Source organism: Microchirus variegatus (genome assembly GCF_963457635.1).
Source record: "Microchirus variegatus genome assembly, chromosome: 14".
Lineage (NCBI taxonomy): Eukaryota > Metazoa > Chordata > Actinopteri > Pleuronectiformes > Soleidae > Microchirus > Microchirus variegatus.
In genome coordinates this window covers 12,143,530-12,374,171 of record NC_139815.1, presented here as the reverse complement: position 1 = coordinate 12,374,171, position 230,642 = coordinate 12,143,530, and the positions used below count along the sequence as shown (strand labels likewise).

The following is a 230,642-nucleotide window of genomic DNA, read 5'->3' as shown; positions in this document are numbered from 1 at the left end:
GACGACACACAGGACGAGAGCTTTCGCATTCAAACAGGCCTCCTCCGTTTGTCTCTGTGATGGGGCCACTGGCGCAGACGCAGCTGTCACACAACAACAACCTCTGCTCATTGACTGTTGGATGGCTGAGTGATAATTGTTAACTGTCTGCTATTCCACAACAATGAATGGCTTTACATGTTGGGGAAATTAGACCTCAAAGAGAAGAATAAAATATAAGTTGATGAGTGTTACAGTAAATCTACAGTATTTCAGTTGTGTTTGACCTTTTTTCAGTGTATAATGTTAGGGTTCTTAGTGCAGGAAAAAAAAAACACCTGCTTGACTCAGTTCATGGCCCCTGTAACCAAAGCTTAGCTTTCGTTTCAGATCAGATCATTCACTACACGTAGAAATAAAAGTGCTTAGTAGAACCATATAAGGTTCTATGGCTTGTCCTCATAGGAGAACCCTTTTTGGCTTCAGGTAGTACCTTTTTATAAAGGAACCACCAAGAACTCTTTTAAAACCCTTTATTCAGGAAAGGTATTTTAAAGGGTTCTCTGGATCAAAATGGTTCTTACTGGAACCATTAGTGTTACCAAGAACACTTGAAAAACCCATTCAAGGGTTTTTCCAGAAGCAATTGGTTCCAGGTAGAACCTTAGCCCTGATAGAAGGACCCTTTTGGAACCCTTATTTCGAAAAGTGTACTTTGGTGCCCACTTTCACCTCTTTTACAAAATGTGCAAAGCATTGATATGCCTACACCTTTAACTGCTTCTGAAGGTCTAGATGCTTCCTGGTATGAACAGCTGGAGAAGAAACCACAGTTTGACCTTGGATTGTTTTAGGGCGACATTTGACAAGTGCTACTTTGAAAATAAGAACAAAAAACTGCTTTATTATGTCTTGCATTTTATATTCTTTCCCCCGTATGGTGGTCCAGCCTGATACCCTTCATGTGGTGCTCTTAAAGCATGTCAGCTGTCACTGCGTTGTCATCCTGCCATGTGTGTTGTGGACTGTTAAGCAGCCGGGCCAGGCATTCCTATCATACACAGAGATCAGAGAGGCTCACGGAGCAATCCGTGTCACCCTAGCACCACGGATAGATAAAGAGATAAACATCATCGCGCCATATCCGTCCAACAATAATGATTTATTTAGATTAGTTCAGGGATTTAAAGAATTTTAGTTGAGGTAAATTGTTTTTTTTTTTTAATTCTAGGGCATGAGCAGTTATTGTCCTGTGACAAAGACCACAGACAAGTTGACAAGTTATCATGTGTGCAATGTCCTTCACACTACTCAAACAGGGAAAAGGTTAACTTCATCATGTTTCTCAGTAAGCACTGTCCTTTTACATTTTGCACCGTTGGTCTGTTCTGGTCGTGGTCGACACTTTAATATTAATACATCATGTTATTTATATTCTGTGAATTATGCATCTTGTGTTACTGGATGGTTTTGCAGCTGTTGTAACACATTCATTTGCCCAAGAAACATTTCCCTGTGGGAGCAATAAAAATTTGATTTAACAGAGTTGTTTTGACTTTGTCTGTCCTCTAAATTCTTTGGATCTCTTCAGTCTTACGTTACACCAGCCACACAAATGCTAAATTCACATTCTTTTACTGGCTTACAGACTTGAGTGAATGTGTTAAAAGTCAGGTAAATCATATAAAATAGCTCATACCATTGAGGTATTAAACCTTTCATTGTTTCACATCCTCATAAGAGGAAAACAACTTTTTACACAAGACTTTTTAACATGTCAGTGTGAGGGTGAGGTTATCCTGTTGTTTTGTGAAAATGAATAAAATAGGAAAGTGAAAATAATGTAAAAGAGTTCATATTAATGTCAATAGTGTGTAAAATGTGTAAAAAGTTGAAAAAAGTATAACCACTGAGCTCCAGGGGTGTGTGTGTGTGGGGTGCTCGTTGTATCCGATTTTGGGCCCCTTTGAGTGGATAGGTGGTGGTCAGTGTCCCTGCTGTGGAGCTCCAGGACTGGGGGTGGGCAGTGGTGGTGGTGGTAGTAGTTGTGTGTTAAATTTTGTGAAAATTAATAAAATAGGAAAGTAAAAATCATGTAAAAGAGTTAATATTAATGTGTAAAAAGTTGAAAAATGTAAAACCCAGGAGCTCCGGGGAGGGGTGTGTGTGGCGCTTGTTGTATCCGATTTTGTGCTGCCTTGAACGGGTAGGTGGTGGTCAGTGTCCCCGGTCTGGAGGTCCAAAAAATTAAAATGACGAAAAACAGTTAATATTAATATTAGGGTGAATTTAGTACAAAATAAAGGAAAACAAAGTCCTTCAGTGTGTTTCACTCAGGTTCTCTTTAAACAAAAAGTCATATGTGGGTTCTGTGTGGCACTTTCATCAGGTGGCCATTGTCTGCCGTTGGCCACATTCTCACCACCGTTTTATTGTTGTGAGAAATCATCACATAAATCCAAACACAGTCACACCTCATCATAGTATCTGCTCGAGAAATGATTACAGTGATGTGATGCCGAAAGCGTTCAACAATTTCTCCGGCAGTTAAGTCGAACCTCAGTGTTAGACCACATTAAAAGCCAGTGCTGTTCCCTGCACTTCATATAGAAGTGTTGAGACAGCTGGGTGAGCAGCTCCCAGACATAAATGGGAGCACCGTGATGATTTCATTGTTTAAGTCTTGACTGGAATTTCTCACTTCCTCCTCAGTACAGAGGAGGAGTAATGTCAGTGCTCCAACCCAACCTAACCTCATCATCACGGTTTAGACGTTTCTGTAGCACAGCAAGAACAACAATATAAATGGTTGTTTTAATTCAAAATAATAGGGGAGTGTAGAATAAAGTGGGGGAGAAGCAAGAAGGTCAAGGTTGGTCATCGTGGTTGAAGCCTCTCAGTCATCAGTAACTGTACTCGCTTTGTGACTTTTATTATAATTAGATTTAGGACATAAAAATAACAGATTGGCTGTCATTAAATTCAATGCTCTTGTCCTTTTAGCCAGGGTGCTGGTCCCTCAACCGAGTCTCTGCAACTGTCCTCATGAGACGAGACGTAGATTCCAGTCACTTGTAAGAAACACATGTAGTAGTTAAACAATAAAAAAGCCTTCTTCATGAGAAAATGTCAGGAAGTTATAAGCAGCGCTGTGAGCAGCTGTGACACTGTAATTGACATTGCCGCCTCATATTTTAGTGTCAGACAAATTTAGCACAGGTCTCAGTTCATAGCTTGGACTCAGCATAGCTTTTAGGTTTAGCACCGACTCAGAAATGCCATCCTGCCTCGACACCAAACCGACACAGGGACTCAAAGAGACCTTGTTCCTTGTGCCAAAACTCACCTCTCTGTCATTCAATAGGACGGGAGAACTGGATGCAGGATGAGGAACTGCTGCTGAAACACTGTCCGACGGCAAATTTCAAGTCATTCCGAGATACTTTTTGTTTTTGAGACTAAAGTCAGTTCACTGTCAAAGTGCATCAGGGCAAATGGATCATTTCCTGAATTTCAAAAATTCATTAAAATGATTCCTTTTGAGGTTTGCAAATATCGTTCAAGGCGATATCAACTATTATGATGGTAAATTTCAAGTCATTCCAAGATATTTTTTGTTTTTTGAAGAAAGTCAGCTCACTGTCAAAGTACTGTACTGTGTGGAAGGCCAAGAACATCTGCAGGAGAATTACGGCTCACTCAAAGACACCAGGTTTCTCAATCCAGCCTGTAAGTAGCAGTGGTGAAAACATCTACTGCATCTGCAATATCAGAGAAATGTGTCAAAAAATACAAATACAAATGAACAGGCAATTGCACAATGCAAGATGGAAAAACAGACAAAGTTACAACAAAGCAAATGTTCATCAGTATTTGTGATCCAATAATTATCTTGAAAATAAACCTGCCTTTATTTGAATCTGCCCTATCACACACAATAATTAGCACGCACTGTCTTTAAAGTGTTGTCAAAAGACCTATTCGCACTGGATTAATTACCTGGGGTCACCAGAGGTCCCCAGGTAATACTAATCTTGTGCAAAAAGAGTAAATTACATAGCTTCATATGTGCAGCTCAGGCAATGCTCTTCCCAGAATGCCAAAAATAATGCATGATACTGTTATCTAATACACTTTAACAGTAAAGTGCTGTAAAATAGGAATACATTAGAGTTCTGTTAAAAAACAAACAGTAAATGAGCTGTAATTTCACAGATGTTCTGTAATATTAACAGTAAAGCACTGTTTATTTAAAAAAAAACACCTTAATACTGTTGAAATTCTGCCGTAAATTCACAGAAATGATTTACAGCGTACAATCTCAGATTGAGTATTTCAACTCACAAGAGTCATGGAGCGTGGCAGAGTGGTGGTCAATATGTGTGACTGGTACACAGACACTCCTTATGGTCTGTTCAATAAAAGGGCACACCAAAATGTGGACCTTTGTCACTTGTCAATATGCCACAGATGTCACAAACCATGAGGGAGCGTGCCATTGGCATGCTGAGTGCTGGGTTGAGCGTTACAGCTGTGGCAACACAACTGAATGTGCATCATTCCACGATCGACAACCTGGTGATGTCCATGCGTCTCCGGTGTAGCGCTCTTGCGTGAGGCTAACGGTGGACACACACGTTATTGAATTACATGAACTTTGATCATCGACCTCCATTGTGTTCTTCCTGCCATTACTCCAGGACTTTTGTTTTGAAATTGATCTAAATGTTCGCAAATTAAAGCCACTTTATTGATAAAGTTGTACCGTTATTTTTGGATATTTACTCTGTTTTGTCACATTACAAGAACTACAAAGTTTTTCTTCGTGCGTTTATATTTTTATCCCAAGGCATGAGCTCGGTATACTCACAGATTACGAAGCCACTACAAATAGCTTCACGGATGAAGGATTAAATATGCCAAGTGTACCAGGTCTAGACAGCAAAAAAAAAAAGCATATTTCAAAATGTAAATCACACTCAGTGGTGAAAAATGTGTTTGCTTCAGAAATCACAAAAAAACAAGAAATCAGACACACTTCCATGGAAACGCTGTGCTTTCAGTGAATACAAAAAATAGTTTTATTGAAGCCAGATAAATATCTTTCATACTGTATGTTATCGCTTATCTTAATTGTCCTATAACTTCATCACTTTATTTCTGATAAGGGGCAGAGAAACACGTAGAACACTTCAAATACTCCATATTGTTGAACATCTTTTCTATGGTGACGGACGTATAGAAATGCTCTAAATCACATTTGACTTATCATAGGGGTTTTAAAAGTACAGGGAGAAAAACAAAAAAAAATGTACGTGAACTTCATATCGTACAATAAAGCAGTGAACAGATCTAAATCTGCAGGCTGTAGAAATTTAAAAGCACTGTGGTCCATGCCCATGGTGTGCAGTACAAAAATGTGTTCATATATATTTATATCGAGAGTACACATTTTTGACAGGCAGTTCGTCCCATCGTCCCCCAGAGGCCTGACATAAGAATAAGAAAAGATAAAGGGATGCAGTTGGTTCAGCACTTCAGAGGAACATTATGTTAACAAGGAGGGGGGGGGGGGGGCAACAAAAACCCACGGACATGAACCTACATAACAAACATCCTGTCCAGTACCTTCTTTTGACCAATGAGGTGAAGCAGACCAGACACTGTATGGGCTACAGACTAAGGCACTAATCATAAACACTACAGATGAGCACTGGATTAACCCCCCCCCCCCGAATCCCACCTCGCACCCACTTCCTCAATGCGCACATAAAAAAAACGATGCTTGACAACACATCTGAATCCAGTCCGTCTTTAGCTGCTTGTCGTGTTTTAGGAGGTCAGATCTTTCCAAACGTTCTCTCTTTCGACCGTATGAACACAAGATGTCACTGAAGCACAAAGCCATGCATTTTCACAACAGGAACCTAACTTTTGCAACACGTTATTTCTGTCCTGTAACATTGAAACACAGCCCATATATTTCATCAGACACGGGAACCAAACGCACTACAATCAAACTCGGTGAAAGGAAAAAGGATTGCAGCAAGTCGAATATTTATAAAGTCACACAGAGCACCATTAACTTTAGAGTTTCACACTTTCAATCCTCGATTTCTTTGTTAGAATAACTTAATTGTCAAGTTATTTTCAGATTTACAGAAGTGGAGGTGAATTTGGCTACGATCAATCCTTGGCAGTGGTTCAGTATTGCTGGAACATTTTAATTAATTAATGAAATACATTTTGGAAGGTGTACGGCAAATCAATACTGCCCCCCTAAGCTCAATCTATGTTATTGCATCACAATGAAATTTACTGTCTGAAGGTGATTATTGAGCATGATGAGGAATAAAACAAAGGCAGGATCGGGGGAGATAATTTGTCTGTAAATAAGTGAGAAATATGCCTTTCTGCTAAAAAATATACATGAACAATAAATATTCTTTCTATGCGAATGCGCTGTCCAGTGCTGAAAATCATTCACATTTTAACGCAAATCTCCCAGAGGCTGCAAACGATGACTCGTATATTCATGGGCGTCAAACAAATTAGATTTTGCACGTGAAGCCCATCAATAAAATAAATCACAATTAAACAACTATCCGATGTTGAAACGCACTCTCCGAGTGATGTTGCCGTGTGACTCAAACTGCAATACAATCAATTCACGGTCTTAAAAAAACGTGTAAGACCTTCAGCTGAACACGGTAAAATGAAACAAAGACACTGCAGCGTAGGGACGAACACGAGTGTATGAGCTGGACTGCCATCGGCGCGTCACATTCTGGTTTAGATCACATAAGTTAAAGAAGTTACGCTTCTTGAGAGGACAAAAAAAACAAAAGGTTCTTCAGAGTGTCGTCAGTTCCAGACAGTAGTCTTTTTAAAACTTGCTCCTATGGAGGACTACGATCGTTCCATATTGTGTGGATGTGGGTTTGTATCTGAAGGTGCTGTAGGCCACGTGTGTCCCAGTGTGCCATTACAAGAAGACAAATTCGCACACAGACGTATAAAATGTGCTCTTCCGCACTGCTTTAAGTGAATGCAGTGGCGACAGCGGGGGCAGAATGGTTAGTTGTTGTCCTCCCGTAGTTCACTGGGCAGGAACTTGTACTGCTGCTGTCTGATCTGAGCCAGCTTCTTCCGGGCTTCTTCCAGCTCTCTTTCCTTCCTCAGCATCTCCTCCTGTGCTGCAATAATCTGGGCAAACAGACAAAGCACTATTTTAGTTTTCATACCCCTATTATTAGATGAACTACATTTTTTCCTGCTTTAAAACATGATTTCTGCAGGATTTTCATGTAAATATCTTTGTAAATGAGATCTCAATCTCAATGGGTCTGTCACTGGGTTATATAAAGGTTAAAGGGTGGTTTCACCCATTTTTTTTCCCCAACTTGGTCAAATGAAGAATAAACTTCAAATTATTATGATGCTGCTGTGTATGTTAATGCAGAGGCTTGAAAACAGCTAACGGTATAAGTAAATTATCAATGTTTTTATTTACTCATACCGTTAGCTGTTTTCAAGCCTCTACATTACATTCCCATGCTAATACAGTCAGATTAAATGTGTTTTTTTATACCACAGTAAGTAGGTGTAGGGCAGTGTAAGGCTTTTATTTTGACATGGACTTTTTGCCAATTTTACTTATTTATTTTAATCCCAACATCCTCTGTTGAATGAGACATGTATCGCCAATCCACTGTCTGATGAAGGAATAATACATTTATCTCTGGAAATTAGTAAAAAAAACTGTATTTCTTGTGTGACGCGGTCCTTAAATAAACTAAAATTAAATTAAATATATACAAATATATACCCTCCATAGAAAATTGTGCTTTTCCTACTGATCAAAGTGTGCATGAATGAGGGCAAATATATGTCCTTTGCAGCATAATGTAACTTTCTGCTATAGAGATATTAGCTCAACTATTATATAAATATTCTATAACAGATATTCTTCCCACAGATTACTGTACGCAATTGCATTATAACAATTTGGTAATTGTAATTAAAACTGCCACATTTGACAGTGAATTTTGCCATTAATCTAAAAGGTAATTTGTCAAAAATGTTTGAAAAGGAAAGACCTGAGCAGACAAAGATGGTTTGACATTTTTGACATCTGCATGTGGCATGAACAACAGCAGTAAACGTAACAAATATACAGAACAATCTTTTTTGAATACCTGTGCTATTCCACCCACAAACTTCGTCTTGACCACCACGTTGTCTTCATCTGATTTGTCGAACGCTGCCTTCTGTGCCGCTCGCACCAAATTGTCCGACGCCTTCTTCACAGCGTTACCGGCAATCTGAGTGGAGCAAAGAGGAACGTCTGAGTAACACTGAGAAAAGTAAACAAAAGCAGCATGTGGATTTTTGTCTTTTGTACCTGAAGTCTCCTCATGGCCTCTGAGTCCTGGTCAGCCTTCACCTTACAGGCCACCAGCAGCTGAGCAGTGGACGCCGCCACTTGCTTGGCTGAAGAGATGAGCTTCTCCTCGCTGGCGTGACCCTGAACTGAAGCGTTGGCTGCCTCACAGAGGTTGCTGGTCGCCGCCGCTACCATGCGTGCCTTATAAAGAACATTCGATTGAAGTGAATTGGAAGGACTTTTATTTGCTAAAATGTGCCTCACTCTATGCTCCACTTACTGCTGAGATGAGTCCCTGTGACCACTGTCCATCATCCACAGCATTAGCAGGGATGGAGCCCACTTTGCCCTGAGCCACCAGCTCTCTCTGAGCAGCCGAGGCGGATTTGACCAAAGCACTGGTGGCTGCAGCGATGGACTTTGCTGCCTCCAGGATTTGCTCCTCAAAGTTCAGTGTCTCATCTGCCAGCTGTGGGGAGAGAAGACCAAGACCAGTCAGACAGGATGGGGGTACGGACTAGACTAAAGTTTGTAGCTTTGAGTGCAGCTAGGATTTAAAGTTGGTAGGATCTTGGTCGACTCAATCTTGTCAACAACCACACAAATAAATGTCACTGTAACTTCACACACATTTTACAACTATGTCAGAGATAACCTCAAAAAACATCACACAGCCACATACAAAGCATCTGATTAGACTGCAACAACCGATGAGACGGGAAGAAACAAGACCGCACAAACGTTATCTGTCAGTTCTGCACATTCAACCATATTTACGATGCACACAAACACACACATTTGCACACAAATACATTCACGCCACAAGTCTGAAGACAGAGCGGGACACTGTAGGAATATGTTTGATATATAGTTGGGACTGAAAAACAACCTAATATATCAAACATATCAGACAGAGCCCTGCAGAGAAGGCCTCCTGTGGTGGGGGTGCAGGCAGTGAGGGAGCGAGAGAGAGGGGAGGAGGGTTAAATGGGAACCAGACGACAAACTTGGACAGGCTTTAGCTACAACTAGCACAGACGGATATGGTGTCAACAGAAGGACATGTGGCGAAATGTGTTTCACGGAAGATTGAGAGATGGCTGAAGAAAATACAAAAAATGAGGAGTGAGTATTCACCACAAAAACTAAAAGGTAAAATATAAAAAATAATGCTGGGCGAGAAGTGTTAATGTGCGTAAACGGCGTCAACGTTCACGCATGTTAATGCATGATGCGTTTCCATGACGACTGACCGGAAAAAGACACGCGTGACGTCATGTTTACGTGACTCCGGATTGTTAAAATGAGTCTCTAAAGTAACGCTAAACTTTAAAAACAGAGCAGGGCCGTTTCTAGCTGTTTGGGGGCCCTATGCGAGATACTATTTGAGGGCCCCTATTTTTTCAAACTCGAGGTAGATATTCCTAACTTTTTCTGATTACCCCACAAACACTTACATGCTTTGCAAATATATGCATAATGAGTGCATCCAATACATGCAAAGAAAGACAGGTACTTTTAATTCTCAAAAATATAATAAAATATGAGTCTGAACTTGCAGTTTGGGGGCCCCCTGGTGGCTGTGGGGCCCTATGCAGCTGCATAGGGCAAGAAATGCTCTGAAACAGAGGCACGCGTATTTGTAGCGCTGCTCTTTTCATTTAAAACAACAGACCGCTCCAGTTCGACTGTAGGCGCGCTAACGGGCGCTAAAAGGAGCTAACACAGCAAACAGAACTAACTGGTTAACGGTGCCTGCACTATGGTGTCGCGGCACGTAAACACAACGTCGCACGCGTCTTTTCCCGGTCAGTTGCCATGGAAACGCATCGTGCGTTAACCTAGTGCCCAGCACTGGTAAAAATGAGATTCACAGCTATATAATGAGAAAATGTAAGAAAACAAGTAGGAGACAGCAGGGGGGACGCAGACCAACCTGTCTCAGAATGTCACAACAAATGGTTTGATGCGTAATGGTTAAATGGCAGTGAAATGGACCCAGGCACATGGCACCAGGTAAAGAAAATATATCATCTACAAAGATGTTTTTTTTTTTAATGAAAGACACATTTTAGTTGGTAAACACAGGTGTTACTAATTACACTGATGAGGGCTCTGGCCTTGTTTGGTACAGAGCCTTGATTAATGTGATTAGTAACACCTGTGTCTACACACTATTTTCTGTGTCAAAATTGGCTATTTCTATTAGATACAGAGAGCTGTATTGACTGTAAAATAAAGAACTGCATACACAACTGTTAGCTGTTGCAAATGCTCATTACATTACTTTCAACATATAATATCAATGTTCGGTCTAAAATCTCAACCAACCTTACACTCTAAATGCCATGTATGACTTATCAAATGCAGGGCTTTTATTTGTCATTGACTACTTTTTGAATAAACGTCTATGAACATATAAGGTCATAGCAAAACAAATCTTTGTACTGTTTTTATACAACTGCCTACTTTCTATACATTTATTGACCAAATGGGTAAGACTATAATAAGAACACACAATTAGCATTAGTTAAGCATGAATAAATATTGAATGAATCATTTATGACACATGAATACTCATTAGCATGTACTTTATAAACACAGTTATACATGTTTTACTCATGTGCTGAAGTCTTAGCATGTATTGAGTGACAGCTGGACACAGAGAGAGGTGAGAGGTGGATGCTGATTGGCTGCTTGAGTACAGCAGCTATTTGGACACTGTTCCTCAGCTGATGGGATGAGTTAAACATGCATAACTGTGTTTATAAACTACATACTAATGAGCATTCATAAGTATTCATACATATTCATACCTTTGTTGTTACCAAGTGTTACCAACAAAGGTAATGAGACCTTGTTTCATGAGTTATATCTACCGATGTTTCATGATGAACAGTTTTAAGGCCTTTCAAAAGTCCAGTCACCCACCTTGGGCTTGGCTCTGGGTTTGAGCTGCTCCAGCTTCTTTGCCGCTGCTTCGATGGACGCCGCCGCTCCGAGCAGCTCCGTTTCTGCGATAACAGTCGGGTCCTCTGGGTCCACCCACTCTGAACCTAAGCCACGTGTGCACATAAAACATTACAAATCACAATTCAAATGTAAAAAAAAAAAACGGATTAAAAAAACAGATAACTCGCAAAGCAGTGTGTCAACAGAACATGCCTCATGACAACAGCGTGACCAAACAAAGGAAAAAAAAAAGCCAAATATCAACGCATCCCATGCATAGCTGATGAAGGCCACAGACTGCCACTCACTGCAGTGAACATGAGGTATTTACTTCAAATGAGATGGCCAAAAAAATAAAACAAGAAAAAAAAGCGTGACAGATGGAGCCGACTATGTAGTTGAGAAGCAGCTGGATTTCAAAGTGAGATGAAATGGATCAGCACTGGTGTTGGAATGGAGTTAGCGCTGCGGAGAGAAAGTGTCGAACCGCTCACAACTGGTGAGATGATTCACAGTAGAGAAAACAATGCTAACTTACCTCCGTCTGTGGCGAGAGAAGGAGGACAAGGAATATTACGATGAGGTTGTTTAAAGGGATGTTTATATGTCTTGTCATTTGAGAAATAAAACATGTGTCGTCACCTAATTTTTCTGCTATAAAATAAATAATAATCAGGGAACGGGAAATTGGCAGAGTTACAGCAGCAAAGACAGTGAAAAAAGGTAAATAGATAATAAACATCTAAGGATATACAATATGGAGAAAAATATTGAACATTTGAATGACAGTGAGTAACCAGAATATATAAAGCATTGGTTTATTGTTTACAATGTTAACATTTTTAAAATGATGTACATATGATGTAAAAGAGGTGTGTGTTTACCTTTCATGGCCTCAGCGCTCTGGATGAGCTCTGTGACGGCGCCTGCCACCCGTTTAGAGCAGGCTGCCAAATGCTGCTTCTGCTCTGCAGTGGGCCTCTGCAGGACCTAAAAGCATTTCAGAAATAGATTTTGTCCTCTTTCTTTCTTTAGCAGAAAATAATTCATAGCCACAAACCCTTCACATAATGTAAAATAAGATATCAGAGCTATCAGGTTGAATTAAAGTGAAACAGGAATGGGATTATCATTATTATTATCATTAAGTTACCCTATGAAGTTTGGTATTTTATTAGATTGTGCAAACCTAATTGTGAGGATCATACACTATATTGTTCTTTCAACACAGAGTCAAAGGTGCATTATGTAATAAATCTAAAGCAACTGGCCATAAAATCCTCCTAATATGTCACAGAGACTAAGTAATAATGTTCATACAACAAACTGAACTCACCAACAACAACAGTACAGCCAAAATATTTGCATTAAAAAAAATCTTTTGCGAACTGCAAATCATGTTTATGTTTTGAAATCATGTTTTGGCATGTGGCGCCACCTACCGTCGTCTACCGAGTCTCAGCTGCCGAGCAACCATAGGTTGCCAGTTACGTCTGAGCTACAATGGCGGAGAAAAGGAAACCTAAAAGACCTCGGTATTTTGAATTTGAGTGTAGTAACCGTTTTTGGCCACATTCTTACACATGGCACCTTTAAACCAATCACATATAAAGTATGATAATGTCAAAACATAAACAAACAAGAAAAAAAAATTACTTGCATGTTCAACCCACCAGTAGGACTTGTTCGAGCAGATCGATGTATCCTGTCGTGCACTCTGATCCATACATCAGCGCTCTGCTCTTCACCTCATCACTGACCTCTGGATGATACGCAGCTTGCTAAAAAGACAGGAACACGCACACAATACACAACAGATTTAATGGAAATATATGACCATACACTTTTATTACTTATACATAAGGAGACTATGAAAGATATAGTGCAGATTTTTACTCTTGTTTAATTCCAAAATGTGTTTTTATATACATACAGTACATAATCAATATCATATTTTTTCATGTCATTTAAAAGAAAAAGAACCTTGCAGGTGGTGAGCATGTCTGAGATGGCTTTGCGGCTCAGGTTGGCTGTATGGATTATATCCTCCTGTCGGGCAGAGTTCCCTGCAGCCACTGCTTTAGCTGTTGCCATTGTGATGCCTTTAGTCATGCGGATGAACTCCTCAGGTGTGGTCGTCTTGTTGGGAGCGTCCCTGGATTGAAACACCTGGGGATGACAGTCAGAGGGGTCTCATTAATATAGTAGTAAAATGACCAAATGATTACTCAGTCATATCCGTCCACCTGCCCTTACCGCCATTTCCTGTTTGATACACTCGATTGTGGCTTCCAGGGCTCTGGTTCCACGAGAGGCCTCGTCCTCCACAGCCTTAACCGTCTTCAGCAGAGACGTGACGTTGGTCACCATCACCTAGCAGAAACAGAGAGCCAAGAAAAGCAAATAAACATAAAAGCATTCGAGTAGATTAGAATAATATGCACATCCACTGAGAGTTTGCAAAAAAGGTCAGACGAGACTGCCAAGGTTTTGATCAATCGCTATGGTTTTTAACATAATGAATTACCATTTATTACCATTTTAACATCGAACATATTAATTTTTTTCCCAAAAGTGAAAAAATTATATTAAACAGTCCTGCTGATTTACAATACAAAATACATATAACATAATTGGATATTTAAAGAATATCTACAATGATTCAAACACCCTGTGAAAATCTCCGACTGTCTTCTGTGTTAAAAGTAATAACACAAAACCATTTAAGGGCGTAGTTAATCTAAATGGAAGACAGGTGGCGCACAGAGACCACACAAAAAAAAAGCTAAGAGCCTCTGTAGGACTGGTTTCACCTCAGGTATATGAAGGACTGTGACGCAGCCACAGACTGTGAAAGTCACTCTTTTTTTTTTTAAACTTCACAGATTGAGGTGATAATGAGCAGTTGACACCATCACCATGGAAATTTACACTACAAAAAGCAGCAGCAGCGCATACACACAGCTAATTTACTTTGGCTAGAAATATTCCCCGTTTCCTCTTCTCCTGAACATCCATCTACTGGCTATTTATATAACCGAGACGCAGTGTTCAGTTTAAGTCATGTAAAGGCTGTTTCGCAATGACAGGACGGATGTTGGAGCTCATTAAAGGCTCTGAATCAGGAAGAGGAGGATATTTGCTATGCATAAATACATGGATTCTATTCATGTTACACATTTTATTTTAAGATAACACTTGGAATGGGGGGGAAATAAATGAACAATTGTTTAGAAAATAAATGAGCATTTAGTTTCTTGATTGATTTCTATTAAATATTAATAAAACATGAAACTGAGCAGACTTACAAATCTCTCTCTTACAAAGACAAAAACCATATACACCATAATGCACTGTATTTAAATCAACAGAAGGTGTTTCATGAAGAGCAGACTCCTGATCCCCTCACCTTGGCTGCACTCTTCAGTTGGTACATGGATGGATCATCTGCAGCTTTGCCGGCAGCACACTTGGTGGCACTGATGAGCTCAGCCAGCGCCTTGGCCACATCTTTGACAGCATTTATCAGAACCACCTAAAAAATGTTAGCAGAGATAAGACCTTGGACGTTGACAGGGGTTTGTTTCACAGCTCAAATGTCCATAAGTTCCTGTGATAACAGGCACAGAGAATGAAGGACACAACTGAAAAGAGAAAATAAATAAAAAGCATTCATCTAACCTGTGTCTCAGGGTCGTCCGAGCCGATGCTAGCAGCTCCAAGTTTGACCACGTCTGTGAGCTGGGTTATGGTTTTGGCAGACGACTGGGCGGCATTGGCCAACTTGTCCTGTCCAGAGGCTGCACCGGACACCAGCATCTTTGTGTCCTCCACCAGAGCTTTGGCTGTCTTCAAAATGTTTTCTCTGAGAGGAGAAGATCAGGGAAGACGAGAACCTTCAGCGACTGAACCTGACCTACCGAAGATCTCTTTTCACATCAGAGTTATTAGTGCATCAAAGCTCGAGTAAACCACAAAGAGCATAGGACACATTTTCAAGGAAAATTACTACATTTTAAGGGAGAGCCTGCAAATTTAGATTTTTGAGGGACAATATTTGAAATATAAAGCAAATTTGTACAGTGGGGTTCACTACAATTTCAATAACAATCATCTGAAATGTGAAACTGTGTTAATGATACACATATTTTTGAACTTAAAGGGGACTTGTTATATCCTATTTCTACAGGTTAACCTAGTTCCCTGGTGTCCTAATGAACATGTCTGTGACATGCTTTGGTCAAAATACCATAAGAATGAAGTTCCACAGCAGTTCAATCACAATCACGAAACTTAATGGACAGGAAATTACATCAGCCACAGAGGCTACTGCAGGCTAACAGCAGTTAGCATTTCCAGGAATTTAGCGCATTGTGACGTCTCAGTGAGTGTGGAAGTCAACATTGAGTGTTTTATCTCCTGTACTTAGACTGAGGAGGACCACAAAAACATGAGTGAGTCATCTTTTTCACACTTTCTCTAGAGTCTCAAATCTAAGGATTTAAATGATTCAAAAGTTGATTTTGCATAATATGTCCCCTTTAAGTAATACGGTCTACAGATTCTCACAATGTCAGATGTCACATAAAAAATAAAAGTAGTATAATCTTTAAACATCCAAATCATTTACTGACTTTTGAAAATCACACCTCAGAGTGAAGTTTTTAATCTTCAGAGCAACAACGCTTAAGAAGAAGTGACACTTTACTCAATCTATCACAGCCTGACGCTAATTTGTGGTTTCTACCCGCAGAGATTTCCTGTCTCCGTTCACCTGCTAATCCGTCATTCTGTCAGGTTCGGAAGATAAACAACTCGAGGGCAGATCTTAGACTCCGGTAGAAATTATATGAATAGAAGCATGTCATCGAACAGACTCTCTCACCTGTGGTCGGCAAAGGACTCGTCGTGCTCAGAGTTCAGTGTGCCGGCGGAGGCGAACATGATGGTGGTGTCCAGGTCAGCGATGATACCAGACACTGCACTGGCTGCTGTGATACAAGCTTGTGTGCCCTTGTTGCCTGCCTGGAGAGCTGAGAGCACCAAGGACACCTGGAGACACAAGCAGACATCACATCCCATAAACACATCAGCAAGGGTGTGCAGATATTTGAGGCACAAACTAGATTTTGGATATTTGCATTGATTTCTGACTCCGTTTAGTTCAAATGCAGCAGAAATTAACACACATTTGTTGGTCAGAGCAGAGCTGAAACAAAGCAACTCACGGGTTATACAGTGTGATGAATGTTTCCATTTAGCTTTGTTTGTCATATACATCTCCCTTGAAAGATCATAAATATTGCATTCGAAGTAGCAGCACGACACAGCACTCGTAACAGGATTTGAAAATCCGCTGCGACGGCAAAATGCAGTGTCGATGTCGGTGCAGAGCAGCGAGCAAAACATCACTCACTCAGTGAAATGAGTGAATGTCAAACTGGATTCGACTGCATTTGTTTTCCTCACAGAGGCCCCAGAGGCAGCACTGGACGGCCAAAACTGAGCAAAAGCAACACGTTACATGGAGAAAGCGTGTTATCTTCATCACCACGTTCAACACAAGAGTGACACTCGCTTTGGCATTAAAACCCGTTTACTGCCCCTAATAAAACTGTTGCCTCCAGAAGAATTGGGTTTACTTTCACAGGCCAAAACATTTAACAGTGTTGCCAGAATGATTGGATATGATATGCGCTCTAGTCACGCATGAATTATTAAACCAGATTGGAGAATAATGTCATTTTGCCAAGAACTATAAATTACAGATTCCACCTTTAAAGCATAAACATAACTGTGGCAAGGGCTCTCTTCCAAAAAGCTTAAATAAATAAATAGTGCTATAAGTCATTACAATACTGAATTATAGCTCCCAAGTCCCCTTATACTACCGATACCAGGACACACTCCAAGTTAACGACACAGCTAGAGAAAATGTTCTTATTGTTACAGTGAAAACCAAAACTGAACACTTAAAGGTCTCAAATGACACCCTATTTCTACAAGTAGTTAACCTCGTTCCCTGGTGTCCTAATGAACATGTCTGTGACATGCTTTGGTCAAAATACCTTAAGGATGAAGCACCACAGAAGTTCAATCACACTGCCAAAACAGCCCTGTTCAGAACGCCCGGTTTAGTAGTATCTCTAGCTAAAAATAATAAAACAAAACTTAAGGGACAGGAAATGACATCAGCCACAGAGGCTACTGGGAGCTAACAGCAGCAGTTAGCATTTGCAGGCTCTAGCAGGCACATTGCCATCATATATAACATGTATATCCACTGGACAGATAAATCCTCTGAGGCTGGAAGTTTGTGTAGAACTCTGTGCTGCACTGAGGAGCCAAGAATAGAACTTTTCGCAGACTTCCAGTTTTCGGATAGCGTATAACTTTTTTAGGTATGTGTGCATTCAGGACTCTTTGAAGGTCGATCACAGATTTACTGATGCAGAAATGGAGAGGACGTGTGTCACCAACAATTAACAGCTTATAATGGAAATGTATGGATCCATAATCCTGGCCGATAATTGCAGACGAACTGAATAGAGTAGTAGTAGCCCAACAACTCAATAATATTACATAAAAATGTTTTGATCAAGTATCAGTCTTCATGAAATCCACATAAGAGTAATCATGACTATCAGAGTTAAAATTACATTAAATCACATGTAATCACTGTAATATTTGAATACAGGTTAATACATCCAGAAGATCACGGATAACAGAGTGACAACAGACTGAGCAGCAGGTTTAACAAATCCCTGTTCTGCATAGAATAAATTGCCATGGTGATTTATGTGTGCAACTGACTTGAGGCTAAGTTCAGCCAGGATAACCGACATATCCCTTATCCTAGTTTCGTGTAACAGGCCCCGGGACAAGAACAAGAGAACACAAGTTGTTGCTTGTTTTGTTCTTATCCTGTCAAGCCTCCAGTTGAACTGCTATTAGGTGCTATAAATCATGTCTGATTTAACGATTAATTGATTTATAATCATTCATGTGACAAATTGAGAACATAAGAAAAGTGCATTATGATCCGGATGTCTGATATTACCTTCTCTGTGACCGCACGGGCACAATCTATGAGTTCTCGTTTAGTGAAGCTATCTGAGGGTGTGATCTGCAGAGCTCCAGCCTTCTGGACCAGGAAGATACAGCCATGGCCGAGTTCCTGCACTCGAGTCTTGATTTGGAAACCGATCTGGATAACGAGGAGGAAACACGATTACAAGGTGAAACAGGAGAGGGAAAAGGGTGATAACAAAATAAAACCATGTGCTGTAACCATGTCCACTCCGTCATGACACACGGATTACCCCTGTGAGCTTACAGTTCTTTATTTGAAAACATGCATTTGTAATTAGCATTGTTCTTTCACACTGATAACATTATTTTTTTTCAGTGATTTAGCAAAGACCCACTCACCTCCTCTGGCTCAGCTGTGTGAGCAGCCAGTCGACCCTGGACGGCCAGATGGCTGTAGTCCACCGTCACCTGAGAGGCCAAGCCTCCGAGCTCATCTGGACATGTCACGGATTTGGTCATCTGAGGGACACACACACACACAGAATGTTAATCCAAACTTAAACACAACATTAAAGTCACCTTAGGGCACAAGGAGGTTTTCGCCGGAGTTTGTTTGTCTGTTAGTTAGCAACATAACTCGAAAAAGTCACAGACGGATTTGGATTAAATTGGTAGTGTGCTTTACGGCATTAATAAGCAATACTTACTTAGGGCTGTCGATTGATCTAGATGTAAATTAACAGGATATTTTTCTAGTTTTTAATATTGGATAAATATGTTTGCTTAAATGCAAATACCTGCATTATTATTACTTAAACACTTCTCATCTCAATTGCCCTCTAACAAAATATATCTATCATTTAAAATCAAAGGCCTGAAGCACACTTTTTCTTCTTCCCTTATAAAGACTGTGGTGAAGTAACCTTGAAAATAAATAGACTCGAAGAGTCATTCTGTGAAATATTCAACTTGAGATTAACTTCACATCCGAGTATCATTTGAGCGTCTTTAAATCATCAGGAGAAAAATTACAAATAGCAGAACGTGTGTATGCTAATAGCAAACTCAAAAAAACATTAGCGGTGTTAAAAGGAACGCGTGTTAACACATTAACACGTTCCCTTTGACAGCACTAATGTAAAACCTTATTTATGTTATTATTTCGAGAAGAGATGGTGTTAATTGAATCCGTTTTTAACAAAACCTTTAACTCACAAGCCTCTGTGTATATATATTAAAAAAAATCAACCAGCATAATATGGTTTATTGCACACACTTATTACACAGTTCTAAAATGGCTCAATGGAATAAAATTTGAGAATTTACCATTTCCTGAGCAGTGACAGCGATAGCCTTAGAGTGTTTCACCATACTGGTTTGGTAATCCACGAATGAGCTCTCAGGTTCAGGTGGTGTACCTTCATCCAGCTGGAGACAGAGAGACAGACAGACAGACAGACAGACAGAGGTTTGAGGTAAGGGTGTGATTTCATTTGACGAACGTCTTCAAACTTTATGATGATCAATCACTTTAAGTTAGAAGACGATGTTGAATCCAATCCACCCTTCAGTTTAAATACATCTGCCACTTTTGTGGCTGTAAATCCATATTAACACAATTTATATTCAAACAAATACTCAGTGCTCATGCTAAACACTCGTTATAAATTAAATCCATCAAACCTACTCAGTAATTACAGCTTCCAAACAGCGTCAGCTACAAAAAAAAACAACCTCTGCTTATCATCAGCCTTCTGCGCATTTCAACTAAATTAGACTGTTCTCGACACATCTCGAGTGGTGAGAAGAGACTTGTGGGAAAAGCATGCATATGGAAACTCCTCACAATATTGCAAGTACGCTGTGTTCGCTTCACCTTCTAATTTAAGTGTTGGAAGTACTGACAGATCAGCAGAAAAGTCTTTAATTAACCTTGGTTCAAACCACAGTGTTGATCCAGTGGACCTCCTACGAGGATTATCCGATTCTGGTTTTAATCTCATGCTATCATGTGCACACTGACAGACGCCCATAGGCTCAACCTGCAGACTTAAAATAAACCACTTTCATCAACTATTGATGAGACGCTACACAAATGTGAGTTGCTGTTCCTTCAGGAGAGCAAACGCAGTAGCAGGAGTATTTTTCTTTTACTTTTTTTCCATAATTGTCACTAAAGGAGACAAGGAGGAGGGATATAATTAGTAAATGCTTTTCTGTGCCCGTGTTTAAGGACTTTTTGTTTTGTTTGCCAACCGTCTGGCTGTTAATTGGAAAGATAGTCCAAATTGCTGATCACTGGATGAGAGGCACAGACGTCAATTTTCCTCCGCTTCAGTGGTTTGCGATTTACATTAAATTGGTAATCACTGCCTTTTTATGGGGTCTCGGAGACACTTTGTAATCTGGATGTTGCACACTGCAACGGGAAATTACGAAAAAAAAAAAAAAACATAATTAAGAAATGATGGTTACATAAGAATCCTTGTCCATCTGTCAGTATTCCTGGTGGTGTTCTACATCCATGAAGGGCTTATAGCTACACAACGGCTGTTCCTGGATCCAAAATTGTGAAAGGAGAGTTTCTGTCAGCGATACCAGAAAGTGGTCACGCTTATCATAGGATAAGGTTTTCGAGATTTGCAGCTGTATTGTCTTGAAAAGGCGGAATAGAGCCGTCACAACCTGATAAATGAAGGTCGTAGAATTAAAGACGGAGTATGTGATATCAATCAAAATGATACCATGATGTTTGGGAAGCAGCATGGGCTCATGGGAATTGCTTGGTTACCCAGTGTGTTTGTGATTTGCGGGGGAGAGTTTTTGTGGCAGCAGAAGGCAATTACAAGTCGTGATCGATTACTCTCACAATACACACAATACCGTGAAAAAACAAAAGCCAACACACTAAGTAGAAGAGAATATTTTCATAGAGGGTTGATAAATGTTATAGCAGACATGGGTGGATTAAAAGGCAAGCGAAATGAAACAGTCTGTTACCTTGAACAGAAATGTGATGGATCTCTATGGATTTATAGAGCATTGGAAACATTTTAGCTAATGTAAGTACACTTCTCAATAAAATATATAACATTAGTCTGATCATGTTTTAATATTTTAATGCAGGAATCTATCATTAAGACACAGTGATATAGACACAAGACACATCTGAATAGAACACCTGTCTCGAGTCATTTTCATCCGTGCACAGACGGATGTTTCCTGTATCCTTTCCTCTGGAGAGACTATTTTTATCCTGCCTGACCTGGGAATAACCCAGAAAACTATGAGAACATGGGTGAGGAAAGGATGTCAGGTCTAATTTGCTCAGCTACTACCGATGGAGAATAAGAGTCAGCAGTGTCTGTCTGCAGCTACGGTCAACTCTTATTCAAAGACATTAATTTTATCAATGTCTTAAGCATGAAAGTAAAGTTAACGTGCATGTAGATATACTATCCTCAATGTTCTAAACCCTAATGTTACCCAAGCATCGAACACCTGATGAGTTACCTTGGCCATGGCGTCTGCGATGGACTCCACCATTCCTCCCACCATTCCTACTTCACTGGCAGCTTCATTCAGCGTCACCATGATATCATCGACTGCCTCCTTCATGAGCTGGGCTGCCTCTGCTATGGCATCGTGGGTATGAGACGCCTGTGAGGTGCGACACAACTCAGGATGAGCGCACACAGCAATTATTTGCAAATGTATGTAAGTCCCTGCAACTAAATGAACCCAATATCCTGCAGGCACACTTGACATTTCCCCCACTGAATTATGCAATCAATGCCTACTTGATTAGGATTAGACTTGTGTGGTTTTCAAACTTTTAATACCAAGTACCACCTGAGAAAATACTGAATTATACTAATATCGCCAACGTTAAAATACAGTGGTGTAAATAAGTAAATTAGTAGATTAATCCCAATAAGCTGTCTCATCATCCTCTTCTTCCTCACATATATTTCAGACACTGGTATAGTGAAATTAGATTAAGATGAAGCGAGAGATACAGTGACTCTAATTAATATTATTCAGTTTCATGTTCTAAGTACAACGGACGAAACTCCTCAGCTCTACTGCAATCACATACCCTTTAACACAGTAGAACAGCATTTCACACAAATAAAATTGCTAAGTAGAACCATATAAGGTTCTTCAGCTCTTTGGCTCCAGGTAGAACCTTTTTTATAAAGGTTCCACCTGGAAAAAGAGCCTTTTTAAAATCCTTTATTCAGGAAAGGGGTTTTAAAGGGTTCTCTGGATCAAAATGGTTCTTACTGGAACCTTTAGTGTTACCAAGAACCCTTGAAAAAACCTTTCCCGAAGAAAGGGTTTTTCAGAAGCAAATGGTTCCAGGTAGAACCTCAGCCCTTGTAGAAGGACACTTTTGGAACCCTTATTTCTAAGAGTGTACCGCCAGAGGATTCTCCCACAGTTTGAGAACCATCATTAAGTATACAATGGGGCGTACCTTTGGGTTTCCTCCACCCTCCTTGGCAGCATAGAGCATCTGCAGAGCAGACTCAGCCAGGGTCTTGGTTTGGTCCAGGAAAGTCATCTGCAGCTGGTGGTCCCTCAGCTTAGACGCCACGCCCACAGATGCTGCGATCAGTGGTTCAAAGTAACCGGCAAGTTGAGTCACCTGAGGGGGGAAATGTACTACACGTCAAAATATATTTGTCCCAAATATTATAGCTGCTATTCACGGTAATTTATGTGCATTTGGATAGAAGATAGAAGAGAAAATGGTACATTACCCTGAATAGAAATTCAGATTTCTATTGCTTATACATTATAAGAAACATTCTGCCTACTGTAAGAGCACTACTCAAAAATATCTTTATATAACATTAGTCTTAATTCAGGGTTGTTCAGGGGTTACATACAACACAATTTGATCTCAAGTGCGCAGGAACTGTAACATAATAACCTATAAACAACAAAATCTCCAAATGTTACCATTTCTTTTATTATGTGACATTATGATTAAACTGTAATAATAATATGACATTTTAACACATTCATCCTGCGGGCCAAATATGGCCCATGGGCCATATGTTTGACACCCCATTTGAATGTAAAATTGTTACATCTCATACCTTTAAGTGACACAGAAAAAGCAAATTATACCAAATCCTTTAATATCAGATACAGACATTTAAATGCTGTGATAAGACAACGTAGTATTACCAGTGAATATTAAGAACTGCTAAAAGTATCACTCTGTTGCTCCACAGTTACAGCATTAAAGTAATTAACTCCCTGCCCTAGATATACCTTGTGTCCTAGTTGGGAAGCCTCGCCTCTGGCAGCAGTGGAAATGGGGTCAATTAGGTGGCCAATTTCCTGCACAGTGGACGTCAGCTGCTCTTGTAGTGCCTGAAGAACAAAAATAAAAAAGTGTTGTGTTTTAATAGGAGAAAGAAGTACAACAATGAGAACTTAAAAATAAACTGGAGCAAGTGCTCAAATCTGATCTTTGATCAGTTTAGCACTGGAACATGACACATTTTAAACATGGCCAATACTCCTCATGAACACCAAATAACAGACACATTGGTTAAAAGGATATTAAAATCCAAGAAATTGGAAATAAACTTTAAGGGAAATAAAAGAAAAGGTGATATATAACGAAACAAGAACAAACATCTGGACACAAATGGAGTAGAAAGTCGAAATAGTCTGACGGTTGCTTACTTCCAGTGAAATGTCGTCCCTGCTGGCTAAGTTCTGGCTGACCACTGCCAGAGAGGCCTGTTCAATGTCCCGGATACATTTGTTGATGTTATCAATTGATGAGTCACACTCTCGCTGGCCTGGCGCCTTGTCCCTGAAAATAAAATGGGAACAGGAAAAGAGGATAAACAGAAAAAGGGGGAAAATTGAGTGTGAGAGAGAGTTGAAGAACGACATTATGACGGAGGAAGAAAGAAACAGATGGTGATGTGGGGGAAAAAAGGAGAGAAGATACAAACAGGAAGAGAGAGATGAGAAGAATAAATTTTAACCTAACTAAAGCTTATTGTAACGCAGACAGAAGCCAGGATGTCTCTAACAGTTTTTTCCCTCATCTCATTGATGTTCAGGTCACATCTCTGATATGTGGCCTGTAGGGTCTCATCTCTACAGAGGGACATCATGCAGAGAAGCCGAATTAGCTGTGAAGCCGCCGAGTGGTCTGTGGCAGTGGCCTCATGGGTTGAATAAGTTTAGTTAAACATCTATTTCTATGCACAGTGGCGCACTGAAAGTGACACTGAAATAAAACCCTCACCTGTGTGCGTAATGAGAGTGAAAGTTATGGAGCCGGATTTTACAGGATGGAATGACTGACACTGCAGTGTATCGCTGAAAACTATTAAAAGCCCACCTCTCAATTTGCAGTCTTAAGAGAAGAGCAGTGATAAGGGCAATAGAACTGAGACACACGAGAAGTCGGCTTCGTGTGAATGCTAATGTGCAGATGTTTCCGAGTAGAGCAGGAAACTTAAAATTCTGTGTGTTTGATACTGGGATTTGGTTCCTCGTAGACATCCGTTTTGTTCTGATCAAGGTCAGAAACAAACAGCGTGAAGACGGGGATTACAAAAGGGGACTGGGGAGGTATGACAACAAGCATCTGTCATACCAAGGTGAATTCAAGCATATCTCAAGCACGGTGAAAATAAAGTTTTTTTATTACTGCTTACTCAGTGGTCACTGAGTTAGAGATGTAATAAAACAAAAACGAAACGCACCGTCAAAACGACAATTGGGCTGTGTCGAATTAACATGGCCCAAATCATATTGAAAAAATGTCTGTTCAAAAGCCTGAATTGCAGATAATATTGATGAACAGAATTGGCAAAGGCTACTTTTAGCTGTCTTTGCTGATCAAGCTAGTAGAAATCACAATTCTGGAGGAAAAAACTATTGATAAAATAATTTTTCCCCCCATCTTTAATGATATATAGATGGGAAAACGCCTAACCCTCAAAATGTCTGCCTGTATTTTTCTTTTTTGCTTACTTTAACCATAACAGGGACAGCAATATGTTGTGGAACTAAATGGTTTTGCCCATTTTTCCAGAAAAAAACTGTTATTTACAATTTACTGTAGTGTTTAAATAGTGTATTTAAAATTTACTGTAGTGTTTAAATAGTGTATTTAAAATTTACTGTAGTGTTTAAATAGTGTATTAACAATTTACCGTGAAGAAAAACAAAAACTTTTAATCAGAAAAACACTGCAGTTCTTCATGAACAACAGATTTTGCTGTCAAATTTTAAATTCAAACAGTCTAAAACATATTTACAATAACATTTGTTAGCGTCTTTGTCTCAATGTGCAAAAACAGGTCAAAAAAATGGAAACTACATATAGGTGTTTTTTTGACTCTGTCCTTTCTGTCGTCAAAGACGCCGATTCGCCCAGAAGTGAAATTACCGTAATAACCACACGTTGGCTGCTTTAATGTGCAACTTCTCAGCTTTCACTTGTACAGTTGGAATTTTTCCAAAAACACAAACTGTCGCATAATTACTGTAATGCAAAGTGCACTTGTGCAAACGTGCAAAATTGTGATACGCTTGTTGTTCATTCTCAATTTTTTTATTTTAGTTGTAAATGTCACCTCCTAGAATCCCATGTACTATTTAAAACAGAGACACAAAGGTGTCATCACTCTTTTAATAAAACGCAAGATAACAAACAAAACCAACTCTTCAAAATGTGAAACTACTCCTTTGAAAACTTTCTGAATATGTCTTGTTTTATTTATCACTGACCGGATGGCCGTGATGAGGCTCTTGATGGAGTCTGAGACCGTACGAGAGTGACCGGCCAGGACAGACCAGGTGGGCGGGTCTTTGGGGTTGATAACCAATGAGCGTGCAGTCTTTAGCAGGTAGGTGGAGCTATCGAGCATGGAGCACGCTGAATAGAGGATGGGCTCCTGAGCAGCAAAGCCCTACAGAAAAACATAAAATACATTTATAACGACTTGTTTTTGTAATAATGCTAGAATCATTATGCCGATGTCGATACCTCTGCGCTGATTTGAGCTGGGATGCTGGCAAACTCCGGGTTGGAAGCAAACGTTGTCAAGTTCTCCACTGCCTCGATTAGAGGACCTGTGGCAACCCGACACTTGTTCCTGTTCTCATCGGAGAAATCACCATCTAAGGCCTGAACAGCGAGAGAGACAGAGTACAAAGGTGACCAACATGTGTCGTAGCTTTGCCATCAAATGTGACTTAATGAATTATCTCAAACATTCAATCCTTCAAAAAGAAGGAAATCCTACCTTAATGGTTTTGACCAAGTTGGCAGTGCTGTTCGCCACCTCTTTGGCCGACTGCACAAAGTGCCTCTTGGCAACCGGGTTGGCTGCCTTGGACGAAGCCAGACGGCAGGCGTTGCACAGCGCTGAGGTGTGCTTAGCAACAATGGTGGCTGCAGACAGGACCTGCCACATTATAAACAAGAAAATGAGAAAGTGAGGTTTCATTTCCATGCAAATATGTTTTGCTACGTTCCACAAATGTACATACGATTATACAAACAATTCTGGAGAACAAATTGGGTGACATATAATAACTATTAGTTTTGAGGATTGTAGAGGAACAATAAGGCGCGCATGAAATTTAATAAAAATTAGACCTTAACACCTGGAGTACAAAACATTTCTACCTGCTGTTTGCAGACGGTATTAAACAGTTTTGAGAGCAATAATGTCAGCATGCGATAATGGATTAGGGATATTTATATTCATAGTGAACCCAACAAACCCTCTGTCAGATACAGAGAAGGAAATAGCCACAGCCACATAAAAATACTCATCTGCAGAGAAGCCAGGAAACTGTTTATACAATCGTGTTGCAAATCCATAACACTACAATAACGTTCTTTTTATAAATGCATGTACCTGGGAGGGACTGCTCTCTGGGTCAACCAGGTTCTGACAGGCCATCTGAATTGCCTGATTGGCTTTGGCAAACTGGATGGGATCAACAAGCCCCTGGTGCCCCGCCTGGCTGTTTGGGTCAGAAACACCCACCAGATAGGAAGCCTGAGATAAAAATAATAAAAATAATAATAATAATAACTTGCATTACTTCTACAAATAAAAAGTAACTTTGTATACACAGGTTGATGAGTGTACCTGTCCTGCAGCTTCAGTGAGGCCACACAGAGCCTTTGAGGCTGATCCCACACAGTCTCCAAAAGAAGGCACATCACCGGTCTTGCAGTTCTGAGAAATACCCGCCATTGACTCTCCGAGGACCTGGACAGAGCGTGAGCAAAGCAAAGACAGAATTATGCTAAGCTGCACAGGGGTGTTTTGTGCTCTGTGTTTTTAAATGACTTGGTTGTTAAAAAGAGATCTATAGAAAAAAGCCTACCTTGGAGTTCTCCATCACACTCTCAATGCAGTCAAAGTAGGAGAGGTCACTGACCGGCTCGCTGGGGTTGTCCAGCATTCCTCTAACAGCCTGAGCCATGAGAGTGCAGTCAGAGTTTCACATGAGTATTTCCTGTCATTTCATTTAAAATTCTCAGAACTAAGACATGAACATGAACAAGAACAAGAGAATATTAGCATTTATAAAATAACTGATGATATAGATTTTGTAGACGTGGTGCATCCTTGCAAAAAAATGTTTGATATATTTGAATAAATTCTGTATTAATTGTACACCTCTGTATACTGCCCATTGTGGACAAATCACAAATACTCCAGAGACGACAGGTGGCATATAATCATAAAATGATGCTCTCAGAATCTACTGAAGAGGCCAAGATGGTGCGGAGCCAGCGAATCGTTTGTGTCAGTACGAGTGAATTATTCTTCAAGCTGTTTTCAGGAATCTTTTGTTTTTTGTCGGCTTAAAGCATCAGCTGATCAATGATCGATCACTGTGGTCCAATATCAGACTCATAGATATTAGTAGAGCTACTTATTAGGGTACTTCTTAGATACTGCATGTATCTAAAAAGTAAGAAATTCTTTCTTTTGGAATCCTTTATAAATTGTGTTGTATTTCTATTTGTTGTCACTTTGTTGCTGAATGTTCCCGTTTCATTAGAACGTGTCAGGGGTTTTGTTTACCTCCAGCTCTCGGAGAGCGTTGTCACACTCCTTCTGGCCAGGCGCCTGCTGTGTACACAGTGTAATCAGCTGGTTAATGCTGTCAGTCACTGCTCTGAAATGAAGAAGCAAACAAAAAAGTTACACACGAACAAAACCTTCACATGTATCATGTTTGAAATTTGAAAAGATCACTTTTTGAACATATCGGGGGATTCCTTTTCGATTACACACTTGTCATAATTAGGTTTATTCAGTACAATCCATCACTTACTCCATAATGTCAAATCAATGGTTTAAAACACTGGAAATGTTTTAACTGCAGAAATAGAGTATGGTTTCATTAAATCCCTTATACATATTATTTTTATATTTAAATGGTAAAAGCCTGGTATTTCTAAGGTTAACTTAAATATAGCACAACATACATCGAGTTGGCAGTTTATTAGATACATTAAGCTAAAAGTAAAGCAGTGGAAATCCTGCATTTAGAAAGGTTCTGTTTGTTATTTGGTCCTTTTGCAGGCTGCACTTTAAGGTGCTGTGAAATGAACTATTATTTTAACACAGTTAAAACTAGAAAAGTACTCAGAGAGCGCAGACCTCCGCCAAAGCAGCTCAGTGCCTACAAAATACACCCTGCCGGCATGCAGCGTGGACGGATCATGCCCAAAATTTAATCACTTGTTCCTGGTCCCATGGCAAAATGTAAATCTTTCTAGTTATGTTGCTAACAGACAAACAAACAAACTCCAGCGAAAACATATTCCTCCTAGCGGAGGTCAATAAACCAATCTCATATAGTAATTTCAATAAAATCCAAACATTTAAACGGATGTGTGGCACCTTGCGGCAGCAGATAGCAGGTTCTTAGCGTTTGCTGCTGCGGGGTCGACAGACAGACTCTTAGCAGCCAGCAGCAGCTTGCTGGACGCCATGGAGATGTTCTTCAGATTACCAATCACCTGCACCTGGTCATCCTTTTTCTAGAGAGGGAGCAACATCATAACACTTAAACGTCATCATCAAAGATACCGTTAAGATATAAAAGTGTAGAGATACAAACCTGAGTGTGGCCAGCCATCTCGATTCCAGCATCCAAGAACTCATCAAAGTCTTGGCTGAACTTCCCAGAAGCCACTGCCAGGTGGTTGCTGGAGCCTCTGGAGGAGTGGACCACATCGCCCGCTGACTGGTTCAGGCCTGCTGCCGTTTGGTTCAAATCACACTGGGCCTCCTGGAATGACTTAGAGGCCGGAGGGATCTGAACAGAGGAGAGAGGAAGTGTCAGAATCCAGTACCGACGATTTGGCAAATCAATATCCAATAATAACCATTATGGCAAACTCACAGTTTCAATCAGCAGTTTCTTGCTGGCCTCGCCGATGCTTTTGAGAGCCATGTCCACATCTTTTTGGCCAGGCAAACAGTTGACGCAGTTATTCAGGGAATGGGACACAGCTTTGGCCACCTGGAAAACACACAGCGTGCCAGACATTCACTTTAGACTGGCTCAGAAAGTGAAATCTATCACTCAAAATCAATCTATGTAAGGCTGGTCAAGATAGACATCTGAATTTGAAAATAGTGATGATCAAGGATATGTAGCATCCAATTTCCAATTTCTAGTCTATTTTGCAAATGTATAATTTTCTTTGTTATATCTGTTTTCTGACTAATAAGTTTCCCATTATAATTTTAGTTTCAGTTGAGTAGTTATCTATTGTATACAGCCTTTCATAAAGATGAAATTGTACCATCAAATTCTTTTTATTTCCCTGTGATTATCAATTGTGTGAATTTCCCTGCATTGCTTTCCAGTATCGTATAATTTATTCATTGTGAAGAGGAAAAATGATGATGACAAGTCATAAATAAATAACACACTTGGCCTAGAAATATGGCCCCAGGCTTATTATAGGAGCCCCTTGCAATATCTGACAGGTGTTGATTTCATGTATTATTGAGCAGCACCGTTGAAGATTTGGCATGAAAGTAATTGATGCACAACATCTAAGTAAACCACATAGAAGTTTGAGTCATTTCAATAGTTTCGCATCTTAACCATTGATTTCTGTTTAAGGCTTTATGCTGATTTAATGTTGTTGACACAGGTGAATGAAGGTCATACAGAATACGCCTCCCAGGCTGCAGCCAATAGTTTTGAAAAAGAAGAGACAAGCAGAGCAGACTCAATACCCCCCCAAGCAATCATCAACAACCTCACCTGTGCAAGCCTTTGCTGGCTCTCGGCATCTCCGGGGCAATCCAGCGCCTGCTTGGCCTCATGAATGAGAAGCGCCGATCCCTCCATGACATCACGAGCAGAGTCCAGCATGGCGGCTGCAGCCTTGGGGTCCGTTGTGGATGCAGCGACGCCACGCGCCGCCTGCGCCAGTGTTTTCAGTGCCTGAGCCGTCTCCCTGGCTGCTATTCCTAAACAGAGGACCAGAGGTAGGACAACTGTAGCAGTGCAACAATGGTGTTTTTATTTTGGCTCCTTATTGTTGAAAGTAACTCCTCCGTCTTCACAAATGAGTTACAACATGAACAAAGTTTAAGTTTGGCTGCAATTCAGGGGTAAACACAATAAAAGCTTCATGACAACATACATCAGATGATGGGATAAAAGCAGTGGCATGAAGTAATTTAATGTTGCCGGTAACAGGATGACTGGAGGAAAGTAGAACATGTTCCAGCTGATCAGAGCACTTTGCTCCACTTTTATTGGAAACCATGAACAAATGGAAGCTCTGCGCAGTAACTGTGGTGATCGCTGTGTGTTCTAAAAAGGAGTTCACATTGATTCATTCACCTTCCTTTGGTTTAATATATCACGGCTGTCAGTCAATTCAAAAACAAGAACAGAAAAAAATGTATATAGATTTTTGATGCTACATATCCATCAACAGGACTGAAAGTCGTTGAAAAATGCTGGTAACTGCAACATGAACTTGGAGTTCTGAAAGTATGAGATTATTCTATGAAAATCTGCATTTGTGCCATTAGTCAGTGCAGCAACATGAGCGTCACAAACCTGTGTAGTGTTCATTTCCTTGCGCTGCACAGGTGAGCAGCTGAGCCATCGAGGATCCCACCGACTTGGACGTGCTGCCCAGATCCTGAGCACACTTCTCCAACTAAGGTGGAAGGAAAAAATAAAATAAAAAAAAACCAGAGGATTCATTCAATCAAAACGTTAAGTAAATAAACACCCTGTGTCAGACAGGATTACTAATAGGCTGTAAACTTCTACCCCATTTTCCCATGCAATGTTTGGAAGAATGAAACTTGGGTTGACATTAATGGGTGTAAATAGCCTCTTACTGTTTCTCCAGGTAGAGGTTTGAGTTGAGCATTAACAGCAGCCAGCTTGGCATCTTGCAGCTCACTTCTCAGGGTCTGGATGGCAGTGAGCGCAGAGTCGATTTCCATGGGGCCGCAAGCTTCATGTGCCTAGAATGTAAAATAAAGTAAGCCTTACTATTGTTTCAGTTTCAGCAGTTTATAAAAGTTGTATCTTGTGTTTTACATAATGGTAGATGTGATCTTTTAGAAGAAACATATTCCACTACTAGTAGATGTCACTTGGTTTAAAATATACACAGAGGGAGTTCACACCTCAGAGAATTCAATATGGACATACAAACAAACAAGAACGCTACTCTCAACAGTCACAATGTACTACACGTAGGTCAGGTGGCTTTATTTTGGTCCAAACCTTGATTTTTACCATCATACTAGCTTTTGTTTATGATTCAGAGAGGTACTGAGTCCCTGTGAGGCCGTGCAATGCCATGCGTGTTTAGGTTGTAGTTGTCATGTCAAAGACGATTTTTGACGTGCAAGTCTGTGCTCTACCTTCTGTGCAGACGTCCTCAGCTCAGCCAGGCAGGTAGCCAGATTCTTTGCACACTGACCAAGCTGCATAGCTGCAGCCTGATCCGTTACCGTGGGAACAGATGACTTGGCAGAGGTCACCATCTTACTGCCAGGCTGCAGAATAAAGAATAAAGAAATGTTTAAAGCCCCCCCAAAAAACTTTAATAAAAAAATATTTCTCCTTGAGGCATTTTTGAAAATGTTGCTCAGAGCAACAACTGAATAACAGCGGACTAACTTACCAATATTTGCAAATAATATGGAGCGATTAAAGCCTTACTGGGGTAATTAACGCATATTATCGCCACATCAGTGATTCTTTAACAGCTTGCTTCCACCAAAAAGAGGCTACAGGCCTATTTTAATGCCTCCACCTAATAGAAACACTATTTATACTTCCCACAGCCTAGTTCCCAAAGCATAATGGAAGTTACTCAGCTTCACTATGTGCATATAAAGTTTTTACAACCTGTTTTACAGATTAAGGGAGAAAAGATGAGTCCATGGTGTAAGTGAGTGAGTGAGTGAGTGTGTTTTGCACCTGGAGGAAATTCTGACTGGCAATGATGAGGGCTAGTTGTGCACTGAGGTCCTCGGGTTTGGCCTGACTCCCACGCACGCCCTGGTTGAGCTGCGGCATGTGGTCCGCCACGGCCTGTACACAACAACACAGAGTACAGGGGCTGTATAGTACATATATGTGATTTAAATACACAGTTCAACAACAGTTTTCTGTGAATAAAGCAGTTTGGATTAACAGAACACAGTGGCACTATATAAGGTGTGAGCCCTACTGTCCCAGAAAGTCTGATCATTTATCATTAATTATGTTGTTATTCTTCCTAATCAGACACAATGTGAAGGGATGGCATATCTTTCTTGTAGCATAATGTACTACTATAAAAGAGGTGCCAGCTCCGAGTGAAACTTCAGGTCACATTGACTCAACAGGGACACATGTGGATACTGGCCAAGGTGCAGTAGTGGGACTTTCCCTCATCATTTCCTGGACCCCATTTGGTGAGTCAGGAGTTAAAATAACAGCATACATAGCCACTAAATGTTATAAACACAACTTATAACTACAGGCATATAATGCCTTTATTATGCAGCCATTATCCATTTTTATCAGTCATTTCCATTTCCATTTCTTTATGATTATGAAATATAGTCCATCTAATAGTATTTAATTTTCAAAAACAATCCTGTCAAGAACAGGGCTTAAAGTTTTCAGGCACAGAGCTTTATTCAACACTTTCATTTTTTACAGTGATAGGCCACGGAAAAACTAAGCAGCATGATGTCTCGGTTTCTGACGTTTACAGAATTAGACAATCACAATTAAAAGTGAGTAAACAATTTACAAAAAATTAAAGTGTACCCAGCTGACCATCTGTAGCCTGCCCTCAGTGCCCTAAAATGAACTTAAACCTTCCTCCTGGTCTGCTAGGATTTAAACATTGTGTTCGCTTCAGTGTAATCAAACGCATCAAGGGAGACTGCTGCAGAGGCCTCTATGTTCAATCTGTCAAAATGACAGACAGCCTTCAGATTTTTCCATCATGGCAGAAAAATAGAGAATTCTCAGCAAGTTAACGTGACCCCTGTGCACAAAATACAATATATACATGATACAATATAAAAATATCAGGGACTTAAAGGAGCTCCGTAGTTCTTGAAAAAAAGAAAGCAAGAGCAAATCCTCACCTTACAGCTCTGCACCAGCTGCTGATGAGCAGCAGTGTTCTTGTTCGACGCGGCAGCATTTTGAGCAGCAGCGATGGTTTGCGTGGCTGCAGCCGCAGCTTGTTTAGCAGCATTCTGAGGAGCACAAAAGCACATAAACACGGATGAACAATGGCATCAAATGGTAAGTGTCCAATTACCGCAAAGGACTAGATGTTTAAGACTCTGCTAGATGTGAAAGAAGCTTAATTTAACATTGTTTTATAATCGTTTTGTTTTTGCGCTGGCATTTCTTTTACTTTCTAGTGGCAATGTAGGACGCTTAAATGTTTTACTAGACTAGAGTATAAATTCATGTTTAGATTTTTAGAATCACTGTGCATTGCTTATAGATAATAAGGTAAAATAGACATAACATTTAGTTAGCCAAATTATCACGAGGCAAAAAAGTATCCTCTTTGAAGACGGATTGATATTTTACTTATTCCACCAACAGAAGTGGTCTAAAAAGCCTGACATTTAAGGGTGAAACACATGCTGATTCCTAATCCTCACTAATCTTGCCTAGTGATGGTGATACGGTGTTCTGAAAAACTGAAATGAAGATGGTGACATTTAGGATTGGCTTTGGTGGAAATGTCACTGGCTCTTGTATCAATATTTTTCCAAGAGCGAAGGTTTTTCCCTCTGCCCGCGAGGACGCGGCTTCATTTCGGTCGCCGTCGCTCACCTCCAGTCTGTTGATCAGTTTCTTCTTGATGGCATTCTGAGCTGCGGCGTTGGTGGCCACTCGCAGACCCTCTGCAGCCTCCCTCAGTCTCTGCTGCTGGTCCTCATTCTCCGGGTATGCTGCAGCACCCTACAAATACACACACCAGTCATGAATAACACAAAGATTGGCAGGTGTCCGTGCATACAGGTAAACTTTATAGCTTAGTACAAGTGACAGATGAGCATGGTTTCCTGAATTTCTACAATCATCATACAACATTCTTCTGAAGCTGGGGAGTCGTTACTACACTAACACTAACTGACGTAACTGAACGTAACAAAACCATGCGTGAGCGACTACACTACCATTCAAAAGTTTTGGGGTCACCTATACAATTTTTCCAAGTTTTCCATTAAAAGTCACACTTTTATTCATCAAAAGAGTTGCAAAATTAATAGAAATATATAGTCAAGACATTGACAAGATTAGAAATAATGATTTTTATTCGAAATAATAATTTGGCATTCGTCAAAGAAACGGCAAAACTGTTTTTCAGCTGTGCTAACATCATTGCACAAGGGTTTTCTAATCATCAATAGCCTTCTAACGCGATTAGCAAACACAATGTACCATTAGAACACTGGAAATGGGCCTCTATTTATCTATGTACATATTCCATTAAAAACCAGACATTTGCAGCTTGAATAGTTGTTTACCACATTAACAATGTATAGAGTGTATTTCTGATTCATTTAATGTTAGATTCATTGAACAAAGTGCTTTTCCTTCAAAAAATAAGGACATTTCTAAGTGACCCCAAACTTTTGAATGGTAGTGTATGTCTACAAGAGTGAGGGTTTAAAGGGTAAACTCTTTTGCATCGGCTGTTGGCAACACGTGTTTGCAGTTGGGTCGGTAATCAGTACTCACTAACCAATTGCGTCCAGGGTTGGCTCAAAAAATTCAAACCTGTCTGTTACCCTCACACACTTGCCGATTTGAGTCTTTACCCCACACACACTAACAGATTTCTGTGCCAAACAGCCATGCCGACAGTGCCCAACCAGTGCTGACTGGTGCAGACTCTGCCCAACTGTGAATCTTGGGTAAAAAATTGGGCAAGCAATCTTGTAGTGTGTCCAACAGCTGTCAAACCCACTCCTCTGCCAACAGTAAACTGTGGAAACTCAAACTGTACTCTGATATTTGAAAACAACGCAGACACAAATGACTTCTCTCCACTCAAAAAAAAAAAGAAAAACATATTTTTGGCTCTGCTGTTTTCCTGCATCACAGGTTAACCATGTTCTGAGGCGACTCATTTCACCGAGCGCCTCCTTTACTCGTCTCCTCCTGTTGGAGAGACAGCGAAGCCTGCTGCCATTAGGTTAATTAACTGGGAGGTTGGGAGCTTACACCTGCAGCAGCACAAAGAGAATTGGTAGGTGTTCGTCTCAAAATGAACGCCATTAATGTAGCGTCAAACCCCACGGCTGCTATGGACAGGAACCACAGTAACAGAGACCACCAACAACAAGGCACACAAAGGGAAAATAAGACATTCTTAAAATGTTTCGTTGAGCTTCAAGTCACCACAGTTGTCACCCATCGTTTGCCTGCTCGCAACTGCTGACACCTTTAAAATAGAATAACCAATTTGCATAATATTAAAACGAACTGCTTTGAAGAACCGAGTGTGTAACGAGATACCGTATTAGAATTCATCACAGGAAATCAAGTCTGGCTAAAATTCTATGTCTGGTTGAAGTAAATCCTTACTGGCCAAAGGCTCTGAAGTCAAAAAATGCACCTAGAGCTGTAAAGCATGTCCAAAACATAAACTGCACAAGCTCAATTAATCAGTTTCCAAGGCAACGGCTGGTTGAGGCCTGTGCCTACACTGACAGATGAATATACAGATGTGACAGCAAAAAGCCTGGCATCAGGCTCCACTAAACAGCTGGAGGGCATAATTTAATTTTCAAGGTGGGAGTGGGGAGTTATTAATATCAATGTGTGATTGTGGAGACAGATAATGGAACTAATGTTGAGAGATTAACAGTTTGGATAGAAGAAGCAGCAAAAGCTGAGCTGCCGCTTCGTCAGTCTGTGTTTGAGTTTCACTGAAAAGTTGAGACAGAAATAGATCACAAATGCAAACATTCAACATAAGTTCAAAAAAGCCTCCAAGTTGTTGTTTTTTTCTGTTGACAAGATAAATACGAGCAATTACCAATGTCGCGCTTACCTTTGCTGCCTCCACCATCCTGGCAGTGGCGTCAGCGAGCAGTTTAGCAGCTGCCAGTAACTTCTTTGAATTCTCAATGTCCACCTCGGCCTCAGCGTCCGACCTCATGGCGTTGACCAGGTCGGAGGTGGCCTGAGCCAAAACGCGAGCCTGGCGGACCATCTCTCCTGAGAAGACAGACGGTGGACGAGAGAGGACGGAGGTGAAGAAAATGTAAGGGAAAAAGTGTTTATATTCTCACCTAAAGAAAATCCATTTTGATTTCTTCAGTCTGCATTATAAGAAAGGATTTTCTTCAGTCGGAGAGCGTTTACTTGTGACAGTAAGTTGACTCGAGTTGTAACTGAAAATAATGATAGGCTTCTGTTGTAGGGCCTTGAGTGTCTGCATCACATATTTATTGGGGGGGAAAAAATATAGTTGAATTTCTAACAAATGCTTTCCTGATCAGATCTGCATAATGTCACAACATCTCAGGGAAACTTGTTAAGCAGGACTTGGATGTTATTGTTTCACCAGCTTCTTTGATTCAGACTAATGAAGAAAGACAAGAACGATAAGAAAGAGACTGGTGTTTTTCTGTTCTCTCTCTGTCAAATCAACCCTGCAAACACTGAGCAGCTTCGCTGCGGCTGACTGACTTATTTTTGTATCTGACAGCCAGGTGTGATGCAGCTCCACATATCTGACACCAGTTCAAAGGTTGTTTTCTCGCCCTGACTGCATCGGTTCAGACCTCAGCAGAGCAAACAGGGATTCTGCTTGTCCGTCAAGCCAATCAGTGCAACTGGGCTACCAGACTCGTTAAAATCCCCGTCAGCTTTTCTAGGTTTCTCCAGTGTTTTCTGACAGCAGTCCAGAGGATGATGGGAGTACATAATGCACAGAAATCGGTCTCATTAAATCCTTTATATCAATTTCTTTGAGGCATTTGTCCGAGGTTGATCGAACCTCAAGATTGACAGCTGTTTTTTAGGAGTGTGGTAGACGGATTAAACCACTGTCAGATCTGATTCATGATTATCCTTCTACAATGTATTAGTGTTCTGTGGGAGGGGGTTTTCTCCAGGTTCTCCGGTTTCATTCCACAGTCCAGAAACATGCAGATTTGAGGATTAGGCAAATTGGACACTTTTGGTGGTAGTTGTGGCGACCTTGAGTGTCTTGAAAGGCGCATTAAATATAATGCATTATTATTATTATTATTATTATGTGATGGACTGGCCACCTGCTGGGATTGGCACCAGCGACCCCCGTGACCCTCATGTGGAGGATAAAATGGTAGAAGGTGAGTGAGTGAGTAGCTCTTTGAGATGAACCATCTTGCCTTTCGAGGGGGTCCAACATGAAAAAAATACACTACAACACATTGACAAAAGGTCCAGCAAGTGATGCAGAACCTGACATAACCTACATAAAGTTACATAAAGGCCCTAATTTCCCCGCCCACCCTCATGTCCTCTCAACAACAGCCCACACTGGTTAGTTTAAAGTATATCACAGAAGCTGAAATTATATATATAGAATACAAACAATACAAGGAAAAGGGGCATGAAGTCATTATTAATGATACTAATGAATTATTTCCTTTCAAAACTCAGTGCTGAGGACAATCAATGGTAAATAGCAGGTCACACAACATTAAGGAAAACATTTCAGAAAAGTAAGTCATTGCTGTGCCGTGTGTCCGAGCCACCGACTCCCTCGTGAATTGCTTATTTTTGCTGCAGACAGCATCGCCAGGACAAGATGCACTGCGACCATATCCAAACAATTTTTGTACAGAGGGAAGCAGTGGAGACATGTCATCCGTGCTTATGTCATCGATAGCTCCGTCCACATTACCAGCTACGCTGCTCAACTCCAATTTAATATGGATCTGATTTAATGGTTCCATGCGACAGTGCTCTGAAACGGCAATCGCATGCACTCAGATACTGCCCTGACTTCAGTAGGTTCCCTCCAGTTTGGCCAGATGACTTCATTTAATCAAATGTCTATTAGATCCTAACTTCCTATATTAACTCCATCGGCTGCTGTCACTGCTCTCCCAACAACAATGTTCAGCGCGTGCATGGAGGTGCAAAGCTGCACGGATTCCACATGGACCACACGGTTCCACACGTTTCATAACATAGTACTACACACTACTTACTGAATCAAAAGTGTTTTCTTCTCCACGTTACACCATGTTTTGGACTCACCTGCGTCTCCCATCGAGCTGAAGATGTTCTCAGTGACCATCATGATGGTGTCCGTGGCCTGGTCGTAGCGTCCAATGGGCTCCCCTCTCGCCGTGTACTGACGGACGTGTTGCAGGAGATCTCCCAGAGACTGACTCACCACGCTGGCCGCTGCACTCACCTTCAACACAACCAGAAGCATCGCATCATCAACATAAGTGTCGAGTCTCTTAAGCTTTATTATTCCACCCGACTGAGAAGGGGCGCGGTGGACTCATCATCTTCAGTGCTTCTTAAGCCGGTTCTTAGTGCACAAACTCAGCTGCTGAGTTTTAAATAGAAAAGAGACTGAGGATTACTATTGTAGGAAATGTGTTATTGGTGTTTAGTCGGTGAGACTTGTTTTCTGAACCAAAACCAAAGAAATAAAAGGAAAAGCGGACACACATGCTCTTTTGTTTTGACACAGTAGTGAGGCTGACCTGTTTAAGGAGCTCTCCGTCCTCTGTGGCTGAGAGACAGGCCTGGACACAGCTTTCTACAGATCGATCCACAAGCTTCCCTGCTTCAATCAACTGCTCCTGGCAAACTGGAGAGCTGATGGTTGGACTCACAACCTGCGACAGAGGAGGAGGGGAGAATGATTTAGCGACAAAGCTAAAAAACTATATTCAACATACACATCGTCTTTTTATGACTAAATCACATTTCACAGAGAACAGATGAAAGCAAAAAGGAGGGAGTCAGCAGATGCTTCTCATCACACTGACATGCAGAGAGGTGAGGAGTTATTTAGTGGATGGCCATATTCAGACCGGGAGCCAGGAGAGCATTTAAACTGATTAGAGGCACATGGTTGTACAACTACGAGTGCACAAATAATATTTGTGCACTCGTAGTTGTACAACCATTCTGAAATACTACCTCACAACCATATTATGGTCGTGAGGTAGTATTTCAGAATTCTGCTTGAAAATAAAGGTGTTTCACGTGTAAATATAAATCTCTATTTCCTGAAGCTCACCAACAGTTTTTAATATGAGAAATAAGACGGAGCAGTAAATTAAAACAGCTTTGAACAGCTTCTCTAATGAAAACACACTCCTAGACACACAAATTTTTTAAAAAAAGAATTAACAAAAAAATGGAAAACATTACACCACTTGTGCATAATTTCAAGTATTTGAATAATACCCACTGCATTTTGTTTAATGCAACTGGGTGCATGTTATACAAATCCTGACACTACGAGAGTCACTGGACATCAGGCTTTTTAGTAATCACATTATAATAAATGAATGTTTACGGCTGTACCTTTGCACATGCCACCAGCTGCGAGGTGGACAGTGCACACTGGGTGGCAGCTGCAATGACCCGGTTCTGCTGCACCGTGTCCTCGGCAACCTGAGCCACATTCTTGGCCTTGAGCACCAGCATCGCTGCGGCGTTGGCCACCGCTTTGGCCAGATTCATCAGAATGTCCTGCACAACAGGAAGCAAGTGATATATGAGCATTATTAATCATCGGCAACTTGAAAACATGGTCCTCCCTTTTACACAGGACTGACCAAAGTGGGGTCACTGGGCCAAAGCAGGCCAGCCAAAAGAGTTTCATTTGACCCCGTTTATGTTGATCTCCTAAAATTATTTTAAAGAATACATTCATTTTCTTAATGTGTGAAAAGGCAGTATAATAGCTGATGCCTAAAGAATATTTAATTAAGGAACCTGGGATCCCAGGACTTGTTTTCATCTTGATATAATAAAATATTATAATAATATATTAAAGTAACAGCCAAGTATGAGATCCAAAAAAGACAAATTTAACAGCCAGAAGCGTGTCCAAGCCAAACAAAAACATCTAGTTAAGACATAAAAAGGAGAATATATTCCCTCAATGTGTTCTTGATTAAGTGAGTGGCAGTTCCTGGGCACCGCGTTTCCTCTGAATGTAGTGATAATGATAAATGGGCCGAGTGCAGTGAGTGCAGCGTTACCTGGAACCTTTCGTCTGTCTCGTTCTCTCCAATCTGGCGCAGGAGGTCTCCGCTGGCCTGGCCGATGCTGCCTGCTGCTGTCAGCACAGTCTGTCTAGGCTGTGAGCAAACACACGCACACACAAGCATCAGAATTTGAACATTCATTCAGTGGCCTGCTTTGAAAAGTGCCTCATCCTGTATTTTGAGACATCAGAGCTGTAGCGATGACGTTTTTAAGAGTTTCAAATCAAATGGAATCAAGTTTATTGTCATTCTTCTGTACACACCTCAGACGTGCAAACAAAAAGACAAAAAGGGTTTCTCTTGGGATCCACATACAGGGCAATAATAGCAACAAAAAAAATCATGACAAATCCTAATCGCTGAGATGTTATCAACTAACAGTAGCGTTTCTAAAAATGCAGAGTGCAAAACAGCCTCAGTTTTTCTTTCCAGCTAACCGACAGGTCATATTTGCAAGAGCCTGCATGTATAATTTACAAGTCCATTGGTCCAAAAGCAAAGTAGACCTGTGCATTATGTAGATCAGCACAACACTGTAGCCTACACCACATTTAATTCTGAATAATTCATCCACAACAAGACAAAAACAAACTCCCAGCAGACCGCTACAGTGTCCTCTACTGTATTTTGGAGCGGTTTCTATCAAGAAAAATCAATCATCTCGGCATCGGCCTGAGGTCTTTATTCAGACTGACCAGAACAATCGAGTTGGCAGGGGAGCGCACTGGTATAATTAGGTTTAATTAGCAGAACCAGGAGAGATGCTGTGTTATTAGGAGGCGAAGCATTGTCTCAGGGTAGAGCTGCTTTACAGAAGATTTAATTAACTTTTTGGGCTGTCAGTTTAGACGGAACAAAACACTGCGGAGACGATGAGGTACACAAATATGGCTTTTCAATTCATGAGAATGGTGAACAGATTTGTATTCTGCTCTGGCGGAAACTGAAATAGAAAGAGCCTCGCTAGAAATAACATTACACATCACACCAATGTACATCATAATGAGAAGATAGTTCACACTGTGATCTCCAGGAGCACAATTAAGAGAAATAGAAACAATTTATCGCCACGAAAACAAAGCAAAATTCATGTCCAATTGAACAAAAAGGTTCTGACAAAAGCTTAAGGTTCCTTTGCTCACCTCTCCTGAGGCTGGCTCCACAGCCTTCAGCAGGTCAGACACGGCTCCTGCTAGTGTCCTGGCAGCCTTCATTAGGTCGTTAGGTCCTCCAACGTCATCCTCCATCAGTGCAGCCAGCAGCTTAACACCCTTTGACATTTCCGTCAGGTTAGAGGAGATAGTGGTGATGGCGCAGCCCACCGCTGTGTAGTCTGTGTCAGTGGGATCACCTGAGTATAATAAGAAAGAACAGAAATTGCCTTTGAGAGGTCAATAAAACAAACCCTGCAAAATGTAACTTTTTTCCCCAGTGACTGACTCATGCAAAATTACTAATAACCAGGAATCAATCAGGAACTGTTCGCTTTCGACAAAGATTAGAGGCTTTGCATAATTAAAGCATTGGAAAGCAAACAGGAAAATAAATGATTATGAGTGTAAATGGCAGATAAAGTGTAAAACCAACAAGTGGGCAATTTGACATTTCACACATGTCTACAGAACTATGGCAGAAAAAGAGAAAACTATAAGACATTAAATGTCTTATATACGGTTGAACCTGTACATTTTACATGTTCAACAGTGATTTTAATGAGAACCATGGAAATGTTAAGCTTTAAAGTCACTACTTTACTAGTACTAACCTTCCTAAATAAAATTCACTCATAATAAGACTTAAAACTAACAGGATTCATCAGAGATTTCCAATAAATGCCAAAAGGCAACAACAACATACAGTGTAATGGGTTTTTACCTGTGTTTGATTGTATATGTGTTTGTGGAAAGTAGAACTCAAAAAGTAAAATGCAGATTTTACTTAGAGGATGTAGGTTATGGTAGTGATTTGGACATGGATCTAAATTCAGGATTTGTTAATCTTGCAAGAAAGGGAAGTAGTGTATAATCTCTATGGGAAACTAGGCGACCATGTTTTGCGCTCTCTGACATTGTTTCAGTTTGCAGTGATGCCAGTGCCACTGACCAGCTGTAAGGTTGACCACAGAGGCTGTTCCTGCAGTGATGGCATCAACCTGCGAGTGGATCTCGTGTTTTGATTCATCCATCTTGTTCTGGATCCAGACCTTAGATGCCTGGGTACACAGAGAGAGAAGCAGACCAAATCACCATCCATCACACTGATGCAGCTGCTAACATAGCACTGAGTTAAATCTTCTTATGGTGGATATCATCAGGACGTGAAGGATTACTTTGTGTGCATGTGCAATGTACATTACCATGTCCTGTCCAAGTGGTGGCAGGTTGTCGACCTCTCCCAGGTCGATCTGGGCTTTCTGCACAGCTTGCATGCTGGTGTTAATGGTTCCCATCAGAGCCTGTTGTGCTGAGCTCTGCACACACAGGAACATGAACAGAGCGGAGCCTTGAATGTTTCTTTCGACAAACTTAGTAAATATACGATCATCATTAGCATAGGAGCCACACAACGGGAAATTAAACTGCTTTCTGCTGTAATTACCAGTGGTGGCATGTGCCCGCGGTGCATCTGACCCATTGTGATCTGCTGCTGAGCAGGAGGCATCGAGCCCATGCTGAGCGACTCTGTGCCAATGGAGCCAGAGCGGATCACACCCGGCAGCGCCACTGAGCCATGCTCCACCCGGCCCACGCGGTTAAACTGCTGCTGGAGGATGGTGGACCTGCAGGTTCACCAACACACACAGTTAATATGGGATGTAGCCATGTTTACAGAAAATCACCTGACGTGTAAAACATAATTCCGTCTCATGGTATATGCCATAAGGTGTAAACAATAGTTTTGAGAAGATCTAATGAGATGAGTATTAGATTTTTCTCTTGAATATAAAAAAGTTGATCAGTTTCTGTGACAGTTTGTAATACAGTATATTAAAAAGGTTATTGATGATTACATTGATAAAAACATATTTTTCCACTTCCAATAACAGCCTAATTTGTGGTGCATCATTATCACGAGGTGGCAGCATCAGCAGCCAGTGTGTAGTTCGTGGATTGCATGTGTGTTTGCAAAAGTGATGAAATTTAACAGATTTCTTGAATGCATCTTGAAGCTGTGCAACAACTATACTCTATGTGAGAGGATTCTAATCTTCAGCCATTCTTAAATTGAATTACTCACTATTTTTATAACCAGAGCTGGTGTTCATTATAAATAAATATAACAGCCATAATTTATGATAAGCCACAAACTAGGCAGCTTTCAAGGTTCCCTCCCGAGATACCAAGGCGTCAGGCATCTGGACCTGATAGACTATCTGATACTCCATCTCCTGGCTTACTAACTATATGTATCAGACCTGGCACGCTGCTCGCCAGAATCTGTGATGATGCCTCACTGTTCAGATGTCAGCCGTTGTCTCAGTTCTCCACAGGTTTTAGAGCAGTCTTCAAGAAAATTTCAACTTAACTCTAAATATCTCCAGAACACTATCTACCCACAGAAGTGATGACATTTACCAGGATCTTTGAATGCATCTCGTAGGCCACTTCTGTAAGCTCAACACAATGTGACCCATGCATTATTTTCACTAGGTCCCATGCACTGGAGTTTAGAATAATACCATTCAATATTTGACTAGCATTTTTGCAAGAAATGGCCATCTCTACTGCATAGTAAAGACAAACATAAAAGGGAGGAAAAGACAAAAAGCACATTTATACTTTGGTCGCATTTTGGTTGGTTGCATCCGTGAGTTTGTGTTTACAAGAGACATTTAACGCCAATCAGACTGTGGTTGTGTGTATATGTGATAATGGGCCACCAACACAAAGCAGACAGACACTGCTGAGTCTTCCCTCTGTGGACTTCTAGAATACAAAGCTAAGCGACGTGTGTTTTTTCCTCAGATAAAACCTTCCATGGTTTAGTTTGCTGTGTGTTTCGAGTATCAAAGACTTTTTCCCTTCACACAAGACGACATAAAAGTAAAAGTGGAGAAAACAATAACAATTTCAGCCAATGCTATAAGTTAAAGGAGAGACAGCAATATCAGTAGAGGCTATACGGAAAAAGGGGCTTAACTTACACACTGCGGATAAATAAATGAACTCATACACAGGAAATGTTCCGATAGAGCTTTCGCTTGTCCATCGCGGCGAAATTTCCTCACATAATGATTATCTCTCAGGATAAAATCCAGCTAAGGAAGTGCTCGTGTGATGAAATGAGGTCCGGGAAGATGAATGTGCGAGCAGTGGTGAAGGGCAGGAGTGAAGAGGAAATTGAACCAGGACCCAGACTGATATTGTGATTGCAATAACTGTGTGTTTTTCATCTGCTCCAATCATTATCATGCTGCAGATTTTATTGGATTGTAGCACAGTCAACCACAAAAGAAGCGGGATGGGATTATTCTTTAGGGCAACACAGTTCATGTATCACTGGCATAAAGAAGCGTATTTATTTCTTCTAGACAACGGGCTGTTTGCATTTGCACAGTGATTCTTTTGGCAGTAGGGAAATCACAAGTGTTAATCATCAAATTAATGAAGGCTGAGTTCCAAAGAGCTTCCTTGGTTTCAGGGTGAACGCAGGTTCACTGTCACACTGTCCTGACTTACACGATCTGAACACAGCCGTCAATAATAATGAGATCGTTAACATCTGGATTTTTTCTGCTAATACATGTCAAAGTGGCTGTAAATCAAAGAGCCCATTATCTGTGACGATGACCTGGCTCTTCACGTGTTGAAATTAAATTCCAACAATAACATTAGTGATACTACTTTTCATACTTTTTTGGAGATACGGATTCCTCAAGCATGGTCGACTCCTCATCTCCTTCTAATCCAAAACGGTCCTTGCTTTGCTTCTGCAGGAGAGAGGAAAACACACACACCAAATGTTTATTTTCAAAAAAACTAAGTGGGATTTCTGACATGCTTCATCGTTGCTAAGTATAAATAATGTTGGTGTCAGTCATAAAAAATTAAAATAAATTTGGTTGCAGGGAGGAGACGATATTGGTTTCGTCTTCACACCGACCTATCTTTGGGCTGAGGACATATCATATGAAGGTCATATGACAATAATAAGAAACTAAACCAGCAGAGAGCAAGATGTTGGTGTTTATTTATTAAGTTGCATTGCCACCTGTCAAACTGACAGGAGTAAAAAAAAAAAAAAATACTGAGCTAAGGAACACATTTTTAAGCCAAATCAAAATATTTTACCTGAAAAACTGAACTTTTACAAGATTTAATATCTCTGAAGGTGATCGTTAATCATAATTTGCTCTGAACTGAACGATGAGTTCTCACACTATATACAGTACATGACCTGGATGCTTTTTGTAATTTAAAGGTGAATTATGTAAAAAATCTAAAGCAACTGGCCATAATATCCTCCTAATGTCACAGAGACTCTGGAATAATGTTCATATAACAAACTGAACTCACCAACAACAACAGTACAGCCAAAATATTTGCATTTAAAAAAATATTTTGCAGACTGCAAATCATGTTTATGTTTTGAAATCATGTTTTGGCATGTGGCGCCACCTACCGCCGTCTACCAATCATTGCAGTCGGTAGAGTCTCAGCTGCAGAGCAAACACGTGTTGCCAGTTACGTCAGAAAACGAAAACTAAATGACCTATGTATTTTGAATTTGAATTTAGTAACCGTTTTGGCCACATTCTTACATATGGCACCTTTAACTACATCTCTATGATGCACAACCTGAGTCCATCAGATATCAACCAAATCTTTGACCATTTGACTCATAACTTAACACGCGTCTCCGGAGATAAATGGCTCACCTTTTTGAGGATGATATCAATGTAACCAGCAATGAGCTGCGAGATCTGCTCCCCTTCAGTGGTCTGCACCGAGTAGTAGCTCTCCTGATACTCCCCAAAGTCCTACACACACACAGAGAGACAGACAGACAGGCAGTTCCACCTTAATCATACATTTCATACTGGACTTACTGTTAGAAAAGTAGTGCCTGCAAACATTGTGCTATAAACCGGATGAGGATTTACTCTGAGGATTATTGTGAATCCATGGAGCCTGTTGGATTCAGATGAACACTACATACTGTGCTGTGTGACAGTGAAGTACTGCAGCACACAGAGTAGTCAGACTAAGCCGAGAACCAGGTTTTTACAACATTAACTGCAATGTTTTCCATGCACAGTATACTGTACCCAAATGAAAACAAATGACACAAGGTGAAGAACTGTGTCCTTCATTTCATCATTTTTACTCATTCTGCCACTTTTTTGTTTGTTAAAAGACTGCACTCAGCTACCTACTTACTCCAACATTCAACTCCCCCGTCTATATTTCATGGCAATAACCTGTACCCTTGTATACCTGTAAAATAAATAATAAAACTCAAATTGAACCCTGCCACCTTCCAAATGATCAAAACATGCTTACCAGAATTTTTTTTTTTACAACACACGGTCGGCAAATCAAAGCGTATACGGCGGAAAGCACTCCGCTTAATTAACAGCGAGAAACAGAGCATGTGCTAATTTAATTAGACGACTGCAGGCTCCACTGCTAGCCTGTCAAACTTTATTTACTACTTATTCAGTGAAATATGAAGACGTGCGTGACGTGTCTTACCAGGGTGAAGCTCTTGGGCGACGCTGCCCACCTCTTCACGGTGGTCAGTGGCCACTCCTGAACCACATCTTTGGTCTTCTCTTCCACTCTCATCACAGACTCTTTGGTGATGCCGAGGAGGCGCAGCACCAGTTTGTTCTTACTCTTCATCTTTTCCTAAAGAAACAACAAAAAAATAATGACTTCAGAGGACATGACAGAGACTATCAGCATCCCAGAGACTCATTATAACTTAAAGTAATACTTCACAGATTTGCATTTAGCTTTGCATTACTAGAATAAGGGTAGAATTATTATTATTTTATTTTTTTTATTAACAGTTTCCCCCGAGTTGAGAAATATCTTGATTCTTTTTTTTGTTGTGTCCCGCGTGACACTGAGCCACTTGGTCTGAGGCTTGAAACTGCAACGCTAATTCCGCACCTCCTTTCCAGAATGTAAACAGTGTCCGCCATCGTTGCTAACAGGACCAATGGGGACACAACAACAAAAAAAGAATGAAGATATTTCTCAACTCAGGGGAAACTGAGGTTGGGAACCACAATTTTTCAAAAATTCTACCCCTATTCAAGTAATACAAAGCTCTCCTGTCCTGTTAGCATAAGTGTTAGCAAAGATGGTGGACACTGTTTACATTCTGGGAATGAGGTGCAAAATTAGCGTTGCAGTTTCAAGCCTCAGACCAAGTGACCAAGTGTTACTGGTGGGCATGTAACAACAAAGAAAGAAGGAAGATATTTCTTTACTCAGAGGTTGGGAAGCACAATTTTTTTTAAATACTACCCCTATTCTAGTAATACAAAGCTCCCCTGTCCTGTTAGCGTAACTGTTAGCAAAGATGGCGAACACTGTTTACATTCTGGGAATGAGGTGCAGAATTAGCTTTGCAGTTTCAAGCCTCGGACCAAGTGACTAAGTGTCACTGGTGGGCACGTAACAAAAAAAAAAGAATGAAGATATTTCTTTACTCAGGTGAAACTGAGGTTGGGAAGCCGGACAGAGCAGGCATTTCTTGGTTTGAAGTGAAGCTGACCACACAAAAAATAAACAAAACACATCCTTTCTGGCACACAAAGGCCACCATAGCTCCCTGACACGCTTGGAAAAGGGAGAGGAGTCCTCCGTTCACCATGAGATGTCACTTTTTCTTAAGCGATGGACCATTAAGGTCACAGGTTGTCATCATAATCAGTTTTATCCTGTCAAACACTGAGTTTGGATGCAATGTGATCCATGGCAAGCTTCATTATTTGTCCGATCTGATGTTTTATTTAATTGCAGCCAAGGCTCAGTGGTAGAGAAGGCCCTGTTCCAGCCACAAGGTTGGGGGTTCGATCTCAGGGGCTACATGCCAGGGCAAGGCGGTTAACCCTAATTATTTGCTCCTGATGGCTTTGCAAACAGGATGTGAATGGGTAAGAACTGTAGTGTAAAACACTTGTAGTGGAAATCGGACTAGAAAAGCCCTCTATAATTATGGGCAGTAAATTGAAAGTTGTGATGAACCACAAAGACTACACTAAACCCCGTGATCCAAACAAATCATTTAAAAACGTCACTTTTATTCCCATCAGCAAAGCACTCAGTGGAAATTAATGTCCTTTAAATTTCTGGAATCACTGAGAACACGTTACAAATTCACTCATTTCACACCATGTACATCTACATTTGCCGCCACAGTGATCGGCTAAGACGGCTATGTACATTTGTCTAATCAGCGGAAGGAGAAAAAAAAAAACTTTTCTTCTACGCAAGTAATTAAAACATGATGTCTTAATCACGTCTTTATCTGGCTGTCAACAACTCTCATCCTCCCCTGGTTTTACTCAAACGTCTCCATACTCCAGCTGCTCTCTGACACACAGCACCCTTTCTCTCCTCTTCCCATTGCGTGGCCTGAGCAAACGTTTCCAGAGGAGCAGCAGTTGTGGAGCAGATGGACAGAACGTGATGAGCCGTGACGCGAGGAGGGCAAAGAGGTGAGTTGTGTTAAAGTCCTGTAAACTCTCAAGGGCCTCCAGAGGTTTATGGGTTAGAACTAAAGGCTGGCTTCTTTCTTCTTTTTTTTTTCCATAGTTATTTTTTAGATGTTTCTGCTCCACTCGGTTACGCCTGAGGATCACGGGAACGATAAAGGCGCGTAGATATGAAGTCAAACTGATTGGGGGAGAACTCGGATCCGAGGCCAAAGAGCGGAACAGTTTGGGTGTTATAGGATTAACCGGAATTGGAGGCAGGGGACAGTGTGGAGTAAAGGAAAATAGGAGTGGATGAGCTCTAATTTAATGAAGAACTTTTATTTCATATACTTCACGATTGCCCTCATGCTGCGGTGGTGATGAAATCCACTGGTGAAAAAGTAAGATCTGCCGGGCAAAAGAGGCAATTACAGCATAATGTGACTTTCTCCTTTATTTCAAGCTGTTACCAAAAAGCCGAGAAAGCACTCGGAGATCATAAACCTCCATCAAGTCCACTCAGTTCCCCACAGTGTCAATATAGATCCCAAACACTACAAAATAATTTTAATTCTAAACAAAACCTACAATAACCTACAATCCCTGTCCTTTAGTTTTTACAGATGAAGTAATGATCTTATTTTCCGCGAAAGCTCAGCACTAAACTCAGAACAGGTGAAAAACCGAGAGCAATTTATAGGAGCCGACAGGGAAGATTCCACTACCTCATTTCTTCTTGTCAAGAAATGTGGAATAAGGGGGAAAAAAAAGAAATATCTGTCACTACTGTCATACAGCAGATCCACAGATAATAGGTACTATTTGCTGATTTCCAGTTCCATCAGTCAGCACCACAGGCAGTGAAATTAATTTAGGAGACTCAGTGTCGTCCACCACTTTCCCCCTCATTCCCTTCGCTTCACTTCACTTGCTCTGAAATAATCCTAGCACCGCGCTCGGCTGCACAGACAACATTTGGTTTCCATCCAGGAGAGCCAAAGGATTTCCTGCGGACGAGATGATGTCACTGCAAACGAGAGCTGTGAGAGACGTATGACGGAAAATGGAGGGCTCTTCTATAGGAACCGTGACAGTTTTTTCTTTTGGTAATGAGAATTTATGAACTTTGGGAAATGTGAGATCATTATCCATCCATTATCTACCGGGGGGGCGGCTGTGCCTATCTCAGCTGACATAGGGCGATAGGCGGGGTACACACTGGACAGATCGCCAGTCCATCACAGGGCCACATATAGAGACAAACAACCATTCACTCACACTCTCACACCGACAGTCAATTTAGAGTGACCAATTCACCTAATCCCCAAGTCTACATGTTTATGGACTGTGAGAGGAAGCCGGAGAACCCGGAGAAAACCCACGCACACACGGTGAGAACACGCAAACTCCTTGCAGAAAGGCCCTTGTTCCAGCTGGGGCTCGAACCAGGAAAGTCGAGAGCGCTAACCATTACACCAACCGTGGGCCCATGAGATCATTATAACTTATTCAAATTATAATCTTATAAACAGACAAAAGGATCCTTAGACCTGCAGTGACTGACGTTTTTGCATCATAACAGCATTTGTACAGATGTAATTGTGCAGATGTAAAAAAAAAAAAAACAAAGAAGAGCAGACACAGCAGTAAGAATGAGAACGGTTATTCTGAAGATTCTAGCACTTTTCTGATTCTTTGCGACTCAGTTTTTCAAAATTGGAACTCGAGTCAACAAATATAATCTGATATATCCACACAAATGACTGCACCTCAGGAGACCCGTCTGTTAAACTCCTGAAGCACGCGGACGACAGCGCTCAAGATGGTGGAGGTGAGATTTGTTTGTTTGCAAAATAAAGCTAATTCTGATTGTGATATCACCATTTCTCGGTGTACAGATCAATGAAACCTTGACTTAGAAACCTCATATTAGGACCATAAGCACAAAAATCCCCCATCATCCAATCCTTAATTAAAGGTTTATCCATATAATAATTATTGTTTGCACTGGTAGCCATCAGTCGAACCAGATCCAATATATTATCTTCAGTACCAAACATAGAGAACAATAAGTTGATTTCATCATTATGGTGGCCTCAATACCATCTTCAGATTCAGGTTTATTTAACCACAGATCTTTAAGTAGAATCACTCTTCTCCTCTTCCTTTCATTACATATTTGCATTGAGTTACACATGTAACACGTATTCCACCTGCTCATCTTTTTAAATGTAGGTATAAATTCTAGTTGTTATATCTGGAGAATTGTGTGTGTGTTATTTTGGTGTGCGACTGTGCTTTGTGATTTTATTTGTTTACTTGCGTAACAAACTAACTAGTTTCTGTAAAATGCTCACGGGAGAATTCCAATATTCGAGCCCCTCGAGGGTTTGTAGACTTCTCAATATATCTTTTTTTCTTCTATGTGAAGATACAAATACAAAATAATACCACAGTGTTGTTTCGTGAAGGCTTTATCATCTATCCATCTTTTGGTTTTGCAGTAAGGCATTCTTTTACGAGGTTTATAATAGAAACAGTGACTCCTGGTTTTTGGTGAAGCTTTTGATACAAATATCTTCCCCCTCCTGCTGAGTTTTGCACTCAACCTCCTGTATCCAGTGAGCAGCGACTTCAGAGAACAGATTTCACACTATGGAGATAAAAGGATCCCGCTGCAGTCCAACTAAGTCCAAAAGCTGCTTCCTTGTTTTGAAATTATAAAAAGAATTTTAAGAGAAAAGTGCCTTCAGGCTTCTTCTCTTTTTTATTCACTCTGACGGCGAATTATCTTTTTCCTTTTCTTTGAATAACATTTTCGCAGTGATTCACAGAGACAAATGCAATATTTTCCACTTACTTTGACCAGAAAAAAGGAGACGCCGTACGTCCGCAAAGACCTCGCAAGCTTGACGTACTTCACTTTAGCTTCTATCTCCGTCATCTCACCGCAGTTTTTGTGGTCCTGCAGGCAAAGTGACACAAAAATGACACACAAGTGAACAACTGCACAGCTTCCACGTCAACACAAAACTAACAATGAATCAAAAGGACGATATACCTGGAATATCTTCTTCTCAGCTCCTCTCTGCTTGATGTATTCTTTGGGTAGAAACTCCTTCAAACTAAGAGAGAAAAGAAAAGATTCAAAAGATGACTTTGACTTTTTTTTTTTCCCCTGCAACCTTAGAGAGGTTGAAGAGGCGTTGAGGTATACGCCTCATGTTTTCAAATAAACCTGCATTGATAAAGAGATGAGACACTTACTCCAGAAACCCAGGTTTGTGTTTGTGCTCTATGTGCGGTCCAAACTGGATCTGGGCCTGAATGCCTCCGAACTCACAGGCCTTGTCGAATGACACAGGGTGAGAACCGTTCAAGATGTCATCACGAGCCTGAAAGAAAACAAACAAACACTTCCATGAATGAACAGAAACGAGAAAGTGGACTAAAATAATGGACTAAAATCGAGATTGTAACGCAAGAAAATGGACGGTCAAGTCCATTTTCAGGTGCATAGTAACTTTGTCATGTGGAGAAAAGTGAGGGAAACCTCTGGCTACAGCTCCATTAAAAATATCTGATCTAGTTTAAGGCACAAAAATGGCACCATGTCTGCCTCTGTCACAAACAGGCAAGCAAGGCAAGCAATTGCTTGGGGCCCCGAGATGGCCTGGGGCCACAAGACAACAACTGGTTATGAATAAAATGCAACGACAAACTGTGAGCACCCCTTTAATTTCTGTGAAAGTCAATGCAGTAGGTGCAATGACACTGTTATCGGGGGTCCCCCCCTCAAGGGGGCCTTCTTAGTAGTTGCTGACTACTGAGTTTATGATCCCTGAAGCCTTGGCCTCCCATGTCCATTTTGCTTGGGCCCCCCAAATTCTTTGAAACGGCCCTGGTCAGAGTCACAGGTTTTACTCGACTGAGGGAATGAGGAGGAGGAGCTTCTACGAGGGTCAGACCTGTACGTAAAGCAGGTTGAGTTGAACGGGGTCCCGCGAGTCCACGTTCTGGTCCGAGTAGAAGAACTTGCGCCTGAGTAAAAGCGTCTCGCTCTCTTCCACCCCCTGCTCTCTGAATGTTCTGCTGTGGTCCAGCCAGTTCACTGTCAACACACAAAAGCACTTGTATTTAATACAATGGTTTGTAATCATTATCCCTTTATCTAAAAGAGGATTATATGACAAAATTCAACAACCCACCCCTATCAAGCCAACAGGTTATTTTATGACTACACTCAGCTACACCATACGCACATTCATCGTCTGTGTGAAGTTTGGCTTTCAGCTTCTCCATCTTCCTCTCGTCGCGCAGCAACGTCCTGTCCTTCTTCAGCGTGCCCATCCCATCGTCCTTCTTCTCCTCCACCAGCTCCTGGATCACAGAGTACTCTTCATAGTTGGTGATACCTGGAGTCACGCAGACAAAACGTATTAACCTCAATATGTTATTAGCACCAGAGTGTTGTTGCTTTCATAAAGACGAAGATAAACCATGTACCTATTCTACTGCATATAGTCACAAGAAGCTCTCCCACTGTTTTGGAATCATCCACCATGATGGTTTTCACCGCGCCATCCAACATTTTGATTTTCTGTGGCCTCTGCTTCTTCTTGTATTCAAGGATATCCTGCTCACAAACAGACAAAGGGTCAGTAAAGAAGGAATGCATTTAAAAATATACAGACTGTGTATAGTAATAGATTTGGGTCAAATTTGATTAATCCCTGCAAAAATGTCTCTGTGCGTATACATACATCTGGTGGTAACGCTTTAGATTTAGGTACAGGATTTAGGATTAGGATTTTAGGTACACATATTCATATCGTATTAACACCTTATGTTGTTAAAATCTTAATTCATGTTGTAATAGAGACAGAATAAGGTTATGTAGAATAAGGTGTTAATAAGTGCTTAATGATTACTAATAAAGGGCTAGTATGCCACTTATATATGTTAGTAATAGTGCTGGGCGCGTTAACGCGATAGCGGCGGTTAACGGCTAACGCACGTTAGCGCTTGACGCGTTTCCATGACGACTGACCGGAAAGAGACGCGCGTGACGTCATGTTTACGTCACTCCCGATTGTTAAAATGAGTCTCTAAAGTAACGCAAAACTTTAAAAACAGAGGCACACATACGCAGTACACAGGTACGCTGGTTATTTGTAGCGCTGCTCTTTTCGTTTCATAAACAGACCGCTCCAGTTCGACTGCAGGCGCGCTAACCGGCGCTAAAGGAGCTAATGCAGCTAACTGGTAAACCAATGCCTGGACTCCGGTGTCGCGGCACGTAAACATGACGTCACGCGAGTCTTTTTCCGATCAGCCGTCATGGAATGCGTCATGCGTTAACGTGCGCTACCGTTGACGCCGTTGACCACCACTATCGCGTTAATGCGCCCAGCACTATTTCTAACATATATAAGTCGCATACTAGCCCTTTATTAGTAATCATTAAGCACGTATTAACACCTTATTCTACATAACCTTATTCTACCTCTATTACGACGTGAATTAAGATTTTCCCAATATAAGGTGTTAATATGATATGAATAGTTAGTAAGCACCTAGTTAATGGTGAATATGGTGTTCCCTAATCTAAAATGTTACCGAATATATACAGTAAGGAGAGAGAAAGAGACACTGAGTGTATCCAGGTCCAAAGTGAGAATATAGGCCAGAAAACCTTATTTAACGGCAGCCTCTCACAGCCCCGCTGCCCTCTACCAATCACAACAATGAGGGGAGATTTTGGTTCAGAATAATTGGTCACGGTCACGCCTTCTACCTGGCACGCCTTTGGTGGAGTTTAAGAGGAGAAACCATTGGGGAGCCGCAAAACCAGAGCTTTAGAAAGAGGGGGAAAGCCTCCTGGGTACACGAGGAGTCAAGGCTTCAACAGCAGGAATCGAGACTCTAAAAACAAGCAGGCAGAGGATCTACTGCTGAACAGAGCCCTTCTTTAAACACACTTGTAAAACGCTTCCCCTTTGATGTTCCAGTTTTCTTCCTATCCAATTTTATTCTGCCTTTTTTTTTTTTTTTTTTCTTAATCCCTCACTGCATTCTGCTGGGTTTTGTGTGATTTGCATGTGAATTATATTGTACGTCACCTTCGTCCACAGCCATTTTTCAAAGCCGCTAAGGCTTTAAATTGTCTTTGGAGGATTAGCAATGTACAACTGTAATAAAATTGTTTGGATAATTTTAGTTCTTCCACCAACATTAAAGCACGTAATTAACTTCTCAAACAAAAATATACAATAAGATCCTGTAAGTGCTGCTAATGAGTTCTTCATAATATCTGTCAACCTCTCCAGCTTTTTTTTTTTTTAGTCACAGTGTCTCCGTGTTATTCTTCAAGTGTTTAACCTTTGCCACACATCTCAGGGAAAACTATCTCTCCATGGCAACGGTCTTTCATTCACAGGCGTATTTGAATGCGTGGGTCAAACAGGGTGATGCATTTACCCCATTGCGGAGCATGTAGTAGTCCAGCGACCTTCCAGACTCCAGCCAGATGCCTTTTCTCGGGTCTTCGTCGGACAGAAACAGGCCGTAGTCTGAAGCTGGAGGAGTGAGGGCAATCGTCAGCATTTTTTTTGGTTACAGATACAGACAGTACTGTGGTTTCATGAAAAAAGACCAGACTATCAGAATATCAGCTCCATAATAATTCTGTCCTTACAAGCAAAATTGAAACATCATACAGGAAAAATACTCTTGGCCAGGGCCTCTGTTACTGCCAATAATGATTATTGATCATTCACACACCTACTATACTAAAGGTATTCTACTTATTCTACTCTGTCACGAATATGAATACACTTGTAAAACTAAATGTGAGAACTTTTTGTTGCATTGACTCCAGATTTGCAAACTTACAGAAAAATCTTTCAATTAACATTTGGCAAAATCAGCAACTCCCCCTACTGGCGACACAGAGAATCAATACATCCAACCAAACGGTTTATAAACAAAATATTAAGATATTAAGGTCTGAAAATCTAAAATTGTGAACAATCTTTGGGGGGTATTAAAAATACACTACTGTAATACAAAGATTTGACTTTTATATGTAAAAAACACAGCATTAAATAAAATAAAATGTTAATCAACACAATCACATCTGACAACTATGTAAAAACTGTGAATAATCTTTGGTAAAGATGGGGATAAAAATTCTAAATAAACTTTATAAAACTTTTTTTTTTAGTTAATTGCTCTTGGGGGCCCTCTAGTGGTCACGGAGCCCTAAGCAGCGGCTTCGTTCGCTCATGCCTTGGGCCGGCCCTGCTCTTGGCACTACTTCAAAGAATCAAACAATATCACGTTATAAAAGACAGTAAAGAAAGCATGATGATCATGACAAGCAATAGAACAGTCCAATCGAACAGCCCAAGTGAGTAATTAGTATGACTCAGTGATCGGTGATCAGTCACGGTGTAAATGAGCCGTAAACTTTGGTGATCCAGCTTCAACGGCAGCTACATCAATCCAATGGCTGTCACTCCATTATTTCTTCACTTTGCATTTGTGTCTCTTTTACAGTTTGTATTCACTCCTGCAGTTTCACAGTCAGTCATTCTCACCTTGTCCAGTCTGAGCCTCGGGGACTCGCTCTCTGATGATGCGACAGGCGTCGTAAACGGCCGTCGAGGGCTCGAACTGCATCGTCTTTACGACGTTGCATTGGCGCACGCAGATTTTCAGCGACAGCGCCACCATCTTTGCAGGCGGTGTGGACCGGGGCGGCAGCTACACCTGCGGACAGAGGACGGACGAGTTTATCTCGTGGCACAAATTCAGTTTCAGAGTCAGTTTTTTATAAATGCAAAGAAAGTAATCATTTGTGCACAGCGAGGCCATTGTTATACTTTGTAAAAAACGAGAGTGGTTGACAAATTTTCTTATTATTATTTTTATAATAAGAGTGTAAGAGTGGCCCATCTGGTCCTGCTGAGGACAAAGAAAGTCTCTGAATATTGCTGAGAAAAAAAACACTTAGCAAAAACAAATAAGGCAAAAATGCACCTTAAAGCAGCTGGAAGAGGAGAGTCAACTCTCCATGAAACTTTTTTCACACAAGACAAGAGGAAGCGGTGCATCCTAATCTGCATCTTCACCAAGCACAAACATCAACGAGAGCCAGAACAAACATGATAATCCCCACGTATACAACAAGAAATTTCCATCTGAAGCGTACTCCCCATTCAAACACGAGACATAAACTCAACCGCAAACACAAAAAACAGGTGAGCAGTCGTTCACGGTTACGCAACGCATGTCTCACTGCACGAAATCATACAAATGATAACCAAATAAGCAGCCGTGTGTGGCGTGTTTGTTTAAGTGAAACAATGTGACAGAGTTCACAGACAAATCGGCTGAATCTGCAGCTGCCTCAGCTTTATGAAGCTTTATAGCTCTCCGTAGTAGAGTTTCAGCACTTTGTTCGACTGTTACCGTTTGAGGTCTAGTGTCATTTTGAGCCGGTGCGAGCAGCTGTTTTCAGTAAAACACCACAATTAAATGCACTTCACCTGCAGCTGGAGACGAGCTGCTGAACACAGTGGTGGAACACTTCTCTCCCTGTACAGCCATTGTGAGAATGATAAAGGAAGAGATCGACTTTTTAAATCAGCAGCTTGTGTTTAATTCTAACTCAAACTCAACATTATGTAAAAAAAAAAAACGAGGATAAAATGTAAATGTCCTTTAGAGCAGAAAGAGTTTCCTGTCCCTTAACGAAACTTAGGGGCCAGGAAATGACATCAGCCACAGAGGCTACTGGGAGCTAACAGCAGTTAGCATTTGCAAAAGTGATCATTTGCAGGCTCTAGCAGGCACATTGCCGTCATATATAACATGTATTCACTGGACAGATAAATCCTCTGAGGCTGGAAGTTTGTGTAGAACTCTGTGCTGCACTGTGGAGCTAAGAATAGCACTTTTTCACTGACTTCCGGTTTTCGGACAGTGTTGCCCTCGCCAGCACTCTCGTGTGTTTTACGGACAAAGTGGAGCCCTGCAAGACAACAATTCCAGGAATTTAGCGCATTGTGACGTCCCAGTGAGTGCGGAAGTCAACATCGCGTGTTTCACCTCCTGTACTTAGACTGAGGAGGACCACAAAAACATGAGTGAGTCATCTTTTTTCACACTTTGCCGACTGATAGGGCCTCAATATAATTATTTAAATTATTAAAAAGTTGATTTTGCATAATAGGCTTCTGAAACTTGACCTGTAACTTAATCTCGCACTGTACCGATATTTCATCTCGTGTGTGTTCCAATGACAGTACATGCGCCTAAGTCATACATTTATTTTTGGCAGTCACTTCCAGTCACATGACATTCTCTGTTGAGGATATCGCTGGTTGGATAAAGATTAAGCTGCATTAAGAGAGAGGGATTAAGACACTTTTTTTCTCATTTAAATTGTGCTAAATCATGATTTATTTGAATTGACTGTGGGTCCGCTCTGTTACCACTGACGTAACTCTGGAAATCGATAATTAACTTAAAGGTCTGAGACCCTCTAACAATAGGGAACTCAGTCGAGCGACGTCAGGTCGCCTTCTTTCTTGATTGTATTCTTACTTTTACACGAGTTGCGCTGAAATTCAATTTCAATTAGTCTCGAGGGAAAATCTCTACTTTAGATAGAAACAAAAACAATACCTAGGAAAAAGGGAAGTTTTCAGATGTTAGGGTTCAACACTGCTGTGATTCACTCAGACTTAAAAAACAGAGGGGGGGGGAGGGAGAAGAAAGAGCTGACCTCCCTAACAGAGCAGCTCCTGTCTGGGGCCCAACAGAGACACAGGTCTCCTCTGTGCCTGGGAAAGACCAAAGGTCAGAGGTCAAATGTGCGCTGAAGTACACAGTCAGCCCCTCATCTGCTCTGCTGGCTTCTAACCCCGACCGAGACCTTGAGAATCTTGTTCCTATGTGAGATGTGTTCACATCCAGGAGTGAAGGTGTTTGTCTGGCACACCCTGCTCTGTGCTATCCTGAAGCTGAAATGTGTCATAACACAGCTGGGAATAGAGTATAGGTATAAAGAAGGCAAATGAAGTTGTTTTTTCCCCATGACATTTTCATTTTAGACAACAAAAACAATATTTTAGGCAAGCTTTTGAAGACGGCACTAAAGCAGATGATAATAAAATCCATGTCTGATCTTATGCTGGATTTAATCACTGCCTCCTTTAGTGCATAACAGTTCAGTGCAGCCTGTACATTTCTCAGTTATTGCTCAAGGCTCTGTCTCAGTCCAGCACTTCCACGAAACCTCCCGCTGATAGAGTTTGGACAAAAGCCAAATACTTCCCTTACAATTGGCTTCGATTCACGCCATCAGCTCCAAATAGAACGTTAAGCTCAAGTGCTGCACTAAATCACATCCATTATGACGCCATTATGAGCATATTATTCTTATTGTTGGTGTTCTAGTAACCACGTACTGTGAAGCCTGAATTTGTCCGAATGAAAAGTTCCTTCTCAAAGGAACAATCATGACTGTTAAGACTTTTACAGGCCGACCCCCCTCAGCAGATTAAAAACAACAAAAGCGACTCTGTGTGAACTCTTGACAGCCCGACAGTGATTTACAAAGATATTTTTGAAATGCTACAAGTTCTCCGTTTGTATGAATCCTAAAAAGGCATCAGCATCCGTTTCAGGGTCACGGTTACAGAATTTCCTTTTCCTTCCTTTTCCTGTCTTGATTTAATCAGACCGGAGCCTCTGCGATGCTATATAGTTCACCTCCGTAAAAACAAATGGCTCAAAACCACAGAAATAATGCGATGTACTGCAACTCCTGTAGCATCGGCCGCAACAATCCAGATTAATGGTCAGACAATCAGCGGGAGGAAGTAACGAGATAAGAGGAAGCACAGAGAACAGAGCCAGATACAGTCATAACATGATGAAATGGTTATCAGTGGAAACACCAGCGCTGTAGAAACTGGACTGTGTGGAAAAAAAAGAAGAAGAAGAAAGCTAAGTTATGGCTGTGAAACTACAAACTGAAAAAAATGATTTTTATTGATTTTACCATCATGCTACATCATGGTTTATCATGTGTAATGTGAAAGGCATCGTCTCAATCCACCGAACCCTGAGGTGCCTTTTCATTTCACTGTAATTGTATTTGTAATGTGAAACCAGCGGGTCGACTCGGCAGCGCTGGGGTTTAATGAATGTCTGACTTGTTTCGTGCAACAATGTCCCTCCATCACGCCTGTGTAAGTGAAAATAATACATTTGATCAACAGGTCGTACAATAGCGAGAGCGGACTTTAAAGCCTGCATGAATATAAGGCTGTCCCTGAGGCCGACCATTCCAGGTCTTTCTCATTCTGTATAGGGCTGAAAAGACAATTACAAATCCACTACTATATATTGCCATTTTCTAATAATCACTATTAGTAGGGAGGTTAAGTGACTTTTGACTTCAAGTCATGATGCAAATGTCCCCTTTGGTATGGAAGTACCTTAGGACCATACAAATAAATTTATCCTAAGACACAAGTGAGATCACACTTTGTATCGGAAATAAACACGCTTCTTCAAAAATGGCCGCCAATGTGTCGAAAATACTCTTGAGCCCATATCTTTGCTTCTGTTATAGCTACAATGACAAATTTGGTGTCAAAGTGTACATTTTGGGGGTCAAGGAATCTAATAAAATAGGTTTCAAGTTTAAGAAACCAACATTTATCCACTTATTATGACAATTGGGGGTAAAAACGCACATTTCACATTGTGTCTTTGAACTGTGTCATCAAAGTGACTTTATTTATCTTTTCCTTCAAAAACATCAATGTTGTATTTAAGCAGTGCAGCTACTTCTGTACATTACATTTGTCCTAAGTAGCATGATATTTTGACCAGTCAGGAGTAGCTTATGCATCAGTTCCTGCGACAACACATCTCATCTGCACCAGCTATGACAGCTGTTCAAGGTCTGAGGTGAAAGGTTAACACTTTGAGAAAAATGTGTTTAATGTTATATAACTAATAACTAGCTAACTAGTTAGCTTGGGTAAGGGTTACCCTACAGATGGATAAAACATTAGATCCCTCTTCATCATTCAAGCTGTGAAACAATCCTGAAAGATTGCAATCGTGTAACAAAGAAACTGTCGACAACATCCAGGAGCTGAAGGCATGAGGGGATCTGCCTGAGTTTATAGTGGATATTAGTGGTGGTAGTCAGGATGTAGTTCAGCTGATGATTCAAGCTGATTGTTTATCCTCAATGAGTTGCTTGAATATGTCGAGGACGATCGTTGCTCAGGGGAATCACTGGTGATGTGTGACTTGACAGCCTTCTATGACGAGCACATTGCTAATCTCGGATTTATAAACATTAAATGCAACACCACATGCCTTCGGGAGGATATTGAACGCCTGATTCCTGACATCAGATCAGTCCAAATTAATTGTGTCTGTTCCCTTGTATTTGATGATGACCTGAGCAGAGCTGTTTTTGACATGAAAAACAACACATCTACTGATGTCTCCATCATCTTCCAAGCAGCCAAAATCTTTTGGCAAGAGTATCTCCCCATGAAGCATGCTTTTACAGGTTCCTTCTCAACTTCATGTGAAGCTGATTCTATCCCTCCCATGCTGAGATTATTCTTACACATGCTTCTTGATGGATCGGGTATTGATCAGCCATCTCCTGGACCTGAGAAGTCCCAGGATGCAACTTCCATTGGGCAGCAAATAATATTCAACTCTGCAAGATGCAGCTCAGAAACCAGCTTCGCTATATCTGGCAATGAAACTACACCAGCAAAGTGGTAGTAGATATCTGGTGGAGACCATGCATTAAAGAGGATGTGTGTCATATGACCGCTTGAAAACATTCAGCATAGTTAGCGAATTCGGTGATCAGTCACTGGGAGCAGATTGGTGTTGTGGTCCCACCACAGGCAGCCAAGGTTATCAATAGTGGTTTTGATAACATTGACCACAGCCCATCATCAAAAATAGCAACATTAGCCCTCCATGGTACATGCATTAGCATCATTCAACAGCACTTCTCTTTAGACAGTCAACAGTCTGAGAATCTGACTGACATCCTCGATCCAGCTGAAATGGGGAAGAAGCATGTGAAATCCTTGCCACCTCACTAAACAACAATGGATCTGGATGTGTCACTGCCACCGGATGAGGTTTTGTATGTTCCTGCCCTGAATACCAACAGTCATCCTCATCCAGCCTCCCGTCCTCTCATCAGTGTGATTGAAGAAGGTTAGAGAGAGGTTAGTGGTTAGGGAGAGTCAGAAACCTTCTCGTGAAAGAGAACCTTCAAGCCGGAGAATGGATCTCATGGGCTGCATATTATGCCAGCATCACTACTACTTCTACTACTACTTCACCCCCTTGCTTGGCATGCAATAAAAGTCCTCAGACAAACAATCAGCTACCTTAATCCAGGTCAGACACCTGTAATGGTAGCTGATCAACCACTCCTCACACTGGCCAAGTAACTTCAGTGGAAGTTTCCCCAGACAGAGCTTGGCGAGGATTCCTTTCTGGTAACATTGGGGCCAATGCATACAGAGAAGATGCTGTGGAGTGTGTCTGGTGACTGACTGGATGGCAGCGGGTGAACCACAGCTCTTACTTAAAGTGGCATCTCGATTTGTGTTAACTAGGGATGCACCTATTGTCAGCTTTTGGGCCAATTGCAATTTCCGGTTATTCAGGGAGTTTGACCTGCAGATACCGATTTTAACTTCTCTTTCTGTCGACTCTCTGAGTTAACTTGCTATCTCCTCCTCTCCACCTGCACCAGCTCATGTCTTAACGTGTGTTGCTGTTGAGGCGTGCTGTTGATCATGTGGTGTGCACGTGCATTTGACCGCCATATCTCTGTCTGACCGGCCCGGTCGCCATTCATGGCCGATCACGTGAAAATTGGCCAATTCTGGTCACCAGCCGATCAATCGGTGCATCCCTAGTGTTAACCACATTTGCAGAACCCGATACGTGCTTCAGGTGTCTGGAGCTGCTCTCTTTGTGCGTATGAAGATTATGATCAGTACATGGAGCTATGCAAATGTTGCATGCAGAGGCAGCCTTGCATGTCTCTCTGTGGATGTCATAGCTCATGTTCCCACAGTGGTACAGACATATAGGGAATCATCTTAGTGTTGTAAATGGAATGTGTTTTTGGCTACGTTTTTTAAATAAAAAATTGTATATTTTACCTCCAATTGTCATGGTAATGAGAATAGTATTATTATATATTATATAGAATATATAATATATTTTTAGTCTTGGAACCTATTTTATTGGATTCATTGACCCCAAAAATGTACACTTTCACACCAAATGTGTTATTTTAACTATAATAGAAGCAAAGATATGGGCCTCTCAAGTATGGTCGGCGACCATTTTGAAAAAGATTTGCGTATTTTAGATATAAAATGTGATCTCACTTGTTTTTATTTCTAATTTATTTCTATGGCCCTAAGGTACTTCCATGCCAAAGGGGACATTTGCATCATGACTTGAAGTCAAAAGTCACTTATCCTCTCTACTATAATATCCACTATAAACTCAGGCAGATCCCCTCATGCCTTCAGCTCCTGGATGTTGTCGACAGCTTCTTTGTTACACGATTGCAATCTTTCAGGATTGTTTCGCAGCTTGAATGATGAAGAGGGATCTAATGTTTTATCCATCTGTAGAGTAACCCTTACCCAAGCTAACTAGTTAGCTAGTTATTAGTTATATAACATTAAACACATTTTTCTATTCAATGGGTAAATCATGTGTCCCTCAAAGTGTTAACCTTTCACCTCAGACCTTGAACAGCTGTCATAGCTGGTGCAGATGAGATGTGTTGTCACAGGAACTGATGCATAAGCTACTCCTGACTGGTCAAAATCTCATGCTACTTAGGACAAATGTAATGTACAGAAGTAGCTGCACTGCTTAAATACAACATTGATGTTTTTGAAGGAAAAGATAAATAAAGTCACTTTGATGACACAGTTCGATGACACAATGTGAAATGTGCATTTTTACCCCCAATTGTCATAATAAGGGGATAAATGTTGGTTTCTTAAACTTGAAACCTATTTTATTAGATTCCTTGACCCCCAAAATGTACACTTTGACACCAAATTTGTCATTGTAGCTATAACAGAAGCAAAGATATGGGCTCAAGAGTATTTTCGGCGTATTGGCGGCCATTTTTGAAAAAACGTGTTTATTTCCGATACAAAGTGTGATCTCACTTGTGTCTTAGGATACATTTATTTGTATGACCCTAATGTACTTCCATACCAAAGGGGACCTTTGCATCATGACTTGAAGTCAAAGGCCTATTTTTTGGCCTTAACCTCCCTACTATATTGTTTGTTTGCTTTTTTGATTGTTAAATGTCATCATCATTTTTATTTATTTTTTACCTTTTACACTGAACCAAACAAATAGATTAAATGAGAAAATAATCAACAGATTAATCGATAATAAGATAGTTGCAGCCCTAATGGTAAAAAAAACAAACTTATTTCTCTTTTGAAACAGGCAATATAGAGCGGCATAGAAGGGAAACAGGATCATCTATCATCGATCAGTTTCACTCACACACTCCATTTTGAGTTTGGTTAGTTCATTTGGGAATATTACACATTTATATGCATGTCAATCGTCAAAAGTTGTATCAAAAGAATCATCACTTCCAGACAACAACAGGACTAATACGGGAGAAACACAAAACACATTTGCAGGCTCTAGCAGGCACATTGCCGTAATAACATGTATCCACTGGACAGATAAATCTTATGAGGCTGGAAGTTTGTGTAGAACTCTGCGCTGCACTATGGAGCCAAGAATAGAACTTTTCACGGACAAAGTGGAGCTCCACGAGACAACAATTCCTGGAATTTAGCACATTGTGACGTCCCAATGAGTGCGGAAGTCAACGTGGCATGTTTTATCTCCTGTACTTAGACTGAGGAGGACCACAAAAACATGAGTGAGTCATCTTTTGTCACACTGTGCAGACAGATAGGACCTCCGGAGTCTTAAATATAAGGTTTTAAATGATTAAAAAGTTGATTTTGCATAATATGGGACCTTTAAATATACATCAGCATACATTATTCTTCTGACTAATTCATCTTCTGCTCTTGCAGACTCCAGTGTGTCGCGGTTGTATGGTGTCACACTATCCAGCTTTCACAGACTGCAACAAACGCCACTTTTAGGGTTTACTTGTCTAAAACCGTGCCGTGTCAAGCTGAAGTGCACTGCGCCGTTTGGTGGAACTGCAACTTAATAGTCCACCACCACTCTGAAGCTCTTTCCAGATAAACCCTGATCTCCAAAGAATCACCAGAGGGGCAGTAGTATGTGTGTGTCTGTGTGATCACAACTGTCTGCTGCAGAAAGTCCCTCTGGAGATTCTCCTGGTGGCTCACGAGTATAATCTCTGGTTAATGTCAGCAGTGAATGACCTCAGAAGATTCTCCTGCTATTGTGAACGTATGCCACTCAGATTATATCCCACCGTGTTTGTCATAATGTGAACAACCACCTCCTGATTCCATCATTCATATGCAGGTGTGTATAGACTGAAGGCCAACCTGGATCAATCAGCTCACATTTAATCCTCTTTTGTTATTGGTTATGTCACATGACACATGGGTTATTCATCTTTCCTTTAAACCCTGTTCACCCCGTGTCAGACGTAAATCCTCCGTGAATAATAGGTTTCTTGACTGCACACAAACAACACATTCACAAAAGGGACCGGTTCGATTCGCAGTTAAAGTCCTCAAAACAAAACAAAACCTTCCTTTATTATGCGAATGAAAAGCTCAAACAAGGCTGCAGTGTGCGTACAGCAGTACTAAGCCTAGCTTTAGTAGTCATGATGATCACGTGCAAATTAACAGTGCTAACATCTCTAAACTAAACTTTGTTTTAGAAGTCTTCAGTTTAATATTTACTAGGCTATAGATTTCAAATTAGTTGGAGCATAACCACATGTGATGCTATCAAAATTTGAACTGCTACACTCAAATTTTTTGTTCTAAATTTAATGTGGTATCTTTCTACATGAACAACCTATAATTTCTTTTAAAAAAACAAGTGCAATTTCGACAATATTGTCCCCAAGTTTACTTCTTACAGATCACAGTGGATCTACAAAAGGTACAAGACATTCAGTCACACACAATGGAACTGATAAATATAGTATTTTACATTATTATTAGAAATGTTCACAAATTGGACCCCCCTGGTGGTGGGCCAGTTCTGGCCCTCGGGCCGTATGTTTGACACACCGGCTCTTATTCAAGGATGATAAATGAATGATTTGTACTAACATTAATGTTGTGCATTGTCTAAACTGGCACAGAATATAATACGATCGAAAGTAAATAGAACAACTAAATTACAGCTTTTACAATTTGAGTTGTTTCACTGCGATTAATTGTTCAGCCCTACACGGATAGAAAAGTTGAAAAATCATGAAAGTAATAGAAGTCGAATAACGTACCAAATTTCATGGCAATTCCTCCATGGGTCTGAAAATATTTCACATTCAATTTACTCATGGGTCTGACTTAATGTCGTGCTGATCACCAACACAAATCTACAAAGTTGAAAGACTTTATGTTCTCAATAAATATAAACAAAAATGTAATCACAATCCTGGATTTTTGAGTCATTTAAGATTACACTTTGATAAAAGCACTAACAAAGAACTACAGGGGGTTTAAACGTGACTGAACGGCACGCAGTCAATTTTATTTACACAAATAAAGTGCGGCAGAAACACGACACCACATGCAGCTTCGGTTTCATATGGGAAAACGACATTTACGGTAATGACTACAGCTGGGTAATCTCATCTACAGGGACCGGCTGCATCGCTCTTATCTTCATCTCCCTCCGTTACTGGTAAATTCATCTAGATTCCAGACGCAGGCCCTGCCTGTTTGCCTGCATGTTTTATTTACCTGGCCGTCTCCTTTTTGTGACCAAACAATTCATCCACCTGCTGCACCAGGGTGCCGTTTCTTGATTTACCTGTCTACATGCCAGCTTTGCACCATATCCTGCCTCAAAAGAGCGAGGAAGAGATGGCCTTCACAACACTCTCTTAGCATTTGAGAGTAATTTGTTTTTGTATACACATTTGTACGAAAATCAGAAAACCATGAAACGGAGAAAAAGGAGTCCTTGGAAGCAAACAAGGAGGCTTCTAACCCACAAATAACGCTCACACAGAGTGAGAGCACGCAAAGCCATAATCATTAATACACCGAACGCTCCCACACTGTAATATACAAGCTCAACACTCCCTCCCCCTCCTGACTTTAAACCCAACTGCACCAGTTACACCTACACTGCTTTGATCTACTGCAGGCTCGATAATAAAAAGAGGAATATTCAACAGAACCATTTCTGTGCTGTTAACACCAGTGACAGCAATAAACCCTTTATATTCAATGAGAGCGGAGACGGAGAGACCTGGTTTAATATGACATCCATAGTTCCCAGTGGGTGACTTTGGTAATCCTCCGATTTTGCCCTGCTTGACAGATGGATTCCCACAAAATGTACCACATATTCCACATTTCTACATACTTCTGCACTTGTTTTTTGTTTATACCCTGATGCAGAAATGTAGAGCGGTAAAATCTATGAAAAAACAAACAAAAAAAGCACTTGGAGAGCGCGGACCTAGGCAGCTCAGTGCCTACAAAATACACCCAACCGCCGCGCAGCGTCTACGGATTACGCCCATAATTTAATCTCTTGTTCCTGGTCCCATTGCGGACATTTCCTGAAAATTTCATCCAAATCCGTCTGTGACATTTTGAGTTATGATGCTAACAGACAGACAGACAAACAAACTCCGGCGAAAACATATACTGTACCTCGTGGCGGAGGTCAACAAACTAGAAAAGCACTCGGAGAGCACAGACCTCCGCCAAGGCAGCGCAGCCCTCCACAATATAGCAACAAAAATAGTGATAGCATCTACGGATCACGCCCTCACCACATTTCCTGAAATTTCATCCAAATCCGTTCGCGACTTTCCGAATCTTGTCGCTAACAGACAGACAAACAAACAATAATGTGCACAATATACCGTTACTAACTAGATTTACTAGCATTTCTGTAGCACCTAGGTCAGCGTTTCCCAACCCTGGTCCTGGGGGAACACTATCCTACATGTGTTCATTTGTTGCCCTGCTCCAGCACACAATACTGTGGATAGTGACCCATTTAATACACACATTCATTAACCCCAGTGTAATAACTTTAACTTTCTAAGCCCATTCCTAGAAATCTTTAAAATGAAATGCTAATCCGTTAGCCTGTACTTTATGTAGTAGTAATAGCGGTTAGCATGCCAATACGTCAACTAAGCAAGTGAACATTAAGTAGACATTATGTCTAATATATAATCTAATCTCTCTATCTAATATAATAATATATAGAACATGTTAGTGTAGACCAGGGGTCACCAACGTGGTGCCCGCGGGCACCTGGTAGCCCGCAGGCAGCCAATACGGTGCCCGCGGGCTAACTTCACTTGCATGTATCCATATGATCACTCAGTAAAATATCTTTGATATTGTTTATAAAAACTGGTAATCGTTAGGAGTAAGCACTGGAATGAATGTGTATGCAGTTGAATGCATAATATTAATCATTTAAATGGTAAACAAACAAAAAAATATTATATGGTAGCCCTCCATATTATTTTTTACCCTTAAGGTAGCTCTCTGTCTCAAAAAGGTTGGTGACCCCTGGTGTAGACAATGGTTGCATGGATACATTAGCATAACGGGAAAAAAAAAATTATGTACTGGATCAACTGAACTCAAACTCAGATTCACTCTGTGGGCTTTTTATTCCACTTCCACTATAGCAGGCATAACATTCGCAAGCATAAAATTTAAGAACAAGAAACAAATCTGTCTGATTCCATGACAAATATAAAAAAGAATAACTGATGCACAGAATAAGAGCCCACGCTGAATGCATGCCGTTACAGGTGAAAGCTTTGCTCGTGAACAAAGTAAAACTCAGCTGCATTGAGGCAGCCAAAGCCTGCAGCATCGTCTTTTCTACTTCATGTCAAATTGACCCTGCAAAGAAAGCACCCAGTGAAGATGTAGTACATCGACTTCAAAGACGCTGCAGCGGTGAGGTCACTCTGGGAAAGACGATACTGTTGTTTTGCAAGACTTTCACAACCGAGTTGCCAGGAGCAGGAGTGACGTCGCCCTGAATGTTTTAATTTTGAAGCGGTGTCACAGTCGGTGAAGGGAAACTGCTCCCAAATCGAAAGACAGAAATACGAACACTTCTTAACTGACTGTATTTTTTTTGATTTCCCCACTGTGAAGAGCCTTGATGAGTATAGACGGGGCCATGTCCGACATACATGGGCCTCACACACACGGATGTGTTAAAGCTTCAGAGACACGGGCTTTGACATTTCTAGATGCACGGACATCGCACCTAAGGCAGAAGGCTAAGTTTTTTTCCCACCGTGTGTGCACAAGGAGTCGATTTCATTTAGAGAGAAAACTGCCAGGCTAAGAGTCAGACAAAAGCTCACGAGATAAAAAGGAAAATGAGAGCAGACAGTGGAACATGTAGCTATTGTTCAACAGATCAATGACACAGAGTTGTGCCTGCTGGGAACGCCTGGGCCCTATTACAGTAACATGCTCTCTAGTCCACAACAGGCCAACGCCACATGAATTCTGGGACATGGGCTATATTCAATATTTGACCACAGCATATTGGTAGCCTGGTTTCAACACCAGGGCCAAACTGGGTCAACAAAAAGATGCAAATTAGGCCATCTGCTGTATAATTCACCAGGTAGTACAGTTTGGTGCGTTGTTACACTATTATTTGCTTTTCCATTGTCATGCGTCATCTGTGCCGTGCCAGTTTTTCAGCACCTTGCATTGGTACAACACTCACAGTGTGTCCAGCTCCTACAGGTGGAGCTCGACACACTGCAGTTCCTTGATTTGTGAAAAGGAGAATCATCAGTTTTTTATCCGTGCGGCTTGAAGCTTTCTCTCAAACATAGCGACTCTTCTTCTTCTTGTGGTAAATAGCTTTCAAGAAAGAACATGAAAATGCTGGATGCTCTCCATTGTTACCCTTTGTTTACCGCGTCACATTCTTCGTTTTCACAGAAATTTGTCGATGGCCTACTCTGTGTTTCCGTCCAAGCTCACACACCCCGTCCCGGAAATGTAAGCCAGGTCAGGGTTTACCATTCCAAAACCACACCTTGCCGAGCTGAACTGTTTTTTTTCTGATTTCAAGTTAAAGCGTATTGTTCATGCAAGTAAAACCACACATATAACACTAGAGAAAGCAAACCACAATCAACACACACTCCCATATAGTGTCAATACACGCTCCTATAGAAAAAACAATGAATCTGAAAATGGACCAAAACCTGATCATATCTTCCAGAAAATGTCATCAAAATCCACCCTGTACTTTTTTCTTTAGTTATTGGGCTCACAAAGAGACGAACAAACACAGACATAACATTAGCAAAGATAACAATATATAGTGTCTGCCCCAGAAAGAATCACACAACGCTTATTTTTGAATACTGTTATAAGGCTGGGAAGATCCATCATTCTGACATGCATGGACCAAGGGAGTTGAGCTGAAGGTCATCACACACACACACACGCACGCACACGCACACGCGCACACGCACACACACACACACACACAAATGTAATTAGTATCCAAATAAAGCGCAAAGAGGGAGTTAAAGGGATGGATGCTTAGATCTGAGGGTAGAGAACCAGGTGTTTTCTGGAGTATGGGAGAGACGACAAACACAGGTTGCTATTGTCAAATTTGTTGTCATGCATTGGAAATTTATGTAAAAAAGAGCATGAGAGCGTCAGCCCAGGATGTGAAGATGAAATTGATGATGTCAGACAGGCTTTAAAATGTGTGGTTATGGGAAAACAGGGAGAGCAGAGTTTAAAGGACTCATAACATGAGTCCTTTAAATCGAAAAAATATTATTATACCCCATTTCTCCAAGGTAACCTAGTTCCCTGGTGTCCTAGAAGTGTGTAGAACTCTGTGCTGCACTGTGCAGCCAAGACTTTTCGTGGACTTCCACTCTTCCGGATACTATTGCCCTCGCCTGTACTCTCACGTATTTTAGGGACAAAGTGGCGCTCCGAGAGACAACAATTACTAAAAAAAATTCAAAAATTGTTCATTTTATCGCTTGTACTTAGACTGAGGCAGATGAAAAAAAACATGAGAGAGTCATCTTTTTTCCACACTATGCCTACTCATAGGACCTCCAGAGACCCACATATGTATTAAAATTATTAAAAAGTAGATTTTGCATAATATGTCCATTATGCATAATAACACCATCAACATATGACATTGACTTTTAATGTGATACACAGGGGGGTGGGGGGGATTACTGTCTTCAAAACAAAACGCTATTTCGAATACTATAATACATAATGAAACAAGATGAAAGGTTTAAATTAGAAAAGTTCTTTTAGCAAATGATGTTGCTCTGGATCCAACTGTGACGCAGGCTTCCTGAATGCACATTGCACAAAGACTAATTTGTTCTGGGCAGATAATACACAGTACTACAAGGCCTTCATTTCGTACACCACTAAATAATAATAATAATAATAATTAGTCTGGGAAATGCACCACTTTGTCCATAGCATTCTGAATTGAATACGGTTTATTTAGGTTCAGACATAATTAAGACTTCTTGCTTCTTTAGGGCCAGGAGGAGGATGTACGTTGTCATAGTTGCAATAATAAACACACAAGTCCTGTTAATGAACAGCATCTCCAGCAGCAAAAAGTGGGAAAGGTCTAGGTTTACATAACTAAATAGAGAGTTTGGATAGAAGACAGAAAACACAACGCAGCGGTGAGATCAGGGTCTTGGTGTTGTTTGAGTTTCCTTACAAGAGAGAAGCAGAAGAGTTGGATGAGTTTGACAGAAGGAACTGATATATGATAACTTACACCTAACATTAGTCGGTTACATTCAAACCTTAGTCAAATGAGGTCACAATGCTAATTACCCCCATCAGCTCCACATGACTCTCTCCGTGTTCCTCAGTATAATGGTGTTTAGACCTCTTGTTGCCTGGCAACTTTCCTGCTCTGCAACCAGGAAGTGATTTGCTTTATGTCATGACAGACAAGAGGCAACAGCAAAATTACACAAGTAAAATGTGTGTGACTGAAAGCACACAAAGACACAAAGAAATAAGGTGCTAAAAAACAAAACACATATTTCAGCAGTTTGATGGGATGCATCTTGCCTCCACCCGTCCCAGCAGTACAGGTGTAACCACGAAAAACGCTGCCCCGCTGACACTTCCAGACGGAAACGGCACGCAACTTAAACAGTATTTTTCCTTTGCCGTTTTGGAAAAGTTACCCGTAAAGACGGAATCTCAAAGCGCTGTAGTACATATGACCCGACTGTAAGTTGCGCTGTAACGTTACACCAAAAACAGAGAAGAAGACACTGTACACGTTACAGAAATAATAACAGAATGAACCGAGCCTGGGGAAAGAAAGTCTGTTGGTTTAAAGGACTCACATTATACCCTATTTCTCCAAGTTAACCCAGTCCACTGGTGTCCTAATGAACATATCTGTGACATACTTTGGTCAAAATACCTTAAGGATGAAGTACCATAGCAGTTCAATCACCCTCAGCGTCACTGAGGCTCCGGCAGCTAACATCAGTTAGCATTTGGAAAAGCCATCATTTGCAGACTCTAGCCGGCACATTGCCGTCATAAATAACATGTATCCACTGGACACGTAAATCCTCTGAGGCTGAAAGTTTGTGTAGAACTCTGTGCTGCACTGGGCAGCTAAGAATAGAATACTTTGCGGACTTACGCTCTTACGGATACTATTGCCCTCGTCTGGACTCTCGCATTTTTTAGGGTTAGGTGTTCTTCTCTTCTGTACTTAGACCGAGGCAGACCACAAAAACATGAGTGAGTCATCTTTTTTCACACATTTGCCTACTCATTGGGCCTCCAGAATCCCAAATATAAGGATTAAAAGAATGAAGAAGTTGATTTTGCATAATATGTCTCCTTTATGTTTACGGTTCGTGCCCGTTTTCCAGCGACTTTCTGTCATAAACTTTACGAGAAGGAAGAGGCGGAGAGTCAGACACACACACACACAGCTGACTGTCACTGATCTGCTTTGTTAATTCAAGTAAAAATAGGTTTTCTTTTCACTTCATTTGATTCAACACATTTTTCAAATCTCTGAAGACAGGACGTGTTCTAGTGATGTCGAGCATCTTTTTACACTGACTTTAGTTACTTTTAATTGACAGTCGTTGGTAGAACTGTCAAACGGCCTCCAAAAACACAAAACAACAAATGACAGTGCAAGCGAGAGCTGGGAATATGACTTCATCGTTTTCCTAAAGTAGTGTCTTCGCTGTCTACATGGAAACGCAAGGCCAGCGTTTTGAGACTTTCCCACTCAGGTCCCCTAAAACACTGTCTTTGATGGACAAACACCTCTCCGGCAAAAAAAAGTGCATATTCACCTAAACCCGTTTCCGTGTGGACCACCCCTCAGTCAGGTCTGATAGTATTGCTTGACAGAGCCTGTTTTCAGATGTAGGACGCAACATGTATACATTACTCTACCTCGGTTTGGTCTTTTGTGAACAGAGCAAACAGAGATAACAGCAAAAATGCCACACTGAAGCTTTAAAACACACCATACTCTTGTTCGAGCCCAGATGCACAGATTCCCATCACTCTTCTCCAGTGTTTAACTTTACTCAGTCAATATTTCCTCAAGTGAACAACTTCCCCCCCAAAAATGCATATATTCCTGATTAATTACATAATGAATCAGTTGATTTACCAGTTAATTGCACATTGAGAAGAAGTGAAAACTGGCTTCTAAAATAACCTCATCTCCGGATCAACTGTTTTTATATCACCACTCTTGTCAAATCCATGCAAACCTAGGGTAAACAATCCCCTCCAGACTCGCTGCGTCAGTTCATCAGGCATAAATGGGACTGATCTAAAACACACAGTCTTAGTCACACATGAGTGAGCTGGCATAGTTCAAGGCGAGGTCATCATCGGCCAGGCCAGACAGACTGGCAGAGGCAAGCAGGAGGTTAAAAGCATGCACTTGTGACTCCAGAGCCACAAGAATCCACACATGCAGTGTGCGTGTGTGGAAATGAGTAATGTCACTGAACTTCTCTAAGTGCATTCGAGCCAGTCAGTGACATTCTACTCCGGTTCATGGTGAGGCTCACACAGTGCGTACAGGCTGCTCAGGTCGCATCCAATTAACGCTTTGCCTTTAAATAATTTCTCAGGCTGATTAATATTGAAAGTCTTTCAGAGAACTTCCAGAGAGAGTTAAAATGGAAAGACATAGAGTATTTCTATGTTGTTGTTTTTTTGTCATTACGGTAAAAAGTAATCTCCAACGTAACGGCAATAGAAATTAACATAATCCAAGTTTGTTGTTCCCCTGTAACACATATACACATATATACATACATATGTATGTATGCATGTATGTATATATGTACGTGTACATATACGTATATGCCCATGTACATATACATACATATGTACATATGTACATATCAAATCAAATCACTTTTGTCATTTTGCTGTACATACAACAGTAGTGCAACAAAAAGAGAGAGCGTTTCACAGTTTCTCAGGGATCTAAAGATTTAAATACACATTTACACCTAAGCAGCACCTATAGCACATATACACACACAGTACATACACAAATAGATGAAGTGCTGTATTATTGTCATATATCTGGGTTTTTTCTTCTCTCTTTTCTAAACTTATAATAAAAATTGTCATTAACTTGAAACAATAATTTTTAGTGACTCATCACCATCCATTGAGTTTCTAATAAAAAGTGCAAACATAAATATATAATACGTTTAATAAAATCAAAATTGTCTGATGCCAATCATTTGAAAATGGAAAAAAAAAAACACAAGCAGATTATTTGCGTAAGACAGAGAATGAAAGAGAGCGAGAAACAGAGCAAGAAACGTGTGTGTGTGAGAGAGAGACACTGACAAATAGTTGAGGTGAGCAGGTGATGCATTTGTCAGCAGCAGCAACACAGGTGTCGAGTTTCATGCAGCGAAGAGAAAGACAAACAGACCGACTCACACTCTCTCACTCCCTCTCTCCAGTTAACCACCAGGCTTATTGGTGATGCTTCATTCAAATGATGGTAGAGTCACATGCCAATTCATTTTTATTACCTTGTTGCCCATTTTTAAAATGTATTTAAGTACACCTAAGGAAAAACTGTCTTAAGTTAAGGCGACATTCCCAAGAATGGAACACAGAGAGGGAGACAGGTCTGGGATCAATTCATCCTCTGATCCAGAAGAAGGAACATGGATAAATCCACAATACAGGCCGGCTGTAAACACAGTTGTGGCGATGCTACATGAACACAGAACCCAAACTACCAATGTCTCACAGATATAACCTTTGACAAACACTTCAAAAAAGAAGAAGATGCAGGGATTGTACATCTATGAGCCATCACTCAGAGTTGTATCACAACCTTGAAAAGAACAGTAACTTTGTTTTCTGTAAAGGATATGGATTCAATCTTACATACAGGTTGTCATGGTTACAGAGGCTGGTTATGGCCTTACAAATATGTGATCCATTATTTTAAAAAAAACATGGAGGTGAGAATACTAGTAGCTTTGTAGGTTGATGTCGCTTCTGGTTGATGTGTTGCAATGCCAAGTTTTTTTTATTATTATTCAAATGGTTCAGCAAAGCCGCTACAGCTACATTCAATAAAGGTTCACTGAACTCTTTAACGGGTGGGTTTGTAGGGTGTAGTTGTAGCGAGTGAAGTGGAGCAGCTTCCACTGCTGAGTTTTCCTGCAATATTTTGTGTTGCAGAAGACAATACAGACAGCATGGTTCCGGGAGGTTCTCTCCCAGACATGCTCAGTTTCACACAATTGCACAGATTCTGTAACTGCACTCGTTCCATCAAAAGGACATTTTAAGAACACCAACTATCCATCAGTTGCACAAAAAGGCATCAGTCACCAAACCAGACCAGGGTGCCAGTTACTCACCATCATATTTGTGCTTTACTATATAAACCACCCTGTTCATGAGGTTACTTCTGTCAACAATAACCGTCAGAATGTTTTGGGGTCACCTGCACCAATAAAACATAAACACTCCTGAAGTTAACAGAGAAAATCACAACTTAAGGAATCAATAAAACTGAAAACTTACTTATAGTTCCCATGTTATACCCTATTTCTCCAAGTTAACCTAGTTCCCTGGTGTCCTAATGAACATGTCTGTGACATGCTTTGGTCAAAATACCAGGATGAAGCACCACAGCAGTTCAATCACCCTGCCAAAACAGCCCTGTTCACAACGATCTGTTTAGTCGTATCTCTTTAAAAAGTAAAACGAAACTTAAGGGACAGGAAATGACAAAATCAGCAACAGAGGCTACTTGGAGCTAACAGCAGTTAGCATTTGGAAAAGTGATCATTTGCAGGCTCTAGCAGGCACATTTCCATCATATATAACATGTATCCACTGGACAGATAAATCCTCTGAGGCTGAAAGTTTGTGTAGAACTCTGTGCGGCCAAGAATAGGACTTTTCGCGGACTTCCGGTTTTCAGATACTCGCCAGCACTCTCTCGTGTTTTACGGACAAAGCAGAGCTCCGCGAGACAACAATTCCAAGAATTTAGCTCATTGTGGCGTCCCAGTGAGTGCGGACGTCAACATTGCATGTTTTATCTCCTGTACGTAGACTGAGGAGGACCACAAAAACATGAATGAGTCATCTTTGTTGGCGACTGGTAGGGCCTCCAGATTCCCAAATATAAGTATTAGACATTTTAATAAAAATGATTTTGCATGATATGGGACCTTTAAGATCCACATATTCAATCTTATTTGGTCTGTTATTAACAATGAAGGTGGTCCGGCTCAAGGGACAGTTCTGGTTGACTCAAAAAGGTAATTCCCTTACCTTCTAAAGCAATCTTTTATATGGTTTGGATTCATTATAATGGCTATTTAGTAAGGAACAGTGAGCATGATGTTATTAATTGGTGGCGCTGTCGTTGGATTGCTCTATGTATCATCATGGTGAAGCATGACAGCAGGGCCAGAGGGAAACCACAGAAATGAATAACCACAGATCATATTTCAAAAGGCCCTTAAGTCCGTCATTAAGAGCAAATGTGTGAGTGCAATCTTGAGCCACTTCACTGAGGAAAATATCAAGCATCGCCCGGTTTTATTCAATCCTGAGAAAACACATAATAAAGACGTGTCATATGAGAATCGAAAAAGAAAAATCCAGCCACAGTGATTTGAATACCAAGCAGACCAGTGGGTGTCTGGACACCAAGTCCTGTTCTATTTGGCAGTGAGGAAGGCATTGCCCTCCCCTCCCCTCCATGATGGCACAGCCACACCGCCTGGAAAAACAGGTGATTCACAAACTGTGCCAGCCAGCTGCTGCGGTTAATGCAAGTCAGTGCTCACCAGTGGAAAGAATGCAGTGAAAGCATGAAATATTTAGGATGAAATGTTTTCGGGCAGTTCCATTCTCAGCATTTTCCAAGCTTAAAAAGATACACATATCTTGTGTGTGTGTATATCGGAGCCTCACTTCTCCTGGTATCAGTGACATCACTCAGCTGTGAATACCTGATTGGATTGGCCCAAGTTCCCACTTTCTATAAGCTTGAGATAAGATGACTGCAGATGTTGGTGGTACGTTCCAAAAATACCAGAGGCAGCAGTCTTTTGGGATTTATTATGCAAAGCTATGCAAAAATAAATGAGCCACGCCATTATCTTCCACTTAAATCAGGTGTTTCAAGCTTATTGGTGTGTAGCACTATCACACCAAGCAGTCATGATTTTAATATTGGATCCTGGATATTATAGATAGACCGATATGGTTTTTTCAGGGCCGATACCGATTATTAGTAGTCAAGGAGGCCGATAACTGATATTTGGAGCCGATATTCATTTGCAGTAAAAGAGAAATATATTGGCGTCAAAATGTTGAATAGACAATAGACAAAAAGTGCAGGAAGCTCCCAGACTCCGCAGCATGTCTTATAACGTTAACTGAAATTTTAAATAAATAAATGAATCTCTTATTGGTCGTCGGATTAAAAAAAAAAGTGCATCAAAATGCAGAATATCGGCGCCGATAATCGGCCCGGCTGATAATCGGTCTATCTCTACTGGATAATCCCTCAAAGAAAAGTGTCAAACAAGTACATTTTGGCTCCACTTAAAGAATGACAAACATGTCTTAGTGTGACATCATCGTTACATTGCTACAGCACAGCTAATTTTATTCCAGGAAAAGCACAAACGGCACAAACCACATCCTCTTCAAGTCCAGGAACAGCTAACACGAACAGCCGAGTAACAGAGCTGTAGTCGTCTTTAGCTCTGCTGGGCCTTTACTTTACTACATTGTAGTACAATCGCTGCCGATTACACAACGCTGACTCAGCGTTTCCACAACATCTGGTCAGAAACAGATGTGACGCAGCCTTTTACAGTCACCAGAGTGATTAAAAAGCCTGTGTAAACCACAATCTGTTCAATGCAGAGGTGCAGATGCAGTGAGCTACGCTGAATGTTCCAAACATACCAGTGATTCAGAGGCACAGAATTCCTTTTATATTGAGCTCAAACTGCAACCGAGGATATTTAAAGTTTGCTTTATAAAGCATAAAGCTGTTGTTTTGATGATTAAATAATTGTGTAACGATCCATGACACTGAGCAGTCGCTGAGTGGGATTGACACTGGCACACATCCAAAGTCATAAACTCTCCGTGAGGAAGGTCTTAACCTAAGAGCGGGACTGGAGATCGACCTCTTTACCCGCCTTTATTAATTTCCTCTCTTCAATAAAACAACTGCCAAATCCCACTTGAAGGTGAATTCAATGTATTGATCTTGTTTTACACGTTCAGAGTTAACCGACATGCCCAATAAAAATCCCAATAAAAAACAAACTACTCGGGGATAAACTCAGCGGAAATGTTGGGGATTTAAAAATAACAGCTAATAGAAATTATAAATATATGAGGCTCATAAGGAGCTGGAGCCAATCCAAGCTGATGTATAAGGCAAACGATAGGATGCAGTTGGACTAGGACCAACAACCATTCAATCCAACACCTGTCCAATTAGCTTCTGCATGATTTTGGACTGTGAGAGGAAACTGGAGAAGACCTGCGAGGCAACAGTGCTCGCCATTACTCCGCCACGTAGCCCGTTCTAAGATGGAAGCAGGATACACATAATGGTACGGTCCAGCTTGTGCACTGCAGCTTTAACCAGAGCCATACTAAATGAACTTGCAAGTCCTTGCAAATAGACGTATTTAAATGAGACTGAAAATAAAGCCAAGCACAAACAAGGCAATCAGAGGTGGCAGACATCACCCCATTCACGCAACAAGCCTCTGGCGGCCTCTGTTGGTCATATTGGCAAGTGCGGAAGCACAAACAAACAGACAGACAGACATACAGACAGAGCCACTTAAAACAATACTTCACTCCCAGTCTGTGGAGTGAAGCTGACTGAGGCCCGGATAAAACGGACAAATAAAGCAGCAAAGAAGTTGAAAACGTAAACAGTAACGAGTTAAGATTGAGGTAGAATATTTTCAGTACTTAGTTTGTTGTTGTACAGAAACACCATGAGTTATGCGTTTTCCACTGGCAGCTGAAACTACACTATATTCCAGCCCATTAAACCAAGAGCACAGCACTTTTTTTTTTTTTTAACCTGCAGTCTAACTGCATACTTCATAAGCTTTAGACTCGAGATCTGGCTGTTCACTGAAGCCTGGAGTGAGACAAGTAAATACATTAATAGTTGGGGAAAAGTACAACACATAGCAAATGTATCTGTGTGGTGTGCAGCGTGGTATATCAGTTAACGTTAACCGTCAATGGAGAGACGCAGGTCGTAATAGTCCACCTAATAGTTTTGGTGCGATTGGGGACTCGGTTCAACATTCAGCCGGTCCGAGTTTGCTTTCTCACTATTTCCACTTTAATGAAACTTGAATAATGTATTCCTCTCCTCGCCTGAGACGGCGCTGCATCAAGAATTATTGAAGAAGACGAGACAAAAAAATGAACAAGAAAAAACATAATGCAGGGCAACTTCTGTTTCCCTCACATAAGAGCAAAACATGGAGCTGCATCAAATCCAATCAGTCTTTGGTTTTTAATTTTTTTTTATGCGAACATACGACACATATATGCTGCAACAATGGGCTAAGCTATTCCTCCCAGCAATCGGAGTAAACCCTAACCCTAACCCTACAAGTGCATACGTTTTGGTTGTGTTTACCCACAATGCCATGCGTTGTTGTCCGCCTCCTGTATTTAATTTGCTTCAAGCGGACTGGATTTTGGTTCACACCTCCCCAAACGAACTGGACTTTCCGAGCAAATAAACTAGGGTTACTAGGATTAAGAATGCACCCTTAAAGGTCCCATATAATGGTCCTATCTCACTTATATGTGAGTTTTGGAGGTCAACTTAAAAATATTCGCTTGTTATTATGGTCAAAAACCTCATAGATCCTGCAAATGAGCCTCTCAACTTCTCCAGTCAGTTCTGGCTCTTGCAGCAATCCTGTTTTCTGTCTTGTGATTGGTCAGCTACTGAGAGCATTCCTATTGGTCGAACCGGCAGCACGTCAGAAATGGCCCGCCCCCTCCCAGAGGACTCTATTGATGCATTCTGCCCAACAGCAACGTTAATTGGAGCTTTTCAATTTATGTGACCTCACCAATAAGACTCCTGTTGACGTATGCGACTGAAAATTCACAGCTGTCACCTGCAATCCCACTGGTGTCCACTAGTATGCCCGTACTCGTCTAATTTCCTCTAAATAGGAACATCTGAAACTAGAGATTGAGACCATGAGCTGCTCAAAAAAAATGTTTACTGACATTATAAATAATTTACCCACAGGCCTCCACTTAAATGGACATTTTTCATCCTGCAGTCGCCCCCATTCGCTAGTCAATATATTCTTATTTCCTGGTTGGCTTTGGTAGGAAACAGGAAGACTAGGCCATTGTTTTTTAATATATATATATATATATATATATATATATATATATATATATATATATATATAGATAGAGGTAGAGATAATAATGCTGCTGCTGTAATTAAGAGAAGAGCTGCAGCATGAAATCTACGTCGAAGAAAGCTTCCTGGGATTAATTCTCTGCTTGCAGGCGTCTCCCTGGCAGCTGCAAAGCCGCTCCTTATAATGACAAACATGCCGCACGCATGACACAACGTACAATTAAGACACTGTACGTCTGTGCCTGTACAGGCTCGATACAGTCAGTGTAAAAGAATAATAACACGATGTATGCAGATGTCAGTGACGTAGAAAAAGAATTTCAAAGTGAATCTGTGTGTCGCGACACAAACTTCAACATCTTCACAGTCAAGTTTGTGCGATGACTCAAAAAGTGTGATTTCATATTTTCGGCGTGTGCTGCTGCACACCATCTGTAGCGATGAAGGTGCAAACATGAAAGTGTCTCAATTTTTTTCCCAGGGAGAGAGACCTGCAATGAAACTCCCATTTTCCATCCAGTGCAGTGTTTAAGTGTCATTAGTGTCTTACCTTATTGCTGAGAGAAATGCAGCCTTTGACGTCTGCTGGTCTTCACAGCTGAAAGAAAAAAAGAAAAGATTTTAAAAGAACTGAATATGAAAACATTGAATTCCCTCTTAATTAAATAGCATAGTTTATGTGGAGGGTGTACTCGTGTGAGGGGCACAAAATATGCTCAGCACCATATTTTTAGGTATGTGCGATTGGCTATGGAGGAAGAAATTAAGCCATGCAAAATAGCTATTAGCTTGTTGTGGAGAGAAGACACTTGCGGCTTATTAAGTGGGTGAATGCAAATTTTGAAAGGCACCTTTATCAAACACGGCAAAAGGGTGTTACAGTTTAATTCCAACCTGGTGCTAAAATAAAGCGCTGTGAAAACAGTTCTGAGCCCGTATCACACAGGAGCGCACCACTAAAAATTAAAATAATGTTCATCTAAGCAGACATATTCATTATTTAATTGTGGTTTATCACACTGTGACTGCACTAATCAATAATTCAACACATAATACATGGATAACGTGTCACATGTGCACAGAATAGTACTGGTATTGATTCATGAAATACACAACACCTGCAAGTAATATTAGTACTGTGTGTAAAATGGGACATAATTGGTGATAAAATCATAAAACGTGACATAATTAACACGTTTCCCGATGCCATGTGCTTGATCACTGCCTGATCAAGTGTCTTAAGATAACGTGAGGTTTGAATTGATGCTATACAAATAAAATAGATTTGATTTTGTCTGGTCTTTGCCACCTAAAAAGGTTGTCTCTAAAACCATGTGTACATTCTAATGAATAAAACAATAACAACTAGAAAAGCACTCAGAGAGTGCAGACCTCCGCCAAGGCAGCTCAGTCCCCCACAAAATAGCAACAAAAATAGTGATAGTATCTACGGATCACGTCCAGAATTGAATCACTTGTTCCTGGTCCCATTGCAGACATTTCAGCCAAATCTGTTAGTGACTTTTCGAGTTATGTTGGTCACTACCAGACAGACAAACAAACAAACTCTGGCGAAAACATATACCTCCTTGGCTGAGGTCAATAAAATAAAATCAGCCACATCTATAACAAAAAAATATCATGTGGCACATGTGGTAAAGCACAGCACGGTTTTTTGTCAGGTTGCCACATTTACGGCTTCCAAATATTCTGAAACGGAATAATTATTTGGAGGACAAATAGAATATTTCACAACAAAGTGGTGCAGGTTGTACGATTGTCCAGGCCGTACTCGTTCAGCCAGATTTAATGACGCACGCCGCTGCCGCTCTGCTGACAAGCCGGAGACTGATAGGAGACAAGTGTGAAACACACTCAATGTGTGGATCATCGGAGGGAGGAGGCGTCACACTGCAGGAACTCCCCATCATGCAGGTCCTCTGCCCGCTGGGAGATTTCAACCCCCTTCACCCACAGAGCAGTCTCACAAACACACTCAATAATAATGTGCTCCAAGTAAGGCTGAAAGTTTAAGAGATTGCAATTTTTCTGACCGATATTTTGACCTCAATTTCATGAAGTGAAGCTTTGATTCGGTATTCAGTGTGTGGATGTAAAACAGGGCCACAAGGGTTTGAGCCCCGGTTGGAACAAGGGCCTTTCTGCATGGAGTTTGCATGTTCTCCCCGTGGGTTTTCTCCAGGTTCTCCGGATTGGGGGATTAGGTAAATTGGACACTCTAAATTGACCGTAGGTGTGAGAGTGTATGGTTGAATGGTTGTTTGTCTCTATATGTGGCCCTGTGATGGACTGGTGATCTGTCCAGGGTGAACCCCGCCTATCGCCTTATGTGAGCTAAGATGGGCACAGCACCCCGAAATCGGTTGAAATTGGATGGAAGGATGTAAAACAAAATGGTAAAGCATCACCATGCAACCCCATTCAAATATTAACTACTCTATATTTTAATGCAAGGGTGGAAATAGATAACAGATTTATATTAATGCATGCAGAAAATAAACTGTCAATCAAGAGTAGAAGAGAATGAAAGTGCAGCCATAGTTTTGTGCTTTGTTTCACTGCGGCAGAGGAGAGCGCAAAGAACTCAAAACAATGTAACAATAGAGGGTTGAATCCAAACTGCTGCATTCTGATTAGAGAAAAATAGCGGCCAGAGCCACTAAAAGATGCTGGAACGATCTCTATCTGGCTTCTGATTACCTGCTTACTCATCCGACTCCCCCACGAGCTCAGATTCACTTCAGCTCAGGCAGCCAACAGCGACAACCTGTCCCCCGAGCCTCGCTGACACTGGCAGGTAGCAAGAAAAGGTTTTAGGTTTCTTACTGGGAGGCACTATTCAGATTCCACTAAGGAGGTCAGAAATGTTAGACTCCCCTTATATACCATTATGTCACTCGAGTGCAGCAATGATTCTAGTCTACACTCTTAGAAATAAAAGTGCTAAGTAGAACCATATAAGGTTCTTCGGCTTGTCCTCATAGGAGAACCCTTTTTCTACCTGGAACCCTTTTTGGAGGGTTCTACCAAGAACCCGATAAGAGTGTGGAAGCAGCATTGCATGTCCTTGTGTGCAGAGGTGTTTACAGATGGATAATTTAATTAACTGGCAAAATGTGAATACACCACTCTTTGTCTTCGGATAGATTCGTAGTCATTGGCCCAAACACCATTTTGTGTAGCCATTGAACAGGCGGAGCTCACCCAAGAAACACATTTATGTTTTTACAACTTGACGGTGGTGGAAACGTTGGCGTATCAATAAAAAGGTATCGATGAATTAATGCCACTAGGGATGGGAATTGGTATCCTTTCAGTATCGGTATCTGTAGATAAAAATGTAAAATCCGAAAAAATCCAGATATCCTATGCTTCACAATGAACAGACTGTAAAAATGGAAATAAAAAAGTCACGTTTGGGGCTCTTCTTTTTTGGGAGAAAAATATTTGTTACAGAATGATGTCTTTGAAACGAGTCAGCTTCATAGTTCAGAAATGGTCCAAAATAGTGCTGGGCACGCTAATGCGATAGCGGTGGTTAACAGCGTCAACGTTAACGCACGTTAACGCACGTTAACGCATGGCGCATTTCCATGACGACTGACCGGAAAAAGACGAGCGTGACGTCATGTTTACGAGACTCCTGATTTGTTAAAATGTGTCTTTAAAGTAACGCAGTTTTTTTCATGGCGTGAAACCAGTTACCAGGTAGCTCCATTAGCTGCGTTAGCTCCTATGGCACCGTTAGCATGCCTACAGTGGAACTGGAGCGGTCTGTTTATTAAACAAAAAGAGCAGCGCTACAAAATAACCAGCGTACCTGTGTACTGCGTATGTGTGCCTCTGTTTTTAAAGTTTAGCGTTACTTACTGACTAATTTTAACAATCTGGAGTCACGTAAACATGACGTCACTTGTGTCTTTTTCCTGTCAGTCGTCAAGGAAACGTTGCGTTGCTGTTAATAATAAATATTTGTGTTTACAAGAGTTGAACAGGTGTACCTCTATAAAGTGGCTGGTGAATGTATATTGAAAAAACTGGAACTATTCCTTTAAGAGGAGTAAGTTTACACAAGTATTTTCTCCAATCTCTTCAGGAAAGGAAGCAGATGGGAGTGAGTAATGCTTCCCATTGTTATAATGAGTCTCTAAAGCCTCTTAGAGGCTCATTTTCGTTTAATAAACAGACCGCTCCAGTTCGACTGTAGCCACGCTAACGGCGCTAAAGGAGCTAATGCAGCTAACGGAGCTAACTGGTAAACACTGCCTGGACTCCGGTGTCGCTGCACGAAAACATGAGGTCACGCGTGTCTTTTTCCGGTCAGTCGTCATGGAAACGCGTAGTGCGTTAACCTACTGCCCAGCACTAGTCTAAAATAACTGTTACGGACTAATATCGGTAGATATGAGCTTGTGACATCGGTATCGGACACAAAAAAGGGGTCACGAAAATCGTATGAATGAAAACTTCCCTTTTACCTCCGCAAAAAAGAAGTTATGTGTAGGTTGATGAGAAAACACCAAAAAAAAGTGTCACTATTACTACAATACTGAACTAAAGCGGCAATGATATACGAACACATGAGCAGCTGTTGGTGCTACTAATTCACGGCAACAAGCCGCACCCTGTCGTCCTTCCGTGTTGACATGAAGCCGAGACACAGTAGCACTTGAAATAACGTAACAGTGGGGTTGCACCGAGTCTTTTCCCCTCAGGGGCAAACAAATGTGAGAACCCAAATTACACAAAACCCCATTGAAAAAGAGAGAAACCTTATCTGATACAACTTAAGGGACAAATGCATTCCTGTAATTCTTCCGTCTGTGCCCGAGGCCACCGCTCTGAGCAAAGTTCCTCGGGGTGAAAACAGCGAGACGCACCAGTCGACGAGAAGAATATGAGCATTTAATTTTCTTAAATTTGCCAAAGCAACAAAAAGAGTAAATAGGGCTGGTTCCCTCTCAGAGGTGGTCACACAAGGGGCAACATCGCCACTGGTGATCTTTAGAAACACAATATGCCAATGGAGACTCCATTGTTCATCCATGCTGCAGTTTCATTAATCACACAATGCAGAGTGGGACAGGTCAGACAATGTGGTGCCTGGGAAACACCTAAGTCCAGCCCCAAAAATTAAACTTTAATAACTTTGCCCACTATGGCACCTCAACATCAACACAGCTGGATTAGACAAAGGTTGAAGCGGCAACTCATATTATTCACCAAGGGAGGAGCGTGTGCATCCGAGCACATTAAACATCAAACTTTAAGCCACCCCATCAAGCCGGAGCATAAATTTAAATTCATTATATTAACCCTATTTATCACACAGTTGATGCTGCGCTAAAACGAACGGTGGCTGAGTTTTGTCGTCGTTGCTGCAGGCCACTTCAAAGATCAATGGCAACCGTTTGCCGAGAGGGAAGCATGACTCACTCCCATCTGCTTCCTTTCCTGAAGAGATTGGAGAAAATACGTGTGTATAAACTTACTCCTCTTAAAGGAATAGTTCCAATTTTGTTTTTATGTATATACATTCACCAGCCACTTTATAGAGGTACACCTGTTCAACTGCTTGTAAACACAAATATTTAATGTTAACGGGGTTAGCGGCGTCAACGTGTGACGTCATGTTTACGCGAGTCCCGATAGTTAAAATGAGTCTGTAAAGTAACGCTAAACTTTAAAAACAGAAGCACACATACGCAGTACACAGGAACGCTGGTTATTTGTAGTGCTGCTCTTTTCGTTTAATGAACAGACCGCTCCAGTTCGACTGTAGGCATGCTAACGGCGCTAAAGAAGCTAACGCAGCTAACTGGTAAGCGGTGCCTGGAACTCGGTGCCGCAGCACGAAAAACTGCTTTACTTTAGAGACTCATTTTAACAAATCGGGAATCTCGTAAACATGACGTCATGCACATCTTTTTTCTGGTCAGTCGTCACAGAAACCCGTCATGCGTTAATGTTGACGCTGTTAACGTGCCCAGCACTAACAAATATCTAATTAGTCAGTCAGATGGCAGCGACTCGCGCATTTATGGCATGTTTCGACTAGTGCGACTTGACTCGCCTCTGCGCGGTTATTTTGCTTTTCCATTCACGATATTACTCGTTACCTAGCACCTTTTTTAGTACAAGCTCAGACGAAGTACCATGCGAGCTAAGTCGATACTACAATCCTCAGAGTGCCGTCCCGGGAAGAGGCACAACAATCGAACCAAATAATGCTGAAGTTTAGATCAGTTAAAAAGTCTCAACAATCCTGAAAACGTGGGTTAATCTCCAACATTTAGCAAAGGAAACGTATAAAATCTCATCTTAACAGAGGTTTATTTAGTGACGGCACTGCTGAAAGCCTGCGATCACGTTGAGGTGGTACTATTGTAATGGAAAACCAACCAAACTGTGTAGAGGCGAGGCGAGTTGGGACTATGTAGTGGAAAACTCCCATAGACATGGTTATGGTGACCTGCTGAAATTCTGAGTATTTGAGAAACTGATGATCTATTGATATTTACAGCCTATACACACACAACAATACCGGAGTGACGGTGGCTCAGTGGTAGAGCGAGTCATCTTTCAACTCGAAGGTTGTGGGTTAAATTCCTGGCTCCACTACTCTACAAGACACTTAACGATGAGGGATAGAAAAATGTGCTGCACATCGGTCACCAATGCTATATAAAAACAGACCATTTACCATAAAGCGTTTACAGAAAATTGTCCCAAAAAGAGTCCAGTGAGTGACAATTTTAAAGAAAAACAATGGCCAGGCTAGTTTGAAATAATACTTACAACAGTAACTCAAATAACTACGCGTTATAACCAAGGTATGCAAAAGAATGCACACATCAAGTGTTAAAACAAATGGGCTACAAGAGCAGAAGACATTATTAGAAGTCCTGTGCACCTAATAAAGTGGGTGGCAAGTGTATATTCCCTCCTAATGTGCAATTAGACTCATTATTCTGTAAAATCAAGTCAGAACTCACATTCATTTTAGTACACACACACACACACACACACACACAATAGAACAATGGGCTAAGTGCAGTCGATCTTCTGAAAATCAACCGTCTCTGCTGCGACCACGTCTGGAATTCAACTGTAGCATTAAGGGAAAAAAAGAGTGATTTTATTCCCACAACATCAGCTCAGCAAAATCCAACAAAGCAGCAAAACACTTTTTTTTTTAAAGTGTAAAAGAGTGACAGAAAAACAAACTTTGAGAAAGGGACTTAAGGACCTGACTCATGCTAATCTCAGCCTTGCAGAGCAGACTGACCAAAGCCCACTGACGCTCTGTTATCTCCCGCCGCTCTCAAATATAAGCAGCAGGCCCAGATATGCAATTAGCTAAATGGGTCCAGGGGATCTCGGCATAATTACTCCAGGCGGGGGAAGTTCTTTGAGTGTTAGGGGATTCATTACCCACTGCCCACTCATGGAGACACCTGTCCACAATGGCACTCATTTTGGCACTTGAGAGAAGTAAAGGACCAAAAAAGACATACAGTAAGTCGTAAAATCTGGAAAACAAGAGAGATATAAAGCATGCTCATCTATTTAACATCACCATTTAAGATTTCAATGCAGATATGGGACAGAATTTCACCACAGTCACAGACAGAGAGCTTGAGATTAAACAATGTCGACTTAATGACATGTTTTAACCAGAATACACTGCTGCAATGCACCAAACGACTATAATGCCTCCATCTATACAAACATGAACCATCTGCTCTCGCTGTGTTTATGAGTCGAAGAGTTAGAAATTTATTTTCTGCAGCAGTACAGACGATGAGGAAGTCTGCATCACAAACCAGAGGTTCTACACTAAACAAAATTATTCAGTGATCATCATTAAGATGTGTCACTGCATTAACAGCAGAAAATTACTTTTTAGGGCTGAAACTATTATCATCAACTAATAAGCCCAAAGTGTAGGAATCAAATATCATTTAACCCCTTAAACACATCACCGTCAACATGTCTAACCATAAAAGGACCAGAGAATGTCCTGTGACTAAAGTGCTTTTGCATATTTTACAATTTAGTGTGTGTTAAAATAGTGTATTAACAATTTAAAATGAAGAAAAAAACAAAAAGGTTTATTTAGAAAAACACTGCAGCCAGATTTTTGTGTGTTGAATTTGAAATAGGAAGGGTATAAAACGTATTTAAAAGCAAAAGAATTGAGTCTTTGTCTCTCAATGGAGCAAAAAATGGACAAGTGTTCTTCCCACTCGCTCCTCTCTGGCGACAAAGACGTTGATTTTTCCAGTTTTCCTGAAAGAGCGCGAGTGAAATTACCATAATAACAACAACTCAGTCTCAGGTTTCCAAAACCGTTGGAATTTCTCCGATAGCACAAAACGTCGCGTAACTGCCGTAATGCAAAGTGCGTGTTGCCGGTGGTATGCTCAGTTAGAGTTAAAGGGTTAACCTCAAATATCATCAAATTAATCAATTGATCATTAAAATAGTTTACATTTCCCGTTTCACTGATCAAAAAAAGTATGCATTTTCCTTGCATTAAGCCTCGTTTCCCTTTCATAGTTGGGGGTTTGAGGACATCTGGACAACAGCTGTTGCTGTGCATCACAGTTGAGTATGAGCGCATGCAGTCTTACACACACACACACACACACACACACACACACACACACACACACACAGTTAAAGGGTTAAGGGGTCAGGAGCCATGTTTCCAGATAGATATACTATTTTTTCTGGTCAAGATACAGATAATGAAACACCGCACAGCACCATTTGCACATAAAAATGGACATGATGTACACACACACACAGAGAGACACACACCCCTTCGTCTCTCTCTTCTATACAAGGCAAATATTCCGACCCTCTCTCTTGGGAAGGCAGCAGAGATTCTCAATGATTAGTCCTGCCCTTCCACAGAAGGGGGAGGTTACACAGCTCCTAATTCAATTACACAGACCCTCATCTCTGTTTTCGGACCCAGTCTCAGTTCCATGAATGGTGTGAGGCAGCCAAGCCTAACAATGTGCTTAGGCTTGTGATTTACATGCTGCTTTACAGTCGTTTTAAACTTTGTGAGCGGGAACCTATACGTGTGGGAATAGAGAGCGAGACAAGACGTTGAAAGTTTCTCTGACAAGCGCATAAAAAGGGGAAGACAGCATTTATTATGGGGTGAAAGTAAAAATATCTATAGAACCTTACAATATTTTATGGCATAATAGCGTATAGTTTATTTGAAGCACCGTATGGAAATATAAGTTGACAGTGGTCTTGTGTAATTGGCAGCACAGCTTCTGCTTTTCCCACCTTGATATATATATATATATATACACACATATATGCATGTATATATATATGTGTGTATATATTTCATAAGTTCATAGTATGAAAGAAGGTAATATACATGTATATGTACATATATACATATATGTATACATGTATACACATATACACATATATGTATATCTATACATATATGTATACACATATATGTATATCTATGTATACACATATATGTATATCTATACATATACACACACACATGTATATCTATACATATACACACACACACACATATATATATATATATGTATATATATATATATATATATATATATATATACATATATATATACATATATATATATATATACATATATATATATATATATATATATATACATATATATATATACATATACATATATATATATATACATATACATATACATATACACACATGTATACATATATACATATATATAATATATTTACACATATATATTATTTACACATATATACACGTACATATGTATATATGTACCATACATACATACATACATATATTACCTTCTTTCATACTATGACATTATGAAATCTATAGGCCTGTGATTCCCAGGTTCTTAAGAATTTAAGAAATAATTAATCCATGGCGTTTAAATTATGTTTTTGTTTGACCGAGTATAACATGTCATACACAAATGTGTCGGCATATACGTCTAATATTTCAACATTTGCACTCAATGTTAATTTGCTCATTTTAATTAAGTTATTTATGTTGATGGATAATTACGGATTTCTTAAGTTTGTAAATAGCTGCTACAGACAGGCACAAACACTGAATGCTAAAGATCAGTGGTATATGAACGATAGACGGAGGGGTGAAAAGAAATTGCAAAATGAACATGTGCGACTTCTTTCTGAAGCCTACAGTCTGCATCAATAGTCCAAGAAAATTTGTTCATTTTGTCACATAAAAAAAAAAGCAGCACACAGGTCAGAGGTGACAAACGCATGGACATGTATCATCATCAGTTACCTGATGATAAAGATAATTGACAAACTGTTTGAAGAGTTTATAATGATAGAATGGACAACTTAACATTTTTAGACAGCTGACCATTTTATGACCCATTATGGCCCCCGAGTTTCCAGATGACATGATTTACTTGACGTGTATTATTACCCATTTCCTGCGAGTTACTCATTAACAACCACACAGGCCGCTAAGTAATGCTGCGCTGCAGAATTAGCTGAAAATATGCGACTCCACAGGCAGGTCATGTCTGTCACCACCATCACAAGAGCAGAGGAGAGCAGCCGCGTATATGAAAACAGGGAGGTCAAACTCTCTGCGCCACCGTGAGAAACGACGCCACAGAGCAGACAAAGTTGACGACTAACAGATATATCGAGGATTCTAATGAGCAGAAATGAATGCATGTTGGAGCATTGCACAAAAAATGACAAATCCCTTGCCAAAAAATGTCCCTTTGCAACTTGTGGTTTTGGGTCCGCACCACAAAAAGAACTAGAACATCCTACTTTACGGCATATGTTGCAACCCTATACACCCCCACTCATTCATAAATCAATTGAAGTGATTCAAACTGTGTGCATACAATGAGCACAGGGTTATACAAGTCAGGTTGAAAATGCAAGCTACACAAACTAAAGCACTGCTTCAGAGTTCACTGTTGCACCAGACCATTGTGTTACTTTAATCATTGCTTAACAATGGGATAGATGAGGTAATGTACAATCCGCTGGCTCCATATTTGGCAACAACACATTTTTATAAAACACAGCCATGTATATATTACACCCCAGAAATATTAGAAACAGAAACGGCACCACAGTGAGTGAGAATTGGTTAAAGTGGTGAGGATTTATTTATTTAAAAGCTTGTTTTTTTTAGAACTGCTAGTACTAGTAATTTTTTTTAGAAGTACTACAGCTAAATCATCTAATTAAAAAGAAGAGTTTAAACATTTAGAGAGGGAAAAAAAAAACAATGGAGTGACCTTTCCGTGCTGGCCCACACATCTGTCAGTGTCCTTGCTCTTAAAACTCACTAAAAACCTCACAAATGGCTCATTAAAAATGCACAGGCCGCCTCAGAAGGGAATACGTCATTTACAAGACAGTAAATCATCAAAGCCCACTTGAAAAGGCAGCTTCTTGGTCGAGCAGTCCTGCAGATTAGGATGCAGCGTTCCCTCTTCATGAGCCAACCTGACCTAATCTTCTCTTGCATCTCAGCCGTGGAGATATGGCACTCCTCTAATCCGCTCATTGGGTGCAACAGCTGCAAGCAGACATTTAACTGTCTGCCGCCTCGGACCGCTTTGGCCTTCAAAAGCCAATTTAGTCAACAGAGAAGTGGACGGACACACATTTTTATTAGGATTTGCCGTGCAATTTCCTCCGTTTTCATTAGCTGCCTTTACAGTCAAGGTTTCCTTCATGTATAAGTACCTCTCGAGGTGTGATACCTTTCCCTTCTGGATAGTCCAGGGCGAGTCGACGTGAAAACAATTACAGGCTGGATCAGTGGAGGCTCCTGAAGAAAATTTCAGGGGGGGGCTATTTTTTCTGCAATTTTTTGTCCACTGCTACAAGCCATAAACAGCTAACGCGTATGAAAGCGTGAACTCCGTGGCACTAGTAAAACTACGTGTACTTATCAGTTAGTGCTGGGACCGGTTAAAGGACTCGTATTATACCCTATTTCTACAAGTTAACCTAGTTCCCTGGTGTCCTAATGAACATGTCTGTGACATGCTTTGGTCAAAATACCTTAAGGATGAAGCACCACAGCAGTTCAATCACCCTGCCAAAACAGCCCTGTTCAGAGCGCTCGCTTTTGAGTGCCTGTCTCTTTAAATGCAAATAAGGAAACTACGTCAGCGTCACTGAGTCTCCGGCAGCTAACAGCAGTTAGCATTTGGAAAAGCCATCTTTTGCCGAATCTAGCCGGCACATTGGTGTCATATACATAATGTATCCACTGCACAGATAAATCCTCTGAGGCTGGAAGTTTGTGTAGAACTCTGTGCTGCACTGTGGAGCCAAGAATAGAACATTTCGCAGACATCTGCTCTTCTGGATACTATTGCCCTCGTCTGCACTCTCGCATTTTTAAAGGGACAAAGCGGAGCTCAGCGAGACAACAACTCCAGGAATGTATCATTACGACGTCACAATGAGCGCGGAAGTCAACATCGCATGTTTTATCTCCTGTACTTAGACTGAGGAGGACCACAAAAACATGAGTGAGTCATCTTTCTTCACACTTTGCCGACTGATAGGGCTTAAAATTATTAAAAAGTAGATTTTGCATAATATGTTCCTCTTTAAACGAGCACAATCCTCCGTGTGTTTTTAAAACAGTGAGATTCGCTAAGGGCGCCAGGAGCAGAGAGGCGAACAACTTATCGGGAGACACGACTCCTCCTCTCTTTGCTCAGTTTACGTATGACGCAAGTATGTTAGGGCTAGCTCCAAGATCCTCATTGAAAATGCATTGGAGAGTAATTTTGCAAAAAAAAAAAAAAACATTTCAACATTTCTCCACATCAATCGAATCGCACCCAAATGAGGCGGGACCATTTAAAACATGACTTGATGACATGATTCTGATTGGACAATGACCTATAATATGTCTAGAACGCTGATAATAACTACTTTTGCTGGCAGAGATGGCTGAAAGGAATATTAGTACTAAGGATCTTTGGAATTGGTTAGGAAAAAAAAATTTCTTTCTCCTCCTAATCGCCCCTATACACTGTCCGCCCATGAGGCTGGTAAGACAAGTGGTAGACAGGGAAACTGATATTGCACTGGAAAGGACCTGGAGCATCATTGTCAAAAGCATGTTCATCTGGGTCTTGCTTTCCCACTAATGGCGTAAAACAAAAAAAAGTTCATGCCTATTCATTTAATATTTAGTGATCAAAAAACCATTTAAACCTAGACTATAATATGGAATATACATGGGACAATGCACCTACCCTCAGCCCAGTATTTCTATGCCTCCTTCCTCTATTGTTGGTAGAAGACAGGAACCACTCCCTTTACTCACCTAATACACATTAAATGCTCTGTATTGTTTACAGAGTCTGATGGCAGTGGCAGGCACACAACACAGATCACACTCTGTGACAACAGATACAGCCAGTGGAGAGAACTTACACTGTGCCTCAGCTGCAGGTTATTTAAATGGCAAATAACTCAACTTTGCATTTAAAGACGCAGAGTAAAGAGAGCAAAATCCACAACGAGGGTGTCATCGTACCACCCGCTGTGCACCGCCGACAGTCTTCTAAGCGGGTCGGTTCTCGTCACATTTTTGCAGCTGTGCGTTGCATCATTTTAAATTCATACACCAAAGTTTCCAGTTTCTGTTAGTGAATACATTTTGCCCATAGTGTTTGTACTTGACCCCTCCTTTTCAGCTCTAAACATGAATACAATCATTCTAGGTCAAACTCAATGGATTCTCCCACAGATTTAGTGAGGTTAAGTAACATAACTTTCTACAACCTCTTTCACACTAAAATAACAGGTATACCCAGGATTTTAAACCATGGGTTAAGCTAATACAACTCCCATTGCCAGTGGTTGTCTGTTCCCTTTAAATCAATCCAACTGATAAAAATAAATGATAGTCTCTGCAAATGTTGCAGAGACTATCAAATGGCAATACGGACGTAAAATTAATATACGTCAAAGTGTTGTGCCTGAAATGGCACATTGGTGGCGGAACTAGAACAGACAAAGAAGACATTATCATCCAGACCTCACATCCTCACTAATCCAGGCTGAAGCAAATAAAAAAAAACCATATGCATCGCAGACTCATTTGACCCGAGAATGTATGCTGATGAAAAACATTGCCACTGGTAATAGAAAAAGAAAATGAAAGAAGAACATTTAAAAAACTGGGATTAAATCAGATTTTTCAACCATCAAATACTCCTGAATTATCACATACCAATTATTTCTCATGCTGTGTCCTTGTAGGCAAGTGACAGTGAAACTGAGTGTGAGCCAAATGTAGGCCAGGTGACCCATTTCCACATGACAAATCATCCACAGAGTCTTTTTTTTTTAGATACCCAAGACAAGTCCAAAGAATTAAGAAACATCTAATGTCAGTGGGACTATTCTGTCAACCTTCCTGTCCTCCAATTACCTCTTCACTCTTAGAAATAAACGTGTACCATATAACGTTCTTCGGCTTGTCCTCATAGAAGAACCCATTTTTGGCTCCAGGTAGAACCTTTTTATAAAGGTTCCACCTGGAACCCTTTTGGAGGGTTCCACCAAGATCAAATTGGTTCTAACTTTAACCATAAGTGTTACCAAGAACCCTTGAAAAGCCCTTTCTTTGGGAAAGGGTTTCTCAGAAGCAAATGGATCCAGGTAGAACCTCAGCCCTTGTAGAAGGACCCTTTTGGAACCCTTATTTCTAAGAGTGTAGGGGCATGCTGCTGATTGACCAACCCGTGTCATTTCACCCCTGTGAATGTGTTGCAGCTGAGGTGTTGACATGCTCGCTTTTCCAACGGTGTTGGGAGGAGATCTGGTTGAGTGGCGAAACAGAGATAACGGGGGAAGAGAAACTAAAGCCCAATTTATACTCCTGCGTAAAGTGTTCTGCGTAGCTACGCAGAGTCCTCTGCGTAGACGCAGAACCTGTCGAAGAGCCTCTGCGTCGTCTCCGGGTGCACGGAATATTTTTTAAGTGTCCGTCACTCCGTCAAGGGACTACGGAGACGGCAAGAGCTGCGATTGGTCCTCAGGACAGGCTGAGCTAAGCTGCTCTGTGCCGGCTCTCAGTGCGCTCCGGGCGTCCTGACAGAGGCGGAGCTGATCCCCGCCGATAACGCCGCTGCCGAACTATAAATACGTCATATCTTAACACACACAGCACATGTTTAGACCCTAAATGGCCAATTTCTCGCCTCAAATTTTCTTAAAACTGCGTTCCGTGACACAGAAAAGTGAGAAACGGCCACTGTTTCAACAACAACAGTCTTTCGCTCTCTTTCTTTCTCGGACGCCATTGCTCACTGTAGCCAGAAGCACAACAACCTTGCGCAGCGACCCCTACTGATCGGGCGGGAAATTGCAGCGAGTGTCCGTCACCACGACGCAGAAGTATAAATGCTCGAGGCGTCTCCGTGGTGACGCAGATGGATAACGCATACGCAGTCGGAGAAGTATAATGTGGCCTTAAGCAGGGGATTGATTTAAGTCTTGAGATAAAGATGGAAAACTGCTGTTGGACTGAGCTGGAATGTTACTACTGATTCCTGCTATGTCAGCAGACTAACTGATCCTGGAGCGGCTTAGTTTTAGCAGAAAACACCACGATCGCAACGATTAACAGATCAATGCATGCTGAAAATATATTTCTCTTGATGATGTGATGGGGTGAAACCATGGTTAAACCAACACCAAAACCATATAAATATGATATAATATAATATAGATATAACCATGAAGGAATTGCCATTGCTTCTGCTTCTTTTCAAAAAGTTATATTTAATTTCATAATTTACACTACACCATGTAGGATGAGATCATTCTATTTAAATCCAGGAGAAGATATATTCTACGTGACCCATTTTATTGTATTCTGAATGCATCACATGACCATGAGTTATGGTTACTTCATTAGAACGAAGTGTATAATAATGCTGAGACTGCAGTCACCCTACACACTCAAACCAGTAATGTGGTAACACCAGATTTGGAGAATCATTACACCGTTGACATTTATGCATGAACGCTTATCCCCTACCACAGCGTGCCAAGTACCACCTCTGCATCCGCAATCATTAGAACAGGAAAACAAGCGTCATGTGTGCCACATAAAGGCTGCCTTCATGGAGCATTGTGGATATACAGTTGTGGAATGTGTGGCAGCGCAGGAATGCCAGTTTACACAGGAGTGTTCACCTGGTTCCCAACAGCTGCAGGAAGGAAAGAAGGATTGGCATCACATCGAACAAAACTCTAAACTCCAAAACAAAAATCCCATTTGCCACCTGCAACTGCCATTTAAATCCCTTATTGTCCAAGCAGTGCACGTTGCCAATTTAAAAACAACACCACGTTTCCGTATGAACATTTGCTTCAGTGCAGCCCGCAATAAATTTACCACTTGTTCTTTTATAGTCGCGCCTGTAAAACATCTTCAACAATCTTGTAGCTAATTGAGAGAGTGTTTCTGAATACTTCTGACAAACAGTCATCAAAGGAGAGACATCACTCAATCGTGTTGTCAAGAAGAAGGCAAAAGGGTTGGGTTGGAAGCCCTCCTTGCCCCCTGGGGGTGTTTTCTGCTCCAGGAAGATAAGTAACACAACTGAGGAGGACAAGGCTGGCATTCTACCCCCAAGTCCGAAAGACAAAAACTCCCGAGTCCATCTAAAGCGAGGAATCCGACACTGCAGCATTTATGTCTTTGCCAGCGAGAGAACAAGCTCCCCATAGACGTGCTGATATGAAACATGGTGCCCACCAAATTTATGCTCAGAGGATTACTGCAATCATTTCTTCTTCTTTTTTTTTTACAAATTGGCAAAGTAGAAAACACAAATTCAAACTACGATTAGAAGTCATTTTATAATAGTTTGCCGAAGCAGCCTCATTAAATTAGCATAATTATGACACTTCTGAAGACTCGTATCTCTGACTGGCATTAGCTCTACTGCAATGCACCAGTTAGTTTAAAGTAGACATTATTATTATACCCTGTTTCTCCAAGTTAAACTAGTTCCCTGGTGTCCTAATGAACATGTCTGTGACATGCTTTGGTCAAAATACCTTAAGGATGAAGCACCACAGCAGTTCAATCACTCTGCCAAAACAGCCCTGTTCAGAACGCTCAGTTTTGAGTGCCTGTCTCTTTAAATGCAAATGAGACACAGGAAACAACGTCAGCGTCTCCGGGAGCTAACAGGAAGTTAGCATTTGGAAAAGCCATCATTTTCCGACTCTAGGCGGCACATTGCCGTCCTATATAAAATTTATCCACTGGACACGTAAATCAACAAGAGTGTTTTATCTCCTGTACTTAGACTGACATGGACCACAAAAACTTGAATGAGTCATCTTTTTTCACACTTTGCCTACTCATAGGACCACCATATCCAGAATCCCAAATGTAAGTATTAAAATGATTAAAAAGGTTGATTTTGCAAGTTTTGACCAGCAGTAGAAACTGTATCCAGGCCTTTTTCATGAGTAAATAAAATGTTTTTTTTCCACAGAAAGACAGGCACAATTTAAAAGAGCTGCTTCAATTAAAACGAGAGACCCAGGGTCAAAGTAATACTGTCAGACTTCTCAAATACCCTTTGGAGATGGGTGATATGGTCAAAAACATCACAACATTATCAGCCGTCATTGATATTTAACATAATTAACTATCAGATAGACAGATTGGTGTTTTCCATTAAAAGTCACACTTTTATTCACTAAGAGTTGCAAAATGAATAGAAAACGTAGTCGATATGTTGACAAGATTAGAAATTATGATTTTTATTCAAAATAATTGCTTTGCTTTCATCAAAGAACCAGCAGAACAGTTTTCAGCTGTGCTAACATCATTGCACAAGGGTTTTCTAATCATTCAATAGTCTTCTAACGCGATTACCAAACACAATGTACCATTAGAACACAGGAAATGGGCCTCTATACTCCTGTACACCATGTACATATTCCTTTAATAACCAGACGTTTGCAACTAGAATAGTCGTTTACCACATTAACAATGTATAGTGTATTTCTGATTCATTTAATGTTATAATCATTGAAAAAATGAAAAAAATTAGGACATTTCTAAGTGACCCCAAACCTTTGAATATTCGTGGTGTACATGTAGTAACATTTTGGCCATATCGTCCAGCACTAACTGCATACAAATATAATAAATAATTCAACCACCTCATACAGCAGGATGAATAATTACTCATGCTCCCAAAAGAACTCATCAGTCATTTGACATCTGCAAATACCTAACCCCTCAACAATACTCAATCTCAATCCCGAACATGTTCTTTCTTTACTGGACCTTGTTTGGGAGTCAGTGGATGAAATACTGAAGCGGAGGTGAGTAGTGAACAGCCAGGACACACCTGCCAAAACTGGGAGTTGAACAATAGCAGAGGCTCCGTCTGCAGCAGGTGGATGGGCTCATCTCCAACAATCTCCATGGCTCATAACTCGTCTGACAATGTCCACCAGACAAAGTCAGTGGGAGGCAGCGAATGCAACCGCGTCGTATCCTTGCGGCGAGTGCTGCAACAGTGAGCCCTGCCCATAGCACATAGCACAAATAAAAGGCTATTTTCGGCCCCTTGATTAACGCAGAGCTTTCCACATGTAATGTAAACCAGCTGCCACACTCGCAACGCCACCATAAAAAAAAGGGAGCCATGTTTACAGGCCTCACATAGCAGAGCACACTGTGTTTGAGTGGTCTTTCGTCTTCTCCTTTCTGTCCCCAGTTTCTACTCCGAGGCCTGGCAACTCTCCCATGTACTCTCCCCTTAACTAATAAACAAAGGATGGTTTCCCTTATATAGCTCTATTTAAGCTCTGCGAGCAATATCAGAGGCTTGCAGAGAGGTGGGGGTGCAGAGCAGAAGTTTGCTGCTCCAGACAGAAAGGTTTGAGCCGAGGGCGAGGAACTGTGACAGTATGATTGTGTAACAGTCGTACATTAACTGCCACTTAAAGGGCTATTTCTGGTGCCCCCGATTTTTGCAGTGTCAGGTAGGATATGTTCGAGAGAGTCCAACGTAGAACTGCATTGTACCGAATATTTGAGCAAAAGCACAGGGCCACGGGAAATTTGGTATCTCGTTGGGGGTAAAAAAAAAACAAAAAACAAAAAAACACAAAATATCATCAAAAAGTAGGGATGCACGGTATTATCGGCACAATATCAGTATCGGCGGAAGTTGGAAAAGATGCCAAGATTGCATGATATGACTAATGACAATAACGGTGCACATAATTGGCTGCACAAAGAAAAAATATACCTAAATCTGCTGTGACACGAGTATGCAACATATTCTGATCATTTCATTACAGAAGTGATTCGACGATCTCTGCAGTTGGACTCAGGAAAGAACGCATTTATCGGTAATTGGCCAAGGCATATCCAATATATCGGCAAAAGGTCCAAAATCGTGCATCGCTATCAAAAACAGATTCAAACACAGGTGGAGCCGACCAAAGTACTGTGCAAAGGATATAAAAACTACAAACCAAAAGCACAAAGATATATAATGATCATCGCATTCATTCATTCTGCAATTCATCTAAATTTTATCGAAATCGCAGCATGGCTTACTGCAATTTTCAAATCGCATTTCTTAAAGCCAAATTCTACAGACCGAAGAAAACATCTTTGTTTGTCACAGATCTGCAAAAATATCACACAGTGATCATTGTGTTGTGCTGTGTTGTAACCATGCCACAAAAAACACAGAATATTTCAAAGTCTAAGAAAAATAACTTGGCATCATCAGGGTTGAAAGAGCCTGGCCTTGGACACTAAGGTTTTGAGCGTTCTGGATTCAAATAAGAGACGGTGTAGCTAAGGAGGGACATCGTGGGGATCAAGTGACATTCGCTGGTCTCCATGACAGAGCTGTGACAGGAGACAGGAGATTCGCTGGCTTTCAGAACACTGAACACTTAGTTCAGTTCAGCTCAGCTCTTTATTGTCCCTCAAGAGGAAAATAGATTTGCAGTAGGACAATACAACATAACGGCAACAAAACAACCACAAGGATAAATGGAACAAAAAAAGACTCCGTCTGAATTGAGTGCATTCATTGCACTAGGGAGCAACGAGAACTTAAACCTGTTGCTTTTAACACTGGGGCACTTGTACCTGGCCAAGATCGACTGCACTTTTCAGTCTGCACAGAAAGTAACGTTTTTGCGAGCCCTTTTTTCAGATCGCAGAAGTCAGGATTCAAATTTTTGTCAATCACCGTTTCCAGGTATTTTAAGCACTTTCACTGTCTCAACAAGTGAGTCCTTGAGGTTTTTCTGAGGTCGATGGCCATATCTTTTTATTAGTAATTCATCTTTTATCAGTTGATTAGTCATTTGTTCAAACCAAAGCAAGACATTTTAAGTTCATTTTAATTGGTCATCACATTACTTTACAAAGTCATTCAGGACAGGCCCATGATTGACCTCTCCATCCTGCAGACTGATTAACACTGTGTCATCTGCAAACGTGAGAAAATGCCTATCCTTGTATTTGCTCCTACAGTCATTTGTATAAAGAATACAATATGGTAAAACACACCACATGCAAATGACAGCCACTTCTGGGATAAAGCATGATTAGCCCCGACCACTGTGCGAAATACAAGGGGGTCTGGGGGGGGTTAGACCCCCCTCTGATTAACACTCAAGACCCCCTGAAAGCCTTAAATGCAAAACTTGAGGGAGGTCTAAAACATGTTACAGTGTAATTGGAAAGCATCTTTTTTTCCTTAAGATTTTTGTAATTTCAGTTTTACATATATGATCTACATACATAATACACTTTGCATTCTTTCTTATCCTTTTTAACCAGACAAAATGTCTATTATTTTATTTTTAATTGTGCATTTTTAATGTTTTAATAATTGCTTTCCAAATGGCGCTGTGGAAAAGGCCCACAATAGCCCACATCTGACAGGGAAGATAGCCGATACTGCAGGGTGGCACCTGGGGTGGTGAAACAGTATTGCGCAACAAATGGGAGATGGGAGATGGGAGATGGGAGATGGGAGATGGGAGATGGGAGCCAGTGTGCGAAATATTATTAATGGATATTTCGCACACTGGCCCCGACTACCTGGGGCCTACAATTTAAAAAACCCAACACCAATTTCACCATGTCAGCGTCAAAATTAAAGTGTGCAATAAATTAGAAACTATGTCGGGCTGAATTGTATTAAAAGCTGAGGAATAATCTATGAATAAAAGCTTGGCATGCATTTTTGTACCCTTGAGATGCTTGTACAAATACTTAAATAGAGTTATACTAGCATCATCTAACCCTCTGTTGGCCCAGTGTGTGAATTGCATTGGGTCAAGCTGGTTCCGTTTGTCCAGCAGCTCAAAAGTCTTCATTAAACAGTGAGGTCAGAGCCACAGGCCTCAGGTCATTGACCTCTTACTTTGGTCACTATCATGGCTTAAGGAGTTTAACTGTTAATTGAAAAACTGCAACCACTGACTCCTGTCTTACAAAAGTCTGCAGACACCAGAATCTTCCCCTCTAAAGTCAGCACTGCTGGGATTGTCTTCAGCTTCTTTCACAATAAATAAAATTAGTGGCTTGTTTGTTGTTGTTTTTTTATCCCCTGCATCACCCATCCATGAATTGTGACATCACGGGTGTGCCAGCCAGAAACAAAACTTGCTGGTGGAGATAAGTCTCTATCCTCTTTGCAGTTTTCTATTGGAGTACATTTCTGGGAAAAAGTCTGGTCCTTACCACAAAAAGTTCATTTTAAGAAATAAAAAAAATTAAAAAGTCTCATTAAAGTTGCTCCATAGCTTTTGCCCCACAGACGTACTTTAACAGAAGTTCAAATCTAAAATTTTAAAGTTTCACATTTATTCTGGCCTTGTGAATTCACACATCAACTGTAAATGAATCAACTCCTTTACAGATAGCAATGTATTCTCTGACTAAACTCTTGACTATAGAAACGTTATACTTGGCTGTTTTGGTTTAAAAAAAAGCAGCTACCACTAACTACTACCAATTTACTGTATGTATATATTTTTCAGCTGGTTTTCTAAAGGTCTCCACTCTCCCTGATGGCTGGTGGACCTGAACGAGTCCTGGGTGCACAGGACCCTTTTATGTGTGTTTTTTCTCTCAGGAACAAACTGTTTACTTCGTGTCCTCCCAGATTATTGTGCATCATAAACCTGTCCAACTCTCACCAGGAGTCGATACTCCTGAAATAACTTTCAACTTCACGGTAAGACTTCTCATCATAACCAATATTGTAAGTCTAATTAAGCCTTTTGGAAAAACATCAGCATAAACATTTTATTGCATAACATCATTTTGATTTTAATTAAAAGAACATCATTTTCAAGCTCGTTTTAAATGGTATGCTTTTGGGGATGTTCTCTCTCCGCTGCGAGCAGCCACAGATGCACACACGGAACAGAGAGAGATCAGAGAAATGCTCAACGCGTGTTGTCGCCGTTCTTTTCTATCCCCTAAAGGACTCGTTTTAAGTAATACGAAGCTTAAGGGACAGGAAAGGACATCAGCCACAGAGGCTACTGGGAGCTAACTGCAGTTAGCATTTGGAAAAGTGATCATTTGCAGGCTCTAGCAGGCACATTGCCGTCATATATAACATGTATCCACTGGACAGATAAATCCTCTGAGGCTGGAAGTTTGTGTAGAACTCTGTGCTGCACTGTGGAGCCAAGAATAGAACTTTACGCGGACTTCCGGTTTTCAGACACCGTTGCCCTCGCCAGAACTCTCGCATGTTTTACGGACAAAGCGGAGCTCCGCGAGACAACGATTCCAGGAATTTAGCGCACTGCGACGTCCCAATGAGTGCGGAAGTCAACATGCAGTATTTTATCTCCTGTACTTAGACTGAGGAGGACCACAAAAACATGAGTGAGTCATCTTTTTTCACACTTTGCCGACAGATAGGACCTCCAGAGTCCCAGATATAAGGATTTAAATGATTAAAAAGTTGATTTTGCATAATATGGGACCTTTAACCTAATCTTTTGAACAATTATTTTGCTTATCCCCAAATTAGGGCAAGACAACCGATTCCTGACCCCAGTGGAGGAGTCGGCACTGATTGTTACCGTCACTGTATTATGTCGTCTCGTCTTTGGTGCTTGTAGGACAGACTCTTCCTGTGGAGAGCAAATCTGTCCAACACCCCAAGGCAGAACTGGTTTAAATTATTTGATAACTAATCACATTGCCAAATTCCCTAAATCGTCCAGCCCTAGTAGTAGCACGGTGTATGATGGTTTTGTCGTCTTGTATCGCAGTGCAAATCACAGTTTCAAAATCAAAACTGAGATGGGAGGGGGAAAAAACACAGTCAACTCTATTAAAAAAAGAGAATACATACAATATTGCATCTGCCATCTTCCCCAGTGTTTGTTAAAACACCCTCATGCATCAACACAGGGACAATTTCAGCCCCCTGTGCTTGCAGGGTGGCCTTATACAGTGGGGGTAACTCCCCAAGTTAGCTGCCAAACATTTGTAGCAAGAATTTATCCTTATGGGAAAACCAAGAATAGCTGTCCTGGGGCTGCAGGAGGGCAGAGGAGTGGGAGTGGGAGTGGGGGGTATACATTTCCAGCACAGCCAGAGCGTTCACTCACGCCCAATCAGCAAAGCCCCGAGCAGCCCCGCAGTCACTTCCTGGGGAATTCCAATACAGGATCATTTTCACAAACCACCAACGTCACGGAGAGACCGAAAATAATTCGATGAGTGATACAAATGTTGAAATTTGTCAACAAACAACAAACCGGTTGAGTAATGAGCACATGACTTTGGAAATAGAAGTAGTAGAAGAGCTTTAAAGAATAAGATGGGGAGCCTCAAATATTTTAAACACAAAGAGGTTTAAAGACATTGGATGCAGATTCAGCTGTCACGCTATTCCCAATTTCTGTCGATTAAAAAAAGAGAAATATCAACCATTTATGACACACTTGCCACTTCCCTTGCAAGAAACATGAATAGGTTGCTATAAATAACAAAAAATGTCTGGAGTTCATGGATCACTTGCCGTCTACAGCCTCTTTAAACAATGTCTGGGGAAGCAAAACAACTATCTCCACGTAAAAGGCGTGCTCCTGTAACATTAAAGCTACAGTACGTATAACCTTTGGTGATGGTCGACGTTGTTACTCTCCGTTTAGTCTTCATGGACAAGAAGAGAAGACGCGTCCATCCCATCAAACTGCTGAAACGCAAGGGTTTTCAGAAGCACTTTCAGAACCGATTCTTTGCGTTCTCACTCATATTTTAACCTGTTTTTAGTTTAAAGGCGCAATATGCAAGAATGTGGCCAAATCCAAATACAGAGGTCTTTTTGGTTTTGTTTTTTTCCGCCATTATAGCTCAGACGTAAGAATTGACTGCAAGAATTGGTCGACAGCGGTAGGTGGCACCACATGCCAAAACATGATTTCAAAACGTAAACATGATTTGCAGTCTGCAAAAAAACAAATTTTATGCGAATATTTTGGCTGTACTAATGTTGTTGGTGAGTTCAATTTGTTATATGAACATTATTCTTGAGTCTCTGTGACATATTAGGAGGATTTTATGACCAGTTGCTTTAGATTTATTACATAATGCACCTTTAAATATAACAAGATAAGAACGGGTAAGATGTAAAGATGAATTTCCCCTGCCCAGAGACATGTATGATCTAATAAGACATAACAATTACAGAGTGTCGTACAGTGACGTGTTCACTGTATCAGTGGGCTCTACACTACAGTGTTCACAGTGTGCTGGCTGCTTGGAGTCCAACAGACATCTGATGAGGTTACATTTCTGCCACGGTGACTTAAGAATGGCTCGAGGTGGCAGCCATGGCAGCAGGGATTTCTGTCAGAGATACAGTCCAGTAATAGCTCAAGAGCTCAGCTGTAACCTGACACATATTCCAGAACAGATACTCTTTCAGCCAAGGGGTTTTTACACGGCGGTAAGCTGTGGCCAAATTCCCTCAAATTACAAGCGGAGGTTTTAAACGGCGCCTGGATCTGTCCCCAAAAAACTAACCATCAAGTGATCTTGCCATTGCCAGCACATTAGTGCAATATAAGAAAAAATAGAAAGGGATCATTATATGATGTACAATGATGTACCGTACTAATAACTACAAAAAGGAAGGGCAGTTTTAAAATCATAAATACCCATATTTTAGCTTGTGTTAAAAATATTAATAGCCAAAAACGCTGTAACCTATCCCACGGCGAGCAGTTTCAGGTAGCAAATCATAAATAGCGGGTATTCATTTCCAAGTGACAGACGTAAACAAGACCACTTCACATAATTTCATCACACAGATCAAGTTTTATGTCATAGTTTAAGTGACATTAACGAAATGATACATCGGTAACGTTATATCTCGCACGCACTAACCTAAATCCTGCACATCCATCACAGCTAAATCCATATTGAAACTGTAGAACCTGAACATATCCATAAGACATTATTTCTGCACCGCTAATGAACGAGGATTCAAAAATCGCCTGTTTAGTAGGAGGTCAGAAAGCCTCATCGATATCACAACCATGTGGGGGCGAATAATGCTGCTCCAGACTGATCGGCATGGCCACAAATTAGTATTTTTAAAACCTGACAGAGGATCAACCACAGAACACACACAGAGGCTGCTGCAGGGCAACACTTGCTCAGACAGGCTGCTCCTCCTGAAACATACTTTATGTTTAATTATAGACTGGTGTGGAGGGGGTGGGGGAATCAGATCTATAATCTATCCTTGACTCATACAGAGTATATTTAAAAACCAATCAGTTCGCGAACGCCACTCGTGCTCAACCAGTTCTTCATATCGCTTGTGGATTGTATCGGCTTCTATTCTGTGATGTAACGTGCATTGGACGGTGGACTGAGTGGGAGGCAGGCAAACCAGAACTCAGTGGGAGGTGGGAAAAGCAGAAAGCAGATACGAGGTGCCAGGGAAGCAGCTTCAGTTACATCCGTCCAACAGTGACCAGGCATTTAAAACATTCACACATGACAAGTACTGACTGACTTTAAGTCACAAACTGACTTAAAGTCAGTTTCTTCCGTTTGACCGACTTCGCCGTCCGATCAATTGCAATTTTGAGCATGACACAACTAAAATCCATCACACCTCAACGTCGTGTGGGCTGAATACATATTGCCAATTATAGAAAGCTACTTTAAAATGGAGAAGACAAAAACCAGAGAGTGCAAAATGATTCAATGCTGATTCTGGGGAGACACAGCCTCCTCCCTCGGGAACTCAATACCCAAATCCATCTGTGATTGTTCTGACCTCTTGTTTAAAATCACTGCTCAAATGTTTTAAAGGGGACATATTAAGCTAAATCAACTTTTTAATCATTTAAATCCTTATATTTGGGACTCTGGAGGCCCTATGAGTCAGCAAAGTGTGAAAAAGATGACTCACTCATGTGTTTGTGGTCCTCCTCAGTCTAAGACCAGGAGATAAAACAGGGGATGTTGACTTCCACTCTCACTGGGTCGTCACAATGCGCTAAATTCCTGGAATTGTTGTTTCGCGGAGCTCCGCTTTGTCCGTAACACACGCGAGAGTGCTGGCGAGGGCAACTGCGTACGAAAACCGTAAGTCCGCGAAAAAGTTCTAATTTTGGCTCCACAGTGCAGCACAGAGTTCTACACAAACTTCCAGCCTCAGAGGATTTATCTGTCCAGTGGATACATGTTATATATGACGGCAATGTGCCTGCTAGAGCCTGCAAATTATCATTTTATTCGCTATTGTGATTTTAATTTAAAGAAACTTTACGTTTCTGAAAAGCGTTATATATAAATAGCATTTATTAATTCTGTCAGATAAGAAACTAAAGGCTACTTTGGAAATAATAATTCAGACATGATAGTTGAGGATGTGAATGTAGGTCATTGCACCATAATTTCCAAAAATCTCCATTTCTGTCTTTCCAAGTTTTCCAAGACAAAGACACAACTTATTTATTTTCCTTTTAAAAAAGGAAAATGGAGAATTGAAATGCCAGCCCTCTTTCTCTCACGGGGAGCCCTGCGTGGAATCTTGCGATTTAGGTCTTATGTTTAAAGTTACACATGCCTTGGCTTGGTCGCAGTGAAGTGTCAAATTCTGTGATAATGTCAACTTGAACTAGGCCAGATATTCTTACTTCCCCATTCATAGTCGCTGCTCTCACACTGGAACAACTCTTTGTACTAAACACATCATCACTGCACCACCATAACGCTCTGCAACAGTGTGATTGTGGCTCAACTCTGTGAGAGCGTTCAAGCAGAGCTGCAACTAATGATTATCTTCATAACACTGGGTTACAAAAAAAAAAAGTGTTAGTTGTCTATGTCTTTTCAACTGAATTAGGACCATGTTGCACCGCTGAATCCAAAAATTACCATTTTTCTCAATCAGGTCAGGTTTTTATGCTAATTTGATTTTATGAAATCCGATCTTCTGACTAAATTGATTGCATTTTTGTGACATTATCAGTTGATTTTTTTGTTAATATTTATCATACAAAAAAGGTTTTAGGAGGAAAAAAAATAGTTCTCTAACAGATTCCTGTTAGGAACAATGGTGTATTCACCGCAGATGTAGCAGAATACATCAGGCTTATTTTTGCAAGATATTCTAGTCGAAGCCATTTCATTCACTTGTAATATATATAAAAAAAACAATTAGTCATAAGTTGGCACATGCAAAATCTTGGATTCAACACATCAAAATGATTCTAAATCAGCTAAAAAAAATAATAAAACAATACATTTGGTGTGGACCAGTGTAATCTATTAATCTGTCGATTATTTTCTCATTTAATCGAGTAATCGTTTGATCCATAACTGTAAAAATGTTGATCAGTGTTTGTCAAACCTGGAAATAATGAGGTGTCTTGTTTTTGTCCACAAACCAAAATTATTACATTTTAATGATTTCTTTGTTATATGGAGCAAAGAAACTGGGAAATGTTCACATTTAAGAAGCTGAAACTATCAGAAATCTTGTTTTAATCATGAAAAAAAGCTTCAAACCGATTAATTGATAATCAAATTAGTTGAGGATTAATTTTGTAATCTATTAATTGAGTAATTGTTTCAGCTCTACGTTCAAGTATGTCATTTTTTTGGCCACACTTCAAGATTTCAGTCTGGTTAACACAGTAAAAAACGAAATTAATACAACGGAAAACAGTGCCGTATCTATTCAGTGTGAGCACACAAACTCACGTTGTAGGTGTGGAATGTGAATTCACGGTTGGGAAAGGCTGAAGACCAGCAGTTAATAACAGAACGTAAACAGTGAAGTAAACAGATGTTGGAGAAAAATGCTGACTTTCTATAACAGAGATGAGGTTTACTCCATCAAAACTTATTAGAAATAACGCTTCTGTGCACATATGAGATTTTGGATTGGGAAAGTTGGGTTTATCTTGAACAAAGGAAGTTGAGAAATTCCAACACTATGCCAATATTTAATCCTGATATGGTATGAGAAGTTGTTAGCGTACTCGGAGGTCACATATGGATGGAGTCAGAGTTCATAGAGGAGAAGAGAGGAGGCAGAGTGCCATAAACAGGTGTCCGCACACAACAGACTGATATATACACACAATGGTTCTAAATATGAAACGTGCTAATCATAGTCCTCGGGGTGAACCCACTGACGAGGCTTTAACGAAATACTTCATCTTAATTTCCAGATCAAGAGCAGCTTCGATGTGACGTGGCAAACAAATGTCTGGGCAATTTAATGAGTTCATGACTCAGCCTCCAGAGATCTGAACTGAAAGTGAATGTGCGAGTGTTTCTCACAGTGATGATTGATGCGTTATCACTTAGGACCATTATTTCTCTATTCAAAGTAAGAATGCAACACTTACTTTTTTGCCAATTTTGGCAACTCGACACCAACGCTCGGTTCCAACCACTTGTTTCAGAACAAACACGCAGAGCAGGCACGGGTCGTTTACCGAGTCGGTGCTCGGATAACAACACATTAATCTCATTTCAAAAGCCTCATTTCCACTAAGCAGTTCGGGGCAGCTCGCCCACAGCGCAGTTAGGAACCGCCATGAAGTGTGTGGGCCAAGCACACAAGTTACACGGCTATTTACGCAGCTGTACTGTCAGCTATGCAAATGACGTCGTATAAGCTCACCAACGCGTTCTACAAGGAGAAGAACACAGTAAACAAAGAAGCAACAATGGAGGACATCCAGCATCTTGTGTTCAGTCTTCCTGGCATATGGCAAAAAAAAGTTTTAAACACCTGCCGTCAAACCAGAGTGGTAATTCTCTGTTGACAGATCCATGGACAGCAGAGACGGAACACTGTGCTTGGTACCGACAGAAGGGTGGATATTTTGGTATCCTTCTCAAACTAGGCTAGGCTACTTAAACGATGCTAAAGAAAATGTATACCACACAATCTGACAAAGTTGACCATTCATTTCATTTCTCTCCATTTGCCTAGTCCATTAACATTGTCACTCTTGTGATTGAAGTGTCATCCCTCATTACCTCTCTGTGGTCAAACGTGACAGCAGACACCCATTTCCATGCCAGACAAAGGGACGGATTAATAAATTAGTCATGAGTAAGACCCCGCAACTACTGTACGAGATTGTACTTCATGGACTTCACAAGCTAGAAGCATTGTGCCATTGAATGGATCACAGTTTGGTCTATGATTCATACGGCTTCTCCTTCCCTCCCTCTGCTTTCAGCACCAAATGACTGAACAGCTACACAATAAGAGAAAGTATGTCCATCCCTCTGCTTTAGGAATATAAGTCACAAACTATACTCAACAAAAATATAAAACACACAAACTCGAAAAATGGTGAACAAAAACAGAATGTCATGACATTTGCTCAGATTCTCGATGCATTTGTTTATGGAATGATTTGTTTTTGCTCAAACCCAGTAGTCCAGTGTCACTTGGCCACTCCTATTGACTACAATCTCAGGCCGAGTATTTCAGCTCACGAGAGTCATGGAGCATGGCAGAGTGGTGGTCAATATGCATGACCAGTACACAGACACTCCTCATGGTCTGGTCAATAAAAGGGCACACCAAAATGTGGACTTTTGTCACTTGTCAATATGCCACAGATGCCATTGGCATGCTGAGTGCTGGGTTGAGCGTTACAGCTGTGGCAACACAACTGAACGACGCCGTAGTCACCAGACATGTCACCTATCGAACACCTTTGGGATGTTTGGATAGGCGTGCCGGCTAGCGGGTTCCAGTTCCAGTTCCCCAGAACGGCAGCAATAGGTAGTAACTTTTTATTATGACCCCCCTTTCCCACCTGGCATTAAAACGTGTTTTCTGTGATCGGATAGCAATCAGATAGCGGCTGACCAAGTACATGTGTAAATGGAACCAAGGATGGATTGGTATCTGATCTGCCAAACCACTTCAGGAGGTGGTCGGCGACCCAAGTGTAAATGCAACAAGTCTCTAGAGATGCCTCTATGTGAGCGAAAACACGTTGGTGGCTCTGAGAAAAGCTAAGCGGCAAAAACAAGTTTCCCAATTGTCGAAAGACGACTTCTTCCCCTGCTTTGAAAAGCAAAGAGGAGTCCATACAATAGCATAACTTTACACGCAGTGAACATTGTTGTTGATAGGGCAGCGCACAGGATGTTACGCCGTAGTCTCCTTGCTGGAAATCCTTTCAGACGTAAGAAGGGGATGACCGTGATCGGATGGAAATGGGATCTCGATGTGGACACCGGAGACGCACGTTATTACCAGGAGTAAATGCATGTGGTGAAGCGCTATCTGATCGCTATCCGATCACAGAAACGCATTCAAATGCCATATGTAAAAGTGGCCTGTGTGGATTGAGAAAACAACACTTTTACAGAGATGAAAACAGAAGCATAACCCACATCAGAGCAGGAGAATATGAGCCTGGCTGATTACATGAGAGCTGCCATTTTAGAAGAATAGATTTTAGCCGTGGGCAACTTGAGGAAATGTGACATTCTCGAGGCCGCTGCAATTTTCTGTCTCCCCTATATTGACTATAGATTTTTTTTTTTCCTTGTAGAAAAATGAATTTCTGAATAACTGCTGAGCATCCTCACAACAAATGCCACCTTAACTGCCAGATATGCATCTTCATATACAGGACTGATGTTAGACGCTCCCTGAGGGATGAGTAACAAACACAACACTTATTCCTGAGGCATCACACACACACACACACACACACACACACACACACACACACACACACACACACACACACACACACACACACACACACACACACACACACACACACACACACACACACACACACACACACACACACACACACACACACACACACACACACACACACACACACACACACACACACACACACACACACACACACACACACACACACACACACACACACACACACACACACACACACACACACACACACACACACACACACACACACACACACACACACACACACACACACACACACACACACACACACACACACACACACACACACACACACACACACACACACACACACACACACACACACACACACACACACACACACACACACACACACACACACACACACACACACACACACACACACACACACACACACACACACACACACACACACACACACACACACACAAGCCTTTAAGGTCATGTGTCTTTTCCTGACAAGACAAGGTCTAGGCAGCTGGAGGGGGGAGTGGGGAACAGCAGGGGAGTTGCAACAGGCAGACATGAGCAGGCCTGGGGCCCCAAGCTAAAGTCCCCAAGATTACATTAGTCAACAGTGAAGATAATTTCGTCAGGAGCCCCTTAAATTCTATAATCAGCTACGTACAGGAGACGACAGCATGTGTGGAAAACCCCCATCGAAACGCCATGCCACTACTAGCTTCATAGGCCCAGCTGAGACCTGGTATTGAAAGGTCTGGTGTGTAAGAATTAGTGACATTTACTGAGGTGAGGCCTTATTTACACGGAAACTGAACGTTCCCAAAACAATCTTTTACCTTTTTCATTCTTAAAAGTATTGGCATTGTTTCAAAAAATCTGTTTATCTACACTAAATCCCCCAAAACCAGCTCTAAATTCTGTATACAAAGCATTCACGCTTATTTGAATAGGTATATAAGAAGTCCTTTATTAGTCCCGCAGTGGGGAAACTTCCAAACACTGTATACGATTGCAATGTATACAGTCACAGACACAGAACGAGCCAAACCGGGGGAACTTAGAAGAATCATGAAATGACTAGATCAAACAAACGCAAAAGAAAATAAGAGGAAGACAATTGTAGTGACAGTGAATACAAAAGCAGGAGAGAGGTGGGATTATGACGTCACCGTATTCCCAAAGTAGCATATTGGTTACAGGAAAATGAAAGGGTGGCGTTTTGAGATTGTCCCACTCTGGGACTAATCTGACTAGTCTGACTAAAATTGAGCTCATCTTAGTCAGACTAACATAAAGTACATGCGTCCAATGCATGTATACACCCAACATGTACAGCAGGTACGAAACATACATACAAACAGACATAAAGGTCAACAGGAAACCGATTCAATACACGCTAGCTTACAGAGCGATACAGCGCCACCTACGGAGGTGGAGTCAGACGTACACGGCCAACACACCGATTTTCTCCTCCTCTTACTTGGACTACGGCAATCGCCCGATTAAACAGAATGACAAACACACACGATAAAATAAAAAGGCTAAAATAACAACACACTGGCTGACTGGCAGTACCGAATTATTTCCTTCCTCGCTCCGACATCCCATAGGATGTTTGCCACAGAAGTTACAGCTAGAAACGGATAAAGCGGATGATGTTATTAAAAAGCACAACAGCGTGTAACGCTGAACAGAAACACACAGTACAAGTACTGGAAACGTTTCACCAGTATTGGAAACGGTTAGCGTAGTCTCATCTCTTTGATGTTTTAATTCAGAGATGTTACGTATTATATCTTTAAATCGAAACCAGACGTGTGTGTGTGTAAGGGAGAGGGAAGAGGAAGAGGAGGGAGGTTACTTTTGCTCATGTAAGCAAAGAGGAAACACACGGCTTATCAAACATCTCTTGATTCACTGGTGATATCACTGATCATGTCCACACATATCCATGTGCACAAACTTGGCACGTGATTAATGGAGCCAGGTATTAACTGATCAGCTGTGAGGAGGAGGAGGAGGAGGAGGAGGAGGAGGAGGAGGAGGACACTGTTGTGGCCATGATTGGGTTTTTTTTCCTCCTTTGACAATGCACAGTGACATGAAGTGATGATGGCAGAGCCAGTGCTGCTGCTGCTGTGTCTATCTATGAAGGGGTGTGGCAGCAGCAGCAGTGGTGCCGACACAGGCAGCCATCCTCACACACACACACACTTTCATACAATCATACAGTGTAGCCTGCTGCCGCAGTGTGTAAACCATGTATTAGCCATTATTACAGTGTGGCTCCACCACGGTGCGTTTTTTTTTGCTCTCATTATCACCTTGACCGCGATCTGCACGCGTGTGGACCACAGAATGGCAAACCACATGCACCCATGGATTCGTGGGCAAACACGCTGCTTGGAGCTGGGGATAAAACATGGGTTTAACCCCCTCCAGCAGCAGCAGCAGCAGCAGCCTGTGGGATGATTAACAGTGGTGGGTGGGGGGCTGTAGTATCTATAATGAGTGGGGTCGTCGTAGGTTTCTTTCACACACACCGACCATTATGTGCGTTTTTGACTCGAGGGCGTAAAGACAACGGGAGAATAAAAGTTGGGAACAATTGCCTGTGGCAGCTTTGACTGAGATGGTAACGTAACATGGCGGAGTCATCACACACACACCGGCCAGTGCAGTCAGTGTAACTTTGGTTACTCTTCACAGAGACACCGCTGCTGTCCACGCGCTTAATCTCGTGGTTTCATTTGAATCGTTAAATATCAGCGCACGCGACCTGCTTCCCCTCTCTCCTGCAGCAAAACCCTTTAAAGTCACCGGTGAGGTCCACAATCAAAGTTTGAGGGATTCGAACGACAACTTATCTACGATCCATTCAAAGATTCGCATCCACACACACTAACACACACCGTGCATTTTTTTTATTTAGTATAAATCTTCCCTGTGTCTGCAGCAGAATAAGCTGATTACGGCTATGGACCTACCTTCACAACCTATGCTTGCATTTCATGCAAGTGGGGAAGAGATGCACGCTGGCCCGACAGCACCGCTCCTCCTCAGCAGCAGCAGCAGCAGCAGCAGCTCTCTGAGATTCTCCAAATCCTCCTCCGCCTCCGCGTTCAGGGAAATTTCCAAGGAGCCGGCGTGTGAGTGTGTATGTATGTATGTGTGTGTGTGGACGCAGCAAGACACAGCTCTGTGTGTGTGTGTAAATGAGGAGGGGAGGAGGGGGGTGGGGGGGGTAATCCATCTGTGGAAAAAGAGGAAATGCGTCACTAGTAGTGGACCACACGCTTTGTAGTCCCTTTGTACAATCTCCATGTCAACGGGGACTACAACTAGGCAAACTGATATATTGTCATTGTTATTTTATACATTCTATATGTTGGATTTAATTTAACGTGACATCACTACTACCACCCCCCCCCCCCCCCCCCCCATCTAGACAGAACATGTAGCAGCAGCATATTTGATTTTAATAACAGGTGGATATTAAATCACATCACATCCAGCAGATAATCTGATAAAACAGCTCATGTCGTGGCCTCGTCCCACTGAGAACAGTGACATACATCACAATGGATACTGCAACAGTAAAATAAAAAAAAAACTGTAGGCTACAACAAATGCACAATGTGTTGTAGCCTACAGTCAAATCAACCGATTCGATTCAAAATCGATTCTCGATTCAAAAATTGCTACAATGCATAGTGTGTTAAGGCAAATTATGGCATCAAAACAATACAGTTTGTAAAAGATAATGTGATAATGTGATAATAATGTGATAAGGCAAACTTAAGACAAAAGTTAACATTTACTCATTCAAAACAAATAAAAACTTATTTACTGTACAAAAAAGAACTTGCATAAATAAAAGCTTAGACTAGCTGCCTTTTTCTCCCAGAAGTTAAAAAAAAAAAAAGTACACAAATGAAACAAACTGATGTTTTGTGTTTTTTCAAAATAGAAACTTTTTACAAAATTTTTTTTTTTAATCGATTTTTGAATTTTATGAATCGATATTTTCCCCCACCCCTAGTACACTAACTACTTGTTTTAATGAATGTTTTATATGTTTCATATTGGTTAGAATAAAGTTGAATTTAAGTGGTTTAAAAACAGCATCCTCACTAAACTTTGACATATTCCAGTCTGTGATGATCTATCAACACGTGTGACTATAGTCAGAATAATAGTTGATTTTGTTTATTTTTTACTCAAAAACAAGGTCAAAATTCATGTAAAGGAGATCTTATTGGCCGTAAATTCCGAATTGAATAAAGAAATTGCATTAATTTCTTTGAATGACGACAAACAGGTGGGATTATGTGGTGCCATTTGACATAATTACCAAGCTGTGATGAGTCAGTACTCAAAATAATTGATTCATTTAATTTTTTCATTACACAAAAACAAGGTATACTTTTGGCCATAAAAGCCAAAACGAAGGGAAACATTCGTGATAATGGCTTGGACTGAAGTAAGACTAAAGGTGTAACAGAATTTAATTAAAATTTCTATTATTATGCTTTAAAGGTGAAGTAAGTAGTCTATAGTGCCATCTAGAGGAGAGGCTGAAATTCACAACAAAGAACTGCTCCTCCGCTCACCCCCTCCCTTCCCTGAGCGCTATGGTATCCTCAGCCGGTCAAATGTCGTCCTCGTCGTCTTTCTCCGTGTCAGCAGATGAGGTTCGTGAGGCGAGGGAGAGGGCGAGCTACCGCGGCCGTAGCAGACGAAGCGGAGAGAGTGGAGGCGGGACTTCTGCTACAAGTAAAGAGACGCTTGTTTTGTTCTCTCGCGTTTGTCCTTACAGGCTCCGGTAGAAACATGGTGTCGTGGCAATGCAGTAGCGGCCCGCGACCATGTTATTTTACATGACTTTTTGAAACGCTACGAAAATGAAACAAAGAATATTAAACAGCGACTAGACAATGCAGGAGCACATAATATGTATACAAAAGTGGGTTTTGGGTCATATAAACCCATAAATACTACACAGTGTCCCTTTAAATATCAGACAACCCAGGAGGGGTCATTTTGACCCCAGAGGACAAAAGGTGTATTGGCAATGGGGAGGACATTACAAAGGGTTATACATTTATTTACTTTTTTTTACTGGTTTTTTTTTGGGGAAGCTATTTGAAAATACCATTTATAAATAATAAATGAATAAAGATCACTAAAATGCAACCATTTCTTCTTTGGTCCAGAACATCCCCAGAATTCTGTCATTAAAAGCCACCATTTCCCTTTTTTAAGTCATGTTGCTCATAGACTAACACATGTAGTAAACAATAAAACCTCCTTAGTGGGTGCAGTATAATAAAATACTCATGCATCCAACCGTATTCACGTGCTCAAACATTCGAGGGGAAGCTGGCAAATGTTATTGTTAAGGACGAGCCAGTCACCTCAAACCAGCCATTTTGATTTTCTCACCCACTTCACCCAAGTTCTATTTCCCAAAATCATCTTAAAGGATTAGTCGAGCAATTTAGTATGAAGCCTCCTCCTACTGACATGTCCAATTCCTTAAAATCTACATCTACAATCTGGGAATATACAAATGTTGTTTTAGCAAATACATCATTCTGCACAATACAGATCCAAAGCAAAGTCAAATAATAAGGAATGCTACAACACTACATTTCCCATGATGCAACCTCACTAACTAATCAATGCCCATGTTTAACACAATATCACTCAAGTTAAACGTTTGTTACCCAGACGTGTTGTTTTACTATATTCACCAAATTCACTGTGACCTAATCAAGGTTATTTTTCCATCACCTTAGAATTCATAAACCAATATGAATACATTAATTTTATCACACAATAATGTAGTGATGTGTTTGTTTGTCAGGATATTTTCTAACGGTACCATTCATAAATACATTGTGATATTATTCTGGCTATATGAATGTAAAAATAAAGTGTTAAAAAATTGAGTTTCCATGTTGTCAGAGACAATAAAAGCTCTGAGAGACACAGACAAATTCAAACGATACCAGACTTTGCATTGGGATGATCAAATTTGTTTAAAATTGGTTAAACTGGTTTGAGTTCAACCTAAAATGACTTGATTTTATAGTGTATATTATCATTTTCTTCTCTGACATTCTGGTTAAAAGAGGGCATACGTCTAAGTCAAGTTAATTGTGAACACTAGGTCGTTGTCATGGAACAGTTGGGTTCATTCTGAACCTGCAAAACCTGAAGGGTTTTTTTTGGGCTCCAGCTGGGGGAGAACAATCACAGCTGAATTCCACACATTCTGATCTGAAACCCCTCGTTACTGTCAGAGCTGTTAACACCGTCCTCCCGTCTGAGGTCTCTCGGCCCCGTCTCATCTCCACACTAAACACAAAACACTTTGGCATAAATCAGCATCAGGCCTGTTACACAGCTGCATGACGGAAAGTCATCCAGTCTACTTAAGGGTTTGTTGTCATCCGTCCATCACACATAACTCAAGACCCCAAAAAAAAGTTATCTACTAAACCACTTCTCAAAACACCAGGATCAAGGAAAATATGATTAAATTTGAAATAAGATCCCACACGTTTTCTTCACTCTGGCAGATTGTCACATTAACACTTTTCCTTTCAACAAGCACCCACAGAGGAGGAGGAGGAGGAGGAATCCTTTGAAGTACAGCAGATGTACCACATCACGTTTCTCCATACAGTTTATACTGGGCACTGATTAACCACTCCCCGTTTCAGAAACAACAGCAGGTGTTTTTTTGTTTTGCTGTTTTTTTGTTTTTTTTTAAGATTTGCAAAATATTAGTGACCATGTACCAATTTACACAAAGCCCAGTGACATGTTTTAAATCAATTGAGCTAATGGAGTGCAGCACATGATTTAAAAATCAATCAAACACCTCCACCTTGTGGCCAAACTTATGCACTACATATTACTGGGAAAAAAACAGTATGGACTCCCACAGTCCAAAAACATGCAACATGATGGGGATTTGGTAAAGTGGACACTCTAAATTGACTGTAGGTGTGAGAGTGGATGGTTTTATGTCTCTATGAGTCCATGTGATGGACTCAGCCTTCTGTCCTATGTCAGCTGGGATTGGCACAGCACCCAATGTGACCCTCATGTGGAGGATAAAGCGGTAGAAGATGGATGGATGAAAAATGTGTTTCCAAGGATTTAAATAAGACACAAAAAAAAACTGTGTGCTTCCCAGTTTTCATCCATTAATCAGTGCAATTTGCAAAAGTTGGAGATAGTGACTGTAGCCAAATTTTAGCTAAAGGATTTTTACTTTTAACCGACATGCCCAAAATAAACAAATAAATAAATAAAATGAACTTACCAAAGTTATATATATATATATAAACAAAATATCACATTTTGCTATGAAGAAAATTCTCTATAAGCCTAAATTTCAATGGCTGGTTTATCTAAAACAAATAAACAAAAGAAAATACAAGTGAAACATATTCATTTAGCTTTTACTTTGAATTCGAACCTTTTCAACATCAAAATGTACAAACAATTATTAAATTAGAGCAATGACTTCAGTTTATTATTCCGCCTGTGTCTGTGTCTGCTACTTTGGGTTTTGGCTCACGTATTTTAGATTCCATCCCTGGTAAACTAGCTCTCCGACGTGCAGCGGTCTCTAACTTCTGCACCCGCTCCACGTCCCAGGGATGTGTGACAAAGCTAAGCACCTCCCCGTCCTCCATCCCACCCGCTCTCCCTACTCTCCCTGCCCTGTGGATGTAGTCAGTGTGTGATTCTGGAAAGTCATAGTTCACGACTAAACGCACACCGGACGTGTCCAAGCCTCGGGAGGCGATGTCTGTGCATATCAGCACGTCCACCAAACCCTTTTGGAAGGAGTGGAAGATTCCAGTGCGTACAGCGGCAGGCATCTCCCCTTGAAGACGTGCATTCTGAACACCCATCTCATCCAGCGAGTACCCCAACCAATTGACCGTGGCAGACTTGTTGCAGAACACCAGAACAGAACCTTCCCCCTTTTCTTGCTGGAGCTTTTTCAAGGCTTGGTGGAGCTCCAGGACTTTGTCAGCACCTTTCACTTTCAGGAAGATCTGTTTGACATGCGGCATGAGACAGTGCAGCATCTTACTCTTGACTACAACCATGCTGCTATGATCCGTCACCTTGCTGAGCACTTCCCCGACACCACCGGGAAAGGTGGCCCCCACCACCAGCAGCTGGGCTTTGTGGCCAGGTCCCCGTGTTTGACTGGGATTGCGGGCGATGTTTGTGTGGCACAGGATGCTTTCCAGCATGCCAGAAAAGCTGGGATCAAACATAGTGTCAGCCTCATCTACGACGAAGAAGGTCAGCTCACTTAAGTCCAGACAGCGCCTACGCAGGGCCTTGACCAGAGCACCTGGTGTCGCCACTAAAATATCTGGGTTATTCCTCTTGAAGAGCATCTTGATGTGTCCTACACCTCGTCCACCACCCACGTTCTTTGTCTGCATCCCAAAGGGTGCACACAGAGTCCGGCACACTGAGGTCACTTGCTCGGACAGCTCTCTGGAAGGCACAAGAACCAAAGCGTGAATTTTGTGCGAGCTACTCGAGTACATCTGTGATTCCTTGTCGCCCTGCAGTCTGTGAACAATGGGCAGGAGGTAACTCAGAGTCTTTCCACTGCCGGTCTCTGCAGCGCAGAGTATATTGTGACCTTTCATGATCTTTGGAATAGTCTGCAACTGCACAGTGGTCGGATGCTTAATGTCAACACGGTCCAAAGCTTGTACCAGCTCCTTGCAGATATGGAGATTACTGAAGGTCACCGCTTTCTGCTCTGCCTCCTCTTCGTTGTTTGCGGTTATACACGGTGCAACAGCCTTGGTGTTGTTGATGGTGAAGTAGTCGCCGAATGATTTGTAGTGTTTCCATCCTTTCGAGCAGAGAAGGGGCTGCTCGAATTTGCCGGGTATGAACCCAGCAGACTGGTTAAAGACAGGATTCTTGCTCTGGATCAGGAGCTTCCCAGGTCGGATGGTGTGGATCTTGTTTTTACCTCGTGTCTGCTTCAGGGTTTCCACTCGATTCCGCATGTACAGAGGAACACGGATAACCGCGGTGGTGGTGGTGGTGTCCTCTGGCTTCGCCGCTGTTTTGTGACTAAACCGAGTCTGTGACGAAGATATCTGGACGAGCTGAGGACGGTGAATCCTGCCTGAGCACAGAGCTCTGGACACAGTCCAAGAAAAATAGCCCACCTTCACGGCCTGCATTTTGTCTCTTAAATGGAACAAAAACAACCGATAAACCGGTAAATGCTACATTAAAAGGGTGATAACGTTTAAAATTGCCGTAAAACTGTTCAACATACCGGCTAGCTAGTCAGCAAGGACGCCATGCTTACACGCGGCGCGTGTTGATGACGACACGCGAGCAGTTTGCTAGTACAATTATCAAAATAAAACGGGAGTCGGCGACTGCTCCAGCCAATCAGACACCAGGACCCGGTGGAGGCGGCAGGTGGAAACCTGGAAACAGCAGCAGGTGGAGCGCCGCCGGGGGAGAAGGAAGGAGAATGAGGAGGAAACGGAGCAAACCGACGTCCACAGTCATGGTGGCAGAGCTCCGGGACAGCAATGCTATGAGAAAAGTTCCGCGGTCGTGCTGGAGTGAAGAAGCCGAGGAGGGTTTTGTCGTCCTGTGGCAGCAGCACCCGTGTCTCTTTGACGTCTCCAGTTCACACTTTCACAACAAAGAGCAGAAAGAGAAAGCATGGAGGGATATCGCCGACTGTCTTCAACAGCCCGGTACGTCCGTTCACTGCGAGCGCAGCGTAATGACGAGAGACACCGGCACGGTCCCTCGCTCCTGTGGTGGTGAATGATAGAAATGCGTCAGAACCGTGAAATATCAGCTATTGCTGTTTTGAGCCCGTGTGATAATATAATTCAGGTATTCTGAAATGTGGTTGTGTAATATACAGATACAGAGTATTATTGTTTACGTCGCTGAGCGCGTCGTGGTTTCTTTGACAGCCCAGACACGCCCACATGACACGCCCCCCTGCCCCGCCCCCAAGAGCATATGGTAAATAAAGTAACTCACTTTACTCCAGCTACTCAAAACTGTCCAAACACATTAAGCTAAATAGTGAATGCATTTTTACTACTATTTTAAATATCAGCTTGTTTATGAATCCATTCTCTGAAATATAACTGCCACACAGGCAGAATACCCATAAGTCCTTGCATCCCAGCCCTCGCATCTTCTACCCCTTTAACCTCCACACGAGGGTCACTTATGGCAAGCCGTTTTAACATTTACCAGCTAGACTGGATATTTATTACATATATCTGTAATTCAATTCTTCCTATTCACAATGGCATTCTTCCTATCCACAATGGCATTCTTCCTATCCACAATGACATTCTTCCTATCCACAATGTCATTCTTCCTAGGACAAATGAGGTCACTTCAGTGCGGTTTCATTGCAATTACCGTAAATGTTATTATGCCTAGTAACAATTGGATTGAAGATAAATAAAATGGGAGTTTCTCCTATTAAGAAGTCTATTGCAGATATCCAGAATGTCATTGTGGATATCTGAAATGACAATTGTGGATAGGAAGAAATGAATTACAGATATCTGTAATACATATCCAGTCTAGCTATTAAATGTTATAACGGCTTGCCATTGTCCCTGGTGCCAATCCCAGCTGACTAAATGCTGGACAGATCACCAGCATTTAGACTGTGGGAGGACTGGCAACTCTTGTTGCTAGTCTACTCTCAATCTAACAAAATCCTGCTTTTCTCGAAGGACTTTGACGTCGGAGAATGATATTGAGATGGAAAAGGCTCTCTCACGACGAGAGCAGTCTTTAGACTTAAGCAGGCATCTATTTTATTAGGTATCAATCCTAATACAACCATATTTAATATATTCCTGTGAAAAACTGTGTTTTACAGTTGAGGAGGTGAAGACCAGGGCAGCATCTCTACGCACCCAGTTCTCCAGGCTGATAAAGCCAAGGCCAGGGAATGAGGCCAAAACTCTGACCCCGAGGCAACAGTGGCTCCTTAGGGTCATGGACTTCATCAAACCATATATCGTACACCGTCCATGTGAGATCACTGTAAGTTATATACACTTTGATGTTTTTTGAGTATACACACGTGTGTGTATGTGATGCATCTGTGTGTCTGTCTATAGGCATAGTGTGACAGGTAGCTGAGTAACTCAAAGCAATACTCGTGCTGCTGTAATATTAACCATCAGTGTCAATAATGTGGCTGTAAATAAATCAAAGTATGGTCCCTGAGTAATGTAAAAAAAAGAATTTGAAATTATAGAGATAGAGTTAGAGACATCAACTGAGGACGGAGTTGCATTCACACAAAGTTTGATTGTTACTTTCACTCACGCACACATTGACAATGGACACATCTGTTCAGTCAGACTTATTAAAAACACTATTTTGTCCTCAAGTGCAGACATGATGTCAGTTTGTATTTGCATATCAAGTGGGAAACAAAGGTCACTGAGGTTATAATAGTTTGGGATTTCTTGGGATTAGTTCGTTTTAATTTGTTTTTAGAGCGGGTTTTTCTAGTGCTTTTATTTTTTGTAAATGCTTAGTTTTAGTTTAGTTTTGATTAGCTTTAGTGTTATTTTTAGTTTTTTGGGTATGCAAGATGCAAAAAGGTCATAATTGTGTGTCATAAAAACACCCAAAAAATGTATTGGACAGATGAACAACCATCTCCGAATCAAATATAAATAAATAAATATAACGACAATAAATTAGTGCAAATGTGCATAATACTGCTGAGGGTGGATGCAGTTAGTGTGAAAGGTAAACACACCCTGGACAGTTCAACCCAACAAATTTAAAACTTCTTTTTTTTCAGTTAACGTGTTTTTTTATTTTTTTATTTTTTTTTAATTTTAGCTATCGCTATTTCGTTAGTTCTATAATAATCTATAATAACACTGGTGGTCACACTCTCTGGACAGGTGTTAATACCTGATTACACAACAATAACCACAGGGAACTATAAGATATTGTGAATGTGGTGACCCCTGACGTTTGAGATATTGTTTTCATGCAAAATACTATAGAGATGTAATAAGTAAAATCAAGTCTACATTATAGTAAATTGGCTAAATGTGTGATGTCCACTGAACCATTTCCACTCTCTTCCAGCTCGACATGCCACTGCGTGACCCGGATGACTCCGAAGACCACGAGGATCATTCGGACTCGTTGGAATTTTCACCGTTTACGAATCCCGAAACACACGGCGCAGCCAGTGCATCAGCCAGTAAGAGGAAGCACGAGCCGGACTGGCTCGCCTTCCTCAGAGAGTTCCAGGAGAGGGAAGAGGACAGGGAAAAACGAGCAGAGGAAAGGGAGGACAGGCGACAGCGAGAGTTCCTGGAGAGAGAAGAGAGAAGGGAGCGAGAGAGGAGAGAGGAGGAGAGGAAGCACAACGAGAGGAGAGACAGGGAGTGGAGGGAGTGGATGGAGAGCTTATTGAAAGAGGAACGGCGAGAAAGAGAGGAGCGAGAGAAGGAGAGTCGGGCCAGGGAGGACAGATTAATGAAGATGATCGAGTTGTTTTTGATGAAGAAATAAAATATGTATATACATATATATATATTTAGCTCTCAGGAGTATCATCTGGATTTTAGAGCATGTTTTTCTGTTGGGTTACAAAAAAGAAATAAGGGCTAATGTATGAATGGATCACCCCAACAGAAACCTGAAGGTGGCACTACACCCCTTTATTTTAACAATCATGCTACTGTATAATGCATAATGTTAAGCATAAAACTTAACAGGGGAAGCCTACGTTAACACCCAGAAAGGCGCCCTTGTGGTCACAGTTTCAAACTCGAAGAAAGGAAGTGGAGCAGTTTTCAGTTGAAGCACTTTGCCAAAGACGGCGCAGGTGGTGCGTCGCCGACACGATGACACTCATCTCGCTGCCACATGCGGTGGCTGTGAGCTGCGCAACAAGACAGCTGCTGGGAACACACGCCCAGTTTCTTTTGAGCTCATTCCTGCTAAGGAAGCAGATGAAGCACCACCACCACCACGTTTGTCCTTTTGCACATGAACCACATCACGACGCGGCGACTGTGGAGGCCGTCAGTGTCCTCTGACGCAAAATAATGTAGGATATTATATACTACAAAGACGACCAGTATGACAAGTTTTATGACCACACTCACTTACATTTTAGATAGCCATAATAGCATTTCTCCTAGTCAAAATTGTATTCTCACTAGTCAGAATGGTAATTAAAGACATAACATTCTTCCTAGGACAAATGACTTATGTATTGGGCTTTCAATTTCAGATATCCACAATTACATTTGGATATCTAGAAAGAACATTCTGGATATCTGCAATATAATTTGTACTAGAAACAATACAATTGCAGATATATATAAAAGTATTGTTGATATCTGGAATAGTTTTTCATTTTGGATATCTGAAATGAAAATGATGACTATTAACAATTGGATTGAAGATATCTGAAATGGGAGTTTCTCCTAGTAAGAATTTTATTGCAGATATCCAGAATGTTCATTCTAGATATCCAGAATGACGTTGTGGATATCTGAAATTGAAAGCCCAATACACATGAATGGCAAAAGTGACGTCATTTGTCCCAGGAAGAATGTCATTGTGGATATCTGAAATGCTCTTTTTGACTAGGAAGAATTTAATTACAGATATCTGTAATGCATATCCAGTCTAGCTATTAAATGTTAAAACGTCTTGCCGTACAACCTGCGCACAAATGCCTTCTCTCATCCGTGGTCCGTGTCATCCAAAAGACTTATGAGGCTCTCCATCGTGGGCCTTTTGAACGTGTTTAACACGTTTAATCCAAAGTGAAGACATATATTGCAACTATGAAAGTCCACGGCACTTATTTAAACAATGGTTGAAAAAAAATAACAATCTGTGGAAAACTTATTTATTAATACTATTTAAAGAACATGTTTTAAATGTTGCAGATCGTTTTCATTTATTTGGTCAAATTTCATCCCTAGAGAGTCCATGTTACTAATATCCGTCAGGGTCTTTGTTCAGCAGCACCAGTTTATCCTTAAAATCATTGCAGAACCATTGTATTAGATGAACTGTCTTGCTATAATAAGAATACATTTTAGGCTTAGTGTCCTTTTATAACCCGATCACTGGGTTTATTTCAAAGTCTTGTGCATCCTGTGCCTGGTTAAATGGTAAATCAATCAGATTTGATGACTGGCCCAGTGAATCAGCAGTGTCAGGGAGTGCAATAGACAAAGAGAAGGATGAGAAAGAGCACAGTGATTTCTCCAGTTCTGCCAGACACTGCAAGGCATTAAAATATCTGTTCATGAATTAAAATGTGTTGTTCTCATGAAGCTTAATCCTGTGCTTTATGAAGTACTACTGAAAGGCAGACAGGCAAAAAAATGTTTTACACCTCTGCTGGGGTTCACAGGGGGATAATCCCCTGTTGCTGCGTTGCCACTGAAAAGTATAAACCAATAAAAAGGAGACTAATCTCACAGGCATGGCGTCCAGAGAGAGAGGCTCCAAAGGGGGGAGGACACACATTTCTGCAGTTTGTTTCTCTACCGGGAATGTTTTCGATCTTTTGTTTTGGTTCACACATTTTAATTTGCCCATCATACTATTCATCATAAAGGTCAGTTGTGTCGATCTGAAAAAAAAAAATCAGCTGTCTGCATCAGTCACATCAAGCATTGATCGTACATCAGCTCCATCAGCTCCATCAGCCATGTGCTGAATGAGTCAGTTCACCTATTGATTCACTGTGGCCTCGGTATCAGACTTTCTGTCACAGGTCCAACAAAACGGTGCTGTGTTTATCTGTTTAATGTCGTCTCCTTACATCCTTACATGTGAAACTACACTCTTGGAAATAAGGGTTCCACAAGTGTTCTTCTACAAGGGCTGAGGTTCTACCTGGAACCACTTGCTTCCCTTTTTCAAGGGTTCTTGGTAACGCTAATGGTTCCAGTAAGAACCATTTTGAGCCAGAGAACCCTTTAAAACCCCTTTCCTGAATAAAGGGTTTTAAAAGGGTTCTTGGTAACACTAAGGATTCCAGGTGGAACCTTTATAAAAAAGGTTATACCTGGAACTCAAAAGGGTTCTCCTATGAGGACAAGCCGAAGAAGAGTGTATTACATGCAGCTTCTCACTGCAGATGGAGCATTTAAACAAGTTAAATCCCCTTTTATTTATATTTGACTTGTGGGATTTGTCCAACTCACTCATCTGTGGCAAGATTCAGTTTCACAGACTGAACAAAAGGGGGCAGCATAAATCAACGAGGAACATAACGCATCATTTAAAACCCAGAGTAAGTTTGTGCACTTCTGTTGAGTTTGCATTACTGCTCTCAGTCAAGCTATAGTTTATAATAGTATAATTCCAATAAATTCATTTTAAAACTGTATTCAGCATCGCCACTCCCAATTTGTATTAACTACGCACAAGAGAATTCCTAATATGTTTCTCTCTCTCTGCAACAGTGAGCCTTTCATTCCCTATCAGCTGAAGTCGTGATTTGCTGAAGTGCACAATTTGACATTTGTTGACATTTAGCGAAACATCACACATCGTCGTCGAAGTGCTGCGCTGCATTTCTGCAGTCTTTGCAAAACCTCAGTCCTTGAAAGAGTGACACCTCTCAAATAGGACCAGTGTGGGGGCAGATGCTGTTGTGTGCATGTGTGTGTGTGTTTTTTTTCCTTCTTAACTTTCTTTACAAGAACAAAATATCAACCACATCTACAGCCTCCCACACATTTTTTTTTTTATCTTCTTCTCCCTTCAAAGGTCATCTGTGAAGATAAGAGACTCTGGTAACCTGAATTAGATGGTGGGGTGGGTCTGCATGGAGACATGTCTGTTGCACAGGTGAAACTTCAGTCAACTGCCACAGAATAAAACCATGGCCGCTTTGTTATTTTATGAAATAAGAGCACGATTTAGACCGAAGTCAGTTGACAGTCTATGACATTTACTGTAACCATATTCTTTTGTCAGTGAAAAGCAACCAAGCCCATGTCTTTGTATTTGTCATAACTGCAGAACAAAATATTTATTTTAAATATGCATCATTTTAAGCCACTGTTACAAGTTTTTTTATGAATTATTGGTAGATACGACAAGAATTACACATCAGTGAGGCACTCTAGTCGAACAGATTTTTCCTCTAATCCTTCAAAAATCACCTTTTAGCTAAATTCAGACAATAAACTCAAGTAACACAAGTTTATGTCATAGTTGTCCTTAAAAATCATTTGTTTTGTGTGTTTTCAGCACATTTAATCCTACATTTGCAATCACTTACTGGATTTGAAATACACCAAAATTGCACACCTGTGAACACTGGAATGGTAGCATACTAAATGTAGGATGTAAATTAAGATTTAGTTCTCACTGGGATTATAGTGGGATACACAAATATACAGTTATGAGAGAAAACAAATATGCCACTGGGCTCAGACTCACAAATTACTACAGAAGATCGCACACTAAAAAAAAAGTTTAAAAGTTGTGCATTTGCTGCAAAATAAAGGCCACAGGAAATGTGATATTGATGCTTTCAGATGCACTTTAGAGCCGAGCGCCTCTCTGTACGCCCACGTGTGTCTAGTATACGCTACATATAGTATGTACACATATATAGTGTGTGGCTGTGTCGGGAAAAAAATAAATAAGAGGGTGTTTACACCAAAATGTAAAAAAATCGGGTCAGAAGTACTCACTTATTTAACTCATTGCAATGCATATTAATCATGGATATACATTTAGATTTAAATAATATTTAAAATACTTGTTTTAAGTCATTTGATGAGCTGAATGTTTTTTCTATCAGCAATAAAACTCATTTTTGATAATAAAACAAAACGTATGATGTTTTTTTATGACACTGCTTATCAGTTTTGGTGAAACATTAAAAGGATTTCTCTTGATCTGCTGCTGCTGTGTGTGTTTGTATAGTATATCACACAATAATCTAAAAATATTCATTTTAATGATAGGGGTTTTTGACATATTTATGGTTAAGTGTGGTCAGGCTGGACGCTCATCAAAGCATCATTTATTTGTAATCAATAAATAAACTTGAGGTTTAATGGATGACAACCTTTGTGTTGCTCACCCCCATAAAAAAATGAACCACTGATGGACTGTTTGGATTACAGAGATTAAAGTGAGTAGAACAGCCCGTGTGCAGAAACACATTATGCTTTATTCTTGCCTCGGATGAATCAAAACAAAAATATTGAGATTTAAACGATCGATGGCCAGCAGGCATTGAGCTGACGTACAGTATATGGGGTTCATAGGATATATATACGCACATGAAGCAAAGCCTCTCGTGTCAGAGTTACACTTTACAAAGTAAGCTGTGTTAACTCAAAATAAAGCTGCGAGGCTCGCACTGACTGGACCTGTCACTCGGCTCTCTCATGGCTGAAATAATGTTTTTTTACTGGTTTTGTTTTGTTAGAAACATCTGTTTCCAACCAAACTGTCGGGTTATTAGAGGATATCTGGTCAAACCAAAAGCTGATCTGTAGCATAATAGAGCCGTCACAATGTGGAACAAATTACCAACGATCATTGGAGCACAGAGTAAGCCATGTTTTTAAAAGATTACTAATATTGATGGTGACTCAAGCGTTTATTTAATAATCAGAACCTCTTGTTGGTTCTTTTCCGCCTTGTTTTTTGTTTCATCTTGCTTTCGTTCACTTGAATTACTTTTTTGTGTTTTTTAAAGAAAAGATGATGCATCATAAAAAGCATCTGTATGTATGTATTTATACTAATGCTTTTGTGTGTGAGTAGCCATTTACACAGAGGAGGAATATGCAATACATCGGTGCTGCAGTGGCTATACGAATGTGTCACTGAAGTACGTTTTAATACTTTAATCATGGACATAGGGTGACAATATTCTGATTTTCTGTCCAACTACCAAGCAGAAAGGCACAGTTTCTTTTCCGATAATGCCTGTGACACATGGAAAACAATAGAGTTCAACCATAACAGTAATACAGAACTGATTTTGGTGCAAGCATATTCAGACAAGACATTATTACTATTATTATTATTAGTAGTAGTAATAATAATACATATAATAAAGTGTGACACGTGCTAGGGAAGTATCAGATTTTACATACATATTTACATATAAAAATATATATATTTTTACATTTCTATCATTTTTAAGTAGTAGACAACACTGTTTTCAGCAGGATCGTTCAACCTATCCTGTTACAAAACAACAAAGAGCCCTATGTGCAAAATTCTAAGCAAAAATTGCTATTTGAGCAGAAAATAAACAGGATTAACCCTTTAAGGTACTGCTCAACCATTTGGTTGACCACACTTTAAGTCACTATATCTCATTGAAAATTGCTGAACTCACTAGCACTTAATGTCACTTGTTCTGAATGTTGAATTATGCAAACTGGGTTTATTATGAACAGACGTCTCAACCGTTTGGTAGAGGCCTGTATCTGAAATACAGGGTCTAATTAAAAAAAAAAAAAAAATATATATATATATATATATATATATATATATGTGTATACATATATTGATTGTCGTTAATGTTATCATAAGTAAATAAAATAAAATAATAATTTTTCCTTTGCTTTTTTCTTGGTGCGTACCTTAAAGGGATAATAATAATAATAATACTAATAATAATAAAGTGTGATACGTGCTAGGGAAGTATGTAATATGTAAAATATCAGATTTCACATACATATTTACATATATAATATATATATATTTTTAATTTCTATCATGTTGAAGTAATAGACAACAGTTTTCAGCAGGATTACTCAAACTATCCTAACAACAAAAACAACAACAACAAAAAGCCCTATGTGCAAAGCTCCAAGCAAAAATTGCTATTTGATCAGAACGTAAACAGGACCGTGTACAGGATTAACAATGGGTGAGATACATTAAGTCTTGTTCAGCCTTTATGCTCCATGTATAATGATGATTAGTGAAGATGTCTGTTCTTCCCTAAACCCACAGCAAAGCCCCATTCACGAGCCTAAAGTACATCATGTCATTATACTCCTACCAATCCCTGCTTGGATTGGTAGGAGTCGAGGGCCTAATCGGATGTAATCTAGTGGGTGCTGGGAAGAGAATGGAGGACCAATTAAAATAGAAAAAAAGTGGCTGCAAGGCGCAGCTGAGGCAAGGTCAACGGGGTGACATTTCGCGTTTGTAAAGGTTACAATTTGGTGTGTAAACAGCCCAAGAATAACACGGAAACGAGGTTTTAACGTTTAACGCTTTCAAAACATACAAAGAAAAAAAACACACACGCAATGATCACTTTCTGAAAGGCACTCTATGTTTGTGTGAGAAAAAAAAAAAAAAAAACTTAAACTAAACTGTTTATTAACTGAACCGAGGAGAACAACCCGTGTGCGCGCGTGCCCTGTGTTGTGTCTGCTGACGTCACCACTGGAACTGCCTTGTCACGCGGGGTTAGTAAAAGTTGGGATAACAGAGAGAGAGAGAGGGTGAGAAAGAAAGAGGGAGAAAGAGAGAGTCAGGGAGCGCGTTCATTTGTTTTTATGGCACAAAGAGAGTGATGAAGACAGATAGCGAGTGCATTAAGTGAGTTTGTAGTTGACCAGCTTCGAGAGGCAGAGGCGCCGGCGACAGAAAGACTTCCCCCCCTGAAGTTGAAGCCTGTATATCGGTCAACTGTCTGCGGACGCGGCCGGAGCGGAGTCGTCTCAGTATTTTTTGGATTTCGTTCAACGCCGGTGAAACAACCGCAAGGGGAAAGAAGAAGAAAAGAAGAAGAAACTCTCGAGTGAAATTGACAGCAGAAGTTGGTCGTCGCGGCAGTGTGTAAATGTTGTGACATTTTTCCGGAGAGCATACGTTGCTCCAGCGGTCGACAGGCAGGTCGAGTGGCGGGGTTCCAAACCCCCCGAGCTGTCAAACCCCGATGACGACGGCAAACTGCCCCGGGAATGAAGAGCTTGACTTCAGACTGATCTTCGGGGAGGACGGGCAGCAGCAGCCGTTAGGCCCTGCAGGTCAGTGGCACTTCTCTTGAACTGTTAGTAAACTTAAGGCACTATTCCAAGTTACTGTCGCCGTCGTTGTTGACTTGGGCTCAACTCCACAGCTTCCGACTCGGCACCGTTTGTTGTGTAAAAGAGGAACAGACAGTTACGAAAGTATTGTTGCTTTTTTATTTGCCTTTTTTTTTTTTTTGTAAAACTATCACGCTTCGTTCCATGTCGTGGTCGCTCAGCAGCGTTTGTGTCCACAACACCCGGCTGTCATTAGCTTTAGCTTGCTAGCGGGCTAGCGCAAGTGCAGCTTTTGTTGTTAAAACGCTGAAAACAGTGAACGGTGCGTTGCTGTCTGTGTTCAGTGTTGATGTGGTGAAAGTTAAATATGTGGCTTAAACAGTTTGGAAATACACGTATGTGCAGGAGCACATGCTAATGTTGTCAAAACAGTGTCTTACTGTCCACAACCTTTATGACAAAATGTGTCGCGACTCAACTCTCCAACTCATATTAACCTTGACAAGAATAAACTTTTGCAATTTACTGCTGTATTTTGTTAAATCACGACTTTATGTATGTGCTATGCATGTGTATTAAGTGAAAAATAACCATTCATTAAAAAACAAAAAATAGCAGTCACCTGTTACCTCTTACATTTAAAATATATTACATTTTTCAGGCTAATTTCTAGCTACATTTTGAGTTTAATCTACATTGTTATTGATTTTCTATACAGGCTATCACATTGATGGAGTCAAAACAAGAATGTTATTGCATTGATAATGTGTTTATTTCTGCAAAGAAAATAAAACACATCCTATAACTAATTAGATTATGTAGAATGTGGTAGTTAACACTTGAGTACAATACTGGACCTAAGCATTACAAACTGTACACTGAAGTGAATTTAAATATTTCAGCTGTCTGTATATTTTTTGCACATATGTATGTGATTTCAATGTAATGACTAATTGGTGTAAGTCAGATCTATGACAAATGACATCTGGTCTGTGTCTTTGCCAGAAATATTTTTAATCTGTATGTTTTCTTGAAATAATAATATTTAAAAAATTAGTAGAACATGTGAGATATTAGTTTTGAATGATATCTGAACATATTTATGTTAGAGTTACTTTTACCGCATCTTGTGTCATAGTGTGTGTATGAGCAGTCGATTACAGTTCGACTAGTTTACCCTAGTCATTGGGCTTAAAAAAAAATCTGAATTACAATAATAATATTATACACAAAACAAACACTAACCTCTCAGTCAACTTTTAAGAGGAGATGGGTGAAGGTGACCCTCTGCATTTTGCTGGCTAATATAATATAATAAGTTTTTATTATTTCTAAAAACCACATTGCGAAAATTCTGTCATCAGTTTTCTATTGCACTTTTCCACTCTGCTAAATGACACAAATGTGAGAGACATGAACAGAATAGACATGAAACATCAGCTACAATTTTGGCAAGGATTTCTGATGCAGCAATGAAAACACTTCACTCAAACTGGAGAAAGCAACTAGTAAGCGCAAACTGACACCAAGGTAGCTTAGTTTCCCCACATTGTTGATGCACTCTTCATACCTTCATTCTCATAAGTTAAACAATCATTTTAAAGAAACTCCTGAATCCAGATCACCACCGAAATCCGATCATTGCTTCCTCAAGACATAACCTATAGTGTATCCTTTGTAAATTTCATCCAAATGAGTCTTTTACTTTTTTCTCACAGACAGACAGACAACAGTGGGTAAAACATACCCCTCTTAGAGGTAATTAATGCTATGCTGATCCTGTCTTAAACTGTCTTCTGTCAGCTTCAGAAGTGTCTCCTCTAATGTGATTTGGAAATGGAGCCGCCTGTATATTGCTGTGCCTGCACGTGCATCAGAGAACACTACACTACCACAAACTCTAACAGAGTTTAAGGTGTATATGCCATCATGCTGATTTGGGGGTTTGAATGAGGACCTTTGTTACGGACATCTGTCTCTTCCTCTGCCAAATAAGCACACAAATCAAAGGATGTGTAGTTTCCTTTTGGATGACTAAAGGCTGTGTCAGAAACTAAAAGCATAGCCAACAATTAGTGAATGTTAAAGAACGTACAATTGCTGGGCTTATTAATCAATGATTAATTCCACTCTAGCTTAATTGCATGGCAATGACAATACAAAGGGAAAACACTACAGGCGTTGTTCAGTTAATACATGTTAGGAAAAGGAAAAAAATCAAATGCACATCAGATTTGTGATAATTGGTGCTTATTTATTTGATGATATGCTTGAAGCATTTACCAGATAGAAAGCAGAAGCAGACATTTTCAGATGTGTGCACTAAGTGTTATAATGACAAAGAGAGGTAAAACTATATTCAAATGGTGCTGCAATATATAATATTTATGTTTAGAACAATATTATACACACACAATTAATGTGAGAGGGATTGACACTGTTTAAGAGAGTTGGTAAAACTGTTCAAATAAAGGCACGGACAACTCATCCACCTCAAGGACACTATTTACAGAGGCTGGATGCGTTAAATATTGTATAAATAAGGTAATTAGCAAGTGCTGGCCGCCCACATAATGCATGCGTGACATTTGACAATTAGTCTGTTCATCCAGGGTCACTTCATCCTGTTTTCCCCCTGTCTCGTGAGTTTAAACCTTAGAACCTGTTCATTCTGTTTGCTATTTCTTTTTTACGAAACTCGGGGCAAAGTCATATGTCTGCAATGCCATGGAGGTTTGGCTTGTGCAATCTTAAATCAAATTTTCCTTTTGATTAAAAATAAGTTTAATTTGGAGATGTGGCAAGGGGAAAAAACTGCAGTTGGAATATGGGTAGGAATAAAAGCACCACTGTGTAAGTGGTTTTAATCTGGTCTGGATTGTATGACTTGGCCCATGAGGGGAGGTGCCTGTCCAAATTAATAACTAAAGTGTAATACAGGATCACACTCCTACACACTCCTGCATTGGTCTCTTTCTCGAAAGGCAAGGCTCAAGTTTGGACTTGTTTTTGTAACAGCCTCTACTGTAAATATCCACTCGGTGTCTTGTGAAAATGGTAGCATCTCTCAGAAGCTTTAATCCAAGTTTGGACATTTTTACAATAGTTTATTTAGCGTTCTAAAAGGGTGTCATGTGAGCCTTTTGCGCCTCTTTATATTAAAATCACATTATTTAATGAAGCTGATGTTGGCTTCCTGTACTCCCTGTGTTATCTTGTTTGAGTGTAAATACACCACACAGAAGGCACTGAACAAATCAAGGTTTCCCCTTAGCTTAATTACAAAGTGTGAGATACGGTCAGTTCATTTTAGGTCAGTTCATGTAAAGGGATTTTAACCATCCCTTTACTAAAGGGATGGTTAAAATCAATACTAAACAAACAACTTTACGTTTAGCAATCACATTTGCTGCACCAAACATTGGCTCTGCTGCATCCTTGTTGGTTTTTAAGATTGAAGTTTTCATCAAAAGTCTTCATTTGAGCAAATGTTTATCGTTGAGTGTGTTATCCCAAATGTACACAAGCACACCACGGAGACCTGTCATGTTCCGTAGCAACATGACACAATAAAGAAATTGAATTTGTGCTGTAAAACTGGAAGGACTTATGAAAGAGTTTATGTGTTTAATTTATTTCAATCACTAGCTAAATTAATCATGATCAGGGCATAGAAAGATTGAAAGTCAACTGATTCTCATTAAATTTTTTTCCCGTGTCAGCTGTGTTGAGCTGCAGCAAAAAGTTATACAGAGTTTTGTTTGAATCTGAACAGGTTTGTCACATAAATTCTACGTCAGTAAGTGATTTCATTTGTTATAATTATTAAGCACAGTTATCTCACATCTGTGCACATATTTACATACATATGATTAGATTTTTTTTTCTTGGTAATTCATTCTTTTAGCATTTTTTTAATGGCTTCAGTTAAATGTTACAATCACAATATTCATTTTGCTATAAGACCTGAAGAGTAGTGTATTTTTTCTTTGAAGGTTGACTGAGCTCATTGTTATCTTTTTGTTGTTGTCAGCTGTTAAAAAAAACCAAAAACAAACAAACAGACAGCAAAAGTGACCCACCAGATTTTCATATGCAGGGAAAACCATTTTCAACATGTATACGTCATGTTCTGAGTAACTCCATTAACAGCCTCAAAGCTAGGACTTAAACTGTCATTGTGAAACTATCAGTGAACGACAATGTGTGTTCTCAAACTTGCTTTCATATCTACCAGGTGGGGTAAGCCCGATTGTTGTATATACAGATTATAAAAGGTATTTCCCTTTATTGTTTTGAATCTAGTTTAATGAGAATCTCATCATCCATTTAAGGGGTCGTCCACACGAAAATGAGTCAGTGTTAGTCTGTTTTTCTTCATTGTGTTGCCGTTTTATCCCAGAAATGCAATTTTTGAGAACCCTGAACTCCAATTTTTTTTTTAAATTGGGTAAATCTCAAAACGCCACCCTTGCATCTATGTGTCGACAATAATGCGCTACATTGGGAAACTGATGATGTCATACTCTCATCTGACTTATGTGCTTGTATTTGCTGTTGCTGTCTTCGTCGTGTTGTCTTCCTCCCTGTAATGTGTACCTATTTGATTTTTTGTTTTAGTGTAGTAGTGATACAGCGCCACATACAGGCCGAGCATATGTACTACAGCATTTAGAGTTGTGTTGGTGGGTTTCATGTGGATAGGGTCGTAGATTGTGTTTCAACGTGTTGGGCTTATCCCTAGAGCACCTCTTGTCCCATTTGTGGGACAGTGTCTGTTGTGAAGTAACTGTGAGTGGTGGAAATAGGTACTGGTGCGTATAGTCTCATGGAAGTCACGAGCTGTGGCCTCATTGGGTGTTAGAGGTTGTTTGAGGCAGGCGGGGAGGGGGGCAGAAGTGGCCTTTATGGGTGGCAGAGTAGTAGATCCATCGTGGAGGTTACTGGCTCTTTGCCCAGGCATGCCATGTGGGGTTCAGATGGCATGGTGGAATGAAAGAGAAGGGAGCGCACCGCTGCTGGTAAGCGGAACGTGAACAGCATTTTTGTTCAGCTATTCATCTCGTCCAGGCATCTCTGTTTCTTTTTCTTTCCGCATATAAGCAGTCTGTATTCTCAGGACATAAAAGAGACCACCAGACCAGTGACATCTGAAAGACTGATCAAGGCTAATGAAATCTCCAGATGCCAGCAGTCCTCAAAACCTTTAAGTCACACGAGTCAAATTTGATTTAGCTCTACTAATGTGCTGTGACAATTCTTGTTCTTGAAACGCTATCATTCTTATGATGATAGGTATGAGGGTTTGTCAGGTCACATTTCAATCACAATCAAAGGATCAAACTGAGAGCAGATAGCGGGGAAATCTATGTTGCCCTTGTCTGTGTTGTTGTCATTGCTCTGCTTCTTTGAACCACGAGCACAATCCTCTCAGACCTTGTCGTGGGAAAGACTGAAAGACTGAAATTACATCGCTCTCATGGTGGACTATTTTGAGCTCCCAAAGAGAGTGGCAGAGGGCAGGCGGCAGGTTCTAGTGACTCGCTCCTACTTAGAGCAGGAGAATCCCTCTCACCCCAGCACGTCTGCAGCCGTCAACTTTTTTACTGCTCAAGCACTTTGTGATCGTAACGAGGAGAGGAGTGGAAGAATGTTGTGTGCCACAACGCCAGGTGAGTGTGATGGCACTCCCAGACTCCTTCCAGGTGTGTTTTATGTGTACATCTGTGTGTGCGCGTCCAGGTTTTAGGGTTAGGAGTGGAAGCAACCACTTAATTCAACAGCTGTCATTAGAGTGACAACAGAAGAAGTTTCAGTTTTCCTCACTGACACAAAGACACGCAGAACTAACTTGATGAGAAGTGTGCAGTTGAAGATTAACCTATTTTGCATTGTATGTTCTTAGCAATTATTTATTTTCTTCTTTCTCATATATAACTATTTAAATGGCAAAGCTTGTTCATTTTAGACTTGACCAGTATTGATAATGTTGATAAATGCTGATATGCAAAGACATTGTCATAGCAAAACTTCTGCATAATTTGAATGTTGTATATAAATGAAGTGTTGGGACAAATGAAGGCTTAGAACAAGAAAATAAGAGAATAAAGACATAGCACCAACAGCACTTCTAATGTTATTTGAAAGGGACGAGAGTCTGTGTCTACAAATTCTGATGTTTCTTTGAAAGTGCAAAGGACTAGAGAGGTCAGAGGTCAGACGGTCATGCATGAGGTCCACATGTGGTGCTAGATCACCATGTGGGTGCCCCCTAACCTTACTGAACTGAAGGGAAGGGGGTCCCAGCACCTACTGTGATGAATGAGACGTTTGTTTCACGGGCGAGGCATGAGTAGTTATGTGTGGCATCTGTCTAGTTTAAATTTAGTGTAACTGAAGCTACCGCTGGCTGGGCTGTATCAACATGTCAGAGGCTGCATTACACCAGAGGGAAAGCTGTTGAACCCCTGCATTTAGTTCCACTTTTTTTTGTTTCTCTCTGTGGTCCCGCACTATGAGGTGCGGCTTGCTACACAGGGATTAAGGTCGCCTGAATCACATTTTATTTTGGACTGCCCATCAAAGCTATACTGCGGTCAGGCTAATGCATGGTATTGGCACCTCTGCCCCTTGCAGTTTTTCTTGTCCCACTCCAATTATACAGTATATCCAATGATCGAGGGGGGTAATATTCTCTGAAGAGTTCAGGTAGTGAAGGGTTTTGCAATTGAAAAAGAAAAGGTTTGAATTAAGTGTTAAAAAACGTAAAACATCAGTAACCAGTCAGACTTTGAAATGGGTGGTCCCACTGGGGCCAATGTGGTCGAGTGGATCCTACGGCATGGGTCTCAATTGGAATGTGGACCATGTGGACTTTGACAGCTTTGTAAAAAGTGAATAGAGGTTTTAACTGTACGATAGCCTACACCAGCACATCACTTACTGCTCATTGTGAGCATTAGAGTAAAGCATGAATTGTGTCTCCAAGATAGTCATCTTGTTAAACATGTATAGACTTGTAGAGCTGTGAAAAAGATGTCAAGCAAGGGTTTCCCTACTTGAGGCATTTCTACATGTATACACATTCATTTTTTCGAGCGTTTTCCTTTTGCCGTTGGTTAATTCAGGTCACTGTTCTTTGTTGGTCTGAATACAAACGTGATAAAAAGTAACATACTTCCATTCCACTATTTCTATCCTAAGCAACATTGTTTAATGTGTAGGTAATGTTCTGCAAAGATAAGTAAAAGCCAGGAGATTACACATATACTATATGTCAAACATGTTTACAAGTGGCAACTCATTTGACCTCACCCAGGTTTATGAACTATTCTGACTTTTGAGATATGTAATTTAACCAGCACATATCCTTCTCAGACTGACAGGACACCCTAATTTTACCCAGTGTGGTTGAAATGTGCCGCTGTCTGCTGTTGTAGACTCATTTCTCTCTCGCTCTCCCTTTTTCATTCTCCTGGCTGATTTTTCAGTCACATCCACAATCACCCCTGACAGATTGTTGAAATGTCACCCCGGCTAGCAGTAGTCTCCGATGTTATCTGCTCTGGGTTATTGCAGGCCATCAAGCCACTTGTTTATGCCTGCAGGCCAATCCTCTAATGTAGCTCTCCCGCTGTACTGGAAACCGATATGCAAATAGTTTTGTCAGGTAAAAGTTGGGAAGTTGCAGAATTTACTGTACGTAAATGCAGTCACAGATGATAAAGTTTTTGTTTACCATAGTGCAGAGTAGGGCTGCAACTATAACGATTATTTTTCATAATTGATTAATCACTTGATTATTTTCTTAATTAACCAAGTCCTTATTTGGTTCATAAAATGTTGAAAAATGTTGATTGTGTTTCCCAAATTCTTCAAAATGATGATGTTCTTAAATGTCTTGTTTTGTCCACGAACCATGAAAAAATTCAGTTGTAACGATTTAATGATTTTTAATGATGTGCAAAGAAACCAGAAAATATTCACAGTTTAGAAGTTGAAAAATCTTGTTTTGTTGAGATTGCTCTTGTTGAGAGTTTTTGATAAACTTCACTTTTTTGTGAGGTCTTCTAAGTTTAGTTTAGTTTCATTATTTATTAATGTTCTATTGGTTGGAGTGCATGTGAGGAAGTGATGAATGGGTTTCTTGAATGCATCTCGTAGCTGTTCCTCCTTAATGTGTTCCAGTAAAGTTAAATCACCCCACTTTTAACAATCAAATCTGGGGACTTCTCTGTTAGCTTAGCGGTTAGCTCCATGACAGTGTTGCAGTGGAGGAGGCATTATAGAAAGGTAGTTCAGCAAGTGATTAATAGGAAGAGTAACTATGCATAATGTCATCACATTTGTGTGTTTACGGGTTGGGGTAATATCCAAACATCTTAAACAGAATTGCATTAGCAATGCATACAGATAAATAGAGCATAACCATTTGCTTTTTTAATGAATTGATTCTCAAGACAGCCTGTGATGTGTTTAGAAGGGACCTTTGTGCATACGTCGTTCAGGTGGTTACTTGGCACTCTGTGTTCAGCACATGATGTTATCCAAGCATGAGATTGTTAATTAGGAGCTTAATTTAGCTGCTGGCATATGTTAAGTTTGACTTAGGCTGCCATTGTTAAGCCTCTGCTGGGTTGCTGTGACGACACAGGAAGCCTTTTCTAATGTATCCCTTGCATAACATGCCAGATTAAAGTGAGAACCATACATCAGGATTTTACTGTATATGACTCGGATTTCGCTCTGTCATTCCCTCCACAGGAATCACAGGTGTAGGCCAAACACTGGCATATATATATATGTATATGTTGTTATTGAATTATTGCCCAGACATGGTGTGTTGGCAAAGTTTTGCTGTGATCTGTTGGTCAGCAGCTCTTTGAGAACTGAAAGAGGAGAGCCGGGCTGAACACAAAGGCTTCTGTACAGTGGATGTAAGCAGAGCCTGTTCTAATCAACCTGCTTGCCCACCACAAAGGTAACACTGGCTTAGGTTACCCTCCTGCTTCAGCACCGCATGGTGTTGGGGCAAGTGGGTAACCTAAGCCAGTAAAATGAATTGGGGTACACACACCCAAACATGCATTCACATATACTCAGACAGCATGTACAAAGAGACACAAACACATGCAAGCAAGTACAAACACACATAAGTATACCACATGTGGATATAAAAATGCATAGATAGAATGCTTGTGTGTGTGCAAAAGCATGAACCTGTCATTATCTCTAGAAAAGAAAAAATCCTTCCCTCCCTCAGTAGTCAACTGGGCTTTCTTGGAGAGTGTGGCCTCTTGTGTCATTCTCGGTCACAGGAGCCTGACAAACTTTGTGTGCAGTGAGAGTCTGAGATGGGAGGAACAAAGTCACTTTGGATTATCCCTCAAAGGAGAATCCCCAGGCTGTGTGACAGTCAGCCAGAAGCCTGTCAAGCTTTGTGTTAAGGAGCCAAAGTGAATGCCACATCATCAGCGGGTCAGTTGTTGTTCTGTGCGGTTCCCCTGTAGAACAACAAACTGGATGTGTGTGCAGTGTCACAAACAACATCCAACAAGGCACACTTTACGAAAACGTCTCATGGAGAGGTGGCGCTATTATTAGCTTAGGTACAGCAAAGCCTCTTTGAGATCTTTATTTAACCAGATTGGCTGTCTGATGTATGGACACTTGAGGAGTGTGTGAGGCACTCGGCTGTCAGGAACAGCACAGGAGCTTTACCACTAGCGCCATTGATAAAACAACTGTTCCTCTCCTCGCTCCTCTCCTGTCTGACATCCATTTCTAAGGTTACTGTTTTTTGGCTCTGACAGGGGGGTTTCCCACCATCCACCCCTTTCCCCACATTGGAGGGTTTTAGGTAGCAGGCTAATCTTATCTCAGGGCAAGGAGAGGGCTGTGGGCCAGGTAACATGGTCGTCCCCTGTCTGACCCTGATCTGTGCAAGGCTGCTACTTAACTGTCTCGGTCACTTGTTTTGATGGGTACACAACAGAGGTAAAGTTTGTTTTTTAAACATTTAAACAAGCCTGAAGCTTACAGAGTAACGGTGAGGGATCTTCCCCCAAAAGTTATATGGTGATCTTTTTAAAAACATCATCATTATCCACAATCAGGGTTGAGCACTGCCCACATTTGCTATGATACAGTACCTGGAAGATTTTTGTTCAGTAATTTACTCTCTGGAAGTCTAACATAACACATACTAACTATGGGTTTCGTACGAAAAGAAGTTTTAGATGTTAAGCTAATGTCAACAAAGGTGGTGAATATTGCTTTATATTCCTTTCTCTTAACTGCTTTGGTGCAGATATGCTATCATTAAATGTGGCTGTTGTGTTTATTTAGGTTAGACGTGTTGCCGTTGCATCACAAATATTGCAGTAAGCAATATAATGTGGTGACTTTTTTAAGTTTAATCAGTATTTCCCTGACTGACTGTGTTGTCTTGTTAGCCTGTCCTTGATCTGAATTGCAGTATTATCTTTCCAGTTTTTAAATGTGCTCTATTCATACTTAATTATCTAAAATCTTTTTTCACCATTTGAAACAAAATTTGACTGTTGTAATGTTTGTGTTACGATGCGTTTTACCAGCACAAAATTCAACTTTCACTCAATTTGCACTCTGTTTGTGTGATTAGCACCTGATTTACTATGGCATCAGCTCATTATTCAGTTGGCGCTTGGGATTGCCCTGCCCTAAATTATCTTAAATGTTAATTTGGTGTGATTGGTGTGAGTTCAAATTTGCTTTTCAGATTGTGTTTTAGCTAAGCAGTGAACCCGAAAAGCTCAATTCAGAAACTCTGAAAAATATATTTTTTAATATAAGCCCGGTGGGCCCGAGAGGTACCACCGGGCTTAGCAGGTTTTCTGGGGGAAACCCTGCAATATCAATAATACAATGTCTTATCCAAAGTATTTATTGAAAAAGTATAAATTTATGTTGAGTAAATCCATGCAAGAAAGCCTGATAACTGCAAACACATCCTTAGTCATAAAGATCACAATGAGAGTTGTAGGATTGTTGAATGCTGCAGATAAAAAATGTTGCTTGTGTATGTATGCACAAGGTCTGTTGATGCCTCTTCATGGCACATCAATTAACTAATCCTTACAAAACACGACTTATATACATCTATTTTAACTGTAAACTCCTCAGTAATCCTTGCAGGCTGTACCCACATCCCACATACTGTTGATACTTGCTCTGCTGCTACTGTCATTCCCAACCCCCAGTTTTCCTTAGTCTATTTGCTTTTTACATGAAGCAGTGCAGTTTTTTTTTTTATTTCACCATTATGTCTTAAGGGTTTTATTAATGTTTTTGTAGGTTCACATGCATAAATGGCTCATATTTTATTCCATCAAATGTATTAAATTCTTCCATTCTGTCCCCTGAACAACTTGGCAAGACATGTCTGAATAATTCTATGGGTGACAGGCAGCAGAAAGAGACCAAAAATAAATTCAATGATTTAGAGAAATTATTAAAAGAAAACATTAAACATTTTTGCCTAAAGCTGGGTGGAAAGTGGAAAATAATCATAATAAGTAAAACCTGTGTGTAAGCTCAGAGCTGTTAGCTCAATTATCTGGACTCCAATCTAGAAAGTCTGTTGATGGTTTTACACTCGAGCTGCATGAATAAACATCATTTTCAAGCAAGTCGGCTTACACTGTTACTGTGTGCTCAAGGCTGATTATTCTGAATATTGTTACACGTGTTTAGTTAATGACAGACGGTAGATGGCTGATGAGCAGATTGGTGGTTTTGAAAGCAGAAAGTGGGATTTAAAAGCATTTGTCACATTTTGATTTTTGTGACACATTCTGGTTTTCATGACTTTAGTGGACTTACTTAGACTAATTTCCTGGAGACTTACTCTAATCTAAAAGGTGAAGTAAGAAGTTTATAGTGACATCTAGAGGAGAGGCTGAAATGTACAACAACGAACTGCTCCTCTGCTCACCCCCTCCCTTCCCTGAGCGCTACGGTATCCTCAGCAGGTCAAATGTTGTCCTCGTTGTCTTTCTCCGTGTCAGCAGATGAGGTTCGTGAGGAGAGGGAGAGGGCGAGCTATCGCAGCCGTAAAAGACGAATCGGAGATAGTGGAGGCGGGACTTCCGCTACAAGTAAAGCGACGCTCGTTTTGTTCTCTCGGGCCTGTCTATACAGGCTCCCGTAAGAACATGGCGTCGTGGCAATGCAACAGCAGCCCGCGACTACTTTACATGCCTTTTTGAAACACTCCGAAAATGAAACAAAAACTATTATACAGCGACAAGACAATGCAGGAGCACATAATATGTATAAAAAAAGTGGATTTTGGATAATATAAACCCATAACCCTAACCCTTACCATAACTACTACTGGCCAAACCCTAACCATAACTTAACCCTAAACATGCAACTATGTCTTCTCCTTAAAATGTAATAATTTACATTATGGGGACTTGCTTTTTGTTTCCACAAACCCTACTCGGGATACTCCATAACCAGTTTAAGCCTACCCCATCCTTAACCTTACCATGATTCAAGTCTTTCTGCCTCGTTAGGGTTACTGGTCCTGACAAGGTCAGTGATTATTGCCAGAAAAGATCCTAAAGAGGTAACATAATACAAGTCTAATAATATTAACTGTGTTTTTTTTTTTGCTTGAAAATGTGTCAAGCTAGCTCCCAGAGTCGCCCATCAATGGTGGCACATGGTTTAAAAGAGGGCAAGCAGTGCAAGAATAGGTGTTACGTATGATAACACCTCTGTAGTGTCATTGGTTTCCATTAGCTGGATTGATGATTGGATGAAAAACAAACAAACAAAAAAACAGATCCAACTCTCAAAATCTACATTGATTATGGCTCTTTTTTGTTTTGTTTTTAAATTGACATTTTGGAAGAAGACTGACATGTCCTCATTATACTGACTGCACCTCCACAGAATATATCATACGTTTGTGCAGCTACTGACATATTAAAGGGAAGGTTATTACACCCTATTGTACAAACATGATCGACTAGCTGAGCCACTTTTTACCTGTAATGATTACTTATTATATATTTGACTTTTAATAACTGTCATTTGTCCCAAGGCTTAAACAGTTCACAAGAAAATGAAGGTAGATTGTGTTGACTGAACCTTTATTTCTGTTCTGCATCTCTCATTTTAAATATATATATATATTTAACCATGCTAATTAAGGCAAATCCTGTGGTGGATTGATGGTTTTTCCATCTCACTCATTTAGCATCCATCCCAGTGAGGACAGAGAATAGAACATTATAATGCATTGTAAAATTTGCCACCATTCTACTTTGCCAACCATGTTTCATAATCAGTTTATATGGTAAGGTTTTTTTTAGATTATTATTTTACGAAAAATAATTCAGACTGTAAACTGCCCTCCCTCTTTTTTAATAATTTTAGTCCATTTTTTTGCACCAGAAAAAAAAAGAAAAAACCACATCTGGGAAAAACTGGAAAAAATTAAAAGTCCCCTTTATTTAAAGTATTATCTTATGTGCTGTCCTGACTGCCCTGAACTTTCTTTTCCTTTCTCTCTTCATGCTAATTGTGTTTCCCAATTCTTTTCCAAATTCTGTCTATCAGCGAGTGAGTAGATACTTCTTTTTTTTCTAATCTTCACTGCAGTTTTCTTTTTCCTCTCAAGTCTGTTGTCCTCCTCCTGCTCCCTGTCAGTCAGTTAGATGCTGTCGTCAGAGGATCTACTGCTGAGTCTTGTGACATGCAGGCTGAGCCAGTGCAAAGCTGAGAATCTATAAATAAAGACCTTGCTGCTCTTGCCTCTGTTGCTGCTCTTGGATAGAGATGGAGGGTAGAAACGCTCCACTCTCCAAAACACTTTATAAACTTTGCTTTAATGGCTTACTTGACAAGTCGTCATATTGCTTCTATGTGGTTATCATGTCATGGGAGAGTGGGATGTGTTAGTGACAGTTAAGTCAAGTCTTTTAAGTAAATATCTTAAAAATATTGATGTATTACAGCAAAATTACACAATTTTTAGTGTAACAAAATTGCTTATTGTTTCTTGGGCCAGGTGCATACTAGTACCTTTAGCTAAGCTAGACATTTTATACAATTTGCCTTATATTTTTGCCATGGGCATTTCTTTATATTGGGAAATTAAGAATTTCCTTCCACGGAAAGCAGAAGTCATATTACTCTATCTACAGTATTAAAAGGCCAGAGATGTGACTTAATAGGATGTTGGCTGTGTGATTTATTATTTTCTGTGGAATATTTTGCAAGGCCCAACACAATCATTTGTAGGGTTGATTGGTCTATGTCCAAATATTGCTCATTCTGAGTGACTGGACACTGAGTGAATGGTACACATCAACATTTAAGAAGAACTCTCAATTGTGGTATGCACTGTACTTTAACCAGTTTGAAAATAAAATGTGATCAGTTCCGACATTCATTCTGCAAAAGTCTCTGCACATAACTTTTCGTATTTGAAACACTGGAGGGTGGGGCGGATGGGTGGGGTTTTTCCCAATGTGAGCAGCAGAGCATGACCAATAGAAGTTTGTCAATAACCTCCAACAGAGTAGTGCCATTGAGGACAATGGGCTTTTGTATGTTTGTTTGTGTGTGTACACGCTGCCTGAGCCAGATGACCTTTGGTATAAATAGCCTGCTGGCACTAGCTGTGATGACAGCCGACAGCATGCACCATTGTGTGAATTTGTTTCCTGAGTAGTGCTGTTCATTGGTTATCCCTCTTGGAACATTGCCTCTGCAACTGCCTGCTACCCAGCAACACTCCGGCCAACTTCCTGAAAATGGGTGCTGTAGCAAGTGTAAACTCGGTGCAATGGAACCTCACCTGGGTCTGTGACCAAGTCATTCTTATCGAGGCTCTAATTTAGTCCTACTGTAGCACTGGCAGAATTTCCCTGCTATAGTTAGTTAAGGTGGAACTCTTGATGTATTTAGTACTCAACTGCAAGTAGTGTTTATTTTTATGATGGACTAAAGCTGCAGTGCACAACCTTCTGTGACTTGTTATTTGAGCATCCGTTTAGTCTTTATATTTAGACATTATGCTCTACAGTTTTAAATGATTATCAATATTATGTTGTTGCCAGTTTGCTGTAGGAGTGCAGCAATGCAGCCAAACTAATCCTAAACTAATTATATCAGCGCCCCTTGTCTGATATGTTTCTGTGTTTTTCTTGAGATCAGATCGGGGGTCACCGTGTCTGTAAGTCAGAAGTTACCAACTGAAAAGAATATTATTTAGATAGTGATAACTTTTAAACAGTCACGTGACTTTGGTACCAATTAAAGTAATACACTGTACTTTGGACTACTTTGTTCTGCACAAAGGGAGGGATATTCTCTGATAGACTGGATATCTGTCCTGGTAGATTAGGTATCTGGCCTTGACAACAACCACATGGTCATTTTTTTGGGATATCCAAGAGATCCAGTGTTGCTGATTGCTGACATTGTCTTTGTGTGTGTGTGTGTGTGTGTTTTTGTAGCCAGTTAAGTAAAGAGTTGAGGAATATTAGCCATCTGTGATACATCTGTGATGTAAAGTTTGCACATCACATATACCCTGATACTACTACAACCTGAATTGTTGTTGTTATTGATCAGGATTTTGTAGTAAGACTTTAAGACATTAATACAGTTGAACAAACAAAGAAACAGAAAATACCAAATAGCCATTTCTTAATATTCCTTTCTCTTTTGTTCTCTCAGATCTGGAGCCCGATGACAACACATCATTCTACATCCTAAATGTGGGCCAGCCACAGGCTATTGTCACTAACCACCAGTCGATTGGCCTGCCCCGTCATGGCATGCAGTCTCACTCCCACATCATCAACACGTCCCCACGCCTTCAGTCACACAAACCAGGATGTGATCCTCCAGGTTATGGGGCACAAGACTCCAAGTATGGCTCTTCACCCCTGCTGCCCTCTGCACCCGTGGAGGCACCAAAGGCCTTTGAGTGCCCCAGTATCCAAATCACCTCCATCTCCCCTAGCTGCCAGCAGGAGATCGATCCCAGTGAGGAGGATCTGCAGGCCAATGGCCCAGATGGGGACTATCATGGTGACAGGCCCCTCTCCAGAGACCACCTGTATTTGCGGCTGGACCACTCATACCGGGAGTCTTCGCTCAGCCCAAGCCCATGCAGCAGTCTCTCTTCTAGGAGCTGGTTCTCTGACGCCTCATCCTGTGAATCATTTTCACACGTCTATGATGATGTTGACTCAGAGCTGAATGAAGCAGCAGCCAGGTTTAACCTGGGCTCCCCACTCGCTTCCCCAAGCTGTGCCTCTCCACAAACTGCTAGCGGAGTTCTGGAGGAGCAGCCCCACTGGCAGCACCACCACCAAGCGTTTGGGCAACACTCCCACTCAGTCAGCTTTTCACCTCGACAGTCCCCCTGCCACTCCCCACGCACGAGTGTGACTGATGAAAATTGGCTTAGCCCACGGCCACCTTCCAGGCCCTCTTCACGTCCCACCTCACCCTGTGGGAAGAGGCGTCACTCTAGCGCCGATATTTGTTACCCTGGCTCATTGTCTCCACACCACTCACCCTCACCAACACCAGGACCTTCACCTAGGGGCAGTGTAACAGAGGACACTTGGGCTGGCAGTCCTTCAGTAGGCATGTCGCCCTTCCAGTGTTTCCCATCTGAGGCAGACATCCCGTCTAAGACGAGGAAAACTTCACAGGACAGAACATCTGTGCAGTCTGGGAAAGGGGAGCTAGGGCGAGATGACCAAGGAAATATGTCTCCTAATCTAGACTCTCCCACAGATGAGGGCCTGCACAGTCTGAAGAAAGATGGTCTTGGGGAACAGTTTCTCTCAGTGCCCTCCCACTTTTCATGGAATAAACCCAAGCCTGGTCATACACCTATATTCAGGTAAAATTAGCTGATGTTTGAAAGAAGTTTCTTTTACATTTCTATTTTTTGTTTGTATTTGAGAAATGATTTAGCAACAGTTGTGAACACAGTTTTATTCAGGGCAATATTTTTCATTCATAACATCCCAAATCTTGAAGAACAGAAGTTGCTGTGGTGATGCTGGCCTCTTTATCGGTATATTTGTGAATTGTTAATGTAATCACAAGTTAGCAATGACGACAGTCTACTGTGAGTCAAGGCAATTCAATAGACCTTAGTGACGAATGTTATTTATTGACTACTGTGAGCCGTCGTAAAGATTGAAAATCTTTTTGATCTAGGAGACAAGTGTAAACATTGTAGCTGTAAATTAGTGTAAAAATAACACGTTAGATAAACATTAGACCTGATGTCAACTCTGCAGATCAATGTTCATTAGCAAAGAACTTTGAGCCTTTTATCAGTGGTATAAATCTGACTCATGACGATATATAATACCACAAGTTTAATAGTGAGCGATGAGTCACAGGGATACATACCATATCTCCCAAACAAACACAAACACATACACATACAAAAACACAAAGACAGGCTTGATCTCCGCACTGAAGACTGATGTGGGCAAGCAGGAACTCATAATGTAGTTTTGTAGGTGAGCTGTCTGCTGCCTGTTCTCCAATGTGTGCAGCAGATGAAGACATGGCCTTGTTTGTGTGCACTGGCCCCTAGCTCTGTCAACCAGCACTAGGGCACATATGGCAGAGAGGTCAACACGCTTACACAAGTACAGACACAACACTCACATAGACACATAGACATTCACATAGACATAAATAATGGAGTCACTTTTTGAGTAACTGATCTTTGCATCTTCATCTTCCCGAGGGAGTCACACCAGGACAGTGACAGAATAATGTTTAACACAGCAGTTAACCATTCTATTTACATTTATGGCCTACATGTATTACATTGTATTACTACTACTAAAACTACTTTACTGTTATCCACTGTAGTCACTCACACTATCATGAAATGAAGGTAAGAACACATTTTCCTTTGCCAGGGTAGCAGAGAATTAGGTAGTAAGGTCCTGTCCACCCTGAAACAGAAGGTTGTTGCATTGCCTTTGTACCTGCGTATAGCGGTCATTTCAACAGATGGCACAGGTATGGTAGGGTTAGAGTGTGTGGGATTATAAATTGGAGGGATTTTCAGATTTGGACAAAGTGTCTACTCATGTCTCACCTCGCTGAGCTTTCTATGGGATATTCATGGCACTATTGTGAGTTGGTTGCTAAAAGGTTGTATTACTCTGTTGCTAATATAGTTTGTACAGCTCCAATCAGTCAGTCCATTTCCATGCACAGTTAAGACGAGCTACGATTATAACTCAGTTAAGCTTTTAAATAGGACTACTATCCTTGTCCCAGTATACAAGCATTGTTGGGGAATCCATGTATTGACTGAAGTGTATCCACCTCCTCTACTCTAGGTGGCGATACGCCCCATTAGGCATGCTAATTATGTCATGTAAATGTAAGTAAGCAGTACATCGGTTATATTTTGAATTGATTTTGAACGATTAATTCAGCTTTACTGATTTGTTGTATTTAATGTTTGCGTTAAGAATGGCTAGGATTTTGACGTTACCGTTGTGTGGCTGCTTACCAGTACCACCATGATACTCTCAGTAAAGCTTTTATTTGGAGTTTCAGTGTAAAATGGCAAGAAAACCATATACATCTAGATCGTTTGATATGCACGTATTTATAGGTTAGTGTATTTTGCAAGGTATGTTGTTGTTAAGTGTAATTTCTTAGTGACTTAAAACGTGACAAGCACATGAAGATGCAAAATGACGGAAATCATTTGATGGTGAAGATGCTGTTAGTGGAAATATGGAGGCAAAAAAACTGGGTTGTTATTTTTAATCTACTTTTTTATATTCATTTAATTTAATTTAATTTATTTAAATGGGACAGTGTACAGTTGAGGTTACAATTTGATGCACTGTACTAGGTGAGAGCTTACAGCTAATTCACATCTACAGAACCTTGGCAGGTCAGAACAAAGCAAAAACAGCATATAGTACAGCAGCAATTTACACACAAAACATAGTACACGACAAGAAAATAGTGAGTGAACTTGGAGCATCTATGTTGTACATTTGAGAGGTTTTGCCATGTCACTTTGTGGTCTGCCACTCTTGCTCTTCTCTGTCACATAGCTCATATTTCCTCTGTCATCCCCTGTCGTCCTCTACTCCTGTAACCATAGCAGCCATGCAAAGCCCCACTTCCTGGGTGGTTATGTCATGGATGCTGGGAGGAGAACATATGGGTGAAGAGTGTTCAACCTTATATAGAGGAGCTGTTCAGTTCAAACCAGGGCTGAAAATCAAACGGACAAACTAAGCATTTTGATATTGCAACAAATGACAGCTTACTAAGAATTGATCATGGCATTTGCTCAGCATGTAAATAAACATTGCAAACTAAAGGATAAAAATGACAGCCAAACTGGCTAGATGGTATTTATGTAAACAACGCTTTTGTTGTCGTTGTCATGTCGCTGACTCATCAGCATGTAGCCGAGTTCAATTTCCAACCACAAGGCTTGATTGAGCTGCAAGGAAAGATTAGACATGTGACCTTTCAATCAAAATGTTTTTTGCTCTGGATTTAGTCAGACAATATCTCCACTGAAAACTTTCTCTGGCTCTCATATATATTGCATTCGGACTGATCAGATGGATTTTTCAAAGCTAGCACTTGACAGGCATTTGGAAAATGAATAATTTGGAGAGTTAGTCACGCTGACTAAAAAACTTGACTTGCTTTCCCTTAAAAATATCCATACTTTCAAAATCCAAGTCCAAGTCTATACTGTCTTGAGTACAGCTAAATGAAAGCTCATGGCATCATGTCACAAAGTTTACAATGGTTAATGCCAACAGAGTTTCTGCCCGTCAGCACATGAAACAGCCCAGAGCCAGTTCCCTGACTCAGGCCTAACATGCATATTATAAAATCTATACTATGCATTAATCGATGCTATAGATTGATTGACAGACCCGCATGAGCTGCAAAGTGCTTAAAAACAATCAACTGCTGCCAGACAAAAACATCAGGGAAAATACTGGGATTGTTAAAATATAATTAAATACATTCTTATTTACCATATTTGGTCCATCATAAAGTTAAATATAGGTTTATTCAAATGGCTAATGCCAGTGGCTCTGAAGGAAACTGTATCTAATATGCGCAAATGGACAGATGCAGTTTCTCTGTGAAGGGTTTTTTTTTTTTTGAGTACAGCTGTTCAAATATGATTGTAGCCTTCACAGACAAAAAAGGTAGGGAGGAAAAACGCACAATGCCAATGGCAGTGGAGTGCACATAAAATAAAAAACTACAGTACAGTATGCACATACTCACAGACAGTAATTTATTTACTGTGTGACACACTGTCATTCACCACCCACTCACTGACCCACACTGCACTCACAAAGAAAAGTCCCCTTTAGAGTGTGATTCATGCCTAAAATCTCAAAGTGACCCAATAATAGTGTTAGAGCATTAATTTGTATATCGACAATCCAGTGATTCATTGTCTGGTGGGGCTTAGTCTGTCTCAGACCCTGAAAGGGGGATATCACCTTTAAGCTTTAGTATAATTTTTAGTCAGACTTAAAAGAAGTTGCTGTGATCAGGCAGGAAGAAGAGAGAGTGGTAGTTCTGTCACAATTTAAGAAATTTGCATTTAATACTTTAAAATATGGAAACTATCATGATGTGTTGACCAGCAGAGATTCTGGGGGATTTTTTTTCTATGTTAGGTTGCTGTTGTCACAAATAATATGTTTTATCCTGGAGGAGTCTTGGGGGCTATTCACTCGCAGCACCAAAGAACGTATGAAAAATGGCCAGAGATGTTTAAAATGGAAGGGTCATGCTCCTGACATGTCATGACTGACTTTTCATATTTACAGTCATAAGAACTATTATCACAAACATTTTGGACACAATGATGTATTTTATGAAAGCTTTGTATCAGACCTGTAAGGCACTCTTCCTGCTTGTGTGTGAGCGTTTCATGATTGTGATATTCTCTCCTCAGGACCTCCTCCCTGCCTCCACTAGATTGGCCATTGCCAAGCCAGTTTGGCCAGTACGATTTGAAGATAGAGGTCCAACCCAAAGCCCATCACAGAGCACACTATGAGACCGAGGGCAGCCGAGGAGCCATCAAAGCAGCATCCGGTGGCCACCCAGTTGTCAAGGTAACATACAGTGTTTTGGCATTGTTTCTCACATGTTTTGGTTGCTTTACTTACTGCTTCTCAGCCATCTCAGTTCAGGACACATTTTCTGTCCTTGTTAACATGATGCTAGACATGCTTTAGCTAACAGTGGATAGGCATTTACAAGGTACAGGCCTCAGCTGATACAATCATACACTTTGATATTATAGAGCTGTGTGGCAGTGCAAACACAGGCCAATCAAATCACTTTCAGACTTTTAACTTTAAACACTTCACCATCCAAATAGAGATCACAGACCGTTCTCACAGTTTTCACACAGAGTGCATCCATAAATGGCGGACACCACGTTGCCACCACTTTTTCTATAAAGTTGGCCATGACAGACACTGCTCTGCTAACTTGCAATGGCTCCCTTCAGCACTATTAGCAAACCCACCCACCATTAAGTGTTAAAGCCATGCATGCATGCATGCAAGTGCAGCGTAAATTAGACCTTGCGCTCTGACGACTTAATCTGGCTCCCTGTGTATTAGGCGCTCAGCTAACACACCAACCACTGCAGCCTTTACTGATGAAATCACACAAGAAAGGTATGGAGAATCATGTGCAACCAAAATTAAGCAGTGGCTTCGTGAGAGATTGACTGTTTCCAGTTAGTGGGGGGTTGCCCTCTGGGTGTGACAGAAATACATTTTATCCTCTCTGTTTGTCATGACAAACTAAAGGTTATTTTTTACAACATAAGTTCAACAGCCCTAAAGCCCAAACATTAGCCGGTTGTTCACATATTACCTGTGTGGATTGTAACATTGATCCTCTCCTACATTAAGGTTGTTAACCTGTTGACATAGGAAAGCAAGCAGGCCGGCAAGGGATCTGTTCTGCCAGTCAGTTGCTTTGTTATTCGATAGCACCTGCAAGGGAGTAGGTGAGCTTATGTAGAGTCACGGCTCCTTTTCTGTCTGAGAGAGTGAGAGAAAGATAGAGATAGAGATAGAGATAGAGAGAGAGAGAGAGAGAGAGAGAGAGAGAGAGAGAGAGAGAGAGAGAGAGAGAGAGAGAGAGAGAGAGAGAGCAATTGTGGAAGATTTCAGTCCCATTAATATTTTAGGAAGCCAGTGACAAGCTTGCTTTGTGTGTATGATAAAGGCAGGGCTTAAGGAGCTAGGCCACGTCCAAGCGTTGCAGAACTCGACAAAGGCTGAATTCAGACTGACGGTTTCGGTCAGCTGTCCAACCAGCTCATTAAGATTTTTACATAATTGTCCACTATCCTCAGTACACGTGTTTCCTCCATTCTAGCAGGGTGTGTGAGGGCGTGTAGAGTGTCCCACTACTGGGACATTCGACAACAATGTTTAAAAAAGGACAAAAAATTATACAGTGTCCTGTCTGTGATAGGATGCGTCAAAATACATTCAAACTACAGTCTTTTTTTCATATAATAATTCTTATGTTGTCATCACTGGGCACAGAATGTGTTCTCATCGGTACACTCTCGACTTGTCCTCATAGGAGAACCCTTTTTGGCTCCTTGTGGAGGGTTCCGCCAAGAACCATTTTAAAATCCTTTATTCGGGAAAGGGTTTTTAAAGGGTTCTCTGGATCAAAATGGTTCTCACTGGAAACATTAGTGTTACCAAGAACCCTTGAAAAACCCTTTCTTCGGGAAAGGGTTTTAAAAGGGTTCTTGGCGGAACCCTCCAAAATCCTCCCAGGTGGAACCTTTATAAAAAGGTTCTACCTGGAGCCAAAAAGGGTTCTCCTATGAAGACGAGTCTAGAGTGTACCAATGAGAACCTCAGCCCTTGTGGAAGGACCATTTTGGAACCCTTATGTCTAAGAGTGTACTACAGATGAGACGTAAGCCAGTACCTAGGCTAACTCAGACACTGCTCATTATGTACAATATACTGTACACAAATAATAAAAAAAACATGTTAAAAGTAAAACACTTAATTTCCTGTAACAACAACCAAGCTCGAGTTACTACCATTTATTGCTGCAGAAACAGATTATATCATCATACATTCAGTCATGCAGGCACCCTCAGGGCCAATCATTAACCATTCCAACCTCAGTGAGACCAAGTTGCTGTCTTGCCATATGTGACGATGCATAATTTAGCTGTAGGTTTTTTGTTTTGTTGTTTTTTTAACCAATCATTTTGCCTTGCTTGCCCTTATTCCTCATCCATGGAGGGAACCATTTTTGTCATAGTAGTTTGCAGTTACTTGAGAGCTTATAGCTTAGCTTGTTTCATAACTGTATATTATTCAAATATAATATTGTTGTCGTGGCTTTTCAGCACAAAATATTTCAGCATTTCTTAGCTTTATGCTGAAACTGAACGTCTTATGTGTTTTGCTGGATCAAGATGACAAAACAGCAATGAGTTGTCATGGAGCGAGCGAGATAAGTGCAGAGGCAGCATTTTCTTGTGAACAGCAGTTTGTAGAGGATAAAATGTGGTGGTGAATGAGTTTTGAAAGTGAGGGAAGGGGGAGTTTGATGAGGAAGCCTGTTTTATTAGGTGATTGTAGAGGATAATGCAGTACCAAACTAAAGAAAGGTCAAGACACGTTTTTTATGCTCCCGAATAGAGTATTAATAAATAAATACATTTCGGATGAATAGTAATAATAATAATAATAATAATAAAATAGTAATAATGTGGGTCTTTCCGATGCACATATTTTAAAGCCCTGACAGTCAACGTAAAAACTAACATCAGAGAATAGATGGTATCAGAACTTGTCCAACAGGTCTAACACTGGGCTTTGTTTACTAAATAACCAATCCTCTACTGTTGGTGTTTTAAACCTCACTGTTATGCACTGCCCAGACCGCCCATCTTGTCCAATTTTGACATAGAGAAGAAGCGAAGTCAGCCAGTTTTCCCGTTATATTGAAAAATCTTGTGAGGGACTAAATGACAACATGGGTGCCATTTTTCCCCCCCTGTGATTTTCTTTTATTTATAGGTACACTTCATACACATATTATACTGATCTTTGTTTGAGCTAAAATACCATCTACTGATAGGTGTCTTGTGGCTTTTGAACCCTCTTTCTCTGTGGGTCTTGACTCTGGTGTTCACATGTCACTCGATGACGCCATAACTGCCATCTGGACATGGTGATGACTTCCTTTTCTGCCTGACTGTTGCCCAGATCAGTGCACCACTGAGCTGCTTTGTCAACATAAAAACAAAATAAACAAAAAGAAAATGGCTGAGGGAGGAGCAGTGGAGTGTTTTTTTTTGTTCACATGCTCAATACAGTAATATTAGGGTAGAGTAAAATGATCACAACAGTTTAAACCCTGGAATGCTGAATAGCTTTTCTAACGTTATTCTACATCTTTACAGTAAACACAATATGAATGGAACACGTTTCAGAAATAAATTAAAGTCTTCTGCTCTTCCTCATATTGCGAATTGTTTAACATACCTCTTGAAGTTTCTGTAACTTTATTAGGAAAGGGGACACTGGATACCTGTACTGTCAATTAGAGATGTGAATCTTTGGGTGGCTCACGATTCGATGCGAATCCGATTCTTAGGGTCACGATTCAGTTCAAAATCGATACTCAATTGAACCAATCATACGATTCTCCATTCAAAAATGTATACAATGCATAGTGTGTTAAGGCAAATTATGGCATCAAAACAATACAGTTAAGACAAAAGTTAACATTTATTCATTCAAAACAAATAAAAACTTATTTACTGTACAAAAAAAGAACTTGCATAAATAAAAGCTTAGGCTAGCTGCCTTTTTCTCCCAGAAGTTACAAAAGTAAACTGTAAAACAAATAACACAAACTGGTGTTTTGTGTGTTTTTGTGAACTGTGGATGATTAGAATCGCGATTCCTATGTGAATCGATTTTTTCCCCCCACCCCTACTGTCAATACCATTTTATATTTGTATAGGCTAATGTAAGTTCATGATAACTTGGAACACAGTGTCCTTTTCTTGTCTCTCTTCTGTCCTTCCATCATTAATCTGTATTACCAAATGTAAAGTAACCAACATCTATCATATACTATATTTGTCTTAGACTAGTCTAAAAACACATTATATACCTACCTGTGGAGACAGTTCTGTTGTTTAAGTTCTTAAGGTTGTGTCTGTGTCGAGTGAATGGGTCTGATTAATGCATTTTTGAGAGTCTGAAGTTGTGAGGCTAAGAAGATTTGTGGACCATAGACAAATTTAGAGCTTTGCTACTGAAAGGTTATTTGGTTCTGAAAACTTGCCATGTGCCACTGAGAAATTTAGTAAAACTACTAAGATCACGACTGTTCATTTATTCAACTGACTGTTTGTCACTAAGCTGCTTGGCTGAAGCACCACTTCTGGCTCAGCTAAGCAGATAAACCTTTTTTTTTTTTTTTTTTTACATATGTTTGGAGGTGCATTTATCAATATCCATATCTCTCTCACCCAAGATAGGGACCAGAACTGCAGTATGCAGTCTGTGTACTTTTGTATTTGGTGACATCTCTGCTCCCAGACAAACCCTCAGCTTCTTCTCATCACATGGTCTTCATGACCCTAACTTTTTCCATTGTGCGTCGTGTGACGGAGAGCAGGCATTGGTAGCAGCTGTTGTAAGAGATGAAGCATTCTAACTGCAAATGACTGAAGATAAACGTTTTCCATCTAATCTCAGAAATGATCCACACAAATGCATTTCAAATTGTAGTCTTGATAGGTCTTGAATTAGATTCTAAAGTTCTCTAAATCTGAGACTGAGACAAGACCAAGTAAAAAAATAAAATAAACCTGGCAGATTCTTTGACTTTAACTGACTTTGAGACTTTGAAACCTGTGATGTTTTGGCCTCACTCGTACTCACTCAACTCATACTTGGCAAAGTCTAGCTGACAAACTGAAGAATGTTTCTTTCTGTTCTGATATATGGTGGGATGGTCAGATTCTGACTTTTTTGCTCGGTCATCTTATGGTGGGAGCCCCAGCAGATGTTACAGTCAGCAGACTGCAATCAGGCAAAGTATGAGCTTGCTGTTATGTGGCTGTGTAAGCCAGACTTTTGTTAACTTTAACTTTCACAGATGCAGTACATTTTAAAATGTATAAAAAGTATAAAGAAAATGAAATTGTTAGGTAGTTACAAGACAGGGTTACCTGGAATTGGTGACGGGTTTTTCCGTCAGTTCACACACACCCACTTTACTGGTTGAATAACAACTGCCTTTAACATTTATTTCAGTTAATATGTTAATATTTGACGTTATAAGGATTCTACCAGCTACATTTTACTGAACAGCTTTAGGCACAAATGTTTATGAGCAAGTGAAGGAACTTTCAGGTCCAAGTAATATTATGTGCATGAATTTCTTTAGATGTAGAGGAAAGAAAATGTACAGAGAATGTCACCTTAGGACTGTCATCCAAAGGTTGTAGCACAACTGTTTCCATAGAGCGAATGTAGAATGTTAAAATTCACTGATTCAGTTGAGAAGCAGTTTTAATCCGGCGATTTCTAACCTACAATTTCGGGGCCCAGACACAGGATGTTGGAGGTGTGAAATATGAAACAACTATTGGCTTTAAAACCTGTGGTATGTCTGCAGGCCTGTAGACTTGATGGACAATGTATTGTTAAGGTCTTTTCATACTCCAACTTGCTGATGATTTCATGAGTTGGGGTGAATTGTGAGATGGAGTGCATGAAGTGTTCTGTGATTTCATTAAATTTGACGTTACAGTAACACAAATACATGTCACTCGGGCAAAATTAAACACGAGACCACAATGTGTTGGGAGTTTGACACCAGCTAGTACTAATACAGGCATGAGGTTGTTGACCAGCTGTTGATCAGTGATCTGACGAGAGACTTGGTGTCAAATGGCAATGGCTGGCTGTGGTCGTAACAGTCAGATCTGTCTGAAGTACAGTAGCCAGATAAACAAAGGCCTACAATGCATTCACGTTGAATTGTTTTGACAGACATGATTTATAGCCATAGGTTTTATGGGAAATGCTGTGCATTTCTAATACATACAGTATATTATGCTGGGCTTAATAGGCTATTGACATTGCTAAGTAGTCCATTAGTCAGCAGCATTTTTATCCATCACAATAATTGTTACTTTTCATGAGTTAAGCAGTTTTTAACAGAAAGAAACCTCCAACAGAAGCAGATATTTGTCTGGTTCGGGTGATAGAAGAAATTTGTTCAGTTCCTGTTAAAGAGAGAACAGTTGTATAATTGTTATATTTAAGCAATACCTTGTTGTACATGTTATAGTGTTATTAACTTAAAAAAAGAGAAAACAACACATCCTGTATTTGTGAATGATTGAGTGTTAAAAATGTGTCAGATTCAGCTGGGTCTCTGTGCTGTCTCTTATTTTTAAATGCACATTGTAGGTCAGGATGGCTATGTTTGTGTCTGGCTGACTGGATGTTTAAGCCATTCCTCTGGGGCTAGCTGCAGACCATATTTGGTGCACCTGTTGCTAGGAGACATTTAAGTCCGAAGCCTCTCTGGCTGGCTGAGGTATCCTTGTTCGTATTTAACCAGCTTAATTGAGTGCTGCTGCACCCACACAAAATATAAGAGGCCCCTCTGGTATTACCTGCTGGGCAATGGATGAAGGTAGGCAGACACAACAGATACTGCAAAGAAACAATCACACTCACTCACACAAACACTGCACTGCACAGCACATAAACAAAATGATCCCATACAAGCACAACGTAGAGGACTGTGCTTTGCAGGAGCAAAAATCTGACACGAAAAGTAGCATGACAGAAGCTGTCCAAGTGGTCCTAATATTTCCACCAGCTGGGTGCATTAAATGATTCTGATCCCAGTGCTTGACCTAATTACTGAAATAATCCGTTATTTCACCCAGTTTTATCCCCTTTTACCACTTTCTCGTTGGCGTTCTGTCTTCTACTTTCTTCCCCTCTTGCTCTGTGCCACTGTGGAGCTTTGCCTTACCCTGACTCCTCTCTCTCTCCCTGCAGGATCTCTCAGACTAACCATCCTAATGCAGAGACACACTGACAACAATGCAGAGCCATGCCGCCCGTACGGTGTGAACTGGCTGCAGCTTGTGTTGCTTTGCCTCTGGGCTGTATTTGATGTAAACATGTTGGAAGCTTGGCTCTCATTTGTTGCACAGTGAATAAACTGTCACAGAGACACAGATGGGCAGACGGAGGTAAAGTTGGTGGGTGGGTGGAGGAGGATATGATGGGGAATAAGAGGAATCAAGCATGAATCAGTCTAGCAGAGTCATATACAGGCCTCATCCATAGTAAACGCTCATGTGTTTGTGTGTGCACACATGCATGTGCATGTATTGACCTTGTTTAAACAAACAGCCAACCGGCCCCCTGGCTCTCTCTGCCCTCCCTAGTGTGCTGGGCAAACATAAAGCCTGTGTGTGTGTGTGTGTGTGTGTGTGTGCATGTGTGTCCATAGATCCCAGTTTTGTGTTGCCACAGATGGTAAACCAGTGCCAGTTAAAATGGGCCTGCTTGTGACCTTGACCAGTGACCACCATTGCTCTCGTTTTTACATCTGTTGCACTCTGTCTCTTTCTCTTTCTGTCTTACACACACACACTTACACCATTAACTTGCACCAGGGGCCAGTTTACACCAAAGTTTGCGTGAGTAAATCCACACACTCTAAGCAGCAGAAACTCAAACACAAGCTTCAGGGACATCGCTTACTCTGACACTTACTCTGAGTGTACGTGGCTGCTCTCTCGATCTCTCTCACCCACACACACACTCTCTCTCTTTCTCACACACACACATATGCACAAGAACACTCCTCCATACACACTGAGTCTCACCATGGCAACAGTGGAGCAACACAGGGAAACAACTCGGCAGTCAGGCTCTGTGAGAAAGTGTCACGTTACGACAGCGGGCTGACGATGGGGAGAAGAGAGGATGGGAGGACGGAGAGGAGTGACTGACTAAAGGGAAAAGGACAACGGGAACAGAAGTAAATATGACAGAGTAGGAAAGAGGTTGGACAGGGCAGATGATGAAAAGCAGAGAAATAAAAGCAAAGAAAGACATGGGGAAAAGGAGGATGAGATAAATAGAAAATGACACGATCACAACATGCAGGTAGATATTGAAACACAGTGTAAAAACAGGCAATACAGGTATATTACTCCAGGTGATGTTCACCCTGTTCGCCTTGACTATATAAATATCTTATGATGATAATTATTGTCACCATGATTTCCTGTTACAACCACTGGTGTATTTTATTTTAAACAAAAGTAAAAAAAAATGCTTTGATGCTTTCCCCCTCAACTTGCGAGACCGTATTAATGGATCAGTGGAACAGATGAAGGCCAAAAATAAGTGGGGACTTTATTTAGTGGGAGCGCAGTATGTAACTATATCCAGAGATTTTATTTTAGGTGAGAGAGTTCATCATCCCAAACTCGCAGAACCGTAGGACCAGCCACAACGTAGCTAAAGGCCTCAGCAAAGCACAGGCCTGAGGACGTGTGACCGGTTTTCATGACATTGTGTTTTAATATATGAACTGATCTGTAACAGGCTTCAGTTACTTGCTCACTGACCAGCTGGCCTCAGCGCAGTCTGGACAGGGAGAAAGGTGAGAAGTTAAAAGTGCAGAGACCACCCTTCCGTGGTATTTCACACCCAAGCATAGATGGTGGAGGGGGTGAGTCAGGAATGTGAAACAAGTCAACGGTGTGTGTTGTGTGGATTTCACTTGTCAAGAAGTTTCCTCCTCCAGGACCATGGTAGTGTCCATGTGTCCTTGTTTATGTCCTGGTGTTTGCAGGTGGTGCTTTATTATGTTATGTTTATGCTTTATTGTATTTGTCAGGTATGTTATGCCAAAGGACGTTAAATTGTCTTAAACCTGCAAAACAAATTTGTAAGTCGGAACTGGGAGTGTCATCACCCCCGAGTTGATGCCCTTCGTTTTTTTGCACACACGGACATCGTGGGAACATGTCCACGGATAAAAATTGAACATTACTATTTGTATGACTGATTAACTGTGAAACAAATAGAATGGAAAACGGTGTTTGTAAGGTCCATCTTGGAATCGTCCATCAGGGTTGTTGAGGTTGCTTTGTGTTTCCTCTTTTAATTTTTACACAGGTTTGTACTGTTACAGATGCGTAGACAGTAGTGTTTGGGTTGAAAAGCCAGTTGTGTTGTTTTGAAATTTGTAGTAAATGGAAATCAAGTAGAATTAACTAATGCGGGGAAAACCAAAGAACTTGGTGGAAACACTTCCCCCCCAACACCAGTTAATATCCAGGGAAATGACATCAAGATGGTGGCATCTTATTCAGGACATGGGTGTTCACCTGAATAATAAACGGGACAAGGCTGACTGTGCTGCTGCTCTTCTCAGGAGAGGTCAGTAAGAGAAATTAAAAAAAAAAAGCCAGCTTGACCCAGGAGGTGGTTCCTCCCTGTTTGACGTAAGACTGTACAAGTAGTAGTAAGTACATATTTTTCATCATTGTACATTCATACACTCCTAGAAATAAAAGTGCTAAGTAGAACCATATAAGGTTCTTCGGCTTGTCCTCATAGGAGAACCCTTTTTGGCTCCAGGTAGAACCTTCCTGGAACCCTTTTGGAGGGTTCCACCAAGAACCCTTTTAAAATCCTTTTTCAGGAAAGGGGTTTTCAGAAGCAAAGGGTTCCAGGTAGAACCTCAGCCCTTGTAGAAGGACCCTTTTGGAACCCTTATTTCTAAGAGTGTAGATGTGAAAATGCAAGTTTATAATACATTACCTTTACCTTGACTGTCTTTACTGCTGTAAACTGCAAACATCCCAATTGTGGGAATAATAAAGGATTATCTTGTCTTAGAAAAACTAGAACTAACATGTTTTGTTTCTTTACTGGATTTTTCCTATTCGGCTTCCTCCCGTTATACAAACCGGTTCCATGTAGCTAAGTAAGTTAGTTATATTATTTCACAGTTTACACAAGTAAAACGTGATCTGTCTTTCCCAGTGACCTTATTCAAATTGAACTGAACCAAGAAAAACAGAAATTAATAGCATTTTGAGTAACAGTTGTGACTGTGGCAGAGCAAGTGAACTAGCCCACCAGTGCTGCATGTTTCTGTTTGGACAAGAGTGTTTATTCAATGGCGCTTCTGAAGGGATCCCTTTCTTTCTGACTCTGATCAGGTTTTTCTAGTTGATTATTTGATTTGGAAAAGTCTCCTGGCCTGTTAGGTGTATGCTTGTCAACACCCTGGCTCCACACCAAAATCCCTCAGAAAAAAAACACAGAAAATACAGGAGGACACAGGAAAGGGGGCAGAGATGAAGCGGTTCAATGGAGGGACAGAGAAAGTCAAGGACCTTTTTGTTTCATGGTGACAGTTCGTTTTTGGTAGAACTGACAAATTGGAAAAATTTATCTCAGCAGGAGTCTTTTTTCCCCCTCATTTTATTCCAATTTTCTGAGCTGTTTTTGTTGCTCTGATTTATACATGTGAAGCAGTTTTCTTTTTTTAACCCTCCATGTATCCTGTCTCACAGATGCATTCTTCCAGACACACGTTAACTCATTTTATGCTGTCTGGAACACACATGGTGCAGTGACGAAACATGGCCTAATGGAAACACATACACACACACAACACAACACACACTTTCATATGTTATCATAGGTCATTTGGGGACTTCAGCTTTTGATACTTGCCCTACCATAAACATAATTGTTTCTTACAAAACTTTAACCATATACTTTAACCCCTTCCTTAACCAAAATGAGCTGTCCTAGTCTGTACAATGTACATCACAGACATGTACACAGACATGTACACAGACATGTGTGCTCTCACCCCCTCAGTGTGCAGACATGATCATAAAACAAGCACCACAACCCACAAGACTGTTGATTCCTGTGACTCCATGTTTCTTTGACTTTATAATAGTGGTGTCATTTATAGCAATGGATCCATTCAGGCAGGACTACATAATTACCTGTTGGGTTGTTAATAGCAAAATTTCACCTTTGAAGTGGCTCTTAAGATCTAACGTGGTTTTAACTGGCTATTATAGAGGCCTCACGCTGTTCCGTTGGTGCAACTTCCTTCCGAATACACTTCATGTACCACTTTTGGATGTGAAGTAGTCTGATTCCAGTGGGACATGAGTGATTGAGCTGAGAAACTTGAGTGACAGTTATAAAGTTTTACGGTATATCATAAATGCATACTGTGCATATTGAGATTGCGTGTGTTTTCGTGCGAGGTCGAAGGTACTTTCTCTGGTCATCTCAGTGGCCATCAACTCTGCTGTGAGTGTTACAGAGATTTACTGGCGTCCTCTTGACACAGTCACACACACTCACCCCTGTCGATTCATCTTTTAAGTCATTCTTTTTAATTCAGATGCACGTCAATACACAGTGGATGGAACTGTGAGTTTTCACTATAAAACAAATCGTAGGAATTGTTATGTTGTAATACGGTAATCATTGATTAGTAGTAGAAGTTCGATGGCTAGCTTAAAAGGTCAGACTAAAGCTCCAGTCTCATCCAGTTCAAATCATCGAGTAATCATTGTCTCACCTCAGTCCCAAGCTAATAAAAGATTTGCTTGTGTACTTGTTGTATTTATATTTCAATTGCATTTGTAATGTACTGGTGTACAGCAGTACAACAGTACATATTTACTTGTAGCTACGTAGATGTGAAGCAGTACAGTATAGTATGGTGGCCTGTTTTATACAAGTTAGGATCACAAACTGTCTACAATAGTCTATCCAACCCCAAACTCCACTGCTCATCAGCCTGAAACACTGCCACAGTTTCAGCGGAAATATAGAATTTAGGCAGTCATATGTATCCCTGTTAATCGTGTTATACCTTTATACAATTGTTCTATCAAGTCTCTTTCTTCTGGCTCTACCTCATCTTCCTCCTGTCCTTTCTATCCCCCATTTTTCCTTTCACCCCAACCGGTCGAGACAGATGGTTCTGAGTCTGGTTCTGTCAGAGATTTCTTCCAGTTAAAAGGGAGTTTTATGCTAATTTAAAATGCAATGCTCTCTACCATTTACGGAATTTAATAGTTCAACACGTTTTATTCAGCTCAGAGCAGTAAGGCACTATTAAGTTTTAAGCTCCACTGCCTGACCTACTTAGTCATCTCACACAACCTGCTGTAAACACCCCATTTCAGGTTTTCACCGCATTCAAGCATACCTTCTCCCGTATCTTGGAAAACCCTATTCAGACGATCAGAGGATAAACATCTGTCTTATGTGATCTGGTCACAGTTAACATCTCCAGTGTGTCAGTTCATGCCTAGTATTGGAATGTTACTTTGCTACTCTACGTGCAAATAAACACTTCAGCTGAAATAAAGAAAAATGCGAAGGATATGCGCATATGTGTCCCAGACCAGCTCCCATGTGTGCTCCAACAGTGTTCCCATAAACACCGATTCTAAAGCATCTTTTGCCACTGATGGAAATAAGTGATGCCCTTTAATCCTGCTTTAAACCAGCGTCTGTTCTTCAAACATAGTTCAATAATCTATTTAGAGAAAGTCAGAGTTTGGAAACTAAGCTTTCATTTCCCTTGGTCGTTTTTTCCCGCACTGTGTTTCTCAGGTTCATATGTTTCCAGGCTCGACCAATCAAAAGCTTTTTATTTTAGCCGGTCTTGGAACAGCACATGACAAATCCGAAGCTGCACCTACTTTTGATCCCTCCACCCAACACACTTTTGTACCAAACATTGACACAGCAGTGTGTGACGCAAACCTCCAGAGAGGAAAAGGGTCAGCAGCCAGCTGTGGTGGGGATGAAGCTTGGCAGTTCCAGGGGTGAAGGCAGCAATGAAAGACCTTGTTCTTTTCTGTCCCCCCCCCCGTGAATGGGCTGCCCTCCATCCAAGTTGGAGGTGTGGGTTTATGAGGGCAGTATGGTGGGATTGTGCATGTGCAGGGGTTGCCATCATGCTGTCACAGAGTCTGCCAAGTACAACATTATAACAGTAGTGGCATTGTGTGGCCTGTGTGTTTGTCCTGTCCATCTGAGGAGGAAAGGTCCTGGCTTTCCTTTCCATCTTCCTTTTGCCTCTACCCAAAATGCAATAGTTTTCCTTTGTCAGACATCTCACCTGTCTCAGTTGAAACATAAGTATCCCGACATTCAGAGACAAACACAGATAAACCACAGGATTGGAAAAGGCTGATGGATGACGCTTTTATTTGGAATATTGTTGCCCTGTAAAAACCCTGTTTATATTATTAGGGGAAATCAGCTCGGTAGTTCTCATACTTCTTAATATGTATTATTTAGTTTTTAATTTTTTCTAGTCACGTGTTGTTGCCTTCTATATTTTAATATTAGTTATTGCATGTATTTCTTGGATTTATTGTCCTGTGAATATTGAAATTAACACTGTGATCTCTGTCAGTGACTTGCAAGCCACTGCTTTTGCTTTATATTTATTACATTTTTGTATCCAGTTAAGGCCTAATGAGTGTTTTTGCATCCTGCCATTAATGATTCTCATCTGTATTTCACATCAATGAGTGAATACAGACTTCACAGTATTTGTGATAGCCAACACAGCTGCAGTGCTTTTTTTTTTCTTGAACCAATTGACTAGACCTGGTTTCAAGGTTTATGGTTTTTGGAAGAAGCACCATCCTGCATCCTGAGTCCAGTTAAGATGTAGGCATGCAAGGAAAAAATTAGACGACTTTAAGTCAAAAACATCAGTGTCAAACTGTTTGGAGGCCAAAGTACCAGATGAATCTCCAGTGTCCCAGCCAGAAATATCACAACACCCAGACATTCAGATTTCCCCTAAAAGAGGCGGCCCTCTGAAGGCAATGGAAATGACGAGTATTCCTTTGTTCACACCTCTCATCTGTGTCCTAAGAACTCACATCTGTTTTTCTTCTTTTATTTATGTCTCTGTCTGCCTTGTCTCAGCTCCTTGGGTACAGTGAGAAGCCCCTCAACCTGCAGATGTTCATTGGAACGGCAGATGACCGATACTTGAGGTCACACGCCTTCTACCAGGTGCACCGGATCACCGGGAAAACTGTAGCCACAGCCAGCCAAGAAATATTGATCACGAGCACCAAAGTTCTCGAAATTCCTCTCCTGCCTGAAAACAACATGACAGCCAGGTAGGTGTCAGAAGCACTTTAGGGTTATTCTGCTCAGGTATGAGCATACCACCATGAAGCCCTAAATATCCACATATGATTATACAGGGTTGTAACATTTTGCCAAGGGGATATTTAGACGTTGAAGAAAAAACTGTGGGTTTCCCATGGAGCAGAATGGGGATTTCTCGTTCGCAATTGCAATAAATCATATCCACAGACATTTGTAATGTGTGAATCAACACTTTATTTTTCTTCTCATTGCCAATCCCTTGCTGGGCTTGTGGTTAGTTTTTTATCACTTCCAGGCAATCTTTGTTGCTTGCCATCCCAGTGGTGCCATGTGTGGTCAAATATTTTTTTTTTCCTGTTGCTTGCAGTATCGACTGCGCTGGCATCCTCAAGCTGCGGAACTCAGACATTGAGTTGCGGAAGGGAGAGACGGATATAGGGAGAAAGAACACACGGGTCCGCGTGGTGTTCAGAGTCCATATCCCTCAACCCAACGGAAAGGTGCTATCACTGCAGGCTGCCTCCATTCCTGTGGAGTGTTGTGAGTATTGGCTTTCTAACCTGAGTCTCTCGCACATGTAAACATTGTCATTCAGAAAACTACAAATCTGTAATCTCTGTACATTTATATGCTTATTGTACCTAAACTCTAATGATGGGATAGGGCTTTGATTTAACTACAGTGTCCTATCATTTTAAGCCACTTTAGTCTGCTAAAAATGTAAATACTTCCATCTTTTCTTTTTTACAAAGTTGATGTAGAGTTATATACAGACATTTTTTCACAATTATCTAATTGATTATTTTTATTTTGTAGGAAATGAATAGTCCAAACTATATAAATTAACAATTGCAGTGAACACAGTAGTGATCGTCAACCCTTGCTGTTTCTCTTCCAGCCCAGCGTTCAGCTCAAGAGCTGCCCCAAGTAGAGAAATCCAGCCTGACCAGTTGTGTCGCCAGTGGAGGAGAAGAACTGATCATCACGGGCTCCAACTTCTTTCCAGAATCCAAAGTCATCTTCCTGGAGAAAGGCCCTGGTAAGTGTGTCTGTACATCGTCCTACATAGTCCTGTCCTTGATCTCCTATTGAGGGGGGAAAAAAGCCAAGTACATGTGTAAAAAAAATGTCAAACTTCATTTTTCTCTGACAGAGTATATCAGAGAAACTGGTAAAACATTGTATGTGTCATTTATGTGATTTGCTGGGCCTTTTTTTTACATCTGTCAAAGTCAGCAAGAAGTGTAGAATTATGTGGAAGTCATGATTGATACAAGTCTCTAGATGTTGGATTGTTTTACTCTTTGAACCTCTGTGATGTAGACATAAAAATAGTATGTTAGCATTGATCTTAAAACAGTATTATTTCTACCTAGTCTTCCTCCACCTCTTAAAAATCAGATCGTATAAAGCCATCGATTCTCTCATTTCTCAACATTAGGACCAATTGAGCATAAAATATCAAAATCAAAACTCAAAACACAAAACAAAAAAAAAATTGTGTGCGTTTGCTTGCACGCGTGTATGTGTGTGTCAGTTCTCCAATCGCCTGTCATTATCTTAGCCTCAACAAGTCTCTCGTCCCACAGGGCATTTTGTTAAATGCCAAACAGATTGACTGTATGTCTGCGAGTAATGTTGTCTGTCAAGTCAGCATGAATCACGCTCATGAGGCATCATATGATCCTTATAGAATCTGACACAATCTTTACACCGTTACTGTTTCCCCCACCACACACACACATATTACATATTATAGCAATAACACAAAATAACATAACACGCATTTATATTTTTCCTTCCTTTCACTGCAGCATCAACGTATTTCATACAATTTTTAATAAAATATGTGACATGATTGTTAATATTTAGTTTATTAGATCTCCTCTGTGAAGCACTTAGAAACATTTGCTCTTTGAAGATGCTATAAAAAGTTATATAATATTAATTCTACATAAGTAGTGACGGTAAGCAAGTGTTTTGTTATACCACTGCTTCAAAACCACATGCACATTAAAATATGGTAATTATAGAATAATGATTCTTAGTGCTGCTGCTATGTTCTGTAATCAATATCAAATTACCAAAACTGCATTGCCACACTCCTGCTGGTATTTTGTGCCTGCAGTCAGGTAAGTGTGGGAGCGTGTCTGTTAGGTTGAATGGAGAATGAGACTTTAACTAAAGTTACTTACATATCTGCATTACAAATGTCAAGGTTGAAGACATTGTTTTTTATACTCCCTGTGCTGTTCATCCCTCTTTCAATTCTCTTAGCCTCTTTTGTACACTGGTCCTTAATCAAAATCCATGCAATGGCTGCTCCCTGAGATGGAAATTTTACATGAATAACATTCACTGAGCCAAGTCTGTGCCTGCCCGAGGTGCCTCTGCAATGTAGAGCAACAAAATCAAGTTTACACATGGCAGAAAGTTGAGCCGAGAGGAATGTCTTTCTGTCTCTTTGTGAGGTGTACCAGGTGAAGCATGGTTGAAGCAACTCACTGATGGTCAAGTCTTCACTTGACCAAAAGAAGTGGAAACTTGGGGGGTGGGGGGGGGGGGACATTTTGGGCCCCTTGGTGCACGACGGCAGTGGACTGTGGAAGGAGACAGAAAGAATATGAAAGGGGAGGGGATGATGTTGATTAGGTTTGTGTAAATGATCCCTCCTCATCACGACTAATCCGCCTGCTTTAATGCAGAAAGGCACTGACTGGAGTAAGTGCAGGAATGGAAGAAAAGAGGGAAAGAGAGGCAATGACAGATATTTTTCCACAAGCTCTCATGATTGAAAGACAACAGCAGTTTGAAGAGGACGTGGAGAGACTGGCCTATTGTTGCTATGGTTATGGTAAACTGGAATAATAATAACTAGAATAGTTGAGAACACTTATCGTGTAGATCCTAAAGCATTTTTCCTTTAACTGGGCCCTCAGAATCTAAAGCTTTTTGGACAGTAATTAAATTTGATCAATTTTATATATATACATATATACATGTATACAGTACTGTGCAGAAGTCCACAATTGGATTTGTTGTTTTAGCAATGCTATAACAATAATATAGATAATTATTTCTATTTTACTTGGAACTGGAACACATCCAGAAAATATGTAAACACATGTTGCATGAGTTAAACTCATTGACAGCTCGCTAATATATAAGACCGTTAAGTTTAAGTCGCATCACTTCATTCCAAATCCACACGATCACAGAATTTGACAGACAGAAAAAACAACAGAGCTGGTGGTGCCTGAAACATTTGCACAGTACTGTGTATATATATATATATATATATATATATATATATATATATATATATATATATATATATATATGTGTGTATATATATATGTATATTTGTATATGTATATGTATATATATGTATATATATATATATACACATAAATATATGTTTATGTATGTAATATGTTTATATATATATATATATATGTTTATATAAATGTGTATATATATATATATATCTACACACATATATATATGGGTCTGAACTATTGCTGACACTGTATTTATATATAAAAATGTAAATACATTTTGGTCACGTATATGTTCTTATTTCATTGGAGACCAAGAATAGTATCACAGATTTTTAGATTTCATTCAACTTTAAATGAAGTCCGTAGTTCATGTTGGAACTTTACAAATTGACAAGGATGAATGTTTATATAAATGAGGCAAATAACACAGACTGGTTTGACTGGTGAGTAGTACAGCATGTCTGTGCACTCTGTCTGTAGTAGTCGCAGTGTTGTTTTTGATGTCAACGCTTAACAACAACAGTGAGCTTTTAGAAACATGTAAAAAAAAAAACACTGTTGTAACATAAACACCAGTTACCTTCTTTATTTTTGTTCAACCATCTGCAACAGTAAAGTCCACGTTCTTGTGTAGGTAGTGTGTCTGGCTGATCCGAGTCATTGTCTTAGTGTGGTATGAGGTTCCTGTCAGTGCTTGTTGTGTGGCAGAGCATGTGGGGCCCTTGCTCCTGCCTGTTGAATGTCAACAATTCTGCACTGCAATAATGCACTGATGTCAGCTGCAAAGATGTTCAAGGTCTTTTGGAAAAAAATACTCTGTCATCCGTGAGTTAAGCTCCTCTTTTACAGCAGAGAGAATATCTCCAGTGTTATGAGTGATTAGTGTGGCGGTGGATTACTGCAACTAAGGCTAATGTTAGGGTGAAAGCAGAGCAGATGCTTTAGCTTTGTAAAGCTTCAGTAGAGTCTGGATTTTTGGCTTTTAGTAAAAAGCTGTATAGTCTAAATGTAACAGGGCTTACAGCTGTAAGTGTAAACCAGTCCTCTCTGCAGTCATGACAGCCGTGTTTGGGGGAATCCTTTTTTGGGTTTTGAGGAGGAGGCATGCAGGTGCAGAACATCTTTGCACTATTTGAGCATTATGAAACAAGCGGCTGCAAATTAATTTCCTTCTCCTGAGAGCGCATTCAGCATGAAGTTAGTTGTCAAGATTATTATTATTACTCACAATATTACTGCGATAACCCCAACTGCTTCACTTTAAACTGCTGCCCCTAAGATACCTGGTCAGACAATTAGATCTCTCACTAGAAATTGGAAATAATGGTTGTCTAGCCAGAAGCCTGGTCGTGTGTAAAGGCATTTTAAAATAAAAACAATTATTCCACTGCGAGGTCTATGATTTTATCCAGACAGGACAAACAGCAGGATGTTTGGAAATTTGATTACTATTTAATAGCGGCTAACATTTTCCCCATGAGGCCTCTGGACCTTTTAAAATGACATAATTTCAACGCCTCTTAATTATTTCAAGCTTTTTCTGTGTCTTTTCCAGGATTATTACTGGCTTATGTATTTCAGTTTTTGTTTTCTTCTTCTTAAATTTTGCCTGTAGATGGACGTCCACAATGGGAAGTTGAAGCAAAAATAGTACGAGAGAAAACTCAAGGAGTAAGTCTTTTTTGTTTTTACATGTACTTAAATTTGAACATAAACACAATTTTAATCTAATCTATATCTGATATTTTTTTTTATAGTCTTGCATTGTGGTGGAGGTTCCTCCTTACCACAGTAAGACTGTGGGCTCAGCTGTGCAGGTGCAGTTTTATGTATGCAATGGCAAGCGGAAAAGAAGCCAGTCACAGCGCTTCACTTACCTTTCAGGTGAGTTGCAAGGTTTTAATTGAATTTTTAGAGGGAAAAGGCCGCTTATTTGTAATAAACTAATCCTAATCCTTGCAAAAAAATCTAAACTGAATCTTGACTCTGCGTTCCTTTGGGTGCATTACCTCCCTACATCATGACAAGAGGTTTGACTGATGGCAGGGACAGTTGTAACATGCATGATGGATTGCCAGAAGTGTTTCAGTCTTTCTCTTTTTGTCTTTTGTATTTCTCCCTCCAAGCATCAGTTTGGTTTACAGGGGGCTCTTCCACTAACAATAAGATTAACACCTGCTGACTGTTTATTTTGTAAAACCCTTCTTTTTTTCCACATGTGTACTGTATTTACATGGGGTTTATCGTGCAAATATTTTTGCTATCCAGGAAACTGTTTCTCCACTGACTCGTTTCTTGATATAATTAATGTTTTAGCAATGTTTGCGATACCTTCTGGATCTTCTGTAAGCCAGTCAAACTGAAAACACTGACGGGCGGATTATAATAGCATTTTGACTATTTTGACTTTAACTGCAACAGTGTGTACTTTTGTGTGTGTGTGTATACATGAACAAGCGACATCGCCCCTCCACCCACCATGCCGTTCTGTTGTTGCAAGCACGCCCACTCGACACAGGCAGTTCCTGTTTTCCCCGTTAACAGATCGGGGCAGCGAGTCAAAGCAGAGTAGAATAACCCTGCTCTGTCAGTCAGACTGTGTCGCTGACACCACTTTCACCATGGACAGCACCTTCTTTACTGTGGCAAGAAAATCTGCCACACGGTCATGTTTAATTTTTCATCATGGGCTGAGCTGCCCCACCTGGTTCCATTTAAAATAAGTTCATACTGAATATTGTGAAACAAAATGCTCTTTGTTGCTGCTTTATATTTTAAATGCACCTCATATAAGGAGAACACTTTCTAAAACTGATTTCAGATATATTTCAGCAATGTTTAAATATTTAGCATACAACCATTCAATTTATCCTTGGATTTCCCTCTGGCTCCATTATCAGAATTAACCCTATTTGCCCTTTTTGTGCCTCTTGCCTCCTGTTTTCCCAGTGGCATGACAGAGTGAGCAAAGGAATAGAGGGCAAAGCTAGTGAACTTTGTTTGTTCTGTAAGTCTGATCTGGGCTGGAGGGCTTTCAGCTCCTCGTCACATACAAGATCTCACTTCATGGCACCCAGACTGACAGCATATGCTCACCCTCTGATTCAGAGATGGATAAAAATAAAATCACTGTCACAAGGCACCAGATTGGGAAATAGGTTACCGAGCTGTTGCAGTAAAAGGGAATGGCCCCATTTATTATGTTTGAGATTTTTGTAGCCTTGTATTTCAGGTTTTAGTGGACACAATATTTTTGCCTTTCCACAGATTGAGAGAAGTAATGTTGGTGGGACATGTGCAAAGATGAAACAACTGCTGCCTTTTTAGTTTTAGTTTACCTAAAGCAAAAACAGCAGCAACATGTTGTGATTTGAGATATGTATATGTAAATGTATTTTACATTTCCTTCTAGCAGAATTAACTGTGTTTTTTTTCTCTTTCCTCCTGTCTCTTTCCTCTATCATGACATATCACTGTGTAGCGATGGTGAAGCAGGAGCACAGAGACGAGCTGGACCTCCCCTCAGTTCCCCCTATGTCCATGCCCCTGGCACATGCTCCCAGTCTGGTGCACACCCAGCTGCCTTCTCCTGAGCAGGGCCACCCATCGGACAACCTTATGTCCAGCTCCCCTCACGGCCTGGCCACGAGCTCTGGGCCTGGCCTGCTCCCTCTGCAGGCGTCCTGCCCCTCCCTAAGCTCCCCATCTTTCCAGCACCTGCCTCACCTTCAGAGTCACAGTTTGCACCACCCCCCTGCAGATTGCCACATGACTTTCCACCCGAATTCTGCTTCTGCTCCTCTTTCTGCGCCTTCCCGACCCTCCTACCAGCCTATGCAGCACAGCCATGGTCATGGTCATAGCCTGCCTTTCAATGGTCAGTCCAGCCTTCCTCCTCAGGGCTATGAGAGGATGCCATTTCAGCAGAGCCCCAGTGCAGCATCACACCCAATGGGTATGGGGATGGTCTACCCCTCCTCCCCATGCTCATCCCCATCAGGTCCATCCCCTTCAAGTTCCAATCACATTGCTGGATCTCCTCAGAACCAGCAACCCCTGCTCTCCCCCTCATCTCCACATCTCCACTCTCTTGGGGGCTATCATTGCTCTCCAAATGCGTCCCAGTTGCCCTCTGCGAGTGGTCACCCTCTTGTAGGGCAGCACTCCTCCCAGCTGCAGAGGGCTATTGGTTACCACCCGGTAAGTCAAAGGTCAGCCTCCTGCCCCACGCCGTCGAGTGCCCCTCCGCCACGGATGATCCCCTCTCCACACTCAGGGCCTTCCTCCCCTCAGCTTCACTCGCTGCCCTACCAGTCTCCCACCTCCTCCTCCCCTACTTCAGGTGGCAGTCCTCTGGGGCCCCTTCAACAGCAGCCTTCTCCACAGGCAACCAGTCCTGTCATGGCAAGCCTGTCCCCAGCAGCAGCAGGCCCTCTGGTTCACCCACTAAGTCCTCAGGGACCCTTTCCATTGGACAGCGAGAGGCAGAACATCAAGGAGGAACCAGAGGACAGGGAACCAACCTTCCGCTCCATTGGCCTGCAGGACATCACACTAGACGATGGTAAGACTAACAGAGAATTGTTACGTTGCTGTTGTCAAATGGTCAGTGTCCATGTAATTAACAAGTGGGAAATCTCTGACAGAGACCCATAGCATCAACTATTTAAGAAAAAATCTTGCATTTTGAGTGTAAGAAAAACCGGAAAAGTTAGGTTGCTGATCAAAAGTTGAATATATTCGACTTCACAAATTTAATGTAGACACACACGGGCACAAAGATGATCAGAAAGTGAAAATCTTAAACAGATAACAACAAAATAGACGAAACACTCGATTCGTGTGCAACTTGAACATCACGTCACTTTGACTCATCCTCCAGTTTTCTGCCGGTCCAGTGTTGCTGCTCTCATTATCACATTTTCCTTCTCCACCTTATGCTTTAACACAAGATATTTAGAGCACACCCATCTGTGATCAATCTAATTTTCAGTCTAAAACAAGCAGCCGCTGAGGGATTAAATTTACCCTACATTATGTGACTGGCAAGATAAATTTGTATCTGATGATGTAAAACAATACAGAGCATGCAATTTTCAAGGGGCTGAAAACCTTGATGCCTGATTATGCCGATCGCGTTTCATCTTTCATTGTGGCGCACAGTTGTGTACACAGGTTCATTAGAGGGGGATCCTATGACTTAGTGTTGGGTAACATAGACACAATAGGACCGATGACTATAGTGTCATATTAAAGGGCCTAATTGTAAACCACTAAGCTTCTATATCTGTGGCAGCAGTTTGGAGATTATGTGCACTTTGTGTTTCTTGACTGTTTGAAAGTGTAGAGAGGGAGAGGATTGCACAATTTCTACTTTCAAAGCTTGAACGTTGAATGCCAGGTTCAAACTAAATGCGATATGTGTGTATCGCTGCTGCTTTTGATTTTAGTTTCTGATTCATCTCTGACTTAGATTAACAGAAACAGGGATAATCTGCCTTTCATTAAATTATTACAGCATCTAAAATAGTTTTTAACAATATTTTGATATTTTTCATGTATTCAGATTTAAACTTGACAGTAAAACTACTGGGACAGGCATCCGTTTTATGTGGTATTGCTAGGAGAATGACTGTCACGATCAACAGATTTTTTTTTGCTGTCTATTTTTGCTGGGAATCATGCGTCACGCGTGAAAAAATATGTTTGAAACTCAAAAATAGACGCACATCTCACTGGACATGGACACCGGAATTGAAAATGGCATGACAGCAGTAGCAACGCAGTAGTGACGCACGTGTCCGGTGTGAACCAGGTGTAAGGCTACAGTAATTACATCTTGTGTTTGCGCGTGTGCGCGCGTGTGTTTACAACTCTAATTAGGATGCTCAGAGGAACCTTTTGACTTAACAATTGACCACAAAGTCAGTGCATTTATCAGCTTTTTTCTCTCCTCCTTGAACTCTAATTCTGTACTGAAAATATATTCATTTGAGTTCCTCTAAATTATCTCTTATCTCTCATGCAAAGCCTTCCATGGTTTTGTTGACCCCGGTGCCATATTCAAATGAGGCTTCTGAAGCTTCAGGGTTAATAAATAACTGAGAGAAGCTGTATCGGGTAGGTGTAACACTGTGTTCCAGCAAGGGTCAGCCTAATTAACTCAGAGCTATTGTCAATAAGTCATGTGTGAAAGACTAATGACCAGTGACCACTTTATTCATTATATCGCAATACACATCGACGACAGAGGATTTCACAGCCTCATGTATAACCTCGTGCACATGCAATACATCTGTTAAATATGCAGCTGACAGGGTTTACAGTAACTCAGAATTGGCTGCGTTTTCTCACCGTCACACAGCCGCTGTGAAAGTAGCTGGCTGCGTTCACATTTAAAAAGTGTGAGAAAAGTTTGTGAGTGACACAGTTCAGCTGGGAATGTAAGCCCTCCCTTTGCGCCTGTGGTTAAAAATAGCTTTCTGTGCCAGCCCGGCTCTGAAGGCCATAATGTGAAGAAGTAACGTAGAGCTCAGCTCTGAGTTTTAGGAGGTTGCGGAACATTATCACAGGTTGACCACATTTACCCCAGATTGGGGCAACAAACGTATGCAAATGACTGCATTTGCACATTACTGCACAAGTGCTTACAATATGCACGTATTGATTGGCTGTTAAATTATACAGTCAAAATAAATGCAGAATAATACCTTAAAGCAGTGATGCATAATTGATTGAATTGACAGCTTTAATAATTCCAAGGGCTGACAATGTGATTTATTTAGCTAAAATGGCAGGTGTTTGCCTTCTGATCTACAGCTACTGTAAACAGAGATGATTTTTCACAACATTCATTTATTCTTCATGATAACATTCCGTGTGTTGTTGAAAGCTTGTTTTTAAACAGCTCTCTGACCTTATTGGGTTCGGGTTAATTATCACGTCATGTTTTCTCCCAACAAAAACTGTTTGGTGTGTCAGTTGAGACAACTGGGTCATCGTTTCTGTGGTCGGCGTCTGCATAGATCCTCATTTCCAGCTGTGTGTACATGGTCGTTCATACTGAAAATAGGCTGCACGATCAGACTAGCATTCCATGCACGTTGTACTCAATCTCATATTCGATTTCAGTAGCAGTGATTCCTCACCTGGAGTTCACACCCTCATTTGTATGTCCCCATATTTTTTTAAGGCAGTGGTCACCAACCTTTGTGAGCCCAAGAGTTCTGAGATTTACCTATTGAAACATTAAGAGAAAAAAAGCCTTTTATTTTGGAAAAATGTGGCCTTTGCTTTAAGAACTGTACATCACGTCATCTATTTTAAATTCATAACAACACAAAGGCATGTGGCCTTAGAGTTCGAGTTCATAGAGTTATGTTCAGAGTAGGAAATAAACATCTCCCCTGTGCTTTACGACCACAGTGAGGCTAAACAGGAACAGTAATACTGGGTCAAACTGGAGTTTGGTGGCATAAAATACATAGACGCCTGTCTTTAAACGAGGACGGCTTCTCTCTCTTTCACTGGTCAAAATGATTGTGCCTTTATCTAATTAATATGTTGCTATTCTATAACTTGGTGATCAATTTCACGCTACTAAGACAGTACACTCTTAGAAATAAGGGTTCGAAAAAGTTCCTTCGACAAAGGCTGAGGTTCTACCTGGAACCATTTGCTTCTGAAAAACGTTTTTTCAAGGGTTCTTGGTAACACTAAAAAAAGGAAAAAAAGAAAACCAACCAAATATATCTAAAAAAAATAAAATAAATCATATATCAGCCATTGGCTGATCTGACTTCTTTTGATTGGCCCTGGGCCAGCGAAAAACCTTATTAGTCGACCTTTAATTCAACTCAAGGCTCAAAGGCACATCATTAGTTCTCAGTGTGCAGTAGGTGACTTGCTGTGTTTCCTGCAAGTATTGGTGAAAAGTGTGAAGGCCTATTCTGCAATTTAAGTGTAATTAGAAGCCCCCTCAGCATGTCGTGTACGCTGGATTAAGCTTGTTTGTCGATTGATGGAAGATGTTGACGTAAGCTCCAGGTTTTCTGACCACTGGTTTCTCTGTGGGTTCTGTCAGCGTTTAAGACACTCGCTCTCATCGTGAATTTGAGCTTATGAAGGTGGCTGGGATGACGTTTTTATTTCATGTCGTTGCTCTTGACTTAAACCACAGAAAGGCATGCAAGTGATTTAGCGGCTTTTTCCATCCGCCTTTCCTGCCAGCAGCTAACCAAGGTCTGCCTGCAGCTCAGCCCATGCCTTTGTGCCTAAGGTGGTGTAGTCAGCCTACAGATGTCCCACTGTGGGGTTTTTGGCTTCTTGCCCGCCTCCATTCTCCTTTGAGGAGAAGCAAAGGCTTCTGGTGTCGGCTCTGCATGTAATGGAGTAGATCAGGAGAGTTCAGGAGAGAGGATCAGCTGTTTATGCCCCGGGCTACGTCCCTCCACAAAGAACGAGATTGTCCCCCTTGATCATGGAGGCTGTTTCTTGAGTCTGAAGATGTAAGGGTTGAAGTGAGGTGTTTCCTCATCCTCATCATTTCTTCCCCTCACAGCTCACCCTGTCACAAACAGATACGGTTTCATTGCAGCTACTCCCATAGTGAAACACATCACTCTGTTGTCATTCACAACTGTCATGTTCACTTAAAATAACTGTTGTAGTGTTTGTTGTGTCACAGATTTTGTGTCAGCGGCATGAGAGGGTGTGTGTGTGTGTGTGTGTGTGTGTGTGTGTGTGTGTGTGTGTGTGTGTGTGTGTGTGTGTGTGTGTGTGTGTGTGTGTGTGTGTGTGTGTGTGTGTGTGTGTGTGTGTGTGTGTGTGTGTGTGTGTGTGTGTGTGTGTGTGTGTGTGTGTGTGTGTGTGTGTGTGTGTGTGTGTGTGTGTGTGTGTGTGTGTGTGTGTGTGTGTGTAGAGAACTGTTCTTTCTGGTTAGCAAGCAGATGGCCCTTGTGACGCACACCAGCATGCTTGAGGTGTGTGTGTGTGCATGTGTGTCAGTGAGAGAGAGAGAGAGAGAGATAGAGAGAGAGAGAGAGAGAGAGAGTTAGAGGTGTGTACAAAGCAGGAGACACAGGAGATAAGAGGACAGACTGACAGACAGATGGACAGACAGGTTCAGGGTCCAGCCACACTGCAGGTTCACTCTACCACGACATTCACAGGGGGATGATTTGATGATTTTACAGTACATGGTGTATTCCTCCTGAACATGGTACAGTTACAGGGAATCTGAACTTAGTCCAACTATGAAATATAAAATGGCGGCTGCTTTTAAATTACAGCCAACAGTCTGCAAACATATTCGTAAAAGATGTTAATAAATGGAGTAAATGTAAAAATGAAGCTTTCCACCAAAGAGCAGCATTATGTATTATGTCTATGTATGTATTACTGTGGAATATTTGGTGCAGACACCATAGTGTGGCAGTGTAATGTATTTAAGATCTACTGTCTGTCCCCAGTGTGAATATCGGAGACTCATCTTAATGTCAGATCACTTGAGGCATACTGTATGTCATCAAAACGTCTGCCTTTACAGATGGTGGAGTTGGAAGCAAAAGTGTGTGTGTGATTGTGCGTGCATGTACACAGTATCTGTAGTGTACGCTGTGTGTGTGTGTGTCCACAGCAAACGTTGGTCTTTTGTTGGCCCTGTCCAAATGCACAGCTGCCTCCAGCTGCACGCAAGCATGCAAGCTGAGGGTGAAGAATAGGCCGAACCCTGACGGAGAAATGGCAGACACACGGGGAGTGACACACGTTATACTGAATTTAAAAATTATTAAATAAAAAATGAACAAAATAATCTCACATTTTGAAATTCATCAATCGAGATTAATTGAGATTAAAAGTTTGCTTTTCTTCAAATGACTAAATTAAAGAGTAATGAGACGTGCATTTCAGACATCATTGTTTACTTTCTTTTGTCTTTCTTTTCAAACACAGACACATAGAACTTATGGGATTTCAAAGAGACTCAGGCCTATCCAAGTATCAGCCAGGTCATCTTAAAACATGGATGACTGCCTGATCCTGAGTGCAACAGGAACATGTGTTAACATCACAACAAAATTATCCACCTGAGAATGTCCTAAGAAACTCAGACATTCACATTTGTTATGATAAAGTGTGTGAGAGAGAGAGTTAACAGTCAGCCACACAGGGTAGGTGTCCAAACAGAAGTCGCCAAGCAGCTGCCAGCATATTACGGGCACTATCGGTGCCTAGAGTGGTCAGTTTGTTACTGACTTTCCACTCGTTGACGATGTTGAGGAACTCCTCTGCGCATCTGTTTTTTTTGACAGTCAGTGCAAAGGATCTCAACTTCCAGTCATTGTCAATAAACTTTGCCGTGACACTCGGGTAACTTTTGTTTTATTGATGGTTCCGTCGCTCATCTTTTTAAAATGAAACCTTTCGTTCCAAGAATCCCTCACCTCTCTCCATTTTCAGCTTCTATCACAGTCTCTCCTCTCTGACTGACTGCAGGCAAGTGACACCAGAAGTAAACCAACTTGTTTTAAATTATGGTATCCACTAATCTCGGCTGTATTCAATGATTGACGCGTTAAATTTGAAAGCCCTAATTTGAATATACAAGGCGGTGTCTGTGCAGTGAACAATCTTTGTTTGATATGCTTTTCTATGTTTACAACAGGCAGTTAAAACATTAAATATGAGGGTGTGTCCAGTTAAATTTAAAGGCAGTAAACTGTTGGAAAGATAATTCATTTCATTTTTTCATTATTTGAAAGAAAATGTAAGTGTTAACATGTAACAAAAGAACCAGACTAGATGTTCCCACCCGTCTCCAGTAGTATTAATTAGCGGAGGCTGATTCCTACATTGTTGGACGATTGAGTTAACGTCTTTTTGTAATGAGAAAGTGCTGCCAATCCCACTGAGAATCAACAGTAATATATTTGTCTTTACAGTTTTAAATGACACGAAACCCACGTTAGCATGAATGAAAACCACAAAAACGACTCTCGGCAAAAATGGAAAATATGGAGATAGCTTGTGTCTCCTTTGGCTGCTCTCTGACATAATTTAACTGTTTGCTCATTACACTTATAAACGAATTGAACGGTGCAGAGGCCAAATCTGAGGAATCGAAAAAAGATCTGGATGTTATTCCTAGGTGTTTCCTGATCAGGTCGCACAGGAAGTTTAGCTAAACACTACATATACATTTTGACAGGTGGAGAATCGGCGTAAAATCAAACGAAATCAAACATAAAATGACCTTTGAAAATGATCTTGAACCAAGAAGTATTATTTAACACGCATGTAAATTGAAGCCATTTAATTTGACACAGGCCTTTGACGAAACATTTAACTCACTGGTTGAATTGAAATCAGACAAACTCGTAAGTCTTAAATGTGTCTTTATATACAACGGGGAAGAAATGCAAACAAAGCTGTAGCTAATTTAACCTTGATTACTTGTATGAAACAACCACATATTTTATTTTTTGCTTGAAAATGGCATCATCCTAATTTGAGGTTTCATGCTACAATGAGCTAACCATATCAATAACAATAACACACAACTCCTGATTTAATGTCATGAAAAAAAAAACGTCAGTGGAAGGGAAATATGTTTCCATGAAATGCCACTGCTGCTGCTGCTGCTGCTGCTGCTGCTGCTGCTGCTGCTGCTGCTTGGTAAAAACAATGGCAAACATTTCGTCTCTTTTTCCCTTAAACAAGGGGAAAGTGACTTTGTCATCTTTCCGTACAATTAAGGCCTTAGAGAGTGTGCTGCTGAGGCCGTGGCCTCATGTGGGGAGAAGCCTGGAGAACCCTCGGTTGGAATGAGAGCAACATTTTAAATCTTAGGTCAAGATTTTGAATACACACATGTCAAAATATCATAAAAAGTACAAGTCTGCTGCTGCCTTTTATGTGGATTTGGCTACGACCTTTTTTTGTTGCTCTTCCCGAGTGTCAATATTGGTTTTTGTTTTGCTTGTCAGCCAGGCATCAACCGCCAATGTTTGACTGCAAAATGAATATGTGTCACCACGTTTCTCATGCTGCGCAAATGGGGACTTGACACAGTGTGGTGAAGCAGATTTCAATCGTCTCTAGGTATATACGCAGAGCTGCTGAAATGTGTTTTGGTCGTCACCACAGCCTCTTGCTATTAAGTCACCATTGTTGGTTAAATCCCTTATTTTTACCCTTTGAAAAGTGTAGTGTTTGTTAGCTCTGTACCAACAAACAATTTTAAAGGTGCCATGTGTAAGAATCGCAACAAACGGAGGACTTTGTTTCGGCGTAGTACGGTGACCTTTGTGTACCAAGAAGGATGTAAACACTTTTTCTGAGCTCTCTTCACGCCCCCGTTCTCCTCCTTTTTGCCGTCTGTTTGTCTTCTTCTTTTTCTTTTGGTTGCGCTGTGAGCTTCCGCTACAAAATGCAACCTCTGGCTTGTTTTGTCAACATCAGAAACGTGGTGGTGCAAGATGACTAAGATGGCAAGGCCCTCGCCTAAAGTACAGTATGTGTAAAAGGATTTTTCTAAGGCTACGAAAATAGTAAAATCTGTCAATTTCTGCCTGTAAACATCCTCGTAAATATCACAAAATGTTCTCATGTGTTTTTGTGAAATTATTTTGTGCCCTTTTATCTGTTTGTGATACTTCATAAAAGTGATAAAAATATGAAATCAGGTCCATATCTGCTGTAGTATTTGGAATAGGAAGCAAAGGTCTGTTCAAATTAATGGAAAAGATGACGCAACTATTGCTTAAACACCAAAAACTTCATGCTCTCCTACAGTCCTACAGTACGTACTTCATTGGCCACCAGGCTGACATTCGGGCTCTCGTGGTTTCCCTCTGAAAGCCTCATGCTGTGGTCACCTGCTGAGCTTGAGCCATGATTGTGTGTCCTGGATGAGAGGCGGGAGTTTTGTGAATCACTTATTACCGTCACATCAAATGGGAAATCCACAGATGATTCACAGAGATGAGTGACTCTGAGAAACTGACTGTTTTAACGATCCTCTACCGGTGCGCTCGCTGCCTTCACCCACTCTTTGACTTACTGCAGAAGTCGAAATTAAAAAAAATGAAATGTTGCTGTGCTGACCCGCACAATTTTAACACATCAACTGACAATCTTATCTTCAATGTGTGTGATTAGTCATGAATTTTGACTTCATGTGAGCGCTCGTACTCGAGGCTTCTGCGTGTCGTTACAGAGCCTGCAAGTGTGTGCTTTGATATTCCCTCTCACAGGCAGACCAAGTCTTTCCTCTTTCTGTTCCCTTTGCACAAGTGTTTTCCATTGTCGCATGTTGTCTTCATTTACTGGACAGAAGAATCACGCAGTTATTTTTCTGAAGCTGATTTGCCAAAGTTTTTATTCCTGGGTCAGGGAACTTTTTTTTTTTACTGCGTTTTCACTGTTGATAATCATCCGTTTTCCATCTCAACAGTTGATTGTTTATAGTGTGTTGTTTATCATCGTTAATGACCATCTGCCCATTTCAATTTCACTTCTACATGATGGAAATCTTTTAAAATATACCTCCACAAGCGTGCAAGGCAAACAATGAGATTACCCAAATCACAACGGCCTCTAGCTGGATGTGCAACCTTTTAGGGAAATGAATGAATCTGCTGACAACAGCTAATTTGGCATAAACAAACCAGAAAGACAAAGAAGTGATTTCTAGTGTAAATGGAAGTTGTTGTTTTTTTTAAAAGATTTAAGGGTTTTTATCTTTTCTAGCACAGTTTTATGACAAATAAATCTGAACTGGCTTCTTCTGATGTGAACAGTAAGTTATTAACCAAACCAAACCCCAGATCAGGGAGATTTAAGCCTCCCACTGCTTCATCTGCACTAAGCAGCACAGACGAGAGAACATTAGTACCACAGTCAGAGACGCTGTGAAGAATGGTCATGTCAAAAGGTCACACTGCCTTGTTTCCAAACCAGCGTTTTAAATCAGGGGTTTAAAAATTATTTCACGGACAAGGAGGCTCAAAAGATACAAAAATACTCATCTGTTATCTGTGAGAATTAATTTGACTGTAAATTCTATGGTTAGAAAGTAATCTGAAAATTAATTTACTACTTTTTAGAGCTGAAACGATTAATCGATTAATCGATTATTAATCGATTACTAAATTAATCGGCAACTAATTTTGATAATCGATAATCGGGTTGAAGCTTTTTTCATGATTAAAACAAGATTTCTGACTGTTTCAGGTTCTTAATTGTGAATATTTTCTTGGTTTCTATGCTCCACATAAACAAAGAAATCATTCAAACTGAATCATTTTGGTTTGTGGACAAAACAAGACATTCAAGAACATCGTCATTTCCAGCTTTGACGAACACTGATCAACGTTTTTTAACATTTTCTGACATTTTATGGACCAAACGATTCATCCATTAATCGAGAAAATAATCGACACAGGTTGAAACAAATGATCTGATATCGGCTGAGTGGTAAACCAGTATCAGCAGTAGTAGTAGTCGGCTGATGCATATTTTGATCAGGGAGCCCCCCCACCCAGTCATTCACAGAGGATCTCCTTTCAGAGCCGTACTCACTGCTGCACGCACAGCTGAATCATCCACTTTCTGTTGCACCGTCATGAACAATACCAGTAAATGTGAGAAAACCCTATTAGCATGTGAAACTCATCACAAGGCAGCGCTCGACTCAAAGCCCGCTTTCAGTTCTGGATCGGTGACGGTGTGCAGATCCAGCTCAAATTCATCGATTGTTGCTGAAGCGGAGATTAATTAATACTCACTGATGTTGATGGGAAGTTAATCTTGTCATTTTGTGTTTTGTGCTTTATAATGCGAGTTATTTCCTCGTCGTAGAACGGTTTGTCTCTCTCAGAAGTTTGTTGGCAACAGACAAATGGAATAAACAGCAGGTATTTGCTTCTTCTCCAAAAATAAGTGTACAAATCAAACACATCAGTTAACAGTGAGTGGAGCTGTAATATTGACAGTGAGGCTTCACAATGCTTTCTGAAAAGATAGTTTGAGGAAACCATCTGCCTTTTTTCTGAATCGAGAAAATCGAGTGAGTCAAATTAGAGGAATTAGTTTGAAGTTGCTCTTCATTGAATCATGGTTTTCAGGTTGTTTTATGCTAAATGATCAGAGTTTATATCCTATTATGTCACAAGCAGTCGATGTTTGCCACAATCTGATCAGCACAGCGGAAAATGATGTGTTTTTGCAGACGCCCACTTGATGTCGGTGTGTCACGCTTCACACCGACGTTGCTCATATCCCTGTTGTGTCGGAGCCTTGTCGAATCCCACGAATCGACCGTGCCGGCGAATCAAATTCAGCAAAGGGCTGCGTTTATTGTTTTCTTTAACTGATTGTGAGACATTTTTAATACATTGTGTACACTTTTAGAAATAAAAGTGCTAAGTAGAACCATATAAGGTTCTTCGGCTTGTTCTCATAGGAGAACCATTTTTGGCTCCAGGTAGAACCTTTTCATAAAGGTGAAGGCACAGTGAAGCGTTACCTCAAACTAAAAGTTAAGTAATTAACATCAAATCATGGTTAAGGGAGAAATAAAAACAAAAAGTTTCACAAACATTAATAATTACATAAAGTATGTTTAAGGAGAACAGGGTTTGGCTTCACTACTGTTCTGTTATTGCAGTATCAGGGGCATCATAGGCTTTTAATAATCATTTTTATACAGCTCCCCACACTTAAAAACACTTTCTAGACGATGTATTTGTTGTGTCGACAGTGTCAGGAGTGAACGTTTCTGACGTCATTCAGGTTTCCCTAAATTAACCTGAGGCTCAGACAAAAGAAGCCCACTTACAGTTGCTCGGCAGTCTCCTTCAACAGTCGCAGTTTATTTTGAGCACAATTGCAACACTTGTCTTTTAAAAGGTCATGACCATTTAGAGATCTGTCATCGTCGTCGTCTACGTCTACGGTTTTATTTCACCGATGCTATTGTCGGGCAAAACGCGAAAAACGGCTGGCTTTGTGTTTTATTAACAGTTTTGTTAACAAGTTTGATGTTTCCTTTGATAGTCACGGTGTAGTCTCATGAGTGTGTGTGTGTGTGTGTGTGTGTGTGTGTGTGTGTGTGTGTGTGTGTGTGTGTGAGTGAGAATATGGTTAACATGGGAAAGGAAGAGCCTCCCACGCTGACAGGATGATGAGAGTGATGGTGGCCAGACACAAGAGCAAGCAGCGCAAAACACAAATATGAAAAAAAAAAAAAACTGAGCATAGAACGCAGACGAAAGAAATGAACTCAGATGTTTGCGGAAGAAAAACATTGAAGGATCACAGTAACGGTATATAATATTACTGCACTGGTGTGTTTTACGTCGCTGTGTGTCACCAAGTTTCTTTTTCCCCGTCTTTTCTGAGTCACCTCCCGCCATCTTTTCTTTTCTGAAAACTTACAGTGAAACATGTTAATTATGGCTGTGTGTGTGTGTGGTGGGGGGGTAGATATACAAATTCACAGATAGTTGGTGAAGAAAGAAACTTAGTTCTGACTCCGCGTACAAGACGTGCACTGACAGGCCTTGCTTGTTAATCGCCTCGGCATGTCAAACTGGCCCAAAGGTCACCATCACACCCTCCTAAACCAGTTTGCCCGGCCTGAATCGAAGCGCTCCTCAACTCTCTGACCCCTCCAGTGTCGGGATGCAAACTCCGCACGAAGGAAATGGCATCATATTTTGACTTGCTGCGTCTTTCACCCTGAAAACTGAATGGCAGCATACACACACACACACACACACTGGCTGGAAAAAATAAATAGTGAAAGGAGAAAGTTGTTTGTTTAAATTCGGGTAAGTAATTAACCTTGCTGTGGGTGAGCGAGCTCCTCTCTGGGCAAACTCACATGAATGGGCCTGAGGAAATGAACTGAGGCAACTTTAAAGGTGTAGAGAAGTCTGCGCTGCAGTGTGTTTACAGCGTGTGTCACAGTGTGCTGTGGTGACTGCTCACGTCTCTTGGACTCAAACAAAGGTCAGAAATGGCACATGTCATGAACGGAATTGGTTTCCTCTCCTTTGTTCTGTCAGGAGTAATTACATCTCCACGTCAGAGTCTTGACTTTGCGACCTTTGGGTTTTGCCACTCACTTTGAGCTTTATTGGGGGTTTCGAGTTTTTTCCGACTCAGGAGGAACTTTTGCCGTGGTGCAACACTGCCCTCTGCTGGAGATACGTGTGATGTAGAAAGGTAGAACATTCTGCCTTAGGCAAATACACACTGACGAGCCATTAGGTGCTCGACCATTAGTCAAACACGGCAGCTGCTCGATGCATGCAGGAATGTAGAGGTGGTCAATGTGACCTGCTGTAGTTCAGACTGAACATCAGAGTGTGGAAGAAAAGAAATTTAAGTGACTTATTATAGTGTGAGTTTCACACACAACCAGGGTAGGATTTACAGAGAATAGAGAAGAAGTTTATGAAGAGGTCAGAGGTCAGAAAAGAATGGCCGGACTGGTTTGAGACAACAGTAACTTGATTAACCACTTGTTATGAGTAAGTGTTTATAGGGATACTTCACTGATTTGCATGCTAGAATAGCAGTATAATTTTTTTCAGTTTTCCCCTGATTTCTAAAACATTTTATTTGCGTTAAAGGTGCCATATGTTAGAATGTGGCCAAAAACGGTTACTACATAATACAAATTTAACTACAAATTTAACATACTGAGGTCTTTTAGGTTTCGTTTTCTGACGTCACTGGCAACCCATGGTTGCTCGGCAGTTGAGACTCTACTGACTGCAATGATTGATGCAAAAAATTGACGCTTGATGCAAAAAATTGATGAATGATACATGCCAAAACATTATTTTAAAACATAAACAAAAATATTATAAACAAAATATTTTTTTAATGCAAATATTTTGGCTGTACTGTTGTTGTTGGTGAGTTCAGTTTGTTATATGAACATTATTCCTGAGTCTCTGTGACATATTAGGAGGATTTTATGTCCAGTTGCTTTAGATTTATTACATAATGCACCTTTAATTCAAGATTTGAACTACAACACTAGTTGCGCACTTTTTAGACTCACCCATAGAGGGACGAGACTTCATTCCCAGAATGTAAACACGGTGTCTGCAAACACACCGACTGCTGCCCGCTTGTCCTTTCCTTGTTTTTACTGCACATCCCAGTACATAGAAAAAAAAACTGTGTAATTTGCAGTGCAATCTGGGAGTTGTTGTTATTCCTGTACATGAGCGAAAAATAAATTTTTCTGCCTTTCTCGTCCAAGAAGGCACTTTCTTCAAATATTATTTCACATTTCTGCTACACAGGTGACCCAGTTTTAATAGACATTCATCTGTTAAATGGTGAAATATCTCTTTAACTCAAATCTAATTTTTTAATCCATGTTGTGTGTTTTTTTTTCTTCTTCTTCACAGTGAATGAAATCATCGGCAGAGACATGTCTCAGTCGCCCAGCGCTCACGTGCCTCCACCAGCACACAGCCAGTCATAGTTCAGCTCCACCTCGTCTCCTGCACTTCTTCACTCTGCTCCTGCGCTGACTGATCCTGATCCTGATCCTGAACCTGAACTTGTGTGCGATGGGAGAAGACTATAGAGTAAAAGTCAGAGTCCGGTTGGTGATTGCGGATGCACCTGTCAGACCTGACGAGAGGACACGTCTGATGTTGTTTTTAAAAGTGTCTTATATTCAGAGACGCAAAAGAACTCGCCGCTGTAAACAGAAACATATGCAGGAGACGTAACTGCCATGTAGATTAACATGGGGGATTAAATGAATGAATAAATGGTTGTAGAATAGTGAGGTGCGGTGTAAAGGTGTTGCTCAGTTCTCAGATGTCCAGGCGGGACAATCTGCACAAGTCACAAGACATGAAACGTTAAAAACGATTCAGAGATTTGCTCTCTTGGTTTGCAGCTCAACACGAGACGACGTGGCCTAACTAATCGTACGGAGAAACGAGGCCTGGTTATTGCTACTGATTTCCCTGAAGCGATTCAAGATTCACAAGATCCCCTGATTCGATTTGACATCACTATCGTTGTGTTCAGTGCTATTTCAGTTTATTACCAAACTATCGCTGCAACGCTTTATATCTCTTTAACCCGATGCATCATTGAAAATATGTTTAAAAACATGTTTGTATTTAAATAATTGACCCCAAAGTAGTTACATGAATGCACTTTTTTTTAATTTAATGACCACACAGTACAACGACACAGTTGTAGAAAAATCCCTTTGAGTTACAACATTACAGCCTAGAAGTGCAGCAGGCACAAACAAACTAAAAATGACGCCAAAGCATCCGAAAAGCGGTGTGTGGAAGTATTTCTGCGATATTCTAATGACATACGCATTCCAGAGAGAATTGTCCTTCCTGTGGACACAAGATGGCTGCCTATGAAATGCCCCGACTTCTTTATTTTAAAGAAATAATACACACTTATGGGTACGTGTGTTCAATTTATGGTATTAACCCCTCTTTAAATGTCCCCACATGCTGATTCAATATGTGAAATTTAAATTATGATGACAACGCCGTCCATTAGTTTATGACATAATGAATGGGTTAAAGAGTGAGTGCAGGAGCCTGGCAGAGAGAAACCATTCCACTACTTTGAGGAAACCTTGCAGCCGTGTTGACATCAGCACTCGTCCTCCTCCTCGGTCCCCTTGAACAAAATGCCTTATATACACATTTAGCATCTTTAGAATATTGCGCCACAGCTCCCCCCCCCCCCCTCTGTCTCTTTGGTTGTTTTTGCACAACTGACTTTTGCTTTTTGAATATTTCTCCGTAAACAGAGAGTTTCCGGACTGAAGTTGATTTTCCCCTGATCGCTTTTCTTCGTTAACGATGATTTTGAAGATGCCCCAAACTCTCACTCTCATGTTCCTGTTCATGCAATAACTTAAACCAAGTGACCCCTCCCTCCCCTCTCCAGTGACCTTTTTGTGCCTTCTGTTTCTGAGCTATGACTATAGAATATTTAAAAAAAGGCATTTTATACACACACACACACACACAAATATGTCTTGGATGTAAGTATTGACTCCGCCCTCTTTTCCTGCAACGAACAAGGTCAAATTCCCTAGAGTCCAGACATCTGGATGTAGCGGGGTCTTCCACATTCCCCCTGTTTGTAAAGACTTCTCCCCTCAGTGTGACAACGTTTTCATCCATCATTCATATTTCAGATATAGCAGCAATAACACGAGGAATAACGAGTATTTTCACGTAGGTTTACGATGAGGATGTGAGCAGAGAGAGAGATGAGATTCTGATTTGATTTCAATGTGCTTTTATTTCTTTCTTTCTTTCCTTTCTTTTTTTTTTTTGCCTTAAGCTTGACAATGACACTCCTGCGTGTGAGAGCTGAGGAGCGTCGCATATGACGGTTTGAAGTCATTTTCCGGGTGAAAATGATTTTTGCTATGCATAAGAATTTTACCTAATGCCTTTAAGAAAAAAACAAAACTAAGAAGAAAAAGACAAAAATAGAAAAAAGACTAAAAAAACTAAAAACAAAGACCTCGATGCCTGTAGATTTTGGCTGCAGACGTGTAGATGCTTGATTGTCCACGGACAAACATCTTAACAGGCTCAAGTATACTGTGTGTGTGTGTGTGTGTGTGAATGGATGACTGGTGTCTCCACCAAATATGCTGTACAGAAGAAATAAATAAAAGGAGAGTCCTATTTTCAACAACACAAGCACACACGCGCACGTATTTAATCTATGCAAACTATAAGATGCAAAATGTGAAATATGACATTTACACGTGATGAATTGAGATTATTTGCATATATTTGTTAAATAAAGTCGCTTGGAGGGAAAAAAAAGAATCAACATTCAGATAGTGAGAATATCATCACGTCGACTTGTAAACTAATAGGATGCCTTAACTCTTGTGTGTGTGTGTCTGTATGCTGTTCAGAGTTGTTGATAAGACATACGGCGGTAACTGTTGTTGTTTGTTTGTTTATTGGGGTGGGGGGGGGAGGGGTTTGAAGCTGGTTCTGCAGCTTACAAAAAAGAAGAAGAAAGACTTCGAGTCAATAAAAAAGGAAAGAGGAAAAGGGGAAAAAACAGTGTGGACAGTGAAGCGTCTCTGTCTTGCTGTTCTCTTCTGTTTTAACCAAAGAGCGAACAATAATGTTCCCGTTTTACACAAACAGTCAAGCAACAGAGACTCTTCTACTCTATTTTTGATACTTTCAAATGGATGTCATTCCTAAAAGGTTGTGGACATGTATGGCTATGTATGTATATATATATATATATATATGTATATATATATATATATGTTTATACATAGCCATACATTAAAGAACTTGTTTTGTAACATAAAAGGGAAATACAGGTTTAGCTGATGTGTACCGAGCCTTGTATTGTCATTTCTTGTATATTTTGTATGTTATAAGTTTTTTGGTTTTTTTTGTAATTTTTAAGACTGCAGTGCTTTTTTTTTGGAAATTATTCAAAGGGAAAACCTTGCATCATAATGTAGGCTCTAAAGTAGTGTATATCAATAAAAGAGAAAAACTCAGCTGTGGCTCTGTGTTTCCTCTTTGTGTCTGTAACACTGTAGACACTCACTAATAAGACTTGTGTGGTGCCCTCTTGTGGTAATGCATGTGCACATCTTTTGTTTTTTCCCCCCCCAATGACAGTTTTCATAGTGTGACCAGACAGTGTGGACATTTCCCAGGAGTAAGTGTGAGCACAGGATGAGACATCTGATGAATCAGAGAAGATCGACCCCCAACTGCTTCTACTAAAGAGAAGACAAACCCTCACCAAAGTCTTAATCCACACGTCTAGTTTATAAGGTTAGTAGTAGTAGTTTTATCCAAATAATAATAAAATATAATATCAAATCTACAATATAACACATTTTAAGCTCAGACCACAGCATCTGCAAAAAGCAGAGACCCAAACATGAGTAGGGTTGAACAATTAATGGAAATACTAACATTCTCCAATTGCAGGAGGCACACTAATTGTTTAAGCCAAAATGTGTCATTTTAGATGAATTATTGTCTTGATCTATACAACTGTTATTCTACAGACTGGGGAGAACGTTTTTGTTTCTCGCAGATCTGCACAAATATCACATAGGAATAATTTTAACAGTTTTTTTAAATGCACAATTATTGTCAATCACCATTAGAAGGTCCACCAAACCAGACCAGCTCAAGCTGCTTCCCTCGAGACCTGACCTCAGATTAGCAGAAGAATACGTACACACAGCTCAGAGACACACAAACTCGACCAAAATACATCTTCCTTACTTCTGTGGCAAAGGCAATAAAGACATGCTGTTTGAGCTGAGGTTTGTCCACACAGCTTCTCTTTATGGATGTAAAGAAAAAAACATTTTGACTGGGAAACGTGTTATTATTTTATTATCGTCTTATGAATTCATCTCCTTAAAAAGAGACTAAATGAAATACAGATCATTGTCCACATTTTTTTTTTTTTTTATCTACACAGAGTTTTAAGTTCATGCAAGTCTCAAACTTGCAACAAAAATAAGTATCTCATTTGCCACCAGAGGGCGACGCAGCCCCTGTGTGAGCCCGTGTTGCACTTTGGGTAATGTAGGCACAGCGAAGACTGAAGGGAAAAAACCCCAAGACAACCAAAATGTGACAGCAGCAGGAATTAAAGACTGATGGTTGTAAATAATCTGGAAACAACAACAACAACTGAGGAGACTCCACAGTGACTGAGGTGATTGATGGTTACATAGAAAGCTTCAGGATACACGTCCATTCTTTTTTCTTTTTTATATAGATTTAACAACAAAATAACCACTTTTGTAAAGAAATAGGTTTCATAAAAAATAGAAATAATTTGCCACGCGACTCAGACGAGCTGTTCTTTAACTCTGATTGGAGCAGAAGCGAATCTGTAGCGCTTGGAATTGTCTACATCGACATCGAAGTGTCACATACACATAAATGCTTTATACAGAAAAAATACATCAAGTTCCAGGCACTGGCACGTCTGATCTCACTGTGGTTTAAACCACGAGCCCCTGCACTCAGCGTTGGTTCAGTAGTCTATTTATGGCTCTTTTTTTTCTTTTTCAAATAGCTTTTCAATGGCACCACTGGAGACCATGAAATGAATAAACATCGTGCACACACACACACATAATACATGTGTGTTTGCATAAAGCCAACACAAACTATGACAAACAAAAGTCTTCAGAAATATACAGAAAAGATCATAAGCTGAAGTGGTTTGTACAGCATCAAGCATTTCAGGATGTAATTATGCACTATATATTTATATATACACATGTATATGTATATATATATATATATATAAATATATAGCAAGATAAAGAGAGAGAGCAAGCCTTTAAAATAAACAGTCACTGCTATGGATTTGTCCAGGCTCCGAAACCATCTCCTTCCCACAACCAGCGATTACAGTAGATGCAAATACGTCCACAAAGTCGTGAGCACAATGCGGAGCTTTAAATGACTTCATCTGCACCGAGTGTGTGATGACAAATGTCAGATGATGGGGGGGGGAGGTGAAGGTTGAGAAGCTGTTCCACCAAGGTCACCTGGAGCTTGATCACTTTTTTTTTTTAATAATAATTATTTTTTTAAAGAAGCTGGGATGAGAGTGCTCTTCAGTGGGAGGAGGAGTTGATGGAGGACTTGCGGTCAGTGACAGAGAACCAAGTGGACCTGCTGACCGTAGAAGTGGTGGTTGGAGCGCTCGCTCACAGCTCGCCTGGCGATCTCTTCGCTCGGGAAGGTGACCAGCGCCTCGCCGCTGCACTGGCCACTGAAGTTGTACAAGATGAGAACGGCGTCTGGCTGGAGCTGCAGAGAGAGAGAGAGAGAGAGAATCAGCATGAAACCACCAGGGGGCGCTCATAAACCTGAGATGGATGATGAAGAAGCTCAGATCATCAAACTGGTCCAATTAGGCATAAAGAGAGATTAAGCAGGCAGAGATTAGAGAGTCAGAAGAGCACATGCTGTTCCCAGAGGAGCTGAAACCCGCTGTGACGCCTCACACTTTAAGGACACAGGTTAGTTTGCATGCAGCACACGCTCTGCAGTTATAGTTCAATGCAAAAAGAAAAATCAGTTACGACATGCAGCTACGAATACAAGACGCTGATCGACCAGAAACATCCACAGGTTAGAGAGTCACATGACGAGCAGAGGCTGTCAGGAAGGGGGGGGGGGGGTGATGCATTCAGGGAACCTAAAGTCAGTGTCAGTGTGTGGTTTAATGTAGGAGTGCTGACTCAAAACCGACTACGTAGCACTGCAGAGTGTTTATCTGTAACAAGAGGCGATGTTTAGTGAAATATAAAATAAATGCTAATGTTAGTTTTAAGTTAAAAGGAGTTAAAAGTGTGGTTTTATCACATTAACACCATGTTTGTGAGTGCCACCATTTATACAATCTATTCATCTGTCCATTATTTTCTCACTTAATAAGTCGTTTGGCCCATAAATGCCAAATAAATAATGATCAGTGTTTCACAATGTTTTAGTCAAGCCAAAAGTATTTAGTTTCAATCATTTATTTGTGATGTGGAGCAAAGAGGACAAAATATTTACATTCACAGCTTAGTGATAGTTGAATATAGTGATGGAATAACAGTGGATTAATAACTGCAGTCCTATTAAAGCATCTGTTAGGGATCCAGACTCAGCACTCTAACAGATCTACAGCACAGATTAGTTTGGGAAGCAGCAGACTGACATCATGCCGGGTCAGGAGCTCAGAACCTTGATGGCTAGATTGGGCATTCCTACTCAGTAGTGCAGTCAGATTATAATCTGTGTGATATGTGTATGGTGGGTTAGGGAACGGCAGCCGTGTTTGAGCTTCAGTCCCACAAATTCTCCGTAGTGAGCACAATGATTATTTAGTGCTTTCTGCTGCAAATCTTCAGCTCTGTGTTTACTGGCTACTGTGTATGTTCATGTTTGTTGTTGTGTATTTAAACTACACAGATGTGTTACTTAAGTCTAGGAAATGCCCTCTCTGTCCACTCTGGTTCTCTGGTCTAGAGGCTCTTCTTACCTTTGGGTGAGTCCCTAAAGACAAAGCCATTCTTTGGGCTGAATCAGACTCCTGGCCTGTTCGCTCATTTGAACCATGCTGCTGTACTCGTCTGGGGCGTACTATAGACGGCATAATAATGAACGCACAGTCAGAGTGGGAAGGCCTCCACATGGTTTCACACACATGACAGTTACAGACAACAAAATGATGCAAATGTGTCATTTCTCACAAAACAAAACCAAAAAAAACGACATGACCACAACAAACACTGGCTCAACGAACCACAGGGAGATTTGGTGTTTGAGAGGACGATGCCAGTGCTGCACATCCACAGCCAGTGTGATAGACATTACTGTAGCCAAAAACATCTCACGCACTCACTGGGACGTTACAATGTGCAAAATTCCTGGAAGTCCATGAAAAGTTCTATTCTTGGCTCTACAGTGCAGCACAGAGTTCTACACAACCTTCCAGTCTCAGAGGATTTTTGCCGTCATATATTATATGACGGCAATGTGCCTTCTAGAGCCTGCAAATGATCACTTTTCCAAATGCTAACTGCTATTAGCTCCCAGTAGCTAATACTGTCTGTGGCTGATGTATTTTTAAAGAGATACTACTAAACAGAGCATTCAGCTGGGCTGTTTTGACAGGGTGATTGAACTGCTGTGGTGCTTCATCCTTGAAAGCATGGTTAACTTATAGAAATAGGGAATAATATGGGACCTTTAAGTCTACAGAAAAGAGCTGTTTTTTGTTTGTTTGTTTTTTTCTGTAAAACAAAAAGTTAATTACATTTGTAATTGTAATTAAGACCTGTGGTAAAAGGTAATTTTCCCCATCTATTTAGCTGTGAACTGCCCATGGTTGGCAGTAAAAACAGGCAGGAGGGTCACACACATGCATATTCAGTGTAACCCAGGCCAAACTCTCACATTAATATACCCTTCAGTGTGTCACGTTCCACCAATGTTCAACTCAAAAGATTGGCTGCACAGGTGGCGAGCCATGTACTGGATGACAAGAAAAGACAAGAAGTGTGCCAAAACAACACAACACCTCCACCTCAAACCCCACCCACCCCCCTTCCTTCCTTCCTTCTCAGCCCATCTGAAACCACACTAGTCTGGGTTCATACCTGCTTCAGTGGACTCCACCTAATTTGGACTGGCAGTGAAAAAAAAAACAAAAAAACAAGCACAATCAAAGAGGAGAGACGGGTGAGGTGGGGAGCAATACAAGTGAACACATCCCTCAACCTAATATCACTGTAGTGTGATTTTTCCGTAAAGGCATCAACGGAAATTGTCTACATGAAGGGGCTGCAGACTGTGGGAAATATACCAATAATACATACATCCCTGTTCTTTATTAATCTGTGGCTTTGATTCACTCCTGCAGGTACTGACCTGGTATCCTTGGAAGAAGCTGAGGATGTCCTTGACTCCGGTGTTGTAGGGCAGACCCTGCATCCTGACCAGCGCGCCGGGCTGGGACAGCACAGGAGCTGCAGCGGGGTGAGTGTGAGGGTGAGGCTGAGCGGCCACTGCTGCTGCCACTGCTCCTGGTGGAGCGGCAAAGTAGCTAACTGTGGAGGGAGAGACTGGAGGACTGGAGGGAGAAGGTGAAACAAGACAAAGCATTAATGTGAGGGGAAAAAAACTTGCTTAAAATGTTTAATTTTTTACAACCTGATCTATCCCCTTTTACAGGTAGAAAATAAATGAAGTAAAACAGGTGGTTTATGTAGAAGGAGATGACACTTTACCAACCTGGGGTAGTATGCTGTGTAGTTCATGTTCATGTTCATGTACAGGTGTGGTTGAGGCGGGTAGTAGGCCAGAGCGTGAGGGCTGTGTGTGCTGGTCTGAGGAGGTCTGGGAGCAGCCAGCAGGGGGGGCTGGTACAGGGCAGCCTCAGAGAGGATGGCAGGCGGTGTGGGGAAGGCAGCGTAGGCTGTGGGCGGAGACAGACCTGCAGAGAGAGACGGAGGTATGACATGTAAACTGGTTAGTCGCACGTTGCGTGAAACTCACATATCATTCTGACTGAATGAGGATTACTAAATTGTAATCTGGGTCATTCATGACTCTTTTGTTGGGGTAAGGGATTTTACTGTGTATTGTGGAATGGGAAGACGACCTCACGTGGCCTCACTGCAAACAAACACTAGTTTATTTAGCAACTTTATTATTTAAACCATACCAACAGTTAAAATTCTGACTTAATAGATAATGCATAGTGCATCATCTCTGAATCTCATTTGATGGACATGACTTACAGGGCAGTTTGCAGGGTGGGGGGGAGAGGCCACTGCGGTTTAAGGTTCCTCCCATTAGCACGATGCTCATCTCCTCCGTGGAGCACTGGAACACCTCGACGTACCGGTCCTTCATCGTCTTTTTATGGCACTTCTGGGCCACCATAAAGGCTTTGTCTGGTGACTTCATTTGGATGAAGGCATCGCCAGAGGGTCGACCCTGCACAGGCGGAAGAAAGAGAAAAGTATTGAAACTGTCAGACACAAACAAACATTTTGTTTTGTCATAAGCAGACATGCTTAAATTGAGACATGTGCCCAAGTCCAGGAAGCCTGACCTGTTGGTTGAGGACCATGTGGACTCCGTGGGGTTTGATGTCGACCGTGTGTTCTCCCATGAACTCCAGGATGTCTTCGATGCCGGCAGTGTAGGGCAGACCACGCAGCCGAACACAGTCGCGACTGCTGCTGGCTGACGGAAGGAAAGGGGGAGTGGCAAGGACTGGGACAGGCATGATGGGAGAAGGAGGCAGTGTGGAGATCAGAGGTGTGGACATATACCTGTTCAGGACCTGGGAAACACAAAAAAGGAAGGATGAGGACAAATCAAACACTGCACAGAGGCAAGAGGAGGCTTGACTGCATTTATGTACATGTCTTAATGATACACACAGACACTTTAAATGCACAAATGTTAAAAAATGAAAAAAAAGGTAGAGTAAAGAGTAATTGTCCACTTGTTAACAGAGGACGTTATAGTTCTCTGCTGTTTCTCAGGGTTATTACACAACACCCTTGTGGGCTTTGCCTCCATTACACATATACAATATTATGCAATTATTTTTACTTGTGCAAACCCCACCATTATTTCATGCATTATCCATCTCCGCAGTTTTGTCACACAGTAAAATGTCATGTTTTCTCACTTCTCTACATTGTCATGACACCAGTTTTATGAGTCAAACCTAGAAGACAAGCTGAGGAGTTCTCATTTAAATCATCACTTCCTGTTGCACACATATCCATTTTGAATCATCCATAACAGTATAGCAGTGATTTTTGCAGCATTAGTCATAAAAACCTGGTCTTTTTTTTATGTCAAAACAAAATTTGAAGCTTTACCTGCTGCACCTCAGCCGCAGTGCTACGAAACAGCTCAATATAACGCTTCCCCAGGATCTGCTTGTGCTTCTTCAGGGCATTCTGGGCATATTCTTCACAGGAGAAGAGCACAAAGGCGTCTCCAGTGGGCCGTCCGTCAGGGTACTTGACAAAGAGAAGACCCTCTGCGCCATCTGTGACTGGGCTGTCGGGACCGAGGAAGGACAGCACTTCTGGGGGCGTGGCGGTAAACGGCAACCCCCTCATACGGATAATCACCTGGTTCTCTTTGGACAGGAACTGGGCCACCTCGTTAGATGTGCCTGGAGTTAGAGGACACTATGATTGAACACCACGCTTAAGGAGGAGGCACTCATTTTGGCAATCAAGCAAGGTCTGTGGTCAGTTCATGTTGTTGTTGTCACTGATTTAGCTACAGTAATTTACACCAAATCAAATGACAATTCAGTAGTTGAATATAAGTCAGAGAGCTTCATCTTCTGGACATCTATACATTCTTTAAGGGCCACGCATGCCATGCCAACAGCAATTACATATAAAAAATGAAGGTCTACTCCTGGAACACTGTTTTATAGTGGAGTCCTGGCCAACACAGCACATGAGTTACAGTTGAGATAATAGATCTGACCGTTTGACTAATGATTAGGATAACAAACATTGCAAATGTAAAGTTCAGTCACTCATGATTTGTATTTTTTTTTTCCATCATGATAAAGCAGGTAATCCGATATATAGTAGAAAAATAAGAATTACTACTATCCTTGTCAGCAGCAAGGGGGCACACATGTATCATTCGGATTGAATATTAAATATCTAACAAATACACTACCGTTCAAAAGTTTGGGGTCATTTAGAAATGTTCTTATTTTTTGAAGGAAAATCCCTTTTTTTAATGAATATGAACATTGTTAATGTGGTAAACGACTATTCTAGCTGCAAACATCTGGTTTTTAATGGAATATGTACATAGGTGTATAGAGGCCCATTTCCAGTGTTCTAATTGTGTTTGCTAATGGCGTTAGAAGGCTATTGGATGATTAGAAAACCCTTGAAAACTCTGATTACTGAAAACTGAAATTATGTTAGCACAGCTGAAAACAGTTTTGCTGGTTAATCGAGTTATTATTTGGAATAAAAATCATTATTTCTAATCTGGTCAATGTCTCGACTATATTTTCTTCTCTCTTTTGATTAATAAATGTGTGACTTTTAATTGGAAACAAAAAAATTGTATCAGTGATCCCAAACTTGTGAACGGTAGTGTACTCAAATACACGGTACAAAAACGTTTTTTTTCCCAATAACAGCAGTGTTGCTGCCTTCTGCACCATCTATTTTTTATCCATGTGTGTCCTTGTTACCAACTTATTTTGAGTTGATCAGTGACGTCTTGTCTGCTTGAACTATTTACTTAGAGTCCAATGTGCTGTCAAACTCTATTGATCTTGACTTATCCGAGTAAAGTCCAGAGTTGGACTGGTGGCCACTGATGTAAGTCACCTGCCCCTAAGTGACTGTTTCTTTGTGATATCTCTGCTCTGTGCTCCAGAGGCCCCAGGCTTTGCCTTTGTCTCTTCACACCATCATTGTATCAGCACTGAACTCGACTGTTTACCGGCCGTCGGCCCGCTCTCCCTCGAGGGAGAAGAGCTTGAGGCTGAATGAATAGCAGCTGTTGGCCAAGAGTGAAATTTCTCTTCAACTGGCCTCAGAGGGGTTGGGCTGCGGAGGTAATGGAGGGGGGGAGGGGTTACACTTCTCACAAAGCCGCTTTTATTAGCCCAAGATAAGCTGCTAGAGTCACTGCGATGAGGAAGAGACACAGGTAACAGGAGAGAGTGCTGAGAACCGAGAGTGTAAATGAGAGCCTCTCTCTTTTACGGTCACTAAAGGGCCGTTCTTTTACAGATGTGGAAGCCTCTTGTTTTTCCTCAAAAACGCGGGACAGACTTGAAACAGAAGGCCACCACACACTAACAAAACGCCTTTCATCATGAGTCACGGTGAGAAGAGACAAACAAGATAAGACGGGGAAAAAACATTTAAAAATCTGACCTCCAGCGATCTTAAGGAATTCCTCTCCTGTGGCCTTGTACACCTGAGAAGGCAAGAAGAAGAAAACCATAAACATAAGGATTTTAACTCGTATGCATGTAACTTTAATTAAACAAGTGAGGAATCCCAAAACACAAATAGCAAAGATTTGGGTTCAATACTACACTACCAATCAAAAGTTTGGACTGACCTATACAATTTTTTTTGTGTTTTCCATTAAACGTCAACTTTTATTCATCAAAACAGTTGCAAAATGAATAGAAAATATAGTCAAGACATTGACAAAATTATAAATAATGATTTTTATTCAAAATATGAATTTTGCCCCGTCGTCAAACAACCAGCAAAACTGTTTTCAGCTGTGCTAACATCATTGCACAAGGGTTTTCTAATCATCCAATAGCCTTCTAATGTGATTAGCAAACACAGTGTAGCATTAGAACACTGGAAATGGGCCTCTATACACCTATGTACATATTCCATTAAAAACCAGACGTTTGCAGCTAGAATAGTCATTTACCACATTAACAATGTATAGAGTGTATTTCTGATTCATTTAATGTTATATTCCTTGAAAAAAGTGCTTTTCCTTAAAAAATAAGGATGTTTCGAAGTGACCCCAAACTTTTGAACGGTAGTGTACAATGTGACTGCGATTTGATTTTAGCTTCAAGCTGAAAGAAGGCTTCAGTTTGAGATTTACCGTTATGTTTTAAAACAAGACGGTGCATTACCAATATTAACTACCATACCAAATACCAAAAACAGAACAACTAATTTACTAATTTGTAGATGTACTGAGGGATTTTGCGAACTTTCGAGTCTTAATTAAAAATATTATCCAGGGGGAATCACACAAGTTTTAAGTATGCAATTTTAGTAAATGATGGAGCTAACCTCAATGTAGCGACTACCCATGTGGTGCTTGTGGCGTTCGAGGGCCAGGTCCCTGTGCTCCGAGTTCACGAAGCGAACCAAGGCCTCGCCGTTTCTCCTGCCCTGAGCATTGAGACACAGAGCCACACCTCCCCTGGAACACAAGTGCAACATAGTCAGCAACAGACTGTGGACATTTAGCTTTTGTTTTGGTTATTCTAGCCTACAAACATGAATTAACATTTTACAGTATTTAAATTAAAACCTACAAACGTTTAAATTTTAAAAGCCGCATACTTGGCAATATTGAGGCCTTTAAAGAAACGTGCAATGTCTTGGTCCGACGACTGCCACGGGAGCCCTCGTGCTCTGATCACCGTCTCACTGTCCACTGGCTCAGCCTTGCTGCTACACAACACGTTATTTAACACCATGTAGGGGAGAAAAAACAAACACAAATGGACAATATTACGGTATATTTTCAAAGGATTTCCAACCAATGACTGAAGCTTTTAGAAATACAAAAAAATCAGTGGTTCTTGTAAAAGACAAACAAACTGTCCTAAGACTGTGGACCCATAGGCCACTAACACTAAGTGCTCAACACAGTAACACTCTCACATGATTAAATGTCAGGGGGTTTTCAAGGTAATGGGCTTTTGGGCGTCTGAGAACAGCAGGATTGGGTGCTCTGCTACTGGATAGCCGGGGTCAGCATTTGATGGCAAAGTTGGGCCGGTTTAATGACACACTTGTAGTTTCCTTGTTGCTGTAATCACTGTTAAGAGACCCTGAGCTGTATTCAGGTCTGCGGTCTGAAGATGACTGCAGGGGAGCTGTTAGTTTGCAAACTACACTGCAGGCAAACAGGTGTGGCAGAAACGACACAGACACACGGAGGGATAAAAAAAAGAAAAAGTTCTTACGTACCAAGTACCAGATTCAAACTTGTATTTCACAGTTTCGACACAGGTGAATTTGTGATCTAAAAAGAATAACGAAAACATGCGTTATTTATGACTCTAAATTAAAAAACAATGTTCTTACTTTGAGAACCAGTTCACTGATTAAGCACTGGGACTTTAAGGACTCTACATTCATGTACATTAACAAAATATGTGTGGCTGTTAAGGAGTAAAGCCAGAGGGGACAGTTTAAAGTTTGATTTATAGGCACTTGTGTGTGTATGGAGTCATCTCACATTTCTATTCCACTCCACTAGAATAGCTTCTAATTGTTCTAAGATCAAACAAGTCATTATTTCTCTCAAACCGCTTGCTTATGCAGCCCCTCACATGAACCTCTGACTGAAAAATGAAATATTAGCTCTTAAAATAAGGAAATTGTTGTCCATTTGGCTTTTTTACTTGGGAGAAGCCTTTGTCATTTACACATGATCTCATAATGACGTGAGGATGAGGGTGTGTCATAATAATAAGTCAGCATAAATAGTTCCTTTAAGACCTGGTTGCAAAAGCAGATAAAACAGGTCTGGCTTGTTGCTCAACATATTATAGTCGAGCTGATCAGTAACGTAAGTGAACATTCTGTTCTGAGATCCATCGAAAAAAGGGTTATTTAACCACTATTTTAACTAAAAGGATGACATATCTTCACAGGCAGTGGCTGCATAAACACCAGGCAGATCAAAGAACTTGACAAGAGTCCATGTAATCCTTCTATGGGTAAGGTATTCTTTACTTTCTTTCAGTTTAGAGGTCAGAGTTCAACCATGAACAGGTTAATGTCAGTTACTTACTGTAAGGCTCAGCCAGGACGCAGAGCACCAACTGAACCATGCTCGTCACCTCCCTCACACCAGTCGACTGCTCGGACACGGCAGGAAGACCAGCATCTGCATGCCCAGTTAAGAACGTTTTCTATGTCGAAGCTTTTTGGTTATGACAACAAACGTGCACTTAATTATACTAGTGCAGTGCCCGTAGGAAGTATGTATTCCTATAGTGGGAGCTGAAAAAGATTTTTCAGTTATGGTAATGCATGATAAGGAACTGGCTGGCTGACAGTCACAACAGCTAACTATGCTAATGGAAAATAAAAACAATTGTGCTGTGCCTAATGAGGTTGCACAGTGTTCGTATTATGTTAGCCCTACGCTAACACTATTCGTAGCCTCACTAGCTTAAATGTGCTCATGTATTGGTGAATAGACACCTCGTCGTTTCAGTATAACACCATGTTCTGCGGTGAACCGTGTGAAAATGTCTCACCCACCACAAGGACAGCCTCTTCACTCCCACCTACCCGCTCCAGACAGCGCAGCTGCTGATGATGAGCCGCTGCCTGCCTGGTGTAGCGTGATAAATCAGCAAAAATTTAAATTCCTACAAAAAATATGAAAATCAAGGATGCACACCATTGGGCCATGCTCAACCCATATCCAAAGTCTTAGGGACTAATGGTCAGCGAGATATGCCCGTCACAGACACAACTTGCTTTATAGATGGATAGTGTACTACGTTTTTCATAGTCATAGTGGAAATTATCATTTATAAACACAAATAATCAATGAAGCTTTAGAAAAAGATACATTCCAACATGGAGGGGAGTGTGAGCTTCTGCACAGGTCCAGCATTGGGGCAACATTTTTGAAACTCTTTTTTCACGTCCACAAATGAAAAGAAACATTCAGGAAGGACTAGATTCTGAAATGAAAGAAAAGGGAAATAATACAGCAGGGCAATATGGTCACGTATACTGAATCTGGACACAGAGAGGGGAAAAGGAGGTAACTTGCTGACATTTTGGATTTAAAACCTTAAAAATAATTATGAGCATGGATATGCACCGTGTGTGGAGAAACAACATTTTTACCTTTTTGGAGGCTTCGGGGTGGAGAGCCTGTCGGATGACGAGGGGATTGATGACACAAAGTGTGCAGGAGTTTCTGCCCAGGCACTTAACTTCTGATGACACCGTCTGCTGGAACTGAATATTTCACAAAAGCAGGAGTGTCAGAATCAAACCTGAACAATACCATCTATTAAATATTTTTTACAGAGTAAAAAAGTATATCTACAATAAAAAAAAAATCTACTTTAAATGAAACATTTTGTTGTGCTAGAGTCAAAGTGATTATGACAGATTAGACTTCTGGTGTAAGAGGAGACAAGTGATTGACATTTCAACTGCATGTTTGTGTGTCATTTAGAAACAAAGACTGTCCAACAAGTGTTTCGCCAAGTGAGAAACGAAGCAGACGAAAGAGTGGAATGATCACAACACTAATCACCAGGATTCGGTTTTCTCCAAGCATGACCAACAACAGTCAGAGGCAGGCAAGAAAAAAAACAACCCACACAAGTCCAACCTGTCTATCTCCTTTTACGTAAATGGCAACCTACATACCAGCACCTCCCACATGCCTGTGTTTATATCTGCCACGCTCCTTGTGTTGTGTCAACCTGTTGTTTGCAGCATCAACAGAGGCCATCGCACATGTGTATGTTATTAAATTAAGATTCTGGCACAGCAAAGTGCCAGAATCGAGTAGCCTAACTATCCCACTGAAATCACCGACAGTATTTACACCAGGCTGTTACAGAGGTACTAAATCTTCACTAATTCAAGAAACTGTTTTTATCTGGCTTCAAACTTGACAGGTGACTTACAGAAGACACCACTGTGCAGCACCGACTTCCGTGTTTGGACGAGTGAAGCGACAGATATATCACTAAATGAAACACTTCCACCCCATATAGAGACATCCAATGGCAATATACTGTGCATATACTGTGCATACCTCTGACAGTCATCAGAGGTATGTTACCTACATATCTATCTATAAAGCAAGTTGTGTGACTGTGACAGGCATATCTCGCTGACCGTTAGTCAGATCGCCCTATGACTTTGGATATGGGTTGAGCATAGCCCAATGGTGTGCATCCTTGATTTTCAAATTTTTTGGAGGAATTTTAATTTTTACTGATTTATCACGATGCACCAGGCAGGCAGTGGCTCATCAGCAGAAGCTGTGCTGTCTGGAGCAGGGAGGTGAGAGTGAAGAGGCTGTCCTCATGGTGGTGCATGCTACTACTTTGCGGCTAACTTGGCAAACCCGTTTCCAAAGGTAATCTAGCAAGGCTATGATTAGCATTAGCACAGGGCTACCATAATAGAAACACTGTGCAACCTAATTAGGCACAACGCAAATGTTTTCATTTTCGATTAGCATTATCGTAGCTAGCTGCTGTGACCATCAGCCACAAAATGCAAAAGAAAACGGAACTGCATCCATTTTTAGATTTAAATAGTCTTCTCAAGGGAAATGCCCTCAAACCAGCATCAGTGATTTAAAGAGCACTGTAATAGTGTTATCAGTTTGCTCGGATTATATCACCAACAATGTCAGACACTAAAATAAAGCACAAACTTACACTGAAAGGTTGCTTATACGTTTATGTTGAGGTTTGGTTGAGAGACACTGGGTGTCAACCATGCAGAGGGTCAAAACAAACATGTTGATGCTCAACAAGATCAACTGGAGACAATGTTCCATAAATATGGGTCAGCATCACCTTGGATATACATTTCGAGCATCACACGCACCACAAGATTGATCATCTGTTGAGACTTAAATTAATTGCCACCATAGTTATTTTGATTAAAACCTCTTCTTCCCTGACTCTCCTTTTGGAGTCCCTGCTCGAAAATGACATGCCCAGACTAAATAGAGTAAACCTATGCAGTTACAAGCTCTATGTGGATTATATTGGTATCAAAATAAAGATAACACTTGTGAGATTCCACCAGAGGTGTAAGTTTCACTGTAGATGCCACTGGGTCAGAGTAAATGTACATGGAACACAGCATAAATGAAGGATTTTTTTCCTCTCGCCTAAAAAAATATTGCATTTTAAAGCAAATATCACCTTTAAAATATGCAGTAGGAGCTTAAAAACACATGGCGGTCATGTAACGTGGATATGAGCTGTGCAAAGTGTGATGCTGCTGAAATAAAGCAGAGTGAAATTACAGCGGTTTAAGTAAAGAGATGTCTGGGCGTTCTCACTTTTGGCTCAGCTTGGCACCATCTGTACCATTTGAGATTTCTTAGGTACCAAATTATTAAAAACCAATTAAATTTTATTTATATGTCACTACAGGTCTAAAAAGAAAAAAAAAGTGCCGCTTTTCAATGTGTGCGCTGTGACGGTTTTTTTCCGCTCCTGCCGTTTGATCAATCGGTGTTTAACTGGGTTTCGTGAACATAAGAATGATTTATATGAGCTTCTAGCTGAGTTTCTGACCTTTCTGTGGGTATGCAGCATGTCTGTGTTTGTTGAAGTTAGATATGGTTTTATGACGCTTTTGTCGATGCGTCTGACGCTGCCCCCGATCCCGTGGGCAACCGTGAAGAAGAGGTTAGGTACTTGAAGAGGCTATGAGGAACCTGAAGGGGGATCTGTAGCATTCTGTTCATTTACATGTGTGACTTATCTTCTTCGCTTTCTCTTCAGCGTTACAGCTAACAGCTAGCATGGGCTTACTGTTCTGACATGAAGAGCTTCAAGCTCATGTCGAGCAACAGTTTTGACAACAAAACATTGATTGACACACAACACAGAAAAATCAGTGCCTTGTTAATGTTTAGGTCGAAACGTGATACATTTTTTTGGCACTGTACTCATGACTTGAGAATTAATGATGAAAACATGTTCTACATGCACAAACGTGTCAAAGCATCTAATACAAAATCCTGATTCACATATCCCGTACCGTCTTTGTCGCGTTTCGTCTTAGGCTGTTTCATGAGCAAAAGCTCAAACAACAAACTAACAAATCATCACATCAAACCAAACTTAATACGTAAAGCTTTCACAGTTTTAACAGTAAACACATCAATCTAAAACTATGTTAAGCTTAACTTCCATAGATATATTTCGCAGCACATTTAAGCACACCCATGTTGCACCTTTTTTTGTTTACAATGGTAATGGGACTAATGTTTGCTCACAGCTGTGCCAGAAGTTCCACCTTGGCCAATCACTGAAGTTGGGTTACCAAGAGAAAAGCAAATGTTATAGAAGAGATACTGACACACCCTCTCCCTTTCTACTCCAAGTTAAAAACAACAGCTTACACTGAGCAAACAAGCTGAACGAGGAGGACAAATCTCACGGTGACAACAGATGGATAGAAACAAGTCATTGATCCACTTGAAAGTAAAATAAATGTCCAGCTAGTACGCTTAATCCAAGAACAATATTGGCAAGAACAAAGAATAGTATTTTTATTATAGTGGCACTATGATGGCTATCTTTACTAGCTATGATGGCACTGTCAGACTTTATGTACGATAATGCCACCCAGCTATCTGAAGGATAAAGTCATTTGTTTTGGTCCAAATCAATGGTTCCTCTAAAAACTGCTGAGAATGGCAGACAAAACATTCTCTTACTCTACTCTCAGAAAGGCATTTTTCTCCAGATGAGTGGGAGGAAGTGGCCTTTGAACATGGTCCTATCAGGGTTGGCTCTTCAGTGCAGCTGGACAGCGTGTATGCAGAGGTTGGGTGGTGGCAGCGGCTGAAACAATCTCTGATAAGACCAATAGGGAGTGTCCTGGCAGTCCCTTTGGTAACCTGTTTAAGCTGAGGCTAAGCCCACACCTAAACCACAGTGCACTTTGTGACACCATTAGTTTCGTATCACACCAGGAATGGAAATGTGCGACGAGGCTAGACTAGCGTTTCGCAACAATACAGGTTGAGGCGTTAGCTAAAGTTTATGTCAACATAATTAGTGGCAATTATGTCTGGTTTTCTAAAGGTAATCATAATTTATTCACACTGAAATGCTTCTGGACTGGTTATTAGTGCGTGTAAAATTCAATTTATCACCACATTTGTCATACCCAATTTCTGGTGAGATAAATACATGCATACATACATATCTAGTTATTTAAACCAGGACATTAAACACACACGCCCAGTAAAGACAACAGAGGTAATGATCAGAAACAGCCACTCATCGTCATGTGAGCGGTGTGTCTGTCATCTTTTAAAAAACAACAACAAAAAGTTTGGCACGGAGAAAATCCAGGATGTGTGAATCATCGCTGGATGTTATTTATCACGATGACAAGCTAACAACGAGGCTGCCTTTGTAAACACGTAAACATCATCTCATCTCGGAGTCAACATTATTTCTACATTTGGTCCAAAACAGTTTAATAAAATGACTGCACAGTGATTAGGAGAATACAAAGTTTCATTCTCACAACAACAACAAAAGTGTGTGAGATTTCTCACAGCACATGAAACTCCTTCTTACAGGCTGAGACATGCTGTCAGCGCCGCAGACGAAAGCCAAACCTGAAAATTCAGCAACAGCTTGACTGCAGTTAAACTATCCATCAGCCCACTACAATGCAGGTGTGTTGAGTGTACACCATGATGTGTATGATGTGTTTTAAATGTCATCGCTACAGTCATAAAGCCTTTTCTTATTATTGGATTTGGCCACTTCGTGATCATTAATTTATTACATCAAAAGTTTGATTGTTTAAACTATCAGACCTGAACTGCTGCACTTAGTTGGTGCTCGTACCTAATTTAACATCTTGTAATTTGCTTATTTACACACCTTCATAAAAATGGAGTGAGAACGTTTGGTGCTGAAGGGAAAACCGCATTTCCCCAGACTGAGGGGGAAGAATTGTATGCACTTTAATATGGTGTTACAAAGAGCAACAATGCCTTTTCTTCCTAAATACATCTGTCAAAGTCATATGTGTCCTTGGGGCTTTGACCACATGGGTCAATGTCACATTGCAATAATAGGAAGCCGCTGGTTTCTCCTCTATCCCTGAATAAGTCGCAGTATGTCGCCCCATCCAAGAAACAAACTGAACTAAACTGCAACTCTATCCGAAAACCAACTTTCTGGAAATAATTGTCCCTTTTCTTTTCTGCCCTGTATCAACGAGGACAAAACTAATCCTAGCGCAACCAATAGCCAGAGAAAGTAACCGGAGAGACAAAGGTATGAACAGAACGAGCTGATTGCCTGGGTTAATATTTGAAGGTTCAGCACACAAACTAAACAGAGGTCGAGCTTAAGTCTGAGCAATAATACTACACACAAGGCACAAATTACATCTGTGTTTAGACCTCACTGCCCTTAAATTCCATCTCAGGCTAACGTACAGCTAAATCAAACAAGAGGGAAAAAAAACTAATTAATCTTATCAACCTGCTTGTGCAGGCATGACACCACGGCAGCACTAACAAACCAAACACTGCTACAGTGCAACAACGGAGGGTTTTCACACCATGAAATCCTGGTAGGGCGGGCCAGATCCTCCCAGTCCAAACAAACACTCTTGCAGGGGTATTTGAAAAACATGTTTGGCAACATAAGCACTTTTGTCACAACAGCTCTCCTGACGGGGAGGAACCAGTGAACAAATTCACATTTTGGTCATAACCAAGTGCCATAACCGTTTCCTGAGGTTGAAGCTCACGAATTGAAAGCCTCAACCTCCTGGAGCCTTTAAGCAAAGTAAACATTCCGCCTTCCAGATGTCTGTAGCATGCATCAGGCCGAGACAAGACGAGACCTGCGACTCCTCCTTATCTGTACATGCCCCGGGCTCTGCCCATCCTAGCTCCTAAAAACTGTCAGCAGCATTAAACTGTCAGGGCCGAACCAATGACATATCTCAACCAGGTGGAAGAGCGTGTTTTATAAAGGTCATCAGGGAAATTTGACACCGCTCTCACATTAACTTACAGCTAAATGGTAGATCAGGCTTGTCGTGTCACATCTCGCTCTGGGGCAAACAAGACGAGGAAAGTTGTCTTGGTTTAATTAACGTCTGATTTTCTCACTATGCTGCCAGCAGCAAATAGTCTGCATGGACTTCTCATGGATTCAGTACACCTGCTGTGAGATGTTTAATACGTGTTATGAAGCAGAGCACTGGGAATGACAGGGGATAGGTTTTTTTGATGAGTGGTAGAGGTATTGATACATTCATCAAGGACTTAGAACTTAAATTCTAAATCTGCACCTGCGTAACCTACAACATTTTAAGAATATGTCCACTGATCCTTCTTGCCGTTAGACGACCTTTTCTTTACTAAAGTCCATAAAGAGAATCAAATACTTTACATCACAACACACTGGAGTTGTTGATCCACTGCTGCCTCCATCAGTAAACTCAAATGTGCTCTTGTTGACATACATTTTCTTTTAATCCTTTGTTCAGATTTACCCAAGTCACACAAACTTACTTAAGCTCACTTACTTTAGCTCTCCAGAGCTAAAAAAAAATGCTTATTTTTTCTATAGATTTTGGTGAAGGGGATTGTTGTCAATGGTGAAATCAAGCAGCGAATATATTCTTAAAATATCATAAACGTAAGCAGGTGTAGATTTGAGTAAGTCATTCCTTCTATCCCTGGTGGGCACACTCAAAGTCAGTGTTAATTATGCGTAAATATATCCTGAACTCATCCATTAAAAAGGCTTCACATATTGATGTAGACCAAGGGTCTCAAACTAGCGGCCCCCCCACTTAATATCATGTCTTTTAAACACAGTGTGTCGCTGAGGCACAGTTGCCAGCGAGGTGATGGAATATAATATATGTTTGCTAGCAATGTTAATGTTTATAACAGTAATAAGACGACATTTGGTCATAATTATCCCATTATTAAATGTATCATATACACAACATTCAATTACATATATAAATACACCTGTTAGGGCCTGAGCCACGAATGGCAGTGACCGAAACGGCTCCTGGTACGAATTTTAATTACAGTTGTCGACACTATTATTTATATTTTGCATCATAAATACTATTATTACGTATATGTGCGATATCATGATACAATATTGTGAAAAGTTGTTTTTTTCCCCATTTTTAGTCGACCACAATAGATGCGCATTGGCCCCCAGGTTATTCAACTTTGAGCCCCCTGGTGTAGACTCAGTGACTGGGGGCCACTTGAAGACGGTGAAGACTGTGAAGACTCACCTGTTGTAGAACTTTGTCCAGGGGCTCAGCCTTGATGAGCTCGTCCAGAGTCAGCTCCGTGTCCTCTTTACACTGCTCCGTCAGCTCCAGTGTGTCCGGCTTGACAAGACATCTGTGAAGCTTCCCCACCTGTGGAAGGATTTAGCATTTCATGGCGCACAGTGGCGGCGTGAGAGGGGGGGGGGGGGTAGCCAAGAACAAAACGTAGACTATATGGACCCCACATTCAGGAAAATATTAAAAATAATAAAATAAAACAATTGACAATGTAGTTGCACAAAGCACTTAATTGTCAACACAGCGTTGTTTTATATGGGTACGCTGACATGTCAAAGCAACAAAGTGTGTGTTTGAAACTACACTCCTCGTCTGCTTGTTAATAATTTTCTGGTCGCACACCTGTGAGTAGGTGCGCTAACAAGGTAGCATTAACTCGCATGAAGAACACGTAGTGGGCACAGAAAGCACACACACACACACACCAGGTTGATTTAAATGTCAGACACTGTTTCCACTACAAGTACACACTATGCCACAAACACTGGCTAACACAGGGGAAAACCGTACAACGAAGGGGGGTCAGAAAAGTCCGTACCTTTTTCTCATGTAGATCCACAATTTGCCACACCAAGAGAATTATTTCCCTCTCATCCGAACCCAGTTTACCCCCATTTGCACCAGCTGTTGCCCCAAAGAACACCACCAGAGTATCACTGTGCGAAGCCATCAGGGACCACAATGGTAAAAACTACAATTAAAGCAAAGATTAAAATAAAAATAACACGAGGGTTCACCTTTTTCCAAGTGATAAGAAGAGCGAACAAAAGGACTGGAAACTCAATTGAGGTAAACGGAGAAAAAGAGAGAGGAAACAGGGGGAGATTATTTTCAGAGGAGCCACGGAGGAGTTTGCGGTCAGAGACTCTACCTGTTGCGGTACTTGAGTTTGCTCTATTCCAGAGATACTGGTTTAACTGGAAACGAAGGGAGGAAATCCGTGTTTCTTTCACACGAGCTCCATAACGAGCCCTGGAGTTTTTTTTTCCCTTCCTCCCTGAGTTACCTGCCTGAGGAGAGTCACAGCGGCGGCCCCTATTGGCTGGTGCCCAAAGGTGAGGGTGGGGCTCTGCGGAGAGTTCTGCCATCTCATTGGTCAAATCTGTTGAATCCGGAAGTAGTTTGCCAAAATGGGCATGAAACACTTGCGTTAACAGCCAACTGACGTTTGACTTTAAAAACAGAGAGCAGAGGTCTCAAAGTCGAGGCCCGTGGGCCAGATGCGGCCCTCCCGTCTATACCAAGTCGGCTTTTCTATTAATACATTCATTTTACATCATAAATTGTTTTTTATTGTGAAATATACATTGTTCCATTGCAATATCTTGACGGAATAAATAAAATAAAAATAAAGTTTGGCCCAAGTAGTCAATATGTGTGTACAAATAAAATGTACTTAATATAAAAACAATTACATTTATTTAATTTATAATTCATTAACGTGTAATTATTCATAATACATTCATAATCAATTTCCTCCATAGCCCATAGGGTAAGGAGTAAGGGAACAACACTCAACATTTCTAATAGAATACATACAAATATACAATACCTAAAAAAAAATTTAGGCTTGTATTAACTCAAATTTCCAGTTACAAATGATCATAGTCCTGGATTGACTTAAGCCATTGTAAATTACTCCTAAATGTGTAATTTCAGTATTTACATCCTTAAAAGGGATTTGTCCATGTGCTTTGTCTGTGTGGCACTACATACATTGATTTTACCCTCTGGCTGAATCCACACAATATTCAGATTGTAGAAAGTGATGTAATGCAGATGCAGAAGTGTACATCATAAACTATTCTTCACCACCTGTTTGAATTTGCAAGCTATAAATCCTTGTCATTATGCTATCACCTTCTTTGCCCATGATTAAATCTGCTTAAGAACAGTTTTTGTATGTTTGTTCATGGTGAAGCAACTTAAGGTAAAAGCTTAATGAAACTGCAGGAAGGACACGGTAAAGGGAGAAAAGAAAGACATAAATTTGGTATGTGTATACAGGATTAGACACCAGATTACGGATTTGATAGCATTTTAAATTTAACATGCCATAACAATTTGAGATGTGTACATCTCCGCTACATCTTAACAGATCAGGATGAATTTTGTCATGCTTCTGTAAGATGGTAATCGCTATAAGCTATAAGATAACTTTTTATACAGATCCAGAGAGTCAAACTGGACCCAGTGGATGAAAATGTAAAAACATATGTTAAACACAAGTAACAAAGTGTTTAATCAAGATTTATGGCCATTTATAGTCACATTTGGGCTCATGATGGCTTGACCTAATTTTATTTGTCTACAGAAACGTACCGGGTGAAATATGGCACATTAAAGCAGCAGTTGTTTTTAATCCCTCCATAGTTACTTGCTGGCCTGATGGGGTTTTCAAGTGTTTGGCTGAATTCCCAGAATGCCATGTTTTGTTGCTGCTGACACTCCCAGCTTTGCTTGTCATGGGCCAGCAGACAGTAGTGAATGCAGAGCTTTTTGTCCGTTCTCTTTCTTTCACTTATTCAAATCCCCCCAGTCGTGACAATAATTCCCAGTTCTCCTTCCTGATGCAGAAATCATTATTCCCACCAGTCTGATTTGCCAGGGAACACAATGGTGGTCACTTCAGCAGAGGTCTTCTACAAGTTAATTTTGTCTTCATGATATTACAGCAGGAGCAAGTCTTTTTTAGCAGGTCTAATCGGTAGAAAAGTGTACACTCTTAGAAATAAGGGTTCCAAAAGGGTCCTTCTAGGGCTGAGGTTCTACCTGGAACCATTTGCCTCTGAAAAACCCTTTCCCTGAAGAAAGGGTTTCTCAAGGGTTCTTGGTAACACTAATGGTTCCAGTAAGAACCATTGTTGATCCAGAGAACCCTTTAAAACCCCTTTCCTGAATAACGGGTTTTAAAAGGGTTCTTGGTGGAACTCTCCAAAAGGGTATAAAGAGGCAACTAGATTTGCTTGAGTTAAATTCAGTGGTTGCCTACAGCCAACCACTGAAGATAACTATGACCTGGATGACTGAGAACCTTGTAAGATTTATTTTCCCCTTCCACTGAACTTTATAGGATTGTTGCTCAGTCTATACAGTTGACAGGTCTTGACCTGTCGTGTTTGATTTGACTGGCCTCGGAAAGAATGGGTGCACATGCAAAGGGATTATAGTGATCATTTTACAAAAGCAAGCGATTGCTCATACAGCAGGTTCTACTACGAGACATGTATTCAAAGGTATTGCTTGCATTTAACCTTAATGTTACCCCGACATGTCAAGTATGGTAGATGCCAAGGGGCAGGTGGGTGCATATGTTCTTCTACAATTCTGTACGTAGTTCTTAGTCCGATGTTTAATTAGAAAACTCATCCGGCAACAAAAATAGGACATTAGCTGTAGCTAAAGTAGTTATGGTAAGCATGTATCACACTGTCGATGTTGTCTCGTATGTACACTCCTTCTCCATTCTGTGAGAAAGTCTTGCGTTTCCTTGTGTGATCTAGTCTGACACACATTTGTTTTTGTCACACCCTTTGCTCTCTGTAATTTTCCACTGTCACACTTTAAATTGTCTGGACTCACTAATAATTAAGGGCTCTCGAAAAAAAAAAAAGTGTTGAGTCCTCTCACGATGACTTTGTTCAAGTTCAAGTCACCTCGTTTTCCTCAATACGGATAAGTATTAGTGTTAAAACTCTTTTCAAAATCTAAGGACTGTGGTCACTCACTGCATATTTGAGGAGTTGTAGTGTATCATTAATACTAATTTGTTGTGTATATCATGTATCATGTATTTACCATGGAGTATGACTCACTAAATTGAAAGTGTATGTGTGTTTTGTTATTATGACAGGACACACGCAAACAGGATGCTGTTAATGCCATCTGCTGGTCAGTTGATGACGTTGGATCTGAGTTGTCATGACGATGGGTTTCACGAGTTTGAGAACCAAACACAACCTGCTTCTATGATACAAACTTCCCTGACAGAGGAAAAAACATTCAATAAGCTGCCTCTGAGAATGTGACAACACTTAAAGACATGATTCCTCTTTTTGCTGCTCGCCAAAGGGAACATGAACTTTTTTCATTTTGCAATCTTTTCAATGAGAGGAAGTTGAGATCGTGGCTGTCACCTAACGTGATTCCACAACAATTTGTACCGATTGTGTTACGCATATAAAACAGTTTTAAATTAAAAGGTATTTGAATTAGTAAACATTTTGTTGAGATGTTGAAGACAGAAAGACAAGAAGACACATCAAAAAGATAAGAATTAGCAATATAATCAACACAGTTTATATTTGCTGTAATCAATGAACAATACTGTACATTTATTTACAAAAACATTGAGATATTCAACATTAAATGGTATAAATGTAAGTACCTACATTATAGTATACATATATATATATATATATATATACAAGACAAACTGACATCCTGTTAATCTGAATTGTAAATGTTACTTTTTTACAAAGTACATAGGGCATGCAAATATCTACACATCAGGATGTACTGTTTTCACACATTTTTATTAATATGTCCATTTGGTCCTTAGATTCCAAAACGCAGTGAGAGCTGTTGGTCTGATTGCTGTGTCTCTTCGTAACAAAGGACACCTCTCTGGTGCCCTCGCCAGGGGAGGTGCTGGAGATGTGACGGAAGAGCTTCTGGATGCCAGTGTCGCGCAGGGAGCTCCTGAAGGATCGAGCTGCAAACATGTAGAGGATGGGGTTCACTGTGCTGCTGATGAACACCATGGCTCCGGCGATGAAGCTCATAGTGCTTCTGACATGCTCCAGAGTTTGTGCTTCATCGGAGAAGGAGTCTTCGATGGCCAGTTGGATGAGTGAGAGGACGTTTCCTATGTGATACGGCGTCCAACAAATGGCAAACACAACCACAACACTGGCAATGAGCACAGTAGACTTCTGCTTGGACTTGAAAGTCATCTTGGTGATCCGGCTGCACAAGCAGCCATAGCAGACCACCAGGATGGAGAAGGGTAATATGTAGCCCACCAGTGTCTCCAACAGCACGCACACTAGCTCCTGGGTCACAGACGTATACTCCCGGTACAGACAGTGCTCCTCACCGGAATCCTCTCCAACAATCTGAGTGGGGATGACAGGAATGCTGAACAGGAATGCTGCGGTCCACAGAGTCAGCACTACTTTATTCAGAGCCTTTTTCCTTTTCCAGTCAGCTGAAGCGAAAGGGTAGCGGACAGCCACAAAACGTTCCACGCTCATCAGAGTGATGAAGAAAACACTGCTGTACATACAGGCGTTGATCATGAACACCATGGCTTTACAGGAGGCCTCTCCAAACACCCAGGAGTGGGCCATGGAGTAGATCCAGAGCGGCAGGGTGATGAGGACCAACAGGTCAGCGGCAGCCAGGTGCAGGATGAGCACCACAGTGTGGGAACGCTTCTTGACGTGTCTCAGAATGGTCCAGATCACCAGAATGTTTCCTGGAGCACCTACCAGGAAAGACAGCCCCAAGATCACACAAGCCACGGCTGTCCCGCCATCAAACTCCTCAGGAGCCATTTCCTCTGAAGGAGACAGCTCAGCTGAGCGGTTCATGCTGAATGTGTATGTGCTGACAGTGGTGTCTACAGGAAAAGAAAACAAAGTGCTGTACAAGCAAGTATTAACTTCCCTTTATGAACAGACTGCAGAGAAAAAGGGTTTCCTCACAGGCCTGTTTGAGACACAGTGATTCATGCATGTGTCATAATAGAAAGCAGAGGTTAAAAAAAGAATTAAAACTCATTTGATCGCAATTGTCTGATTGAAATGAGGTCTGTAAATCTTGACATATGAATATATATATACACACATGTATAGTACTGTGCAAAAGTTTCAGGCACCACCAGCTCCGTTGTTTTTTCTGCGATCATGGGAATTTGGAATGAAGTGATGCGACTTAAAGCTGAACTTATTAGCGAGCTGTCAATTAGTTTAACACTCATGCAACATGTGTATGTAATGCCGTAATAGACTTTTTTTTTTACAGCTTTGAATATGAAATGAATAAATGTAATAGTAGGACAAACACAGGATTTACAAGTAACATGAATCCACTCGAGTATTAACAGAGCTGTGTTATTGTTCAAGTGTAAGGGTAGATCACGCTAAATACTTGACACCTGTAGAGGATGTTATTTTTCTGATTTTTTTTTTTTAATAACAAAAAACTTCATACATATTTTCTGGATGTGTTCCAGTAAAGTGAAATAGAAATAATTATCCTCTATTATCATTATAGCATTGATAAAACAACAAATCTAATGGTGGCTTAAGATTTCTGCACAGTACTGTATAAAATATGTGTTTATATTTTCACACATAAATACATGTATGTATATATATATATATACACACACACACACACACACACACACACACACACACACACATACATATGTATATATATATATATATGAAGTTCTGATTCACTCACTTTTTTTTTAATGCCAAAAAATGAAACACTGAGCAGTGCAATGTTGCCCTCCACTGTTCAAAGTGCTTAATCTGCAGTTCAACTGTTCTTTATCACAGTTCTTCTTATTTTCCAACAACATTAATAGAGAGGAAGCAAACAGATGCTTCTTTAATTGTGGCACAGACATAATTACACATCATCAATGCCCAAGCATATGAAATGTTTACATTTTCAAATAATTTCAATCACATTTGTAGATTATAATTAATATTGAAGAACAAACGACAGTCACAGTCACACATTTGCGTTTTTCTTCTGACAATATGAAACACGGATGAAACATAGTTTAGTATCAGTTAATAATATGCAAAACATTACAATTGCAATATTTAACTTTCAACATCTGACCTTTCAAAAGCCTGGCAACCAGCTCATAACTGCCACCTACTGGACTGGAGTGTGGAGAGAAGCGTTGACGAGAAGAAAAGATGCGTCTGTGACGTATAGACACAAACTTGTCATCATATTCTCTTCGTTAAACCAGTAATTCTAAGGTATTTCAATAAATATTTTGATATTGAATAGTTTGCAAAGCAGCAAATTTATATCTTTAATTTCTTCTTTGAATGTATTACATTTAATTAGTACAAGTTTAACAGTTTCAGGAGAACTGCAGTGGTTTCTTAGATGTGTAACGAAAAGTTGAAGGCTGACGTGATGACGTAGTCACAGCGTAACCGCTGTCAGCCGAGTGCTGTGAAATAAACAAGACGATGTTGTCAGCTGCCAGTTTTCCTGCGCTGCAGCGCTAAACTACAGGGCACAACACACCAGGAGACGTTGGATACTGTCTCCGAAAAAGTTCGTTACACGCTGTAAGTGACAGTTAAACAGAAACTCGATGTCAGGTGCTTGTTTAACGGTGGGTTAGCGTTGTATCCAATAGTGGCTAACAAGCAAGCTAGCAGGAGCTAACGCTAGCCAGGTAAAACGCTAGTAGCAGGGGCGTGAACTCCTTTCGTTACGTGTTAGCTTTTCTAGGGTATTTATGTGAAAAACGCGTTCTGTCGCTGACCCTTGGTTGTTTCTCTGTGCTTGACCTTACCTATTACAAATCAGACAAGCCAACACTTGTGTAATTTATTTACACCTGCACCGACTGTGTTGAGCTAACGTTGAGTTAGCACACTTGAAGCTTGAGTAAGGCTAATGCAAGTCTTTGATCTTCCTGGTAACTACACCGATAATAACACACTCCTGTGTCAACCGATCAGATTAAAAACAATCACGAAAACATATATTGGCGTGTTTCAGCCACGATACAATGTTAGCCCTTTAAACAAAATCTCTGTAATATCCAGGCAGGGTTGTGTAATGTTTGGCCAGCGTCAGCTAACTCACTTCTGCCCTCACAGGTTGTTTGAGCTCTTTCAGGTCACCTTTTTTCTACACATTTGAAGAGTGGACCCTAAACACTGCCATGCCTCTGCTGTTTCTGGAGAGGTTTCCTTGGCCCAGCCTGCAGACCTACACAATCCTGAGTGTGGCTTTGCTTGCTGGGAGCATCATCAGTGCCTACAACACTGTGACCGATCCAGGCTTTGGGCCCCTGGAAACAGACGAAACACCAGTTCCTCATGAAGTGGACCTTAAATATCTAAATAATGATGTTAGTAACACAGAATTGGCAACCACTGTTCTGTGGTATCTTGCCACTGACAGTCTTTTTGTATGGGTGAGTGTTGTCCAGTTAAAAGACTCAATTAAATTGCTTGATAAGATGATGGTCTTGCAATAACCAACTGCCACTTTTCTTCATCCCATTGTAGGTGTTGGTGAACACATTTTGCTGCTCTTTGATGTTAATTGCAAAAGTGATTCAGTATGTGGTGTTTGGGCCACTTAGAGTCAGTGAGAAGCAGGTAAGCTTTCTCCCACCGAGTTAAAATAACAATTGTGTAATATTTTAATGCTAACCTCTTAAAAACTATCAAAAGTAGTTGCAACTTTTACAAATTAAATACATTGCACATTTATTCAGTTTCTTCTTTTTTTCCCCTCAGCACCTGAAAGATAAGTTCTGGAATTTCATCTTCTACAAGTTCATCTTCATCTTTGGTGTACTGAATGTGCAGACAGTGGAGGAGGTGGTCATGTGGTGTCTGTGGTTCTCTGCCCTGGTCTTTCTACATCTCATGGTTCAACTCTGCAAAGACAGATTTGAATATGTAAGTGCTATAAAATATTATTTTGCATACCGCAAACGCAGTGTTGCTGACTACTTTGCTTGAGAATCTCAGACAAATTAATTAATTCAAATTACCAGCAATGATGCAACTACTATGTTCAGGCTAAAGAACTGGATTTTCTTTTTGTGTTGTGTAAATGCTAATGACCAAAATGGCGTCAAGCAGGTTATAGAGATCACACAAATAGCTCAAGGTCATTTTCACTTTAGGTTTGCAATTGCTAGTGTATGTTTTTTTTGGCTAGGAGACATTGATTGTAGGGGATAAAAATTGCCCTTCGCCATATGATATTAAACATGATACGACTAGACCTGCATTCTTTGCAACTGACACCTGGTCAATGCACCTACAAACTTCATAGAGTAGTCGGACTGTAAAAGTGTATAGCATGCCTGCCAAAAGTCTAAGAGTGACTGTACTCTTTTTACCCATGAATCTATTAATAGGTCCATTGCCTTAGCACACCAGACTACTGATACAATTTCAGTGACGACACTGTATCAGATTGTGCTCTACATGTTGGGGAAAACAAACTATCATATTCACCCCCTTACAAGTAATGACATTTTAAACAGATACTAATCTGGAATGTAAAAACGGTATAACATGGATTTGACTAATTTTTCCCAATGGTCATGTGATTGGAAATGTCTCCTTTTAACTTGGTTCTTCTCTACCGTCAAAGGTTAAAATGGGTTAACTGCAATGAGCATACAGTATATTTTGTGAGTGTAATATTACCCAAGACAGTCATTGATGTCCATATTGGTAGTTTATCTACTTCAGACAATAACAGCCATCAGTTGACAGTCTGAGGTAATGTTTTCCTTTAAATCGACATTATGTGTGGCTTAATTGTATTTTGTATTCAAGGATAAATAGATTCAAGAAAATGAAATCTAAATCCAACTATAATCCACATTTCTTCTTTACAGCTGTCATTCTCCCCCTCCACTCCCATGAGCAGCCATGTGCGAGTGCTCTGTCTGCTGGTTTGTCTTCTGTTGAAGTGCTGTGCCCTGGCTGTTGTCTGTGCTCTGCTGGGAGCTTCCCATGGCATGCACACACTCTCCTTTATGGGAGCAGAGGTGAGAATTTGGAGCCACAGTTGCATAAAAATGTTTAGCGCACATTAATTCAGTTAAATACAAAAAATCCTAATCTGTACCCAGGGGCAACATAACAGCAGTCCACAACAGTCATAAAACATTTAAGGTTATTTATTTAAGACCCAGTTTTTCTTGATGCAGAGATCTGTCATTGTTTGCCATGTTTTTTTCAGTATAAAACATTAATTCACAATTTCTCACATACTATTTTGTTAATTTGTAAATGTAATGCCCTACTTAGGATTCTTATATTAATACAATTGACTTAACTTTATTCTTTTGTTTCCAGTGTCTCCTGGTAACTGTACGCACTGGGCATGTCATTATGCGGTAAGTCCCCTTACACATGTATGTATATACACATAACACACCCAGGCTCTGAAGCAGAATAGATGTTCACATTTAGAATTGGGCAAGTGTTTGTAACAATACTTTTCCCCTCCTCTAGCTTCATTAGCTATAGTATGAAAGGTTTCTTTGTCCCACTGAGGGTTGTTGGGGCTTTAAAAGTCTAACCCACTGAAATCAGCTGATGCACTAATAGAGACAGACGCATTGGGCTTAAAACTTGTTTTTGTCACTAGCAATGCTGCATATGGTAAATTAAAAATATGTTTGTGGGGAGTAATTGGTTTGTGATTTTCAAATATTGTGCTTTTAAAGAAACCTTTTGACTAACATACACACACAAAAATGTATGGCTACGATGATCTTTGTTGTTTATTTTCTGCTATTCTGATGAAGGATGGGTCCTATTTTTCAAATTGTGGCTATCGTCTTACCGACAGTAGCATTGCCTATGCTGTTGTACCAATCGTCATGGACACACACAAATTAGTGGCGAGCAAAGCAGTTCTTTTCACTGTACTGAATCACAAAATATTACTTCAGTACTTCCTGTATGACCACAACACAGACTCCATCTGATACAGTCACTGAAGTGAAATGTGGCTTAACGGGTTGTGATTCGGTTGTTAAGTCATGTTTCACAGTCATAAAGAGTTGTGCATGCCCCCTTCAGGTACTCCATTCATCTGTGGGATCTAAACCACCCAGGCACGTGGGAGAGTAAGGGGACATATGTCTACTACTCTGACTTCATCATGGAGCTGGCTATGTTGTTTTTGGACCTCATGCATCATATCCATATGCTGGTAAGATGGCGTGGAATGGATGGTGTAGTCATATGTTATGGTAATTTAGTATGTCTCTGTTTCTCTTGCTATTTCCTCTAATTGTCCACCTGTTCCATTTCCATTGTTAGCTTTTTGGTAATATCTGGCTGTCCATGGCAAGCTTGGTTATCTTCATGCAGCTGCGGTATCTCTTCCATGAAGTCCAGCGCCGCATTCGTCGACACAAGAATTACCTTCGTGTCATTAACAACATGGAGGCCAGGTGATGCTCTTTTCATGTAATTTATTTTTTCAATTTTTTCCAATTATTTATGAATATACTGTGAACTTTTTGTTCACAGGTTTGCTATTGCTACTCTGGAGGAGCTGGCAGCAAATGATGACGATTGTGCCATCTGCTGGGACACCATGATGACAGCACGGAAACTACCCTGTGGCCATCTCTTCCACAAGTAAAATTATTTTTTACTTTTGCCTTCATGCATGCGGTCCATGTGGCTTGTGGTATCACTTGTGACTTAAGAAACAAGAAAAAGCTTAGTGCCAATGTAAAGAATGGTGACATTCTTTACATTGCTGTGTCATGCTGTTTTCCTCCCTGTGCACATCCTCATGTTTAGTTTCAGAAGACTTGCCTTGATGCTGAAACAAAGGTTAAGTCTTTATATGGAGTAATGCTTTCCTCGTGTTTATGTTTGTGTTATTCCAGCTCCTGTTTGCGTTCATGGCTTGAGCAGGATACCTCATGTCCAACATGTAGGACGTCTCTGAACATCAATGGGGATGGAGTTCAGGCAAATGGTCAGCAGCAGGCCAGAGGGATGGAGGAAAACATAGGCCCAGTAGGAGCTGCTCCAGATGCCAGACCACATATTAATCAACACAATCATTTCTTCCACTTTGACGGTAAGTCTGTCAGACACAGATCCAAAAAGCAAGTGTCTGTTGGCCATATCTTTGAATAGTTCTCAGTTAGCACCTGGTAAACATGTATTGACTAGGGTTGATTGGCCACAAATTGCAAAACGTGTCAGCGACAGGGTTATTGGGCTAAAAATTGATTGGTTTTAAACAGGCTGCGTGTGAGAATTTATTATAAAATCTGTGAATTCTCTTACAGGGTCTCGCATTGCCAGCTGGCTACCCAGTTTCTCAGTGGAAGTAATGCACAGTACAAATATTCTGGGCATTGCTCAGGCTAACAACTCCCAGCTCATGGCCATGGTGAGTTCCTGTTTACAATCTGATGAAATCTAGTTGATTTTAAGAGAGATGGTGGTAAACAGAAAGCAGATTGAGCTACATGGTCACTTTTTCTATTGAAAGTGTTTTAATTTTTCACTGTTTGTAAATTAGTCTTACTGTTTACTACTGGTCAGTGTCTAGAAGCTAATGTTTACTACAGACATGGTCACTCCATCATGATTGGACAAGTATTACATGACACAAGCAGACAGACACAACATTGATTTTATGTGTAATATTGTATCTACATAGTGTACAGTTGTCCAAACGTTACAATGAATAATAATTATGGGATTTTCATTTGATTACAGTATTATTTTGCAAATTGAAAAAGAAAGCTTGTAGTCCTGTATCATGTCTACTGGCATTGCAAAACAACGTAGTTCAACAAATTAGCACAAACCATAGATTTAAAATATTTTGTACAGGCTTGTACTTGATAATCAATTACTGTGTGTATAAGTCCTGCTTGCATCTGTCTTTCTGAATATTTGTCTATGTAACGTCTGATCATTAGGCCCATCAGGTCCAGGAGATGTTTCCTCAGGTACCTTCTTACCTGGTAATGCAGGACCTGCAGCTGACTCGCTCTGTGGAGGTCACCACAGACAACATACTGGAGGGACGCATCCAGGTGCCTTTCCCGACACAGGTCAGTAAATATGTGGTTAAGTCTGAAGGAGGCTATTTCATTTTTTTTCCATCAGTACCTGTTATAAAATGTCTTCCTTCACTAGGCAATAGAACGTGGCTCAATACAGATGAGCCCTGCGTCAGGCGAGCAGGCAGGACCGAGTGGAGAAGCTGAGCAAAATGTCAGCGAGCTCGACAACTTGGAGGTCAGAGGAGGTCGCTTCTCTAAGTCAGCTGAGGAAAGGCAGAAGATGCTTAAGCAGAGAAAAGAAGAGTTGCTACAGCAAGCGCGCAGGTTGGTGCACAGCTGTTTTTTTGTTTTGTTTTGTTTTGTTTTTAAACCACATACACTACCTTTCAAAAGTTTGAGGTCACTTAGAAAGGTCCTTATTATATCCGCGAGAAATGGGGATATTATGGAATCGGTCTCGTGCGTCCGCGTCCGCAGATTTTAGCCGTTAACGCGATAACTGGAAAGGCGTTTGAGATTAAATTTTCTTTTTTTTTTTATGGGTCACATACCCCCTGTAGATGATCCCTATTGATTTTGAGCTGTCTACCATCATTATTAATTAGTTATTAATTAATGATATAAAAAGCATATTTTCGCCTGTATCTTCCAAAGTATTACAGGTATTGGCTTCAAATTTTGCATGGGCATCACATACCACCTGATAATTATCCCTATCTGTGTAGCTTTATTATTAATTAGCAAATTAATTAATTTATTATGCTAAAAACACATTTTCGGCTTTATCTTCCAGACTGATGGAGATATTGCCTTCAAATTTTGTACAATGATTCATTTAACAACTATCTACAAGTACAATCATTATTTCTTTGGCTATGATTGGTAATAGTTACATAATAAGTTAACTGGTTAACTTATTAGTGAACACAGAAAAAATAGTAAAGGCATTTTTTCTTTATTATTGAGCTCATTTGGACACATTGAGGATATCATGGGTTTATTTAGCACTTATTCATAATATTTATTACATTATAATATACATTTATTAATTATCATATAAAAAAAAGTTAAGCCTCCATTTCTTTATTAATGCATTGAATGGAAAGTTTGAACATATTGTATGCTTTTTCATGGAATTTAATAAACACAGTGTATGCTTTTTCATGAAATTTGGACACTTTGAAGATATGGCAGGTGTGGTTAGCATTTTAATATTCATAATATTTAACAAGGTATAATAGGTTAACTAGTTTTATTAAAAACTAGAGAGAAATGTATGAGTTCAGGTATTCTGTGTTCAATATCGAGTTTATATAGATACTTTGAACATGTATAAAGTGTAGTCAGCATTATATCATAATATTTAACAGTTATTTTGTTGCATTTATTAATAATTAATTAAAACAGTTAGTGGCAGGTGCGAGTGCGTATACTTTGGGTATATTGGAAAGTTGAGGATTGGACAAGTTTGAGGATATACCCCTTGCTGTCGGCCCCCGACAGCGTAGGCTAGTTTTTGAAGGAAAATCACTTTTTTTCCCAATGAATATATCATTAAATGAATCAGAAATACACTCTATACATTGTTAATGTGGTAAATGACTCTTCTAGCTGCAAACATCTGGTTTTTAATGGAATATGTATATAGCTGTATAGAGGCCCATTTCCAGCAACCATCTCTCCAGTGTTCTAATGGTAGATGTTAGCACAGCACATACACAAATAACCAGCGTACCTGTGTACTGCGTATGTGTGCCTCTGTTTTTAAAGTTTAGCGTTACTTTAGAGACTAATTTTAACAATCGGGAGTCTCGTAAACATGACGTCACGCGCATCTTTTTCTGGTCAGTCCTCATGGAAACGGCGTCATGCGTTAATGCTGAATGCCGTTAACAACCGTTAACGTGCCCACCACTAATAAAAATAATCAAATCTTGTCAATGTCTTGACTATATTTTCTATTCATTTTGCAACTCTTTTGATGAATAAAAGTATGACTTTTAATGGAAAACACAAACAAAATTGTATAGGTGACCCCAAACTTTTGAACTTTTATTAGTGTACAGTAAAAAGAAGTGTATGTTTTGAGAATTGAAATTGTACAGTCAGGAGGACTTTGACCACACAATACATGCTATTTGTGTTGTCTACTTCCTTAGGAGATACTTGAACAAAGGTCCGGAGGACCAGGATGAGGAATTGCCTATACTGGAGGAGGACACTATCCCAGAATCGGACTCAACTGTGCTCAGACGTAGAACCATGGCAGCAGCTGCAGAGAGACGCATACAAAATCAGCAAGACACTTTACCCTAAATTAAAAAAAGAAAAGAAAAAAAAAAACTAGCTTCAGCTAAAGAGTCTACCCACATTGACATCATAGCACAAATGGTGCTATTTTGGCCATCCCCGATTGTTGTACATTCAGTGGTCTTCACCTCTTCAAAACTAATTACAAAGTATCGCAAACATGGTTTTTGGACTGTTCTGGGCTGCCTAAGTGAGGTCGGACTGCTGTGAGAAGCGTTTGCATCGCTGATTCAAGCCCGAGTATTATATGTTGATGGATGCAAATCAAGCAATGCAGCATTGCGTTGCCCTATATTCTCGTGCCACATATTGCAACCACCAGCTTCAGTAGATAATCTGTATCTGCTACGATTAAGGCTGTCAAGAAAAAAAGCATGTTTTGCATTTTTTCTGGCCTTGTTGGTTTTCCTTTTATCAGATCACATCTGTATCACCACCAAGCACCAGGACTTGGTGCAACAGTTTAGGGACAAAGGCCTGCCTATTTCTGGTGTTGGTGGGCTGAAGGGGCTTCCTGAAGAAGTGTAAAGTGCGCTCACGTCCTCGGGGATTGTATAAAGTAAGAGGAAGGCAGTGGCACACATGTCGGGAGAGTGACTGACCATCATTGCAGACCTGTCAGTGAGGGTGTCACAGTATGACTGACAGCTGTTGTAGATGTATTCAAGTGGAAGTGGACAAAAGGATGGACGCCGTGTGTATTATGCGATTTCTATGGTTGAGTCAGGGAAGTTTGGGCTGAGATGTGCATGGATCTAGACGAGTGTTTTTTTTTTCTTCCACGTTATCCTTAAGAGTAGCCCACAATCTTCCCCTGAAAGCTAAATTGTTGTGATCTTTATTGTTTGTTTCTGTTTTTATTGTTGAAACTTTTGTTGGGGGTGTTGTCATAACATAGGAATTAGATTTTAGTTATTTTAAAATGGATAGTTTGTTTTCGTTTTTTATTTTGTCATGAATTATTTTACAGGTTTTCACGTTTATGATTTATTTTTCGTACATATGGTTTATCTTTCATAACCATTTCTTTCTTAACCAGAATTGAAATGCTTTCTGGACTGAGCTTTCCTGTATTTTTGTGCCTAAATTAAAAAAAATTGTTCAGTTATGGAGAATTTCTGTAAATCTAGTTTTTGTAAAATCTGTTAATACAAAATAGTCAAACGGCTTCTACAGCTTTTTAACTAAAGACCATGACAACTGAATCTTTATTTGAGACTAATTAACACAAGTGAGTGAGTATTAGGCTGCTTTGGCTGAGAATCGTACATCACTCTCGCTATGATCATATTTGGCCTCTGTAATATGAATTAATCTCCTACTTTTTTTCTGTATTCAGCCTACACAAAAATTACAATTTAGGAAAAAGCGACCAACAGGGAGAGCAGGATTTGTCATTCCTGTCCGTGTTTCAAAATAAAGTCTTGTTTCATTTGACGGACGTTGCCTTCCTGTTTCCTTTCAGTTTCAGACCATTTGCTGTTTATAAAATAACATTCAATATTATGTTATTTTAATTTATTTATTATAAGGAAATATATATTTAATATAAGGAAACTTACGTCCATATCCTGTCCCTTAGATTGAATAACATCTCTGTAAATTAATCTTAGTTACATATAATACTAAGAAAGCACTATTCGTCATAAATCCAAAGCAGTTAAACATGAATACTTTCAAAGAATAAATATACAATTGTTTCTGTCAGTATTACAGAACATACAATTTACAAAGATAATTTCTGGCTAAATTAATTTAAGCCAGAATCATGTAACTGAAAGCTTCCTGACAAAATGAAAGGGGGGGATGCAAGTCTCGGCAGCTGTAAAACCAGCTCTGTCAATATGCACCCCGTGTTTATTGTAATTTGTAGAGCATTTGGGATGAAATGGTGGTGCTCATGTCACATGTGGATGTGTACCAAGCTTCCTGGCTAAATAAAATGGGGATGCAAATATCGGAAGT

The 230,642-nt window shown here is 40.7% G+C and overlaps 6 protein-coding genes across 6 annotated transcripts; 2 read left to right on the top strand and 4 right to left on the bottom strand.

Moving 5' to 3' along the window:
• Positions 1-5,075: 5,075 nt before the first annotated feature.
• On the bottom strand, positions 5,076-116,543 carry LOC310936620 (talin-2). Its single transcript, XM_083900700.1, has 58 exons — positions 116,379-116,543; positions 82,617-82,664; positions 57,397-57,568; positions 56,276-56,373; positions 54,302-54,431; positions 54,058-54,210; positions 53,764-53,906; positions 53,063-53,190; positions 52,857-52,920; positions 52,656-52,760; positions 47,838-47,993; positions 47,021-47,122; positions 45,996-46,072; positions 43,741-43,921; positions 43,499-43,612; positions 43,246-43,354; positions 42,285-42,493; positions 41,137-41,235; positions 40,454-40,621; positions 39,622-39,756; positions 39,161-39,320; positions 36,957-37,123; positions 34,727-34,855; positions 34,018-34,131; positions 32,852-32,965; positions 32,290-32,424; positions 31,756-31,884; positions 31,466-31,568; positions 30,656-30,864; positions 29,780-29,899; positions 29,495-29,692; positions 29,275-29,414; positions 28,450-28,543; positions 27,743-27,832; positions 27,502-27,624; positions 27,265-27,408; positions 26,644-26,805; positions 26,385-26,525; positions 26,126-26,307; positions 24,056-24,188; positions 23,636-23,737; positions 22,830-23,000; positions 21,863-22,009; positions 19,676-19,777; positions 18,749-18,868; positions 18,378-18,524; positions 16,203-16,369; positions 14,999-15,182; positions 14,727-14,852; positions 13,574-13,690; positions 13,301-13,486; positions 12,991-13,098; positions 12,202-12,307; positions 11,297-11,421; positions 8,646-8,834; positions 8,384-8,566; positions 8,178-8,303; positions 5,076-7,185 (listed from the first exon to the last, which is right to left on the bottom strand). The coding sequence occupies exons 3-58, from the start codon at positions 57,530-57,532 to the stop codon at positions 7,057-7,059; spliced, it is 7,629 nt and encodes a 2,542-aa protein (XP_083756826.1). The 5' UTR covers positions 57,533-57,568; positions 82,617-82,664; positions 116,379-116,543; the 3' UTR covers positions 5,076-7,056.
• A 3,106-nt stretch (positions 116,544-119,649) lies between these two features.
• On the bottom strand, positions 119,650-122,642 carry ddx28 (DEAD (Asp-Glu-Ala-Asp) box polypeptide 28; the record flags this gene model as incomplete). The annotated part of the gene is made up of 2 exons (XM_083900546.1): positions 119,650-119,754; positions 120,972-122,642. 2 exons carry the CDS (start codon positions 122,640-122,642, stop codon positions 119,650-119,652), a joined length of 1,776 nt encoding a protein of 591 aa, XP_083756672.1.
• Positions 122,643-149,264: 26,622 nt separating this feature from the next.
• nfatc3a (nuclear factor of activated T cells 3a) lies at positions 149,265-193,084 on the top strand. The gene is made up of 9 exons (XM_083901167.1): positions 149,265-150,420; positions 154,522-154,684; positions 168,644-168,843; positions 169,203-169,375; positions 169,734-169,874; positions 173,732-173,787; positions 173,874-174,000; positions 175,598-176,680; positions 190,551-193,084. The coding sequence occupies exons 1-9, from the start codon at positions 149,339-149,341 to the stop codon at positions 190,625-190,627; spliced, it is 3,102 nt and encodes a 1,033-aa protein (XP_083757293.1). The 5' UTR covers positions 149,265-149,338; the 3' UTR covers positions 190,628-193,084.
• Positions 193,085-195,866: 2,782 nt separating this feature from the next.
• On the bottom strand, positions 195,867-214,238 carry esrp2 (epithelial splicing regulatory protein 2; the record flags this gene model as incomplete). The annotated part of the gene is made up of 16 exons (XM_083900437.1): positions 195,867-195,986; positions 197,209-197,309; positions 198,600-198,801; positions 198,963-199,164; positions 199,472-199,670; positions 199,789-200,022; positions 200,573-200,874; positions 202,628-202,670; positions 203,525-203,657; positions 203,801-203,911; positions 204,434-204,488; positions 205,263-205,358; positions 206,055-206,169; positions 206,339-206,452; positions 213,512-213,640; positions 214,107-214,238. 15 exons carry the CDS (start codon positions 214,236-214,238, stop codon positions 197,223-197,225), a joined length of 2,154 nt encoding a protein of 717 aa, XP_083756563.1. The 3' UTR covers positions 195,867-195,986; positions 197,209-197,222.
• Positions 214,239-218,074: 3,836 nt separating this feature from the next.
• On the bottom strand, positions 218,075-219,162 carry LOC310936683 (leukotriene B4 receptor 1; the record flags this gene model as incomplete). The annotated part of the gene is made up of 1 exon (XM_083900800.1): positions 218,075-219,162. One exon carries the CDS (start codon positions 219,160-219,162, stop codon positions 218,077-218,079), a length of 1,086 nt encoding a protein of 361 aa, XP_083756926.1. The 3' UTR covers positions 218,075-218,076.
• A 1,600-nt stretch (positions 219,163-220,762) lies between these two features.
• LOC310936742 (E3 ubiquitin-protein ligase AMFR-like) lies at positions 220,763-228,710 on the top strand. Its single transcript, XM_083900876.1, has 14 exons — positions 220,763-220,899; positions 221,440-221,759; positions 221,854-221,946; positions 222,088-222,252; positions 223,209-223,361; positions 223,672-223,712; positions 224,404-224,536; positions 224,647-224,780; positions 224,860-224,970; positions 225,228-225,424; positions 225,639-225,742; positions 226,281-226,415; positions 226,501-226,691; positions 228,527-228,710. The coding sequence occupies exons 2-14, from the start codon at positions 221,505-221,507 to the stop codon at positions 228,681-228,683; spliced, it is 1,869 nt and encodes a 622-aa protein (XP_083757002.1). The 5' UTR covers positions 220,763-220,899; positions 221,440-221,504; the 3' UTR covers positions 228,684-228,710.
• The last annotated feature ends 1,932 nt before the right edge of the window (positions 228,711-230,642 follow it).

Bases quoted from the DNA above. Each gene is read 5' to 3' on its own strand.
- LOC310936620 (XM_083900700.1), bottom strand. From the start codon at position 57,532: ATGGTGGCGCTGTCGCTGAAAATCTGCGTGCGCCAATGCAACGTCGTA. The intron at 47,123-47,837 runs GTAAGACACGTC...GTGTGTGTGTAG, and splicing joins CGCCCAAGAGCTTCACCCTG to GACTTTGGGGAGTATCAGGA. The intron at 32,966-34,017 runs GTGAGGATTTGC...TGTTGTGTACAG, and splicing joins AGCTGGTGCAGAGCTGTAAG to GCCGTGGCGGACCACATGCC.
- nfatc3a (XM_083901167.1), top strand. From the start codon at position 149,339: ATGCAGTCTCACTCCCACATCATCAACACGTCCCCACGCCTTCAGTCA. The intron at 173,788-173,873 runs GTAAGTCTTTTT...TTTTTTTTATAG, and splicing joins TACGAGAGAAAACTCAAGGA to TCTTGCATTGTGGTGGAGGT. The intron at 176,681-190,550 runs GTAAGACTAACA...TCTTCTTCACAG, and splicing joins GGACATCACACTAGACGATG to TGAATGAAATCATCGGCAGA.
- LOC310936742 (XM_083900876.1), top strand. From the start codon at position 221,505: ATGCCTCTGCTGTTTCTGGAGAGGTTTCCTTGGCCCAGCCTGCAGACC. The intron at 222,253-223,208 runs GTAAGTGCTATA...TCTTCTTTACAG, and splicing joins GCAAAGACAGATTTGAATAT to CTGTCATTCTCCCCCTCCAC. The intron at 224,971-225,227 runs GTAAAATTATTT...GTGTTATTCCAG, and splicing joins TGTGGCCATCTCTTCCACAA to CTCCTGTTTGCGTTCATGGC.